Source organism: Heloderma suspectum, chromosome 3, assembly GCF_057233095.1.
Source record: "Heloderma suspectum isolate Gila_16-S chromosome 3, 16-S_ref, whole genome shotgun sequence".
In the NCBI taxonomy this organism is placed as follows: domain Eukaryota; kingdom Metazoa; phylum Chordata; class Lepidosauria; order Squamata; family Helodermatidae; genus Heloderma; species Heloderma suspectum.
Genome location: NC_139460.1, coordinates 245679809 through 245968166, shown reverse-complemented (window position 1 = coordinate 245968166; position 288358 = coordinate 245679809). Strand labels below are relative to the sequence as shown.

Sequence of the window (288358 nt, the reverse complement as noted above, 5' to 3'; positions counted from 1 at the left end):
GTACTATCAGAGCTGTTCTCTCTGTTGCAGTGCATGCACCTACGTCCATTGTTATCCCAACATTACATCTCCCTTCCCCGTAGGATTCAGTTTAAAGCTCTCCTGATGAAGTTCTTCATGCTGTGGCCAAACACATTCTTCCCAGCCTTTGTGAGGTGCAACCCGTCCCTTGCCACCAGTCCGTCTTCCAGGAAGTATAGCCCGTGGTCCCAGAATCCAAATCTCGTCGGCACCACCTTTGTAGCCAGTCATTCACCCAGAGTATTTTTCGTTCCCTTTCTATCCCTCTTCTAACTACTGGAAGGATGGATGAGAAAACTATCTGGGCCCCAAAGTTCTTGAGTTTCCTTCCCAAAGCTTCAAAGTCTGACGTGATTTCTTTGTAGCTCTGCTTGGCGGTATCATTTGTTCCCACATGGATGAGAAGAAAGGGATACCTGTCAGTGGGCTTTATGAGTGCAGGCAACCTTTCAGTCACGTCTCTAATCCGTCCTCCCAGGAGACAACATACCTGGTGAGTCCACAGGTCTTCGCGACATACTTGGCTCTCAATCCCATGCAGCAAGGATTCTCCCACTACTACCACTCTTCTCTTCTTGTTGTTGTAGGTCTTGGTTTCATCACCTCTGTTTGACTGACCTCCAGCCTCTTGCTCACTCTCATGTAGGTTCCCCTGTGATTCTTCCTCTACAGGCTGTCCTCCAGTCTCAACTGCAAGTACCTGGAATTGGTTCCACAGCTCCACTGCTTCCACTGGTGCAGAGTGGCATCCAGTTCTTCTTCTCCTAACTGTCACCCTTTTCCAAGGAGTATCCTCTACTCCATTTTTCTTCACCTCAGCATTTCCCACTGCCTCATCTTGCTGTTGCTCTTCAAGCTTCTGGTCTTCCCTTTGCTGCTGCAGTTCCACTGTTCTGTCCAAGAACTCTTCATGTTCTCTTATTCCCTGGAGAGTCGGCAGTCGCCGCTCCAGTCCTCTTACTTTTTCTTCCAGCAGCGTGATCAATTTGCACTTGTTGCAGGTGTAGGCCATGTTGTTCTCAGGCAAGAAAACAAACTTTGCACACACCTTGCAGGTAACCACCACTGGAGAGTCTTGTCCTTCCATGCCTCTTTTCCCTTTTTGTATCTAGCTTTGTGATGGTTCTAGACTAGCCTGTGCCTGCTCCTCTACTCAGTAGAGGTTAAAAGCAGAGTCCCACTGGTGTGGAAGTGTGTGTTACAAGACAAATAAATGAAAAAAGTTAGTTATAAATAAATAAATAAATACACACACACACACACACACAAATAAATAAATAAATGTTAGGGGCCTCCCCCTTGACCTCCCCTGCCGAACTCCCCTGGCCAACTCCTGTTTGCTCCTCCTGTTCGCTCGCTCTGGTCTCTCACTCTCTGGGAGCTTGCTTGCTTCTTTAGTAGGGATGTACGAAAGTTACTTACCGTTTTGTGGAATCTTTCGTGAAGGGGGGGGAGGCGCTCCGTCCCTCCCCCAGGAATCCTCGATGGCCGGCTCCGCTGGCTAGCAGGGACGCAAATGGCGGCTGCTGTAGCTGCCGCCGTTTGTGTCCCTGTATTCAGCTGTAATAGGCTACGTAAGACGTACGTAGCCTATCATGTCTGGGTTTAAAACACACACACATGCGTACGCAAATGGTGGCGGCTATGGCTGCCGCCATTTGTGTTCCTTATTTTTGGCCATCTTAGTCTATGTAAATATTTACATAGACTAAGACGGCGAAAATAAGGGGGAACGCAAATAGCGTAGCGGGTGCTATTTGCATTCCCCTTTATTTTCACCGTCTTACTCTACGTAAATATTTACGTAGACTAAGGGGGCCAAAAATAAAGAACACAAATGGTGGTGGCCGTAGCCGCCACCATTTGCATATGGGTTTTTTTTTTTAACCCAGACGTGATAGGCTACGTAAGTCTTTACGTAGCCTATCACATCTATGTTAAACAAAAAAAGAAACAGAAGCGACCAGACTGCAAATGGCGGCGGCGGCGGCCGGTTGGAAGACCAGCTGCCGCCGCCGCTGCCACCACTGGAGCCGTCACCGTCCGGAACATCTGCCCCAAGTAAGTCTCATCCCGGAGGGGATCCGCAGGGGGTGGGGGGTTGCAGGCTGTTCCGCCATGGATTTCGGGGGGCCAAATGCACTGGCATTCGGCGTCACTGAGATCCGTGGCGGAACTCTCTGACATCCCTATTCTGTAGTCCCTGGACCAGCTGGAGCAGCTTGCTCTGCTCTGCTCAGCTCTGCTCAGCTGGGAGGCAGGAAACACACTGAAGCTTCCCGCCCACTCAGCTGCTGGGAGTATTCAGGCCACACAGCAGCCTCTGTCTCCTTTGTCTCTTCTACTACTGCAACTCCTCTGGCCAACTCCTGTTTGCTCCCCCTGTTTGCTCGCTCTAGTCGCTCGCTCTCTGGGAGCTTTCTTGCTTCTGTAGTCCCTGGACCAGCTGGAGCAGCTTGCTCTGCTCTGCTCTGCTCTGCTGGGAGGCGGGAAACAGACTGAAGCTTTCCACCCACTCAGCTGCTGGGAGTACTCAGACCACACCCCTCCAATTCAGTTGGAGCTCTCAGAAGCACCTGGTGAGCTCACAGCCACTCAGAAGGATAAAGGGCAGCCCCCTGGGCTCCCTGCAGCCCACTTACCTCTTAGCCTCTGTCTCCTTTGTCTCCTTTGTCTCTTCTACTACTGCAACTCCTCTGGCCAACTCCTATTTGCTCCCCCTGTTTGCTTGCTCTAGTCGCTCGCTCTCTGGGAGCTTGCTTGCTTCTGTAGTCCCTGGACCAGCTGGAGCAGCTTGCTCTGCTCTGCTCTGCTCAGCTGGGAGGCGGGAAACAGACTAATGCCTTCCTTGCATTTTCTGAGCTGTCTCCTCAAATTTTGCTTTCCTATAAAGTCTTTGAAGATATATTGTAGATATTTATACAAACCTTTTTGCCCAAGATACAAATATGGTTACACTATAACCATACTGTACAGCTGTGAAAGGCACAAAACCTGACAGGTTTCCTACACCTTTAGAAGCTGTGTGGCAGCAGACAGCAATTTAACATGTGAAACTTTTCCCATCTCTCTATCTCCATGCCAAGGAAATCTGTACCTACTGAATTCCTGCCCATTGCACAGATGTTTATAAAAGAGGAATCCTGCAAATAAATGCATAAATGGCAACATCAGATACAAATACACAGAACCAGTTAGTTATTACAACAAAGATAGGAATAAAATAATAAATAAAAATAATAAGTAAGAATTAAAAGATGAATTCTAATTCTACTCTCATGGATATAGAAACAGGTAATAAGTACATACATGTAGGTATATCTATATTTGTTGTTGTTGTTCAGTCGTGTCCGACTCTTCGTGACCCCATGGACCATAGCACGCCAGGCCTTCCTGTCCTGCGCTCTCTCCCGGAGCGTGCTCAATTCATTGCATCCGTGATGCTATCTAGCCATCTCATCCTCTGCCGTCCCCTTCTCCTTTGGCCTTCAGTCTTTCCCAGCATCAGGGTCTTTTCCAGGGAGTTTTCTCTTCGCATTAGGTGGCCAAAATATTGGAGCTTCAGCTTCATTATCTGTCCTTCCAATGAGCACTCAGGGTTGATTTCCTTTAGGATGGACTGATTTGACCTCCTTGCAGTCCAGGGGACTCGTAAGAGTCTTCTCCAGCACCACAGTTCGAAAGCATCAATTCTTCGGCGCTCAGCCTTCCTTATAGTCCAGCTCTCACAGCCATACATTACTACTGGGAAAACCATAGCTTTGATTAGATGGACCTTTGTCGGCAAGGTGATGTCTCTGCTTCTTACGATGCTGTCTAGGTTGGCCATAGCTTTCCTCCCAAGCAGCAAGCGTCTTTTAATTTCATGGCTACAGTCACCGTCTGCGGTGATCTTGGAGCCCAAGAAAGTAAAATCTGTCACTGCTTCCATTTCTTCCCCTTCTATATGCCAGGAAGTGATAGGGCCAGATGCCATGATCTTAGTTTTTTTAATGTTGAGTTTCAAACCAGCTTTTGCACTCTCCTCTTTCACCCTCAACAAGAGGCTCTTGAGATCCTCTTCGCTTTCTGCCATTAGGGTGGTATCGTCTGCATATCAGAGGTTGTTGATAATTCTCCCGGCAATCTTAATTCCGATCTCTGATTCATCCAACCCGGCATTTCTCATGATGTACTCTGCATATAAGTTAAATAAGCAGGGTGACAATATGCAGCCTTGTCGTACTCCTTTCCCAATTTTGAACCAATCGGTTGTTCCATCTCTGGTTCTTACTGTTGCTTCTTGACCCTCCTACAGGTTTCTCAGGAGACAGGTAAGGTGGTCTGGTACTCCCATCACTTTAAGAATTTGCCACAGTTTGTTGTGATCCACACTATCAAAGGCTTTAGCGTAGTCAATGAAGCAGAAATAGACGTTTTTCTGGAATTCTCTTGCTTTCTCCATGATGCAGCGAATGTTGGCGATTTGATCTCTAGTTCCTCTGCCTCTTCGAAACCCAGCGTGTACTTCCGGTAGTTCTCGGTTCGCATACTGCTGAAGCCTAGCTTGTAGGATTTTGAGCATCACCTTGCTGGCATGTGAAATGAGCGCAATTGTGCGGTAGTTTGAACACTCTTTGGCGTTGCTCTTCTTTGGAATTGGAATGTAAACTGACCTTTTCCAGTCTTGTGGCCACTGTTGAGTGTTCCAGATTTGTTGGCATATTGAATGCAGCACTTTAACAGCATCATCTTTTAGGATTTTAAATAGCTCGGCTGGAATACTGTCATCTCCGCTAGCTTTGTTGTTACTAATGCTTCCTAAGGCCCACTTGACTTCACTCTCTAGGATGTCCAGCTCAAGTTCAGTGACCGCACTATCATGGCTATCTGGGACATTCAAATCTTTCCTGTATAGTTCTTCTGTGTATTCTTGCCACCTCTTCTTAATCTCATCTGCTTCTGTTAGGTTCCTGCCTTCTTTGTCCTTTATCATGCCCGTCTTTGCACAAAACGTTCCCTTGAGATCTCCAATTTTCTTGAAGAGATCTCTAGTCTTTCCCATTCTGTTGTTTTCCTCGATTTCTTTGCATTGTTCATTTAAGAAGGCCTTCTTGTCTCTCCTTGCTATTCTCTGGAACTCTGCATTCAGTTGGGTATATCTTCCCCTTTCTCCCTTGCTTTTCACTTCCCTTCTTTCGTGAGCTACTTGTAAAGCCTCATCAGACAGCCACTTTGCTTTCTTGCATTTCTTTTTCTTTGGGACGGATTTCGTTGCTGCCTCCTGAACAATGTTACGGACCTCCGTCCATAGTTCCTCAGGCACTCTGTCTATCAGGTCTAATCCCTGAAATCTATTCCTCACCTCCACTGTATATTCATCAGGGATATGATTTAGGTCATACCTGAACGGTTTAGTGGTTTTCCCGACGTTCTTCAATTTAAGCCGAAATTTTGCAAGAAGCAGCTCCTGATCTGAGCCACAGTCAGCTCCAGGTCTTGTTTTGACTGACTGTATGGAGCTTCTCCATCTTTGGCTGCAAAGGACATAATCAATCTGATTTCGATATTGACCATCTGGTGACGTCCATGTGTAGAGTCGCCTCTTGTGCTTTTGGAAAAGAGTGTTTGCTATGATCAGCATGTTCTCTTGGCAAAACTCTATTAGCTTTTGTCCTGCTTCATTTTGTACACCAAGGCCATGCCTGCCTGTTATCCCGGTGATTTCTTGACTTCCTACTTTAGCATTCCAATCCCCTATGATGAAAAGGACATCTTTTTTTGGTGTTAGTTCTAGAAGGTGTTGTAGGTCTTCATAGAACCGATCAACCTCAGCTTCTTCGGCCTCAGTGGTTGGGGCATAGACTTGAATTACTGTGATGTTGAATGGTTTGCCTTGGATTCGTACTGAGATCATTCTATCATTTTTAAGATTGTACCCCAGTACTGCTTTTCCCACCCTTTTGTTGACTATGAGTGCTACTCCATTTCTTCTAAGGGATTCTTGCCCACAATAGTAGATATGATGGTCACCTGAATTAAATTCGCCCATGCCTGTCCATTTTAGTTCGCTGATTCCCAAGATGTCGATGTTCAATCTTGCCATCTCATGTTTGACTACCTCCAGCTTACCTTGATTCATTGATCTGACATTCCAGGTTCCTAAACAATATTGTTCTTTACAGCATCGGATTTTCTTTTCACCGCCAGACATATCCACAGCTGAGTGTCCTTTCGGGTTTGGCCCAGCCGCTTCACTCTTTCTGGCGCTACTTGGAAATACCCTCTGCTCTTCCCCAGTAGCATATTGGACACCTTCCGACCTGAGGGGCTCATCTTCCGGCGTCATATCTTTTAGCCTTGTGATACGTTCCATGGGGTTTTCTTGGCAAGAATACTGGAGTGGGTTGCCATTTCCTTCTCCAGTGGACCACATTTTGTCAGAACCCTCTGCCATGACCTGTCCGTCTTGGGTGGCCCTGCACGGCATAGCTTATGGCTTCACTGAGTTACGCAAGCCCCTTCGCCACAACAAGGCAGTGATCCATGAAGGGGATATCTATATAGAGACATATAAATATTTATGCAGATATTTGGGGCATATCTGCAATGCAATCATCAACAGATTTGAATATCATGATTTACACACACACCCTTCTCCAGTTTGGGAGTGGTTGTTTGTAATAACACAGGTCATTTTCCTTTACATAACGCTAGCTCAGCCTTCTTCAACCTGGTGCCTTCCAGATGTGTTGAACTATAACTCCCAGCACCCCCAGCTACTCATGCTGGCTTACAGGGTGTGTGTGTGTGTGTGTGTGTGCTGGAAGTTGTAGTCCTACAGATCGGGAGGGCACCAGGTCGGAGAAGGCTGTGCTGGCCTTGTACAGCACTGCAGTTCCCAGGAATGCATGGATGGAGAGCTGTAATAGTTTCCCCAGTTTTAGTCTGTAATGCAGATGTGCTGTTAGAGCATTTTTACAAGGGATGCTGTCTGGGGATGATGGGGGTTGTAGTCCAATGCACAGGGCTGGCCCAAAACATTTTGCTGCCTGAGGCAGAGCAGCAAATGGTGCCCCGCACCCACCCAAGTCAAGATGCACGTATGCAATGTTAGCGGAATTATTTTGGTGCATGTGGCAGAAAATACCATAATGATCTCTCACCCTCCATGGGGATAGAAATGCAATAACAACAAGGTAAATAACTAATAATTTGCTGCCCTTCTTTGACACCCCAAATTAGCTGCCTTCCCCAGCCAGCCCTGCCAATACATCTAGTAGGGATGTCAGAGAATTCCGCCACGGATCTCAGTGAGGCCGAATGCCAGTGCACAATGGCTCAAATTGCACACGAGAAGCTCCAAGGTGCTTTTAACTAGTGTCACAGGTGAAAACCATCTCAGAAGGGATTTGCTGCTTGGACCAGGAGCTGGCTGTTCATGGTATCTCTGGCAAAATGCTCCTCAACAGCATGATGTCTTGGTGATGCATTCAAAGAGTTCTGTCATTTAGGGGGCAATCCTATGCAAGTTTAGACAGGAACAAGTCCTACAACTCCCAGCATTCCCCAGCCAGCATTCCCAGTTCTGTCTAAACATGCAAGGGATTGCACCCTGCAGTAACTGGTGGTGGTGGTGGTGGTGAAGTAATTTTTCATAATCACAGTCACCGGACATCGCAGGTTCCTAATTCTTTTGGACTATCTTTTCACAGAAGGCACCAAACCTCATTTGATTGCAAGGGTCATTCTTGAACTCCCTGAGATCATACAGGAAACTGGAGCTTACATACTCCCTACAATAAAAAGTGGGATCTGCAACAAACGGTTGCAGTGTGGAGTGTTCTCTGTTCAAGATCCCAGTCACTCCACTCCATTCCCTGTCCCCAGCACAATTTCCCATCCCCTACCCAAGTCAGGCAGTATTTCATGGCCTCTCAGTCCTCATTGGGTTGTTTTGGGCATGCCCTTCCCTTTTAGGGGGGAGTTGTAAATCTATTTAGTACTTCTACTAAACTTGGAATTCCTTGAAAGCCAGGATGATGCAGTGGTTAGAATGTTGGACTAAGACTTGGGAGATCTAGGTTCAGGTCCCTACTCAGCCATGAAGCTCACTGGATGATTTTGGGCCAGTCACTGACTCTCAGACTAACTTTCCTCGCAGGCTTGTTGCGAGGATAAAATGGAGAGGAGGGGGACCATGTAAGCTGCCAAGCATCCCTTGCAAGATTAAAAGAAGGGTGGGATAATGATAAGAATATGAATTTTTAAAGCCTGCTGATACCTCTCTCTTGTGTGAGAGCAGTGCTGTTTTGGCTGCATAGACAATGAACCTTATAATAGCCTGTACGTCAGCAATACAGGGGGTGATAGTGATGATATTGTGATCTCCCTCTTAGGGATTTTATTATACTTAGTGGTATATAAATATCACAAACAAACAAATAAATCTCAGTTGTCCTGTCAGTCTGGACCTTTGTCAGAATAACACTTGGTCTGTACCATTTTTTTTTTTAATGGAGCATCAATAGTTAAGGTGGTCGTTAGGTCTATCTATTTTCCAAGACAAAATACATCACTTTCTTGATGATGTTTCATATTTAACAGGAAGTTATGGGGACTCCTTTTGGTTTCCCTTCAGTATTTTAAACTCATTCATCTAACTCCTCACTTTAAAAGCCTGATCATCTCTACCCTGCCAAAACTGACCCCCCCTCACCCCATGATGCGAGCTCTGCGTCCCCAGCTTGCAGGATACGAGAGTATCCAACTGCCCACCTTAGAAATGGTGTATACAACTAAATGAAATCACGCCCAGAATAGTTGTTTGCACTTCCTTCAAATCCCTCTTGACTCCAGGGTGGGTGGTGGGTGGGGTGGCAGCTCTATGGATCAAGCAGTTTTCCACAACCTTGAAAAAGACCAGCTGCCCTCTTGTGGCAAAACTGTCACCATATTTCTGTAGTTCTTTCACAGGGCACACAAAGTACTTTTGGATTTATTGATTTTTATTAATCACCACAACATTTTACTATAGATTCACTAAGAGATAAGGACTTAATCAAAACTACCCATGGAATCTTATGGCTAAGGTTTGCACCAGGTCAACAACAAAAAATCCTGTGCATCTTAAAGACTAACACGTTTATTGTGGAATCCATTTTCAAGATTTAGCGCCCATTTTATTTTAATTATTTATTATTACAGTTATATCCTGCCTTTTTTTCCCTCTTACAAGAAACCCAAGGGTGCTTACATGGCCCTCCTCCTCTTCATTTTATCTGCACAACAGCCCTGTGAGGTAGGATAAGCTGAGAGTCAGTGACTGGCCCAGTGTCACTCAGTAAGCTTCATGGCTGAGTGGGGACTAAAACTTGGGTCTCCCAAGTCCCAGTTCAACACTCTAACCACTACACCACACTTCATCACATTTAATCAGTTGTAGGATTTTGTTTGTGGAATTCACCTCTTCCCAACCTTACCAACACAATGCCTTTCTTCTGGAGGAAGCCACAATGGGCAACCTGGTAGTGTCCTGTGTGGGCAGTGTCATTATAAGGTTTAGTCACTAGATAGCACTGGACTTCTGTATCTGGTGAATTCAGGAGTTTCCAAGTCTGGCATCCTCAGAAGAAAAATCTGGGCCTTTAAGTTGCCCATCAACAACACCTGGACAGCAGACTAAGCAAGCCACGCAGCTCATCTGGTCACAGTCTTCCACACCATGGTGAGATGTGCTGTATTTCTATTTAAATTATAATAATTATTTCAAAATTTCCATGTATACATATAAATTAGTGTATGCACATTTTATACAAATATGTGTTTACTTTTGTCCTCTGCTTTGGTGATGCATGCCCTGTTTTTCGGCAAGTCACAAGTAGCTACCCTACCTACTGGGCCAACTCCCAGGAGGATTAATGTGCAGAGGATTGTAACCTGGGCCTGTTACTGGTGGTGATTATCAATGCTTCATTAACCGAAGGAGTTAAGCCTCACTTCTGGAGCAAGCTAACATGGCTTGGGACCCAGGTACCTGAAGGACTGCCATCTCCCACACAAGCCTGCCTGAATGCCAAGGGTCTGCTCATTGGCCCTTCTCTTGATCCTCCTGCCTTCAGAAGTCAAGTATGGTTCCCGGGAGTAGGGCCTTCTTGGCTGAGGTGCCCTGGTTGTTGTAGAATGCTCACCTGGCACCGCGTCTGATGTGCGTTTGGCACCAGATGAAAACCTTTTAACTTTCCAAGGCCTTTTCCTCTTTCACTCTGTTGCTCTGCTGAAATTCCTTGCTATGCTGCCAGTTTTAAAGAATTTTATTGTTATTGTTATTTCATAGAATCATAGAATCATAGAATAGTAGGGTTGGAAGGGACCTACAAGGCCATCGAGTCCAACCCCCTGCTCAATGCAGGAATCCAAGTCAGAGCATCCCTGACAGATGGCTGTCCAGCCTTGTCTTGAATGTCTCCAGTGTGGGAGAGCCCACCACCTCCCTAGGTCATTGGTTCCATTGTCATATTGCTCTAACAGTCAGGAAGTTTTTCCTAATGTTCAGCCGGAATCTGGCTTCCTGTAACTTGAGCCCATTATTCTGTGTCCTGCACTCTGGGATGATCAAGAAGAGATCCTGGCCTTCTTCTCTGTGACAACCTTTCAAGTACTTGAAGAGCGCTATCCTATCTCCCCTCAGTCTTCTCTTCTCAAGGCTAAACATGCCCAGTTCTTTCAGTCTCTCTTCATAGGGCTTTGTTTCCAGTCCCCTGATCATCTTTGTTGCCCTCCTCTGAATCCTCTCCAGTTTGTCTGCATCCTTCTTAAAGTGTGGTGCCCAGAACTGGACACAGTACTCCAGATGAGGCCTAACCAGTGCTGAGTAGAGGGGAACTAGTACTTCCTGGGATTTGGAAGCTATGCTTCTATTAATGCAGCTCAAAAGAGCATTTGCCTTTTTTGCAGCCACATCACATTGTTGGCTCATATTCAGCTTGTGATCGACAACTATTCCAAGATCCTTCTCACTTGTAGTGTTGTTGAGCCACGTATCCCCCTTCTTGTAAATGTGCATTTGGTTTCTTTTTCCTAGGTGCAGAACTTGGCATTTATCCCTATTAAATGTCATTCTGTTGTTTTCTGCCCAGTGCTCCAGTCTATCCAGATCACTTTGAATTTTGTTTCTGTCTTCCAAGGTATTAGCTATCCCGCCCAATTTTGTGTCATCTGCAAATTTGATCAGCATTCCCTGCACCTCCCCCTCCATGCCATTAATAAAAATGTTGAAGAGCACTGGGCCCAGGACTGAGACCTGCGGTACCCCACTCGTTACCTCTCCCCAGTTTGAGAAGGTCCCATTGATAAGCACTCTTTGACTCCGATTCTGTAGCCAACTGTGGATCCACCGGATCGTTGTTTCATCTAGCCCACCTTGAGCTAGTTTGCTCATCAGAATATCATGGGGCACTTTGTTCTAAGCTTTGCTGAAGTCGAGGTATATGATGTCTACAGCATTCCCACAGTCTACAAGGGAGGTTACTTGATCAAAAAATGAGATCAGGTTTGTCTGGCAGGACTTGTTTTTGACAAATCCATGTTGTCTTAGGATCAAGTTAGGATCAAGTTGGCTTAGGATCACAGTTAGGATCAAGTCAAGGATAGCCAATCCTCTAGTTCCTTCCTCTACTTTCTGTAGGAGGAAGTTATCTGCCACACAAGTCAGGAATTTCCTGGAGGGGCCATGTTTTGCAGAATTTGTCTCCCAACAAATATCGGGGAAATTGAAGTCCCCCATTACTACTACATCATGCTTCCTCAAAACATTGGCTATTTGCTTTTCAAAAGTTTCATCCTCGTCTTCTCCTTGGTTGGGTGGCCGGTAGTAGACTCCGACCACCAGGTTCCTTTTATTCTTTGCTCCATTTATTTTGATCCAGATGCTGTCGATGGGGCTACTAAGCTCATCCTCCTGTATTTCTGTGCAGAGATATGTATTTTTCACATACAATGCAACCCCACCTCCATTTCTATTCCTCCTGTTCTTTTTGAACGAGTTATATCCACTTCAGTTGCTGTATTCCAGTCATGGGAGTCATCCCACCAAGTCTCAGTTATACCTATCAAGTCATAATTTCCCTCCTGTATTAAGAGTTGAAGTTCATTCTGTTTGTTTCCCATACTCTGGGCATTAGTATATAGACATCGAAGACCATGTGCTTCATAGTCTGGCTTTCTTCCTACATGTGTCTGAAGACTATTATTGGGTGCTATCAGAGCTGTTCTCTCCATTGCAGTGCATGCACCTACGTCCATTGTTACCCTCAACATTACATCTCACTTCCCCGTAGGATTCAGTTTAAAGCCCTCCTGATGAAGTTCTTCATGCTGTGGCCAAGCATTTGAACTGCTGTAAGCCATCTCTGGATGTGTTTGGGATCCCTGAAGAATGGGATAGTTGTACTAAATAAATATGTTAAAAATGGCATCCCAGTGGGCAGTACTAGTCACAACAACACAAGGAACAGAAGAAGAACCCTGCTGGATCAGACCAGAGGGTCTCTCTAGTCTAGCATCCTGTTCCTCACAGTGGCCAAACAAAACAAAATGAGGACAACAGCTGCAATTAAAACAACCAGCAAATGTTAAAGAGCACACAACTGTGATATGGAAGAAGAACTTTGGGAATTCAATGGCAGCACCTGGTGAAGTTCAGCAAAACAGAATATTACCTGATGCCCACAGCTTTGCTTTCTTTGTCAGAGACCTGGTTTGTATGTAACAACAACTCAGACTTCAGGTTGAGTATGGTTTGTCATTGAATTCTGGGTTTTTGTTGAATCATGGGTTTTCGTTACATGTGAACACTGCACTATTGTTAACCACAAACAACCCAGAGTTCACAACCCAATGAACAAACCTAGGTTGTTTGTGGTTAACAACCCATAGTTAAACCACAGTGCAGGGTTCGCATATAACAGCAAACCACAATTCAACAACAACTCGCAATTCAATGACAACCCATACTCACTGGGTTGTTGTTACATGCAAACCTGGCTAACGTGTGCTTTGCTTTCTTTGTCAAAGTGAAATTTCTTTAAAAGCGTGCACTGACTTGTTCAGGAATTTAGACCTTAGTGCCTTTCATTCCAACACACATGTGTGCATTTTAGTTGTTGGATCTTTTGGTGGGGTTTATTGTTTGTTAGCTTTTGGCATTGTATATTTGGATCTTACTCCATGTATGATACATATGTATATACTTTGAAATGAAATGTACACAGGTCTTTTGCATAGATCCCACAGGGGCCAGCCAGATGCCCCAGTGGGAGTCCCACAAGCAGAACATGAGGGACCTCCCCTGCCATTGTTCTTTAGTAACTGTCATTCCAAGGTATGTGTCAGGGTGGACACTGAGACCATAGAATCCCAGAGTAGTTCTGATTCTGAGGAAGAGGAGTCGCTCCTGGGAGAGGAGCGCGCTCCTCTTTCCCAGGGCCAACAGCTGACGGAGATTCCTCCCACCAGCATTCCTAGCTTAGATAGCAGTCCTGGGAGTGACAGAGCGCGGGAAGCAGACTTGATGGACGCACGACGCCGACGCAGAGAGCGGCGCCAAATGGAGGGCGCGGAAAGGAGGCGTAGTGCCCGGTTGGTGCGCAAACAACGGCTGCGCCCAAAGGATCCAAGGGAAAAGGGGAGGGACTCTCCCTAGCCCTTAAGTTCAGGGGTCTGCCAGTGATTCCCTTTCAAAGGGCGACCAACTGTTCCAACTTAGGGCATAGGTACTCTGCTGCTCATATCTAGTTGCTAACAGTAGAGTTGTTAAGTTGTAAAAGAGGAATAAAGCTTTGAAAAGAATCCCTTTGTGTCTGGACTTGGCTACTGGATTAGACTGAGAGAGGCCTTCAAAGAGCCCTTGACAGTATGCTGCCTCTGATCCTGCAGGAAGCACATCTAGCCATTATCCATATCCTTCATGAATTTGTCTAATACAGGGGTGGGGAACCTCAGGCCTGGGAGCCAAATCTGGCAAATTCTGGGGTCCCAATCCAGCCGCTCTACTCCCTTTCCTGCAACTATCATTCATTTGGTGGCTTCTCGGCTTTTCTGCAATTTTTTCCGCATTCTAAAAGGTTGAAATGCCTCTCTTAAGGCTTATTTACGGGTAGTAAGAGCTTTAAACTAAAATACGCTGGTATGATTGGTTTTTGCCTCACCCCTTTTGTCTTTGGCTCCATCCCCCTTCCTTTCAGTCCCACCCAGCACTAGAATGCCCCCACTCGAGCTTCTCTGAAATTGAATTTGGCCCTTGGGCTAATAGAGGTTCCCATCCCTGGTCTAATATCATCTCATAATGTGATTTTGACCTGTGCATCTTGCTGTCTGTGCCCAACCAGACTCAAGGTATACGGGAGGGGAACATGAAGGCAGAAATCTCTCGGCTTCCTCCTCCAAACACCTTAGATGACAGCAGACATCCCCCGGATTCCTCTTCCACGCTCGCTTTATCCTCTGCTTTAAACATGTGTAAGAGCTGCCAGCCTTGGAGGAGAGGGGAAGGCAATGAGAATTAGGGTGACAACATACACATCTCCTCCAAAGAGGAAATACACCCCCCCAAAAGAGAACAAAAGAGGACATCAGTTTGCATAACATTTGCATATGCTAATATGTATAGTTGCAAATTTAGATATAACAACTATCATTTAAATAGAAATGCAATATATCTCACTGTAGTGGAGGAGACTGTGACCCAAGTGGCCTGTGTGCTTGTTCAGTCTGCTGTCCAGATGCTGTTGATAGGCAACTTCAAGGCCTCTGCTCTCACTTCTTATGATACTGTATCTTTAAACTGGACAGCCCTTCAAATAAAGGAAACCTACAAATAGAGGACTGTCCTCTGGAAAGTAGGCCACCCGGCCACCCTAGGAGCCACTTTCACTCTCACTGGCTAATAAACATCATTTGTGTGAGTCTATGATGAACGAGCTCTATAGTCTAGTACCAGAATTCCTGGTCAAAGGAGGTTTCTACTCGTTCAGTATGTATCAAGGTAAATGTGTGAATCCTACCTGAATCTGCCTGTGCACATGTATGCATTTTTAAAAAAACTAGACTAAACATCAACAGCTTAAGAAATAAAAGACATTAGCCTTGGGAAACTGTATATATATAGATTTACCAACAACCACCGTCTCGGGCATCAACAAGCTATAATTAGAATTTAATAATATGAGTGGAGGAGTGATCTGCATGCTGCTTGAAAAATTGGAGCCTTTCTTCACCATTTCTGAACATTCTGCTTCCTAGATTGGACTCCAACTTGCTCAACACAATGTCTGTCCAGCTGAGACAAACGTGATACAAATAAGAACAATGAGATCAGCAATGACCTAGCTTTAAATACCATAAACAAAGGGACTAATTGGAGCACCTCTAGCCCCAACGGAATCTGCACAACTGGTTAGCTTGGGGAGACAGGAGAGAGAGAAAAAACTCTGTTTCCCACACTTCAGAAAGACTCTCCTTCATTGTAAATACACTGCCCAGGATCATAAACTACAGATTCAGTGTAATCATTTGTTTATAATATATCCATTTGAGTGAAGGATGACATTGATATTCTGCAAGCAACATGAGGTGGTGGTCGCAGAGCAGGGGTGCAGAACATCAGCCCCAAGTGGGCCAGATATGGCCCCCAGAGGGCCACACCCCTTTCCCCAACTGCCAATCATTTGGTGGTTTCCTGGCTTTTGTGCAGCTTTCTCTCCATTCTAAAAGGTTGACTTGCCTCTCCTAAGGCTTAGTTACTGGCAGTAGGAGCTTTAAGCTACAATAGGCTAGTATTTTGGTCACAGCCCTTTTTGCCTTTGGCCCCTCCCACCACTGTAATGCGGTCCCCGAGAGCTTCCCTGAAATGGAATTAGCCCTTGGGTGGAAAGGTTCAACACCCCTGTGTTAGAGGGCTGGGATAAGAAAGGAGACCTTCTCCGTTGAGGCTCTTAATTTGTAAGCTCTGCATAAAGAACCAACCCATGCCTGCACCTTAATTTACTTCGGTTCATTCATTAATTATTCCAGCAAAAATGTAATTTCATAATTAGCAATAATTTGATATTATTACATTAAAATGTAATCATCTAATGTGACATGCAGTTTAGTTTTCTCTCCCTTTCTTACCAGACAGGTGATCCAAAGAGCGTACAATTTTTTTCAGTGTAGCATAGAGAACTGCTAGAATATTCATTACATTCATTAAGCACAGATAGTGTATTAGAGTATATGTGCTACGTGGATTAAAAAAAGTCTAGCGAACAGTACGTGGCTCGGACCTTGTGCCTCGTGCAGACAGTCACTAAATGGATATAGCTATATGTGTGTATGTGGGGGTGGGTTGGGCTTGTGCCAGTTGGCCCCAATCCTTTGCTGCATTCAATCTCTATGTGTTAGAGGCTTCTGCCCTGAAAGGTGGCCAAGAAATATTTTAAACAAATAAATAATAAATCTGCACATATTTCTGTGCCTGTATACCAAACAGAGGGTCCTTCTGTTCCTCTTCTCAAGAGTATGGATTGTGCATGAAGAGCACACATGTTGGAGTACGCTCCTGCGTCCCTATGCAGGGGAGGCCCCTGATGCATAGAGCAGGGGTGTTGAACGTCAGGCCTATGAGCCCCATCTGGCCTGCCTGGGGGCCCAATCCACCCCTCTGGAGTTCCTCTGATGGCCCCAGCCTCTTTCCCTGGTCCCACCTGGTTTCCTCTGACTGCCAATTGTTTGATGGTTTCCTGGCTTCTAGGCATTTTTCCCCCATTCTAAAAATGTGAAAAGCCTCTCCTAAGGCTTAGTTACAGCAGTAAGTGCTTTAAGCCTCACTGGGTTCCTTGCAAGAGGAAAAAAGGGATATAAATGTTGATAATAATAATAATAATAATATCATCATCATCATCAATAATAATAATAATAATAATAATAATAATAATAATAATAATGGGGAGTGCTCTGTCATTCCAGTGGGAGTGAGGACTATAAGACAGAGCGATGGAGTCTGGAAAGACTGCATGGCAGACAGGGTGGTGGTGGTGGTTAGAGTGCTCTGCCATTGCCCAGTAGCCCAGCCTAAGTAATGTGAGATGTCTTATCAGTCATTCCTCTCCCATTCAGCTGTTGTTAAATGTTAGGTCAGCAGTTGCAAAAAACTGTATAAGTCTATAATATACGGTTTAATCATTGATGAGTCTGCTGACCTGGCTTATTGTACCGGGTGAGGCTGGCAGGCCTGCATTGGCCCCATGGTTCTGGCTAGGTACATGGCATTATACCAAAGTTGTATACAGGGAAAGGGTGTTGCTAGGGTCTGCAAGAATGCCATCCTTTGTACTGGATATCCTGTTGGAACCTAGATGATAGCAGTGTGTGATCCTTGTGGCCGGTCCCAGGGGAAAACTAGGGATCCCACCCAGCCCAGTACTTTTCAGACGTCCTGGCTGGGCTCATGGAGTTGATTTTTGGCTAGTGTTGAGGTTCCCCAGGATGTTGGTGCTGGGAAGCTTCAATATCCATGGAAATAGCACCTTGCCTTGTAGCCTAGGCACTGATGACCTCCATGACAGGAGGTTAATGCCCCTGCACCATGGAGGCCATTCACTCAAGCCCTCGTCTTCTTTGCAAGCCACGAGGTTTGGGGACAGTGTGTGGGAGCAGTGTTGATTCTGCCTTTGTAACAGACAAATCATTACTTGGCCAGGGTGAAAATTACAGGCACACAGAACCTCCACTGGGGCAAGAGGCCGCTGAAAGGGGTCTACCTCCAGAGACAAATGGATTCCTGAACGCTCAGGAGATTTGCTGTTGACCTGGCTAGCTGCCATGTTCTCTGGCCCGGTTGATTTTATTTATTTATTTATTTATTTATTTATTCATTGCATTTATACCCCGCCTTTCTCCCTCTCGCAAGGAACTCAAGGCGGCTTACATTATCCTCCTCCTCACCGTTGTATCCTCACAACAACAACCCTGTGAGGTAGGTTGGGCTGAGAGTCTGTGACTGGCCCAAAGTCACCCAGTGAGCTTCCATGGCCAAGTGGGGACTAGAACCCGGATCTCCTGGCTCCCAGTCCGTCACTCTCACCACTACACCACACTGGCTCTTTAGGGTACATTTAGTACATTTAGGGTACTATCATTATCTCAGACCATAGACATGTTTTTCCCCAAGGACCTGCTCACCAGGCAAGGGGTCTTAAATTTTTGTTGATTCTGTAAAGAGCTGCAAGCAATGAAATTGCAATGGGACATGGCCGGGGGTGAACTGGCAGAAAACTCAGGCTAAATCCAACTGGGCACAGCCTACAGCTTACCGGAAGGCCGATCTTGTGGTTGTGAAGACAGTTCTCTCCCACTGCTATGGTCCATTCAATGTTATCAACCCAGTGATGTTATTTCATATGGTGAATAAGCATGGCCTGATCGAAGGTGACAAATACTGTTGATTCCAGCAAATGTTGACTGTGATCACTGCTGGAATGTGAGTTACTCTTTAATATGTGATCTCACGTTGTTTATAGTGCAATGAATGAGGCCAGTCTGTCCTGTAAATCCAGAAGGCAAGATGTTAAGTTGTAGCCTAAGCATATTATTAAAGAAAAGGTTGAAAGGCATACTGTGCATTTTTAAAATGAAAGCTATTATTTCTGTATTTATAAATATGTCAGCCCACTTTTCTGTTAAGTGTTCTCAGGGAACAACAATATAGAATAAGCCCAGTCACTGAAGTAATCAATGAAGTAATAAAAATAACAACAATACCACAATCACATTATTTCAAACTGCAGTGAAAAGCAGTAAGTGCAACTGTAGCAGTGCAAGCCTAGGTATGTCTACTCAGAGGTAAGCATAATTGAATTCAACCGATCTTAATCCCAGTGAAGTGTGCCTGGGATTGCAGCATAATTGACATATTCAGCAGTCCACTTACTTAAACAAGTTCCTGGATCTGGTTGATTTCTCATGGGTTCCACAATATTGGGGCTATAAGAGAAAACACCACCACAGAGTAAGCTCTTGCAGTATGTTGCTATGGCCTAGATCAGGCCATAAATGACTTCAAGGGGTACCAGAACTTTTCTTTGGCCTAGAAGCAAGCTGTTACCAATGAAGCTCATAGAGAACTGAGGTTATAAGCACCAGTAATCAGCTTGGCTACTGAGGTCTGTATTAGTTGAAGTTTCTGAATCATTTTCAAGGCCAGCCCCATCTAGAGCATCTTGCGGTAGTCTAAATGGGAAGTTAACGGGGCATGCACCATAGTGATCAAATCTCTCTTTCAGGAAAAAAATGTATTCATAACGAACTGTAGCGTTTCAATAAGTGTAAGTGTTCAGCTTGATACCTTTTCACCTGATCTCATTTAAAGAAAAGTAAAGAACAATGCAATGCAATCTATTATAACACCCCAAATTTGCAACCATATCTACCAGAATCAACGCTAGTTGCATTGATCAGGATGAAGTAAGAGAAGTTCGGCAATCTGTCTCATGAACCACTTCAGCTTCACAAGGGACTGTGGTACGAATGGAGCTTGCTCACCTCCTGAAAGCAGCCAATGACTTTCCTATGGACATTTACTTGCCTGACATTTCAAACCCCCTTAATCTGTGGAAACAAAACCTCTTGAATGAGTGAGTCAGCTTTAACATGTGTTCCTCGAGTGCCCTCTTGTGGCCATATTTATTTAGGTTCTGTTTTTTTTTTAATTCATTCATTCATTCATAGGATCATAGAGTTGGAAGGGGCCTACAAAATCGTACAGTCCAACCCCCTGCTCAATGCAGGAAGCCTGATTCCCAAATGGTCTCTCATCCAAGTACGAACCAGGGCTGGCCCTGCTTAGCTTTGGAGATCAGACAAGATTGGGCGATTCACTGCAGATGAAACATTCACTGGGCGCTGTCAACACGGAGATACTTTCCAATGCGATTCAGTTTAAAACGGTGTGCTCATCCATTTGCAGTTGCTCCTCCCATGGTATACACAGCCAATTAAAGCGACTTATACATGAGGGAAAAAACGCTTTTGCATGGCAGACTGAAATTGCATTAGTTCGGGCATATGTGGGTGGAGTCTTCCGGCATGAACAAGTCATTAAACTTAAGCACAGGTCTGCCGCAGTGAATAAGCAGAGATTAAAAACAAGGGCAAAGCAATCACCAATTCCCCACACCTCTCTCTCCTCCCGGGCTGAGTAAGTGCAATTGAAGTCAATGTGATTTACTTCCGAGTAGACAATCTTATCTGGCGTTTTCCGCTCGTTCTGCTGAGCAGAGCCACGTGAGATGTGCGTGTGTTCTTCATAGCTTCCGCAGTGCAAAGCAGCGAATGAGCAGAGATTTAAAAAACATTGCCACTACTGACCTCCGCCACCCAGCCTAGGGCTCGCTGAGAGATCAGCCCCGCGCTGGGAAGCAGCGGCCAGCCCCAGCATCATCCCGCCAAGGCTCTCGGGGCGGCATGTCTGTGTGTGTGTGTGGGGGGGGGGGGGTGCGAGGCATTAGGAGACTGCAGGAAAAGTCAAAGGGATCTTCCCTCTCTCCCCTTCTCAACTGCCGCCCCACCGATCGCGAAATAGCCGCAATCAGCGCAGAGAGCTGTGCTGTTTACAGGGGCGTTTTCAGCTAGTTTTTCCTTGAGGCAGCGAAATACCCAGGCCAACGGAGAGAACTGGGAAGGCAGGGGGAGGAAGGAAGGAGGGGCAGCAGCATTGCAGAAATAACTTCAATCCATCTGGAGACATCACTTTTAAAAATATATTAATTAAACCTTCACAGATTATGCAATGGTGCATGGCCTTTTTTTTCTTTTCTTTTTTAATAATCCTAAAAGCAACATGCTGACTTTCTCAAGAGTAAGCCTCATTGAAAAGAATGTGATTTATTTCTGAGCAGTTATCCAGGCCAGGTAGTTGTTCCTTGGCACCAAGAAAAAAGGCAAAGGAGAGCTCTTGTCTCATTGATTAAGCTTAGTTGAAGGGGCGATCATGTGGAGGTACGCATTAACAAACACACCCCAGAAACGTCCCGATGGTCAGTGGAGGGTGAAGCCAACAGGAAGGATTAACTACTTCTATTCCTGTCTGGTCCACCCTTAGCTGATGTCCTCGCAATGGTGAAGCCACGCCTACTCCCCCCAGAGCAGAGCTGCAAGCATATGACACACTTGAGTCCTCAAACGCAGGCAAGCCGCAGTAAGCAGAAAATCCATCACAACAGGACTTTGCAAAAATGTGTTTTTTAGGGTAAGAAAAAGCATGGTTGATGCAGAGTGGAGGGAACATCATGTGCCATGAATGCCTGTGAGGCACAGTAGACCTGGAATAAATCCCCCATGTAGATGGCACCCTGCATTTTTATCCCACTTTTCAGACAATGATTGTCTCCCAAAGTGGCTCACATCACTAAACAAGCGAGACAGGTCCTGCCATAGGAGGGAGCAACCCTATGGCTGCTAGTCAGCAGCTATACGGCCATAGAATATGTCGGTTTCCGGGAACTGACCTTGGAACCGGCACTCCGAGGTCAGTTCCCAGAGAACCGACCTTCCTGTGCTGCCTTGCAGGCAGCTCAGAACAGCCCCACGCTCAGAAGAGGAGCACAGAGCGGCAAAAACGGGGTATTCCCGGGGTGGGGCGTTCCGGGGGGTGGAAGGCAGAAATGCTGGTATGACACACCTTACATGTTGTCTGGAAGCCCCCCCCCCCCCGCTTCCCATGGCTAGACAGCCGAAATCAGCTGTCTAGCTGCAAATGCAGGGCAGCTGGAGCGCGTAGGGGATGATCCCCTTCGTGCTTCTCTTGCCCTGCATTGGATAGGTGGTCGCCTCCAAGTTTGGAGGCGGCCGCCTATCCCCATAGGATTGTGCCCTAACAAACTCAAATGACAAGACACACAAGGGAAGGGGAGTGGAGGGAGAAGGAAGAGGGGGGGAGATCAGCTTTTCAAGGCCAGAACAAGGTGTTAAGCGGGCACTGAAATGCACGTGGGGCCAGGCTGATCTTCCCTTCCTGGTGGTCTTGCCTGAGCAGCGACTGGTGGCTCTTTGGGGCCGATGGAGGGGGCCAGAGTGTTCTTTCCCTCGCCTTCTGCAGTCCCAGGGCAACTGTCAGATGGAGCTGAGTGTTCTTTCTGGCGGGGAGGGGGAAGCCAGCTCCCTGCAACTGTGCCTTCTCTGACCAACGGATGGGTCTCCCCATTAGCTTGATGCTATTTCTGGGAAACGGGGGGGGGGGGTGCAGCCTCCTCCTAGTGGCCTCGGTCACCTGGCTGATGGCAGGCAGAAGCCAGAGCGTGCTTCCTTTCTTCATACACTGAAGGAATTTTTACACTGGTCTGGACAGTAACTTCATACATTAAAGGATTTCCCCACCACCACCACCCCTCTAACCATGAAGGAATATCTGCAAAGGTTAACTGTAGAAAGTCTGGGCCACCCCATCTTCCAGGTGGGAATCTAGCTACTGTTCTTCATTATATGAGGAGTGGAATTTTAAAACAATCCTGTACAGGAAGCAAAAGTGACACATTTTTTTCATGACAAAACATGAGGTAATTAAACTCCATTGGGAACCTCATGATGGCTGCTGCCCTGTTCTGAAGAGTACTTGGCATAATGGACAATCCAGCCCTGCTCCAAATCCACACATTATTGTTTGACCATCACTGGATCTATGCATAACAAATTAGAGGGAATAATCAATTAAGACAAAGTGGGGAAAACAACAATGACCTTGAAACATATTTTGACTGGTAACCATTAATCCATATTTTCCCTGGTTTCTCTTATACCACCTAATGCTGGAGTGACTTCAGTGTAAACAAGATACAGTCCACCACAGATTGACCACTGCTAGAAGAACTAAGGCCATTACTTAACTTTAATGGCCCATTGGTTGCTTCTATTTGTGGTTTGTTTCAGAAGAGCTCTCAGTCCCAAATGATTAAACAAAACAATGATAGAGCAGGCAGGTAGATGAAATAGCCCTCTAATGGAATGGCCTGCTGAGCTAATCATTTTTGTCCATATAAACATTTGATGATATGGATTATAGAAGGATGTGTCTTTGTGTGTAATGCAGCAAAGAAATGTTTTGGAGCAACCACAGACAAGGCTGATTTTCCTCCTGGGGTAGAACTGTTGCATAATTTGAACAATTCCAGATCAATTGTAATTACATACGAAGCTGATAGACATGAAACTCCATGGCTTCTTGATCCTTGCCCCGAGCCAAGATCTGCACTGAACTGGGGATCTGTTGTAGAATTACATGTTTCTTATGGATGCAAATGATTGCTGTGGGTGCAGCTATGAACTCCAGGGCCATACCACGAAGCAATGCAAAGCAGTTGCTCTGAGCAGCTCATTCCAGGGGAGACACTACTACCTGGCAGGGTTTAGGTAGGTTTGCTGCTGCCTTTAACCTCTGCAGACAGGGGGGAAGCTCTGAAGATGGTTTGCCCCAGAGGGTGATGAATCCTATAGATGCCTAATGGCTCTGACAGAGGATCCAGTTGCAATGACTCACAGTCCTGTTGAAGGTTTGGCTGGGGAAGGGCCGAAGCTCAATGGTAGAGCACATGCTTTGCATGCAGAAGGTCCCAGGTTCTATTCTGGCATCTCCCAGTGGGGCTGGAAAAAACTCTTGTCTGAAACCTTGGAGAGCTGCTGCCAGTCAGTGTCAACAATACTGAGCTAGGTGGTCCAACCGTCTGACTCAGTATAATGCAGCTTTCTATGTCCCTGTGTTCCTAAGGAAGGACTTACCATAGTCATTGAGATACTGTTTTACAGGGGAAACCTTTCTTGCAACAGGAACAGAGCATCAACTTTCATCCCAACTCCCTTTACCTGGCACCAGGGGATCACTGAATTCCCTCTAGCACCTTTGTTTAATTTAATGCTTCTACAAATATTGCTCTTTGGTAAATTATTAATTGCACTTCTTGAGGAATGCCATTTAAACTAGTAAGATTGTGTCTCACTATGGTGGGTTTTGCAGGAGCAATTTAAAGAGCTAAAAGGGAATGGTGGTTGTGTCCACCACTACACTTAAGAGGGAGTTGCCCTTAAGAGCATAAGAAAAGCCCAGCTGAATAGTCCTTTGATAGTCCAAAGGACTATCCAGTCCAGCATTTGGTTGACAGTTGACAACCAGATGCTTGTGGGAATCCCACAAGGTGGACATGAGCAAAATAGCTTCCTCCTGTTCATGTGCCCCAGTGACTGGTATTCAGAAGCATGCTGCCTCTGATACTGTAAGTAGCCATCATAGCCTTATACTCCATCAATGTATCTAATCCTCTTCAAAAGCCATCCAAGTTGGTGGCCATCCCTATATCTGATGGTAGCAAATTCCATATGGGCTCAATTTCATCCTGAAAATCCACTCAGTCCTATCTCTGCCTGGATACATGGGGCAGGCATCCCCATTCTAAGCTGCTTAAATAATGAGTTTCTGCATGCTGATATAAATCATAGAAGTATCATCCCCAACTCTAGCTTTAATGATTCAGCAACAATGTGAAACGTCAAAGATCTTAAGGACTGATCGATCTATCTATCTATCTATCTATCTATCTATCTATCTATAGAGAGATGCCTGCTTTTAACATGGAGGCTTCAACTAATTGCTCTGAAGAGCAGTCTATATGCTCTTCAGGGCAACCCACCTGTCTGCTGATGCCATATGAAATAGTGACATCTTCACTGGCTGCAGGACATACAGTGACTTGTCCACCTCCCAGGATGGAGAGGAAAGAGCTAGGTGTCTTCAGCTTACTGGTAGTACTGAAGTCTAAATTCCTGGATGACCTCTCTTATCAGCTTCATGTAGATTTTAAACAGAATGAAACCCTATGGAACCCCAAAAGCCAAAGGCCATGAATAAGAGTACCACCTTCTGAAACCCACCATCCAGGAATGACTAGATCTACTATAAAACCAGGCCTACAAGACCTATTCCTGCCAGACATTCCAGAAGGATACCATTGCTGATGGCACTGAAAGCCACTGAAAGGTCCAGCAGAACGAATAGCACAGGGACATGTTTTTCCAAAGCCATCTCAGTCCCCAAACCAGGCTAGAAACAGATTTTTTCAGGATCCAGGTTACTGGTATCATTCAGGAATCCCTGGTGTTGTAAGGCCACCCAGAGTAGCTGATTTGGGCTGTCATGAAAGGGCAGCAAGTTGTTATTTATTATTACTGGGAGGGCGGAGTGTTATTGCCAGAGAGGAGCAGCAGCACTTGCAGAACTTTCTGCCTCTGGTGCCAAAATAACTTGACTAGCCTTGGGAGCAATTTTATTTGCGACGTGTACTGCCCTCCCTTCCTTAAGAATGTGTGGTGCAGTTGCTCAATATGATTTCAAGCCAAGCTGTGATTATGGCAGTGAAAGGTGAGCTGGGCTGGGCTGGGCAGAATGAGGCTGAATAACTGTTGGACCATGATCCATCCCATCGATGAAAGAGCATGGTTAGAATGTGCATAATATTCCACAAATGCGCATATGCAGAGAGCTCATGACAGTTCCAATAAGGAATTTAAGGTGATGTACCTCAAACGCATGCACATTTGCAGAAATTTTATATCATCTCATTTAGGTTTACCATCTTTTCCTTTTCCTGACAGAGGTTTTGTATCTTTAAGAGCTCCATGCTGGACAGAAATTCAACATGTACAGTTCCTGGTAGCTCCAACTCCATGGCAGGAGAAGCCACACTTGCGGAATTTCTGCTGATTGTACATTTATGAAAGGCACAGAGCCTTTTCCAGAAATAATGGCGGCAACTCTTGTCTTATTGATAGGGTTGCCATTTTTCAAGCCTCCCCTCACCCCCCTGGCTGTGTGCCTGGTTGGATATTCATGGAGATTTCAGCCCAGGAAGGAAAAGTTTATTTATTTACAACATTTGTATACCACTCCACATCTAAAGGGATCCCAGAGTGGTGAACAACAAGAGATAGAAAATTAACCCCACCCTCTCCTCATCCTGCAATCTCCATGAAGATCAACCCGCCGATTTAGATAGAATTTAAGTGGAATACTATTCATTTTAATGGGTTTACTCTAAATAGGACTAACACTGGAAACAGCCTCAGGAATTGTAATTTAAAGCTGTCACTGTGACAGATTTAAAAAAGAGCACACTTCACTGTTAAGTCCTATGTATAGCTGAGCTAAAAGCAACAGCTGTAATACAACTGACTAGAACTCATCAACAATGCCCAAACCAAAAAGGGCATAAATTTCCATGGTCATAAACCAGCCCAGAGTTGTGTGAGCTCAAGGCCCATTGATTTTAATGTACCTTTGTGTGCATGTGTTCGACTTGCGGTCATTCGGAATGCCTTGAAGAGCTACTACGTTGCTCTAGCAATGACTAATGGAAGATACAATAACCTATCTATTAATATTTCAAGAGAGGAGCAGGCAAGGAAGATCAAAATATGGGATGAAAATCAATGTCCATATAAATGAAATGCTGCTATGTGGTTATTGGCTATGACTGTGCCTTGTCCAACCATGCAATCACAGGTATCCCCCTCATCTACAGTGGTGAATAATCTACACTGATTAACAATCTTCATAATAGTAACATTACTTTGTTAAAACATGAGCCTGTGGTCAGGGCTGGCCCTACCATTAGGCAGAGTGAGATGATTGCCTCAGGCAGCAAGTGTGTGTGTATGCATCGGGGGGGGGGGACACCGAGGAGCTTCTGCAGCTGTTTCTGCTGGACAACCCAGGTGTCCTCCTCTGTTGGAGGACAGAACTGTGTCTGCCACTCAACACTGTCCTGGCCTCCATAAACTAGCCTGCTGCCTCAGGTGTGGTGGAGGACACTATCCAACTACCAGGGTTGAAGTAAGATTTAACTGCCAGTCCAGCCAGCTTCTGTACATGGGGAGGGGAGGGGAGGGGAGGGGAGGGGATGCCATCTTGCCTTTGCCTCAGGCAGCAAAAGGCCTTGGGCCAGCCCTGCCTGTGATCATGACTCATAAAATGAAACATAGACAATCTGGCAATATTGCACCAGCATCTGCTCGGCCACTGTGATCACAGTGCTGGTAATGGTAGATACATTTTGAAGTGTAGGAACCCATCTTGACAGTGCATATAACTCTCTCTCACTCTGTCTCTGTCTCTCTCTCAAGACCTGCAATCCTATGCAGGGAATTAGTAACCTGGGAGTAAGTTCCACTGAACCCAGCACATAGTACTTACTTCTGACCACATAGGTGAACTTCAACTTGGAAAATACCCGGAGGCTTAACAAGCCGTTAAACACCATCCCCATTCCAGCTCTGAAAAAGAAAGTCCTGAACCTGCCCTCCTCCTGCCCCACTGCGTTCCCCCTCCACTGCACCAATGAATCACAGGAAGCACAAAACATGGTTACATCCCATATATATGTCTTCAGCAGGGAAAACGGATGCTTACAGGTGTCCCTAATAACACATTAAATTTAGATGGTACATTAGCATCAAAGATTACAATGAGAAGCTCAGTTTTCTCCCATACAGTAAAATAGTACTGACATAATGCTCTGGTGTGGGCTATATTATTTCATATTGCCTAGCTGCCAGCTTCCTTCATGTGTTCCCCTCTTGATCCTCCAAGCTCTTTCAGCTTCCCTGCTGTCCTGCTCTAGATCGAGACTTGGCTGTTTGTAAACAAGTAATGCAATAGAATAGTCAAGTTGGCAAGCCAATGGCCATGCACACAGATTTCAGTCCAAGGAAGTTTAGGCTAAGGCAGGAGTGGTCAAAGTCCAGGCAGAGGTCAAAACACAGGCAGGCAGGCAGGCAGGCAGGCAACGAGGATCAGGCAGCAGTAGGAGTAGTCAAGGTAACAAGCAAGAGGTCAAACAAAGTAAATCAGTCAGGTATGTTTCACAGTCCAGAAGCAGGGTTGTTAAGCAGTCCAGAAGGTCAGTATACAGAGCATCAATCACAGGGCACAATTCAGGAGGCAAGGTGCACGGCAGAGGCTGGATGGACCAAGTTGTTCCAACACTGGCTAGGTCTCTAGCACAGGTTTTTAAGCCCAAAGACAGCTGGACTCCACCCAGAGCTCTTTCCAGAGGAATCCCTTTCTCCTGGGGAGATCTTTCCTGGAGGCAAGCACTCCTTCGCACAGGAGCCCTACTGGCCTGTCGTTGAGGCGACGACCCTCCTGGGGATCAGGGGGTGGCTCAGCCTCTGCCTCACAGGCAGAGTCCCTTTCTCCTGACAGGGATGGCCCTGCAGCCACTTCCCCCAAGGGTTCGGGCTCCTGTGGGTCTGGTGGCAGTCCCTGGTCTGGGGGACCCTGGGCTTCTGGGGCCTCTAGCCCGGGAAGACTCCTCCAGTCAGGGCATGATACCTATCTTCCTTCAGTGCTCTTTGAGGAAGGGGCACTCCTCAGTAGTTCTTGCCTAATTTGGGTGGTCAAATGCCCTACTTTATAGAGGACAGTCCTCTATTTGAAGGTGTCCTCTATTGGAAGGGCAGTCCAATCCACATCCAGTTTATAGATACGAAACCATATTAAGAAGGTGAAGCAGGGCTCTAGAAGTTGCCCATCAACCTGGACAGCAGAATGAACAGGCACACAGGTTGCGGACTTCCCCACTATGGTGAGATATGTTGTATTTCTATTTAAATGATAGCAATTCTTACACCTATATGTTAGCATAGGAAAATGTTATGCAAATCACTGTCCTCTTTTCTTGGTGATTCATTTCCTATTGTTTGGAGGTAGGTAAGTAGCCACCCTATGCCAGATGGAGTGCCCAGTGCAGCATGCAGGAATCATTGTCCTTTTCTTTTCACAACTTCCTGTAAACTGCAATCCTGTACATGTCTACTCAGAAGTAAGTCCCATTAAGTTCAGTGGAACTTACTACCAGCTAAGTAGGTATAAGATTGCAGCCTAAATGAATCACTTGGTGATGGAGGGAAGAGAAAATGTATCGTATATGTATAAACTATGGGCTTGGAAATCTGAGCATTCAATGCTTGAAAGTACCACAGTTGTATATAATGGAGTGCCTAGGCAGCAGCTCATTGATAAAATAATGCAGGGAGAGTTATTATTGATTATCTAAAAGCCTTTCAGAATCCAAAGGAAGAGCTTTCTAATTTGAACTTCTGTGATCCAAGAAAATTAGAAGAACTGCATACATTCTAATCTGCACTTATCTGTGGAATTAATTTAATTAGGCCTGTCCACAGTGTTTCTCTCCCCCTGCCCTCGATTTCAAAGAATATTCTCAGTGCAGCACATCTTTGTGCTAGCGAACAAAAGAGACTTTTGAAAATGTGCAGAGCCGTAAAATGCATTACATTTATTTGTTTGTTTGTTTGTTTGTTTATTTATTTATTTATTTATAGTATTTCTATACCACCTTTCTGAAACCCACCAAAGAAGGGTACAAAAATTCAAAAAAATGAATCAGGTAAAAACATAAAACAATAAAAGCAACATCAAGAACCAGGAAAACAATTTTAAAAGCTAAATTAAAAATATGCATCTTGACTCCATTCCTGAATGTAAAGAGAATGGGGACCCATCGCACATCCAAACGGAGTGCATTCCAGGATTTGGGAGTGACACAGGAGTAGGGATGGCAGAGAATTCTAAAGAATCCGGCCCTCCGGAGTCCATGGCGGAATGGAAGACTTACCTCCGCCTCCCCATGGAATCCTCTTCAGCCGGATCCTCCGGCTCCGGATTGCCAGCGATATGACCGCCATGCCGTATCACTTGCTGAAGGGACTGACTACGGACACAAATGGCGTCCTGGACGCCATTTGCATTCCGTGCTTTTCATTAATGTGATAGGCTACGCAAATATTTGCGTAGCCTATCGCATTAATGAAAAGCACGGACGCAAATGGCGCCCGGGATGCCATTTGCGGCCATAAAGGCCTTAGTTTAAGGTAAATGAAGCCATTTACGTCTGCATTTACCTTAAACTAAAGCCTTTATGCCCGCAAATGGCATCCCGGACACTATTTGCAGCCACAGTCAGTAGTCCTCTTCAGCTAGCGATATGGCATGGCAGCTGTATTGCTGGCACTTTGGAGCTCACCAGTGACTCCGCGGAATTGCTGCGGAGTTGAGCCAGCCGAAGAGGATTCCAGGGGAGGAACGGATCACGGACCCCCCCTGCGGACACCCCCCCCCCCGGACTGGCAGGTAGGGGATTCGTGCATCCCTACACAGGAGAAAGCCCTTTCCTGTGTGCCTGATAAATGACCTTCTCCTGCTGATCTTAATAACCAAGCAGGTTCATAATGAGACGGGTGGTAATATAGACATGAACATAGGAAAAGAGCAAGGACACCCAATCCCTTGATCAGTGTGGTCTGGCAGCAACACCAACCTTCCCCGTTGCAAGCCAAGCTCAAGAAGGGGTCAGGAAGTCTGTGCCTAGCCGGAGTGCTACCCACTTATTACCCTACCAGGCTGCTTGCAGGAGCTTGAACAATGCCCCAGCCATTTCACAAAAAGGCTCTTATCATTTCAGTCATGGAACAACACATAGCAAATGTTGTGACAAGCTATCCCATCTGGAAACAGTGAGAGGAGGCAGGATGCTGTCAATCTCTGTGCCTCATCTAGGATGGAAGCACATTTGAATGGGGTGAGACGGAGGGCCTTCTAAGTGGCTTCCCCCAGATTACAGAATGCCTTACGAACATAAAAAGAGCCATGCTGGATCAGACCAAGGTCCATCCAGTCCAGCATTCTGTTCACACAGTTGCCAACCAGCTGCCCACGGGAAACCTACAAGCAGGACATGAGTGATAGTACCCTCCTGCCCATGTTCCCTAGCAACTGCTGGACACAGGCATACTGCCTCTGGTACTGGAGGTAGCATATAGCCATCAGGACTAGTAGCCACTGATAGTCTTCTCCTCCAGAAATTTCTCTAATCCCCTTTTAAAGCCATACAAATTGGTGGCTATCCCTACATCTTGTGGTAATGAATTCCATATTTTAACTATGCACTCTGTGAAGAAGTACTTCCCTTATCTGTCCTGAATCCCCCACCAATCAGCTTCATAGGGTGACCCCAGGTTCTAGTATTATGAGAGAGGGAGAACAATGTTCCCCTATCCAGTTTCTCCGCACCATTCATAATTTTGGACACCCCTACCATGTTTCCCCTTACTTGCTTTTTTCTATGCTAAACAGACCAAGACATTGTAAACTTTCCCCACAGAAGAGTTGTTCTAATTTGATAATTCTATTTGCCCTTTTCTGCAACTTTTCCAGTGATACAATATCCTTTTTGAGGTGCAATGACCAGAGCTCCAAGTGTATTCCAAGTATTCCAAGTGTGGCTGTACAACAGATTTGTATAAAGGCAGCATGATATTGGCAGTTTGATTTTCAATTCCTTTCCTAATTATGCGTAACATGGAATTTGCCTTTCTCATAGCAGCTGCACACTGGGTCGACATTTTTCATTGAGATGTCCACCACAACCCCAAGATCTCTTTCTTGGTCAGTCACCACTAATTCAGATCCCACCAACATATATATGGAGTTTGGATTTTTTTGTCTTAACGTGCATCCCTTTACACTTGTTTATATCAGGCCTGTTTGCATGTCATAACAGCACACCATGGGTTAATTTACCCACGGGGAGGGGGGTTCCATTGCATTGTGCCAGGCACTCATGAGAAACCAGACAGCAGGGATTGTTTGAAGGTTAGACAACCCTTAAATAACCCTAAAACAAGCCGCGGTACCCAGTGTGATGTGACAGCCCTTGTAGGTAAAGTAACCAATGTAGATTGTCGTGTTGTATGAACTAGGTCATTGAAATGCATTTGCCATTTTGATGCCCATTCTCCCACCTTGAAAAGATCCTTTTGGAGCCCTTTTTACCCTAAATAATTTGGTGTCATCAGCAAACTTGGCCACCTCACTGCTCACTCCTAATTCATTTATGAACAGTTGAAAAGCACTGGTCCCAATACAAATCCCTGTGGGACCCCACTGTTTACATCCTTCCATGGGGAGAATTTACCATTTATTCCTACTCTTTGCTTTCTGTTCTTTAATTGGCTATCAATCCATAAAAGGATGTTACCTCTTATTTCATGACTGCTAACTTTGCTCAGGAGTGATCGGTGAGGGACTTTCTCAAAAACCTTTTGGAAGTCCAAGTAAACAATGTCTACTGGATCACCCCTGTCCACATGTTTATTGACGCTCTCAAAGAACTCTAAAAGGTTAGTGAGACACTTACTTTTGCAGAAACCATGTTGATTCTTTTTCACCAAAGCTTGTCCTCCTGTATGCTTACTAATTTTATCTTTAATTATGCTTTCCACCAATTTACCTGGAACAGACGTGAAGTTAATTGGCCTGTAATTCCACCCTGGATCCCTTTTTAACACTGGCATTACATTGGCCATTCTCCAGTCTTCTGGTACAAAGGCCAGTCTTAGGGACATGTTACCTATTTTGTTAGAAGATCAGCAATTTCACATGTCTGGGCCAGTGATTTATTACCTTTCAGAATCTGTTGCTGTTATATTCATGAAAGAAGACTAAATCCTGAGGAGCCACACACAAGACTGCCCCAGTACCAAGGCCTATACAGAGCAAGTAGAAGAGCGGTGGGGCCAGGCCTCCAGAAAAGAAAGTGAACCTAACACTTGCAGGCTTCTTTGTACACACATACAAATATCACACCATGCTCCAGCAAGTTGCTGTTTAAATCACAGGGTAAAATAGAGTGTTGCACAAGCGGATACTGGCCTGCCCAATGAGGCTTTCTCTTTCTCTTCTCCCCCTGAACCCCCCCCCCTCCAATGTCCAGTGATCTGTCTGAGTGGGTAAAATATTAGCTGGAAGAGCAAATCTGCTTTACTCTTTCCCCAGGGCCTATCCCAATTTCCCTAATCTGGAGCCCTCCAGATGGTGTGGACTTCATCTCCCACCAGTCCCAGCCAACATGGCCAATAGTCAGGAATCCTGCAAGTTGTAGTACAGAACATCTGGAGGGCACCAGGTTGGGGAAGGCTGCTCTAGAGCTTTAAAAAGAACTGAAGTTACAGGTATGATAGCTGTAGCTTAGTTTCCAGGTTCCATCTTGGCCCAGCCTCTAGGTTTAGCATGCTAAGCTTAGGTGGGACCATTTTTACCCTAGGGGCAGTATCCAGCACCACTGCTCTGCTTACGCAATTGTTGTAATGTAGCGTAAGCAAACTCTAGTGCAAAGGCAATAGTGTATGCTGGCACAAGGGGTTCTCCAGGGAAACCCAGTGTGCCAGCCTACGCTATTGGCATTGCGCTAGAGGTCACTTACATTAGCTCTATGTCAATGGCAAAAGTGGAGTAGCAGCATTTGGATACTGCGGTAGCTGTGTGCTAGGTTGAGGTGATACTATTTTTTCAGACTGGACGCCATTTGGGCTGGACCTAACACATTCTAAGCCATATATAGGCAGGATGCTTACTTCATACACAAAGCAAATGTCCCAAAAGTCATGGGGCGGGGGAATAGCAAGATAGAGCGCCTCCAGGGATATAGCCATTAATCAATACATTGGCAGAGGCCTAGTAGCTCTTTTGGAAAAGTTGGATGTTACATCTTCAGTCTTTTGGGAATATCCCTTTATTTCGAGGTCCATTATCTTCATATATACATCCATTATCTATACTTTGCAGTTTGCCTTCTCTTCCTGGAAAATATTATTTCTCTTGTTGCCAAAAGGCAGAGCAAAGAAAGCTCCAGCACCACAGGAAAACAGCCCCCTCCTTCAAAGATCAGGTGACTGCCAGAGATGCGTACAGTAGCTGGTCATCTGCATGCATTGCAGCTTTGGGGGAATCGATAGCCATTCTGCATGATGTATTAGCATCTGACAGACACACATTTTAAAGTCATGATTGGTTGCAAGCTCTATCCAGGCTCCTTTTGGGTGTTTTAAGAATAACTCCACTTATAAAATTGTGAGCGCTTTCACCGTGGAACAGAAACAGGCACTTCCTCTTGTTTTTTAAGCAGAAGGGGCTTTATTGGAGCACCGTTTTTCACTTTGTCTGTGGAAGTTTTTTTCTGGCTTTGCTGATACAAAGTTCTGAGAAGATGAAGTCAACCGACTCTCCTGTCCCATCAGAGAAGAGGACCTGCAACCAGGTGTTTTGGGCTGTCTTTCCTCATGCCTGCTTCATCTGTTCCCTAGTGATCTACGCATTGCTAGGGGCCCTCATGTTTTCTCATGTGGAAGGTAACAGAGAGAGCCATGAAAGTGAGCAATACAAGGATTTCATGCTGAGTCTTTGGAATCTCTCAAAGGATTTGTCAGGTATGTGTATAACCTCAGCAGAGAGATAATGATGATCAGGCTGATGGCACAGAGCGGACACCAATTCTCCTCTTATTTTGAATGCCTGGAAATAATAACAATAACAATAACATTTTAAAAATTCCTTGTGACTCGGCAACATATCGCATTTGCTTTTCTTAAACTGAAAATTCCTGTTGTCCTTGGAGGAATCTCTGCCCCCCCCCCAACCCCACACCCCAGATCCCCAGTATACCATCTCTGTTTTACGAGTAGGTCTTTCTCACAATTAGGATTTTTTTCTCTCAGGAACGGCTTGTGGGACTTTGCCATAAATTGAAATTTGGATATCAGAAGGGGCTGTGGTTCATGGAAAACAGTGCATCAGTTTGAGGCTTCCTTTTGCACGGATCTCAGATAGCCATCTCAAAGTGTCTGCCTGAAGGCTTCAGTCCTATAGGCATTTATCCAACAATCCTTACTCCCACAGGAGTTCTATTTAGGGGAATGGGATTACTCTAGGATGCAGCATTTTCAGATTTAGAATAAGAGGCATGACTTCTGGGGTGGGGGAGGAATAGCAGATATATAACAATGTTGGGGGCATTTTGTTAAAATTGCTTTTCTCGGTCTTTATATTTTCATTTCACTTTTAATTAACAGTATTTTCGTGTGTGTGTGTGTGTGTATTTGAAATATTCTGCTTTATTTCTACCAAACCTCACCATTTTCTCCATGTCTTTACCTCGTGCTTTGGAAGGAAACACGCAAAGCTTAATTTTTAAAGCCAGTTTTAAAGCCAGAGACCAATCCTGTAACAGTGTAATGGTTAAAGTGTTGGACTAGGATCAGGAGAACTGGGTTCTAGTCACCACTCTGCCATGAAGTTTACTGACTCTCAGCCTAACCTACAGGTTTGTCGTGAGGATAAAATGAAGAGGGGGAAGACCATGTAAGCCACCTTGGGTTCCTTGTAAGAGGAAAAAGGGTGAGATATAAATGTAATGATAAATAAAAACAAATTAAAAACATGTGAGGGTACATGAGGAAAGTGCATTGTGTGTCTTTCTGTCAACACTGACAACAGAGAATCCACATACAAGACTTGGGAGGCAGAAGAACTGCCAGATCACAAGGCGTTTCTTCCAGTCAGACTTGAGCACCTACATCATTCCATGCACACCCCTAGAAATTAGGGACTTTGTTAGGGGTGTGTGTGTGTTTAATTAGCTGTGTGAGTGTGTTTGTTTAATCAATGAAATAAAATCCAGTTTTTCAATCACTAGAAAATGGTATAGTTCCACTGAAGTTAACAGCAAATCAATGCTGAATTACCCAAATGGTCTTAATTATCTTTAATTATTTGCCTGAATACTGGTCCATAATATTTGAGTTATCACTCTATCTCATTTCTTCTGAACAGAAAATGCAACTTCCAATGAGATCTTCAAGAACAGAACGCATGACTTGATCAACAAGATCAACTTCCTGTGGTTTACTGATCCCAAAAAGAAATGGTCCTTCTTGGGCTCTCTCTTTTTCTGCTGCACGGTGTTCACAACAGTGGGTAAGTACCGCTCTTGACAAAGTACTTTGCACTGGATCTACTTATATCAGAGGCGCAGCACCTCAGGCCAGGGGGGCCAATCCAGCTCCCAGAAGGACCTGCCGCACCCCCTTTCCCCTGACCACTGATCATTTGGTGGGTTCTCAGCTTTTGTGCAGTCTCCCCCCTTCTAAAAGCTTGAAGTGCCCCTCCTATGGCTTAGTTACTGACAGTAAGAGCCTTAAGCTAAAATACACTGGCATTTTTGGAACTTTGGCCCCACCCCTTTGTCTTTGGCCATTTCTCCTTTGGCCCAACCCACCCCTGGAATGCAGCCCCAAAGTGCTTCTCTGAAATGGAATCTGACCCTCGGGCTAAAAGAGCCCCAGACTTTAGCTCCTTCACACAGAGCTTTTATCCTGCTATTGAGATTGCTCATTCATGGAAGTTTGTGGGTCCTTTAGATGACATTGTGAACCTCCAGGGCACATCCAGAGGTATTTCCTGGTTATTCCTTCTCAAATAGATCCGGAACTAATGAACTATCTTTATAACTCATAATATTGTGCTTGTATTATTATTATTGTGGTTGTATTGTTATATTGTGGTTTTAATGTTCTATATATTTTAAATTGTTTTATTGTGTGTTGTTTGGTTTTAATTTTTGTGAACCGCCTAGAGAGCTTCGGCTATTGGGCGGTATAGAAATAAATAAATAAATAAATAAATAAATAAATAAATAAATAAATAAAATATTACACAATTAAAACAGCCACTAGATGGTGCTGTTTCATTGAGTTCTATGGAACCTTGAAAATTAAAAGCTTCCCCTCTCAGCTATCACCTGGTCCCCATCTGGAAGTCTGCTGTAAATGTGGAAAGGCTCCAGAATGGGAGGACTGCAGGGTTTTTCTTTAGTGTAAAGGCAGCCTTAGAGACATGACACCATCAGCACATGAAGAAAACAACCCCCCTGATGAATCCATGGCCCCTTCAAGACTAGTATATGTCACCATAACCCTCAGTCGATCTAAATTGCACCATGCATCTAAGGCTGCAATTCTATTCACGCTTACCCAAGAGTAACTCATTTAATTTCATTTATTTCATTTATTATATTTCTATACCACCCAATAGCCGAAGGTCTCTGGGTAGTTTAGAAAGATTAAAACCTTCAAAATACATTATAAAGTTATTTACATACAAACTTATCAACAGACAGCACCCACAGAGACACATATGTATCTAAAACAACCAACAATAAGAAAATAATAAGAAAAGACAATAAGAAAATAAAATAACTCCCACTGAGCTCAGTAGGATTGGCTTCTGAGTAAATAGACTCAGAAACTGCAAACTATATCAAGGGCCTCCTAGAAAATGCCATCAATGGATATGGAAACTTTGCAAACTACTGTCCCCTACAAAGATGAACTAAAGCCATCAGGAGTATTTCTGATGATGCATGGCCCAGTATCCACACATTTTTCTCACATTGGTCTTCATCCATAGCAATTACCTCAAATGTGAAAGGGTTTAGGATGCAATCCTATGAAATTTAGACAAAAAAAAGTCCTACAACTCCCAGCATTCCCTGCCAGCATAGCTGGGAATTGTTGGACTTTTTTTTTTGTCTTAACATGCATAGGATTGAGCCTGTAGTCCCTCTTCCCCCTCCCCCCGAACAGACCAATATGGATACTGTCCCAGAATCTGGAACAAAGAAACTCTCCTCTCCCCCTGGAATAGGGTTATTTCAGGTTCAGGTTCTTCATGACACTGTTTTGGTAGAGATGGTAAACTTATACATAAGTATATTATATGCGAACGGTGGGGACTTGGGGCAGTATCCAACGGTGTCACTCTGCAAACCTGAATACTGTTAGTGGAGCTCTGCTGAATGTTTCTGTTGCTCAAGCGGTTGCTCATTATGCTTGTGCAACCTCTTGGGCAAGGGGTTGCACAACAGATTGCACAATGGGTTGTAGAAGCATAATATACAACTGCTTGTGCAACCGTGCACGCACAACCATAACTTTAGTTGGATTCTTCTCTGGCACATAGTTCAGAACCTAGTTTCTGCTAGTGCTACGTCATTTGCGCTAACAGAATTCCACAGTTGGATACTGCCCCTGAACTCAAATTGCGTGGGATCAAGGTAGTGGCAACACAAGCCTATGCACCTTTATTTGGAAGTAAACCCCATGGTGTTCAATGGAGTTTACACCCCTCATGTATATTTAGGACAGCAGTCTTAGTATATTTCGTAGTCAATGTGTGCACTTGTTTAATTTATTATTGTATATTGACTCAAAAATCTCTCTCTTTTTTTTTGAGACCATGTGGGAGCTTTGATTTCTCTTTTGAAAAAAGGGCCACCTGTTTAGTCAGATGTAGGCAGAAAGGTGCCCCCTGACCCTAACCCTACCTGCTTGAGCTTCAGCAAGGAGAATAAGCACTTGTCAGGGAAGTCTGGTTTACCATAAGCAATCTTTCCAATTGGACTCTGGGCCGGTGGGATCATCTTAACACTGTAGTAGAGCTTTCCAGGCCGGAAAAGCAAAGGTCCCCTGCTGATGGAGCCGTGTTGGTGGAAGACCACTGTGCTCATGATGTATCCAGAATTTGTGCACATAAAGGGAAGCAGGATCACAGCAACAGGCCCTGCCTGTTTGAATGTGTGGTGTCCAAATTTACACACATACAACTGTATGTGCACACAGCACTCTGAGATTGGGAGCCCTGCTTTTCCAGGGTTACTGCCTGCATGGAGAGAGACAGCCCTACATAGTAGCGCTGTAGACACCTGTGCAGACACACAACTGAAGATTCTCAGCCTTCCTCAACCTGGTGCCCTCCAGATGTGTTGGACTGCAACTTCCATCATTCCCAGCCAGCATGGCCAATGACTTGAGGAGGGGGAGGGGGCTGTGTATGCGCACCTGTGTTTTTTGTTTTGTTTTGTTTTAAATCTCTTTAGGCCTTATATTAAAATATATAAACAGGAAAACCAGGCATGTATCCAGTAAATCAGGAATGGGGAACGTGTGGCTCACTGTACGTTGTTGAATTACAATGCCCATTATCCCCAACATTGGCTGTGCTGGCCAGGGCTGATGGGAGTTGTAGTCCACTGACTTTTGAAAGGCGACATGTCCCCCACACCTGCAACAAATCATAAAGTCACACGTGTACATGTTTATATGAAACAATATAAAAACAGGTAATGTTTACAGATACTTTTAAAAACATCAGTATCAATGTCATTTGTTTACAGACGTTTACACATGACTGACAACATTTTGCACACACACCCCATGTTGTCTGCCACCTCTTAATCTCAGACTTTCACTGAATCTTGATCATTTTGCAATTTGCCATACCTGGGCAATCTACTCCTTGATTGTGGGCACTTTAAGATTACGCCAATGTTTTGCAATTATCATTTTTGCAGCAGTCCACAAATAGGACATTAAAGGATAGTGGAGGTTTAATATATTATCATTTAGAAATCCAAGCAATAAGGCTTTTGGAGATAACATTAAACTGTAGCTTGCCATTAATTTCTATTATAAGCCTTTTCCGAAACATTTGTACAACAAGACAGGGCTGACACATTTGTAAATAATCTGCAGTTTGCAGATCACATTTCTGATCATGATAATTGTCAGTGTTATATGTCAAGTTATTAGAAGCCAAATGCCAGCAGTATAAAATTTTTAAAATGAATTTATTCAAGGTTAATACAAACAGACTTTGCTGCACCTGTTAAGATATCTTATTCATTATTTCCTTAATGAAATTAACATTTTCTCCCAGTGGGGTTTAACATAATTTTGTGGGCTTATCTTTGATTATAACACAGGGATAGCATTGTTTACGATAATCTTGGCTTTAGCTGTAGAATCCCAGCCGCCGCCGCCGCCGCCTGCCATGTTGCTATTCTAATTGCAAAGCTGCTGCATGGGGAGTCAGAAGGTCTGTGGCTCAGTGGTAGAGTGCTTGCTTTGTGTGCAGAAGGTCCCGGGTTTGATCCTGGCATCTCCAGATAGGGCTGGAAAAAGTCCTGTCTGAAACCCTCGAGAGCCACTGCCAGCCAGTGTCGACAATACTGGGCTGGTTGGGTCAATGGTCTGACTTGATACAAAGCAGCTTCCTATGTTCCTAAATGTTTCTGCATGTACTGCTTACCTCATAACACGATCCTATGCATGTAAATCTCACTAAGTGCAAGGGGACTTACACCCTAGTGTTGCAGAACCCAGAGTCAGAGAGACCACGGAGTGAAGGAAAAAGAGATTCTTTATTTAACGCGCGGGCTTAAGGCTGGAATAATTTCCAAAGAGCCAGAAGCCCCGATTTACATTAGCACATTGTTTTTATAGACATTGTGACACATATGAAACGGCTCCTCCTCTCTTCTCCCGCGTGGGGTTGCAGTCCTCAACATTTCTTCTCTTAGCACCATTGTTTATAATACAAGAACTGGGTTATAGGGTAGCCATGATAAGGAGAGAACAGAAGAGAACAGCAGAGAACAAGATATACAATTGTATGACCTTTGACAAGATAAGGAATTCCTGTGTCTCATCAGCTTACAACAATATATTCAAGGGAGAAAGAGCTCAGCAAGAACATGAAGCATGAGACTGCATGAGGCTACTTAGTCTGACCCCCGATATGGCTGCGACATTCCCCCCTTAAATGCATAATTTCATTACAATTATAGCATTTCTGATAACTATACAAAGCTTTTTGTGACATACATATTACTTAGCCTCTTGTTGGGCTATTAGAGCGTAGAGGGCAGCAGTTTTATTAGCTGAGACATAAAACAGATTGGTTAAACAGCGCATAAGACAAGGAACGCAGAGACATAACAGAACTTTTATGAACAACACTGGTAGAATTAGGATGAACAATGCTTTTAAGCTAGCTAAGATCTGGAAGCCAAGGGGTTAATTAATTTAGCTAATTGTTTTGTCTTATTGTTTTGTTAGCTACTATATTGTGCAGCTTGTTGATCTGTTAATCTACAGCATTGCCATTATCAGTTAAGTTAAAACAACAGAGCTTTTGGTGTGTCTCACAACTTAAATGATGAAGAAGGAAGAGGTAATCTATACCAGCTCTATTTTCTAGAACTGCACCTCTTAGATTACGCAACTTTTTATTTAACAATGACAATGCTCGTGAGGTGGCATTTATGCTTTTGGCTAAGCTGCAAGCTAACTGGTTGATTTCCAGACTATTAGCCAAGGCTAAACTTGGAACCCCAACTAGTGATATTGTTAAGGCCAATTTTTCTGAGTCAAAATATAACTGCACATGACTATTACAATTTTTAGTTAGTTGGAGTGCTCGAGGCTGCCGTCGACGGATTTTTTCGGGCTACAGGGGAAAAATTGGAACCAGTTCAATTGGCGGCTGAGGCAACATGGGTGGTTATTAGACAAGTTGGCAGGAATGAATGACCAAGTGTGGGAACTACATGTCTAAAACCATCCATGAGGCAAAAGTATGTGGGCATCATTAAAAGATATGTTTTGAATTTTATTACAGTGGAAGGGGGCCAGGGATAGCTTTATATTTTCTGGAAAATTTTGACAATTAAGCTTTCGTGCACACGTAGCATTTGTTTCAGCAATGATGGGGGTGCGTAGAGTGAACTCTGTAGGGGGTACGATCTTTGCAACCACGCCCCAATTAGCATTTTGGGAATAAGTTAAACTTACACCATAAACTCTTAACATGGTATCTTTTTGAATTTTCCCAGGATGTCTACAGACAGGTATTAGGCAAGAGCTAATAAGCCTGTTTGCAGGTATACCTCTTGGCAAACAAAAATGTTTTACTCTCGTGATGTTAGCCAGGTGAAGCCAGTAATTATCAGCAAATCACTGGGACAAACTTTTCTTTTCAGGGGCAGACCCCCCTTTTTGCACCTCATTAAGGAGACACAATGCAACACTACTAACACTACAACACTACAACATGCATGTTTGATCTTCTTTGGGATCTGACCGTACGCTGGGCAGCTATTCACCTGGCAAGCTGCAGTAGGGTCTAGTCCCCTTTTTCAATTCTCCAGTTGCAGGTCTGACCGTACGCAGGGGTCTCCCGGTGTGTCCACAGTAAGGTCTAGCCTGAGTCTTCTTACTGCTTTTTCAGAATGATTTTTAAAGGATTTTCAGGATTTCTGTTTACAGTCTACTCTCCCCCTCTCACTCTCTTGACTCGTGTCTAATGTATCCAGGGTTTAATTCTAGCTGCTTTCATAGCTGCGGGGGTGGAAAGTATGACAGTTTTCAGTCCTCTCTATCTGGGAGTCAAAGGGTTATTTTTCCCTCTTTAACTCATACTTTAACTCTTGGTTGGAAATGATGGGAATGGCTTATTTTCTAAGACATTTTCTAACTCATACTTTAACTCTTGGTTCTGTGATGGGAATGGCTTATTTTCTAAGACAAAGCGACGCTGGACTTGAAGAACTTTGCTCAGTGTTTGGACTTCTTGTTTAAGGCTAACGTTTGCTTGCTCTTGATGCCACTCTAGTGTCAATCATGAAGTCAATGTCACGGCCCCTCTCAAGCTGTCTCCCTCTTCACCTATTCTGGCCCCTTTGGTTTTCTCCTTTGTGTTTGATGTATTTTATTTGGGCATTCATGCCACTAATGTCTATCTTGTCCACACTGGGCACACTGGTTCTTTTTTAAGAATCTTCTGCCTCTGCCGGGTCTTCTTCTTTTCTTCTTTCATCCACGTCTTCTTGGGCCTCTGGGTCGAGGGGGGTGTACTGGCGATAGGCATCTGAAAGACGCTCCAAGTACGCTCTGGGGCCTCGGTGGCACCTTGCAGCACTTTAGACACTTTGGTCATATTAACTGACTTCTTCATACCTGCTTTTATGGCTTCTAACAGCAGGGTTTGATACTGGGTGAGGCGCTCCAGCCCCACTTGTGTTTTGGGATTTCAGCGGGGGGGGGGGTTACTTACAAGGAGACTTTATTGGGTAACTTACAGCACACAGGCGTACTTAATGGTTGGATCAGACAGCTTCTCTGAACCACGAGCTATTGGGCTAAATGGGTTATTTATACCATACATGTTACCCATGAGGCAGCACAACACTAGCAAGCATTTTCAGCATAGGCTAGAAGTGTTTGGTTCTCAGGCACAGCTTCCTGTAAACAACTTTGCTTCCCAAAGTGCTTGATAACACTTTTATTCATTAGTATGGGAAGAGAAATTTCTCTCTCTTTTGCTTTCTTTTTCTTTGCTGATCTGCCTGTATTGCAGATCATGTTTCAAACTTTTTATACAAAACTTTCTGCTCCATGCACCAGCCTTGTCTCTTTATTTGTCTTTTTCAAGTTAAACTCACTTACTTAAACCTTTCTGCCTTACACTAGTCCCACTGACACACATTTGGGATAGGCTCTTCTTCTCCTTCTAGTTACATTTTCTTCATTTTAAAGAACTATTACATTATTGTGGCTACTTTACCCCAGGTAATAAGCTCCAGGCACAATCAGCTGCTTTTAATTTACCCTGGGGGCAACTATGGCCACGCTTCTTTTCTACAAATGTTGTTTCTTTGCCTCTTGCCTTTTCTTTCTTTCTTCTTTTTTTTTCTTTCTTCTCTATCTGTCTTCTACTTTCTCTATTCCTTCTTTTCTACTTGCTTTTGTCTTTCTTTCCTTGTCATCCATTGGGAACCACACTTAGTATTATTTGGAGTTGCAACTAACACTAATCTGCAAATATCACATATATTTAATGATATCTAAGAAATCATAAAATATACACAACAAACTTTTTCTGCAATTTAACACAATGAATGGAAAACACTTTTTGCATGGTAAGGCATGATGGAGCAGATCCAGCAATTATACTGGTCTTCTGGCTGAAAGCTCAGGGCTCATCAAAATCAAGGGACGGGCATACCCACACACGCAAAGAATTCTAGGTCACCATTTTTGCATCGGCAACTCCATGCTGCATGAGTTCTGGCAGAAGGAAATCTAAAAGTTATAGATCAAACTCAGCCTGCTGTAAACTGAGCTGACTACAAACACAGACACACGGTCCACAGCGATGAGAGTTCAAGTTTATCAAAAGCTTCACAGCACTGTCCATGGCAAGTCTTTGACAATTTAAAATTTTTGTCCATGTGCAGAGTGTCTCTAAAAAGCCCAGACATTGATGGAGGCAAACAGAGAAGGCTCTGGGCAATGAAGATGCGATGTTTCCAGCAAAGGCTCTCTACTTTTGCATCAGTTTAAAAAGGGAAAGTGTGGCCCTACACCCCTTCTGACAGACAAGGGCCTTTAACTTTTTAGCAAGGCCTCTGTCTAAACAGAGCGGCACAGCTCAGCTCTCTAGCCGTGACGCTTTAACTTGGGCAACTCCTTTGTAAATTTTATTTTACTTCTGTCAGGTTCTCTCACAGACATTTTAAAAACTTACTCTTTTTTTTTCTCTTCTAACCTGGTACACGAAAGCACTGAAACACTGAGTGCCGAAACTCAGGACGCTGGGGGGTGATGGGCATCGCCTTATGCTTGCATTTTTCAGGCAGCCATTAATCTTCGGGGAGGCGGTGGGGTGATTTGCAGGACTTCAAAGGCAAGCTTCCCAGTTTGTTTGTATTTGTAAATCTCAAGCTTAAAACAGGACACGATGAGGTACAGGGCAGCCAAATTCTTGCTTTGGCACGGGCAACAAATAACTTGTGTCAGCTTTCTTCGCTGGGGTCTCAAACAGGAAAACAGTCTTAATTTAAAGTTGTAACATCACTGACAGCGTCAGCCAGCCAGCTACACAGATCTCATTGTTTTTTAAGACAGTTGCTCCAATATCTTCTTTTCTTCTCAATCAGGTTGGGTCTCCCAGCTTACACAGTTTATTGCAGCTTGCAGGAGCATGGTAGTAGTGCGACTTTGGCTTGGCTAGGAACATGCTGTCTGGTTTCTCGGTCTCTTCAGCACACACTTAGGCAGTGTAACACTGGACACTCAAATCAGTGAGATTTCTTCATTGCAGGGAATCCCACGGCAAAAGCTTAATGGTTACGCTCTTCAGAAATCATATAGCCGATGGTCAGTAGCTACAGGCTCTATGCAATTTTAACACAGTTCAAAGCTAAACACGGTTACCTTGACAGAGATCTTCAACGTGGTCTTTCCACTTCATTCTGCTTTGGGCCAGTCTTATGGCACACTTTTCACTTGAAGAGGGGTCTAGCCTGTGCTCTGGGGGCTGATTCTTCACCTTTATTTTCTATTTGCCTTCATCTTCTGGGTCTTCATTTTCAGTTTTTATTTCTTAGGGATTTCATCTCAATTAGGCGAGGTGATGATGTTGCACAACTCAGAACGTTGTGGGCAATTTTCCTGCCCCCCCCCCGCTCGGTGCGCTAGGCTAACAGCTACTTCTTCGGCCTTACACTCTCACACTCCCATGCTTTGTTAAAAGCCAGACTGTCCTGTAACATTTTTTTTAATTAACATCCTCAGATCTTTTTTTTTTTTTTTCAGCTCGACCTTGAGCTTTTTGCTGTTTTCTCTCTCTATTCTGAATCTTTTTTAAAAAACTTTTTTTTTCTTTGTTTGACATACATCTCAAGGGGGTGCAAGGTTTGCTTCCCCCACCACCCATAGCCTCCCTCCTAAATTGAAGACAGACACAATTAGGGAATGGGAATTGGTCAGTGAGTAAGGGGTCTCACTGGCCGACACAAGAGGATTTTTCACACCACGCACTTTGCTACTGGCCTGGGCACCCGGACGGTCAACGGTATGCTTCAGAAACCGCAGTAGCCACTCACACAATCATCATTCTCTCCACTGCATCCATATGTCCCTGCCACCCACTTTTCCCACTTTTTACCAGAGCGGAAAACGGCTTCCCCAGCTTCCTCAGCTTCCTACTGAGTACTGGCGTGCTAGGTACTGGCGCCCACTCGGGGGTGTGATCAGGCCCCCCTTCTACTCGCAAGGAGTAGGTTCTTTTGTATACGTATACCACCAACACTGACCTTCTTCATAAGGCGGGGCCCTCTTTTTTTCTGCCCAGTGGCCTTTCTCCCTAAAGGCGGGGCCCTCTTTTTCCCATATACTTGCCTTTCTCCTGAAGGCTTCCAATGTGGGTTTCAACTCAATTGCAGCTGCGATACAGGCAGGGCTCAAGTTCCTTCCTCTGCTTCCCAAGGTTCTCTTGCTGCTCGCTGCCGTTTGGGCGATCCCGGCGCAGGCTTTCTCCCATTCACTCGACAAAAAGGTCGGTGGCGCCAAGAAAGGGAGGCATGCGCCGAGCTCGTACTCCCGGTGCGGCGATCAAGAGCAGGCAACTGCCACCTGTCTGGCTCAGAGCCTGCCACATCCGAGTCACGGCACCATTTATGTTGCAGAACCCAGAGTCAGAGAGACCACGGAGTGAAGGAAAAGGAGATTCTTTATTTAACGCGCGGGCTTAAGGCTGGAATCATTTCCAAAGAGCCAGAAGCCCCGATTTACATTAGCACATTGTTTTTATAGACATTGTGACACATATGAAACGGCTCCTCCTCTCTTCTCCCGCGTGGGGTTGCAGTCCTCAACATTTCTTCTCTTAGCACCATTGTTTATAATACAAGAACTGGGTTATAGGGTAGCCATGATAAGGAGAGAACAGAAGAGAACAGCAGAGAACAAGATATACAATTGTATGACCTTTGACAAGATAAGGAATTCCTGTGTCTCATCAGCTTACAACAATATATTCAAGGGAGAAAGAGCTCAGCAAGAACATGAAGCATGAGACTGCATGAGGCTACTTAGTCTGACCCCCGATATGGCTGCGACACTAGTAATTGGGTACAGGATTGGATCCTCCTTGTCAGAAGTGTGCTACCTGCTTTAGCAGATCTGCACTTGGATTGCTGTTGCTGGATTGCAATGAATGGCATCAGAAATGACATATATTAGGAACGTAGTAGGAAGTTGCCTTATACCAGGCCAAATGATGTGCCCATCTAGCCTAGCATTATAGACTCTGCCTAGTGACGGTTCTCCAGGGTCTCACTCAGACCGTAGTCTTCTGTGTCACCTGCTACCTGTCCCTTTTTAAACTGGAAATGCCAAGGAAGTGGGTCCTTCGGCATCCAACACATGTGCTCTGCCACTGAGCTTTGATCCTTTCCCCATTTGGTCCTAGCCCATCCCTTAACTTTCCCATTTTTATGTATGTGATCGTCTGCATACATTGGTATGTGACATCTTGCATATGTGTATGAGATCTTTTCTGAAAGAAAAGAAACAGATCTTTAACAAAAAGATTTAGAATTTGAGACTTGTTAGAATGTCAGTACCATCTAATTGCCACAGCAAAATTAATAACTTTGCCTATGAGCTAGAAATGAACTAGCTGTTAGGACTGATCCAAGATTTGCTGCGCCATCATGCAAATGCTTGGGATGGAATGTACCAACAAGCATGTATGCACAACTTCCCAAAACGTGACATTCGCCAAACAGGGTGAAGCACTGATACAAGTTTAAGATGCAACTTTAAGACTCATGTCATTGACATCTATTAGAAACAGTAATCAGTTTCTGGACAGATGTTTACACTGAGTATACCTCAGAAATACTTCATCCTTTACATCAGGGGTGCAGAATCTCTTTCAGCCCAAGGCCCAGATTCAATTTTGGAGAAGCTCTCAGGGGCAGCATTTCAGTGGTGAGTGGAGCTGGAGACAAAGGGGGTGCTTAAAGCTTAAGCATATTTTAGATTAAGATTCTTACTGCCAGGATCTAAGCCTCAAGCGAGGCATTTCAACCTTTTAGAATGAGGAAAAAACTGCACAAAAGCTGGGGGACCACAAAACAATTGGTGGGTCGGGGAAAGGGGCTGTGGTCCCCTGGAGGGAGGGATTTGGCGGATCCCTCAGGAACTGGATCTGCACCCCTGCTTTACACCAGAGCACTGATACATGTTCACTGGTACGATGTAGAGCAGATCTCCTTTATAGTACTGATAATATTCACAATGATACCACGCAAGCATGATGTGCAATAAAGACACTTAAATAATATGTTGTACATAATTCATTCACAGGACAAGCAAACAAATGCATGACGCACAAGGAACCCAAAAGGTATTATTAAAAGGTTTCACAAGAATATAGGTAAGGATGAATGTATTAGAAACCCAATATGCAAAATACATGGGGGGAAAAACGGGATATAATGACTGTGTAAAATCCACTCCGTCTGTGTTTCACACATTGTCTGGCTCCTTTTATTCCATCATCCACTTACAGATGGATGCAAATTTGGGGGGCGGGGTCATATGGAAAAATACGCAAATAATTACATAAGAGGTTTTGTAACAATTTACACAATTTACCTTCGTATGTAACATTTAGTGTATTATCTCCCATTCCATTCAACTTTTCCCTGCATATATTTACAAGTCTCAGAAGAAACGTGTGTATTTTCCTACAAATAAATATGTGTTAATTTGGGGAAAGTAAAAAAACAAAACAAAACTGAAAGTCCATGGACTCCATGCGGCCTGAGGGGGTCACTCTGCAGTGGATACTGCAGGTCAGATTCTTAGAAACCCAAGCTCATTTTAGTGCAAATGCTTGAATTTCTCCAGCATCCCTAAAAAAAGGAATAGATAATTAAATATAGGATTTTTAAATTTACAAGTATACCAGTTTATAACTTGTTTCAAAACTTCTTCAGAAAAGCATTCCACAAAAACCTCTTCAGACAAACATTTCTTTACAGTTTTCTTCCTTCAGAAAAACACTTCTTTACAGTTTTCTCATTGCAGTTCTTACAGTTCTTGTTCCAATTAGCCTCAGTTGGTCCAAGTGAACTCGGGGTTGACGTAGAGAAAATGAGGCAACTCCCTGGAGAGAACCTTCCATAGGGAGGTGAATTTCTCAACTGATAGGAATCCTCCTAAACTTTAACCTTCAACTTGAAAAGAGATTGAGAAAAGAGATTGATTCTGTTGAGACCAGAACCATTTCTTGCAGCATCCTTCTTCAACAAGAATGTTTGAATTGCTGCTGGGTTCCTTGTGCTTGATGCATTTGTTTGCTTGTCATTCATCTTGTGGAACCTTCTCCTGTTGGGTTTTTCTTTTCATAATTCATTCATAAGCACATGCACAGACGATAGTTCACATGTCTTTTAAAAATGGACTACATTTTTTCTTCATGGTATTAGTTTAATAGATCCGTTGGGCTTGAAGGATCCCTAAAGTTATCTGGGCCTGCCCCTCCACTGAGACAGGACCACCCACATCAAAAATGTCATAAGGTCTGTGGAACATCACAAGTAGAGAAAATACAGGATGAAGGTCCATCATGGTAACAAAGAAAGGCATAATAACATACTCAGATGACTCAAGTGAGAAAGATCTATGGAGAATGATGGAAACCTGTGTCTATCTAAGTTGAACTAAGAAGTTCTTCTGGAGCCTATATATGGCAACTGGATGAAATTTAAGCATGAAAGCAAAATATCTCAATTGCTATCCTTGCATCTCCCTGGAGTAGGGCTGGGGAACGATTTTTCTGTCAAGGCCAGCATTCCCTTGGGGGCAATCTGTTGAGGGCTACAAACCATCAGAGGTTGAGCCAGAGTCAAAAGTGGTCAGAACCATTCATTCCCTCTCTCTCTCTCTCTCTCTGTGTCCGTGTCCCATTTCCTTTTCTCTCTCTTTCTCTCTTCCCCTTCTCTCCGCCATCTTTCTCCCCTCCCCACCTAATGGGCTACCAGGGAAGGGACAAATTGTTCTTCCCAGAGATCCAAATGGATCACTTGAACTGATTGCTTTGAAATTAGGCTGAGGGTTGCAGTTGCTCACTCCTGCCTTAGAGACAACTAACCCTTTAGAATAATTTCTCTTCAACTATAATAACTCTTTATTTCTTAGAGATGCATACTCAGCTCAGATGTAGCAAAGATTTTCAACATACATTACCTTCAGTGATGTTAAATCTGTGAATATATACAAGAATATTTAATTTGAATTAGCCAACAGGTCTAGGCTTTCACCAGAAACTTCATACCATCATAAAGCTGGAAGGAACTGAAATATAAGCCCTGCTCCAAAGGCAGGATCATCCATCAACCAGTTCTCTTTCCCCTCCTGCTTCAAACTACCCTCAAATTCCAGACTGCAGTGGTCCATAAACTAGAAGGCACTTATGAGACAAAGAGCTCTGGACTACTCAAGCAATCAAGGCAAGAGGGTGAAATCATGTGCTATACATGAAGGCAATGTCAACCTATTTGTTCTGGGTTTTTTGGAGATGCCAAAATATTTGAAAGAGGAATGGGGAGACATATTCTTTCTCATTGTTGCCAATAACCCCAGGCAGAATTTCTTAGTATTTGGGTGGACTGTATTGTTGAAGCCTTTTACAAAAATGCAGAGTCTGGGTTAAGCCCTTTAGATGACTATGGTTAAGAGATAAAAAGGAAACAAAAATCACTTACTGCAATTAACTTTAACCTCTAGCCTGTCTCTGAAGTCTGCATTATTGGGCATTGCTTCCAGGTGTGGAAAAGAGGATGGGGAGGGAATTAGGAGCTTAAGAGGCCACACATCAAGTTGGTCACAAAGTTGGGAATGGAATCTAAAGACTGTAGCAAGAATGCTACTGTAGCAAGAATGCATGCATCATTTAAAGGGCTACCTGTGCAAGTCTTTGGTTTACTAAACATATCTCTTGATCAACTGACTGACATACCTAGTGAGAAATCTCACCACAAACTCCTACCCTCACATTATACTTTGCATACAGTGACCTGGTTTGCACATAAAGAGAAGCCATCATGGGTGAATTTCCCCATGAGGTTTTTTGCTGTGGTAGTGCCTGCCATTTTGAATATTCGAGCTGTGGCAGAGGCATGCCATAGTTTGTTACATGTGAACCCGGCAAGGGTGGGTTGTTGGGGTGGTTAACAAGCCACCCACAACCCTAAAACATGGGTTCTGAGGGGCTTGTCAACCCACCCTTGCTAGGTTCATGTGAAACCACAAGCTATGGTGCACCCCTGCCATGGCTCAAATATTCAAAATGGTGGCTGCCACTGCAACAAGAATTCCACGGGGAAATTCACACATGGTGGCTTCTCATTATGTGCAAACTGGGCCAGTATAGAGCAGGGGTAGGTAACCAAGTACCCTCCAGATGTTCGGATGACACCTCCCATAATCCCTGACTATTGGCCATGCTGCCTGGGGCTTACGGGAGCTGTGATCTAAAACATCCGGAAGACACCAGGTTGCCCATCCCTGATGTAGTCACTGCATTCCGTCAAGCCAATTCCCTCCCAATTTTTGGAGAAAAGAGCCAGTGAGCATCTTATGATGTGAAAATCGTGTGACTTGTAGAATTGCTGTTGCTGTGTAATTTGTTGTAGTTTTTGCATATTTTACCAACTATGATTGGATCCAGATTTGTGCTGCATTAACTGCACTGTTGAAAGTTGAATTCCTCACCACCTCCTTCCCATGACAGCCCTCCAGCCTCCTGAAAATGCTGCACAGCGAATCAGGAGGCCCCGCTGGATGTGGTGAGCTGTGGTGTGTATGGGGGAGCTGGGATCTCCAATAATTGGGTAGAGGGACCTTACACAAGAAGACCCCTTCCACTCATGAAAAATCCCTTCCTCTTGCAGAAGGCAGATCCTAGATCCAACTCTATGCCCACATCTCGCTAGAGCTAAATCACCCACCGACACTTAAAGATCAGTCAGGGATTAACAGTTGTCAGTTGGGCAAAATACATCCAGGTTACATATTGCAAGAATGTTGTGTTTTCACAACATAGCATAAGGAGGGGCTAAGAATGAACTAAACAGAGAAAAAAAAGCTTCCCCAAATGAAAAAAAAATCTTTTAAAATGTGTAGTATTGAATGGTAGGAAAGCTGAATTCTATATAAAAGTAGTCTATCTTATCTATTTATTTATTTAAAATTATAAACTGCACGGTGATTCCTAAAAAGAATTTCTGGACATTGTACATAAAAATGAAACATTCAATACAATATTGGATGATATAGAAATGTAATAAATAAATAAATAAATAAATAAATAAATAAATAAATAATTCAATGTAAAAACAAACATTAATACAATAAAAAAAGAAGCATCAACATTATTTCAGCTTTTAAAAAACACCAATTTACATTTAAAATGTAATTTAGGGCACAATCTTATGGCCTGTAGTCAGTGGCTAGACAGCCATAGGATTGGTCAGTTCCCAGAGAACTGACCTCTACCCCCTTCCGTGCCGCCGCGTAGGCAGTGCAGATTGGCCCTGCACTCCATGCTTGGAAGAGCAGTGCAGAGCGGGGGAAATGGGGTGTTCCCGGGGGCAGGGCGGGGCAGGGAGGTTGGAATTGCTGGCAGGACACCAAAATTGGCTGTCTAGCTGGGAAAGCAGGGCAGCAGGAGCATGGAGGACATCTGCTCCTCACCACTCCTCCCGCCCTGAACTGGATAGGTGGTCACCCCCAGGCTCAGGGGCAACAGTCGATCCAGATAGGATTGCTCCCTCCAAATACCTGTGCAAATAACGAGGCTTTAACCTAGCACTCACAGAGACCAAAGCCAATACTGGCCATATCTCCTACAGGAGGGACATTTCAAATCTGTAACAGAAATACATGAAAGCAGTAAAGCTGTCTGTTTTTTAGTCTTTACATTTTGAAAAAATGCAATAGTAGAGGCTTCAGAATTACGTGCACAAGCTTTGCTTTAATGGGAATGCCATGGAATGAAAAACAACAGATCAAATGGAACTTCAATTGTTTTTCACTGGTGTTTTTTTTCTTGTTTGTTTCATTTTTTTTTGGTTTCAGGTTACGGTCATACCTACCCTGTGACAAAACTTGGGAAATACTTGTGTATGCTGTACGCTATATTCGGCATACCTCTCATGTTTCTGGTTCTCACAGATATGGGGGACGTCCTTGCAGCTATATTATCCACATGTTACAATAAAGCCAGACAACTACAGTCAAAAGTATTAACCAGACTTTCTCTTGGATCCTGTTGTAAGAAAAACAGAGAATTAAAACCAAGATCAACATCATCATCATTTAGGCAAAGCAAAATAGTCCTCCGTGAACCTTTGAATATTAAAGAAGTGTTAAGAAGTCATTCTTCCTTTCAAAGAAAGGCTGGGCAATGTCAGAATGTTGAAATCTTTGAGAGACTAATTGCCAGGGAAAATGAGTTCCTTACACCACCAATACCTACCAGATTTGAACGATGGAGTTCATGTCCTGAACTAGATACAGGGACAATGATGAATCACATGATTGACAATATTGACAATATAGGGAAAGAAGTAGAAAAGCTGGATGTGCCTTTTCTGTTGATGACTCTTATTGTCTTTGCATATATTTCTTGTGCTGCTGCTATTCTTCCACACTGGGAAGAGCATTTAGATTTTGAGGATGCTTTCTATTTTTGCTTCATCACCATAACAACAATTGGCTTTGGCGACGTTGACCTGATGCATCCCAACTTTTTCTTGTTTTTATCATTTTATATTGTGGTTGGCATGGAAATTGTCACCATTGCTTTCAAGCTGGGGCAAGATAGGCTCCTTGGTCTGTACAAGAAGCTGATTTGCTGCATTGGTCAGAAAAATGTCCCCCAGAAAACGGTATGAAGAATATCCATCTAACCAAAAGGTGAGATAGCAACCTCAATGCCAAAGTCACATCTGTGGACAGTTGCACTAGGTTGAAATGAATGCTCTTGTTTTTCCAGAGAAAAATCGTAATGGAATGGGGTGGATTTCTTCATTGTTAGTGGGAATCTGTTGTAAACTAGTGGAATGACTATATAGAGCAGCCAAATACAGATGGTTTGCAATCCCCCCACACACATACACAAACACAGTGTAAGGCATAAAACTGACAGAATAACAGTGCAATCTGATGCATGTCTGCTCAGAGGTAAACTCCCATAGCAACCTCAAGGGGATAGGATTACAGTCAAAGAGATGAAGGGCACAATCCTATGGCTGCTAGACAACATCTGAACAGCCATAGGATTTTTTGGTTTCTGGGAACCGAGCTTGAAACCTGACTCCCCACCCCCTCCCCTGCTGCCTCATAGGAGCACAGTTCGTCCCTGGCTCTGCACTCGGAAGAGCAGTGCAGAGCAGCTGAAAAGGGGGCATTCCTGGAGGCAGGGAGAGGAGAGGACCAGGAAGTGACATTACGATGCTTCCTATGTGCTGTCTGGTCTCCCCTCTCCCTCCGATGTGCCCTGGCTAGACAGCTGAAATTGGCCATCTAGTTGCAAATGTAAGGTGGCCAGAGCGTGGAGGAGAGGATCCCCTCGGCGCTCCGCCCACCCTGCATTGGATAGTCAGCTGCCTCAAAGTTCAGAGGTGGCCCTCTATCCCTATAGGATTGTGCCCTCAGTCCTATTGAACTCAATAGGGCTTACTGAAGATTAGACTTGCATAAGATTGTGCTGTAAAATTATTTTTTGGAACACTAGTCACTGATATGGCTTCTCTATTTTAACACTAATATCTATGTGTGTGTGGACATGCTCACTACGAGGCTTTCTCCCAATTGGCAACGATAGACGTTAGCCAGAAGAACTGAGCCATAGCAGCTAGCTAGCTATCTATGTATCTATGTATCTATGTATCTATCAATCATCTATCTATCTATCTATCTGTCTATCTATCTATCTATCTATCTATCTATCATCTATCTATCTATCTATCTATCAATCATCTATCTATCATCTATCTATACTATTTATATACCACTCATCACCAGAATTGCTCTATTACATGATAAAACAAACCAGTAGTATTATTAAACAGGCAACTGGCAAGATTTTAAAATATATAGAATTCTATAATAGCCTGGAGAATAAAAAGGGTGTTTTTTCCCCTGGTGCCTAAAACATAGCAGTGTTATTAGCAGGCCAGCTTCCCTGAGAACAGCATTCCAGAGACAGGCACCACAGCCAAAAAGGCCCTGTCCCTGGTTATCATCTGCTCCACCTCTAACAAAGAGGCAACAGGAAAAAAGAGAGCCTTAGCTGATCATTTGAGAGTACAGGCAGGCTTGTATGGGAGAAGGCACTCTGTCAGGTACCTTGATCCCAAGCCATTTAGGGCTTTGCAACTCTATACTAGAATTTTGAACTGGACTTGGAAGGAGCCAGCCAGCCAGCCAGCCAGCTGAGCTCTTTTAACACTGGTGAGCAGGGATGGACAAAACCTCTCTTTCGTTTTCTCCACATTCTAGGAGAAGCTACACGTTATGCTAATTGTGTGGGGTGTGTCACTGAGGGTTAGCTTTTTCTTTACTCTAGTGTAAGTGCATGACCCAATTCAGATCCAGACCACCATGCACTAGGAGGGGAGGATTAAAGCTCCCCCCCACAGCGTTTGCTTCCTGAAATCCCACCCCCTCAATGCGAGGAAGGGGTTTAACAAAAGAAAAAAAGCTCCATTAACTCCAACAGATACTTTTTTCCTTTGATTAACCCCTCCACTGCATGTGTGTGTGTGTGTATGGGGGGGATTTCAGGAAGAAAAGGGTGGGGGAGGACTAATCTTCTCCTCCTGATGCATGGTGGTCCTGATCCAAATCAGGGTCATATGTGCTTATACTAGAATAAATAAAAAGCTAGCCCTCAGCTACATTCTATGTTATTAGTGCAATGTGCAGTTTGGCTCTATTTTTTTTTTTTAAATCTCAAGTTCCTTCCATCCCATTTATAAAGAAATTTATAAGTTTGGTATGTTTTTATCAAAAAATGAACCAAACAAAATTCTCACCCAACTTCCCCAGCCAAATTTAATAGGTACAGCTATTCCTAGCATGGGGAAGACCGTGTTGTACCTGCCTGCCATGTAGCTGTGAAAGATTAAAAGCCTGTCAGAAAAAGAAAGATTAAAAGCCTGGCAGTCTTATTCAGCATCACAAACAGGGCTGAATGCACAGAGATTCAAAGCCAGACTTTTAAGAGCTAAGAACTCAAAGCCCTCTGCTGGATGGGGGAATCTCTCAGTCTTGCTTTCTCCCACATTCATTTTTTTTTAAAAAAATCTCAAGTTCTTTCTGTCCCATTTATGAAGACATTTGCAAATTTTGGTAAGTTCTTATAAAAAACAAACCAGATGAAATTCTTACCCATTCCTGCTGAGAGCTAGGATCCAAATAGTCTATACCAGTCAAAGTTCTGGCATCTGTTTTCTGTACCAGGCACCAGCTGAAGCTTCCAACCCATCTTCAGAGGTGGCCCCATATATAACACATTATAGTAATTCACTTGGGAAGTTACCAGGACATGGGTGACTGTGGCAAGCAAGACTATCCCTGTGCAAGAGAGGCCTCAGCTGGCAAACCAGCTAGAGCTGGTCCAAGACTGTGCCACCAAGGCTAATTGAAGCTCTAGTGATAAAGCTCGTTCTAGGAGAACTCCCACAAGCTGCGAACCAGCAAGCCTACGAGAATAGGTTGATTGCCATCTTCTGAACTCTGGAATCATCCACCAACAGCCCTTCTGTTTTGTCAGGACTGAACTTCAGTTGATTGGTCCTCACCCATCCCATCACCGATCTGACATGTCTGTTCAGCACCTGCACAGCTTCACCCGATGCAGAAGACAAAGAGAAATGGAGCATATTATTGACCAGACTTTAAAGAGAGATTTTTCAAACTCAGAGATACAGACTGACAAGCTGTAGGATGCCACCCCCACCCCCCCGTTCAGAAACAGTTGAGAGATGTTTCTACGAAACTATGATGGGGCTTGTTTCCCTGATCAAAATATGGATCTTCAGGAGAAACACCGTGAAGGAAACTGGTAAGCAGGAGACAATGGTGAAAGACCATGGAGAATAATCCAGAGATTCCAGCAGTTTGCTGTACAAGCAAAAACAATGTTATTTCTGGAGTGTTTCCCATAATGTATTATCTTGGAAAGTATATATGTGTGTGTGTGTGTGGGGAGGATAAGTCAGATTTTGTTTTTTCATATGTCCAGTCTGTATGGGTCTGCTAGGAAAATGCCCCCCCCCCATAAATGGGAAGATGACCAGCCCTTCCCCAACCTGTTGCCCTCCAGATTTGTTGAACTGCTAGTCCCATCATTCCCAGCCTGGTTGGGGGATGCTGGTTACAGTCCAACACATCTGGAGGGCACCAAGCTGGGGAAGGCTGGTGTACAGAGAACCTGAATAGAGCATAGCAATTTCTCCCACATTCTGGTCTTTTTCTGTTTTCTAGCATAGTGGCTTGCTTCCATTGTGCGTATAATAGATTGTCTTACTAATAGCTTTTCTGCTACATGGAGGTGAAGGGCCAACTGACCCTCACTATTCTTGGAGCTGGAGAAGGGAAATAGGGCTGAGAGCTATTTCTTTTTCCAGTCACCCCAAATTAGAAATATTGCAAATTTACTTATTTAAGATAGGACGTCCAGTTCTCCTATTGTCAGCAGTGTCATTTGAAGGGGATACACAATCTCAGTAGAAGCTTTATTTCACAGTGATGTCTTCAATTTCTAAAGTGCATAAGAAAGGTCCGCTTTCATCTTTGCAAACAAGCCAACACTTTTTCTCCCTAGCTATGCAGCTTCTGCTTATAAAAGATTTTAGCTTTGCATCAGCAATCACCGTGAGTATATGCAACTAATCTAAACTCATGTTCTGAGCTGTGATTACTAGAATATTTTTTTTAGAGAGAAAGAGTTGGCCATACACTGGCCTGGCTCACACATAATGCTAACCCATGGTATGGGTTGTTGAATTTTGGGTTGTCATGCTGTATGAATGTGGCCATGCTAACAAGCCACGGCTTCACAAATCCAGAAAGAGAATCCATGGTTTGTTGTTCGGTTGTGAACTCTGGGTTGTTTAAATCATGAGTTGTCATTATGTGCAAACCTACAACCATGTGTGTGGGTTGTTCATGGGTTCTTTTGCCAGACTACAGATGCAGCAGTCACTGAGGGAGCAGGTGAAGGTGGAGTGAAACAAACAATGGATTGTTTGATCATCTGCTGGACAAAGCCCAGGTAGGGCAACAACCCATGGGTTAATAAACTATGGATTAGCATTATGTGAGAAACACGGCAATTATCAGTGTTTGCATGAAACCAGAATCCAAAGTGTTTAAAAATTTTATTCCATAGTTGCCAATAATAACTGGGCTGAATGGGCTGGCCTCTTGTCATTTATTTTCATATCTATCTCTCTATCTCTATCTTATGAGGGAAGTTATGAAGATTGAATCAAGGAGATTTCCTGTGTATCCTGAACACAAAGACAGATATAATGATGTATTTCTATCTCTTGGAAGTGTACTTGACCTAAGCGTTGATCTGTCCTTTTGTTTTTATTGTAAAAAATTAAAATAAACCCATTTTTAAAAGCATGATAATGTTAATGTATGCATATATTACAAATGAAGTTTACACTTGAGTCCTTGTGGGATGGACTATCTTTCCATTTATACATGTCTTGCAAGAATATACACATCCTATATAAAAGGTTTTTAATATTATTGTTATCGTCAGAGAGTACCCTTGTGCAAAACCAGTTACAACACAGGATCTTGCATCATTGAAGTATTCCTAGTAGAGTCACTCCCCTCAGTCAACTCTAGCCTCATCATTACTGGTAGGCAGTTTTTAGATATGTGTATTTTAATTGCACTGAATTCCTCCATGCTAGACATACTGGCATGAACTTATTCCCCCTGCCCCCAGTATAAGATATGAGAAAGTAAAAATCAACAGTCTGAATTACTGGTATCTTTTCAAACTGTTAACAGCTTTTGTTCTATATAAGCAGTTAGCTGTATTTTTGTATCTATAGGTTTTTGTTATCTATAGTTTGACTGAACTGCATTACATATGCCAATGACAGACAAATGATATTTTATTCTCTTCTGGGACATGTGTTAACTATACACCTAGAATTGGGGTAGGCAACCTTATGCCCTCCAGATTTTTGGGCTACAGTGCCCACCAGCCCCACTCAGCATGGCCAACGGTCAAGGATTATGGGAATTGTAGTCCAAAGCATCTGGTGGGAACCAGGATGCCTGCCCAGAGCATCTGCTGTTTTCTTTCAATTATTTTTTTTTGTCTTGTAAACTATAAGGGAAAAATACAATTCTAGGTGAAGATAGGTGGAGGAATATGTTTTGTTCACAAAATAAAGATGAAGAAGATGGAGTAGCTATAACTTTTTGCATTATTGTACATGGACTTCCAGTAACCCCAATAATCATTATTAATGGCTAGGGATTGATTAAAAATGGACAATATGCTAGACTGTATCCTAAAGAATACTAATAAAGACCATGCTTGCATTACATCATTCTGGCCATTTAATCTTTAGTCTCGTGCAGTGGTTTTTATTCTTGATCCAGAAATAGCCATGCTTTTTAATATGCATTATGCATTTCTTTCAGATTTGCTAATACCAACAGTGCTCTACCAACAATACTTCTTAGCTTGGGGGGCGGGGGGATCTTCGCAACAATGGAATGAGAAGCGCGTTGGAGTATCCGGATTTTCATGGAACTCAACTGGCTTTGGTCCAACAGGGTCACATGAAGCAAGAAAAGCCAAGTGTACCGTACCTTTAAAATCCAATTTTCATGGGTCACACAGTGCTTGAAAGGACCATACTTCTGGGTTGGCGGGGTGGGGGGTGGGGAGTAGAACTGAGTGTCATCAAATGGTCAGGGGCTACTCAACCACTGAGAGAGACTTGTTTCCTGGCAGCAAATAGCAAGGAGAACGTTGGGAAGCCATTTTTGTTCAGCCCTACCTGGCTTGCAGGTCTCACTTATCATTACACAGGAAAGGATCCAACAGTGTCCTGGCATTAACACTACTGATGTTGTGCTGGTATAAATCAACACTTGCACAATGTCAGTAGCGCTTGCTAGCACAATGGGTTTCTTGGGAAATCCATCGTGCTAGCAATCACTATTTTCTAGGGCTGTGCCAAATATTTTGATTCTTTCATTTTTGACAATTCATGGGGGATAGGGCCAAAATGAAAACTCTGGGAATATAGGCCAGGGAGGTGAGAATTTCAAATAATCTTCTTGGGGCAGGGGGCAGGAGTTCCATTTACCTTTTTAATGTAGGAGGTGGCTGGGGGGGTCGTCTTCATTCTCTATATATATTACTTTAAAAATGCCCTGTGCACTTCTAGCAGCATGGGACTCTTTACAGAGAGGTTTCTCCAGTGTGGATGTTCTTCCTGAATGCCTATGAGAGCGCATGACATCACGAGGTCTCATGGGAGTTCAGGAAGGGCTATCATGCTGGAGAAGCCTCTCTGTAAAGAGTCCCATGAAGCTGCAACAGCACATGGCATGATTTTAAAGTTAAAAAATAAAAAGAAGACCCACCTCGGCCACCTCCTACACTTAAAAAGGTAAGTGGAAAATCTGCCCCTTCCCCGAATTAGAAAATTATTCAAAATTCTCCCCCTCCCTGTGAAAGAGAGAGAAAAAAACCCCTCTCTTGCAGGGAGAGAAAATTCACAAAAAAGGGGGTAGGGTGAGGCACAGCATGACAATTTACATTGTGTAAGTGTTGGTTTATGCTAGTAAAATGTCAAGAGCGCTAGCACCAGGACACTGTTGGATCCTTCCCAAATGTGCTCTGAACGGGCATCACACTTGACAGAGTTTACAGAAATAATAGCCAATGAGCTGCAGCAACAGGGTTGACAGCTATGGCACAACCCGCATGATAGCTTCAGGCAGCATCTGGGACCTAGGCTGTAGCCTTACAAGGAAGATCTTATGAAAAAATAGGATGTTAGAGATGTGAGGGCAAACTGATTGCTGAGTACAGGAGGACTGAATATGGGCCAATAAATCAATCCAGACAAAATGGAGGCTCTGTTGGCGACTGATGGCTTCATTTGTCTGATTGAGGATATGGGGTTCTAAAGCACAGGTGGGCAACCCATGGTCTGTGAGCCACATGCAGCCGTTGGGCCAACCACAGAGGAAGTCCAACTCACTCAACAGCAAGGAAATTTCACTGTTCCTGTGCTGTTGTTAGCAGGGGGGGCACAGCAATCTTCATCAGGATCACTGATGAATTTCCTCTAATTTCCCCCACCCCAGCAATGTACAGTCAGGGCCAGAAATATTGGAACAAGGATAACTGTTTTGACAATTGGCCTCTGTACACCACCACATTGAAGTTGAAAGGAAACACTTCCAGATGGGAGTGAAGTCAGGCCTTTCAGCTGTAATTCAAGGGGTTTGACAAAAGTGGGGCACTAACCATTCAGGAAGTACATACGCACACCCCCATCGTTGGTGGCTCATAAGTAATGGAAGAAATGGCTGACAAGCAGCTGCATGGCCAGGTGTGGCCTGTTTTCTGGGTACCCCATGACCACTCAAGCAGATAAAAGGCCTGGAGGTGGTTCTGAGTGTTACATTTGCATTTGGTAGCTGTACACTGGAACTCCCAACATGAGGTCCAAAGAGGTGTCCATGTGAGTGAAGGAGGCCATCATAAGGCTGAGGAAACAAAATAAACCCATCAGAGAGATAGCAAAAACATTGGGAGTGGCCAACACAACAGTTTGGAACATCCTGAAAAAGAAGGAATTAACTGGAAAGCCCAGGAACAGCAAAAGGCCTGGAAGACAATGGAAGACAACTAAAGTGGATGACCACAGAATTCTGCTCATGGTGAAGAGGAACCCTTTCACAACATCTAGTCAGGTCAAGAACGCTCTTGTGGAAATAGCCATGTCATTGTCAACATCTACAGTCAAGAGACGGCTTTATGAATGTAAATACAGAGGCTTCACAACAAGGTGCAAACCACGCTCAAGAACAGACAGGCCAGATTAGCCTTTGCCAGCAAACACCTTAAAAAACCTTCCCAGTTCTGTAATAAGATTTCTTGGACTGACGAAACCAAGATTAACTTGTACCAGAATGATGGGAAAAGTATGGAGAAGGAAAGTAACAGCTCATGATCCAAAGCATACCACATCATCTGTCAAACATGGTAGAGGCAGTGTTATGGCATGGGCATGTATGGCTGCTAATGGAGCCATGTCACTGGTGTTTATTGATGACCTGACTGCTGATAAAAGCAGCAGGATGAATTCTGAAGTGTATAGGGCTATACTTTCTGCTCAGATTCAGCCGAATGATGCCAAACTGATAAGACGCCGCTTCATACTGCAGATGGATAATGACCCAAAACATACAGCAAAAGCTACCCAAGAGTTTCTCAAGGCAAAGAAGTGGGATGTTTTTCAATGGCCAAGTCAGTCACCTGATCTCCACCCAACAGAGCATGCGTTTCACTTACTGAAGGCAGAAGGACCCACAAACAAGCAGCAGCTGAAGGCAGCTGCAGGAAAGGCCTGGCAAGGCATCTCGGGGGAGGAAACTCAGCATTTGGTCATGTCCATGGGTTCCAGACTTCAGGCAGTCATTGACTGCAAAGGATTTTCATCCAGGTATTAAAGGCGATCCTTAAGTTTGAAGTGATGTTGGTTTGTTCCATTACTTATGAGCCACCAACGATGGGTGTGTGTGTGTGTGTGTGTGTATGCCACTGGCTGTCCTTCCTGAATGGTTGTTGTTGTTGTTAAGTCGTTCAGTCGTGTCCGACTCTTCGTGACCCCATGGACCATAGCACGCCAGGCCTTCCTGTCCTGCGCTCTCTCCCGGAGCGTGCTCAAGTTCATATTCATTGCATCCGTGATGCTATCTAGCCATCTCATCCTCTGCCATCCCCTTCTCCTTTTGCCTTCAGTCTTTCCCAGCATCAGGGTCTTTTCCAGGGAGTTTTCTCTTCGCATTAGGTGGCCAAAATATTGGAGCTTCAGCTTCAGTATCTGTCCTTCCAATGAGCACTCAGGGTTGATTTCCTTTAGGATGGACTGATTTGACCTCCTTGCAGTCCAGGGCACTCGTAAGAGTCTTCTCCAGCACCACAGTTCGAAAGCATCAATTCTTCGGCGCTCAGCCTTCCTTATAGTCCAGCTCTCACAGCCATACATTACTACTGGGAAAACCATAGCTTTGATTAGATGGACCTTTGTCGGCAAGGTGATGTCTCTGCTTCTTACTATGCTGTCTAGGTTGGCCATAGCTTTCCTCCCAAGGAGCAAGCGTCTTTTAATTTCATGGCTACAGTCACCGTCTGCAGTGATCTTGGAGCCCAGGAAAGTAAAATCTGTCACTGCTTCCATTTCTTCCCCTTCTATATGCCAGGAAGTGATGGGGCCAGATGCCATGATCTTCGTTTTTTTAATGTTGAGTTTCAAACCAGCTTTTGCACTCTCCTCTTTCACCCTCAACAAGAGGCTCTTGAGATCCTCTTCGCTTTCTGCCATTAGGGTGGTATCGTCTGCATATCGGAGGTTGTTGATAATTCTCCCAGCAATCTTAATTCCGACCTCTGATTCATCCAACCCGGCATTTCTCATGATGTACTCTGCATATAAGTTAAATAAGCAGGGTGACAATATGCAGCCTTGTCGTACTCCTTTCCCAATTTTGAACCAATCGGTTGTTCCATCTCTGGTTCTTACTGTTGCTTCTTGACCCTCCTACAGGTTTCTCAGGAGACAGGTAAGGTGGTCTGGTACTTCCATCACTTTAAGAATTTGCCACAGTTTGTTGTGATCCACACAATCAAAGGCTTTCGCGTAGTCAATGAAGCAGAAATAGACTTTTTTTGGAATTCTCTTGCTTTCTCCATGATGCAGCGAATGTTGGCGATTTGATCTCTAGTTCCTCTGCCTCTTCGAAACCCAGCTTGTACTTCCGGTAGTTCTCGGTTCGCATACTGCTGAAGCCTAGCTTGTAGGATTTTGAGCATCACCTTGCTGGCATGTGAAATGAGCGCAATGGTGCGGTAGTTTGAACACTCTTTGGCATTGCCCTTCTTTGGAATTGGAATGTAAACTGACCTTTTCCAGTCTTGTGGCCACTGTTGAGTGTTCCAGATTTGTTGGCATATTGAATGCAGCACTTTAACAGCATCATCTTTTAGGATTTTAAATAGCTCGGCTGGAATACTGTCATCTCCGCTAGCTTTATTGTTACTAATGCTTCCTAAGGCCCACTTGACTTCACTCTCTAGGATGTCCGGCTCAAGTTCAGTGACCGCACTATCATGGCTATCAGGGACATTCAGATCTTTCCTGTATAGTTCTTCTGTGTATTCTTGCCACCTCTTCTTAATCTCATCTGCTTCTGTGAGGTCCCTGCCTTCTTTGTCCTTTATCATGCCCATCTTTGCACAAAACGTTCCCTTGAGATCTCCGATTTTCTTGAAGAGATCTCTAGTCTTTCCCATTCTGTTGTTTTCCTCGATTTCTTTGCATTGTTCACTTAAGAAGGCCTTCTTGTCTCTCCTTGCTATTCTCTGGAACTCTGCATTCAGTTGGGTATATCTTCCCCTTTCTCCCTTGCTTTTCGCTTCCCTTCTTTCATGAGCTACTTGTAAAGCCTCATCAGACAGCCACTTTGCTTTCTTGCATTTCTTTTTCTTTGGGATGGATTTCGTTGCTGCCTCCTGAACAATGTTACGGACCTCCGTCCATAGTTCCTCAGGCACTCTGTCTATCAGGTCTAATCCCTGAAAACTATTCCTCACCTCCACTGTATATTCATCAGGGATATGATTTAGGTCATACCTGAACGGTTTAGTGGTTTTCCTGACGTTCTTCAATTTCAGCCGAAATTTTGCAAGAAGCAGCTCATGATCTGAGCCACAGTCAGCTCCAGGTCTTGTTTTTACTGACTGTATGGAGCTTCTCCATCTTTGGCTGCAAAGGACATAATCAATCTGATTTCGATATTGTCCATCTGGTGATGTCCATGTGTAGAGTCGCCTCTTGTGCTGTTGGAAAAGAGTGTTTGCTATGATCAGCATGTTCTCTTGGCAAAACTCTATTAGCTTTTGTCCTGCTTCATTTTGTACACCAAGGCCATGCCTGCCTGTTATCCCGGTGATTTCTTGACTTCCTACTTTAGCATTCCAATCCCCTATGATGAAGAGGACGTCTTTTTTTGGGGTTAGTTCTAGAAGGTGTTGTAGGTCTTCATAGAACTGATCAACCTCAGCTTCTTCGGCATCAGTGGTTGGGGCATAGACTTGAATTACTGTGATGTTGAATGGTTTGCCTTGGATTCGTACTGAGATCATTCTATCATTTTTAAGATTGTACCCCAGTACTGCTTTTCCCACCCTTTTGTTGACTATGAGTGCTACTCCATTTCTTCTAAGGGATTCTTGCCCACGATAGTAGATATGATGGTCACCTGAATTAAATTCGCCCATGCCTGTCCATTTTAGTTCGCTGATTCCCAAGATGTCGATGTTCAATCTTGCCATCTCCTGTTTGACCACCTCCAGCTTACCTTGATTCATTGATCTGACATTCCAGGTTCCTAAACAATATTGTTCTTTACAGCATCGGATTTTCTTTTCACCACCAGACACATCCACAGCTGAGTGTCCTTTCGGCTTTGGCCCAGCCGCTTCACTCTTTCTGGCGCTACTTGGAAATACCCTCTGCTCTTCCCCAGTAGCATATTGGACACCTTCCGACCCGAGGGGCTCATCTTCCGGCGTCATCTCTTTTAGCCTTGTGATACGTTCCATGGGGTTTTCTTGGCAAGAATACTGGAGTGTGTTGCCATTTCCTTCTCCAGTGGACCACATTTTGTCAGAATTCTCTGCCATGACCTGTCCGTCTTGGGTGGCCCTGCACGGCATAGCTTATGGCTTCACTGAGTTACGCAAGCCCCTTCGCCACAACAAGGCAGTGATCCATGAAGGGGTCCTGAATGGTTAGTGCCCCACTTTTGTCAAACCCCTTGAATTACAGCTGAAAGTCCTGACTTCGCTCCTATCTGGGAGTGTTTCCTTTCAACTTCAATGTGGTGGTGTACCGAGGCCAACTGCCAAAACAGTTATCCTTGTTCCAATATTTCTGGCCCTGACTGTAGATGCAGCCAAGACGGCTTTACCCATGCTGTTCCCTTCAGTGATTACATCCCCAGGTAGATCGTGCTCCTCCCAGGCTGCCAAACAGCTGTTTGTCAGCCTTGGAGGAGCATGATCTCTCCCTGTTGGGGTGGGCAGTGGTCTGTCCTTCTCCAGCCCAGCAAGGAGAGCCTTTGAAAGTCAGGATCATGCTGTTTGTCACCAGTGCAATCCCAGCTGTCAAAGGGCTTTTCTCTTAGGTGCTTCATGTGTGTGGGGAGAGAGAAAGGGAGTTAAGGTTGAGAGTGAAGAGGCCTATCCCTAAAGGAACAGTGAGCTTCTAGTTCTTCTGCCATTTGAGAATATTCAGGAACTGTATCTTTTCAGTACAACTGGGATCCCTTTTGAATTTATTCTTTAATGTAATGTTATACCACTTTTTGCCCTCCACATTAAAAATGCTTCTAGGGTTCCTGCCTGAAGCAGAGCCCTGCTAGGGCCAACACGTCAAAAAGTCCCGCTGCACCATTTAGACACCAGTGGCAGCTTTCATCTGTGGTGAAAGTTCACTCATGGTGTCACCTGAAGCAGGTCATGTCACCTTGCTGAATGGCAAGACCAGCCCTGCTAGTTCTCAGTGGTATAATGGAAGAGGAATGCTGGGGCGCATAGCTTCAGGATTTTTTTCCGGAGTAGGAATGGTGACATCATCTGCCAGAGTGCCAGGCTAATTGACAGACTTTCCTTGCTCTGGGAAGTGGATGAAGTGATAACGAGGCTTTCAAGTTTGACTATTGTTTGTGACATATTAAGGAAGAAAAAGTCAGAGAAGAATAATCAAGCAGAGGATGGATACTTCTTCCCTTTTCTTTGACAAGGTTCCTATTTCACTATAGGTTTTTAAATGGTAACACTTCTTTGCACCATTGTTTTGCATTTCTAATCAAAAACTAAAGGTTGTGTTTTAGCTACCTGAAGATCTTTTGTTAAAGCTCCAGGTGTTTTACAAGTTGAATCTATGCAGTCAGAAGTAAGCACCACTGAGTTCAATGGATTTTCCTCCCAGGTAACTATGCATAGGATTGCACTCATGTTGGGTATTATGCTATATACTGATGCACTTCGGTATGTGTGAGCACACACTGTCATAATGTGCTCCTGCAGTTTAAAATTCACCACTACAGGACTGCTAGATCTTATATCAGCTCTAATGATTTGTGAAAGAATTACAAGTGATGCAACAATTTTACCTTGGATGGAATGAATTATACTTGAAAAGTAAGTGCTGCCTTTGCTGTTAGACAAGGACTAGTGCTACATCAACGTTAAGTGGTAGAGCAGCTTTCCCCCCCTTCTCCTGCCCCATGCAAACACAAGTCAAGTCATTCCCTGAGGGCCCCATGAGCTGCAATACTTATACAAAAGAGGGCAGTTGAAATTGTTCAGGATAAATTCCAGTCATGTTTGTTACAATGAATACATAGGCACAGATGGTGAGACAAATGAGTCAGCTTCTTTTTTTCTTTCTTTCTTCTTTTAGAAGATTACCAGACAGTACCTGAAAGAACACCACCTATTATGGAGGAATTCTTTTAAAAGGAACAGATCTCAGGTCTAAATATATATTTAAAAGGCACATGTCATTCACATAACAGCATGTGTAAATCCCGTATATCGGGTGCTGATAAGTATGCACATTATTACTCCCTTGCATGCAAAATAAGCAAGATGTGACTGAAAGAGAATGGCACATCCTCTACACATGCCACAATTCTGAGCATAGATCCTTTATGATGGATATCCAAAAAGACTTCGGCAGTATACAACAGTGTATATTCTGTGACCAAGCCTGAGATTGAAAAGGAGAACAGCGCACTGTAAAAGTGGTTATGTGCTAGGGAAGGGGGTGGGGGGAGATCATCTGAATCTTTCCATAATCCCATAGAAACAAGAAATCTCTAGCACAGACCACCTTCTAAAAACTGCTGCACTTGATGCTTTGCTTCAACAGAATTGCTTGGCTTTTATTACTGTGTTGACTGCTGGCTGGTTCCACACTGAGTGTTCTGAAGGAGTCACCCATTGACCCACAGAAGTAAGTGAGTGTTGACACTGCTGACTCCTGCCATATGTGATGTGAAGTCTTAAGGACCAATCAAGGATCTGGAGGACTGTGTTTCCAGATGGCGCACAGCACTCTTCTGTAAGCTTGCCTTGCTATTCATTTCGAACAATGGGACAAGTGCCGAGGGACTAAAATGTAAGCAAGGCCAACAGTGTTCCTTCAGGTGGTGGCCTTCACACTTTACATGCGTTTTCTTTTACTTGTTCCTGCAATTTGAGTAGGAGGCATACATACTTCAATTATACTGCAAATCAGAACTGGGAGTTTCTGTGATTTGCTCCATCCACAGTATTTCAAGTTCAACTGGTAAAAGGCATCAATCCAAAATGAACAACAAAGAGTGTTGTGGCAACTTGAAGGCTAACAAATTTATTTTAGCATAAGCTCTTATGGACACAAATGGTTCTTTTGGCTTATGCCGTAATACATTTGTTAGCCTTTCAGCTGCCAAAACACTCTCTGTTGGTTTTGCTGTAATAGACTAACACAGCTACCCCTCTGGAAATCAATCCAAAATTATGATTGCTCTTAGTTATTTGGCAAGATTGCAACATTTGGCAAATTTCTTCAACAAACTGTGAGCTGTCTTAAGAAAGCACATCCCCTGCCCTCCCCCTGAAATTAAACTATTTTCCTATGTGGTTGCTATGCATGTAATTTGTTTAAATGCTTCAAGTTTTATAAATATTATCAAGATTTAACATAGATGCTGTGGTATAAACGCAATGAGCCAAATTGTTAACGATTTTAAACTGATGCTCTCCAGACATCAGTTGAGGTGTTCAGTTTTCCTAAGAAACTGGTCTTTTCATCATGTTCCATCTCTTCCCATTAGAAGGAATCAGCACTATCAGAAAATAAGGAGTTTTATCCAAGTCTGCTCAAATAGAGGCATGCTCCCATACTTCTTCCTTGGGGATGAAATCACAAATGGTTGTGTCAGAAATCACAGGTTGGTCCTGTGTAAGATGCTACCTGAGAACAGACAATCCTTCTAATTTTTATCATTCAAAAAGCAGACAAATCTAGAAGATCACAAGGACATATTGGCTTGGATCCTAAGCTAAGTAGAATTAAAGATATTCGTGGAGGGAAAGTTTCCCATCTCCATCCAGCAACTACCTATGCCTCCTCTGAAAAAGCCTGTAAGTCAAGTACACTCAGTAAAAGGAATAAAGACTCCATTTGGGGGTGAGGTGTCACATACTGCACACACATATGTACACAGATGGATAGACTCAACTGCACCTGCGCCTGCACCCAATAAGAAAGAAAGATGTGGGAGGAGGAAATTGCTGGCAGAGGGGAGGGAGAGAAGACAAGGTGGAGGGCAAAGGAAAAAAAGGCAGCTACTGCTGTATCCCATCTTGCTCCGTCCACATGTATGGATGGAAAGGAAGTTGCCGTATATGGCACACACATACAAAAAATCACCCAAATGCTTTCTGCTGTGTGGAAGGCCCATTTTAATTCCAGATTTTTAAAAGAACAAAAATCATTGACTGCCCCTGCAAGAAGTCTTCCATCTGGAAGCATGCTTACTTCTACTTTTCTCATGGAATACTCCAGCATGAGGTATAAAACCGCCATTCCTTGACCAGAAGACGACTTTGGCATGTTGCACTTGTTTTGGAACTGAATCAGTTACTGATTTCAAATATTTCTTCAAGAATCTACCTTGTATACTCATTTTCAAATTGTCATGTTAGAATCGATTATATTATGAATCACACAAATTTGAAATACAAAATAAAATTCAAAGGGTTGAACCCAAAAATATTTTTAATTTCAAATTTGCATCATCTGTGATATAATACAAGAGATTCTAACATGAAAATTTGAAAATGAATGTACAATGTAGATTCTTGAAGAAATATTTAAAATTGTAACTGATTCACTTCCAAAACTTGTCTTATTTGGTACAAAAATCCTCAAGCATGTCCACTCATGAGACTTTTACTGGCAAGTCTCGAGATACTTGTATACAGATTAATAAATTAAGGGAGCAATCTTATGCCTGCTACACAGTGGCTATGACCTATAAAGCCCTATACAGCTCAGGTCCAGGTTATCTGAAAGACCGTATCTTCCCTTATGAACCTGCCCATGTCCTGAGATCTTCTGGGGAGGCCCTTCTCTCAGTCCCACCACTGTCACTGGCATGTTTGGTGGGAACTCGGGAAAAGGCCTTCTCGGTGGTTGCCACACGGCTGTGGAACACCCTTCCCAGAGAGGCTGGATAGCTCCCTCCTTTATGTGTTTCCGTAGGCAGACTAAAACATTCTTGTTCTAGCAGGCCTTTGGGACTAAGTTGGAACCTGGGGTAAGCTGCTAAAATACTGTTTTAAAATGCTGTTTTAATGTTTTAATATAATTTTAATTGTATTGTTGTTTAATTTATATTTTAACTTTTGTATATTTTCATATGTTTTAATTGTATATGTTTTAATTTTTGTAAGCCGCCTTGTGTCCCAGTACTGGGGAAAAGGGGTATAAATATAATAATAATAATAACAACAACAACAACAATAAGAATAATAATAGGATATGCTGTTTTCTGGGAACTGACCTCAGAGCCCACGCTGTGAGGTCAGTTCCTGGAAAACTGACTTCCTCCCACATCCTCCGTGCTCGAAAGAGGAGTGTGGAGTGGCTGAAAAGGGGCGGGGCTGGGGGCGTTGCGGGGCCGGGAGAGCAGATCTGCCTGCATGACACATCCTATGTGTTGTACAGCAGCCTCCTCTCCCGCTCAGCACCACTGCAGCTAGATAGCCAAAAATGGCTGTCTAGCAGAAAAAGCAGTGCAGGAGAGGCACAGAAGGAATGATACCCTCCGAGCTTCTCCTGCCTTGCTTTGGATAGGCGGTGGCATCTGAGTTTGGAGGCAGCCGCCTATCTAGATAGGATTGCACCCTAAATTAGAAATCAAATTGCAAAATGTTGATGCTTTCATTTTAGAAAACATTTCATTTGGTCTCTACAGATTAGCAGATAAACAGTGCAATCCTATATATGTCTACTTAAAATAAGTTCCTTTTAGTTCAGTGGGGCTTACTCCCAGGAAACTAAGTATATGATTGCTGCCAAAATGTGTTTAACCTATTTGTCTGAGCCACTCATATTAGAAGAATTTTGATAATAACCACCAGCTTTTTATGCACAAGCTAGTTGACAAGGTTTTATTATGATGCCCAAATTGTATTTTTTTCTCCTTTTTAAATTGTGTATTCATTGCACTTTAAGATTCAGAAATGTGTACCCCATAGAAAAGGAGCACATGATTGACTATCTTTCATGTGTTGCTGGCTGTTCCTGAATAAGCAGCAGGATTGCATGAATGCTTCGAGTTAACAAAGCTTCTTTTCAAAACTCAGTACAAGGAAAACCTAAACTAGTGCCAATCCACTTACATAGCAGGTTTTTTTTTTTCTCAGCAGTGAAACAAAATTTGTTCTTAATGAGATAATAGCACCATGTGTCTGTCTGTCTGTCTGTCTGTCTATCTGTGTTTGTTTTCCTTTTCAGTCTCCCAAAGTAGTGAGCTAAAACTGAATTATTCTTCCACCAATTTGAGTGATATAACCTGAAGAAAATATAAGTCTAGAACCAGCAGCACCAGACAGGTCACCTCAAAGACAAATAACATGCAATGTGCATTTGTTTAAACAAGGAAGACAATAGGGCTGTGCACGGACCCCTTGCTTTGCTTCGGATGCAGCTTCGGACTTCCTAAGCTGCCCCGCTTCGCTTCAGACCACTTCGGACCCTATCCACTTCACTTCAGATTCGGATCTGAAGTGAGATTCGGATATCCAAATCATCCTGATATGACTTTTTCCATTGACTTGCATTGGAAAATAGAAACAGCCATAACTTTTCCAGTTGTCAAGATAAATACATGACATTTTGGGCTCTGTCAGGCTCCATAGAGGGGATTCCACATGTCAAATTTCAGACAGTTTAGCCCAGTAGATTTTGTGCTAGGCGGAATTAAAATTTGATTTTTTTCAACAAAAACTCTCAAAGCAAAGAGCTATACCTTTTCACTGTTTCCACAGAAGTATATGAAATTTGGGAACCTCTCAGCCCTCATGGAAGGGATTCCACCTGCCAAATTTCAAACAGTTTGGCCCAGGAGTTTTTGTGCTAGGCACAGATAAAATGTGCTGTTCTCAGAAAATCAAACCAAAGGGCATAAAGGGATAATCAAAGGAGTTAGGTGTTCTGACACAGTGTGATTTTATTTTTCCTATTTTTCTTCAAGTTGTCTTTCTAATGTCTCCTCATATCCACTTATATTCCCTTAAATATTTAAGTTTATATCTTATATTATCGCTTGTATTAATTTCTCTATTTCTTAAAACCACCTTTACTTGATTGTTGTCAATAAAGATTGTTTCTCTCTATAACTTCTGTCCATGCACCTAGTAGATAACCTTGTAGACTTCAAGTGCCACAGTGTACTCTTGTTTTCTTTGCAATGTAACAAATGTGGTGTGAAAAGAAATAGAATGCAAAGTTTGACCCTGAATACAAGCCTGAATTGTAAACATCCTGAAATGTATTTTGTAACTGAAAACATTTAAGTGTCCATTGAGAACATCATGAAATGTGAAAAGGTTAACTTTTAACCAGTCCATGTCATGTGAATAGCCCAGATCAGAAAGGGGAGGTGTGAATGGAGAATGGATGGTTTTATTGCAGGAGGGCCAGATGGGGCTGCTCTGGTATGTGCTGAAGATTGCCAAAGTATCAGTTACAGAAGACGGAAATGGGCCAATAAAAGAGGGCTATCAGTAGATGTTTTGATAACAAGGATGGCACTTGATGACCACAGAAGCAACCTTGAGAAATGTTGGGGAGTTGGAAGGAGATGTCAGTCTGTCTTCAACAAATATCAGTCCTGGAACTGGGAACATGATGTATTATCAACAAAGAACATACTGAACCCCTCTTTGACCTCATGAGCCCCAACGAGGGAAAAGGGTATAAAACCCCTGAATCTGCCATTGTTCAGGAGGAGGCGTGGTTGCATCTGGATCATTTGAATGTGCACATACCAAAGTACCCTCGATCCACGGGACACGTATTAAGTGCTCTGGCCAAGTACTTGATAGCGTTGTGACAAGTATATGTTGGGTAAAATTCAGGGAAAGGATTTTACTGTCCAGGGCTTAGATAAGGCGCAGTTATCTTTGTTCTGTCATACTTAGCCGTTTGGGTTTGGGATATAAGACAGCAGGCTTAGGCTTGGGCCTGGCAGACACTGTATCACCGTTGCCTCAGTGGGTCAGTTGCAGTGTATACCAATCTGGAGCTGAGCAACAAACAGGGACTAACTGTATATTTAGTCATTTCACGCACCACATTTGGGTAACTAAGTTCCTACCTAAGAGGAGCGCAACCTCTTAAGCCTCAGAGAAGGGCACAACTTCTTGAGGATTGTTAGTCTGGGGCTCTTATCTAAGAGGCACGCAACCTCTTGAGATTCAGAGAGCCTGAAACTCTTTGAGATTTCTTTGTATTTATTTATTTATTTATTGCATTTATATCCCACCTTTTTTCCTCTTGCAAGGAACCCAAGGCGGCTTACATTATCCTCCTCCTCTCCGTTTCATCCTCACAACAACAACCCTGTGAGGTAGGTTGGGCTGAGAGTGTGTGACTGGCCCAAAGTCACCCAGTGAGCTTCCATGGCCGAGTGGGGACTAGAATCCAGATCTCCCAGCTCCCAGTCCAACACTCTTGCCACTACACCACACTGGCTTTAATTAAGTTTGTACCTGAGAGGTGTGTAACCTCTTCAGCCTCAGAGAGCGTGCAACTCTCTGGGAAGATTCTATTTTTGCTTATTACCTTTATTTCAATAAATCTCCTTTTCTTTCATCTACATTGGTTGTGTACGTGTTCTTCTCCAACTCATAAGATCCCAAACCTCTCAGCCTGATCAACTGAGTGGTCCTGGGTAAACTGAAATCTATATTTCACAGTTTAAGTGGTGATTAGGAGAAGATCACTATCCTTAATCTCTGCTGTAGGTTTCTTTGAAGTACAAACCCCTCTTCCTTAGTCCTACTTTCCTATTCAGCTTCACATTGACTTGAACAAAGAACAATGACGGTGACAATGACGGTGGGTCTCTTGTCTGATCGAGGCAGGAAACAAACACAACAACCCTGCCAGGTGGGAACATTGGCTTGAACTGACAGCAACGATAGTGGTCTTGTCTGACCGAGGCAGGAATTAGTAAACACAGCAACCCTGCAAGGTGGGCACATTGGCTTGAACAGAGAGCAATGACAGTGGTCTTGTCTGACCAAGGCAGGAATTAGTAAACACAGCAACCCTGCAAAGTGGGCACATTGGCTTGAACACAGAGCAATGACAGTGGTCTTGTCTGACCGAGGCAGGAATTAGTAAATACAGCAACCCTGAAAGGTGGGCACATTGGCTTGAACAGAGAGCAATGGCAGTTGTCTGCTGGACTGACAGAGGCACTCTGCTGCCCTACACCAGGATGCATTATCCGGACTGGGGGCGACCCAGCTTGGCTACCGGTGCTGCTGGTCCCACCAGTACCTTGCCCACCTCTGCCCCTTGCAAGGCCCTGAAGATGCCTCATATTGAGCTTGCTTTGCCACACAGTGTAGTATAAAATTTAAATAATATATGTTGTGTAGTGCTTTGCCCACTGGTTTTTTAAATGTGGACTGTGTAGTGCTTTGCCACACACTGTTTGCTTGTCCACAACACAAGCATGCACATACACACACAGGCAAAAGAAAAGCAAACACTGAACTACCTACAAGCAAAGGGAGGGGAGGACTATTTATAATCCTAACAGAAGAGAAAAGGGTTTTGTGTGTGTGTGTGTGTGTGTGTGTGCGCGCGCGCGCGTGCGTGTGTTTAGGGAAACGAGATCAAAAATGGGAAGGGAAAGAACACAGGAATTGGGAAGGACAAGGTGGTGGTGGTGGAGGGGAGCCAAGAACAAGGAAAGGAAAGTTCTCTCTCTCTCTCTCCCCCTCTCTCTCCCTCCCTCTCTCTGTATACACACACACACACACACACAGGAAAACTAATGGTTGAGAACTGAGAATGGGAGGTGGGAGGAGCTAAAGAACAAGGCAAGGCAAGGCAAGCTAGAGCACTTTTTACAATTTTATGGTTTTTAAATAAACATTTAAAAAGAGAATGAAAGGTAAAACCTATTAGAGAATGGGGGGAGAGAAAGAACCAGACAAGGAAAGGAGGAAACTCAAACTAAGCACTTTTAAAATGTTTGGTTTTTTAAAAAAATAAATCTACAAAATAAAGAGAATAGTTGAATTGGGAAGGAAGAAGAAAGATGAAGCTGCAGTACATACACACACACACATACACACACACTCCACAGATCTAGCTAACTAACCAACCAACACCTCTCTCCAGTAAACACCTCTCTCTCTCTCTCTCTCTCTCTCTCTTTCTCTTTCTCTCTCTCTCTCTCTCAATGAAACAAAAGCAGGCTGATCTCTTCAAATATATAATATTTTCCCCCTCTCCACCACCGTCACTGATTGGAGACTGCTGGGTTAAGTTCAGCCCTAATTTGGCAACTAGAGTTGCCATTTGCCAAGACTCACTATTCCCTCCTCCCTTCCCCTCCTCTCCCCCCCCCCATTCTCCTCCTCTCCCCTTCCCTGATCTTCCGCAAGTCAATACATTGAGAGACAGGCTGTCTTGGAATGGCTTCAGTAGCTCTGAAGCTCCAAGGTGGACTGAGATGCCTCGGCAACAAGCCACTTAGCTTTGGATTGCCTCGGTGCTGTTCTGATCCACTTCGGATCATGCCAAGGCACCTCTGAAGCAGCCCGTTTCGCTTCAGTATTCGGGGTTCGGACCGAAGTGGTGCACAGGCCTAGAAGGCAATGCATCTAAATTTTTCCTTCTTTGCTTGTCATTAGGCCTGTATGACTGCTATAAAATGCAGCTTCACATTTTGCATATAAAACATGGCAATCCAACCGAGGTAGTTTTAGAGGGAGCAAAGGTAGGCAAACGCCTCCCCCCCCCAGTTACTTGTCCCCTTCTGCCTCTCCGCACTGCAGAGCCCCATTTCCCTAACAGCTAGTGCATGCAAAACCAAGCTGGTCTGTAATAACTTTTCTAGCACTGCTATTAGAGTACCTGTCACATCTGTATTACATGAAATGAAAAGGTATTTGTGGCTGGTTTGCAAATACATTGCACCTTGGCTTATTAAGATATGCCCGTGTCACAGCTTTGGCCAATTTCTAGGACAAAAGAGTCTGGTGACATCAGCATTGCTGACTGTCCACATTCAAACCACACAATTAAAAAGTGTTACAAGTAAAGCATGTGCAGCATGCAATTGTCCAGATGGAAAGCATTCCAGCTGTATTGCCTTCATTCTTCAAATTACATCTTGGAACATGGCCATGTGACCAGCATTTGTTCAAAGACCAGTGTCTTATCAGAGCATTCATTTTTGTGTACTTCCACTAATAAAAACACATTATGATCATTGTGCAAACACACTAGAGCCTTCCAACAAGCACAAGGGATAAGAATGAAAAGATTTCATAATATAGCACTTCTATTATGAACCAGCTATCTTGATCCCTGCAGGAGGGCGCAAGTGGGCTATTTGAAAGGAACAACAAAGCAGAATGAGAATTACGCCCCCTTCCCAGAAAGGGGTGGGGGAGAAATAAACGAATGTGCACATGGTGAGCCTATGTCTGCATAAATTGTAATTTCTGGTATATGAACATAAGCTGGTTTGTAAACAAGTGCATAGCCTTTTCAAAGGTTTTTCAGGCCTGTACTTACTCTGTTCTCAGTTTTTAAAACCCTTAATTTTTTTTTATAATGGCAAACAATTTATTTACAGGCCTTGTCTCTTCTTGCTTATTTCAACAGAGGTTGCAAAGCCTACTGCAAACATTCTACCAGAATATCCAGAACCAATGGTCCAGGTTCACACATCATGCTCTCTCTCTGAAATTAGGCTGAGAGCTGCATGTGGCCACAAGCAATTGGTTCCCCACCCCAGGGGCCCATCTACATTTATGGGTTTTTCGCTTCCAATGAGGTTTCCCTGCCCGCCTTTCACACTACGCAGTACCCGCCTTGAATTGGAACCGGAATTTCCCGCTTCCATGCTCCTGCTTTCAATACCCTGATATCCCGGTATTTCCTCTTAATGTGCTCTGATTTTCCACCTTCGCTACCATATCTGGTCGTAGTCTCCTCCCCTGCCTGTTCATATATGGCTGTGTTTGTATTTCCCTCCTGTCCAATCACAGCTCTCGATGGCCCCATGTCATCTTCCGGCTACTGATCGCATAGCTTCCTCAGCACTCAATGTTTCCTCAGCAACAAGCAAAGGGCTGGATGTGCACGCACTTGTCTGATCTCAGAAGCTAAGCAGGGCTGGCCCCGGTCAGTAGTTGGATGGGCGGCCGCCTGGAAATCAGGCTTCCTGCATCGAGCAGAAGAATCATGGCTTCTCTGCAATTTTTTTTCTTCTAATTCAGGCATGATCTTCGAAGATTTGAAAATTCAAAGATTTGAAGCTTCAAATCTCTGAATTTTTGAATCTTCGAAGATCATACCTGAATTAGAAAAAAAAATCACGGAGAAGCCACAATTCTTCTGCATGATGCAGGAAGCCTGATTCCCAGGCGGTCGCCCATACACGATGTAAACACGATTCTTCAAAGACAATACCTTAATTAAAAAAAAAATCCGAAGTGCGGGATAGGAGGGGGTAAAGCTTAGTCTCATTGGAAGGGATAGAACAACCCCCTGCTTAATGCAGGAAGCCTGATTCCCAGGCGGTTGCCCATATTTAACATATTCTGCTCTGAGACTGTACTATAATAAACTTTGTCAACAAAGTAAAAGTTTTATCAGCATTTTATTTGGATGCCGGTATATTAGGTAGCTGGAAGCTGACACTAACACTCCAGTCCTAAACACATTTCATTGGACTAGGAGGGAGTAAAAAATAATAATAATACACAAGTAATAATGAATGTTTTTGTGCAACTCTCCCCCCAATTCTCTCCCTTCCTCTCTGTTTTAATTTTGACTGAATTCCAAGGCAGGGCCTGAAATAACTAATTTTTGCAGGACCACCCAGCCGGGCTGACTATATACGTTGCTTACCACTATGTCCTCTTATATAATCTTTAATTAACCCAGGAAAAAATACAAACCCGGCTAATCATCAGGAATGAAGTCTGATTTATTACCTCTTTTCCCCTGGATGTTTTGAATCTTTATTGGGTCACTGCAAGCTTAAGTGGTTTATTAATGGACTGAAAGTTTCTTGCTTCTCTATATGTACCATCTTAGTTTGTTCATTTATTTGAGCAGTGAACACAAAACAGCCATGCACATCTGTTAAATAGGATGTGGTTGTATGGACTGATTTTTGTGTCTTTATATGCAGTGTGGTTTTATAACACTTGAACTTTCCCCCAAATGGATATACTTTTACTGTTATTTGCCCCCTTCATGTGGCTTTGAGATTTTTTTAAAAGAAAAACAAGATGAGAGAAGAAATACTGTCTGAGGGTTTACTGACACATTGCAGTTCAAGGACTGCTTCCCTTGGGTTTTATAAATGTACGGATGCTGACTGCACAGTTAGCTGCAACACAAGTAACTGTTGCTACACCTGGAAGGAAAAGAGAAAGGGCAAACACAAAATTACAACCTTTTGTAATTTTGTGTCTGTATTCTATTGTAACAACCTTACAATAGACATTTTTTTGTAGCAATAGTGATGTCTGCCAGATTCTACTGGTTACAATTACTGGGTATGCATGATCACCCCACCCTCCCATGGCTCATTTATGCTATGGTGGGTTGAGGTGTGTGTCAGCTGCCCTTTTGAATATTCAAGCCACAGTGAGTGGGTGCCGTGGCTTATTGTGTCATGTGAATCCAGCAAAGGTGGCTCATGTGAGAGTTAAATAACCTTTGCATAACTCTAAAACAGCCCATGGGTTAAATAACCCTCACATAACCCTTGCCAAGTTCGCATGACATAAGCCATGGTGATCACCCGCCATGGCTTGAATATTCAAAATGGCCACCAGCCATGGTGGGCTACAGCAATCGTGCAAACTGGCCCTCTGTCTTAGGTCTCTGAATTTCATTTATTTCACTTGCCTTTCTTTCTGGCTGTTTAAGTGTTTGACATGTGCAACCTATGGATGATTTTAGACTGTATGAGTAGCCCTGGTCCTTAAGTAGCATGGCCACTTACAGATCACCAAAAAAAGAGGGCAGTGGAGGGCAGTGATTTTCATAACATTTGCATGTTTGTATAGGTGTAGATGCAAATGTAGAAAAACTTAATATCTATTAAATATAAATGCAATACATCTTACCACAGCGGGGAAGATCTGTGTGCCTGCTCATTTTGCTGTCCAGGGTGATGGGTAACTTCAAGACCCCTGCTTGACCTTCTTGATATGGTCCTTTATCAATAAACTGGACTTGGACTGGGTAACACTTAAAACAGAAGATGCCTTCAAATAGAGGACTGTCCACTGGCGGACACATCACCACCCTAAAAAGCACTCTGTGCTGCTCTTGGTCCTTATATACTGCTACTACACGTAGTGGCAAAAACAATAGACTTTTCAAGTTCAAGGAAGAATTATCTTTGCTTTGTATCACCAATTTAGACCAAACTAGAGACACCATTCACACAATTAACCAGGGCCCTGGCATGGAGAGTAAGGCGGGGGGGGGGGGAGGGGAAGAGATTTAACCCTTTGCCTCCCCACCGTGCTCTCAATCCAGATTGGGGGCCCTGGGCCTACTGTTTACTTTTAAAAAGCCATCCACACAATTGCTAATTGTGTGAATGGTGTCTTGTCTAGATTGGCTCTAACCTTAGGGTTTGTTATTGTTATTTTTATTGTTAAACCAAAGTGTGTTGAATTGTTTAGCTTCAATCTTTGGGGTTGATTATATCACAAAGCACCACAATCACTATCTTTTTCAGTTTAAATTTATTTTAAAATGACTGCAGAGTCGATATTTCTTGGGAGATTGGCGGTAGTAGGGCTGCGTTCCTGCAGAAGAGTAGCCTCATGGGGTTGTGGTAATATTTGCCATTCTTGAGAGAATTTGTTAAATAGCTTTCTCACCAAAACCAAAACTGCTATAATTCCTCTAAAAGTTAGAACTTTAATCAGGCTGCTTTCAGGCTGGACCAAACCATTTATCAATCTTCACATCAAATTGCATTCCCAATGTAATCTCATTTGGTTTTCTTGATGGAACGTGTGAGCTAAAGAGCCGGCATGTGGAAATGTAAAATGTTGAGTATTAGATTATAAGCCTTCAGGCGATGTCCTTTTAAAATTTCAGGGCAGTGTCAGTACATAGTTGTAATAGGCACTTAAATTATTATACAGTGCATTGGGGGACATCACAGCAAAAATGTGAATGCACAGTGATATCAGAAGTATTCATATTCAATGTGAATATTCAGCATAGTTTCAGTTGGGGGCAAAATGTTTCAATATTCATTATGTAGGAAAACAGCAGACATTTGAAACAATGAAATTGTTCAGGGATCTCCCCCTCCTCCCCACACAGATGCACACACATGTCTGTTCAAGTCCTTCCTTCCCTCCATTGCCACCAATGGGGCAGCAATACAAGCAAAATAAATGGGTAGAAAGAAGGGGGAGGGGTTTGAATAGGGGTACATTTGTGGGAGATAGGCAGGAATTAGGATGGCCACTTGTTGAATCACCCCCCCCAAAAAAAAAGAGGACAAGAGGACACCTATTTGCATAAAATCTGTATATGCTAATTTATGTGTGTAGATGCTCATTTAGAAATAATTATTATAATTTGAATAGAAATACCATACATCTTGCCATAGTGTGGAAGACTATTTACCTGTGTGGCTTGCTCAGTCTGAGAGACAACAGAATGAACAAGATCCTCTCAAATGCTCCTTTCCTTGATCCTGTATAATTCTGGGAGAAAGGTTGTAATAAGAGCAGTCACGGCTAGTGATGGTGAAATGTTCCCTGGCTCAATATGGAATCCACTTGGCATCTATGAGATTTCTCAGGAAATGGATAGAATGATCTCCCAGCTTGTAATGTTGGTTCATGCATGCTGACAGTGCCGTATGCATGCACCTAATTACATTGCCTGCTGGGAATTGTAGTTCCCAGCACCAGACTTGGCAGAGAGCTGCTTGGAAACTCAACTCACTACTTCCCGCTCCAAAACAATCCAAATATGCCTGGAAACAAAGAAAGGGTTTTAATTTCCTTGGAATAAACATGACCACTTATTCTGAGTTGCAGTGGCTTTCTTGCACAAACTGTAACACATCCTGGCCAGATGTCTGGTGGTCCCTGTATTTATACATAATTATCTACATTTAAAGGAGCAGAATATGAAAAACAATTAGTCATGGGCCTCTTGCTCATACTATTTTTTCTTGTGACTCTTGCAGTTAAAATGTCTCACTTATACAAAACAGTGCAATGGTTAAAAGACCAAGAAAACCTAAGATAGGTATCACTGATCTGTATTCCACAGAATAATATTGGTTCTGCTGGCTATTATGTACATAGCGTGTTCTGTGATGGAACAAAGAATGGGGTGTTTGTTTGTTTTCCAAAGGATCAGGACAGCAACCATATAAAACAATCAAGAGCATTGTCACAAATAGAGAAGGGAGTTACCAAACAAAGAAGATAGTCAGTGCTAGAACAAATGCTTTGCATGCATGCAAAAAGTCCCAGATTTGATCCATGGTATCTTGAGGTAGGGCTGAGAAGAACCCATCTGGAACTGTGGAACAATACTGTCGGTGTTCAGTACACAAATATGAAGCAGCCTGCCCCAGCCTGGTGCCCTCCAAATGTGTTGGACCACAACTCCCAGCATGCCCGAGCCATCATGTGTGTTTGTGAATAGGGTGTGTGTGTGTGTGTATTTCTGTGTGAGAGGGAATATGTGGATGTGGTTGTGTATGCCAGTGGTAGCTCCACCTACTTTGAGCATTGGCCCCACCCACTGTTGCTATGCAGCCCCCAACGTCCTTGCCTGGAGCCAATTCAGCCCTTTGGCTGAAAAAGGTTCCCTACCCTGGGTCTAAAGCACTTCACTCTATAACTAGTCCCCCTCGTATTCCAGGTCCTGGTCATTCCTCTTGCTTCTACTTGCTCTTACCTGGATGTGAGGACCTCCAAGTTGCAAGTAAGCTCTTTCTGGGCCTCTACCAGCTTTGCTTCACTTTCCCAGGCAAGTATTCTGAACCTAGAGCCCTTTGAAGTATTTCAGAGGAATTAGAAAAAGGATCCATAGACTAAGCATGCCAGAGCTTACTAGCCTACCTCAGTGCCCTGTTCAAAGTTTACAAATATTTCATCGACTCATGGTAAGTGTTATTAAGGTTAGGAAAGAAGAGGTGGTAAGTTATGAAGATGGATAACAAAACAAAATATAAATGCATCTTTTAGTTTATATTTGACTCCAAGTTTAAGGATCCAGCAGTTACCTTCTGCTGTTACCAAGTTATGACGAGCTAGAGCCTTTATCCATTTATTTATTACATTTCTATACTGCCCAATAGCTGAAGCTCTCTTTCTTTCCCAGGAATGTGCCCTTGAAAGTGTCTGCAACCCTACAGTAGCTCATGGGTTATGGGTGGCTTGTTTCCCATGGTAACAAGTCACTCTGGCCAGGTTCTCATGACAAGCTATGCAGCTGAGGGTAATTATGCTAATCCCCACTGCACACACACACATATGCACAAGGTGGGGACAATAAGCTACTATGGCTTATTTCCCCTCTGTGATTGTATCCCTTTTTATCCTTCACTTTTGGGATGCTTTCCTTCAGGGGCTTGGCCATGTAGTGTTTCTTTGTCCATTTATTACTTTCATCCCCTCCCCACAAATCCCATCACTAAACCCTCCATAACAGGTTAAGCAGTGCTCCATTTTGGACTTCAACTCCCATCATAGAATCATGGAATAGTAGGGTTGGAAGGGGCCTATAATCCTTCAATGCAGGAATCTAAGTCAAAGCATCCCTGACAGATGGCTGTCCAGCTTCATCTTGAATGCCTCCAGTGTGGGGGAGCCCACCACCTCCCTAGGTACCACTACCTCCATCAGCTGCAGCCAGCATGGCAAATGGTGAGGAATGCCCATCAGATGTAGTCCACAACATCTGGAGGGTGCCAGGTTGGGGAAGGGTGATCTAAACCCTTGTCCTGCCTATGTGCTACTTTTTTGCCCTCTATATCCATGAGAAGCCATCAACTCTTCCTCTCCTGCCAGCCTATTTGCCCTGTGACTGGAGAGCAAAAGAGAAGCACACTCTGGCTTCTGCCATTAGCCAGGGGACCAAGGGCTACTGGGAGGCTGCACCCCCTGCTTCCCAGGAATAGCATCAAGCCATGGGGTTGACCAGCCTGGCCCATCCATCAGACTGCGGAGCAGCAAGCAGTTGCATGGACCTGGCCAGTGGTGCAGCTATATTTTTAGACACAGGACTTAAAGGTGCTATCCAAGGTGCTGAACCCTATCCCCAAACTAGGTTCAACACCTTTGGTAGCTCCTTTAGAGTTCTGGCTGGTTCTGACTAAAACCCAGAGAGGATTCACAGCCCTCCCGAAATTGGAACCACCAGCTCCACTGCTAGCATACTCTCCCAGGGACCATAGGATTGCTCTCTAAGGGTGCAATCCTATGCATGTTTAGACAGGAAAAGTCCTACACCTCCCACCATTCCACAGGCAGCATGGAATCCTGAGAGTTGTAGGACTTTTTTCTGTCTTAACATGCACAGGATTGTCTTAACCATCTATTGGGGGTGAGGGGTGAAGGTTTTAGATGACAATATGTATAAATTATTATTATTATTATTATTATTATTATTATTATTAACATTTCTATACCGCCCCATAGCCAAAGCTGTCTGGGCAGTTTACAGAAGTTAAATACAATATAAAAAGTTTAAAAGCTACTTATGTAAAAGCACACAATGTACACAAACAACATATAACTAAAAACAACTTTGAACAGTCACTCATAACTAAAGACACAACCAGGACCGATTAAAACTCAGCAAGTGCTGCCAAATGCCTGGGAAAAGAGATAGGTCTTAACCTGGTGCTGAAAAATTAACAAAGTTGGTGCTAGGTGGACCTCATCAGGGAGTTCGTTCCACAAATGGAGGGCCACCACTGAGAAGGACCTCTCCCTTGTTGCTGCCTTCTGAGGTTCCTTTGGAGTTGTGAAGCTCAACTTAGTTGTGAAGCTCACAGCTAACATTTCTCTTCTCCCCTCCCTGCCATTCCATGCTTTGCAACTGGTTCTACATTCCTGACATGTTAGAGTGTAAAACAAACAAACCAAAACAAAAACCTATTGGCCAACCCTGGTTAAAAAAAAGAAATACTCTGAGCATGTGTAATTTTGTATTTTAAACTCACTTAAACCATAGCACTAGCATGACTGAAGGAGTTTGTCTCTGCTGCCATGATGCTAAATAAGACTGTTTGGGTTTAGAAAAGACTATATTTAAAAAGTAAAAATAATAAAATTAGCATCTGTAACCAGCTACATATCCAGTCAGCCACCCTCTGATTATAGCATGTTTTTAAAAACAAGGATGTTATTTTTAGTGTTAGCCCTGCCTGGCTCTGGGATGCTCATACCAGGCCAGGTGCTGACACAGGGCCTGATTGCCACTGCAAACAGCATTTCTTGGTGGTTATTTGTGTGTGGGGGGGGGCTGTGAGAACCCTGGACTTTGGCCCTAGCTGCACCACTGTCTGGTCTGCACCTTTCCTCCTTAGCTGCCAATGCAGGCAAACTACATATTTTACAGTCCCTGGTAGTGTGACACCCAGCTCTGTCTGTTTTTTCCAGCTGAAAAGAAGGGCTGATCCAGTATTTGCGAGCAGTAACAGATTGGATGAGTGTCAATAAATTGGAACTCAGTCCTGACACAATGTGAGGTGCTGTGGATGGGTGGTTCATCTGCCCAGACTGGTGGTATTCTACCAGTTCTGGAGGGGATTGCACTCTGCTGAAAAGATCAGATGTGCAGCCTGGGAATATTATTCAGATTAATCTTTATCACTTGCAGCTCAAGTAGCCTTGGTGACACAAATGGCCTTATATTGTTTGAGGCGAATCGCAGCACCTCACATTGAAAGTTAGTCTGGCCAAAGTTATCCAGCTTCCAGGATGGATAACTGCAATATGCTTTACATTTGGGCTGCGACTGAAGACAGTTCAGAAACTATAGCTAACCCAGTACACTGCCACTAAACTGCTAACAGGGACTAGAAATTGTAACTCCAACAGCTCCACTGGCTTTCAGTAAGTTTCCAAGTCAGTTCAAAGTGCTGCTCTTAATCCCCCAAACCCTACACATTGCTTATGGCCCATGTTATAAACCTCTTTCAGAAGATGGCAGGGTCACCCCTAATGTTAGGCAGGGTGAGGTGATCACCTCAGGTGATATATGCTGGGGGCAGCAGTGCCAGCCTCCTAGCTGTTTCTCCTGGGCTCCCCAGCTGTCCCCCTTTGTTGGAGGACAGAACTGTGTATGCCACACAGCCTTGTCCTGGGCTCCATAAACTAGCCTGCTGCCTCAGGTGTGGTGGAGGCCACTATCCAGTTGCCAGGGTTGAGGTAAGATTTAACTGCCAGTCCAGCCAGCTTCTGTACATGGAAGGGAAAGGGGATGCCATCTTGTCCTTCGCCTCAGGCAGCAAAAGGCCTTGGGCTAACCCTGTTGAAAGGTGACAAAGAAATGCATAAAATAAAATAAAATAAAATAAAGAAATAAAAAATAAAGCTGGTTGGACTGATCTCTCCCACATCAGTTCACCAACCGAACAGGGAGAGAAAGCAGGAGTTGGCCAGGGGAGTTGCAGTGGAAGAGGAGACAAAGGAGACAAAGGGAAAGAGGAAAGAGGGCTGGAGTAAGCCCAGGGGGATGTCCTTTCCCTTCTGAGTGGCTGTGAGATCAGCAGATGCTCCTGAGAACTTCAATTGAATTGAGGGGGTGTGGCCTGAGTACTCCCAGCAGCTGTGTGGGCAGGATGTTTCAGTCTGTTTCCGCCTCCAAGCTGAGCAGAGCAGAGCAGAGAAAGCTGCTCCAGCTAGTCTAGGCACTACAAAAGCAAGAAAGCTCCCAGAAAACAAGCAATCAGAGTGAGCAAACAGGAAGAGCAAACAGGAGTTAGACAGGGGAGTTAGGCAGGGGAGGTCAAAGGGGAGGCCCCTAACATTTTTTTTTATTAAAACATTTTTTAAAAAATTATTTTTCTTGTAACACACACTTCCATACCAGTGGGACTCTGTTTTTAACCTCCAGTGAGTAGAGGACCAGGCACAGGCTACTCTAGAACAATCAGAAAGCTAGACACAAAAAATGAAAAGAGGCTATGACAAGACAAGACTCTCCAGTGGTGGTGACCTGCAAGGTGTGTGCCATGTTTGTTTTCTTGCCTGAGAACAACATGACCTACACATGCAACAAGTGCAAGTTGATCACACTGCTGGAAGAAAAAGTAAGAGGACTGGAGCGGCGACTGTCAACCCTCCAGGGAATAAGAGAACACGAAGAGTTCTTGGACAGAACGGTGGAACTGCAGCAGCAAAGCAAAGTACAGAAGCTAGAAGAGCAACAGCAAGCTGAGGCAGAAGAGGAAAATACTGAGGTGAGGAAAAATGAAGTAGAAGATACTCCTTGGAAAAGGGTGACAGGAGCAGAAGAACTAGATGCCACTCTGCACCAGTGGAATCAGTGGAGCTATGGAACTGTTTCCAGGTACTTGAGGATGAGTTTGGAGGGCAGCCTGCAGAGGAAGAATTACAGGGGAACCTGCATGAGAGTGAGCAAGAGGCTGAAGGTCAGTCAAGCAGAGGCAATGAAACCAAGGCCTACAACAACAAGAAGAGTGGTAGTAGTGGGAGACTCCTTGCTGCGTGGGATTGAAACCCAAGTATGTTGCAAAGACCTGTGGAGTCGTCATTTATGCTGTCTCCTGGGAGGAAGGATTAGAAATGTGACTGAAGGGTTGCCTGCACTCATAAAGCCCACTGACAGGTATCCCTTTCTTCTCATCCATGTGGGAACAAACGATACCGCCAAGCAGAGCTACAAAGAAATCACAGCAGACTTTGAAGCTTTGGGAAGCAAACTCAAGAACTTTGGGGCCCAGATAGTTTCCCCATCCATCCTTCCAGTAGTTAGAAGAGGGATAGAAAGGGAACAAAAAATACTCCGGGTGAATGACTGGCTACGAAGGTGGTGCCGACGAGAGAGATTTGGATTCTGGGACCACGGGCTATACTTCCTGGAAGATGGACTGTTGGCAAGGGATGGGTTGCACCTCAGAAAGCCTGAGAAGAATGTGTTTGGCCACAGCATGAAGAACTTTATCAGGAGGGCTTTAAACGGAATCCTACAGGGAAGGGAGACATAAAGTTGGGGGTAACGATGAAGGCTTATGCAGCACAATGGAGAGAACAGCTCTAATAGCACACAATAATAGTCTTCACAAACATGTAAGAAGAAAGCCAGGCTATGAAGCACATGGTCTTTGATGTCTATATACTAATGCCCAGAGTATGGGAAGCAAACAGAACAAACCTGAACTCTTAATACAGGACGGAAATTATGACTTGATAGGTGTAACTGAACCTTGGTGGGATGACTCTCATGACTGGAATACAGCAATTGAAGGATATAACTTGTTCAAAAAGAACAGGAGGAACAGAAAGGAAGGTGGGGTTGCACTATACATTTAAAATACATATCTCTGCACAGAAATACAGGAGGAGGAGCTTGGTAGCCCCATCGAGAGCATCTGGGTTAAAATAAATGGAGCAAAGAATAAAAGGAACATGGTGATCGAGTCTACTACCAGCCACCCAATCAAGGAGAAGAAGAGGATGAAACTTTTGAAAAGCAAATAGCCAATATTTCAGGGAAGCATGATGTAGTAGTAATGGGGGACTTCAATTTCCCCGATATTTGTTGGGAGACAAATTCTGCAAAACATGGCCCCTCCAGGGAATTCCTGACGTGTGGCGGATAACTTCCTCCTACAGAAAGTAGAGGAAGGAACTAGAGGATCGGCTATCCTTGACTTGATCCTAACCAACAGAGATGACTTAGTGGATAAAGTAGCAGTTAAAGGACCTCTGGGGGAAAGCAACCATGTTATACTTGAGTTATTGGTTCTAAAGGAAGCAAAAGCCGAGTGTATCCAAACACGTACCCTGGATTTTAGGAAAGCTGATTTTAATAAACTCGGAACAATGATCAGTAAGGTCCCATGGCAAGCTAATGAGAAAAGGAGTCCAAGATGGGTGGGTGTTTTTAAAAAAGGAAATTCTCAAGGCACAATTACAAACAATTCCAACAAGAAAAAAAGGTGGAAGACAACAGAAGAAGCCAATGTGGATTCACAAAAAGCTTAGAGATGACCTGAAAACAAAAAAAGCACACATATAGGAAGTGGAACGAAGGACAAGCAACAAAGGAAGAGTACGGGCAAGTAGCACAGAATGGCAGGGATGGCGTCAGGAAGGCTAAAGCTGAGAACGAGCTGAGGTTAGCGAGGGATGCTAAAAACAACAAAAAGGCTTTCTTCAGATACATGCATAGTAAAAGACAGAGGAAAGAAATGGTGGTTCAGCTATTAAATAAGGATTAGGGATTAGTAGTCTACATAAATCTTTACGTAGACTACGGGACCAAATAAGGAACGCAAATGGCGGCGCCCATAGGCCGCCGCCATTTGCGTACGCACTTTTTTTTTTTTTCAAAGTCACCTGTGATAGGCTACGTAACGATTTACATAGCCTATCATGGCTGACTTTGGAAATCTAGCCATGATAGGCTACGTAAATCGTTACGTAGCCTATCATGGTTGTTTTTTTTTTTTTTTTTACACTTTGTAATGGCGGCGGCGGCAGCCGGTCAGAAGACCGGCTGCCGCCCCCGCCCCCGACGAAAGGCCAACGAACCGCCGCCGGGACCCGCCGCCGGGAGGGACATTCGCCAAAGGTAAGTCCCATCCCGGGGGGGGGGAGGGTGGCAGAGAATTTCACCGCCGATTTCGGGGGGCCGAATGCGTTGGCGCTCGGCCCCCTGAAGATTCGGGGAGAAATTCTCCACCATCCCTAATATGGATGGAAAAATGATAACAGATGACAAAGAAAAGGCAGAAGTGCTCAATTCCTACTTTGGCTCAGTCTTCTCCCAAAAGAGGGTCTATGACCCCCCTGGCAAAGGTGAAGTACAGGCTGAAGGGGTAGGATTGCAGCTTGAGATTGATAGTTATATGGTCAAGGAACACCTACTGACTTTGAATGAGTTCAAATCTCCAGGGCCAGATGAACTATATCCTAGAGTAATAAAGGAACTGGCAGAAGAGCTCTCAGAACCACTGTCTATTATCTTTTAGAAATCATGGAGGACAGGTGAAGTGCCAGATGACTGGAGGAGGGCTAATGTTGTCCCCATCTTCAAAAAAGGGTAAAAAGGAGGAACCTGGGAACTACAGACCAGTCAGTCTGACATCAATCCCTGGGAAAATTCTGGAGCAGATGATAAAGCATTCAGTCTGTAAGCAGCTTGAAAACAATGCAGTGATTACTTGAAGCCAACATGGACTTGTCAAGAATGAATCCTGCCAGACGAATCTGATCTCACTTTTTGATCAGGTAACTTCCCTTGTGGACTGTGGGAATGCTATGGACATAATATACCTCAACTTCAGCAAAGCTTTCGACAAAGTGCCTCATGATATCCTGATGAGCAAACTAGCTAAAGTGGGCTAGATGAAACAACGATCCGGTGGATCCACAGTTGGCTACAGAATTGGATTCAAAGAGTGCTTATGAATGGGATCTTCTCAAACTGGGGAGAGGTAACGTGCAGGGTACCGCAGGGCTCAGTCCTGGGCCCAGTGCTCTTCAACATTTTTATTAATGACTTGGAGGAGGAGGTGCAGGCAATGCTGATAAAATTTGCAGATGACACAAAATTGGGCGGGATAGCTAATACCTTGGAAGACAGAAACAAAATTCAAAGTGACCTTGATAGACTGACACGCTGGGCAGAAAACAACAGAATGACATTTAATAGGGATAAATGCCAAGTTCTGCACCTAGGAAAAAGAAACCATATGCACAGTTACAAGATACTTGGCTCAACAACACTACAAGTGAGAAGGATCTTGGAATTGTTGTAGATCACAAGCTGAATATGAGCCAACAATGTGATGTGGATGCAAAAAAGGGCAATGCTATTTTGGGCTACATTAATAGAAACATAGCTTCCAAATCCTAGGAAGTACTAGTTGCCCTCTACTCAGCACTGGTTAGGCCTCATGTGGAGTATGTGTCCAGTTCTGGGCACCGCACTTTAAGAAGGATGCAGACAAGCTGGAGTGGGTTCAGAGGAGGGCAACAAAGATGATCAGGGGACTGGAAACAACGCCCTATGAAGAGAGGCTGAAAGAACTGGGCATGTTTAGCCTTGAGAAGACTGCAGAGTGATATGATAGCGCTCTTCAAGTACTTGAAAGGTTGTCACAGAGAGGAAGGATCATCCCAGAATGCAGGACACGGAATAATGGGCTCAAGTTACAGGAAGCCAGGTTCCGGCTGAACATCAGAACAAACTTCCTGACTGTTAGAGCAAGACAACAATGGAACCAATTACCTAGGGAGGTAGTGGGCTCTCCCACACTGGAGGCATTCAAGATGAGGCTGGACAGCCATCTGTCAGGGAGCTCTGACCTGGATTCTTGCATTGAGCAAGGGGTTGGACTCGATGGTCTTATAGGCCCCTTCCAACCCTACTATTCTATGACTCTATGAACCACTGAGATTGTCTTTTAAGTCCTTCCACTGGGATCCTCTCCACTGTCTGAAATGTGGCAGCTTGTGACAGGAGACAGCCTTTTTAGTGGCGGCTCCTCGCCTTTGGACTGCCCTCCCCAGGAACAAAAAAACGTTCATTTTCTCTGGCTTTTAAGAACCACTAATGCATGCATATTAAATGAGTTTTTATTTGAGTGCCTGTTTGAATGCACAACTGCTGTTTTAGTTTGTTGTGTTAGTTTTTATGCTTCGTTTTATTATTTTCTATCTTTTTTTGTAATGTTATCGTTGGTTGTTGTTTTATCAATTTGTTAGTTTCCCTGGAAATGTAAATTTATGTTAAAGTGATGGGATATAAATTATGCAAATGAATGAATAATCAGGGCTATCATCGGAATTAAAACTTCATCATGCACAGCCTTCATCGGAACTGAGATCTCTTCATAAAGTAAGATATGTGATATCAAGGGTGCCCATGCCTTTAAAAAGTCAGAAATTCAGACAGACCGAAATTCAGCAGATACGGCCATTCCTCATATGGAGACAACACATGATGGCATGGAGACAACACACACATTTTATGTGCTGGTCTTCTTCCAGTTATGCAGCTTTAAGGCACAGAAGCCCTGCTACAATAGAACATCCATCCAAGCAATATCTGTTCTCTTGCTGTACCTCCTTCTTTGGGACCATGGTGAAACAAAAAGAGAACCTCCAACATCAACCAATGTTATTTCCTTTTGGATATTTGACACTCAGAGATCAGCTGGTTGCTTTCCAGTTCCTGAAAATACTACTATCTCTGTTGTCAGTGTTTTATTGTGCTCTCCATAATTGCCTTGCCTTCTGGAGAGGAGCTTCTGTTCTAACTTTTATGCCGCTTGGCTCATCAGTGAATGAGTTGCACAGCATCTGCCAAAATTCCCCAAAGTAACCACAAGATGGCACACCTAGACTTCGTTTGAAACAGTGGCTGCCACTGCCACCAGATGGCAGCAATGGAACATATTTGCAAACACAAATCTGAATCTCCTACTTCACACAGAAAAACTCCGTGGAATCCTCTGACAGAAATGGTCATTTTTTTATCCTTTGGCTTCAGCATTTGTATTTCATTGCTATATTTACATGCATAGAATATCATGCCCAGAAAGTCATGACAGCTGCTAGAATGATGTATTAATATGCATGTTTTCATTGTAGCTTTTCTGGCTTAGCTCAGTTTCTAACTGGTCTATCTACCTTACTTCATGACCAACATGATTTATAGTTCAATGCTATACATTTCTACTCAGACTTAAAAACAACTGACTTCAATAGGACTTACTCCCTGGTAAGTGTGCATAGGACTGTAGTTGCCAATATAGTCGCCTTTAGCTATTGTATTGACCTGAAACCTTTTGTGCATTTCCATGCATGACACTAATAACATGATCCAGAGCATGAAAACTCAGAAGTACCTTAGTCTTCAGTGGAGCTTATACTCCCCAACAACAGTGCAATCCTATGCCTCTCTAATTGGATGTAATCCTCATTGAGCTCAATAGGACTTACTCCCAGGTAAGCATGTATGATTACAGCCTAAGGCTGCAATCATATAGCCACTCACCTAGCAGTGAGTCCCATTTAACTCAGTGGGACTTATTTATGACTAAACATGTATAAGATTGCACTGTAATGTTCTTAGAATTGCAGCCTAAGAGTGTAACCACGTTACTACTGAGTATCCATGGGGCTTATTCCCAAGAACGCGTGCACAGAATTGCATTTCCAGGTGCTCTAATGCAAATGTAAAACCTAGAATTACACTTGATCAGTAGTGTAGTGGCAAATTCAGAAGTGCAGGGTCCCTTCGCGACAGTCACAGCCACACCCCCTTCTAAGATTATACAACCTTCTCAGATATACAGCCTTCAGCTGGGATCCAAAAACAGTGCAGCTGCGAGTAAGGCAGTGGTATTTCAACTGGATGTCTGAGAAAAAAATGCAGGGGTTTAAAATCTTTTTCACTCACTCACTCACTCACAAACATTTTAGGTTTTCAAAATGTGATACTGTATGGCAGCTTCACCCTCTCAACTCAGCCCTCATGGACAGATCCCTTCTCATCTAAACAGCCCCCTTGCACACTCCCTTAGCACCCCAACATTACCCATTCGCCTTCCCCGAACTCCTTCATTATATCTCCTCCTCCAACAGAATCATCGACACACCCAGCTAGATTGAACTACACACACACACAGTGGTGTAGCAGTAAATTTGGAAATGCAGGAGCTCATTGTGACAGTCTCCAAGGGCAGTCCAAAAATTTCAGGCAGCTGTGTTGATCCATATCAACAAACCAGTTCTAGGAGTTTTCATCTCCACCGGGAGCATGTCTTTGGTAAAGTGAATAGGTCTTAATTGCTCATTCCAGACCAAATCATCCCAAATACTTTGCATTCCAACATGGAACAATATACTGTTCCCTGTAAAATTCATTTCCCCCACAGCTAGTGAGGATCGCAGCTAAGCTCAGAGGGAACAGGGGATTCTGAGGGGGGTGGCAGATGACATCAGAGTCCCTGATAATGAAAAAGCGCTGGGGCTGCATCCCTGCAAGCTCTGCCTCCACTACACCCCTGCACTTAATTTTTAAAAGAGTTCTCGCCACTTCCTTTCCTGTACTTCACACTCGCATCATGGCACTGAACAGAGAGAAAGAGGCTTAATGGTGCTTTTAGTTTCATGTGAACATGGTCTTCAAGATGGAGGCGGTCATCCCTGACATGTTTCATTGCCCTGCTGTGCTGTAGTAAGCTGGGATTCTTTTCCGATCTTTCACCAGACATCTCATCAACACTGAACAAGCAGTGAGTGATTCACTCAATTGTTAATCTGCTTAAGCTTTTTCATTCAGTGGTGAATCTCCTGCTTTATTGGTTGCTAGTTTCTTGGAGTTTAAGCCCCATGCCTTTTTTTTTTATTAGTTCATGTTTGGTCTCAGCTGGTAAGGCATGATTCACTGTTCTGATAGTACTGCTGATGTTAACAGCACCAGGCATTTTGAGACTTAAACATGTAAAATGTCAGCTATTGCACAAAGGTCTAATTGCTGAATGACAATGGCCTTTCCTCCCCTTTAAGTACTACTGTGACCATTGAACTCTTCCTGCCCTAAATGCTCAAGAAAACACAGGAAGGGCAAAACACCAGCAATTTTGCACATTTGAGAAGCATACTCATTATTCTCTTGAAATCCTGAAAAATGAAGCATTTCTACAAATGTAAAAAATTATGGGAACATATTAGGATTAGGAGAACATGAAAGAAAGATTATTTTATAGGTTTGATAAAACAGCTTATATCACTTGTATCTAATCCAGAATGACAGGGGTGGGAGGAAATGAGAAGAGCATCATGCATTCTCTGTCTTTGAGAATCACACAGAGTGTTCCTTGCCATGTAATCAATCATACTGGCCTGACTCACACATCATATGGGTTGTTGAATTCTGGTCATGATGTGTGAATGTGGCCACACTAACAAACCATAGTTTGTTAATCATAAACAACCCAGAAAGAGAGCCCATGAGTTGTTATTGGATTGTGAATTCTGGGTTGTTTTAACTATGGGTTGTTGTTACATGTGAAGCCAGAACCATAGGTTGCCCATGAGTTGTTTCACCAGGCTACAGAGGTGGTGGGACAAGAGTGGTAAAACAAAACCTGGCTGCTCTACAGTACTACAGTGCCACAAAAGCATTTGGGATACAGGGAGGGAGTGGGTGAAAGAGGAGGGAATCAAACAACCCAGTTATTAGAAAAACAACCTGTGCTTTGCATAATCTTCTGGCAGACAAACCATTGGTATGGCAACAACCCATACTCTGGGTTGTCAATATGTGAGAACCAGGTAGCTGGGTTGTGAACGCTATTTATCCCATCGGTTGTCAGTAGTGTGAATCCAGAACTGTGGGCTGTTTTGTCAGGTTACAGAGGCAGTCAGTAAGAGTGGTAACCCGCCCCCCCCAGCCACTCAACATGCCAATACTACAGTGCTGCAAAGGCATTTGGGATACAGAGAGGGAGTGAGCAAAGGAGGAGGGAAATAAAAACCTAGAGACTGAAATAACAAACCATGGTTTGTTCAATTGTCTGCCAGACATACCCTGGGTAGGGCAACAAACCATGGGTTAAATAAACCATGGGTTAACATTATGTGTGAACTATGTATCAGCCAACATATACCTCTCACTCCATTTGACTAGGCTTGGTTTCCTTCCTATTTCTGCATTTTCTTTACTGAAAGAGCACACCACTCCCAACAATCGGAGGAAGTTGTTGACTGGATTTGGATGACATGCTGCAGCACCTGCAGGTGGCAGATTGAACATCCAACCCCCATTTGGGAGGTTGTGGTATCAGGCAAACAAGCATGGGTTATGCGAGCGTTAGGGTTAAACAATTTTTGTGTATCCCTAAAACAGATCATGGGTTATGCTAGGGTTGTTTAACACTCCTTAGGGAAGGGGACCTGGAAGAGATCCTCAGACAGTGATCTTAGGCTCTGGGTAGGTAAATATGAGAGGAGACGCTCCTTTGGGTAACCTAGCCATTTAGGGTTTTAAAAGTTAAAAACCAATGCTTTGAACTGGGCCTGGAAATGGACTGGCAGCCAGTGCAGATGGCAACGTACTGGGATAATATGATTGTATCGACCAGTCCCTGTTAACAATCTAGCCACCCTCTTTTGGACTAGCTGAAGTTGCCAGATCATTTTCAAAGGCAGCCCCATGTATAATGCATTGCAATAATACAAATGGGAGTTACCAGAGCATATTGCAAGCCTATTTCTGTCCAGATAGGATTGTAATTGGTATATTAGCCTAAGCTGATAAAAGCTGCTCTGAGGCACCGAGGCCATCTATGCCTATAGTGACAGTGATGGATTCAAGAGAACCCCCAGAACTATGAACCTGATCCTCTAGAGGGAGCACAATCCCCTCTAAAACAGGGCAAACACCCCTTAACCAGAACAGGCATAAGATGCCTCATCTCGCCTCAACTGGCCCATTAACCTCCACAATGCCATACTTTCTCCTAACCCATGACCACACTAATAGGGACATCCCTATTCTTCCCCAGGGTAACTAACAAGTCCCCCAGGCACATATCAGTCCACCAATAAAACAATATTAAAAGTGAAGCAGCTAGAGAGGAACAGAGGGCCAGATGAAAGTGAAAAGCCCTCACCGGCGCCTCTGCTGTCCCAGCCACCGCACTTGTTGCTTTACAGTAGCCTAACCCTTGCTCCTCCCCAGTGTGTGTGTGTGTGTGTGGGGGGGGAGGTGGTGCCTTTGGCAGCTGCTCAAAAAAGCAGCCACCCTTCAGGCAGCAACTCCTTTTCAGGTTTCCAAGGGCAAGGTGAAACACTCTGTCCTGGATATATCACAGCCCCTCCCCTCCCTAGATTTTCATCAGACAAATGGGACATTTGTCATGGGAGATCTTGCTAGTGGGAGTGTTCATCAAAGCTATCATTTCCTGGCAGTAACAGTCAGAACCGATAAGCAGAACGAAGCAGTTGTCTCAGGTAGCAGATGCTGGCAGGTGGCAGCAAGGTGGTAGGGTCTCTCTGCCCCCTAAGCTAGTCTGCTGCCTTCAGATGTGGTCTTCCCAGTTATGTGACTGGTGTTTAAGATATGAATAAATGAACATATGGATTTATTTTATACTGATGGAAGCCATTGGTCTACTTAGCCCAGTGTGATTGGCTCACACAGGTCATGCCTCTCCAAGGCATACCTTGTGACTTGGGTGGGCAAGGATATAGTTGTCATTAATTGAGTTCAACCTGCCTCAGCCACTCAGGTACTACTTCTTGTGGTTAGTGAGACATGATCTGTAATACTTTTCAAGGCTGTAAAATTCTGCAAACTTGGATCAATAGTTTTAACACAACTTGGATAGCATCACAGCTTTGTCATATTTGAGCTCTGATTATTCATGTCAGCAGGCTGTGGCCCTCTGATTCTGGTTTAATTTGGTTCTCCTGTAAAAAATGTTTTCCTTTGCAACAGCTCTAGGATGTCCAATTTAGTTGCTATGGATTTTGAAATGATCCACTGTTTAGATTCAGACTTTAAAGTTGAATTAGTCAGGAGAACAAAGAGACAGCATGACTACTGAGTATGCAATGCTTGTAAATCACTTCTTTTATCTGTAATTTGCCCTTTATTACTTTGCCTTTGTCCTTTACAAGGAGGGATTTTATACTAATATTGTGAATTTAGAATATCAGCAGTGAAGCAACCTTTTGAGGTTTCCCTTTTTCTTTTCCTTTTGTAGTCATAGCAAGCCTTCAGTGCAGTTCAAGGAAGCTGAAACTAGCATATTTAAAAGGATCATTATTTGCTATCATGCAGAACATCAAGGTATTTGTAAGACATATGTAGATAATGATTCAGGTACACATACCACATACTTACATCTATAGGTAGTCCACTATTAAAGAAAAATGCTTTAAAATAAATAAATAAATAAAAGAGTTCTTTTGCTTAGCAGCCCATCCCTGTCTGTAACTCTAGATGTACAGGAGCATGTGGGAATACTCCTTGGTGAGTGAGGGGTGCTCTGTACCCATGCTCAGTATCTCTATTATCCTTCTCATACAAAGATAAAATAATAATTCTAGCTAACATGTTATACAGGAATAAGGGTACCTAATCTTGATAATGAGTTCAGCAACAGTTTCTGGATCTCTTGCTGACAGTCCTAATGTTCTAGTTCTGGAAATAACATGGCCACAATACCTGTCTGGTAGGCATGCTATGTACTCCTGGGTGAGGACTAACCTATCGCACATTCTGTTTCTGTATATCCTTCCAGAATAACTGTAGCACGTGTTACCACCTAACAGTGGCTCAGAGATAACCACAGTGAGATCCTATGCTATGTCGTGCTGTGTCAGATGGAACCAGGGGAGGCTGGTGGGTTCAATTTAGGTGGGGCAGAAATTCCATTCTGGGTTTTAGTTACAACCAGTCAGACATTTAAAGGAGATGTCCAAGGTGCTGAACCATATACACAAAATGGGTCCAGCACCATGAATAGCTCCTTTAGACTTCTAGCTGGTTGTAACTAAACCCAGGATGGAATCTCAGCCCCACCGAACGTGGAGCCACCAGCCTCTCCTGAATGGAATGTACTCCCTAGTGAAGTGTGTTGAGGCTCAATGGAATGTACATCTCTGTAAATATGTATAGGATTACATTGTCTTTCTTCACAAACTGGAGAGACCAGTTAAATGCGTGATGATACTTCCTGAGTCAGGGGAGAACATGGATGATCCCTTTAACAGAACCTCCAGAAAGAGCAAGTACTCCCTATAGCCAGCTGACTCTTGGGATTAATGGCTTTTTAGCAGATAATGTGGTATATAAATGTTATAAATGAATGAATGAATGAATGAGCCAGTGTGGTGTGGTGGTTAGAGTTTTGGACTGGGACATGGGAGATCTGGGTTCTAGTCCCCACTCAAGTCATGAGGCTCACTGGGTGACTTTAGCCCAGTCACTGACTCTCAGCCTAACCTACCTCAGAGGGTTGTTGTGAGGACAAAATGGAGAGGAGGGGGACCATGTAAGCAACCTTGGGTTCCTTGCAAGAGGAAAAAAGGTGAGATATAAATGTGATAATGATGATGATGATGATGATGATAATGATAATGATAATAAAAAATGTGAGTCTGGTCCAGTGTTCTTCACTGCAAGGCTTGAGGGCCACTGGTGGCTCTCAGTCACCTTACGTGCAGCTTTCCGCCTCTCACTCATTCATTTTCTTTCTCTATCTCTGCAGTAGCTGCTCACTCATAGCAGGGGCTTTCTAGCTTCACCTTGTTGTTTGATTTAGTGGTGGGCCAGATGCTGTTACTTGGGCTAGGGTGGAGGCTTCAGGACTGGGGAGTGGGAGACCTGTCACGCCTCAGCTGTTAGGTGGCTAGGGGAAGAGGAGAAAGCAGGAGCAGTCAGCCAATTAGCTGTGAGGTGGGGGGAGCTCAAGGGGCAAAGAGCAACGTTGATTGGCTAAATGCAGTGGTGTACGACGAAGGCGCTGGAGGGAAAAATGAATGCGTGGGTGAGAGAGAGATCAATGTGACCCTGCGCTGGGAGATTTTGCAGGACTGAGTGGAGCAGAGCACTCTCTCAGTGACAACAAAAAGATCCATCCCAATCCAAGGACTGTGTGAGTCTGTCAGAATTTGCCTGCCTGGTGAGTGACTGATGAGACCTTGCTTGGGTGATGTGGAGCGAGGTGAGGAGGAGAGGCCAGAAAAGGTCTCCAGCTGAGTCCTGTTGTTGCCACTTGATAGGGGAAGAGGAGAAGCTTCCCATGGCCCAGGAAACTCCCCCCCCCCCGTGGCTTTGATGGCGATATCTGGAGCCAACGTGGCTCCTCCTTGAAAAATAGTGGTGACTGGTCTAGCCAGAAACCTACTCCTGCATGCTGGATGTTCTATTGTCCTCAGAAAAAGCTAGTGCCCATACACCACACAGTGAGGTTGTTTGCTGAGCAAGGGATTAAACCTGGGTTTTCTATATCCAGTCCTAATCTAGGTACTGCACCCACAGACACACAACAGTTCACAGCATCAAACCCAGATTTGCTGCTCCCTGTATACTCAGCAAGGAATCATGACCAATCTGGGTTCTCTTACAAGAGTACATGATGCATGTGATCAGTGTGGCTCTCATTTAACAGAATGAAATAGTTATGGCTGATTTGAGAATGATGTGGCTCTATTCCTCTCTCATGCATCTCTTTAAAAATGCATTCATGTTAGGGTAAGGGACACCAAGTAAATCTGTAAATTATTGTTCATTTAAAAAAAAAATCCTATTCCACATGTCACTTTTCTAGGCTGCCTTTCAGTGCAAAGCCCTCCCAAGGTGGCTTACATAAAATTAGTAATAAAACTACAATATCCCATTTTAATGCAATCATTTAAAAGAGCAGTTTAAAATATCACAATCCAGCCTGGCACCCATATAAAACTAATTAAAACACTGGAAAAACAATTAAAAACCAACAATAATATAGCCATTTACCATTACATAATCAGAACTTCAGTCCAGCCTTTCAGCTGGAAGCAGCTCAAAGCAAATGGGGTTTCAAGGCACATTTGACAGCCAGTATATCCCTTGGGAGGGAGTTATGCAAATATGGGGCTACCACCGAGATGCTCCTGTCTCTAGTGCTTGTCACTGTGATTGATCTCAAAGGTGGGCCCATGAATGTGGCCTTTGAAAATGAACTCAAGACCTGGGCAGGTTCATATGGGTTCAGCCTGCCCACCCCATCACACAGGTTTGAAGTCGAAATTTGAAATTTTTTACATTCCTAAGTGGCAATCCCCAATCTGAGCTGTCATTGCTTGGTGGATGTGGGTCCACCTGTTGGTTACATGGACAGGTTGCACTGGGACATTATTTAGGGAGTTTTGAATGTGGCACATTATATCCCTTAACGTATTTTCGAAATTACAGCTTCATGATGGAAATGATGAAGTTGCCAAGGTGAAAGATAAGGATATCACAATGAATGAACTCTACCAGTGGTCAGCAATGAGCCTGCTCAGCCCTCTGCCATCCACGTGGGACTCAGAAGCACCGGAGCTAACTAACAATGGCGGCAAGGGCACGTGGCAGAAGCCCTCCGGCTTCCCAGGAGCAGCGGTGTGAGAGAAGGGGCCCCGCTTCTTAATGCTGCCTGGTAAGCGGGGGCTGGGGTGGGACAAGAGCAGAGCACTGACACCACTGGTCTCCCCCCCCCCGCCCCCCGCGGATTAGGGTGGGAGGCAGGGCCTTTTCCCTCTTTTTAACCAAGTGGTAGATGCGCCGAGCCGGCGGCTGCATTTGACTGGGCAGCACGTTTAACTCCTTTAAAAGAAGAAAACGGAGCCCCTTCCCAGCCCAACGCGCCTGCCTGATACCGGGGCGGGGCAGGAAAGCAGAGTCTGCTTGGGGAGGCCCCCGCACTTTCGGTGGGAAACAAACAAACGTTGCTGGGCAGCGACCCGCGCCACGCACGCTTTCCGCGTGATTGCGGGCTGCTCCTTCCCGGCTGGTGCGCTTGGCTGGGAAGAACGGCGCGGTGGAAGGGGGGGCAGGCTGGGCGAGGGGGAGGAAGGCTGGGCGGAGCGGACTCGCCTGGACGCGCCACGAGGCCGGAGAATGGGCGGGGGCGGCTGAGGAGACGGGCCCCTCCTCTCGCGACTGCTGCCGGCTCGCCCCCTGCCCCAGTCTTGGCTGCGAGGGAGGGGAGGCGAAGCTGCTGCCCGTGTCGCCCACCCCGTTTCCCTCATGGTGTATTTAGTCAGGAGTCCTGTCTGAATATACCGTGAGAGACACGGGGTGTGCGTGTGCGTGTCTGTGTTGGTGAAGTGACAGGGAACTGCCCCAACTCAAGAGGTTAATTTGACCAAAATTGGCCCTCCTCATTCCTGTCATGAAAATAAGGAGCACATCACTCACAGTCCACATTGGAGGTCTGGTCCACCCTGAGAGCTCTTCTTTGTGGTAGAAGTGTGTGTGTGTGTGTGTGTGTGTGAGAGAGAGAGAGAGAGAGAGAGAGAGTGAGGGGGTAGGAGGGAACTAGGTGAAATTAATCTCTTGAGAGGTGAGGCAGCTGTCTGTCACCCCCCTTTCTTCTGTGGCATATTTTAGGGGTTCGCAACATTTTTGGACTCATGGGCACATTTGGGAATTTGAGATACTGCTCTGGGCACCACCACAAAACGCCTACAGTGAATCACTGCTTTGGCAGCTACCTTTCGTGTCTATTGATCTTAGACTGCGTCTTATTCAGCAAAAATCTTTCCTTCCTTGTCTGTTTGACACTGCAATGTCTCCTTAATAAGGGCTTGGCTAATTCAGCTAATTACTGGCAGTGCGATACAGCTAGTGCTTCTTTTAAAGATATGTTTTGGCAATGTCCAGTAGGTGCTTCTTTTTGCGGGGAGGTTATTACACAGAAAAAAATGTGTACTGGAACAGTCTTTAATATTAACTAATGTGTACACTCTCTTAAATTATTTACCTGCTTCATGGAAACTAACAAATGGTCAATGCATAATGGATTCTCTGCACCCTTTTGACAGCTAAAAGACTAATATTACAACGTTGGAAGGATAAACACTCACCTCCTATAATGCAATGGATTGGGGACCTTAGAACATTTTCAATATTTGAAAGAGTAGCATATAGACGGCACCTTCAAATGGATACTTATTTGGCTATTTGGTCCATTTTTGTTGTAGCCCACATATAATTGCTAGAATGCTTTATGGATTTCATACAAATCTATTTATGTATATTTTAAAAACGGACAAAAAATAAAATAAATTTCGGATTCCTGTGGGCACCATGTTGGAGATCCATTCGCAGGCGCCATTGGAGGTGCCCATGGATGCCATGGCACCTGCGAGTGCTGAATTGGGGACCCCTGGCATATTTAGTCAAGAGATGTAAGCTTCCACAACTGCACACCCACAAAATTATATTGAGATAATAGATTCATAACCATCCACTACATAACATTAATAGTTCCATATTAAGTAAGGAAACTCAGTTTTTTAAAGCTACTATTACCCTACCATAAATATTACTGAAAGGATAACTGCTTCCCAGTTAAGCTTTAGCTTATGGTGGAACATCCAAGACTACTTGCTGCTCACAACTCAGAAAAATTCATCCAGAAGTTTTAGTGGCTACAGCAACTTTTCTAGTGTTTGTTGATTATACATTCATAACTTGAGAGGCAGTGAGAAGAAAGTTGGTATCGGTTCAAAGTGTACTTCTCCCATGAAGTCATTGTAGTCTGCCATTCTAACTGCACACATTATTCCTGTGCTAATAAACATCCAGCATATCCCAAAACATTGATTTCAGGCTTTAACAAGGAACAGCATGCCCCCTACTGGCTGAGAGTCCTGGACTTGGTTCACATGACATGACAACCCATTATGGCCCAATTTACCTGCGGGGGCCATCACGTTGTGCCAGGTGCCCACAGGCACCATTTTTGCATGGCATCCATGAGCGCACAGTTTGCCGTGGCTTGTTGTGTCATGAGAACCCTGATGCTGGGGTTGTTTGAGGGCTAGGTGCAAAAATGGCGCCCATGGGTGCCCAGCACGATGCAACAGCCCCCATGGGTAAATTAAGCTATGGTGAGCTGTCATGTCATGTGAACCAGGTCATAGAGTGGCATATGTAGCCATTGTTGGTTATGAGGGGCAAAACAAATGAAAAAAAAATGTGTGTGTCAACTAGCAATGGGAAAATGCCAACTTGCTTGAAGAATCATGGCCATTGGGTTTCAATCAAGTGAACGTAAGGTTGCAACTCTATACACACTTACCAGGTGGTAAATCCCATTGAACTAAATGGAGATTACTTATCAGCACACATCTATAGGCTTGCATTGTTAATCCTACTTAAGTTCTATAGAGATCCATGAGACTTCAGTAGAGCTGATTCCATAGCAGTGCAATCCTATACAGGTTTACCTGAAAATCCTACTGTGTTCAGTAGGTAAATGCTAATAGGATCCTACAGATTTCTTTGTTATGTGCATCGGTTTTAACTCATACAATGTATGAGGCTCAAGCTTGCCTAGAAATCAGTCCTCTGACCCAGAAGCCCAGTCCCCTAATCCCAGAAGAGTTGGAAGGAAGTATTGCATTTTCTCAGTGATGAAAGGAATATGTTCTGTACATGTTCAGGGGTACTTTCTTCTTTAGTGTCACACTGTAAGTTCACGGGTTGAAAATTGGTTCCAGAGTTGAGTCCTGATCCAAATTAAGTTCCAGTTCTTTACTTCTCTCTGTTTCTCTCTTGGTTCATACTGCATGGCAAGTAACCAAAAGCTAACATGACCTTTGCCCTCAGAGATAAGAATCGAAATGTAGCAGCTACAGATAATTCAGCACCAGCAATGTGGCCAAGTTGCTAAATTGTGGGTCTGTGATGCTAAAGATCCTGGCTTATCAACACTAAACATACCATCCGCTTCCCTCAACTTATTGTCATTTGTTTTTCAGTCTCTGCCTCAGGAAGTGGCTGTCAAGGCAGATCTAAAACTTGTTTAAGGCTGCAATCCTATATATACATACTTCAGAGTAAGCCCCATCAAACTCAGTGGGGCTTACTTAGAATCATTATAGAATCATAGAATCGTAGGGTTGAAAGGGGTCTATAAGACCATTGAGTCCAACCCCCTGCTCAATGCAGGAATCCAAGTCAGAGCATCCCTGACAGATGGCTGTCCAGCCTCATCTTGAATGCCTCCAGTGTGGGAGAGCCCACTACCTCCCTAGGTCATTGGTTCCATTGTCGTCTTGCTCTAACAGTCAGGACGTTTGTCCTGATGTTCACCTGGAATCTGGCTTTCTGTAACTTGAGCCCATTATTCTGTGTCCTGCATTCTGGGATGATCAAGAAGAGATCCTGGCCTTCCTCTCTATGACAACCTTTCAAGTACTTGAAGAGCGCTATCATATCTCTTCTCAGTCTTCACTTCTCAAGGCTAAACATGCCCAGTTCTTTCAGCCTGTCTTCATAGGGCGTTGTTTCCAGTCCCCTGATCATCTTTGTTGCCCTCCTCTGAACCCTCTCCAGCTTGTCTGCATCCTTCTTAAAGTGTGGTGCCCAGAACTGGACACAGTACTCCAGATGAGGCCTAACCAGTGCTGAGTAGAGGGGAACTAGTACTTCCCGGGATTTGGAAGCTCTGCTTCTATTAATGCAGCCCAAAGGAGCAAGGAGGCTCCCACTACTACTACTACTACTACTCTTCTTGTTGTAGGTCTTGGTTTCATCACCTCTGCTTGACTGACCTTCAGCCTCTTGCTCGCTCTCATGCAGGTTCCCCTGTAATTCTTCCTTTGTAGGCTGTCCTCCAGTCTCATCCTCAAGTACCTGAAAACGGTTCCATAGTTCCAATGCTTCCACTGGTGTAGAATGGCTTCTGGTTCTTCTGCTCCTAACTGTCACCCTTTTCCAAGGAGTATCCTCTACTTCATATTTCCTCACCTCAGCATTTCCCTCTTCTGCCTCTGCTCGCTGTTGCTCTTCAAGCTTCTGGTCTTCACTTTGCTGCTGCAGTTCCACCGTTATGTCCAAGAACTCTTTGTATTCTCTGATTCCCTGTAGGGTCGACAGTCACCGCTCCAGTCCTCTTACTTTTTCTTCCAGCAGTGTGATCAACTTGCACTTGTTGCATGTGTAGGCCATGTTGTTCTCAGGCAAGAAAACAAACATTGCACACACCTTGCAGGTCACCATCACTGGAGAGTCTTGTCCTTTCATAGTCTCTTTTCCCTTTTTGTGTCTAGCTTTCTGATTGTTCTAGAGTAGCCTGTGCCTGGTCCTCTACTCACTGGAGGTTAAAAACAGAGTCCCACTGGTATGAAAGTATGTGTTACAGGAAAAATAAAGTTAAAAAAATGTTTTTTAAAAAAATGTTAGGGGCCTCCCCCTTGACCTCCTCTGGTCAAGGCTCTCCCTGTTCGCTCACTCTGTTCACTTGCTCTCTGGGAGCTTGCTTGCTTCTATAGTCCCTAGACCAGCTGGAGCAGCTTCCTCTGCTCTGCTCTGCTGAGCTGGGAGGTGGGAAACAGACTGAAACTTCCTGCCCACACAGCTGCTGGGAGTACTCAGGCCACACACCCTCAATTTAATTGGAGCTCTCAGGAGCACCTGATGAGCTCACAGCCACTCAGAAGGAAAAGGACATACCCCTGGGCTTACTCCAGCCCTCTTTCCTCTTTCCCTTTGTCTCCTTTGTCTCCTTTTCCACTGCAACTCCCCTGGCCAACTCCTGTTTGCTCTCCCTGTTCGCTCGCTCTGATCGCCCACTCTCTGGGAGCTTTCTTTCTTCAGTAGTCTGTAGACCACCTGCAGCAGCTTCCTCTGCTACTTCTGAGTAAACATGCATAGGATTGCACTGTAAGTGGTGTTTGGAACAAATGGCACTTGGGATAGTTTGCAACAGACACCTCCTAGAAATCTAATCCAAGATTTTTATTATCACTAGGCTGTAAACCAATGAGAGAGCTTTTAGTTGATAAATCACTGGCTTTTTTTAATCAATGCATTATGTCCCCCCCTCCATTTTTTATTGTGAGTTGTAACAAAACAAACTGAAACCATAACAAAACCAAAAAAAGAACAAAACTAAAAAAATACAACAGCAGATTCTAAAATCCTCAGTTTCAAATATTACAATATTCAAGAAAGAAAAGAAATAGAAAAAAATAGGTTACACATACACTTCAGTAAAAGCAGACCAAATATTCACATATAAGGGAGCAATCCTATGGCTGCTAGACAGTGACTAGACAGCCATAGGATATCTGGTTTTCCGGAAACTGACCTCGGAGCCTGCGCTTCGAGGTCAGCTCCCGGAGAATCAACCTCCCCCCACTTCCACGCTGCCTTGGACGCAGCACGGAACAGCCTCATCCTCCACGCTTGAAAGAGGAGTGCAGAATGGCCGAAAAGGGGCGTTCCAGGAGGCGTTCCAGGGCAGGGAGGGCAGAAATGCCTGTACGACACATCCAATGTGTTGTACAGCAGCCTTCTCCCCCGCTCAGCCCTCCCACAGCTAGACATCTACAATCGTCTGTCTAGCTCAAAATTCAGGGCAGGAGAAGCATGGAGGGAACGATCCCCTCCATGCTTCTCCTGCCCTGCATTGGATAGGCGGTTGCCACCGAGTTCGGAGGCGGCCACCTATCTGAATAGGAATACGCCCTTAGACCATCTGCAACTTACGGCTATATACCACTCTTTCAAATGTTGCTGGTGTTGTTAGGTCTTTAGTCCATTGCGTTACAGGCAGTGGGCTTTTATCCTTCCAATATTGTAATATCAGTCTTTTAGCAACCAAAAGGGCGCAAAAAATCCATTTACGCTGACCATGTGTTACATTCCAAGAAGCAGGTAAGTAATTTAAAAGAACATTTATATCAGTAAATATTAAAGAGCTTTTCAATACAATATTTATCCATATAATAACTTCCTCCCAAAAGGAGGCAACCATTGGGCATTTCCAAAACATATGAATAAGGGAAGCACTGACTGCATTACACCTCCAACAATTAGCCGAATTTGACAAGCCTTTATTAAAAAGACGTTGTGGCGTCCAATAGACCTTAAACAAAAGTTTTTGCTGAATAAAGTGTAACCGACGATCCATTGAAATATCTGATACAGGCGCCAAGATGGCAGTCCATTGATTAAACAAAATAGGACATTCAAATTCCCTGTTCCATTCCTGCTGGAAACCACTTGTATCATATTTATTCATTGATAATAAATGTTTATAAACATGAATTGTAGGTCAATACATCTGATCAGCTTCAGTAAGTATTTCCAGTAGTGAAGGAGACTCTGAGGCAGTAAAAGCAGCAGGACCGAATCTAGATACCAACAACTATTTCAATTGCAAATACTGCCATTCCGCTGTAGCAGGCAAATCAAATTGATCTCGCAAAGTTGAAAATAACAAAAAGTCATCATCAACCCCACTAATTGATCCAGGGTAAAGATCATTTAATCTGTTCAGGTCCACAATAAAAACATTTTCTTACCAATTCTTAAATCTGGATTTCTCCATAAAGTCAGTTTAGCATGGGAAAATGGATCCAACTGTAATTGACATGACATTATATGCCAAACTTCTCTAACTGCTAAAATTGTGGGAGGAGCTCTGTCTACCTTGATATGATGAGAACCTAATGCCATCCATTTAAAGAGAGGCTCCAGACAAGAAGATTTCAACACTGACCAAGGTGGAAAATCTAATATGAGTGGAAAAGACCAAAATTTAATAGACGTCAGCAAATAGGCCCGATGGTACATAGTTAGATCCAGAAAACCGAACCCACCTTCATTAATTGGAAGTTGCATCCTTATTAAAGATATTCTTAGTGGAGAGGAACCCCAGAAGAATTTATGAAACAAAGCATTACATTTTTGGAAATATTTGCCAGGTATACCAATATACAAATATTGGTATCTTTTTGAGATATTGAAGGAAGTGTAAAATTATTTTCAGTTTAATAAACAAAAAACAGTCACTCGTTATTAGGCAAAAAAGACATTGTTGAATAACATTTTAATTTTCATTGCATTTATAGTAATAACAGAAACAAAACAGAATACCAGAAACAAAACAGTAATACCAAAACAGTAATACCAAAACTAACACCTCTGTCAATTAAATTTGCCCTGGTTGAAATTGCCGCTCCTTAGTAATTGACAGTGCAATCTTACGCATATCTACTCAGAAATATGCCACACTAAGTTCAATTGAAGTTACTCCTAGTCAAGTGTGTGTAAGTGAGAGTGTGTATAAATGAGAGCAGGTGTGGTGTAGTGGCTAGAGTATTGGACTGGGAGTCGGGAGATCTGGGTTCTAGTTCCCACTTGGCCATGGAAGCTCACTGGGTGACTTTTGGCCAGTCACAGACTCTCAGCCCAACCTACCTCACAGGGTTGTTGTGAGGATAAATGGAGAGGAGGAGGATTATGTATGCCGCCTTGGGTTCCTTAGGAGGAAAAATGCAGGATATAAATGTAATAAAAAAATAATATAAGGACTGCGGCCCTAATCAATTTAAGGAGCAACCCTATGCATGTTCAGACAGAAAAAAGTCCTACAATTCTCAGCATTCTCAGCCAGCCTAGCTGTTGGAAGGATGCTGGGAGCTGTAGGACATTTTTCTGTCTAAACATGCATAGGATCACGCCCTTAGCTAACCAAGGAGCAATCTGTACTCATTTACCTGGCAGTAAGTCCTATTGAACTCAATGGGCGATATGTCTGAGTAGACATGTAGAGGATCACATCGGGAGGCTGCGATCTTATGCATACCTAGTAGGAGTAAGTACCATTGTACTCAGTGGGACTTCTGAATTTTGGATCATATTACACTCTGCTGATGAAGCCTACTAATGATTCCAGCCTTAATTATGACATTCTGCTTTGCGATCTATTTCCAGCAACAAAAATTCACTGCCTCTTGAAAAAGGGACATTGTATGAAATTTCACTGACTGTTCATTCTCTTTGCAGTGTAAATAACTGGAATAGTGCAGCTCTGTCCTAAACAGTCAGTGCAAGGTTACTGTCCATCTGCTGCTACCCTTAGAAAGAGTTCCCTACTCACCCACCCACTCCAAGGAAACATGTTTAGGATTTTCTAATAGCAATTTAAACCTAATCTGAAAATGTCTGGAAGGGGAAAATTACTTGTACGTGCGGGGGACAATGTTCCATTAGCAGTAATTTATTGTCCATAAGAGCATCACAGGAACATTGATTAACACAACAAAACACAGACGTTTCCAGTTTGTTGTAATATCACATTGCATTTGTCCATTCATGAATCAATGCCATATTGTTCCTTTTATTCCTAGGCCAATCTTTTTCATTTCAAGTTACAGCCTGTTCAAAATTCATAGGACCACTTGAAAGGAGGTGGGGGAGAATTCCACCCTATTAATACCATGACAAAATAGATTGCCATAACAAAGACAATACATAAAAGCAGGCACCTGAAATTCCCCTTGGTTTTAATGCTACATACAGCATAAATGCACATATTTTCTCAAGAGATTATAGTTACATTTGATTAAGCTATGGAATAATTTGCAATTCTGTGTAAAGTGCTTCGAGAGCTTTTTGTTGAAAAACACTATATAAATATTCTGAATAAATAAGTCTCCAAGGATGGGCTGGGGAGCTGAATGAGTGCTTGGTGCTGACAGAAGCTTTTTTCCCTTTCCCTTCCTCATGGGGTGAATTTAGAAAAATCAGCTGGGAAGGAGAGGGAAGGTTTAAACCTCCCCTACCTGTGTGTGGTGGTTCTGATCTGGACTGGGGGGCCCACACACTTACATGTAAGTTTTTTAAAAAGAGAGAAATAGAAAGCTGCATGCTATGTATTTAATATATTTTTAGCATACACCTCTGTAGATCTTGCTGTAAGATGATTTGAATGCAAAAATCACCCCAATAGTATGTGGAAGAAATGGGCCAAGTGAATGCAATCTATGGGAATGCAATCTATGGACTGGCTTCTTCAATATGAGTCTGCCCAAGTATTTAAGTTCATCAACAGAGTCCATTTTATGTGTTCCAAAATCATGGCTGCACCCTAATTTTGGAATGACCTGCCCAGAAAGATCTGTCTCACCCCTTTCCTGATGGGCTTAAGTTCCACCACAGTATGTATTCTTTTCTGTTAACCTTGGTATTTTATTTTTCACTGCTCCTTAGGCTGCAGTCCTACACTACTTACCTGGGAGTAAGTCCCACTGAACTCATAGGACTTACTTCTGAGTAGAAGACATGCATGGGGTTGTGCAGTAAACCTATGTGGATATTGTATGCGCTGCTTCCTCAGTCCATGCATCTGATTAAGTATCCTCTTCTCTAGGAAAGCAGATCATGCCACAGCAAATCAGTTCATCTCAAAGTTGGCACTGCACTTGCTGTCTCTTTTGATGCTCAAGGAGAGTTTGCTTTGTACCTTTCTTTCTACTTCTGTGCTCATGCTGAGAACTGTTTATGGGCTCAAGGCAAGATGTGACATTTTCTTTTCAAAGTTCAGGCCCCAGAGGAATACAGATGACTGTTTCCTTTTCTTATCTTGCCCAGTACATAGTTAAGCTACCTGCCTGACAAATGAACCTAAAGGGTTGCACACTGATGTAGCCAATATTTAACTCTGATGTTGCTTATTTTTGTGTGTTTTTTAAAAAGGTGCACAGTTGAACACAGGTCATCATGCACACTGCAGCATAATCACATTTGAAACACAAATCTCTACTTGCATCAATTTGAACTTCCGCCATGGCTAGAAGGTGGTATTTACTGCTTGGTGTTTTTAGTCGGTTAAATGCCAAAAGGTTTCAAGAACAGCGTAAACAGTCAATATAAACACAATTTGCATGTAATGACTAGATTCCTCTAACCTCAAGGGATGGAGAAGATTATTTGTCAGATGCCTTTTATTTCGAGACAAATTTCTACAAACAAAAAAAATTAGGTTTGTAACGCTGCAGTCAACATCTCTTCTTATTGATTATGAAGCTAAAGCAAAGTTGCCCTCAAGGTTGTGTCAGGCTTTGAAAAGATAGATAAAACAACAGTGTGGTTTAGCCTGGTGGTTAGTCAGCTTTTATTTTCCTTGACAGAATCTCTTGTCTCATTACAGTAACAAGATATGGCGCCATTTGTGCACAGTATGAGATAAGTTTCTTTATTGGCAACTGTCACTGAAAGTATCAGCCATTGATGTTTTCCTGTCCAGTGGATTGCCTGAAGACGTTAAGCATGATGTATGTTAATCCCATAGAGGCCCTGCTTTTAGTGCTTGGTATCATTCTACAGAAAAAACATTTCTAAGTTTCCAAATAATGCAATGGAATTATTATGACTAGCACTAGAATTGGGTAAAGCAGAATCTAAGAAGAGAACAAACTAGAACAAGGATCCAGACGGAGCTTGGAGAACAATGACAGTGTTTTGTTTTTTTTAAAAACACTGCACAAGTCAGCAGTACATGATGAGACAGTATCTGCAGGATTAAATATAAAATAGCAACTTAAATTCTCCACGTGTCAGCCCTTATGTATTCAAAACGGCATATACAAGAGAAAGGTATCAGCAGCAACCCCAAGAATTTCAAAAATACAAAAAAATCCCCCTAAGAGGGGGGACCCCAAAATTGCCCAGTGCTAACTTAGTATGCTCAGTGGGCATGGAATGCTGACTGCCTGGCTTTGGGGGAACTGCCCCCCCCCACAAAAAAAACCTGGTTGAGAAGGGGAATAGAATGGATTCTCTTGAACAGAAGCACTGCACGTTCTGTTGCAAGCCTCACTTGTTAAATACAATATATGTATAGAGATCCACTTTGGAATTTGGGGTGGGATTGCTGTCTCCTCATCATGACTCAGCAGTTTTGCTTAGAGCTACTTCACCTATTATGTGGCATTACATGGAAGGTAGAGGTCATAGATGGTAGACTGTACCATTTCAAACGGAAAGTGGGAGTCATATTTTTAATTGCTCCAGCAATGTAGAAGCTGCCTGCAGTAAATGTGTGCATAAATTATTTTACTCCATCCTGCAAAGAGAAACTAGTTTTCTAGTTTTTTGGAGGGGGCATTAAAAATTCAATCCCCCACAAACCTAATGGGCTGGATCCAGACTAAGTTAGTCATGCTTTTAGTCTCATTGAAATCATTGGGACATGTTAGGCATGATTAAATCCCACTGATTTCAATGGGAGTAAAGAATGATGGGAAGGACAATTCTAGGGGTGGTGGCAGATCATCCACCATGTCCAACATCCTGCTGGCTAGTACCAGCCAGGGCAAGGTGTGTGTGGGGAGGGGAGGGGGGTTGGACATACCGTTGTTGTTTTTAGAATCACAGTAGTTTTGTGTTTCCCCTTCTCCCCCAGTTTGAGTGTAAGTATCTATGCCACAAACAGATTTCTGAAAAAACAATTTAATGCCTATTTCAAATTTACCTATGTCCATTCCTATAATTCCCTGATTTCTCAAAAATTCAGTGCAGGGTTGACCCTGCATTTTGTGCATTTGAGAAATCAGGATCATGACTTTTTAAATCTTAAAATTACATGAACACGTCACTTTATAATTTAACTCACTGCATCACAATTTCTTGTTTTCTTAAACTTCTTGTTCTTCTGACTCTAAATGGAAGGAAAGTCACTTGGGAGAAACACATTCAATATTTCAGCTGTATCTTCTTCGGGCAAAAATGTTATACTGGCGGGGAGGACAAGAGGTCAAGGCTCATCAAAAAGGGCTCAATATATTGCAAGAATACAGAATGCTTGTTGCTCTAATACTGAAATACCTAACCCAGGGAAAGAACCCTTGGCCTGTGAGCAAGATTCAGCCCGGGAGCCCTCCCCACCTGCCCCACAGAGGCCCCCCAGCAATGCCTGCCCCCTCCCTGAAATCACTCCCCCAAGTCCAAGTCCCTTCCAGAAGACATTCTGCATGCCCCTTCCTGTTTGGAAAGGCAAGGGGCAGATGGACCCAGCTTTCAGAGGATTCTTCAGGAGTCATCGTTTCAAGGGGGCTGCTCTGGCTGTGTGTGTGTGTTTGTGTGATTTGCATGCATGTGAATGGGTGGTATCCAAGAGCTGTTTAGCACACTTTTGTCTTTTCTATGAGTAGACATGTATCATTTCCCTTCCTGTTTTGTGAACTGCCCAGAGAGCTTTGGCTATTGGGCAGTATAGAAATAAATAAATACAATTCCTGTTTAAAGATAGACATGAGAGTGAATAACAGAAGCATTAATATGACTCAAAATCATAACCTCGAGATCTTGCGTGTAGCCATCTGAAGAGGCCATTTCAATTTTGCTTTCTTTGTTAAGCTTCAGTTGTTAAATGAATCATATGAAATAACTGCAAAATTACATTTCTCTCCATTAAATGGTCCAACTGCATTGCCTGGACAACATGCAGGTATGAATGGAAGTTGTGTTGCTTCAAACAAGGCTTCACACATCATCCAGATCAGATTGCAATGAGACTGAGAGAGGCTTAGATTGTGAGAACAGTTAATACAACAAATATCCACAGCTCCAGTTTTCTGTGGATGGTTGCTCAAGCAGACAGTTGCATGCTAACATGTGTTAGCAGGTCGCACGTTAGATCACACAGGCTCAGTGCAATGTTTAGTGAAATATGCTTATTAATCCATGGGTGACAAGGCAGCAGTATAAGTTGGTCGAGGACACCCTTGTCTCTGCAATTGTCAATTCTCCCTCATGGAGAGTTGATGATCTCCATCAATACCTCTCTATGAAGCTTGTAGACACTGAAATCTAAAGTTTCCAGAGGGATAGCCATACTAGTCTATTGCAGCCAGAACAACAAAGAATCTTGTGGCACCTTAAAGATGAACACATTTTTTTATTCTGGCATAAGCTTTCATGGACCATAAACCACCCACAACATCAGGGGTTCATTCATTTGCATAGTGCGTCTTGCACTCATGGAAGAGGTAGTCAGGATCTAAGTCAATGTATAGTGTTGGCTGTAGCACGGGGGTAGGCAACGTGGTGCCCATAGGCACCAATGTGCCCAGACATCTTTCTTGGCACCTGCCAAGGTGCCCTAACCTTTCCACACACACACATATATTCTTACGCAGCAGCTGGGGCAGCAAAGTGAGGGCCTCCAGTTTTGGCCATATTTGTTTCCTGTGAATACCTCTGAGCTATCTGATGGGGCTGAGAGACATTCTTAAGAAATGAAGATGAGAGAGAATGAGAGCGAGCGAGAGAGAAAGAGAGCATGTATGGGTGGAGATCCCGGGTGAGAGAGAAAAAGAGATGGGGAAAATGCTTTGGCTGGCAGAGGAAGGGGTATGGGAAGAGAAAAAGAATTTGCCTTCTGTGAAACAGGTTTCTGTTGGTGCTGACAACTGTGGGTTAAAAGTTGTTTAGTGTGTTGTGGCTCAGACTACACTTCTACTGTGTACTCAGTAATTTGGGCAGGTTATTCATCCTTTGTGAATAGCATTGCCTCCCATGAAAGCCATTTTGTAGTAGTGCCCATGACAGTTTCTCAAATTGCAAAAAGCCCAAAAGCCTTGAGCCCAAAAAGGTGGCCTGCCCATGATCTAGCAAAACACACATTCACCTTCTGAAGTAACAGATTAAACCCCAAGTCTTTCTTTTTTGCCAGTTTATTGGAACTGAATTTCTAGATATTGTTGCTTAATTTCCTCCAAAACATACAATTTGTTCTGCTCTAAAGGTATAATTCAGGTTTAAAGAAATGGTCATGTTCAATGTTTTGTTCTTTTACCTTCTTGGAGACTTGTTTATTGTTCATGAACTCTGGAAGGATATTGTTGAATTTAGCACCATTTCTGATTTCATCATACAAATATGATTCATTTTTCTTGCACCATTTACATCAGGGTGGGCCACAAGATGCTTTGGCCCACAACTCTCATCAGCCCTAGCCAGCATAGGCAGTGGTGAAGGATCATGGCAACTGTAGGCCAAAAAATTCTAGAGGGCCACAAATTGCCCACCCCTTATATTTACTGGAAATAACAATGGATTTTGTAGATCCTGGGCATGGGGCTTTTTTTTAGGATTTACAGCAATTTGGCAAACCCAAATGAGATGGAAAATGGTCATCAAATTTGTTGGATTGGATTAAACTCAGTTTGCATAGTTCTTCTCTGAAGTGTGGTCCTTCTCTTTCCCCGCAGCTAGGCCATTCATTTGCTGAGGTTATCAACTAACTGTGCATGTTAGTTCCAAATGCCAAAGTATGATCTGGATCCCTCAAGTCATTAGATTACTCATAAATAGTGAAATAATAAATAATAAATTATGGAATGTGAAAATATGTTCAACATCTGATTCTACGTATATGCTTACTGACTTTTCAAACGCACTGTCCCGCCATTTCTTAATTTGCTTATTCATTATATTTTTATCCCACTTTTCAGAGAGGTATTGTCTCTTGGAAGTGGCTCATGTCAATCAAAATATGAGGCCCTTCCCTTTGGGCTTACAAACTAAAATAAATAAGACACACAAGGGAAGGGGAGCGGAGGGAAAAGGTAGAAAAGGGAGATCAGTTTGATAAGGCCAGAACAAAGTGATGAGCTAACACGTAGGAGCTTGTGGGCAGGGTGACCAGCCTTGATGCTGGACTTCTTGCTTGGATGAAGATGGTGCAAGTACCCATCCTTTGTCCATTTCTTTTGGACAAAGGACTTTGCCAGAGTATGTGCTGCCTTTCAGTTTTGGAGCCCAGAGTAACTGCTTATCTTTACTGCCATCACAGGGCAGGATGGAACAAAATCACTCGAAGTAAATGGAAGAGTTGAGGGGATGGGGGCTCTTGTGTATTAATAAATTCATTTATTTGATTTGTACCTTGCCTTTCTACTGAAAAATGGCACTCAAGGTGACAACTGAATGACAGTTTTAGCTTCTCTTCATTTTTAAAATTCATTTATGTTATTAACTCTGGAGTATGACTTAACATTGTATTTCACCACCTCTTCTGAAAGCAGTGATCTTCTGAGGAAGAAACAAACTGCTCTATAATATTTTATTTATTTATTTACAAAATTTATATACCACTCAACATCAAAAGATTTTGGAGCAGTGAACAATAAAGGTAAAATAATAAAACACCATGTTAAAACAATTAAAACATTTTAAAAGGAACAATTTCTGAATTTAATAAACAGCAGCTGGTCACTCAGGGAAGACCTCTCGAAATAATGTCTTCAGGATAACATCAGAACTAGTGTCATAATGAAAACACCCATTCAGAATATGGCACACAATTCCAGGTTGCAATCAGATTTATTGTTGCCGTGCACTTCTCTTCCAACTAATATTTTGTTGACTGATCTTAATGCACATGGATACTTGTGAAAGAGCACTTTGCTTAAATATACCTGTGTGCTGTGTTGGGCCATGTACAAGGGAAACCTGGCAGTATTGACCTTTAGATGCTACCACAATGTAAGTATTAATAATATATCTGTGCAAAAATAAGTACTCTCAGAAGCAATTACAGCCATTTGTGCCAAAGGTGCTGACAAGATCCCTTTTAATATATATTGGCTTTTTGTATCTGGCAGTGAGAATGTCAGCTCCTTGGAGGCAGCTTGAGAGACTTGGCAAGCCAATGATTTAAACTTGAGCAATACTAAATAGCCATTGTCAACATGGACAGCAGCGAGGAAAAGACAGTAGAAGGATCAGAGGAAAGAATAACCCACCGAAGAGGAGGCCTTTCATGTCAAACTCTTTACAATACAGTATATCCCATCATAAATGAATTTGTTCCTCTCTGTTCTGTGCACAGACATGTGGACTTCTCTTTGGAAATAGACTTCATTACGAATGAAATTCTTTGTTGATGCTTTGTGACAATGCAATTATTCTTTTTTTCCTGATGCAATATTTCTATTGATGTTTCATTAAAATTCATTATTTACCATTAATGTAATCTCCCATCACTGAAGCCTTACCTAAATAACCACTTTTTGCTGCTGAATGAGGCTGCATTATTTTACATTAATTGTGTAAATTAATTCCACATCTGTTTGCAGCTACAAGATATGAGTCTTCAGTTTTCTATTAGGAGGGAGCAATCCTATGTCCCCTAGACAGCATCTGAGGGACATTTGGATTCCTTGATCTGAGGCTGGAAAGAGTGGCCTGACCACGGAGTGAACCGTGCTGGCCACTTCTTGTTGTTGTTGTTCAGTCGTGTCCGACTCTTCGTGACCCCATGGACCATAGCACGCCAGGCCTTCCTGTCCTGCGCTCTCTCCCGGAGCGTGCTCAAGTTCATATTCATTGCATCCGTGATGCTATCTAGCCATCTCATCCTCTGCCGTCCCCTTCTCCTTTTGCCTTCAGTCTTTCCCAGCATCAGGGTCTTTTCCAGGGAGTTTTCTCTTCGCATTAGGTGGCCAAAATATTGGAGCTTCACCTTCATTATCTGTCCTTCCAATGAGCACTCAGGGTTGATTTCCTTTAGGATGGACTGATTTGACCTCCTTGCAGTCCAGGGGACTCGTAGGAGTCTTCTCCAGCACCACAGTTCGAAAGCATCAATTCTTCGGCGCTCAGCCTTCCTTATAGTCCAGCTCTCACATCCATACATTACTACTGGGAAAACCATAGCTTTGATTAGACGGACCTTTGTCGGCAAGGTGATGTCTCTGCTTCTTACTATGCTGTCTAGGTGTGCCATAGCTTTCCTCCCAAGGAGCAAGCGTCTTTTAATTTCATGGCTACAGTCACCGTCTGCGGTGATCTTGGAGCCCAAGAAAGTAAAATCTGTCACTGCTTCCATTTCTTCCCCTTCTATATGCCAGGAAGTGATGGGGCCAGATGCCATGATCTTCGTTTTTTTAATGTTGAGTTTCAAACCAGCTTTTGCACTCTCCTCTTTCACCCTCAACAAGAGGCTCTTGAGATCCTCTTCGCTTTCTGCCATTAGGGTGGTATCGTCTGCATATCGGAGGTTGTTGATAATTCTCCCAGCAATCTTAATTCCGACCTCTGATTCATCCAACCCGGCATTTCTCATGATGTACTCTGCATATAAGTTAAATAAGCAGGGTGACAATATGCAGCCTTGTCGTACTCCTTTCCCAATTTTGAACCAATCGGTTGTTCCATGTCTGGTTCTGACTGTTGCTTCTTGACCCTTGTACAGGTTTCTCAGGAGACAGGTAAGGTGGTCTGGTACTCCCATCACTTTAAGAATTTGCCACAGTTTGTTGTGATCCACACAATCAAAGGCTTTAGCATAGTCAATGAAGCAGAAATAGACGTTTTTCTGGAATTCTCTTGCTTTCTCCATGATCCAGCGAATGTTGGCGATTTGATCTCTAGTTCCTCTGCCTCTTCTAAACCCAGCTTGTACTTCCGGTAGTTCTCTGTTCGCATACTGCTGAAGCCTAGCTTGTAGGATTTTGAGCATCACCTTGCTGGCATGTGAAATGAGCGCAATGGTGCGGTAGTTTGAACACTCTTTGGCGTTGCCCTTCTTTGGAATTGGAATGTAAACTGACCTTTTCCAGTCTTGTGGCCATTGTTGAGTGTTCCAGATTTGTTGACATATTGAATGCAGCACTTTAACAGCATCATCTTTTAGGATTTTAAATAGCTCGGCTGGAATACTGTCATCTCCGCTAGCTTTATTGTTACTAATGCTTCCTAAAGCCCACTTGACTTCACTCTCGAGGATGTCCGGCTCAAGTTCAGTGACCGCACTATCATGGCTATCAGGGACATTCAGATCTTTCCTGTATAGTTCTTCTGTGTATTCTTGCCACCTCTTCTTAATCTCATCTGCTTCTGTTAGGTCCCTGCCTTCTTTGTCCTTTATCATGCCCATCTTTGCACAAAACGTTCCCTTGAGATCTCCGATTTTCTTGAAGAGATCTCTAGTCTTTCCCATTCTGTTGTTTTCCTCGATTTCTTTGCATTGTTCATTTAAGAAGGCCTTCTTGTCTCTCCTTGCTATTCTCTGGAACTCTGCATTCAGTTGGGTATATCTTCCCCTTTCTCCCTTGCTTGCTTGTAGATGGGTTAAAGGGGGCATGTTGGTGGGCGGGGAGAGGAGTAGACTGGGGGCACAGGGATCTGAGTTAACCCCAGCCACCCCCAGATTCCTTCCCTCACTCTCCCTGAAGCTTCTGCTAGATGGGTGAAAATGCCCATCTAGCTAAAATGTAGAGCACCTCTCGCTAAGCATTGGATACATGTAAGCCTCCAATTTCAGATGCTTACGAGTATCCAGAGCGGATCAGATAGGACTGCGCCCTATGTTTGAAATATATGTGTATTCCCCCCCACACACAAACACACTCCCCAGACAGTTGTGTACATAAGAATTTATGTACACAAATGCCTTCAGGAGGCATTTATATATATGACATTGTGATTAATCTTATTTTCTACTCCATGAAACGGTATTAATGCATGATTGGACAGACTTTTTACTTATTTCCAAAATGCCTTTGTACATAATCCACAGTTGATAAAGGTAACACTTTATTGGGAACAACCCAAATGTCACAAAATAGTGAGAAAGATTTTGAGTTCTCTAGAACTCTTCATCAGGCTGCATACTGAGTAAAGAAAGGGGTAGGGGAAGAGAAAAAAGCTGGCTTGATGTTGTAGCCATGCTGTAGTCTGCAATTAGACACAATCTTAAGATGGTGTGTAGGAGAATATTAAGAACATAAGAGCTGTGCTGGATCAGACCTGTTCCATCTAGTCCAGCATTCTGTTCACACGGCAGCCAACTAGCTGCCCACTGGAAACCCACAAGCTGGACATGAGTGCAAGAGTACTCCCCACCCATGTTCCCCAGCAGCTGGTGTACATAGACATACTGCCTCTGATACTGCAGGTAGCATATAGGCATCGGGACTAGTAGCCATTGACAGCTTTGTCCTCCATGAGTTTATGTAACCCCTTCTAATAGGGATGTACGAAAGTCACTTACCGTTTCGCAGATCTGCTTCATGGTGGTGGGGGAGGCGCTCTGTCCCTCCGCCTGGAGTCCTGCCCGGCTGGCTCCGCTCCGCGGGGATTCCGCAGAGCCGCCAGCTGGCTCCGCCCGCAGCCAGACATCTGGCTGCTGGGCAGCAGGGACGCAAATGGCGGTGGCCGTAGCCGCTGCTGTTTGCGTCCCTGTACTTAACCGTGATAGGCTACGTAAATATTTACATAGCCTATCACAGCAAAGTAAAAAAAAAGCGTATGCAAATGGCGGCGGCTACGGTGGCCGCCATTTGCATTCGCTATTTTTTGCCGTTCTAGCCTACGTAAATATTTACGTAGGCTAGAACGGCGAAAAATAGCAAATGCAAATGGTGGCCTCCGTAGCTGCCGCCATTTGCATACGCTGCACCCGGCCAGGAGATCAGGCGCCACCGCCACCGCTCCGCCGCTGCCCCTGTTGCTGCTGCCGCCGCCCCGCCGTTAAAACAATTTAACAAAAGATAAAAAATAAAAATCCAACGATAACACAACACAACTTAAAAACAGTATATAAGATCAGTAAAAGGAAAAAGAGTTCTAAAAAGGGAAGGCCTGCCGGAATAATAGAGTCTTTAATGCCTGCTTAAAAACCTTCAATGAGGTCAGCAGGCGCATTTCAACCAGCAGGTTGTTCCACAACTGAGGGGCAGCAAAGGAAAAGTTCCTCTTGCATGTGGCTGCCAATCGCACATTAGGCAGCTGCAGCAGAAAGCCCTCAGAGGACCTTAGGTGGCGGACTGGGATGTTTTTCTTGGTTAGTCATAACTACCGCAGAGCCCATCCGCATATAGATGGAAGTTTTTTGCCCCAACACACATCATTTTACATTTGCTGAACCACAAAAAACACTGAACCACATTTGCCATTTTGATGCCTATTCTCCCAGTTTGGAGAGATCATTTTGGATCTCTTCGCAGTCCTGTTTTGTTTTAACCACCCTAAATAATTTGGTGTCATCAGCAAACTTGGCCACCTCACTGCTCACTTCTAATTCCAGATCATTTATGAACAAGTTGAAAAGCATTGATCCCAATACAGATCCTTGTGGGCCTCAACTATTTACATCCCTCCATTTGGAGAATCTTCTGATTCTGCAAATGTTGTGGCTCTAACATTTTTCTCTCCCTTTGCCCCTTTCTTTTTTTTAACATCCAGACTGATGAAGAGTTCTGGAGAAGTAGAAAGCTTGTCGTCTATGATTAGGGGTCAGATCCGGACTTAGCATACTTAGAGAACACCCACTGATATCAATGGGATGTAAATTAGCCATTGATCCCATTGATTTCAGTTGGTCTGTTCTAATTATAACTAAGTCTGGAGCCAATTATTATGATAGGTATAATTATATTCAAGAAGAGTGAACTATATTACTGGTATAATGTTGGTGTGGTCTATTCCTTTCAGTAGTGTGCACATTTATATGGTAATGAGAATACAGGATGGAGGTTCCCTGCCTTTCCATATTTCAGTAAGGTTCCCTCATCTGCATTCAACACAGAGATGCAGTAATAGTAATCCTGTTTTCTCCAACATCACCTCTTTTTGAGGAATATGCTACCGTCAATTATGCTGTTGTCCTCTCTTGCCAACAGGATGTACCAACGTCATAGGTGGCACTCCAGATCAGCACAACAGACACAATGATGTTGGGATCTGAAGAGCTATATGATAGCTTACAAAACTGGGCTTGAGTGCCAATCTCTGTTCCAGATGCAAATTCACTGGTAAATTTGTAGCCTCTATTTCTTAATAAGAGCTAGAGACTGACTAAAAAGTCGTTAATACTGAACCAGATATTGTTAACCAATGAGATTTGATAGATTTATTGAGTTTGTATTCAAAATGGGACCTTTAAATCTGAGTACTTCAGAATTTAGGTTTGCAGAGCAGTTTTGTCATTTGCATATTTATTTTCAGTTTATCTGTGGTTTCCTAATTTATACAATAAATTTCTTGTGAAATGTTAATTGTATGGATTTGGGATTAAATTAAATTTAGTGCATTTTGCAAACGCAGAGGGAGCTTGAATGAACATTTTTCATATATCCAGTATATATACTGTGTGTATGTGTATGTGTATCTCTCTCTCTCTCTCTCTCTCAAGAGAGAGAGAGAGAGAGGGAGAGAGAGAGTTAGGTAGCATACTGAACTACCTATCAAATCACACCCCAAGTAAATGTCATCTCTTTCTTCTTCATAAAGAAAGGCACGTAAGAGGAATTTGAATATCAAATTTCAGAAATGATAGGTCTTGTTGATTTTTGCCTGAAATTCATCTCTTGTTGTCACCATTTGAATACCAACATGCAAGTTCACCAACAGAAGAAATTCCCATTCAAAACTGCAAATTCACTAATACCGTGCAAGCCTATACACATGTATTCAGAAGTAAGTGCCATTGAGCTTCCAGTGGGTATAGGACTGCAACCTAAGAAACTAAAGCTCAGTTTATCAAATTAGAAATTAAGATTTGCAAATTGAAATCTGAGGGAGAATTCCCAAGTTTAAATGCAAATGTCCACATGCAAATACAAATGTAAATTCAATAATTTCTGTGATAATTTCTCTTTCTTTCACCTAATGGTTTGAATAAATGAATTCCCATCCATTCTTCATGAACTAGTGCTAGTTTTCTTGTGGTGGATTAATCTGTCCAATCAGCCCAACTGTGCAATCCTATACGTTTCTACTCAGAAGTAAGTCCTATTATGTTCAATGGGGCTTACACCAAAGGAAGTGGGAATAAGATTACAGCCTACATTAGTTCTCCTGGTTAAACAGAAAGCGGCTTTGTGCTCATTTCATTATTTTTTTAAGCCTTGGCATTTGATAGATTTGGAAAGACAATTTGAAATGGCAGAGCAACACTCCTGAACAAGAATGACTACCCAGCTTCGATCTGATAGTTGTTCATAATAAGCAACAGATGACTGCTTTCAGATACTATGAAATAAGTCCAAAATAGCAGTAACGGTTACAAAGGCTGATACCTAAAAATATAAAATTTCACTTAAAGGTGAAAATATTAAAGCAGGTTAGATAAACAATCAAGCATCTTATGGAAGTGAATTAAATAATAATTTTGAATTAACTGGTGTTAGGTAGTGGAAATTGCTGAAACAGATTAGTCAAAAAGTTAACTTTCTTTTAGCAGTGAGAAATTAGACCTAACGATATTTCCCCCCTGCAGAGTGATTCAAATTCTCAATTTTCTACTACCCCTCTGCCACTCGCACACCCGATCCTAAATATATTTTGTTGGAAGTACAATCATCTAAGGGGACATAATCTCATCGAAACAGATGGTTTTATTTGCAACAAAATATATATTTAGGATTGAGTTCCCAGTACCCTGCAAGGTATATTTTCATTTGGGTTGTATAGGGCTAAAAGCTGATCCATTACGAAGGCACAGACATTTCAAATATTAACAGGTAGAAACATACGGGATTTGGGTTGTTTTTTTTTTTTAAGCTTGTGTTATTTTAAAATCCTTGCAGTTTAACGATGCCACTAAAGAACCCATCTAGCTGTGCCTAATGTTTGCACAACTCTCTCTGCGGGTGATAATGAAAGGTGCTGCTATTAACAACCAGCGTGGAGGGGGAGGTGAAGAGTGTCAGCGCATCCTGCTCATTGCGTCCCAATGATGGAGATGCCAACAAAAGTCCAGCTGGCTAAATGAGCTCTTTACACATTGGCTTCCTAGTATTTATCCCTCTCGCAGCAGCTGCAACAGCAGCGGCGGGGCCATCTGCGCCACAAGCGATAGTTTTCATTTCTTCCTCGATTTCTCTGAGCCAGACGCTTGCAAAAGTGCCCCGGGCTCTGCACAGGGTCTTCATCTGCGCACCCTTCCTAGTTCCATGAATCCGAGAGGGACGTACTTGTAACGCACTTGAGCTGAGTTTTGTGGCAGGAGGAGGAAGCGAGGTGACCGAAAAGCGGGTGCAGACTTGGGGGGAGAGCGCGCGCATCAGGCAACGCTTTGTTTGGGTGGCTGCTTGGAGCGAGCCGTGTCCTGAGGCCGTCGCGGGGAGAGATAAGGATCCGGCGTGACGTCAAGGAGGAGTCTGGTAAGTGTCGCTGCCCAGAGGCGCCGGGAGCTCTTTGGAGTTCGGTTGAGCAGCAGCAGGCAGTGGCGGGCTGGGCAGGCGGTAAAGCTGCGGGGACGGCGGCTGGGAAGCCTTGCCCTCCCACGAGGGTAAGTGGAGCCTCTGGCGCATGGTGAGGGGGAAGAACAGAGCGAGGGAGCGGAGCGGAGCGGAGCAGAGCAGTGCCAGTCGGGGCACTCAGGCGGGAAAGAGAGCGGGCAAGGATATGGGCGGGAAAAGTGAGTGCGAGGGTGTGGCGCGCGCCCAGAGTGAGAGGCGCGCCAGGGGTGGTTGTGGCGGAATGTGGCAATGGGGCATGTGGAGGGGCCGTATGGAGAGGCAGTGGGTATGGGGACACACACACCCCGAGGAGTGTGGATGTGAGCAGTGGCGCAGGTAGGGCTGGACCTTGGGGCCAAAGAGCAGGGCGCCACAGCCCAGTAGGGGCCCAAATAGGGGCCCAGTAGGGACCCAGAGAGGAGGCCGTGGCTTTCCAGGGTCTCAGGCAGGATTCTTTGCTAGCCCTACCTGGAGATGCCAGGGATCGAACCAGGGACCTTCGGCATGCGAAGTGGGTGCTCTACCACTGAGCCAGTCCCCACCCCCGGCTTCTTGTGTAGATTATTATCTAGAGAGGCAGGTGCAGAAGCAACTCCATTTTATTTCTGTAGCCGCTGCAGTCCTATTAAGTGAGTTTGAAATGCAAAACTGCACGTGTTCAGAGTGCTTTTTAAAGTTATGGTGGGCAAACTGTTTTGTTGCCTAATATATTAGGAATGTAGAAGGCGGTTTAAAATATGGTGGGTTGAGGGGGAGCGAAGAGAAACGTTAGTTGTGTGCTTCACATGTGAAGTAATACACTTGACCATCTAACGTTAGACCATTAAGTCCAGGGTTTTAGATGTGGGATTATAGAGTGTGAGTAATTATGAGTGTGAGTAATTATACAGTGGGACAGCAGTAACTATGAGGCAGCAAGGGCATGAGCTATGGTGAGTTTAGGAGGGGAGAGATGGGGCCACTAGAAAGCCATATTAGGGCGGAGGCAGTAATGGGCCGGTTAGTGAACTCTAGAGATTGGAGAGAGGGGAAAAATAAATCCCAGTCACCCTTGTTGCTATGGCTCCTTTAAAAAAAATGATGCCAGCATCTACAACTTAGGAACATAGGAAGCTATCTTATACTGAGTCAGTCCATCTATCTCAGCACTGTTTTCACTGACTGGCAGCAGCTGACAAGGGTTTCAGGCACGCCGTTTTCTATCCCTAACTGGGGATGCCAAGAATTTGAACCTGAGACCTTCTGCATGTAAAGCAAGTGGTCTACCAGTGAGCCACAGCTCCTACTTCTAGGGGCCTTGTACGGTGTGGGATTAATGTATATGGGCTTGTGCAACTGGGGACAGAATTAGCAGTATGTAACAAAATAGTGTTAGGAGTGATTGAGCTGAGGCAAAATCCTGGAGGTTGTTTTCAGCATCAGGGCTGAGAGTTAGAATAAAAGAGTGTTTCCGAGTATGCACAGAATGTACTTCCTTCACGGCAGTCAGCATGGAGTGTAAATGTTGGTTAGGGACAGTGTATGGTTAGGGACAGTTTTACCTCTGGGGGTTTGTAGACACAGGGGACACTTTGTGCAAACAGCATACTTACCCTGTATACTGGGTGTGGTGGACATTGTTCCTACATGTTGAATAAGGCACGGTTGTTAAGTTAGTACAGTTTCCCCTATTTGCAAGTCAGACTTTTGGGAGGGGAGCTTGGAGGGATTCATGAAGGTTATGCTGGATCTTGTTCCCTTCCCCATTGCTTATCTCTGTTGGGTGCCTTGTCCTTGTAGTCCAGGTTGCGGCAGTAGGCTTGGGATCCCTGGTTGGTGTTTGTGCCAGGAGCCTTGGAAACGGCTACTTGTAAGAGGTTCAGAGACATCTAGTAATCTGCTTTCTCTGTATTTGTTGTTACCCTTGTCTGTTTGTTTTTATGTAGATTTGCCAAAACAAATTAAGCAGTAACAAATTAGAACTAGAGATTTTTTGGAGATGGGAATTATTTCCACCATAATCAAGAGGAAATTATTATGTCCTGGTAGCATGTGAACTTATATGTGTAGCATTTGGAGTTCTGTAAGGTTACAGATTCATTGCATACATGCTGACCATTCATGGAGAATATTATAAATGATGCAATAAGTGCTTGATGTTTTTTTCCCTAAGGGTCTATGTACAGAAGGATTTATTAACCTAGTTAGTCAATACCCATATTTGAATGCATCTGTACATCCTGTATTTTAATATGCCTGGATGCCTGGTAAACTCCCTTCATTTCTAGCTCTTGGACTTTGCACAGTTTAGCTTGGATCCAGGATCTACTTTCTGTGTACAGAAGGACTCTGCTCACTGAAGTTGCCCCCCCCACACACACCGCAGTTTACCTCATTCAGTAGGAGAAATGGTTTCTTCTATGTAATAAATTGGAATGGTAACACTGAAGCTTATTATGGGAGCTTAGCTGGAATAATAATTTATGATTTGATTATTGGAAAAACTAGTTTAATAACAGATTATAAGTAGATCTCAAATGCAGAAGAAGCTATTTAACTCTCCTGGGAACGGAAGTGAAACAAACATCTCTTACTTTAGTAGTAGCAGATTGGGAGTCATGTTCTCTCTTAAGAAGACTTCCATGGAAACAAAAGATTATAATTTTTAATTCTGGATTAGTGTTAACATATCATTTCTTATGTTTGCAGTATAAGCCATTACTCAAGGGAAACTAAACCATGGCTTGGAGTGAATTCAGTGTCCTCAGTTGGCTCAGAGAAAGTCGGCAATCCCGGAAACTAATCTTGTTGATTGTCTTCATTGCTCTGCTCTTGGACAACATGCTGCTTACTGTAGTTGGTATGTAGATTTCCCCCAATCCTATATCATACTTATTTATTTGACATCCATTCAGGTTAAAAATGTGTGGTATTTCTCTGAAAGTGCAACTTACTTCCTTATAAAGAAAGACAGTCATTTGAGATATATTCCCAAAACTATTTGAAATGTCCTGTTATTACAGGTATTATAATAGTTTTATTTTTATGTATATATGCATTAACTATTGGATGATGTTTTGAATAAAAAATTATAAGACTAGAACATTGGTCTCTTACTTCTAAAAGCTGTTTCCCCCTTTTGTGGTTTTGCAAATGAAAATGATAGAGAAGATAAAACTTGAGATGTACATTTCCTTTTGATAGTTTTGTTTTTTCCTCTTTGTTTCTGTGAGATTTAGGTTTGCAAAGCCACAGTATTTAGTAATCATAGATGATGAAATTAGCAACAAATTTAGATAATTTGAAGAACTACTTGTTCTTAACCAACATTGGTCAGAGAAACAAATACTACACCCACATATTTTACGCAGCAATGTATAATTGGTGCCAGATACTCTTAGTACTTACTCCATAGTGAAAGCCTCTTAACTTAGTATGCCCCTGTATTTGCATGAGTTGCTTGTCTACTCACAGCAGCAAGCGATACCATGAAATAACACAAGAATTTTGCTTTGACTCAGCTGTGGTGAGGTAATTGCTGATGGTCATTTGCTCATGATATAACCCACACCAAAGTTTTACCTTCTGTAATGAGGCTGCAAAAGAGGGGACATTTTCACAATACAGTAAAGCTATGAACATGAGAAAGCATTACAATAAAATGAACATACAGCAACAACCTTAGATTGATACCCCAGATTTGATTATGGCAATTTAATATAGCTTCTGTATGTGCATATAGGTATCTAAACCAGAGTGAATAAAGCTAGATTATTTTGAAAACTGTTTTTTAAAGTGTGATATAAATAATTTAAATAAATAAATGAAAATAAAGTTTTAAAAATATCAATTTCTAAAATTTAAATCAGATTAGGGTTTTGTGGTTGCTGTTGTTTTTAAAAATCCCATGTTATATTCACCTCTTAAAAAATAACATAGTTTACAATGAAATCTCAGTTTGTTGCAAACATGCTAGAAGTCTACATACAATCTCTTAAAACTGAATCCAAGATTCTCTATCAAATACATTAGCTAGGTTCAGATATAACATGAAACCATGTTTTGTGTAACCATAGTTATGAACCCACACCATAGTTTGAGCTTCCAGATGTATAAGAGGCAAGTTTACAGCTTCTTTTCGCTTTTATTTCCTATCTGCTCAGAGAACTAGGCTTCAGACTGTGTCCATGATGCAGCAGCCTCATGAGGTAGGGTAATGGACCTAGCTATCGTTTGTCAGTGGTCTGTGATTCAGACAAAACAACAAATCAGTGACCACATTCATACATCATGCTAAACCATGCCTTCATTTCATTCATTTATTACATTTCTTAGCAGCCAATAGCCAAAGCTCTCTGAGCAGTTTACAAAGATTAAACACTTTAAAATACAATATTGCACATAATAGAAAACCATTTAGATATAAACTTATAAACAGACAATACACACACATACATATCTAAACAATTTTAACAGTCAACACTAAGAAATCCTAGCACCCAAAGAAATCCTAGGTTCTATTTAAATGTAAACCTGTATGTATTACTCATTAGAGCCACCAATCCATATGCACGCTTGTTCAGAAAATATGTGCAATAGATAATTGGAAACTTGTTTTAAAGCATGCTTTTAAATTGGCCCTCTTTTTTTGTGATTTAAATCCACTGTAATCTAAACTATTTATCTGCCTCCATAGCATCCTTGAGTAGCACAGAGCTTTTCTGGATGGTGAATGGGTATTAAAATCAGGTCCTACTGTGGTTGTAATGGAACCAGCAGAGCCCTGCTGTGATAAATTTACAAAGCACTTTAAGGATAGAGTTACTCATATTCACCTTGAACTTGATGCCATTCTTCATACAGCTCCTGATACAATTTCAGTTGATGTGGCTTGAGGATGTGGATGACCACCTTGCCCATCTTGGCTATTGACAGCTGGCTGGAGGGATTGACTGGAAAGGTCCAAGAGGCAATTAATGCCTCTTTAAGAGAGGGGTGGTCTCAGCTGCCTTGAATGAGGTGGTTGTACAGACACTCCTTAATAAATCCTCCTTGGATCCAGGAGATCTTGATAACTATCACACAGTTGCTAATATTTATTTATATTTATTACATTTCTATACTGCCCAATAGCCAAGGCTCCCCATTTGGGACATGGTCTTGGGGAAAGTGGTGGTAGTTCGACTCCAGGAACTTTTGGATGACATAGATTATCTTGATCCATTTCAGTTTGGGTTTAGGCCCAGTTTTGGAATGGAATGGCCTTGGTCTTCCTAATGGATGGCATCGGTCAGAGGAAAGATGGAGAGAGTATGACCCTGTTGATTCTCCTAGATCTCTCAGCAGCTTTTGATACCATCATCCATGGTATCTTGCTGGACCGATAGGAGGTAGGGCCATGGTGTTAGAATGTTTTTGCTGCAGGGACAGTTTCAGAAGATTGCATTGGATGGGTTCTGCTAGGCTCTGTGGCATTTATGCTGTGGGGTTCTGCGAGGTTCCATCTTATATCCCATACTTTTACATATTTATATGAAGCTGCTGGGTGAGGTCATCAAGGGGTCTGAAGTGAGATGCCATCAATTTAGTGATGATATCTAGCACTATTTCTCCTTGTCATTAGAGTCAGGAGAGGTCATGCAAGTGCTGAACTAGTGTTTGGACCAGAGGTGCATCTAGCACCAACCTTGAAATCATTTTGGCACCAAGTCAAAAGTGTTCTCTTTGCCCAGGAATTTTAAGCTCGTCAGTCTCTGTATTATTATTATTATTTTTACTGGCTTTTATTGTTTTATGATTGTATTTTATTGTTTTTATTACATATTTCTTGTTCACCACTCTGATGTCTTTTGATGAAGGTTAGTTTATAAATACCCAAATAAAAATAAATAAATTGGATTTCTTTAGCTTTTCAAAATGTTATTCTTGAAGCCTTCATTACAAGTTATTCTTTGCAGTATAAAGTCTAGTTTAGGTTGCAGTCCTATGATCCCGGGGAGGTTGTCCTAGGGGCCATGGGATTTTCCAGATCTCCCCTTCAAGGGCAAAGAGAGAGGTCCGGTCTCGGTGGGGGAGATCCAACCTTGGATACCTCCTCCCAGCTCCCACGGGCGCATCTGTAGCTCTTTTCTCCCCGATGTCAGAGCTCTGATGTTGGGAGTGAAAAAGACAGAGGATCGGGGGGTATGGGCACATTTTGGGAGGCTTTCTACAGAATCCAAAGTGCTCCCAGACCCTGGACTTGCCTCCAGTGTGGAGGGAAATTTACATCAGCCCCAAGCTGACATAAATCATTTCCCCCCATTACTTGAAATGAGAGGGAAATAGTTAAAAAAAAGAAAGAAAAGAAAACCTGATGAGGAAGTGAAAAAATCTGCATGCTTCTCTTCTGCCCTGCCAGGCTCATGCCAGCAGGGCTTTGGATGTTTCAGAGCTGTCTACAGTGGCTGATAGGATTTCTCTGTCACAAAATTAAATTGAAGTCCATAAATTATGGAGTTGATGCTCTTCTGTGTTCTCTTCTGTGAGCATGCAGCAGTGAGTGACAACATAGATTTCATTGTGCTGGCAAGTCACACTTAAAATTGATGTCAGTGAAGAGATTTATTAAAACAGATTACTGAGTCTCATATTTAGGGAAACATAATTTTTTTCTAAACAAAAAGCTAGCTTTGTGATTACTATCGAGGGACGGCCACTTCAAAATAGTGAAATAATCAGGAATGGGATTGGTTTTGAAAATCAACTTTCCAAATGGTTTTAAGCTTTGAAAGTTGGCATCATTTTTCATTTTCCTCTCTCTATTACTCAGCTTTCCTAGCTATCTCGGTGCTTTGCATCTTTTTCTGTGAAAAATTGCTTTAATAGCAGCAGTATGAGTGAGGCTCTGAGGCATTAGTATTCTTACATGTTTGATATGATATTCACATAAAAGTTACCTTTTTGTTCTTAAAAAGAAAAATAGCCCTTTGTAGACGTATTGCCATATCACTAGTTATTCAGTAATGTACATGCTGAAGGCACTTTCACTTATCTCAGCACGAACGTTTCCTGAATAAATACAATTGTTGTCCCAGTAAATAGATTCAGACATTTACAAGACATGATACAAGTAAATGACTGTTTATTTTGTTACTAATATTCCCTGATAAGCATACTGCGTCACCTGCTTTTATTATTTTAGAAGTTATCGTTTCCTTTCTTGATTATTAATATAATTAGGATGCAATTAGGATTTTAAATCACATGCAGCATTTTCCTTTTACCTTTTCTGCTTCGTTGACTCCTGCTTCATTGACGCCTAAAGTAATAAGAAATGATTTGAACGTTAGTGTCTGAGCTCAAGTGGGTTAACATACAATGAAACAAATTTCTCCTCAGGATCACTGAATTGTATTATAAGCAACATACTTTAAAATGTTTGTCTGCTGAATACATTTATTACTGTTAGTAAAATAATTACAGCCAGTATACTAAATTCTATCGGTTGGATCCAAGACTAACTTAGTTGCTCTTAGGTCCCATTGACATCCATGTCAAATGTTAGCTGTGACTTCAGTCCATTGATTTCAAAGGGTACTAAGTGAAATTATATTAGTCTGGATCCAATTCTAAATGTATAACCTTTATTTTTCTCTATCAAACATTGAGTAAAACATTTTTTAGAAGGAACACAGAGAATTTTGGAAAAAGACTTGTAGAACTTGAATATACTGTTGATAAATACTGATTTGCAACCTGTTGAGTATTAACACAGTTCTTACGTTTTACTGCAGACAACAGGAATTAAGACAGAAAAACCATCTTCAGTATAAAACATTCTTATTCATATTTTATTCTCCACTTTTTCTGTATCAGTGCTTCATTTGCCTGAGTAAATGAAAGATAATGCAGATAAAGTGGCAATTCCTTGGACTACATTATAAAAGGCTGGTGGTGTCCTTTGACAGTGGAGGCAGCTGGACTCTGGAGTGCCCTCCTCAAAGAGATTTGTCCGGCACCAATGCGGTATTATTTTAGATACAAGGCTAAAATGTTTTTATTTGCCTGGGCATTTTAATTTGTTTACAGCTTAATGTTTGTTTGGTATCTAGCTGTTTGATGAGTTGTTTTTTTCCTCTCAGTGTTATGGCTTGATGTTTATTGTGTTTTATATTACATTGTTGATGCTTCTTTTATCTTTGTACACCATTGTGGACCCACTTTTGTTTATGAATGGTAGTCTACACATTTTTAAGAGAAATAAATAAAGGGAGGAGTAGGCATGTTGTTATTTTAATTCTTGGCTTTAAATGATGAAGTATTTTTCTTTTCATTCAAATCGAAGTCCTGTTGGAGCCTCTCTTGTATGCAGAAATTGGCTTAGGCATGGCTACTTCTCTCAATTTTCCAGCTGTTTGTACATTCCCAAGCTCCATCCATACAGAATGCAAGATAATCCCACTGTACCACTATATATCTCATCTGACTACTCTGTCTTATCCCATGGAGGGAGTGTGTGTATGGGTCTTTCCATTGTCCATCATATCTTACCTGTGCTTAAGGTTTAGAAAATTAAACGCTGAGGGTCAAGTCTGTCTGGAAAAAATACCCTCTGATCTGGATATACTTTCTCGAATACCTAATGTATGTAAGGTTTCTATTCTGGTAGTGAGAGAAATTGTTAAGGAACACTTTAATCTATTTTTCATATGTTTCAGAGGTAGGCAACCTGGTGCCCTCCAGATGATTTGGACTGCATCTCCCCGAAAGCCCCAGCCAGTATGGCTAATGGTCAGAGACTGTGGGAGTTGTAGCCCAAAACATCTGTAGGGTACCAGGCTGCATCAAAAACAGATGCTGAGCTGAACTCTGATGAGCTCTGGTACAGGTTGTCCAGTCCATGTCGAACAGTAAAGTAATCCCCATAGTTTTGGAACTGGACAAGATGGATTTTTTTTTCTTTCTCTCTAGTACCTATGTTCTTCCACAGATGGGGACAAGATAGGAGGATAGCAAAGATGATCGTACTCCAGTTTGCTTTAGGACATCCTGCATATAAATTGCAAGCAGCCCACCGTAGGACACAACTGTGAATTAGCTATACTTCCATGTTTTTTTTGACAAAGAATTCTGTATAACCTGAAAACTAGCATAATCTTTATTCATATATTTTGGTCCAGTAAAGATATAACCTTGTGTTTATTTTTGCTATTTTGATGATGGCATTTGCATATCCTCCCCCCACGCCCTGTCATACGTGTTGTGCTTGCTTTTTCAGTGCCAATTATTCCCAGTTATTTGTACAGCATCAGACACCCAAAAAATGCAACAGAAATACAAACCATGAGACCAGAGACCCCTTCATTAAGCCGAAATAGTTTTCAAAGTATTTTCTCGTATTATGACAACTCCACAATGGTTACTGGAAATCATTCTGAAGGGACAAGGCCAGGAGATTTTTATCATACTCAGACAGAGCAAATGGTGGTAAATATGACTAAGAGATCATCATCATCTGACTGCCCCAAGGAAGACAAAGACCTGCTAAATGAAAATGTACAAGTTGGTCTGCTGTTTGCTTCCAAAGCGACTGTGCAGCTCCTCACTAACCCTTTTATAGGACCAATGACAAATAGGTATGCTTCCTTTTCTTATGTACTAAAGTGGCATTTAAAACTGATCTCTGCATTTCAAGCAGAGATTTGTCTCTTTTATTCCTATTGCATGTATGTTATTGCACTTGTATGTTAGTGCTTTTACTAATATATGCATTTGAATAGTGATTCTACAATATTTTTTAAGTAACAGGGACTTCTGTGAAGAAGCTCTTACTTTAAATAATTTTCAGTTTCATTCCTTCTCCTCACCTTGAATAGCACCTATTTGTGGAAATGCTCATAGGAAAAGTGAACCTGTTTTGAGCCAGTACAAATATTAGAGTATGTGAACTAGAAATGAAATGCGCAACAGTAGCTATACTAGCAGAACGCTTGCCGGTTGATTTAGTCTTCAGAACTCTTCAATACCAATTCATATGAATACTAAAAGAGTCATAAGATTGGAGAGCTTCTGAATGTAGCCTTGAAGGCTTTTCACATTCACCTTCCTGCATCCCATGCAAAGAGACCACCATCTTGCTGTAAAAAGCTGTGGGTTGGTTAATTCAAAGTGATTTGAAATGTATGAGTGAGAGGCATGCATAACTTTCTGGCCAAGGCTCCCAGTTTATTTGTTTTAAAGATTTATATGCCACCTTTCAGGGAAAAAACTCAAGATCATTCGTTTCAGCAGACATTGTCTTCAGGCTAGGAGATGGAATCTGCATCAAGATAGGGATGTCCATCGCTGGGAAATCTGGTTCCTTTTTGGCTTAACAGAGTTCCACAGCATGTATGACTCACTTTGCATCTGCAAGCCAAGCTGCAAGCTGTTCCCTGAACTCCAGGAACTTTTTTTCACGTTGCGGGGGGGTGGTGGTTCTGCAATTTGCACAGATTCGGCTGTGATTTGCACAAATTGTTCACAAATTCGTGTGAATTGCAGAACCTCCCCCCAAATGTGCAAATTTTCTGGAAAATCCGCAAACTGGCCTGACTCACTACAGATCGATTCAAGTACTCTAGCAGGGGGAGCCTAGGAAAACCTGTCAAACTCCACCCCCCAAACGGATTTCTCCAACATCCCTGATCACAGATCATGAGGTGGCCAAACCAGGAGCAAAAATAGCTGCAAAGCTATTTTCTTTGCTAAAAATAGCAAAAATAGATTGTGTAGGTCATCTTAGGCAGAAGGTGTTGTGTTTTATACTTTCTACTTCATTTTGTTGAACAGCAGATTTAACTGACAAGGTAAATTGCAACTGTCTTCATCTAGAAAGAGAACAAGTCAAGCAGGCTGATCCTATCCTGCTGTGCTGGTAGGTCACTACATCAGCATCATGACACAGTAACATAATCACAGCCCTATACTTCCTCAGCATTAGTCGAAAGCACACACAAAGAAGCAGTAGTAACAAAAACAAACATAGCAGTAGTGACAGCTACTCCCACAGAGTGCTGGGAAGTGTTCCACTTACCAGTCATGATGATGCTTGCTGGTGACAGCCCCTTTAGCCATGTATGAAAAGCACCAATCAATACACAGCAATCACTGGAATGCTGTTGTAGTGATCCTGGCTTGCCCATGATCATAACCTGAGAATATTAGCACTCTGTAAAACATTAATATGTCTACCCATCCATCACTGTGTTACATTATGAACAGTGTGATCCTCATTTAGTGTAAGTTGATGTAAAGTAGTTTCACTGAGTTTAATAATACTATTGACATCGGCAGCCCTACAATGGAATAAATTCTGGATCTATGGCTTGTTTTAAATGTCAATATATTAAACTGATGAAAATGTTGTTTTATTTGCATTAAAATGATACTATAATGAAGCGAGATTATGTTTGCAAAGCATTTAGCATTCAAATGTCCTATTTAAAAGCTAAGTATTGTTTTTGTATTCAGCATTAACAAAATGTATAGATTTAAAAGCAAGCACAGGATTAGTTCTTGTTTAGGCTAACAGCCTGATCCTCAGAACATGGGAAGGTTGGCTCACCATATTTATTTATTACATTTATATCCCGCCTTTTTTCCTCCTTAAGGAACCCAAGGCGGCATACATAATCCTCCTCCTCCATTTTATCCTCACAACAACAACCCTGTGAGGTAGGTTGGGCTGAGAGTCTGTGACTGGCCCAAAGTCACCCAGTGAGCTTCCATGGCCAAGTGGGGACTAGAACCCGGATCTCCCGGCTCCCTAGTCAAACACTCTAGCCACTACACCACATTGGCTCTCACCATATGTTTATGTTGTGGAACTGCCTGATGCAGATAGAATATGTGAGAGTTCTTCTTGTCTAATCTATGCAGGTGTTTAGAAGCAGATCCATGTTTAATCTGAATATGTGTGCTGGGAGCTAGATGGGCAGAAAAAGGGAGTATTTGATTGAAGTTGCCTTAAATTGCCTAAACTCCAATATGCATGTTTTAATATTTGTAAGGTTTTATTTATTACCTAGTGCACTGTAACGGGCTGTTTTTATATGTACGTGTTTACATGTTACCTTCCTCAAGCCATCTGAACTGTTTGGGTAAAACATCTATATTTTAAAAAGTTTGTGAAAAACAGAAGTGGTAAAACAATTTGCATACTACATGAATGATCTAGCCAAATGTCAGCATCTGTAAGTCTCACTGATTTTGATGAAAGCATGTTTGTGTCAGTCTCCCACCCTTGAAATCTTAAAAGTGCTTAACTTTGGCTAGATTATACATACTAGTAAAAATAATAGCACAGTGCATCTGGTTGCAACTATAGTGAAATAAACAATTTTTCCATATCATAATAGACAGTAGCATTAGATCCTGACTTGTAGCAAGTACTTTCTTTTTCCTCACTTCATTTGACTGCAGCACAACATCCATCAATCGTTCATACCACGTTGTGATCTTGTAAACGAGCAGTCTCATCCCTAGACAGTTCATAGTCTTGGATCCATCTTGTCATGCAATCTTAGCAATTTATATGTATGCTGCCAGTTGCTGTCTGCTTTATCTCAGACGGATGATAAGTACTTTTCCTGAAGTAAGGAAACTGCTTCTGCAATACTTTTTCTGTAGCTAGAGATAGATGGTGGATTCTGAGCTGGTCAACATTTTCTAGTGGTTAGTGAGAAAGTAAATATTTGTACCAGGCAACTATGATGACAAATGTATTGGTCCAAAGCCTACAATAGAACAGAAAAATTTGTGACTTTGAGGTGGAAGTATCCATTACCCTAACATGGGGTTGCTGCTGAGAATGCCTCTAAGCATCCATTTCTTCCTCTTTTGGCCCATAATGGGTGATGTGTAGGACCCAGTAAATGCTCTAAGAACAGCTGGGTTTGGAGAAGAAACAACTGGGAGACACATATAAATTGCACTGGACTTTCTAAAGGAAGAGCATTTTGGGCTTTCTAAAGGAAGTTATAATTATTTTAAAACATTTAAAGATCTAGGAAAGGGGAAATAGCTAACCAAAATATTGTGTTGGTTTTGTTTTCCAGAATAGGCTATCAGATTCCAATGTTTGCTGGCTTCTGCATCATGTTTGTTTCAACAGTTAGTAAGTGCTGTTTTTCTTCTGTGTATATCCCCAAGTGCTGCAGAGGATGGGAGGGCCAGAAAAGAAGCAAGCTTTTATATTGCAAGATCTGCCAATCTCAGAGCAATTAAATATCCTTTTGCTCTGAGTGTGCTTGAAATTATGACCAGAGAAATTGAAGCACTAGTTAGAAACAGCTGAGAAAAATCCCCTTATATAACTGTCCCATTAACAATGTAGTACTTTTGTTTTTTATTGTTTTTATTTTTTCTGTTTATTTGTGTGTATTGATGTATTACACAAAAATAAATAAACAGAAAAAATAAACAAAAAACAAAAAGTACTACATTTTTTGTGTATTAATGTATTGCTCCAGCAGAGGAGATCGTTACCTTGTCGTGGTGCTGGAGCTTGAGCACCTCAATGATGCCATGAGCTAAACCATGAAGGGACACCCAAGACGGGAAGGTCATGGCAGAGAGGTCAGACTAAATACGATCCCTGGGGAAGGTAACGGCAACCCACCCCAGTATTCTTGCCGTGAAAACTAAATGCATCAGTACAACCAGAGATATGTCGGTATACCATCGGAAGATGGGACTCCCAGGTCGGAAGATGGTCAAAATGCTACTGGGGAGGAACAGAGGATAAGTTCAACCAGCCCCAGATGTGATGACGCAGGTAGCTCAAAGCTGAAAGGACGGCTAGCGGCCGACGGTGCTGGTGGTGAACAACGAATCCGAGGTTCTAAAGATCAACACACCATAGGAACCTGGAATGTAAGATCTGTGAGCCAGGGCAAATTGGATGTGGTTATTGGGGAGATGTCAAGATTAAATAGAGACGTTTTGGGTGTCATTGAACTGAAATGGACTGGAATGGGCCACTTCACATCAGATGACCACCAGATCTACTACTGTGGACAAGAGGACCACAGAAGAAATGGAGTAGCCTTCATAATTAATAATAAAGTGGTTAAAGCAGTGCTTGGATACAATCCAAAAAACGATAGAATGATCTCAATTCGAATCGGGGTAAGCCATTTAACATCACAGTGATCCAAATATACGCCCCAACCACAGATGCTGAAGAAGCAGATCAGCTCTTTGAGGATCTGCAGCACCTACTGGATAATAAGCCAAAAAGAGATGTTATTTTCATTACAGGAGACTGGAATGCTAAGGTGGGTAGTCAAACAACACCTGGAATTACAGGCAAGCATGGTCTGGGAGGACAAAATGAAGCGGGACATAGGCTGATAGAATTTTGTCAAGACAACTCACTGTGCATAACAAACATTCTCTTCCAGCAACCTAAACGATGACTTTATACATGGACTTCACCAGATGGTTGATGCTGCAATCAGATTGACTACATCCTTTGTAGCCAAAGGTGGCAGACATCTATACAGGCGATAAAAACAAGACCTGGAGCTGACTGTAGTTCAGATCACGAACTTCTTATTGCACAATTGAGAATCAGACTAAAGAGAATAGGGAAGACCCACAGATCAGTTAGATATGAGCTCACTAATATTCCTAATGAATATGGAGTGGAGGTGAAGAATAGATTTAAGGGACTAGATGTAGTAGATAGGGTCCCGGAAGAACTATGGACAGAAGTTTGCGACATTGTTCAGGAGGCGGCAACAAAAAACATCCCAGAGAAAAAGAAAACCAAGAAGGCAAGATGGCTGTCTGCTTAGACACTGGAAGTAGCCCAAGAAAGAAGGAAAGCAGAAGGCAGCAGTGAAAGGGGGAGATATGCCCAATTAAATGCAAAATTCCAGAGGTTAGCCAGAAGAGATAAGGAATTATTTTTAAACAAGCAATGCGCGGAAGCGGAAGAAGATAATAGAACAGGAAGGACAAGAGACCTCTTCCAGAAAATTAGAAACATCGGAGGTAAATTCCAGGCAAAAATGGGTATGATCCAAAACAAAGATGGCAAGGACCTAACAGAAGCAGAAGAGATCAAGAAAAGATGGCAAGGATATATGGAAGATCTGTATAGGAAGGATAATAATATCGGGGATAGATTTGACGGTGTGGTCAGTGAGTTAGAGCCAGACATCCTGAAGAGTGAGGTTGAATGGGCCTTAAGAAGCATTGCGAATAATAAGGCAGCAGGAGACGATGGTCTCCCAGCTGAACTGTTTAAAATCTTGCAAGAGGATGCTGTCAAGGTGATGCATGCCATATGCCAGCAGATTTCGAAAACACAAGAACGGCCATCAGATTGGAGAAAGTCAACTTATATCCCCATACCAAAAAAGGGAAACACTAAAGAATGTTCAAACTATCGAACAGGGGCACTTATTTCACATGCCAGTAAAGTAATGCTCCAGATCTTGCAAGGTAGACTCCAGCAATTCATGGAACGAGAATTGCCAGATGTACAAGCTGGGTTTAGAAAAGGCAGAGGAACTAGAGACCAAATTGCCAATACCTGCTGGATAATGGAGAAAGCCAGGGAGTTTCAGAAAAAATCTATTTCTGTTTTATTGACTATTCTAAAGCCTTTGACTATGTGGATCATAACAAATTGTGGCAAGTTCTTGGTGGTATGGGGTATGGGGATACCAAATCATCTTGTCTGCCTCCTGAAGAATCTGTATAATGACCAAGTAGCAACGGTAAGAACAGACCACGGAACAACGGACTGGTTTAAGATTGGGAAAGGAGTACAGCAGGGTTGTATACTCTCACCCTACCTTTTCAACCTGTACGCAGAACACATCATGCGACGTGCTGGGCTTGATGAAGCCAAGGCTGGAGTTAAAATCGCTGGAAGAAACATGAACAATCTCATATATGCAGATGATACCACTTTGATGGCTGAAAGCGAGGAGGAGCTGAGGAACCTCAAGATGAAGGTGAAAGAAGAAAGTGCAAAAGCTGGGTTGCAGTTAAACCTCGAAAAAACCAAGATTATGGCAACCAGCTTGATTGATAACGGGCAAATAGAGGGAGAAAACGTGGAGGCAGTGACAGACTTTGTCTTTCTAGGTGCAAAGATTACTGCAGACGCTGACTGCAGCCAGGAAATCAGATTAACAAATTAATGTATTACCATGTAAACCACTTAGAGATGCTATATCAAGTGGTAGTCAAATATAATAAATAAGTAAGTAAGTAGATATAGATGTCATCCCTCCTTACTTGATTATTTTGGGCATGATCTCCTTGTCCAGTCCAAACTGTTTGACCAGCAGGCCCCTGGGTAAAATGGGTGGGAAAAGTGTGTTCCAATTTTCACCTTACCTTCCTCCATTTGCCAATCTGCAAGCAACCACAGACAAATGGGGAGAGGAATATCACTAGATGCCCCTCTGTCGTTCATCAGAGTGGTCCTTTGAATTATGTCATTCTACTCGTTACATGGTGATGCATATTCCTAGGGATATCCATTGTAAAGAAATAGGGCCCTTTTTAGGCTTGCCAGATTTCTGCAGTGCCCCCGACTCAGCTTTGCATTTACAAGCTGAGCCGCAGGTTTCTTCTGGAAATCTGGGAACTTGTTCACTTTTTTAAAAAAATTGCATAAATTGGAGTTTGCATAATTTGCGCAAATTACTATTTATGTAAAGTAAAAAAACTCTCGAAAATCCACGAACTGGCCCTACTTGATGCAGATTGAGTCGGGCCAGCTTGTGCGAAAATGAGCTGAAGTCTGGGGTGCCAGGCTCGACCCCTGAATGGATTCCTCCGATATTTCCCCATAAAAGTTTGAAACTCGCCTGGCTTTTCCTAAACTATTTTTGGCAAAGAATATCTGCTGGAGAGTTTGAACTCTATCTTGATTGGGACATGATAAATGTGTCATGGAATGTCTGTACAGATGCAGCTTTAATAAAGATGTCCCCAGTGCTTACTTTTCTGTGTTTTGTGTTACCAGGAGGCCTAGACATGGGGAAAACAGTTCAATACTGATAAATCTACACGTGACAAGAGAAAATAATATAGATAGTATTGGAAGTGCCAGGGCAGTTACAGAAAACACTTAGTTAAATTAAATGCATTTTAATAATAATGAAAAATACCTTTGATTTATAAATCCAGTTAGATTTAATCCATATTTTTCTTTAAAAATACTTCTGCCTTTTCCACAGTGTTTGCCTTTTCAGAAAGCTATACGTTACTGTTTATAGCAAGATCGCTCCAAGGAGTAGGCTCTTCTTGTTCTTCTGTAGCTGGTAAGTACTAACATGTTTATGATACTATAGATTACCGGCAGCTAGTTCTGTCATTTTGAGCAATAATCATATTCTTGACTGTATTTTGTCTACGGTTTTTATGTTTAAGGATCTATTTACTTTAAAATCAAATTTACTTTTAATCAACATCTTTTATTTTATACGATCAGATAGATATCCTCCATGGTTTTAGAACATATACATAAATAACAATGTAATGTAATAAATAAAGAAGTGAAGTGTTTTTCTTGAGAAATATCACAGCATTTTTCTTGCCTTTAAAGTTTTAACATCAATGTTATAGGTCAGATGGGATTAATATATGTTGTACAATGTGGGATGTATTTTACTGCATGTGTTCTAGACTCCTGGGATTCCTTTAATTTTCATTTGGGAATTCCGGGTTATATCCAGTTGTGTCTCTCTGTTGATTGAGGGCTCTTTGATCCAGTAGAGACTTCTATGAGTAGAAATGGCGTTCTTTCCCCCTGCAAATTCCACCTTTCTTCTGCAGCACCTCACATGCTCCCTCTCATCCTGTTCCAAAGGTTCCCCCAATCCTCTGGAATAGATTAGGCGGGGTGGGGGAGCTGCAGAGGGAAGGGAGAATTGGCAAAAATTGCTTTCCCTCCTTTCCACTCAAGGAAGTCTTCATTTGATCAAAGAAATTTTTGTGAGTTGTGGGTGGAACACACAATTGGTTGCAACTCTCACATTTTAAAGAGGCTTGCAAAGCCCAGCTTATTCTGTGTATATTAATGTGCTTCATGTGGTCTGGCTATTAATATCACTGAGTAATTTTCGGTCACATTTCTATACTGAAAATGAACAGTATTAGCAACGTAGTCTTTTTTGTTTTCTTTTTATGCAGGGATGGGGATGCTGGCCAGTGTGTATACTGATGATGAAGAAAGAGGCAATGCAATGGGGATTGCCTTAGGAGGCATGGCTATGGGGGTATTAGGTCAGTATAATAAAATTCACTGGAACAAATGCACAGGTTTAGAAAATTTCATGAGTACCTCTTTCAAATAACAATGCCACAATGCCCCTAGAGTGCAATAAATGCATGTTTTTTTAAAAAAATTCTTATTTAGTAATCTATATTTCTATATTGATATATTTTGGAGATAGCATGCATGTGTAACTGTTCTTTCAGATTTATGTTATTTAGGCTGCAATTCTGTGCACACTTACCTGAGAGTAAGCACCACTGAAATATTGTGGGACTTCCTCCTGAGTAAACATGTATGGTATTTCATTGTTAATTGAGTTACCTGACTCAGGGTTGTTCCTCTCTGCTGTGGGTTAAAGAATTCAGTTTTTAATATATAGACATACCATTGTCCTCACTCTTGTTTCATAGCTCGTTTTAGTGGCATAGATAAAATTTATGTTAGTTACTTTAGCTTTAAAGGCTTTTGCAAATGCTAAAGGCAATACTTACCCACACATCTCTGAATTTCTAATGATACTGCTTTCTCTCTATAAAATCCAAGAAATGCATGAGCTCCCTAAGGGTACGTTCAACCCATACTCTCATTTGAGGCAGGCAAATGAGTCTTGTAGACAACGATCATGTGTTTCAACATTTCTTTATCAGTTTTTTTCATTATCCAGGAAAGCGATACCCTTACTATCCCTGTAGCTTTCCCCGTAGTGGAATAAGATGTTTATATATAAATATGTGGCAGAATGTTTGCAGCAATAAAGAATTGCCATTAAAGATTATTGGTGGTTTTGCCACTGATTTTACTATGATCCAAAGCCTCACTGAGAAAATTGACTTCATAAATGGTAAATTTTCTCTCATAGTGGGTCCACCTTTTGGAAGTGTGATGTATGAGTTTGTTGGGAAGGCAGCACCTTTCCTGGTGTTAGCAGCATTAGCTCTTTTTGATGGAGGTAAGTAGAATTAATGTTTGTTTTGCTTTTATTGATGACGTTATAACCAACATAACTGAAAAACATCCCTACGTTATGGTTCCCTTTCTTGCAGCCATACAGTTGCTAATTCTACAGCCATCAAGGATACAACCAGAGGTAAATATTTCAGCAGAAGTTTTTTTTTTTTTTTTTTTTAAGAAGATGCTTATGTTACACTTTTCCTTACCTTCCTTCTTTATCTGTTGACAGAGTCAGAAAGGAGCATCATTACTCACACTATTGAGGGATCCATACATCCTTACTGCTGCAGGTATTTGCAATTATTACACAGCTTCATTTTTTTATTGTGGCCATTTTTGTTCTGTATTTGGTAGTCTGTAGGAAAAGATAGTAAGAAGTGGCGAACATAATCTAAATCGTACCGCCCAATTTATGAGCCCTTGTCTGAATAGGGTTGCAAGCTACAATACAGTAATGGTTTACCTCAGACATTTTTCAGGAGTTCCTCAATGGGAAGACCAGTAATGGTGGACAGTTCCAGTAGGCAATATCTTTATTAGGACCACCTAAATTCCCCCGAACTGCAAGCTTTCAAATTCTCTAGAACTCTTCATCACTTCCCCCATCCCCTGCTTTTTGTACCACTTAGCCTGAGAAGAAATTTGGAGAACTTGAAAGCTTGCACCATTTTGAAAGTGTAACTATATTGTTAATTTGAACAGCCTTTTACATACATTGAAAGTCAAAAAGCCTGCTAGCATTTGCCAAATCCCCCATGAGAAGTTGTTGAGTGAATTCTGCTGTGTGTTGCTTTATGGGTTCAGATGGCTTGTTGGCTTATACAAACCTGGTTTGCACTAGAACAGGGGTGGGGAACATGTGGTCCTCAGATGTTGTTGGACTGCAACTCCCATCATCCCTCACCATTGGCTATGCTGGCTAGGGCTGGTGGGAGTTGCAGTCCAACATCTGGAGGGCCACATGTTCCCTACCCTTGTGTTGTAAATACTGGATGGAACAATTATGACAGTGGGAAACCTCACATGACCAGAAGCTTAGAAAAAAGGGCCCCATTCAGATAAGGTTCAGGCGCAATCCTGTGGCCGCTAGACAGTGTCTAGACAGCCATAGGATTTTTTGGTTCCCAGAAACCCAACTCTCCTCCTCTGTCACGGTTCGACCCTGGATCCACGCACATAATAGCAGCACGGAGTGTGTGAAAAGGGAGTGTTCGTTATGACGCTTCCTATGTGCCGTCCAGCTTCCCCCCCGCCCTGCTCCGATGCACCCTGGCTAGACAGCCGAAATTCGCCGTCTAGCCGCAAATGCAGGGTGGCTGAAGTGCGGCTGGAGGAGAGGATTCCCTCCGTACTCCACCCACCCTGCATTGGATAGTCAGCTGCCTCCAAGTTTGCAGGCGGCCGACTATCCCCAGAGGACTGCGCCCTCTGTCACATTTAAGTGTCATTAAAATGTATGGGTCACGTTGGTTGCAACGGACATGAAATTCCATTAATTTCAAGTGTGACCTAAAGTGTGACTAACTTTCTTTGGATTATACTGAAAATTATATTGACTTTTTGTATATTTATTGTGTGGAATTATGTTCGTCATTTGTGTCTTAGTCATTTCCTCCTCCTGACTGGGTAGCTTTATCTTTACAGAAAGAAAGCTATGTTACAGAACTGAGTGTCTCAAGTAGATGGATACATTCAGAGATAAACAGTATTAAGAAATGTAAGATATTTTGAAGGGGAGCAAAGAAGATTCTTTAGGCACATATTTAAAGCTGTGGTTTAACACCTGACTGGAGTAGAAAGATAAAACCTAGCTATATTGGCTGCTTATCAAATTGTTCTCTATGGTCATTCTGTGCATGATCCAAGTCGGAAGGGGTACTGATGGATCTTTGCCAGGCTTATTTAAGTGGAATGTCTGGCTTAAGGAAGAAGAACAGAACATAGTAGATGGTGTTTGTTTTTCTTTTTCCATAAATAAAAAGAAATATTTAACACATTAAAGTTCATGGCATTTAATTTACTACTCTCCGTTTTGTATTGCACCCATAGAGTTTTTGATTTGTAGCCATATAAAAGAAAATAATTTTTAAAAAACCTTGCAAATGCATTCAGGACCTCAAGATTCTTACAAAAAAATATATATAAAAATCTGTCTTGAGGCTGAGAAAGGCTGAAGGAGAATGGTGGTGGTGCTAGCGAGATTGTAAGGAGCGGCAGGGCTTTTCGCCACTCTTGCCAGCCTAGCCGTTCCGACAACCAATGGAAAAATCGCCCTGCCAGGTTTGGACATCATGTTAAGCCACCCTGAGAACAAACCACCCTAGACAACCCTACTACAAGCCATGGGTTCTCAGGGTGGCTTGTTTGCACAAAATTACCCATGACAGGAAAGCCTCTCTGAGTTTGAACGTCACACTAAGCCTACCTCTTAATAAGAAGTCATCTTACAAACCTGTCTTACTTCTTTCTGTGATGACTTTTGTTGTGGTAGCATATTGTAACCACATATAACGTAATCACATAATAGAGTTGAGTCAGGTACTTGGTGGAGTGAAATTGGGATGCTCTCTGCTAATGCATTTACATATTTATACACTTCCTCCCGCCCCATCAGTATATTAATATCTAAATTAGAATTTTCAGATTGTATCCCATATCTTTGCTTAGTTTAGAACAGCATTATTCTATATTGTGTGTGTTATTTTGTAAAGTGTAGTCTTTTTGCTTGCAAAAGTTTGCTTTTTTCAGGTTCAGATATCTAGCTACTTTGGACAGGTCAATATTTACTTAATTGTGTTTATAGACATATGAGTTCTTCAGGTACAGACTATGGTGGAAAGATTACGTTAGACATACCATTTTATCTTTCTTTGTAACTATAGTGCTGAACTCTTGCATCTTGCCCTCAGGATCATAGCACCAGTGAGACTACAACATTGTTTTAGGGATTCTGCATACACAGGCTAATGCATCTTGGCATATTTGAACAAAGAATGACAGCAGCGGTCATTTTGTGCTGAACTGTGTGATAAGAGAGCCTTTTCCCAGGAGAAATATTTTATCTGTGGCTTAGGACATAATAGACTTAGATTTTAAAGATGAAAAGATTCTTGAGCTTTAAATGGCTGAACCATAAGTCTGCTGTGTTTTTGATTGCAGTCAAAAGGGTGTAAGCATATTTTAAAAGGATATTTAGCACTGAGTGTGCTAAAGACAAGTTAGAGCAGCAATTTATAGGAAGAGCTTCTTCACATAAGACAAACGTCTTATACTTCAAGGTAGGAAAAAATTGCATGTACATATTGTGCACATAATGCATGATGAGTATACAGCTGCCTGTCTGGCCACGTATACACTTATTTATTTAATTAATTAATTAATTAATTTCTATACCACCCAGTAGCCAGAGCTCTGTGGGTGGTTCACAAAAATTAAAACCACAAGGTGCAGCATAAAACAATACAAAATATGAAACCTTAAAACCACAATATAACAGTACAACCAGAATAAAACCTAGCAGTGATGCAGAGATTTAAAAAACAGATTTAAAATAACAGAGCTAAAAGATTAGGAAGCTAAAATATTGGGAAAATAAAAAGGTCTTCACCTGGCACCAAAAGGAATACAATGTAGGCACCAGGCGAACCTCTCTGGGGAGCTCATTCCACAGCTGGGGTGCCACAGCAGGAAATGCCCTCTTCCTGGTAGCCACCTGCCTCACTTCCTTTGGCAGGAGCTCATGGAGAAGGACCCCCTGAAGATGACCTTAGGGTCAGGCAAGCGCCTATGGGAGGATCCTTCAGATAACTTGGCCCCAAGCCGTTTAGGGCTTTGAATGTTAATACCCTAATGTTAATACATGTTATAATCCCAATTGGTGGTATATTCTTATGGTATGTAGACATGGCAAAAGAAATCACATGCGTGTTCGTTGCTTGCGACTTAGTACATCAAGAATACACCAAACAGGCCAGAGTTAAAGTAAAGTGTGTGTTTATCAGTACTATTTAGCCCATGTCCCTAATGTGAGTTATCACAGATTCCTTTGACTACATGAGGTTTATCCTATTTTATTTTATGTCCAATATCCTAGACATTGGGCCACTGTCATATTAAATGTATGATGAACTATGATCTGACCTCCTGGTAAAGAAGTTATGTGATCATTTCACCACTGGCTAATTCCAGTGAAGATTGAGACAGCCCACATGAAGCATCATACGAATCAGGCCTGTGGGGCCAAAGTAGACTGTACCACACATAAAACTTTGTTTCCTTTCCATAATATGCCATATGGTGAATGCCATCCACAAGCATCAGCAGATGTTCCTTAGCATATGCCTGAATTTACTCTTAAGTTGTCATTAGCTGTATCTCAGTTCTGTTTTATTTCAAGTTTTATTTAGGTCAACAAAACTAATTCACAGAGGGACAAAATCTTCAATTTCCTTCTTGTGCTCATCCTAAAGTGCCAGAGGAGTGGGGTAACAAAATGTACCTATGTCCCCCCAAAGTAAAGTTTAATTCTGAAAGAGCAAGATTCACAACATAGACGCAGCTAATCATTCTGTTAGAAATGGAGTATGCAAGCCAGGTATCATACAGTCAGTGGCAAATGTCTTACTGATATTAAAAATTGTGCATTGCCCCTGCTGGGATATAACATACTTCTTGAATGTTACCACACAGTGAAATCTTTTCTTTGCACCTTGAAAATTGTATAGCCTTTTATTGTTTATGTATTTGGACAACTGGAACATATATGAAATTACAGGATTAAGTGACTTTCCTCCTACCCTAGACATAATCAGTGTTGTATATTTGACAAACAAGTCTTCAAAACACATTTTATTTCTGTCAATGTTGCCCTTTCCAGACGTTGATTAGAATTTAAGTGAAATAATTCCAGCAATCTGTTTTCCATCTCTCTTCAAGGATCAATATGTTTTTCAAATATGGCAATTGCTATGCTGGAACCGGCGCTACCCATCTGGATGATGGAGACAATGTGTTCAAGAAAATGGCAACTTGGTAAAGTGCAGTAAAGTATTTTCTCTGATTATTGTATTTTGATCCTGAGAATGTTTGTGATGGTCATCTCAGAACTTTTAGTGATAGATGGTAATATTCTGTTTTTGAAATCTGCCTCTAGCTAACTGAGTGAATACCTGCAGGCTGTTGTTATCTTTATACAGTATATGCTACACACAATCAAGGATAGTGTGTGTATAGATAGCTTCATGTTATGTCTGCAGAGTGACTAGGCTCAACAGGGATCCACTGAGAATGAGTCAGAAGCAGAGTCCCATCAGAAACAAACAGGAATTGCCCAAATCAGCCTTGCTAAAATCAGCCTTGCTAAATCATTCCTAGGAGGTTCTTGCCCACCCTCTGTTTTACTCACCTGGAAAGTTTATTTTTCCCCTCTTCCTCAAAGAATGTAAGCACAAAATTAATGTAAGGAATTTTTATATAATGGGTTGTATCCAATGTTGTCTGTTTACCAGTGGACTGGAAACTGCTTGTGGAATGGATCCCCTTTTCCCCCAAAGCTCCCCATGTGCTGCCAAATATGCTCTGAAGGGTTGGGAGCTGCATTTGCTATCAGTCTGTTTGGAAGCACAATTCAAAGTGCTGGTTATGACCTAAAAATCCCTATATGGCTTGGGACCAGGTGACTGCCTTCTCCCATACAAGTCTGCCTGGGTTTTAAGATCTTTTGGGGAAGGCTTTCTCTCAGTCCCACTGCCATCAGAGGCATATTTGGTGACAACGCAAGACAGGACCTTCAGGTGGCTGTTCCTGCTTGGAACTCCCTTCTGAGGGAGGCTAGGTTGGACGCCTCTCTGTTGTCCTTCTGTTGGTAGGCAAATATATTTTTATTCATGCAGGCCTTTGGCATGTAAGCTGGTTTGTTTCTGAAGGGGGTTTTAATTGGTTGGGTCCTGTTTATCTCTTTTATTCATTGTTATTCATTGTGTGTGAAATTAGTTTTGATACTATGTTTTAATTAAGGCTTTGTTTTTAATCTGTATTTTATTCTTCGTGGTCTCTGTGCATCATACATATGGGCTCTGCACCTGTGCTGAACTTCTAAAGCGGAGGAACATTTCTGGTGGGAACCTTCTCCCACTGTCAACTGCACATGTCCCAGCGGGTTCCCACCCATTTCCTTAGTTCTCTTTCAACCGCCGAGCAGTAGCCTCTTCAGGAGCCTCCATCTGTAAAGAACTTTTGTCAGTGTTTTTCATGCTGGTGCTAAGATCCTCTCTTACTTTTTTTGTCTTTTTTTGTTTTTTCATTGATACTTTTCTTGTTTTGGTTGTTATCTTAAAAAAAAAGTTTATCTGTTGTCTGTTTGTTTGTCTAATTGTCGTCTGCCGTGGCTGTGGTCTTCATATGGCCACAAAGGCTCTGTTTCATAAATGCGTCAAATGTGGGAGTAAGTTGCTCCCACTTACCCTCACTTTTTTTGCCTTTTTGCTTGGGTGAGGGTCATTTACTTGACACTTGCTCTTTGTGCCAGTCTTTCACCAACACGAGCGGAAGAATACGTCTGACAGATTCAAAGCACAGTTGTGGAGGAGAGCTTTATTGGCCACAGTTCCAAAAAACTTGGCTGACTCTCATGTAGGGATGGCGGAGAATTCCGCCATGGATCTCAGTGAGGCCAAATGCCAGAGCATTTGTCCCCCCGAAATCTGTGGCGGAATGAAGCCCCCGCCCCCCAACCCACGAAAGGTGCGCGGAACGGAGCCCCCAACCCCCGAAAGGTGCGCGAAACGGAGCACTTACCTGCTGCTGTCCACGCTGACTTGTGAATGGCGGCTGCCTTGCAATCGCTTCCTGATCATAGCCGTGATAGGCTACGTAAATACTTAAGTAGTCTATCACGTCTAATGCAGGGACGCCTTTTGCGTCCCAGCAGAGGCCGTGATAGGCTACGTAAGTATTTACGTAGCCTATCACGGCAAGCAAAAAAAAAAAATGCGTATGCAAATGGCGGCGACTACGGCAGTGGCCTATTTTTTACCGTTTTATCCTACGTAAATATCTACGTAGGCTATTACGGTGAAAAAAAGGGAACGCATATAGCATAGTGGGCGCTATTTGCGTTCCCCTTTTTTCCGCCATAATAGCCTATGTAAATATTTATGTAGGATAAAACGGCGAAAAATAGGGAACACAAATGGCGGCCACCGTAGCCACCACCATTTGCGTACACTGTTGTTGTTGTTTTTGGCTTGCCGTGATAGGCTACATAAATACTTACGTAGCTTATCACAGCAGCCTGGCTGGATGCAAACGGCGGCCACTAGAGCGGCCGCCATTTGCATCCGCAGCAGCCCATCCGCGGCTGGAATTCCGGCTGCGGACGGTCCTGGCTGGCTGCTCCGCAGAGCCGCGGTGGAGCAGAGCTGGCCGGGCAGGATTCCGGGGGAGAGGACCAGATCGCCTCCCCCCCATTGAGGATTCTGGGGGGAGGGACGGAGCGCCTCCCCCCCCCCCCGCGAATCACATCTGCAAAAAGGTAAGTGACTGTCGTACATCCCTACTTTCATGTAAAGGAAAAGATGGGCTATCTCTTTATCAAACTAGTTGTCTCTCTCGTCCTTCAAGTTCTGGTGTGAGACTTGATCCTCTGACTCCGGGGCACTCTTTAGCACTCTCGGTAGTGAGGAAGATTTCAAAAAAAGGCTAAGGTTCCAAAGTTGGGATTTGATAACCTAAAGAAACAAAAGAAAAAGAGGGTTGGTGATAAGCCTTCAAAACCGAAGATTCCAACCACTCCACCTTTGCTGAACTCACCTATTTTGAGTATTGCTGTTGCTACTGAGCGTTCCTGCAACGAAGCCAATTTCCTGAATTGAGCAGGGGGTTGGACTCGATGGCCTTGTAGGCCCCTTCCAACCCTACTATTCTATGATTTTATGATTCTGCTGTGTCAGAAGGTGAAATACTAGAGCTGTCCCCTCCATGGCCAATTTCTCAGGACCGAGAAACCACTCTGTTTCCGTTAGAGGATCGCCAGTTGTTGTCCTCAGTGAGAGGTTTCTTGACAGCGATTACTGTCTCATTCTAGGGATCGAGGACATCGCTTTCCTCCTGAGGCGTTCAGATCTCCTTATGGTGATCGGCGTCGTGACTGTCAGTATAGGGAGAGGTCCACGTCTCCTCATGGGGATTGGGACAGAGCAGTTTTACTCACTATCACTGCACTATGTTTTCGAGGATTGGTGTTGTTTTCGGGATCGAGAGTACTATTATGATTGAGGGAGATATTTTGGAGCCTCTTCACCTCGGTACTGTCCTCAGCCATCGGTGACTCAGTCTTGTCCTTCTGTGGGAGATTACTTCGTTCCAGCTCCACCTGTGCCACCTTGCTTGTTGTCCTTACTTCGGAGCCAGGCTACATGGGTCTAGCTGAGTCAGATGCCACCTGCACCTATGATGCAACTAATCCTCTACCTGTTCCAGCTCCTCAACCGTCTTTGCCTCATAATTCTTCAGGTGATTGTCAACCTGACTCTTCTTCGTATTCTTCCATTCCGTGTTTGATTCCTTCTCCAGATGATGTCGCAGGAGTGCAGGAGGGAGTTTCTCTCTCAGAGGACATGTTTAATTTTGCTGAGCAAATTAGCAGAACGGCCTGTTCACTTGGCATTGATGTGCAGCAACCAGAGCAGCATGTACAGGACCCGGTTTTTGATGCAGCCCATACTGAATCGTTGAAACTGGTAGCGGTGCCCTTCCTCCCAGGTCTTCTTCAAATGGTACAACAATTGTGGAAAACTCCCATCTTCAATGGTGCTGACATCTAAGTGTCTCGATTCCCTGTACTGCATGCAAGAGAAAGACACTGCATTTTTATATTCACATCCATGGCCAATTTCTGTTATTGTTGAATTGGCACAAAGGAGGTCACAGAACGTCCATGCTTCACCTGTTGATAAGGAGGGTAGAAGATTAGATCTGTTGGGGAGACAGTTGTATTCTTCTGCTGTCCTTGGTCTCTGTGTGGTGAACTATCAGGCCATGATGACCAGATACCAACTGTTTCTGTGGGAGCAAATGGACTGTCTTTGCACTTATCTCCCAGAGGACCAATGGGATCTCGCCAGAGTTTTTCACGCAGAAGCTGTCAAATTGTTCAGGCAGCAGATAAACAGTCCCTAGCATGACGCTGACTGTAGTGCCAAATCAATGGTGGGCATGATTGCACTTCAGAGGCCTGCTTGGTTGCGGTCTGCAGGTTTAACTCCTGCAGCCTAATCACGAATTGAGGATTTGCCCTTTTGATGGTGAAGGGCTCTTTAATGCCAAAACTGATGAGCATATGGACTCTTGTTGAAAAGGCAAAGACAATGGCCTGAAAAATGATCTTGGATCCTCAACATCCACAGCAACAATACAAGTCATGCAGGTGTTTCTGTCATCAACCATATATGACCAAGCAGCACTTTGATTTTTATCCTTCTACCAGCCTCCTCAGCAGCAGAAGCAGTCAGCTTCTTCTTCAAAGTATCATCAGGGTCATGGAAGGACTGACTGTTCTTCTAAGCAGCGGCTTTGACTTTCGGGTGCTTGCCATTCCCTGTCTTCCCAGTAAACCCTTCTTCAGGTCCATCCTGGCTTGATACCTGTCCATCTGGCAAAGAGTAACTAAGGACAGCTGGGTGTTAAGTATAAACAGTCGGGGTTACATGGTAGAATTTCATACTCTTCCTCAACTGGGGGTTGTTCATGTGTCTCCCCCCCCTCCCCAAATCTCCGGCTCTCCTTTTAGAAATGACCACCCTGCTCCAGAAGGGAACAATTCAGAGAGTTCTTCCCTTCCAGCCGGAGGACAGTTTCTTCTCCTGGTGTTTCACCATACCGAAATGGGATAGAGGCCTCTGTCCCATCGTGTATTTGTAGGGATGAACAAAAGTCACTAACTGTTTCGCAGCTTGGCTTCGCGGTGGGGGGGAGGTGCTTCGCTTTCCCCCTCGAAGTTCAGGCGAAGGGGGGGAGGCTTCCTGCCTCGCCTGGGTGAAATTCAGGCCGGGGAGAAGTGCCCCGTCTCCCCGGCCGCAAAACAAAAAGTAAAAAAAAAAAAAAAGACCCCGTGATAGGCTACGTGACGATTTACGTAGCCTATCACGGCTAGATTTCCAAAGTCAGCCGTGATAGGCTACGTAAATCGTCACGTAGCCTATCACGGGTGACTTTGAAAAAAAAAAAGCGCGTACACAGATGGCGGCGCCCATGGGCCGCCGCCATTTGCGTACGCGCTTTTTTTTTTTCAAAGTCACCCGTGATAGGCTACGTGACGATTTACGTAGCCTATCACGGCTGTCTTTGGAAATCTAGCCGTGATAGGCTACGTAAATCGTTACATAGCCTATCACGGGTGTGTTTTTTCTTTTCTTACTTTAGTTTTTTTTTTTTTTCAATGGCGACGGCGGCAGCTGGTCGGGAGACCAGCCGCCGCCCCTGCCCGCGACGAACCGCCACTGGGACCCGCCGCCGGGAGGGACATTCGCCAAAGGTAAGTCCCGTCCCGGGGGGGTGGCGGAGAATTTCACCGCCGATTTTGGGGGGCTGAATGCATTGGCACTCGGCCCCCCGAAGATTCGGGGAGAAATTCTCCGCCATCCCTATGTATTTGAGGAACCTGAACAAGTTTATTACCCCCAAGAAATTCAGAACGATCACGTCGGCTTCTATTCTCCCTCTCGGTCGGAAGAATGCTTGGTTTGCTGCCGTTGACCTGAAGGATGCATATTTCCATATAGCAATCACAGAGGCTCACCAGAGGTACCTACATTTCATCATCGGTACTGATATGTTTCAGTTTCAGGTCTTGACTTTCAGTCTAGCAACCGCCCCAAGAGTTTTTACAAAATGCATGGTGGTTGTGTGTACGTATCTTCAGCTTCAAAGTCTACCCTTACCTGGACGATTGGCTCCTTGTCTCGGACTCCGAAGACTCCCTATGTCATGCCATCGAGATTGTTCTGAACCTTCTGGGAGCATTGGGCCTGTATGTCAGCAGGGAGAAGTCAAGTCTGAAGCCAATACAATGGCTCCAATTCATAGCAGTGCTGCTGGATTCCACTGTTGTATGTGCTTATCTCCCTTGAAATTGACAAGATAACTTGATTGCACTTGCAGAGACCATGACTGTGGGTTACCACTCACACCATTCAAACATTACTGGGGCATATGGCGGCAACAGTCACTGTTGTTCAGTGTGCAAGGCTTCGGATGTGACCACTATAGAACCGGTTGCTCTGAAACTTTGATTCCACTACCAATGCTCGGTGTTGTTGTCTAAGGATGTTGGTAGCACACCTCTGCTGTGTCGTTCAGTCGTGTCCGACTCTTTGTGACCCCATGGACCATAGCACGCCAGGCCTTCCTGTCCTGCACTCTCTCCTGGAACGTGCACAAGTCCATATTCATTGCATCAGTGATGCTATCTAGCCATCTCATCCTCTGTCGTCCCCTTCTCCTTTTGCCTTCAGTCTTTCTCAGCATCAGGGTCTTTTCCAGAGAGTTTTCTCTTCACATTAGGTGGCCAAAATATTTGAGCTTCAACTTCAGTATCTGTCCTTCCAAGGAGCACTCAGGGTTGATTTCCTTTAGGACCTGTGGTGGATACAGCCAAACAAACTATGTTGGGGCATTCCTTTGTCCAAGCATCCCCTACGCAGACACTGATGACAGATGCTTCTCTGTCTGGTTGGGGAGCTCACTGCAGTCCTCTTCAGATTCAGGGAACCTGGTCTGCAGTGGAAAACAAACAACACATCAATCTCCTGGGATTTCTCACCGTTTGGAAGGTGATACATGCATTCGAGACTTACCTTCAGGGAAGGCATGTGCAGATCCTGACCAACAATACTGCAGTGTTGTGGCACATCAAAAAGCAAGGAGGCATGGATTCATCCAAGCTTGTGAGTCTCATGGTGGACGTGTTCCAGTGGGCAGTCCATCGGGACATTCTGTTCAGTGCTCTTCACATTGCCGGGGAAGACAGTGTTTTGGCGGACAATCTGAGCTGGTCATACAAATCGTCCCACAAGTAGCAGATGTCTACCTCCATCCTGCATCGTCTCTTCTTGAAATGGGGTTGGCCCACAACAGACTTGTTTGCGACCCCATCAAATGCGATCTGCAAGAGATTTTGCACAAGGCTGGGATCAGCCGATTGTCGTTGGGTGATGCCTTTCAACTTCAGTGGCACGGGGAGCTGTTTTACCTATTCCCCCCACTTCTCCTTCTTTCAAAGGTGCTTCACAAACTAGCATGCAATGGGATGGACTGCATTGTGGTGGCTCCTTGGTGGCCGAGGCAACCATGGTTTGCAACCCTGCTGCATCTGTCCAAAAGACCGTTCGTACGCCTTTTGCAGTCCTTGAATCTGATCTCTTGGGATCGAGGCAGGATCTGGTATCCAGGTCTCAACACCCTGAAACTGACAACCTGAGGGATTCAGCAATGAGTTCCAGAACTGGGCTCCTGTTGGAAGTCCAGGCAGTTTTAGACGTGGCTCGGAAGCCAGCTACATGTTGGTCCAGTATGGCTAAGTGGACATTGTTTGTGAACTTTGCAACCCTTCATGATTTCGATCCACTTAAGGGGTTGGTTGAAATTTTTTTTTTGTTTTTACATCACTTGTTTCAAGAAGGTTTAAGGCTTTCGTCCATAAAGTTTACTTAGCAGCTCTTCCTTTTTATAGACAGCAAGTTCAAGGTTTTTCCCTGTTCACTCACCCTACTACTCGTCAGTTCCTGCAGGGCTTAAAGAATTTGGCAGCCCCGGTGAGAAATTTAGTACCTCAGTGGAGCCTTTCTGTTGTTTTGCATGCCATTATTTCAAAGCCCTTTGAACCTCTGGCCACAATGGATCTTCGATTGCTTTAGTAGGAAGTGGCCTTTTTGGTTGCCATCACATCCTCCAGACATGAGATTTGTGCCTTGCGGGTTGATAATTCCTACAAGATCTTTCATAAGGACAAGGTTGACCTGAGACTGGACATTGACTTCTTACTGATTTCTATGTCAACGAATCCATATCACGCCGACTTTTTTCCTGGACCCATCTTCTGACCTGGAAAGGAAGTTGCACGCTCTGGCTGTAATGAGATCATTGGCTTTTTATAAGTCACGGACAGCATCATTCCGTAAGATGCAACAACTTTTTGTTTGCTATGGTAGTCCCCAAAAGGGTCTCCCTGTTTCTTCTCAAAGGCTGGCCTCCTGGATTGTGCAAACTATTGGTTTAGCCTATGACTTGTCAGGCTTGGAACAACCATCTCACATCTGGGCACACTCCAAGTGAGGGGTAGCCACGTCTACAGCCTTTGGCAAAGGTGTGCCATTGTCTGACTTAGGTAAAGCAGCAACATGGTCGAAACCCTTGATGTTTATAAAGCATTACAAACTGGATGTCAAGGCACGTTCTGACTGTGCTTTTGGGCAAGCTGTGCTGTTATCAGTCTTGTCTTGAGACATCTACCCACCACTGGTAAGTGAGCTTGTTAATCGCCCATATGTGTGTTGCACAGAGACCATGAAGAAGAAATACAAGTTGCTTACATGTAACTGTAGTTCTTAAGAGTGGTCATCTGTGCATTCACACAACCCACCCACCGTCCCCACTTCAGTGTCAATGTTGAATTCAGTGTTGGTACCGAGGTGTGATTTTTCTCTCAGATCCGAGGCCACACTAGGCGGTATCAAGGAACTTGAGGGAACGGGCGGGAACCCGCTGGGACATGCACAGTGGATGGTGGGGGAAGGTTCTCTCCAAAAATGTTCCTCAGCTTTATAAGTTTCCCAAACTTCTATCTTCTACCGCAGAGCCCATATGTGTGAATGCACAGGTGACCACTCGAAGAACTACAGTTGCAGGTAAGCAACCTGCATTTGTTAGCCGCGTTGAGCTCCATTTTCAGTGGGAAGTTCTCCATTTTGGGTGGAAAGTCAGTATATTTGATCAAAATTAAGATTACTTATTTTTTACATTTGTATTCCACTTTTCCTACAAGGATCTCAGGGCAACGCACTAGGTGTTTTCCCACTTCACCTTTACAACAACCCTGTGAGGTAGTGACTGGCTCAAGGTCATCCAGTGAGTTTCAGAGCTGACTGGAAATTTGAAAATGGGTCTCCCTGGTACATGCCTAGTACCCTATCTGGTACATCACACTGGCTTTCAAGAAAATTAGGGGGAAAATAACATAAAGATTATGGGGCCACATGAGCAGAGTAATCCTACTGTTCATTTATAGCAGGGATGGACAACATTTGGCCTGTGGGCTGCATGTGCCCCCCTCTCCTTACTTGTGCTCCCCCTGCCACTAAATTTGTTGCTGTAATGGCAGCAGCAGCGGCAAAAGAATCAGTGGCTTGCCACCAAATTTCCGTGGCAAACTGCAACAGTAACCTAAAAAGGCCAAATTTAGGTTTAAAACCTTGTTTTAAACCTAAATCTGGCCTTTTTCTGTTTAAACTGTGGTGGCAAATTTGTTGATTCTTTTGCTGCTGCCACTTCAAAAATTCAGCAGCGTGTGGAAGTCATGGGGTGCAGCCCCTGGGGGATTCTGGGGGTTTGAAATTGGCCCCTGGAGCCTCAAAGTTGCCCACTTCTGATTTACAGTGTGTGTGTGGGTGGGGGGCAGGGAGAGATCTGCTGAAAGAGCAACCACCACATCCATTGCCCTACTGTTTTGCTGTGGCCAGGATTGCAGGTGGAGGTGCAGCTTTTTCTATGTCCATTCCGTTGTAGTGGATGGGAGACTAAAAATGCTCTTTCTGTGAGCATGTCAGGGAAATGCTGGGGTTTGGGACATGGCATCTTCACTCTTGCTGCTGAAATGCCCCTTTCCCCCCTGCTCTGCCGGTCAGTTATTACCAGCAGAACTCTACACAAGTGGAGCTTTTCATCAGCATGCTGGGCTTCTTCAATGGTGTACATGTCATTCTGCAGCGTTCTTCCATTTTTACTGGTGGGGAAGCACTTATGCTGCTTCCTGTGGTCCTTTTGCTGACATCCAGCTGAGGTTAGGATTGTTCCTTAAGTGTGAATCGCTATGAATGATGTAACAAAACTGGATTGTTAAAAGTGGTGCTCTCTGTTTATATCAGCTTCCAAAATTAGACATAAGTACTGTTTTATCATTAAATTAGTACTCTTCTTAATTCTCCTTTTAATAAAAGTTCTTATTAGTGTATTACATTTGGAACATTTCTTTCTTTCTTTCTTTCTTTCTTTCTTTCTTTCTTTCTTTCCTTGTATACACACAACTCCTTTTTTTTACTCCCCCCCGATAATAAGTATTATTTGAAAAGTATAATAATGCTTAAAATTTGAAGCATAATCTTGCTAGATCTGACAAAAGGCTTGAAACAAACCGGATATTAGATTTTTTGGTTCAGGCTGTAGACTTTTATTAGATGTGTTCTAATCAAAACTGCGGTGTCTGAATTGATTACTTTTTCCAGTGCTTCACTGAAACCATTGTTGATAAGATATCCCATTCATATTTTTCAGGCGTTGCTTTCATTCCAGCCAGTGTCTCTTATCTGATTGGAACTAATATTTTTGGGGTCCTTGCACACAAAATGGGACGGTATGCTGAATTTACACATATCTAATTCCTTGACAGACGTACGCAGTGTTTTCTAATTTTTCTTAAAATAGTTACTTGATGAACTAGTTACTTGATGTTTGATGAAAAACATACTATGACTTTGGTGCTAATAGAAATTAAGCTATTTTATTTTAAAGCCATGTTATTACTTTAGTGTTATTAACTACAGTTCTGCTTGAGGAAAGCACATGTTTAGTGTCTACATGTTTTGATATCTAAAAGATAATGTTTCTCCTTTGATAGGTGGCTTTGTGCTCTAATTGGGATGATAATAGTGGGAATAAGCATTTTGTGTGTGAGTAAAAGTTGATACTTCTCTACTTTGAAAATCAAGTTCTGTTCTTCATATACTTTATCAGTGGATTTGTCCTCCTCTGTGTATAACAGTAAAGTGGAACACAATGACCTGGTTCTCATGTAACACTAACCCAAGGTTTGTCTGGCAGATGATCGAACAAACCACAGTTTATTTTCTCAGTCCCTGGGTTGTTTGTTTCCCTCCTCCTTTGTTGCTCCTTCCCTGTACCCCAAATGCCTTTGTAGTGCTCTAGTACTGACATGTAGAGCGGCTGAGGTTTTCTTACACTCTTGCCCATTGCCTCTGTAGCCTGGCAAGGCAACCCATCATTTTGGATTCACACGTGACAACAACCCATAGTTTACAACCCAACAACAAATCATGGGTTTTCTTTCTGGGTTGTTCATGGTTAACAGACCTTGATTTGTTAGTGTGGTTGGGTTTGCACATCATGACAGTCCAGAATTCAACAACCCAGGGGTTAAATAAAGTATGGGTTAGCATTATGTGTGAACCAGGTCAGTATTTGGGATTCAGTCAGGACACAAACTTTATTCAGACTGGAAGGGAAACTTCTGAATTTGAATGCAACTCTCTGAAAGGGTACTACACCCATTTCAGTATCTTGCTTTTATGCAGGACAGTATGGATAAGAGAATGCAACAAGCTTCTAATATATTATTTATATATGTAAAGTGATCTGCGCCCTCTTTATTATCATATTATCTTTGTATATATTCTACTCATCCACAGCAACACCTAATGAGCAGCACCATCGCTATGACCTTTTAGTTTCCCTTATACTGAACTTTACCATTTAGCAGTAGGGCTTCTAGACATTCAATTTTAAAAGCTGTTTGTTTTTTCATTAGTGATACTTAGACTAGCAGGAAGTAAGTTCCATTGAATAAAGTGGAGTTTCTTGTGCAAAGGATCAGGGTTACAGAAGCACATTTGAACTTTTCTGGTTTTTGTGGCATGTATGAATGTTGTTAATTTGGGAGAGAATTTGTAAGAAAAAAAGAATCAAGTGTATAGTCTTATCTAATGCAGGTTTTACACTAGAGTTACAAAGGAAATTAAGAAAGGAGTTATTATTCCAGAGCATTCCAGCTTTGGAATATAATTAGACATAATGATTAATTAGACATAATGATATCTCTAATTTCAAAAAAAGATGTACAAAACTGACATAAAACAAATATCATTGAGAGGAAATATTCCCCCCCCCCCCCCTCCCGGCATATATGTTTAAACTTATGGGTTTCATTGCAAGAAAGCACAACAACGAGGTCAGCCATAAGTTATTGTGAGAGTTGTAGTGTTAGAGCCTACTGACGACAGCGCAGCGTAATAGTATAGTTACAGATCTCATATCAAATTTCTTAAGTGTGGACTGTGAAGGTCAATATTGTATATGTCACTCTTTACTAAAAGTGGTATAATGAATTTAAGCTAAAATTATAATTTTGTACAACTCAACCCATTTTGTCAGACACAGAAAGTTAATAGGTTAGATGAGATCAACGCTAGCCAGAAGTCTAATGCTACAATCAGGTTAACATTCTAATTTTTCATTTCGTTTCTTTTTCCCCCCAGGTACCACTTGCCAAAAACATATATGGACTCATAGCACCAAATTTTGGGGTTGGCTTTGCCATTGGTAAGAAAAACACATCATGTGTAGCTAGAAATTTGATTTAGAGGAAAAAAGTGTAGCTGCAAAGTTATGTTGTACTGATATAGCTATACAGAATCTGAAGTTTAATATATATTTGTAAATATAGCGGTATAGATTTAGATGTCTATCACAACCAAAGGCTATAGTAAAATCAGTAAAGTAACTAACAGTGGGTAGGAGTTTGTTGATTTGAATGACAGTGAACTTGGCCAGACTAGACTCCACTGAAGTCAGTGGCAAATTGTGGGGCATGATCTGTCCACCTGTATGTGCAGTTGCACTCAGACTACCTGTGTACATGACCCTGGGAGGAATGAGCCTTCGGGATGTACATTGGGGAAAAGGGCTCCAATGTACCTGAAGGGTTGTCACCCGGGCACACTGCTTTATATTCTAAATTTTAGCGATTACATTTCAGCATGTCACCCTTGCCAGTAAGGCCAGTAAGCAGGCTTTCATGTGTGGATCCCCTTCCAAATTGGACTGTGAACACAAAAGAGTGCTATGTACATCTGTTAAAATCCAGGGGAAACTCCCCAGACTGTGCATGTGGAGATCCTTTCTGAACTGGGCCTGCTTGTGTGTGTTTCCTAACAGATGGTTGCCTGTTTGGGGGATAGTGGCTCTGAATTTAAGACCACACTCCTCTTTCACTGCTAACAGGTGATCATCACTGTCAAAGAAGAGTATACCAACCATCTAGGAAGAACCTTGCATTCAACAGTAGGCATGAACCATTGCTATATGTGGAAAACAGTGACTGGTGACACAACACTTAAAAAAAAACCTTTGGAAATAATGCAAAATAGCTTTTACATACATTCTCTACTGTTGCTTCCTTTCAAGAACCAATATTTTATATTGCTTGGAATGTACAAAAGAAATAAATCCACCAAGCTTTGTACTGAGACAAGATACCTAAGCAGTCCCATCCTATTTCAAGCTAGGGTGTTTAGTGTGCGCTGACAACAGTAAAGTTAAACAGATGTTTTTATTACATAGAATGGGAGTTGACAGATGGTGTAATAATTAGATATTTAGCTGGCATTCTGTAAAAACAAAAAGGCTTTTATTAGATGTAGAAATTACATCCTGACATTTTGACACAGTGAATACCATACAGGATTAATTTGATAAATCGCCTCATGCAGTTTTCTTTTTAATCACAAAGAAAACATAGCTCACAAATAATTGACTCTAGCCCACAATTACCAGTTTCAAACATAGCACAAGCATTCATGCTCTTAGGCATAAATACATGGCAGTGATGCATATTACCTGAGGATTCTGGGAATACAGATGAAATAGGTTTAATTTCTCTGATAGATCCTTCACAGAAGTGTCTCTTTGTAATCTCCTTTAGTATACAAAATTTTTACAGTGGAAGGTGACATGTGAGAGTTATACCAGAAGTGTCTTTGTCTATACTTGTGTCAGCGTCAGGAACCCACGAGGCAGGATAGACTCTTCCTTGGAGAGCTGGATACATCTATTGCCATAATGACCAGTGGCAGAAGCTTGAAGAAATGGACAGCGGGCTTACTATCCTCTCATGCCCAACAGCTTTAGGGTTCTTCCTGCCAGCTTGTCTTGCCACAGTAATGCTTGCCTGGTTGCTTGCCCTGGTCTTTTCACATCAGGACAGGAATAGTAGTGCTGTGCTACTTTTTCCCACAGGCAAAACTGTGTTGCAGCACAATGTTGGCTGTGTAGCTCAGTAATTTATTTAGCTATCTGTTCATTTCTGGATTTATATCCCACCATAACTTTTACAGCTACCTATGGGTGGCTTTCAACATAAAAACAATAATTAATAGAACATTAAAACTATTAGCCATGGTATTATGATTAAAAATACTGTGAGCTAAATTACTCTGTATGAAGATGTGTTTAAGAAATCCTGAAATATCGTGTAGATATTTAATGAATTTGTTATGTGAATTCAGCATAGTAGCAGGGTATAAAAATAATCTACCAACTTAGGGGTATAAGTATTGATGAACAATTTAAGATTGCTATTGGACTAACAAACTGGATCTAGATGGAGTGGTGGAGTCATGGTGTCTCTCATTTGGGTATATTGCTTTCTAATGAGATTTCAAGTCTGATAACTGGTGATCTTGCCCTACTGGTTAAAATAAACAACAGAGCAGAAATATTTGAGGAGATGGGTTTATGGCTCATGACTCCTGAGCAAACTTAGCAGTCATGGAATAAGATGAGAGGTCCTCTTATGAATCAGTAACTGGTTAAAAAACAGAAAGCAGATAGGAGGAATAAATGGTCAATCCTCCCAAAAGAGGGATATAAATAGGGGGGTCCCACAGGGATCTGTATTGGGACCAGTGCTTTTCAACTTGTTCATAAATGATCTGCAATTAGGAGTGAGCAGTGAAGTGGCCAAGTTTGCCAATGACACCAAATTGTTTAGAGTGGTTAAAACAAAAAGGGATTGTGAAAACCTCCAAAAAGATCTCTCCAAACTGGGACAGTGGGCATCTAAATGGCAAATGCGGTTCAGTGTAAGTAAGTGTAAAGTGATGTACGTTGGGGCAAAAAAATCACAACTTCAAGTATAACCTGATGGGATCTGAGCTAGTGTTGGCTGACCAAGAAGGAGATCTTGGGGTTGTGGTGGACAGCATGATGAAAATGTCAACCTAGTGTGCAGCTGTTGTAAAAAAGGCAAACTCCATGTTAGGCATAATTAAGAAAGGAATTGAAAATAAAACTGCCAATATCATACTGCCCTTACACAAGTCCATTGTGCAACCACACTTAGAATACTGTGTACTGTTCTGGTCACCATGCCTAAAAAAAGATATTGTAGAGCTGGAAAAAGTGCAGAAAAGGGCAACTAAAATGATCAGGGGGTGGAGCATCTCCTCTATGAGGGAAGGTTACAACAGCTGGGATTGTTTAGCTTGGAAAAAGGGATGGTAAGGGGAGACATGATAGAGTGGTACCTTTCACCACTCTCTACTTTCTGTTCGTTAACCACTTACTGATCCATAAGAAGACCTGTCCTCTTATTCCATGGGTGCTGTGTTTGCTCAGGAGTCTTTGGTGAGTGACTTTGTCAAAAGCTTTTTGGAAGTCCAAGTAAATAATGTCTACTGGATCACCCCATCTACATGTTTATTGACTCTGTCAAAGAACTCCAAAAGGTTAGGGATACAGGACTTACCTTTGTGGAAGCTATGTTGACTCTTTTTCAGCAGGGCTTGTCCTTCTATGTGTTTACTAATTTTATCTTTAATAATGCCTTCAACCAATTTACCTGGAACAGATGTTAAGCTCACCAGCCTGTAATTTCCTGGGTCCTCCCTGGATCCCTTTTTGAAAATTGGTATTATACTGGCCATCTTCCAATCCTCTGGTACAGAGGCTGATTTTAGGGGCTTGTTCCATATTTTGCCTAGAAGACCAGCAAATTCATATTTGAGTTCTGTGAGAGCTGTAGGATGGATACCATCTGGGCCCGGTGACGTATTTGCTTTCAATTTATAATAAGGTTGAGAACCTCATTTTTTGTCACCACTATTTGCCTCAGTTCCTCAGACTTCCTTCTTGAAACATCAGTTCAGGCACAGATGTCCATCCTGTATCTTCTGCAGTGAAGACAGATGAAAAGAATTCATTCAGCTTCTCTGCAATCTCCTTGTCTTCCTTCAGTACTCCTTTAACTCCATTGCTCAACTGCTTCCCTAGCTGGTTTCCTGCTTTTGATTATTTAAAGAATTCTTTATTGTTGGCCTTGATATTGTTAGTGATATGCTTTTCAAAATGCTTTTTTGCATCTTGTATTGTCTGCTTGCATCACTTTTGTGCAAGCTGGTGCTGCCTTTTGTTTTCCTTACTTGGGGAAGACTTCCAATTTCTGAAGGAAGCTCTCTTTTCTCTAATAGCCCCTTTAACGCTGCTCATTAACCATGCTGGCGACCCCTTGGACTTGGTGCTATGTTTCCTAACCTGTGATATACATTTTAGCTGGGCTTTGATTATTTGGTTTTGAGTAATCTCCAAGCATTTTGAAGGGATTTAATCCTCTTAACTCTCCCTTTTAACTTCCTTTTCACCAGTTCCCTCTTTTAGAAAAGTTTCCTCTTTTGAAGTCAAATGTGACTGTGTTGGACTTCCTGGACAATTTTCCACTTAAATATATGTTAAATCTGATAGCACTGTGGTCACTGTTTCCAGCTGGTTCAGTAACATTTACATCTTGTACTAGGTCCTGGGCGACACCGCTTGGTATTAAATCCAAGGTCACCTCTCCTCTGGTCGGTTCCATGACCAACTGTTCTAGGGCACAATCGTTTAGGGCATCGAGAAATTTAACCTCTCTGTTGTTACTAGGGATGTACGAAAGTCACTTACCTTTTCGGGAATCGATTCGCGGTGGGGTGGAGGTGCTCCGTCCTTCCCCCCGGAATCCTTGACGGGGGGAGGCGATCTGGTCCTCCCCCCTGGAATCCTGCCCAGCCGGCTCCACTCCGTGGTGGCTCTGCAGAGCAGCCGGCCAGGCCCATCCACAGCTGGAGTTCTGGCTGCAGACAGGCTGCTGCGGACACAGATGGCAGCTGCCATAGCGGCCGCCATTTGCATCCAGCCAGGCTGCTGTGATAGGCTATGTAAGTATTTACGCTATTTGCGTTCCCCTTTTTTTCACCATAATAGCCTACGTAAATATTTATGTAGACTGAAACGGTGAAAAATAGGGAACGCAAATGGCGGCCTCTGTAGCCGCCGCCATTTGCGTATGCCATTTTTTTGTTTTTTGTTTTGCTTGGCTTGCCGTGATAGGCTACGTAAGTATTTATGTAGCCTATTACGGCAAAGACCAGGATGCAAATGGCGGTTGTGGCAGCCCGTTGAAAGACCAGCCGCCGGACCCACTGCCGTTCGGAACATCTGCCCCAGGCAAGCCTCGTCTTGGGGGGAATCCGCGGGGGTGGGTGGGCGGGGGGTGGCAGGCCGTCATCTCCGTCATCCCTAGTTGTGACTGGAACATGCATTTATCCAGTCAATGTGGGGGCAACTGATGTCACCCATTATTACAACACTTCCTCATTTAGAAATGATTTTGTTTTCCATCTCAAGGTTACTCTGAGCATTCTGGTTTGGGGGATGATAGCACGTTCCTAGCACTAAATTAGTTTTGGAGCCTGGTATTGTCATCCACAGTGCTTCTGTGGAAGAGCCTACCCTTTTTAGGTGTTCTAGTCCGCTCAACACTATGCCTTCTTTGATGTACAGGGCAACACCTCCCCCAGTACGCCTTTCCTGTAGAGTTTATATCCCGAGATGACCATATCCCACTGGTTCTCTCCATTCCACCAGGTTTCTGTAATGCCCACTATATCCAAGTTCTCCTTTAAAACCAAGCGCTACAACTCTCTCATTTTGGCTCGGAGGCTTCTAGCGTTTGCATAGAAACACCTATACACGGTGTCCCTCCCCAGATGCCTCTGGTATGTACATCTTTTGCTATGGGACTTCGGCCTCTTTGATTGGCTATTATGTTCTACCATGTACTCCTGGCGTTTTTCCTCCCCTTCTACATTTGGGCAATCAGAAACATTTTAATCTTCATCCCTTTGGGATGATTTAATCTGAACCCAGCTCCTGTCGGCTTTCCCCCAGGATTTAGTTTAAAAGCTGCTCTGCCACCCCTTTTATGTTTAGCGCCAGCAGTCTGGTTCCATTTTGGTTCAAGTGGAGTCCATCCCTCTTCTACAGGACCAGCTTGTCCCAAAACATTCCCCAGTGCCTAACATATCTGAACCTCTCCTCCCAGCACCACCATCTCATCCACACATTGAGACTCCTCAGCTTCACCTGTCTAGCTAGCCCTGTGCATCAAACAGGTAGCATTTCAGAGAAAGCCACCTTGGTGGATCTGGATTTCAACCTAAATTTGGCTTCCAGGACCTTGCAACTACATTTTCCCACATCATTGGTACCAACATGGACCATGACCACTGACTCCACCCCAACACTGTCTACTAGGCTATCTAGATGGCACTTGGTATTTGCAACCTTCGTACCAGGCAGGCAATTCATCATGCGGTTTACACACCCATCACAAACCCAGCTGTCGATGTGTTTAATAATTGAATCTCCCGCTACCACAAGCCCCCCTCCCCCCGGAGGCACATCCTTGGTGTGAGAGGATATTTGTTCGTCTTCTGAGGAATGGGTCCTTTCTATGGCATCATTTCCCTCTTCCTCAGAATGACACTCTCCCTCCCTGAGATTCGCATTCTCCATGACAGCGGAGGAGCTGCCACCCTAGGAGTGGGACACAGCTAAGAGGTCCCTGAAGGTCTCATCCACCAACCTCTCTGCCTCTCTTAGCTTCTCCAGGTCAGCAACCTCAGTCTCTTAGTTGTTTACTATGAGAAGGTAGGGAAATTATTTACAGTTTCTTACTATGAGTAGGGAAAGAAGAGTTTACAGCCCTGGCTTCCTCGCCCTGTAGCTAAACTTGCATGGTTGCTAAACTTTGCCTCTGGGGATGAGTCGCTTCATCACTGGGGGTGCTCAGAGAGCTGGCTCCCTTGCAGTTGTGCCTCCTTATATAGCTAGGCTCAACTGCTGCTGCAGTGAATCTGTTTGGACAGCCTCGTTTGAAATGCAAGGGAGGCTGTGTGTGAACACCTGATCAGTACTGGCTTTCAGTGGCTGGGAAGGCCTGGATCCTTTTTCTGTGTGTTTTTTAAAACTTAAATGATATGCTGAACTCTTCAACTTGCTTTATTTAATGAACTGCTCTTTTAAGGCCTAAAGCCTGAGCCTAAACTGAGTCCAAATCCTGCACTTTTTCCTGCTTTAAGCAGGCTCTTAAGCTTAGTTTAAAATATGCAGCTGAGGTTCTTTTCAGCTACTCAGGGGTCTTTGTTAATGCAAGGCCTGTAAACTAATGCAAGGCTCTCCCCCCCCCCCCCGTTTGTAAGGGGTTATCCCTCTGGGATTTAACTGTGCCCTTGTTTTGGCTTCTCCTGCTATCAATCAATTTTAAATGATTACCTGAGGTACTTTAATAGATAATTAAGGAATTTCACTTCCCTTTCCTTCGCACAGTTGCTTAACTCACTTGTTTGCTGATGCTTTGTCCCTGGGGATGAGATGCTTTGTCACTAGGGCTCCTCCTGCTCAGAGATACATTTTTTTCTCTCTCTCATAATACTAGAACCCATGGTCATCCCATGAAGCTGATTGGTGGGAGAGTCAGGATAGATAAAAGGTACTTTTTCACACAGTGCATTGTTAAACTGTTGAATTAGCTTCCATAAGACATAGTGATGGCCACCAATTTGGATGGCTTTAAAAAGGGGGTTAGACAAATTCCTGGAGGAGAAGGCTATCAATGGCCACTAGTCCTGATGGCTATATGCTGCCTCCAGTATCAGGGCAGTATGCCTATGTACACCAGTTGCTGGGGAACATGGGTGGGAGGGTGATGTTGCACTCATGCCCTGCTTGTGGGTTTCCCATGGGCAGCTGGGTGGCCACTGTGTGAACAGAACAACAATTGGTGTCTTCTGTATCTCCATAGGCTTCTATCATATTCAGTATTGGACTTCAAACTGCAAGAGAAGAAGGAAATTTTGATCTTTTGGAAGAATATAGTGTGTCAGGATTTATTAATTTCACTGAAGATGGCAGAATAGTTGCATTCCATGATATAAGGCAAACATTTGTTAAAGAGATGCCTGTTTTCTCAGAGTACTTGCAAATTATATCATATATATATATATATATGTGTGTGTGTGTGTGTGGGGGGGGGTGTATAGTGGAATGTTGATGTATTCTGAACATTAATTACACTTAAAATATTGTTAAATTGATATACGTATTGTTTCATCAAATTGGAAGGGACTTCCTGCTAAAATAGGATTTTCAGGATCTCTTCAATATTCTTTAGACCCAAGCGCCAAAAAAAATAGGCTGGACCTAGCACTGTGCAGAGTGGAACAACACAAATTGGATAATCTCACGGGGTGGGGGAGAGAAAGGGGATTTTTGCCCTACAGCATCCTGTACCCCTCCCCCAGATCTACTCTGGAGGGTTGAGGGCCCCTCCAGTTCAGTCTGTGTGGTGGTGCTGGGGACTGCAGGGTAAAAAAATTACCACCTAGATTTATTGGAAGAATGTTGCATAGGGGAATATTATTGGGTACGAGGTTTCATTGAGGCCATTTGTTATATGATTAGGTTATTTATATTATTGTTTATTTATTAGATTTATTAGCTGCCCATCTGGCCAGCTACCCAGCCACTCGGTGTACAATACTAATAACACGAAATACAACAAATATACATAATCAACTGAACAAAACATCATAACAAAACAACACTGTTCTAAAAAACCCTAATCCACCCCAAATGCCTGCCTGAATAGCCAGGTTTTTAAAGCCCGGCGGAAGCTCATCAAAGGTTACTTGCTGCATAATGCTATACATGCCTACTTGCAAGTAAGTCCCATTGAGTTTCGAGGTACTTAGTCTCAGGTAAGTGTGTATAGGACTGAAGCCTTAAATAGTTCTGTAAGAAGTGACCATAGATGTCTAGTGGGCAGTTTGCTAGATGCATACATTATTAGAAACAATAATAGTTACCAACATCAGAATATTGGATATGTAAACTATGGCCTACCATGCTTATGTTCAAACTGACTTATTTTAAATGCCGATGGGAAGGAAAAATGAAACCAAATGACGTGTGAGGAACAATAGCAACCTTTCATTTTGGTTTAGAATAGTATTAAACAGAGAAAAAAACTTCGATAAAGGGTTTAAACTAATGTAGCAATGGATGTAATACTGAGGATTTGGTTTCGCTTTTCTTTTCCTTTATATCATATCTATTTTGTATGATTTTATTTTAAAGCTTCAAAATAGCATAAAACAACTGAGCTGCAGCCAGTGCAGCAATTTCAGCCCTTCTCACCAGAACAAAAATGTGCTTACTTTTTTTGGGAAAAATTATGACGGAAGTGGCTCTATAAGCCTCCGTGCAATGGAAGTTCCATAACATGTGTGTTAGTATTGAGTAAGCACTTCTCCTTGTCTCCATCTGACTTCATCCAAAGATGAGATTTGGAGCAGGACCTTTTCTGAAGATCTTAAAAGATCTCTGAAGATCATTTTCCAGATCTGGAGAAGGGGTGCAGGGTAAAGAGCATGGGCTGTTCCAGATTTTAATTGTGTTGGGTGCTGAGAGGAGGATGCTTTTGCAGCTCTTGGAAGATCTCCTGTTTAGAGCAACAGCACCTTCTTGAAATCAAAATCTCTGACAATGTAAGTGAATCTGAACAGAATATATTTACCATAAAATGAGTAATTAGTTTTCTGTATGCATGCCTTTAGATTGTATTACAAAATGTGGAAAAAGAAAAATTGAACGTATTTCTTAAACCGTTCTTTTTCTGCTTTATAATCAGGGATGGTTGATTCTTCAATGATGCCTATTATGGGTTACCTTGTTGATTTGCGTCATGTTTCAGTCTATGGGAGTGTTTATGCGATTGCAGATGTTGCATTTTGCATGGGATTTGCTTTAGGTAAGGGCTTACTTGAATTCAATGGGGCCTACTTCCACGTAAGTTGATATAGGATTGCAGCCTTGGTGCTTTTAGATCTTTGCCTTAGTTATCCTCTGCTGTTAGTTTCACTCTGGTTTTATCCAGTACTGTTTTATCTATTACTGTTTTGTTTTTATCTTGTATTTTATAGGGATGGGAGAACAAGCAGTGTTCGAGCTTGTCAAGATTCTCCCATTTATAATCTCAGTGCTCATCTTGCCTCTTTCTTGCTCCCAAATGCGAGCATCTTTTTTTCTTCCAAAAAGGAAAAGTGCACATTTCCGAACACAAAAAATGTGTACTTTTCTAAGCATGCATTCCAGATGCACACTTCCTCCCCATTGGCTAAAACATGAAAATGTGGTTGTGGGGGGGGGGGGAGGGGTTGCATCTTTGTAAGTGCGTACTTGCGCAAGTGTGCACTTTCAAACGCAAATGTAAGCTCAGGAAAGTGTGCAAATTTCCTGATAATTACTTTCTTACTCGTGCTTGTGTTTGCGAATGGGATACGTTTGCATGATTTCCAAATAGGAACTAAATTCTAGTACATCCCTAGTATTCTATGATTTTAATTTATTTGTATGCCACCCACAAAACTACAGTTACTGAGAAGTTTAAAAATGTAACAAATAGCATTACCCAAAAGACATTACAAAGGCCTTGGAGCAGATGTTAGCAGTGGCAACTGCCTGGCAAGCTACAGAATTAATGTGCAAGCTGCATTAAAGATGCATGTAGATATGGTTAAGGTTGGAGAAGAAAGCAAGGAATATCTGAGTTCCTCTCCTCCTTGGCATCATTAGCTGTATTAGACAGAGTCTGCAGTCGTGCTGTTGAGGCTGAGGTAAAGCTTCAGAAAAAAAAGCTGCCTTTCTTTCCGTTCAGTTCCTGAAGCTATGGGAACCCTTGTCAAGCCTGTTTGCTTGGTGATGAAACAAGGACATTGTACTAGAAACCAGTTTTGTAAATGTATATTGAAACAGTAGTGTCTCTATTGACTTCAGAAGCCATGATTTATCAGTAATTTATGTTTACAGATATGTTTTTATGTATATATTAATTCTGCTCACACAGTGTTTTAGGTAGGTCTCTTTCTTGTGTGTGCCCTCAGCCTTTTGAAAAACAATTTGTATTTCCAAAGGTCCATCTGTTGGTGGTGCCATTGCAAAGGCAATTGGGTTCCCATGGCTCATGACCATTATAGGAATTATTGACATCCTTTTTGCTCCTCTGTGCTTGTTTCTGCGCAGTCCACCTGCCAAGGAAGAAAAAATGGTAAGCACAAATATTTTCTTCTTCCTTCTCTGGATTTCATGCAGGACTAATATGTCTTCTACTTCTGTGGCAAAAGGGGCTGGGTGGGGGGTTTAAATCCCCCCCCTAGCCGTGCGCAGTTGTCCCAATCCAGATTGGGAGGCCTGTGTGCTTACACGAAGATAAAGTGTATAGGATCAGGTGCATGCTACCATGCAGTTTAGGTCACTATCAAATAAATTTGAGATAGAATAATTTCACTCACTAAGTGTCACGGTCCTAGGTGTCATGCCGCCAACAGAGTTGTCCTCAGAGGAGGAGCCAGAACCATCAAAGCCAGGTGGCCCCTCAGGAGACCCTGGCAGTAACCAGGACAGTCCAGGACCCTCAGGGTGCCTTTGAATCTGCCTCCTAGAGAGGTGGAGAGTTCAGCATTTGAGGCAGAGAAAGATGCTGAACCGCCACCTAGCTGCCGAGAATGCTGGTGCCTTAAGGTCCGTGACAGAATGGTTGCCAGGCGAAGGAGTGCTTGCGTACTGAACAGGACTACTCATGAGTTGGGCCCTCCTCATGAGGAGGACATCTAACAAGCCTGTAACAGGATGCAGCTGAGCACTGGGTGGAGTTCTAGTAGCTTTAGCTATATCAGCTTTCACTGGTAACTTGAGAACTGCTGAAAACAATGCCTCTGCAAGTTTTAGTATTTGCTACCTTGTCGCCTGTGCCTTGCCTTGTGATGGATGCTCTGTGTTACTGATCCTGGACTGTTTCTTGACCCTGTTTCTGAACTCAGTAATGTACCTGGCTGATTTACTGTGTTCAACCTCTTGCCTGTTACTTTGACCATTCTTGCCTTAGCCTAAACCTCTTTGGACTGAAATCTGTGTGCTTGACCATTTGCTTGCCAAATTGACTATTCTATTGTATTGCTCCCTGAATTTGCTTGCAAAGAGCCAAGACTCAGTCTAGAGCAGGACAAAAAGTTGGGTTGGTGGGACACTTGTCTCTTCAGCATGATCCAAGGTTCTGCACTCATGTGGCTGCCTGTTCTGGACTTTTCATCCCTCAACAACAGCCCCCCTCTCTTCCCTTGATGATTAGCTGGGGGCTGTTGAACCCAGCGCCCATTTTTGCCATTATTCCTTGCAGTCCCTTGCTTGTCTGGGGTGGCTGAGTGTGCCCATATTTAGTAGTCATGAAGGCTGGAACTACCCAATGCCCTGCCTGGTGTCTGAAAAAAACTGAGAAGCAAGGAACAAGCGTGTGCAGTAGCTCTGCTCCTTTAGCATGAGTAAATCAGGAGTGTGAAGCAGGTGTGCCTGCTGTTGGCAGTGATTAAAAAACCCACAGGGTTAAAAAAATGTTTAACCGTTGTTGTATCTAATGTTGGTATTGGCAGCTGAGAATTTGTAGGGGGGAATCGGAAGTGGGGCTCTGCTCCATTTAGGGATGCAAGAACTCACCCTAGTTCAGGTTCTCCAGGCACTCGCCAAAGCAGCGCCCCTGCTCACATCCCCCCGAACCTATGCTTGAGCCCCCCACGAGTTTGGTGAATTCCCCAGTGCTCACGACAAACCCATTCGGTGAGCCCCACCATTTTCGCACCTTTGATTTCTGCATAAAACAGGAAGTTAAAAAATGTGCATATTCAAATATTTGCAGTTTGGAGCTGGGAAAGCTAAATAAGCACAATATTAGAGAAATTATACCTCTAATATTGCGCATACTTCGCTTTCCCAGCTCCAAACTGCACATATTTGAATATGCGCATTTTTTAAACTTCCTGTTTTATGCAGAAATCAAAGGCGCAAAAATGGTGGTGCTCACCGAACGGGTTCACAGTGAGTACTGGGGAGCACGAGCAGGGGGGAAGGACAGCGTCTCGGTGGGCGCAGTTCGGGGGTCGTGGGCGGGGGTTGCTCGACAAATTCCCAAACCCCAAACTGCGCCCACAACATCCCTAGCTTCATTTGTCCTAATAGATTAACTGCATCTGTTAATAAGAGAAGATTATGTAAGATTTAGACCTGCAGAAAATCCTAACTTCATCTGTGAGGGGAAAAAAGGAATGGAATGCTTGACTTTACAGAAGGAAGACTAAAAGTTAGAGAGTAGCAGGCCAGATTGGACTAAACGTTTCCAACTGCTGCCTCAAAATAGGCTGTCAGTACTGTTGTGGACGAGACCAACTGAGCCTTATCCTGCCTAATCTAATATGTAATTTTCTAATAATCTAAGAAGTTGTACATGTGTTTAATCTAGTGTGACTAAGGAATCAATTCCTGGATTTTATCTGGAAAATCAGTGGTGTGACCTAGGTCTGTATGTGTTGGATTCTAGACACAGACCATCCTATTTGAATGTTACACACCTTTATGGATGTCTCGTACTGCCAAAGGTGGGAAAAAGTATTCTCACTCCCCACCATATGTGAGGGTTGAGGAGCATATAATCCAATCTCGCCCATTTTCCATTGGAGTTTGGAAAAAAAATTAGATGCCTGTGTCTAGAAAGATTGCTGGGTCAGAGTACAAGAGTGTAGATGCAAATCACACGGTGAACCTGAAATGGGCTGCTAAGTAGCATCCGTGTAATACAAGTAGAAGAATGAAAAATATTTTCTTGGACCCACATTTTCAGGCAAATGTATATATCTAATTAAAGGACTATATTCTTAAAATGAGATGTGTATTTTTCATTGTAGATAACCAAAGCATCTCATCCCAGCTTTCAGTTCAAGGTTGTGTAAAACAAGAATACTGAAGGCGAATAATGAATTATACATTTTACCCAAGCCTCTTCCATTGCATTCTGATAAATTTAGTATTCTAGTGATTAGGTAACAGAAGTCTTTTGTACTGTTTTGTTTCATTAGCTACAAACCTGCATTCAGCATTTGTATGAAGGACCAGAAAACAATTTGGCTGGTGCAAGACCCCAAAAATTATTAAGTTAGCTTAACTTTTGAAACCCGAAGTGACGATTTTACCATATTTGGTGTATATGTTGGATTACACTACAAGTTAGAAATGTAATTTTGGTCATCCTGATTTTCTCTGATGTGGGGGATTCTGCCACTGACTAAAGTGACAGATTGGTGCTGGGATTCAAATAGAGGTACAGGGAGCTTATGTAGAAGAGGGTTTGAGGCTACTTCCTTTCCCAAGCAGTCCCCCATACTGCCTAACAAACTGTGCCCAAAACCTAAGGGGACTTCCAGAGTGGCAGAATAGTGATAAAACCCCCAGGGAAGCCCTACTGCATGCATTGAAGTTATTGCCACAAGTAAGGAGTTCTTTGATCCTAGCCCACATCTGAAAGTAAGAGCCTTCTGTTGCAGACAGCAATAAAATATTAGTATATATATAGTAATGCATAGCTCTGTTCTTTTATAGGCAATACTGATGGACCATAACTGTCACTTTAAAACCAAAATGTATACACAGAACAACATCCAGTCACATCCACTTGGTGATGATGAAGAATCAGAAAGTGATGAGTAATGTCTAAAAGCCATATCAAGTATTTTGATGTATAGAACAGTGTTTCCTGTGAAACATCTCATCAAAAAGTTTTAATTGTATTGTACTTTTAATAGTGAAATAGTTCCAAAAAAACCAAAGGTATATTTATTTATTGCCCATGATTATGAAGCACTGCCTTATAAAAGGAAGAAAATGTTTTATAGGAATTTGTTATAGTGTTGAATCTTTGTGTATTTAATATTATGGACTATATTTTTGATTAAATGGGTAGAGTACACGTGTAAGTCTAAATGCAGTTATGCCTTTAAAATGATTATTTACAAACACTTCCCTTACTATTCCAGATTTTTCATTTGTCTCATCTGCAGCAATGTCTGCCTGATAAAGTACCTGACTGTATCTTAAGAAATTAGTATAAAACATTGCACTTGTCAAATAACTTTGCTTGAAACCATAATCTTTAATGCAAGCTCACCCTAGTTATCAAAGATGCATCTTTCAGTAAACAAAATTTCCCCATTGTTAATAAAGGAAAAACTTCATTGTAAAACAAAATGTGGCATTTGTGAAGGGAGAGTTTGATAGAAGTCCTTATCGGCTCATCTTTAGCTGGCACTAGTATGGGTTTTATAAACAGACAGCAGGCATAACACCAAAATATTGCTGTATGCGTTATGTAATGCATCTAACTCTTATTTGTGCAACTCTGACTAAAGTTTTTACTCTCAAATGTTGATGCACAGTACATCATCTGATGATTCAGGTTTCAAGCAGGTGTTACTATGGCTGCAAGCCATACATTAAATCCACATTGTGTATGGAAAATCAGATGCTTCACTTCACACAACCCCTCCTTAAACCCTTTTTGGATGTATGAGACAAATCCTCTAAATGCAAGCTAAGACCATTCAGACAAGTATGTGCCAGTTTATACTAGAAGCAGAGTGGCCAATGTTTGAACCTCCTTACATGTGATCTTCTTTGTGAAGCTATCCAAGACCCAGATTATAAAAGAAGTTAGTACAGGAGTAAAAACAAGCTCTGACATGGAGCAATCCTATCAAGATCGATGGTCTCCTCTGACCCCAGAACAGTGCAGGGCGGGAGGAGTGGTGAAGAGCGGATCTCCTCCCTCCCCCCACCCCGCTTTCGCAGCTAGACAGCCAATTTCAGCTGTCTAGCCATGGGACTTTGGAGTGTGGCAAGCGGCGACCGGAGGACACATAGGATATGTTGCACCGGATTTCCGACTTCCATGCCCTGCCCCTGGTAACGCCCAATTTTCGCTTCTCTGTGCTGCTCTTACAAGCATGGAGCCGATCTGCACTGCCTACGAGGCAGCACAGGAGGGTGGGGGTTGGTTCTCCGGGAACCGACCTATCCTATGGCCGCCTAGCTGCTGTCTAGTGGCCATAGGATTGCGCCCTTAAAGGCTTTATTTTGGAATTTTACTTTTGGAGCAGCTTAAAGCTTATTTTTGTAATTGAGTTGCAAGACACAACTGTCTTTTTAACATCTCCCAATAGACTTTTGTGTTTCTGCACAAAATACAATTAATGGAAGGTTTATGCATTAGTTCTGTAGTCAAATGCAGCCTTCTTCATTCCTGGCAAGCACTTGGACATGAGTACATTTCAGTGAAATAGCCCCCATTCCAGAACCTATTCCTGCTCTAGGGCAGGGATAGGCAGAAGGTGGATCTCCAGATATTTTGGATTTCAACCCCAGAAGCCCCTGCCAGCAACGGTTAGGAATGTTGGAAGTTGCTGTGGAGAGAGTAAAGTACAGGGCTTTGGAGAGGATTGGGTAGATAGACTGCTCTATGGGAGGCATGTGCTTTGTAAATAAATAGCTAACACTGCAACCTATTGAGCCCTATGGCAGTGTTCTCCCATGGTGTGGAGCCAAACATATAGGAAGATAACGCCCTTAATTGTGAAAATAAAAAGCGCAACAAATTCTAGAAGCTAGACCACATATAAATATCAAATATTTATGAAGTGTTGTATATATGTCACCTTGTTTAGAAAACATGATCTCTGTGCCTTCTTTCATGTATCAGCAAGTGGTTTGTGTCTTAAAGCAGACACCCTGTTTACAGTTTTGTAAATTGTGGGTTGGATCCAGAACTAGGCATGTTTACCTGGGCCAGTGGAAGCATACTTCCTCACCTGTTCCTTCACACAACAGTACCTCAAGCCCCCTGCAAATGATATATAGAGGGGTCGGGTTTCTGCTGAACAGGGTAAGCTGTGGTGCAGTGGGGAGGGGAAGATCACTGAAAATTGGACAGTCACCTGTGAGCGGAGCCTTTCCATTTATGGAAGGCAGATCCTGGATCCAGCCCAGTATATATATTTTGGTCAAGGTATGAAATGCTGTAGATGAACTGTTCTTGTTTGGTTGATAATTACGCAGAAAAATAAGAACTTCGAATGTTATCACATCTTGACAAAAAATAAAAAATAACGATTTGATTTTTTGTTACATTTCATACATAAAATAGGAAGACTCATAGTTTTCCACTGGATTCATCGTTTCGTTGCACTGTTGCTGTGACAGTTCATGACCATGCTAAATTTCAGGGGAAAACTTTTGCAATTCACACTCATTTACACATGCATTTTTTTGAGAGGCAGGGAAAACAGGACCTTTTCTGTTCTGGCCCATGCCCTCACATCCTTAAGGGTCATTTGAACAGCTCCATTCTTGTAGTGCAAAAGCACTTGTGTCCTAAAACAACACAGTAGTAGTGAGGGGGTACAGTGACTGATAGTAAGAGAGGTACTCCTCTGACCCATGTATTTTGCAGAGGATGTTTCTCTGGCAGGAGTAGCACTCTTTTGATATAAAGCTACTGTATGTAATAGCAGTACAAGATTTAGCTGCACACACATTACTGAGATTACTGGACTTAACTTCCAAATAAGTGGTTAAAGTACCTGTTAGTTAACAAATTGGCACCTGATTATGATCAGATGAACAAAATACTGCCTATAATGCTATGCTAATTAAGCAGTCAGTACACTCAAGTCCATTCTACTTTTTGGCACACGAGGCCATAAGAACACAATCTGTCTTGTGCTTATCTGTGCAACCATCGTTTATTTCAATGACACATGCATTGGATGAAATGCCACTTGCCCTGGTACAGGACTTCAACTGATAATGGGTTAGATCCAGATTCATGCTGGATCAACTGCACTGATGGAAATGGACTTTCCTGCTCCCTGAAAATGCTGCACAGTCAGGTGACCCTGCCAAATGGGGTGAGCTGTGGGGTGGATCCCCAAAAAGTCATGCTTCTGGGAGTGGAGTCCTTCCTCTAGCAGAAGGTCACTTCCTCTTGCGGAGTCGAACCCTTTGTATTTTGGTTTCTGTGCAGAATAATTTTTTTTAACATGGTTGGCTTGTAAAGTTCAGGACATTGTTTTGTTCAATTAAACAGTTATTTCCACAAAGTATATTTTATATTTACAGGTGTTTGAGTATTGATATTATGGTTTTACTTGTATACAGACTTTTGTTTTTCCAAAACAGGTACTGGCTTGGTTTGGTAAGTGTTTTATATAATATCAAAATGCTTTTGAAGGGAACCAAATATGAATCCTAGGGCCAGTGTAAGCACGATTTCAAACATTTCCTACACTTGTCCTAAGGGAGATAGTACTAATGAAATCAATTGTAAATCTAGCCTTCATTATTGTGGTATAAGGACTTCAAAGCAAGGCAAATATTGTAGTGGTGACATTTGTTTCAAAAGTTAATCTGAAAATGACACAGTAAATAACTTTGTTATATATTTCAGAAAACATAACTAGAAATAGTGTTCTTTCAACTGGTGTTAGTACAACCGGGGGTGGGGGTATGGGGTGATTAACTTTATACTCTAAAACTAAAATTAAGCAGTTGAAGTTATAAGTGTAAACATTTAATTTTTCAGTAAAATGAATTTCAAAAATGTTTTGATACACCTACATGCATTAGGTGGTATGTCATGGATGTTTTGCAACAAGAGAGCATCATCACTGGAATCTCCCCTTTAAATGTATTGAGCTTTCTTTCATTAAAACAAGAGCCACACATATGAAGAATCCTGTATTTTTGCATGTGATTATGGCTGCCTGTGTCTTTTCCCACCTGATACTTATGTGTTGAAGTAACTGGTCTCAAGTAGAGCATTGGTCTAAAAGACACTGAGCAAGTTTTGACAACATGATAGCTCACAATGGGTTAATTAATTCTCAGTGCACCATCGCGTGTGCTGTCTGCCATTATGCTATGTAGCCCCAGCTGGGGGTTGCCACAACTTGTTGTGTCATCCGAACCCGGTGACAGGGTTATTTGAGGATTAAACAACCCTTGCTGAACCCATGGTCTGTTCTAGGGTTATGCAAGCATTGTTTAACTCTCAAATGACCCCTGCCGGACGGGTTTACATGACATGACAAGCCATGGCAACCCCTGGCCGGGGCTTGCTTATTCATAATGGTGGCTGGCATGTACCACAGCTCCTTGCAGGTAAATTAACGCATGATGGGTTGTTGTGTTGTGTGAACTGGCCCAATCTGACATTATCACAAGAATGCAGATCTGCTTGTATGGAACTATGATGCAAGTCAGAACTCTTAATACCAAAGTATTTGGTGCTAGGCTCCTGTACAACCTTAAGAGCTTACATCACTCAGGACTTATAAAAACTCTGCTAATTAAACACCAACCTGAAACAGAATTGAGAAATCACAAGAACTAACACATTTATGTCTAGATAAACTAGTTTAATTACCCCCAGTCAGTGTTTAGAACTGTGATTTTCAAATAAGTTCCTCTGAGACTTAAAGAGTTTCTCAATCCAGGGATCAATAATGGTGGACAAGAGTCCTTGAAAGATATCTTACCAGTATTCGTCTTCCCCAGGAATGCGCAGCCACAGGAAGTGTTTTGGGGCTCAGGTTCAGTCCACACAAAATGGCAGTGAGACCCAAAAAACACAGGAGAAATTAGCATGTTATCTAGAAGACATTCTTGAATCCTCTGTAAGATGCACAGCTTCTGTGGTGGATGTGTAAGAAACTCCTTAGTAGGTCCCTCTATGGAAAGGAACATAAAAAGCTACCTTATACAATTGGTTCATCTATCTCATTACTGTCTACACTAGCCTTCCCCAACTTGCTGCCCCCAGATATTCTGGACTAGAACTCCTATTACCACTGGCAATAGGCTATGTTGGCTGGAACTGATGGGAGTTGTAGTCCACAACTGGAGGGCACCAGGTTGGGGAACACATCTCTACACTGGCTGGTAGTGGCTCTCAGGGGTTTCAGACAGAAGTGGTTCTCAGCTCTACCTGGAGATGTTAGGGAATGAACCTGGGACTATTTTCAGGCAAAGTATGTTCTCTACCACTGAAAGCATTCACAGAACATAGAAATTTTAGAAGCTACTGCTTTAGAACATGTCTTAGATATACCTTTGTCTGCATGGGATGAAAAGATCACACCTTCAGCTATGTACTGGAAATATCCTATACATATTAACAACTTGCAACAGAGAAACTGAAAATTTATTAAAAAGTTTTATTAAAGCTTGTTCTCATGATAAAACCAACAATCATTTCAGGCAGATTTCCATAAATATGTGCAAGTGTCAAGTAGTTACATACCACCACATCAAGATAGTCTTGCTTTCAGTGGTATTTTTTATTTTTAGCTATGTACGTTAAAGCACAAAAGCAAAGAATATAATAGGAATGTGTTAATATAGCTTGCTTCTCAAGATCAGTGTTTATTATAATTACGTTTTGTATGTTTTCCTTGTCACTACCATACAATTATTTTGCCACCATTCTCACGCAACATTTAGAATATTGCACAATGCTTAATTTATATTATACAATCATCATAGTATAGATACCCAACTTTTCATGCCCATTTAATTAACTGATAAACTTATCAGATGTTCTTTTGGAAAACCTAACGTCTACATTATTTCTGGAGCTGCTTCCTCATCAGAAAGTGTTTAAAGGCAGAACCTGGACACAAGCTAACTGAAATTTGTCCCAGATCAGCTTTGCTGGTAAGCAACCCAGAAAATAAATGTAGAGAGACCAAATACATTAAAAACCATGCTAAACTATTTTTGTTCAGTTTGGTAAATACTTGTATAAATTATAATTTATAAGTTACAGAATTTTGTAACATATACAAGTGTAGAATGGTACACTTTCTAGTATGGATTGTGTTCTCAATGTAGCAACTATTCAATTTGTTTTTTAAAACAGTGACCTGGTTCACATGTAATGATGACCCAGAATATGGGTTGAGTATAGGTTGATGAATCATGGGTTATCATTACATGTGAACTCTGCACTATGGTTTAACTATGAATTGTTAAGCAAGAGAACCCATAGTTTGTTGTTGGATTGTGAACTCTGGGTTGTTCGTGGTAACAACCCAAAGTTAAACCATAGTGCAGGATTTGCACATAATGACAATCCATGATTAAACAACAACCCACAATTCAATGACAACCTATATTCAACCTGTATTCTAGGACAGTGAGAACAAATTATTTGTAAGGTCAAAAGGTGTGGGAGATTGTTCACTCCCATAGTAGCAGCAAAGCAGATTTAATACGGCACAATATTAGCGATTGCTTGCCAATCACAATAAGAGTAATGAAGGCTGCAATCCTGTACACACTTACATGGGAATAGGCCCTATGGAACTCAATGGGACATACTTCTGAATAGACACAACTGCACTGTTAGGTATGGTAGTTTTACTATTTTTACAAAGGTATTCTTATAGTACAGTGCTAAAATAATGATGAATATGCATGTGGAAAATGAAGCCTTAAGACATAGATTTCATACCCCCAAATAATGTCTTCCACATCAAATCAGCTAAGCCTTTTCAAAAGGAGCTGGCAAATTCACCTGAATTTCGGTTGGGCTAAGGATCCAGTGAAAAAACTACATGCTATATTAAAATGTTGAGTATCCGACTGTCATTTTTCTGTGCATGATGGCATCACAACCAGTGGAAAGTGAATCATTTTAGCAGTCTTATTAAATGTTATCCTTTTAAACAGTAAATCTTTGAAGTCATAGATTCTGTGGCAAAGTCAATGCTTAAGTAAACAGAAAAGGCTACATACAGCTCAACTTCAGTTTCTCTAACAAGTGTTTAAGCATTATTACATTATAGAGTGATATGTTCTATAAAGCTTTCATCTATATTTAAATAAACATAAAAAAAACTTTTGCTGGCACATGCCCAATAAATTGCTGTGCAACATCGGTACAACTGATGTTTAGGCAAAATTTAATGCCCATGTTTTTTAAGGAGAAAAAAAAAAGATGAGCACCTATCAAGGGCCATTTCAAGAGTTTTGAACTAGATGTGCTTTAGAAGTCCATCCCTGCTGATGGTTCTACTAACCCCAATGGAGAAAATGTATTGAAGCATAGATCTAACTTTTCAAAATAAATGAAAATAAAGCCACAGTATTCCCTGTGATCCATGATTGGCAACAAAACAAAAATCACACACAAAAACCGTCCGAACATCTTCCCCCGCAGACAAATATATCAAAGAGCCAAATAATGTGAGACAGTCAACATCTTCAGAATCTAGTCCCTCGATGGCTGCTATGGTATTCAAAGCTTTAAAATGGAATAATGAAAAGAAACAACCCCCCCCCCATCATATTAACATCAAACTTTAAAAAATGTTAGAATTAAAAATAATCTTCCAGTATAAAACCCCAAAATGTTGTTTGGACCAGCTTCTTGAACAAAAAATGGTGGTACTATACTGAGAAATAAAACTCTAACCATACGGTTACACAAGTTTCAAAAGAAAAACTGGAGAAGCAGCTTGTATACATTGTACCAGTGTTTAATTACATTTTGATGTATCTGATGCGGTTTTGATTAAGTGCAAAATATTCTCTCAGTCCATCATTCTCAAGGCTAAATGCAGTATCAGTCTACCGATTCATCATGTGTTTCAAGTCTTTCTTCTTCTTTTAGTAGGCTTTCAAGTACTGGTGCCATCACCAAAGTGTTCTCGTCTTCATTATCTATTTCTTCTGTTAAGTTGTTGTCATCTTCATATTTATCCTCTTTTCTGGATTCCAAGTCTAAAGCAGTATTTTCCAAAGCTTCTATATCTTCAATTCCTGCTTTATAATGAATCATAAGGAGTGTTAGGGCTTGCAGTCGTTCACCTGATTTCACCAATGCAGCAGACAATAGCATTTTTTTCTTTGTATCAGTTGTTTCATGCTTCTCTCTAACTATAGAATTATTGTTCTCCAGTTCCTGGTCTATTTCATTTTGCAGCTTTTCCAGCATAACCTCTAATTTCTGGATTCTTTCCTCTGTAGGCAAACTTCTATAAAGGTCTCGGCCAATTTCTTTAACAGCAATGAAGACACTATCATCAAGACCTCCTTCCTTTCTTGCTAACTTTATCCCTGTATGCTTTGATGGGCTACTTGGACCACCAGTTTCTGTGTCACTGCCCTCATTATCGGAAGGATGTGGTGTGTGCTTTGGTGAAGGTTCTACTAGGTCAGATCCTTGCTCACTAACACGAACTTTAGGGACTTGACGAAGATTTAAAAATCGAGTGCTTGTATTGATGATGTGTCTTGTTAACCCTGTTGTTTTGTTTGCAGCTTTCAATTCTGAATCAACACGAGATGCTGTTGTGGACTGAGAATCTTGGTTTTCTAATTTAAAAGAGCGCAGGGCTCGCTCAAGACGTCTTGTAGCTCCTAAACAAAATGGGGCATCAGTTAAACATTTTTCTTGGCATTTTTTGTGGCAAACGTATGCACAAACCACGCACTGTGATGCTGCTTTTGTCCAAACTTTCTTTTTGCAGTAGTCACACCAGGTTGGATTCTGAAACTGAGTGTCTTGAAAATTATGCTTGTTTTCAGTGTAAATAATTTGTCCAAAATAAGGATCCTCTTTTGGAAGAACAGGAGCTGATGCTTCTTCTGAAATATTTTCTTTTTCTTTTTCCAGCAGAAAACTTGAGTCTTCTGGTTCACCCTCTCTTAAATATTTAAAATGTATAGTAATATCACCATAACAAAACTTTTCATTGAAACCCTTGTGTGAGGTCAAAGTACGCAATGCAGTTCTACTTACTGTAGCTTTAGGTGCAGGAGGATTTAATCTAAATTGTCTAATGAATTCCATGGAGGATGTAACTATACAATCTAAAGCTATTTCTTCAAGTTTTATGCTTTCATATCCTAAGCAGAGTAGGCCACCTAGTTTGAAAGGGTCTCTACACCAAATGGCAACATTTAAATACTTATGTTCTTTATCTACTTCAAATATGTAGGAAGAGGCCTTTGTCCTTGCCCATTTACCTAATCGATTGCGGTAAGGAATTTCTGGTGATTCCCATGAATGATGGTTTTCTATAGTTGACCTAGAACTCTGTGAGGATTGTGAAGATTCTGAAGGTTCCTTTGGAATTTCTAATTTGTTTGTAACTGGTTTGTTTATAGTTGTTTTAGAAACCTGTGAAGACTCTGAAGGTTCCTTTACTATTTCTACTTTGCTTGTAACTGGTTTGTTTATAAGTAGAAATGCTTTAGAATTCTGTGAAGTATCTGAAGTTTCCTTGGCCAATTCTGGTTTGTTTACAACTAGTTTGGATCCTGAAGGTTCTTCCCCTACATCACTATTTTTTGTTAGCTTTTCTGAGCTTTTATCTCCATTACTTGCAGGAAGTGGCAGCCTGTCTAGTTTCTCAGAAGATAAATCACCAGTTTCAAATTTATTTTGAACTTCATTAGGAAGTGGGGTGACTTTAAGCTGTGGCCTGGGTGGTACAGGAGGTTTAGTTGCACTTGTCTGCGACTGTTTGATTGTTTGCTGAGTTGGATCTAGATTCTCGGAATTTTTGAGAACTACTTGTTTAGCTGCCTCTTTGAAAAGTGCCTTTGCAGATGACTGATGACTTACTAAATTTAACCTACGACTTTGTACTGGTGATAGAGTTCCAGGCAGCTTAGCAGTAAGTGACACTGATGTATGCTTGGGGCTTGTTGTTGAAGGATCATCTCTGAATTCATTTGATTTTAGTTCATTTGCCAAGTCTTCAAATTCTAAATCCAGTTCTTTGCTATCAGTGTCTGTTGCTGAACTAAATATGTCGTCATCTGGAAACAATGAGTCTTCCAACTGTACAAGGCTAGAGCCAACAGGTCTCTCATAATATAATATGACTCTTTCACCAGCCTGTCTGATGAGCTTTAGCACCTGTATTGTTGATGTAATTCTAACTCCTGTTAAAAAACAAAAGAAACCAAGAGTCAGCAATAATGAAAGAAAATTATAAGAATGGATGAAAGTAATGACAAACATCTAAACTCAGAGTGCTACACATGGGTACCTGGCAACAGGTCTCTATATCCCACATTCAGGGCTCCATATGCAGTTTACAACACTGAACTGAAAACTGAATGCACAGCACTGAACAAGACTGCTGGTGAGATTTGACAGCACTAATTACCTGTTGGAAGATATGGGAAACTGAATCCAGGCACCGAGGTAGGGGTGAGGAGCTCGAATTCAGTTCCCCATCCATCCAAACAGGTGATTGGTCCTGTCAAAGGTGGCAGTGCAAACCACTTGGTCAGTAGCTAATCAGGAGAACATTTCTGAATCAAGGCTATTACGATCATTAAAATCTATCTCTCTTGCAGAAAGACATGATAATTATTAACAAAAAATAGAACTGGAGATTTTTTCATTGTCACTCTATAGATAGAATCTTACAAAAAGTAAAAGCAAGTCAAATTTCACTAATATACATGAACAACATGTGCAGAAAAACTTTATGGGTTGGAAAAGTCACATATGTGACTACTCTAGCAAGGAGAAAGAGGCAGTAGTTAGGGAAATAAAATTGCACTGAAGCAACTCCTGCCAAGGAAAACAAGGGCATTGAACAGGATCAGATAAAAAGGGAAACATTTCTACAATATTTATCAGGAAGTATTTCTAGTCCACTAAAATCTCTATTTTCAACCCCATCATCGAAATAAGAATATTTAGTTTAGCCCAGGGATAGGCAACGTGCCGGCAAGTGCCAATATGTCTCCAGTAGGGATGTCAGAAAAATCTGTCCAGGGGATGGAACTCACCAAGCTTTCATCAGCTTAGCCCCCTAGATGTAGGCTCATTTCCCCGAAAAATGGCCCAACTTGATCTGCATCGAGTTGGGCCAGTTCACGGATTTCCAGGTTTTTTAAAATTTGTGTGAATAAAAATTTGCACGAATTAGCGCTGCAATTTGTGGAAAAGTCGATTTATGCAAATTTTTAACAGGAAAAGGTTCCCAGACTTTGGGAAAAACCCATGGCTTGGCTCATAAATGCAGACCAAGTCCAAGGTGCCGTGGAAATCCGGGAAGCTCCAAAAGGGCTGGATTTCCTGGCGACGGACATCCCTAGTCCCCGGATACCTTCCTTGGAGCCCACCGAGGCACCCTACTCCTCTCAATGTTTATTTTAAAAATATTTTTATATTTTCTTATCAGCAAATGGGATTGCTTCAAAGCAAAGTCGGAGCCTCTAGCTGCTGCCACCTGAATTTCCCATGAATGCCTCTGGGCAGGTTACTTGGCCTTTGTGACCAGCCATGCCCACCCAGGGCAGCCACTTTATCGTTGTGCCCAGGACAGTTCCTCAAATTTCCAAATGTGCCAATGGACTCAAAAGGTTGCCTACCCCTGGTTTAGCCTAATGAAATTTACTACTAGGTCTTTTATTGCAGCATATTTGTAGCCTATGTAGTTATGATACACAGATTACTGTAAGATACCTTCTTTTTGTGGTGCTTTATGTAGTGGCAGGCACAAAGAGTGACGCTGGCCCTGTTTGGATATAAAGGTGGCATCTGGAAGCAATTCAACCATGGTTAATTAACCATGGGTTAACTTGGGGTTGTTTTAACCCATGAACAATATTCGGACATCATGGAAACAACCTAAGAATGCATTTGTAGGTTGTTCCAGGAAACTGGGAGCGGTTCACATGGGGTGCACATTCCTGCAACTAATGTTTAAATAACCTGCAAATTGTTGTTGGATGTCGCACACAAACACAAAACCACTGTTTTGAACCCAAATCATGGGCAGCAGTTTGCTTTTCAGCATGGCAGTCTCCCAGTTAAAAGAATAATTTAAAGTAACCTTAAAAATAAAATTAATCAGCAGAGGCAGGGAGCCTGGTGGGTGCAAAGAGAGGTGTCCATGCGTATCATGCTGGCAACCCAGTTTTACAGCCTCTGGATAAGCAAATTCTCCCCAAAATGGGGGGGGGGGCTGAATAATGATCCCTCTGGAACCAATGTCTGTACTTAACATGAAAACTGAGTTATGGAACTCTCTGCTACAAGGAAATAGCTGTGGCAAAGAATTTAGCCATTTTCAAAGGGGGATTAGATATCACTATAAAATGCTATCAGCAATTGCCACTGAATATGCTAAACTCTGCCTCCATCTGTCACCATTTTGTGACTGGTGAGCCTCAGTCATTTTCAATTTTCTCAAGTGGGCCCTATGGGGTAGAAAGTTTGAGAACCTTGCTCTAGATTACACAGTGAGGTAGCGAAATTAGGAAGTGACACCAAGTTATTCAGAATGATGAAAATCCAATCGGACAGTGCAGAGTAGGGCTGGGTGAGAATTTCATTTGTTTCCATTTTTGGTAAGAACTTGCCTAAATTCACAAATTTCATAGACAGGATGGAACAAACTTGTGGATTAAAAAAAGTTAATGTGCAGAAAAGTGAAGCTGACAGATTCATCCATCCAGGCAGAGGAATTTTAAAAGCTCTTAAAAGTCTGGGTTTGAATCCCTGTGTATTTAGCCATGTTCGTCATCTGCGACCCTGCTTCAAGTGCCCCTGCATACTGAGATTCAGCAGATGGCTACTCATAAGTAGGCTTTTTCTATGGAAGCCTCCGAAGTGTAGAATGCCTGGCTTAGAGAGGTCTGCGTGGTGGTGCTGTGTTGACTTTTTCACACCAGGGTGAAGCCCTTTATATTCTCTCAGGCCTCCACATTTTTTGTAGCTTGCTACCTCATGATGAGTTTTAAAACTGCATTTTAAAATTTCCCTTCTCCATGCTGCCTTGATATTTATCCTCTGCTTTTAAAATGTTGTTATTGCAGCTTTTAATTTTTTTTTGTTTTTAAGTGAGGTTATTAGTTTAATTGTGCATGTTTATATTATGTATGTCACCTATACTTTAGGGTGACTCATAAATGAAATAAATGAATAAAATAAATTTTTGGTGCTAAATTAGGGTTGCCTCCTCTTTTATCATAACAGGCTCTCATCTTTAAAAGCTTAATGGCAGGCAGATACAACATGTGTTCTGCTACAAATGGCTGGTGCAGATGGGTGAGAATTTCATCTAGTTTGTTTTTGATAAGAACTTACCAAAATTCACAGATTCCTTCATAAACAGGATGGAAAGAACCTGAGATACTTAAAAAAATGAATGTGGAAGAAAACAAAACTGACAGTTTTATCCATCCCGAGTTAGAGCTCCAAAAAGCTCATACCAAACCGAGGGAAGGGGCAACAAAACGGCAAATGCAATTCAAAGCTGTACTGGCTGTCTAATAATCTAATCTCAAAAGGGATGTGATAGAGCTGAAAAATGTGAACAAATGGGCAGCCAAAATGATCAAGGGACTAGAGTACCTTCCCTGCCACAGAAAGCTAAGTACTTAGTGTCAAGCATTTGGAGCTTTTTCGGTTTTTGTTTTTAAAGAATGGAAAGGGGAGATACGATAAACATTTACAAAAATTACACATGATGTGGAGAAAATAGATTCCCCCCTTGCCCCCATATTATTAGAACTCTGCATCACACAATGAAACTGACAGGCAGAATAGACTAAAGAAGATACTACTTCACACAACACCTATGGAATTTGATGTGAATAGATGTGGTTGGTGACAGCTACTGACCTAACTGACTTTAAGTATTAGCTGATAGCTAAATGGAACCTCAGCATTCAGAGGTGGTATGCCAGCACGTGAGGGTTGTTGCCTTAATGGCTAATTATAGGCCTCCTGGAAACATTTGTCTGGTTGGCTACTCTTGGAAACAAGATGCTGAACTACACGGAGCTTTGTACGACCAGCAGGGCTCTTCCTGTATTAAGGACATTTTACTGTACAGAGTACAAAAGCAAACATGTAGAGAGGTCAATGGTGAAATAATAGAAGACAATTTCTTCACGCTTAAAGTGCCAGTAGAAATACAGGAATCTGTCCAAAGACAAATTGATATTTCATTGTGCTTGTGACAGTAAAGGTTCTGATACCAATTCTCTGAGCTGCTGTAGTGTCATGGAATACTCTGCAGTTCCACTTTTGTAATGGAAGGGAGGATTGACAGTTTGGCTAGAATTAAAACCTCACAGACCCAGTTTGCACATAATGGTGGTAATTTGTGGGTTAATTAACCCATGATTTGTTGAGGTTGTGTGCCACTTCCATTCAAAATGTGCCACTTCCAATTGGCCCAATCAGAAGTTGCTCAGTGATGTCCAAACCCAGACACTATTGGTTAAACATGGGTTAAAAAACCCAAAGTTAACCTGAGAACAAACCATGGGTTAACTCTGGGTTGTTTAACCCACAGTTAACCCATAGTGTCGGGGTTTGGACATCATGGAGCAACCCCTGATCAGGCCAATCAGAGGCTGCATATGCAAAATGGTGGTGGCATGCACTGTGGGAAATTGTGGGTTAATTAACCCATAATTTACTGCTGTTATGTGTGAACAGGGACATACACAGACAGGCGGAGAACTAGGAAAAGGTTTCATAATTTTATTTATGTATGTATTTATTAATTTATTATTACATATACATAAATATTTGTGTATTTATTAATTTAATTTATTAATTGCCCATCTGGCTGGTCACCCAACCACTCTGGGCGATGTACAAAGTATATAATAAAACAGTTTAAAACAATAAAATTCTACAGTAAAAACATTTTCTAAAATACCCTAACCCATCCCAAACGCCTGCCTGAACAACCACGTCTTTAATGCCCGGCGGAAGCTCATTAAAGAGGGGGCATGGCGGAGTTCCTTAGGGAGGGAGTTCCACAGAGTGGGGGCCACCACAGAGAAGGCCCTCTCCCTTGTCTCCACCAGTCTAGCTGCCTGGCTGATGGGACAGAGAGAAGGCCATCCGAGGCTGATCTTGTTAAGTGGCCTGTCTGGTGTTGCTGGAGGTGCTCCTTAAGATAGGCTGGGCAGGAACCATATAGGGTTTTAAAGGTCAAAACCAACACCTTGAATTTGGCCCAGAAAACAACTGGCAACCAGTGCAACTCCTTCAGCACTGGAGTGATGTGATTTCCGCGGCGGCTGCCTTTAATCAGGCGAGCCGCCGCGTTCTGTACCAGCTGCAGCTTCCGAACCATCTTCAAGAGTAACCCCACGTAGAGCACATTACAGTAGTCTAAACGAGAGGAGACCAGGGCATGTACTACTGATGGGAGCAGATGGTCGGGAAGGTAGGGGCGCAGCCGCCATATCAGATGGAGTTGATACAGTACTGTCCACCTCACAGCTGACACCGGAGCCTCCATGGACAGCTGGGAGTCCAAAATGACCCCCAGGCTGAGGACCTGGTCTTTCAAGGGTAGCCGTACCCCATTCAACACCAGGTCAACATCACCCAGCCTCCTCTTGTCTCCCACCAAAAGTACCTCGGTCTTGTCAGGGTTCAGCTTCAGCTTATTCCTCCCCATCCAGCCACCCACCGTCTCCAGACATTTGGACAGGGATTCTACGGCCAACCTTGGTGAAGATTTGAATGAGAGGTAGAGCTGCGTGTCATCTGCATATTGGTGACACCGCACCCCAAACCTCCTGATGATAGCCCCCAGCGGCTTCACATAGATGTTAAATAGCATCGGGGAGAGGATGGAACCCTGTGGCATCCCACAAGTGAGCGGCCACGGGTCCGAAACCTCCTCTCCCAGTGCTACTCTCTGGCACCTGCCAGACAGGAAGGACTGGAACCACTGCAATACAGTGTCTCCAATGCCCAACCCCTCCAGGCAGTCCAGGAGGATACTGTGGTCAACGGTATCAAAAGCCGCTGAGAGGTCAAGGAGAACAAGGAAGGAGCATTTGCCCCTATCCAGAGCCCTCCTCATATCATCCACCAAGGTGACCAAGGCCATTTCTGTCCAATGCCCAGGCCTGAAGCCCGACTGAAATGGGTCTAGATAATCGGCTTCTTCCAAGTGTGCCGTCAACTGCATCACCACCACCCGCTCAATCACCTTGCCCAAAAATGGCAGATTCGAGACTGGGCGAAAGGTTGTTCAGAACTTGGGGATCCAAGGAGGGCTTCTTTAAGAGTGGTCTGATCGCTGCCTCTTTGAGGGCTGATGGCATCACTCCCTCCTCAAGGGAGGTGTTAATGTAAGAACGCTAAGGGACGGAGAGCTCAGAAGGAGGGAAACTGAAGGATTGGTGCAGATTATGTACTGAAAAAACAGAAGCTTGAAGTTAGGATAGGTGAAGAATGATGAAAAAGCAAAGACAGCAGGGAAAGGAAGCAAAAAGGGACTAGTTAGAGAAGATGTTCTGAAGAAACTTGCTTAAATTCAGGAGGAATTGCATTCTATGGAAAGAGAAAAAGACATGAGTATGAGGAAGCATGGTCAAGAGCCAAGGTAACTAAATGAAGCAGAACTAAGTAAGTAGTAGCTGGCAATGCAGAAACCTGAGGAAATAATGGGTGATGGAGACACAGATTTGAACCTAGGAGAAGTCAAGGAGAGAGTAGGACTGGGGCTATGTAAGACTGGCAAGAAGTGAATGGCAAATCACATATTGATTTGAACTAACCGCTCCAATTCTTTGGCTGCAGGCATCTAGCCAAATACAGTCCACCAGTGCTATGTTGTGGCCTACCAGTTGATCAATGGTCCACCACTGGTTTTGGAGTGCCAGGTAGGTTTACTGAACTGTAGGTGAGCCATTAGACATGGGTGGTGGGTTGAATTCCGTTTGTAGATCTCATTAGGCTTTATGCAGGCCTGATGTAGAGTTTTATACAAGTAGTTTTGCTACTTACCTCCAATAGCTATAAGCCTGTCCCCCCTCTGAAGATCAGCAGCTGCAGCAGCTGAATTTGGTATGACAGTCTCAACAACAACATGCCCTGTTTCTCCTTCCTTAGCTTGTATTTGACGGAGAGTGAGTCCAACACCTGGTGAATTTCCTTTTATTAGTTCTACCTGAGAAGAAAGGTAAATGTGAACAATGATCTTTATGGTATTAACAAAATTAGATTATATTCAATCATCAAAAAATCTGGTGGTTTAAAAGACCAGACAATAAGGCTATCTCACGTCACAAACTGTGCTTGCTTACAACTTAACCCTCCATGCACCCACACTTTTCCTTAGTCTTGCAGTCCCAAATCCAGATTGGAAGGATGGAGTCCCTGGGACCAGCAAAGATGCTCCATGTTGTCCTGGTCCTGTAATGCCTTATGAAGCATCTGAGCCTTACTGTATTGCTAGAGGAATCCTACTGTGAGGTGACCCATGCATATTTGTTGATTACTCCAGTAGCTTGCAGGATGGGTTGAACAGTGAGAGGGAGCCCTCTTCTTGCATCCCTCACCATCCTTATATTATTTTTATGTGTCACTACAAGGTAAACCTGTATTACGTTGTAATTCAAGTTTTTTATTCTAGTGTTTCTATTACACCAACAGGAATGAGACAGATCATTCAACAACACACCGAGATTTCCAGCAGCAGGCATGCTGCAAGATTTTTGGGATTGCTTTCTAACACGAGATGTTTGGTTGTGACAGAATAGGTTTGGAGTCTGAAAGGAAAATATTCATTCTCTACCATATTGATATTCCACTAGCACGCATACTGCAGGACTTACTCATGGTTGCTTTGGATCTTGAGATGCTTGCTGATGATAAAACAATGTGGTGGTATGGTGTTGTAAATTAAAACATGTTATTAGTGGAAGGCTTAAACACCCTCTTCCAGCACACTACTTGTTTATTTCAGAAAGCATCTTCCCAATATCACTTCACCCCAGAAAAGATGTATGCATTCAGGTATGCGAGTTCAACTGTCTAACCTGGTATTCTTTGTAAGTCTCTGTGAGTACCTTTTAGTAGGGAGAAGGCACCACTCTACAAACATACTTCAATTCAATAAATGTAGCAACTGATGTCTGCTCAAAATCATTATGTTCCCCACCACACACTGCCAAGTTCCAATTTTTCTTGGCACCTCCTAATAATCTTTGAAACAATTTCCCCTACCCTAACCTGCTTTGACTTTTCTTAGCATTACTGGCAACATCATCAGACATACTGTTGCTAGGAAGTACAGCTACATGTACCACACACCATTATTAGTAGTACCACTCTCAGCCCAGCTACATTAAAGGAGACACCCATCTCTCACTATAAACTCACCCAATAAAGACATTGGGCGACTCACAGAAAGAATAAAGGAGTGAGTCACCTCACAGTAGGATTCCTCGAGCAATACAGTAAGGCTCAGATGCTTCATAAGGCAATACAGGACCAGGACAACATGAAGCATCTTTGCTGGTCCCAGACACTCCATCCTCCCAATCTGGATTTGGGACTGAAAGACCCAGGAAAAGTGTGGGTACATAAAGGGTAAGTTGTAAGCAAGTTGAATTTGTGACATTGCACAACATCATGGCTGGTCACGGGGCACGTCACATAAGGCATCAGCCCTAGCTTCCACTTTCCTGGCTTTGTGGAGCTTGGACCAACGTGATAGCCTTATCGTCTTTTAAACCAGCAAGTTTTTTGATGATTGAATTTCCTTGGTTTTTGAAAAGCAATTATCTCCCCAAGGTATGTGTGTGCGTGTGTATGTGTGCGCACACCCCCCCCCCAACTCTGTCTTTGCAATCAGAGGTACAGTGCTTCTTAACATTGAGGTCCTGTCTCTAATACGAATATAAAAGCCATGCTGGATAAGACCAAGGGTCTAGAATTCTGTTCATACAGTGGCCAACCAGCTGCCCACAAGGAACTCATAAGCAGGACATGAGTGCAACAGCACCCTCCTGCCCATGTTCCCCAGCAACTGGTGTAAAGAGGCATGCTGACTCTGATACTGGACATAGCTATGGCCATCATGACTAATAGCCCTTGATACCCTTATCCTCCATGAATTTGTCCAATGCCCCTTCAAAGCCATCCAAAGTAGTGGCCATTACTACATCTTGTGGCAGCAAATTGCATAGTTTAACTATGTGCTGTGTGAAGAAGTACTTCCTTTTACCTGCCCCGAATCTCCCACCAATCAGTTTAATGGAATCACCTTGGGTTCTAGTATTCTGAGAAAGGGAGAAAAATGTCTCCCGATCCACTTTCTCTAACCATGCATAATTTTAAACATCACCATCAAACAGTGGAGGCCGGTGGCCAGTCGGAATGGTGGGATGGAGAGCAAGTCAGCACAGGCAGAGCCAAGGGGTCATGAGAAGCAGAGCCAAGGGGGATCAGTGGATGAGGAGTCTTTGAATCCCCAACCCATACCACAGAGGGAGAAAACTGAGGCACAAAACATGCAAAGCGGGGGGGGGGGAGGGGTAATCACATAACCACACAAAAGTGCTCCTTTGCATCCACACTCTTCTGTTCTAGCAATAAGTCCCATTTCACAGAGAGTCAGGTGACTTTAAGATGATGAATGGGAGCAGAGAGTCCACACAGCCATAATAACAACAATAATTAAAATAGGATGTGATACTCTCAGAGCCACATAGAAAAGCGGCTTTTGGAACATAGGAACAAGTTCTGAAAGCCTCCCAACATCCAAGCTTTTGTTCTGAAAGCATCCAAAAATCCATTACAAAGCATCCACCAGAGCAGGCCTACTCAGAAGCAGCACAGTACAAATTTATTGTTTTATTTATTTCATTTTTGTACTGCCCAACCGCCAAGCTTTTCAGACTATGCATATCTTACTTGTAAGAAGTAAGGACTGGACTGTTCAGGAGAAAGTTTAGGCATCCCTTTGTATGTAATGATGATAATGATTATATCCCCTGGAAGCCAGCAGGAACCCTTTGCAACCCCCCCCCCCACACACACACACAAGAACACCACAAACCATAACATCAATCAATGATAATGATCATAATTAAAATAACACATGATATTCTCAGAATCACACAGAAAAGCAGTCTTTGAAATACAGGAACATATTCACACCCCTGCCTCACCAATCCATGCTGTACAATCGTTTGCCAACCCTGATTAAAAAATAATAGAACTCTGAGCATGTGTAGTTTTATACTTTAAACGCACTTAAATTATATCACAGCTATGACTGCAGAAATAAAATGGAGCTTGCTTCTGCTATTCTGATTTCCTCCTCCCTCCCAATCCCCTTTCCTTTTGTATTATGTATTTTAAAATGTAAGCCTGTGGACAGGGGCTGTCTTATTTCCTATCTTTGTAAGTCACCCTGGGAGACTTTGGAACTAAAAGGCAGAATAAAATGAAATAAATAAATAAATAGGCTTGCATACAATTTCAATCTATATCTCTCACTCAAAAGTGGTTTTGAAAAAGTGACTGGCAGTGTGGAAGTTCTGTGATAAAAATTAATGAAGATTTCTGAGTGCATGATACGGCATACTTCTGATTATGTTGTACAAAGAATCCTGTGTAACTGGGAAGTTTGCACTTTTCTTTTTGTTTGAATCCACAGAAATTGCCCTGAGAAGATGTGAAATCACTGTCCTTATACAGTATTTGCCTGACTTGAACCAGAGAATCATGGATTGGGTGGGCGAGGGGATTTTAAGAGTGTGTTGAAACATCAGTACCTTACAGCTTTTTCCCATCCCCTCAGCTAAGTCGATTCTTTTCTTAATTATGCATTTGAATACATGGAATGTGCCTTTTTTCATAGCAGCTGCACATTGGGTTGGACACTGTCAGCAAACTGTCAGCCTTAAGCCCAAAATCTCTGTCTTGGTCAGTCATGAGCATACAAGTGAAGTTGGGACTTTCCCCCCAATGTGCATCCCTTTACACTTGCTTACACAGAACAGCATTTGCGATTTTGATGTCCATTTTCCCACTATGGAGTGATCCTTTTGGAGTTCTTCGCAATCCCTCTTCATTTTAACCGCCCTAAATAATTTGGTGTCATTAGTGAACCTGGCCACCTTGCTGCTTAGTCCTAGTTCCAGATCATTTATTATTACTATTATTATTACATTTCTTATTACATGACACCTGGCACATGGTGGCTTGTTTGATCATGCAAACTGGCCCTATGTGAATAATAGCATATTTCAACTTTGCAGAAAGCTATGTGGTTCACCAGTTTAACCAAGCCAATTCACAGCAAATGAAAACAGGATAAAGAAAGACCAGTTCCACAAACTCCATATGCTATATTCAAAGTCCTTAGACAAATGGCCTATTTACTCCAGTACTCTTGGCCTTGACTGGCAGTGGAACTCAGGTAACGGTCAGGGTCTCAGGGAGAAAATTATTTTTCATTCAGAAAAGCTTTAACAAAAAGAATGTAATTTAAAAATGATGAGGTCATTTACTTCTATTTGCTGCAAGCTTGTGCTATTTCCCATTCCTTTTTAAAAAGCCACATATATGAATGTGTGTTCATCCTTTACCTTAATAAAACTAAAGCTGCAAACAGCTCTGGGGCAGAGGACAAATGTGGCATGACTATTGTGGGCACCCGTGGAATCAGCCTGTCTCTCAGAGAAAGAAAGGAATTTTCTAGATAGATCTTTGTAGCTTGAAGTGTAGTGAAAACCCACAGAAAGAGGTTGACCAGAGACTGCAGTGGGTCAGAAAAAGATGTACATTTATGGTGGGCAATGATGATGTTAGATAGTGTCCCCACCACTTAGTGTGGGACTAAGCCTGTCTGCACAAGATTATTTTCCATCTGCATTTTGGACACTGAAATATTCTGTTTTAACTATTGGGCCGTGGTGGCTTGGGGCCGTGGTGGCTTAGTGGTTAAGACGCTGAACTGCAGACTGGAAGGTCGGCAGGTCAGCAGTTCGAGACCCGAGTGCCGCGTGACGGAGTGAGCTCCCGTCTTCAGTCCCAGCTTCTGCCAACCTAGCAGTTCGAAAGCAAGAAATTGCAAGTAGATAAATAGGTACCGCCTCGGCGGGAAAGGTGACAGCGTTCCGTGCACCTCGGTGTTCATTCATGCCAGCCACATGACCATGGAAGCGTCTTCGGACAGCGCTGGCTCTTCGGCTTAGAAACGGGGATGAGCACCGCACCCTAGAGTCGGACACGACTGGTTGGGGACACCTTTTTATACTATTATTTACTACTGCAGCCTTCCCCAACATGGTGCCCTCTGGATGTTTTGGACTACAACTCCCATCAGCTCCAGCAAGCATGGTTAATGATCAAGGATGATTAGCATTCTAGTCCAAAACATAAGGAGAGCATCAGTGGTTGGTGTCAGGGTGGAAACTGAGCCCAGAGAGCCTCAGAGCAGTTCTGATTCTGAGGAGGAACAGCTATCCGTGGGAGAGGGGCCAGCTTATCCCTCACAGGCTCAGCACCTGGCAGGGATTCCTCCTGCCAGCATTCCAGAGATAGATAGCAACCCAGGTAGTGAGGGAATGTGGGAGGGGGGCTTCTTAGACGCTCGACACAGACACAAAGAGCGACGACGAGCGATGGAGGGCGCGGAAAGGAGGCGTAGCGCCCATTTGGCGCGCAAGCAACGGCCACCTCCCATGGACCCAAGGGAAAGAGGGAAGATCTCTCCCTAGCCCATAAGTTCTGGGTCTTCAAGTGACTCTCTTTCAAACGGGGATCAACTGACTACTTGAAGCTTAAGCTACCCTGCTGTTCCTTGCTTTAGTCGCTGGTAATTAGCATAATGAAATGAAAGAGTCATTAAGTTGTAAAAGGATTAAAGCTTTGAAAAGAAATCCTTTCGTCTGTGTTTTGAGTTGGCTATTGGAATCTACTGGGGGAAGCCGCCAGAGCGCTCCTGACAGCTGGGTAAGGCTGTGCTGCTGCTACTCCTACATCTCTTACTCCTGCTTTCTCTAATGGGCCCACATGCCAAAAGATGTGTAGATAGGAGAATGTTGGGATGGAAAACAGATTAATACCTTATTTAGGATCTGAACTAAAAACCCAACGAAACTTGGTCAATATGTAAAATAATCACCAGTAGCCATATATAGTTCTATAGAATACCAAGCACTTTAGAAGTAATGAGCAAAGGGCTGGATGCAGCCGATCTCATCTGATCTCATAAGCTAAGTGGGGTCAGCCCTGGTTAGTACTTGGATGGGAGATTGCCTGGGAATAAGATTCCTGCACTGAGCAGGGGGTTGGACTCGATGGTCTTGTAGGCCCCTTCCAACCCTATGATTCTATACCATAGAAAAATAACAAAAAAACCTTTGGGTTGTTTGTACACACAGATTCTAGAGTTGAAAACTAGTGCAGCAGAGTGGTCAAAGGCATGACTGATGGCCTGGAGGTCCCTGTCAAATTTAACTTTAGCCATCAACTCACTCAGGTAGCCAAGATAGTGACCTGGTTCACATCACAGATCATCAAAGGTTAATATACCCTCAAGGAGCTGCAGTGCATGCTGGCTGCCATCATGAATATGTAACTATTGACTGAAGGTTGTCAAGGGTTTTTGGTTGTGTGAATCCAGCTGGTGAGGGTTATCTGAGGGTTAAACAACCTTCATATAAGCCACGGTCTGTTGTAGGGCTATGTGAGGGTTGTTAAACCCTCAAATAACCCCCACTGGCCAAGTCTGCACAACACGACAACCCCCAGTTGGGGACTGCATATTCATAATGGCGGCCAGCACACACTGCAGCTCCTCAAGGATAAATTAACCCTCGATAGGCTGTTGTGTCATGAAAACTGACCCACTGGCTTGCTTAACAGTTTGCCTGCCCATTGAAGGACAAAGGACAAGACATTTTTATTCAGGTATACAATCCATTTATTTTCTCTAATTCAATATCTTATTAATTTGATATAGACATGAGAGAGTCTTCCTTTCATGCAAAATTCCTGAAGTATAATTCATCAAGAGATTCAACTCTATTTCCTGTGGTTTGAATAAGGACAAAGTTTTGTTTTTTAAAAAAATCAGAGTGCATATGTTAATTGGCTTACCAATGATGCCTGTGTTATCACCCAATGTTTTATGAATGGCAACCGCTAAGGTAAATATCACTGTCTATACTTTTTGCATTTCAATTCCCTCTGACAATACAGTTTATGTCTCCCTTCCCTGCCGCCACCCACACATGTATGTACATCTGCCAACTTGAGGTTAATGCTTCATGCATCTGATGAAGTGGACAGTGTCCATAAAAGCTTATGCCACAATAAATTTGGTAGTCTTAAAAGTATCACAAAAGCCTTTGTTGTTTTTGCTGCAATAGACTAACATGGCTACCCCTCTAACATGGCCTTTAACATGGCTACCCCTCTGGAGGTCAGAGTCAGCTCCCTAAATTTCCTAATTCATAATGCTTGTAACAAAAAAATGTCTGATTTGGAAAGTGATACAATGGTAGAACCCAACTATGCAATTGTTTTTATTAGCTGTTGTCTAAGGATTACACTACTTCCAGAAAACAAATCACAAAATCTACTAGAGAAAAGTATTTTCCATTGAGAAAAAGTTCCCACCAATGCTATTAAACTTTTCATGCCTTATTATTGACATGAACAGTGAAACCCCTGGGCTTAATCTTTCCTTATATAAAACCCAGGATTTCAATAACTGATCGGATTGACTTTCAGTCTGGTTAAACCCAATCCTTTCTCTTTTTTTCATCCATGGTAGTGTGTCTAAGGGAATTGCTACTGACTCTTGTTCCAACACTAAACACACTCTATATGTTAACTTTAAACATTAGAAGACCAAGCAGCACTTTTTCTCTTATTACCTTACTGATGGAACCTTTGGTGTGTGTTTTGTTTTTGCCAGAACTGGGCTGCTAATACCTTAGCAATCATTACCATATAAAAATTAATTCAACCTCTCATTTCAAGCCCTCTGAATTAATCTAACACTACAACCATAGGATTTAATGGGATCATCACTCTTACAATTCCCTCAGTTTTAGCTAGAATCAAAAACCAGATATTCTGAATATGAAGATGCAACCACCAAATGTGGATTACATCAGCCTCTCATGCCCACATCTCCACATTTGGAAAGCTTTGTTTTAATATTCATGGGGTAGTGTGCCATTGGGCAAATATCTTAAAACAATCCTCAGTAAGACTAACACATGTTGATAATGCCACCCCTTTTCTCCAGACAGAAGTTCATATTTTATGTGATTTCCCTGCCTAAAGCCAAGTTTTATTTCAAACAACAAAGGTTCTTGCTTACACTCACAGTGCCAAGATCTGTCTGACACATATTTGACAACATACTATTGTTCTTATCCACAATTATTTGCTCAAACTTTGTCTCCTGTCTTAAACCTTACTTTTAGCTTGAGCCCAATGTCTTATTTGAAAGAAATGAAACAAGGGAAACCTCGTGTTGTTCCTTTTTCTTACCAGATCATTGTAAAATATTAATCCTCCTCCTCCACAATCTGTTTCAAACTTCCGAAAGGATACTTTCCCAAATTAGGTTCTGCCATCACCCTTCAAGGCATATATATAAATAAAATCCCATGCTGAGACCTCCAAACTTAACATCCTTTTGAACTCATCCCAAATTCTTATTGCAGATTTCTCTACAAAGTTCTCAGCATGACCCTGCAACACTGAACTCATCACAGCTCCTTTGCGTCCTACACTTGGAAGGGTAGGAAATGCTAGTTTAGACTATCCTGTACAGCATCACTCCAACCTCTCTTTGGCCAACCATTCCACCGCAGCAGATTATAATGCTCTTGCTGCTTCCCCCAGAAAAACCTTTTAACATATAGGATAATATTGAAAAGGCCACACACACCTGGATAAGAAAGAAATAGTAAATATGCACCAAGATAAGGTACAGGAGGCAAAAATGGGGGCTTCAATCATCTATCAACATGAAGAAAAGGTTGAAAGCAAATGAGCACAACTGACTTTTTGCTGTCCAGTGAGCTGGACCCTGCTAGATTACTGGGATCCACACATCATAATTTACTTTTGACATGGAATATTAGGCTGTAAACATAGGTATTTCACTGTGAGATTTAGATACAACAGTGTGCACAATCATGAGAGTTGTTGGCTGTAATATATTAACTATTCATGTCCAGTAAGATATTTATGATTTTTTTTTCTCCAGAAACACCTGGGAATCAGGCGTTCTGAAAACACACCCATTCTAGAAGTGGGGTGGTTCAGCTATTACATTTGTTCACTTGGTCAAGACACTCGCTTTTATAAATGTGACTTCTCAAATAATTTTTGCCTCCATAAATTTGATTAGCATTAGGTAAATAGGAACATTTTAAATAAATAGTACCTATTAACCAGTCAATGAAATTATTTTAAGTATATGGAACCAAATGTAATAAAGAGTAATTTAAATTTGGCAGATATGCTATCACTACTGTGCCAAACTGATAGGTTAAGAGTAAATGTGACTGTCTGGATAAAGCTATAGTTACTTTCTGTCAGTTAAATATTCATTAATACTATTTTTAAAAGAGTTTTGAATTGATTGAGGCTAAAATATGTACAGTTACAAGTGCCTACATGGTTTTATAAAGCCCTTTGAAGCTGGTTTTACCAAAGGGGTTGAGCTGGTTCTGCAGAAGTCCAGTGTAGCTTCAAAATTTGTGTGTATGCAGGGTTTGGAAGCTGTATTCGCTATGGCTTACTTTTCACATATCTTCTGGATTTCTGCATTAAAAATTACTAATTTAGAAAGTAATGTCCATGATGTCTCCTCTGCCTGGATAGAAGGAAATACCAATGCATGTAGTGGGCTCTGACTGGTAGCCACAAGGGGAACAGAACACACATCTGGATGCCCCCTTTCTACTCCTCATCACTTTGGACAAAGAGGTTTCATAAATAGGAGAGGGCTATAGAAAACTCACTGGAAAAGACCCTGATGCTGAGAAAGATTGAAGGCAAAAGGAGAAGGGGATGGCAGAGGATGAGGTGGCTAGATAGCATAACTGATGCAATGAATATGAACTTGAGCACACTCTGGGAGAGAGCGAAGGACAGGAAGGCCTGGCGTGCTATGGTCCATGGGGTCACAAAGAGTCAGGCACGACTTAACAACTGAACAACAACAATTCAGTGGTAGAGGACATGCTTTGCGTGCAGATGGTCTCAGTCTCAATCTCTGGAATCTCAGTTAATCAGATAGCAGGGCTGGAAAAGTACTTTGCCCAAGATCTTAGAAAACCACTGTCACTTGGAGTAGACACTAATCAGTTTCAGGCAGCTTCATATGTATAACATCTTGTATTTTACCAACACATTTGAAAACATTTTAGTTAAGAGTTGTATTATTAGAATATTGGATTTATACATAACATTGCTTTTTATTTTCCCCTCTCACTATTTGGAGCATACTTGCAATAGCCTGTGCTTATTTTAGGATTGCAAAGCAGTAATTTTTCAAAACACTCAGAAATAAACAGTATCTGAGATATGTAAGAAGTAAACTCTCTAGCAATTAGCATGAATTGCCCAGGTATTCCAACTAAGTGGCAATTACAGGAACAGAACAGAGAAGATACAAACAACTGCAACAGCAGGCAATCAGCATTTAAGAGGGCAACATTTACACTATGTTAAAAAAAAGGAGGCCATCAGTTGTATGTGCAGTCCTGCCCCTGCTCTTCCAAATAGAGCAATTCAGCAGAATGAGGATGTAGCTTCTGTTACTAAATGAAGCTGTGATGTTTTCTCAGTCCTGAAATAATGGGAAATGTTGATTTTACCTTTCAATACTGATTATGTGTTGATTGAAAACATTCCTCTAAGATGACAGTAGAGCATGAATCAGTTATTAAAAAACTGTTAAAGCCAAGATGAACAATCTCATGTAAGGCAGTAACTGGAGTTTGATCTTGGGGGAAAACTACAAGATTCTCTTCGTATTACAGCAATATAGGATAAGTAGAGTTTATCAAAACTTGGTTATTTTATAATATTTCTCAATAAATCTGTTACATTCACTAGAGACTTTCCTCAACTTTTTGGAGGAGTGAAGTACATTTGCATGTTCAACTGAAATAAATGATAATTACCAGATTCAGTGAGGCAGTTCTATATTTATGTCAACATTTCTCCTCTGCCTCTTTGACCGTGGCAGTTTACAACCAATGTAAAGTAGTAAGGATGTGAGGGGGAAAAAACATCACTATCATTGTGTATTCTGTTCTACTTGTTTTTTGTTAGATTACACCACCCCCTTTTGGTATAAATTAAATACATAATTCTTTGGATTTTAAAAATTGCTTACAACTTCAATGTCTATCCTCATTGCATGAACTTTTCCAACATATTTAAATGATTTTTGGTAACATGTATATTTATTTAAATTTTAAAACATAAGTTCTACTTATAAAACAGTTACATCTTTTAATGGAACACTCTTTTTAGGATTTTGTGCTTTTTTTTCTTTCACAGAGTTTGTTCTGTTAATAATCTATTCTGCTAATTATCTAAATTGCTAGCAGTTCCTTTTCTTCAATATAGGTTCTACCTCATAGGACTTCTGCTTATGCATTTGGATTTATTTTATTTTTTTCCTTGCTTGAGAAATTATCTACATTTAGGCTGCAATCTTATACCCATTTACCTGGGAGTAAGTCCCTTTGAATTCAAAGAGACCTACTTCTGAATAGCCATGCATGGGACTGCACTGTCAGTTAATGACTTAATAACTGCTACTCTCCTAAACTTCGACACAAATGAGTTGGACCCAAAGAGCAGAAGGAAAATAGCAGTTTAAGCTGTTCTGCAAATGCTTGAGCAAAGGCTTGCATAAGATTTTGTCCAAGTATTATAACAGGGAGGTTCTATAGCAGTTCAATTTACACTAGCAAAAGAAATCTTTGGATTTAATTTCACTTTCTTCTGCAATTTTCCAGCACAGGATGTGAGACATCCTTTCTATGAGCAGAAGACACCTTTAACATGTTGAAGAGCACCTTTGGATTTTTTGCCCATTGTCTTGAAAATTGATCTATGGTTCAGTCTGTAAAAAAACCTATCTCTTGCAATGTTGTGAATGATTAGCTGCCGGTTTTCAAAATTATCACACCTACTTCCACTTCTAATTGTTTTCCTAATCTTTGTCTAAATTTCAATGCCATGACTTTGTCTTCTCCAAACAACAGCTCTGCAATGCACCACATATTGCTTTTTAAATGGCTGACCACCCTTCCTTTCCATCCTTGAATGTAAAACTGTCATGCCCTGAAGAGGGAAGAGCTTCTGCTTGAAAAACAAGTATCCCACTAGAGAAGTATAATCCCTTGCATGCATAGAAAAAGCAGATTGCCAAGATAAAAGCAGTAGCCCAAATAAACCTGCTGAAGTGCAGTAGGTCTATATGCATTCTTGCCCTTGAAAATCTTTCGGAGCCACCTCCTCCCCCAAGAACCAATGGCAGTACTGATCCCTTATTGAAGTTGGAAAGGAAGAAGGAACCTTCATAGTCTGGTGACTCTTCTCTCAGCCCCACTTGAAAATAAAAAAAATCACATCTGCACACACAAACCCAGGTAATTACCACTGTAAGGTCTGACAGTGCTGATCATTTTTTCAGTGCTCTGAACACAATCATGGGAGCTGGCTACAGGGTTTGTTTGGGGTTTTTGTTTCCCTGAGAGGTCTTGCATACTCCCAGAAAAGAAGATCTGCAAGTGAAAGTGATCATCTGCATTGGATCACTCTTACTAGTTGATGGCAAATATGAGCAATAAGGGATGGTACAGTACTTGCTTTTGGACAGCTGTGAGTAGTGCCTATTTAGATAGGGGGGAGTGCAAACCATGGTCATTACTAGGTCTGTGCCCATTGGGCTTGTGCTCCAAATCTATTTTGCACTGCCCTGAGTGTCAGCCAAACACTGCTGCTCAGGCAGCAGGGGCCAAGACCCTACCTGCTCCCTTTGGGCAGCTGTTGCACTGTCTGTCCAGGCACTACATAGACAGCACCTGACTGGGCTGGAGTTGCCAGCAAACTGAGGCCAGTCCATGTGGGCCTTATATAGGTCTCCCCTAGTCTTATCCAATGTCTCACAAGACTTTGTGTCAGTCTATAGGCAGCCACGGCTAAGTTAGATGTTCCAGCTGCTGGCCTGTCAAGCCAGATGCTGGCCATAGAGTGCCTAGTGAGGTAGCGGCCAACAGTGATGAATATTTAGAATATCTTGCAATGCCCCTGAGGCAAACTAAACAAATCCATCAACAGACAACTCTAAACAAATTAAAAGTACTATTAATAATTAAATCCAACAGTGAAAAGGGCTAATCTGGTAATTTAAAACAGTAACTCTCTTCTGTCTGGGATAGTTTGTACTATCAGTTATACAGATGTGAAACAAATGGTTTATAGCTAACATACTGGAGAAGGAGTGGCATATATTTATTAAGCATTAGTACTGTTCAATATTTATGTCACAGATGTTCTACTTATTCAATTATCAGTGCTCTAGGCTGAAAGACCAGTTCTGTATTACTGTATTATAATTAGCCAAAACAGAAAAAGAAGCTGAGCATTCTCTATCAACATTTTTTTGTTCCAGGGTTCATGTGATTTTATCCTAATGCCAGGATGCCTATGCTTAGACTGGCATTTAAAAAGGAACATACAGTGTCAAACAAAGTTCCAGTAAACTCAGTTCCCTTTTCTTCATGAGCTAAAGATGTTGCTAAGATACACTTTCCTTCAAAACAGAAAATCTTGAGCAGCAACTCCTTGATTGCTACTCAGTGTACTAAGGAAAATCTTATAAAAACTCTACAGACAATGCACCTAGCTAAACGAAGTTTGACACCTGAATAAAGCCAAATAATTGGATGCAATATGGGAAGAACAGGAACAGATTTCAAAGGAAACGTTTTTATTTTCTTGGGCAACCTATGAAGAACATTCACAAACTTTTTTGAGAAAAAGTGTTACTATGACCTGGGGGCCTGTCTGCATAGGAGGTTTTCTCCGGTGTTGCTGTGGCTTAAAGTTGTTAGGGACACATGATGTCATGGCCACTCTGCAGCAAAACCGTCATTTCTAGCCTTAAACCCAGAGCTTTTTCAGAGGTGTTTTGTGCTGCATTTTCCCTTTAAGCCAGCTTCCGCCTGCTTCCAGTGCAGTGTGTTCCATATTACTGAATTAAATGCAGCTTCTTACATGGTTTTTTTTTGGGGGGGGGGCTTCTGCTGTTGCATCACCGTAGGTGGGATGCCCCTTTTTGTTTCTGTTTTTCCCCGCCGCATCCCTGCTTTGTGGAATGGCAGCTGTTGGGGTTTGAGGAACTCATTGTTCTCAAGTGCACTTGAGCAAAGAGGAGAACTCCCACCAAAGGGTAAACACAAGCACAGCATCCCTACTCAGAAGTAAGTGAACAGCTGATTACCCCAGTGTAATTTTTAATGTAATTTGATCCACATCAAAAAAAATTGAGAGTGCCAGATTGGGGATGTAACTGGTTGTCTCCTCACATATCACCGAGCACAGAACGGGAGGCTGTGGAGGGAAGCGAGCCTGTTATTCTCAATGGGCGCTGCTTCTCTGCTGCCTTTGCCTCTGCTGGCACCTCCTCTCCTCCCTCTCCTGCATTCTTTAGTTTTTACTGTATCCCCCTATCAATACAGCGAATACTGGGGCTGCAGCCTCCTCTTACTAGATAGCTAGTACTTGAAATCACAATGCTCCGATTTTCTCAGTGGGAGAAAGATGCTACAGATTCGCAATGTGGGGAAAGCAGGCAACAGAGGCTGCAGACTGAGAATGGGTGAAGCAGCTAGATCGCTGTATTTACAACCTGAAAGTACGCAACTGGGGTTTTATGACTGGGCTGCAGACTGCAGACTGTCAATGTGTGAAGAGGCTAGAGCCCTGTATTTACTCCCTGGAAAAGGAGAGGGGAGTGGGAGCTCTAAGTCCCTGACTGTTGGCTGGAATGGGGCAAAATTACACTGGTGGGGTGCTCTCATGGGGAGCCTTCAGATACTCTCAGGGATAATAATGTGGTAGCCGGGGGCGGGGGGGAATCCCGGACAGGGGTGGGAAACAACCCTCTCTCATTGGCTGAGCAGCACCTGCTGGGTTGATGACATTCAGTCCTACTCCCCCCACCCAAACCAGAAATTTGTTGCTTTCAAGCGCTGTGTGGTGCATGAAAAGCGGGTTTTTAAGGTACAGTAGACTAGTCTTTTCTTGCTTTGTGTATCCCTGATGGATCAAAGCTGATTCCATGAAAATCCGGATAATACTCCAACATGCTTCTCATTCTGTTGTCATGAAGATCCCCCCACCCCACTAGTTTGCATGTAATGACAACTATGGGTTCTCTTCCTGGTTAACAATCCACAGTTAAACCACAGTGAAGGGTTTGTATGTAATGACAATCCATTCAGTGACAACCCATACTCTGGGTTGTTGTTACGTATGAACCAGGCCTGTCTTGTCTGTATGCTCTTAATTCTGAGGTAAAAGGCTTTGATTTCTATGGTGGATCAATGGCCTAGTACACAGGTTATAGAGCTTGGGTTTTAACTTTGACCTGTTTGTGTGCTAAATTTCCATACTTAAATGGATCCATTTGGAAACTTTGTTGCAAATGTGGCTTTGTCTGCCTCTATACACTTCCAAGACTCTAATATTCACATAAACCCTAGTGAAGATTGTTGTCTTTAATGTATGCATTCTCTTCCCATAGGAAATAGGAGAAAGGTTGGGAGGTGCAGGCTGATCTCCATGGTGCTGATTTATCAAAGTAATAAATGCTTAGAAAGCTTATAAGCTGTTTGGCATTTAGGGGACAAGGGTCAAATGACCCTTAGCCATGGAAAAAGTTTATTCAATATTTTCAGCCCATTTCTAGGTCAGGACTATCTGCCTTTGCTTGTCACCACCTTGAAGATATAATTTTTGCTTCTCTTTTCCATACCTTTCAGAAATACAGGGCTTACTAACTCGTTGCAGTTAAGATCAGCCTAACCTACCCAGAGTTGTTGTGAGGAGAAAATGGGGAGGAGAACCATGTAAGCAGCTTTGGGTTCCTTGTAAGAGGGAAAAAGGAGGAATATAAATGTAATAATATATATATTATATATCTGCTGTGTTACACTTGAAGACAAAATTGTTGTGTTTTGTACAATATTCTTGATACAAAACACATCTCACATCATTAAAGTAAAAAAAAATGTATTAGTACATATTTATTAGCACTCACTAATATATCACTAATGTTAGCATGAAGTGCACAGAACATTAAGTCATACTCATGGAGAAATTTAACCATAATTCTTTTGACCTTAAATTTCTGTTTAAAAAACCTAATTTAAGGTGGGAGATATTATTGCACCGCATGTAGCAATCTGACATTTATATATGCAACTGAAAACACACTTTTTCATTTTTAAGTAATTTATCTTTCATGTGAGCTTTCCCAAGTGTAAGAAATATCCAGGAAAAGCTGCAAAGACCAAGGTAGTTATGGAGATTCTGAAAAGAGTGCCACATTTTTGCCCTTTTTGTTTCTGCTTGCAAACAGAAACGGATCTATGTTCCCTTATCATTTCAAAATCACTCAGTTCTGTCAATTTCCATAATGCATCAATAAAGAACTTTTATTTCCTACTGAGGAAATTTGTTAGCCTTCAAATGTCAGCAGAAAATCATGAAGAGTAAACCTCTGTTTTCATCACCAAACTCTTGCAGCTCATATCCTTTGACCTATATACTTTAATATCCTCTAAACAGCAGTGTGGTAAAATAATTAAAAGTGAAAAGAGTCTATGATATGATGGCATTTAAATTATTTGATAGCTTAGAAAGGAGAAAGCAAAGACAGAATTGGGTTTCTATGCTATTAAAATCAACCAATACCGTTTAGAAAAGAAATATATAAAATAGGTTTAATGTATGGATTTGTTTTGATAGCAGACTCTTCAAGGATGGTATGTCACTATAGCAGAGAACTAGAAGTGAGGGCACAGCATTGTGAAGAAAAACAAAAAAGATATAGTACTTAACATGAGGATTTTGAACAAACGTTTTCTGCTACTCAACAGCTTGCCATTTTTCAGGAACAGAAGAAACCCCACATTGCTTGCACATGTTAGACACACTGAATCAGTGTGCTAGATACTTCAAAATGCTTTGTTAAGAAACAACACACAATGGGAAGTGTCAACACATATTGTTTTTTTCTAATGCTTTTGGTAGTTTTTATATATAGTCACACACACATTTTTGTAAACCTCCCCCTTTCTCTTCACAATTCATATTTTGGCTTAAGGCTTTATTCAGCCTTGAACCTTCTTTCCTGAAAGATAATACATTCTTCTAACTAGGTGAGGAAATTGATGTTAAGTTTGTGATAAGTTATAAAGGGTGGTGGTGCTAAAGTTATTCAATATATGTTCTTTAATTTTTTTATTTATTTCTTTGTTGTTCAGTCGTTCAGTCGTGTCCGACTCTTCGTGACCCCATGGACCATAGCACGCCAGGCCTTCCTGTCCTGCGCTCTCTCCCGGAGCGTGCTCAAGTTCATATTCATTGCATCCGTGATGCTATCTAGCCATCTCATCCTCTGCCGTCCCCTTCTCCTTTTGCCTTCAGTCTTTCCCAGCATCAGGGTCTTTTCCAGGGAGTTTTCTCTTCGCATTAGGTGGCCAAAATATTGGAGCTTCACCTTCATTATCTGTCCTTCCAATGAGCACTCAGGGTTGATTTCCTTTAGGATGGACTGATTTGACCTCCTTGCAGTCCAGGGCACTCGTAAGAGTCTTCTCCAGCACCACAGTTCGAAAGCATCAATTCTTTGGCGCTCAGCCTTCCTTATAGTCCAGCTCTCACAGCCATACATTACTACTGGGAAAACCATAGCTTTGATTAGACGGACCTTTGTCGGCAAGGTGATGTCTTTGCTTCTTACGATGCTGTCTAGGTTGGCCATAGCTTTCCTCCCAAGGAGCAAGCGTCTTTTAATTTCATGGCTACAGTCACCGTCTGCGGTGATCTTGGAGCCCAAGAAAGTAAAATCTGTCACTGCTGCCATTTCTTCCCCTTCTATATGCCAGGAAGTGATGGGGCCAGATGCCATGATCTTAGTTTTTTTAATGTTGAGTTTCAAACCAGCTTTTGCACTCTCCACTTTCACCCTCAACAAGAGGCTCTTTAGATCCTCTTCGCTTTCTGCCATTAGGGTGGTATCGTCTGCATATCGGAGGTTGTTGATAATTCTCCCAGCAATCTTAATTCCGACCTCTGATTCATCCAACCCGGCATTTCTCATGATGTACTCTGCATATAAGTTAAATAAGCAGGGTGACAATATGCAGCCTTGTCGTACTCCTTTCCCAATTTTGAACCAATCGGTTGTTCCATGTCTGGTTCTGACTGTTGCTTCTTGACCCTCGTACAGGTTTCTCAGGAGACAGGTAAGGTGGTCTGGTACTCCCATCACTTTAAGAATTTGCCACAGTTTGTTGTGATCCACACAATCAAAGGCTTTAGCGTAGTCAATGAAGCAGAAATAGACGTTTTTCTGGAATTCTCTTGCTTTCTCCATGATGCAGCGAATGTTGGCGATTTGATCTCTAGTTCCTCTGCCTCTTCTAAACCCAGCTTGTACTTCCGGTAGTTCTTGGTTCGCATACTGCTGAAGCCTAGCTTGTAGGATTTTGAGCATCACCTTGCTGGCATGTGAAATGAGTGCAATTGTGCGGTAGTTTGAACACTCTTTGGCGTTGCCCTTCTTTGGAATTGGAATGTAAACTGACCTTTTCCAGTCTTGTGGCCACTGTTGAGTGTTCCAGATTTGTTGGCATATTGAATGCAGCACTTTAACAGCATCATCTTTTAGGATTTTAAATAGCTCGGCTGGAAGACTGTCATCTCCGCTAGCTTTGTTGTTACTAATGCTTCCTAAGGCCCACTTGACTTCACTCTCTAGGATGTCCGGCTCAAGTTCAGTGACCGCACTATCATGGCTATCAGGGATATTCAGATCTTTCCTGTATAGTTCTTCTGTGTATTCTTGCCACCTCTTCTTAATCTCATCTGCTTCTGTTAGGTCCCTGCCTTCTTTGTCCTTTATCATGCCCGTCTTTGCACAAAACGTTCCCTTGAGATCTCCAGTTTTCTTGAAGAGATCTCTAGTCTTTCCCATTCTGTTGTTTTCCTCGATTTCTTTGCATTGTTCATTTAAGAAGGCCTTCTTGTCTCTCCTTGCTATTCTCTGGAACTCTGCATTCAGTTGGGTATATCTTCCCCTTTCTCCCTTGCTTTTCGCTTCCCTTCTTTCCTCAGCTACTTGTAAAGCCTCATCAGACAGCCACTTTGCTTTCTTGCATTTCTTTTTCTTTGGGATGGATTTCGTTGCTGCCTCCTGAACAATGTTACGGACCTCCGTCCATAGTTCCTCAGGCACTCTGTCTATCAGGTCTAATCCCTGAAATCTATTCCTCACCTCCACTGTATATTCATCAGGGATATGATTTAGGTCATACCTGAACGGTTTAGTGGTTTTCCCGACGTTCTTCAATTTAAGCCGAAATTTTGCAAGAAGCAGCTCATGATCTGAGCCACAGTCAGCTCCAGGTCTTGTTTTTACTGACTGTATGGAGCTTCTCCATCTTTGGCTGCAAAGGACATAATCAATCTGATTTCGATATTGACCATCTGGTGATGTCCATGTGTAGAGTCGCCTCTTGTGCTGTTGGAAAAGAGTGTTTGCTATGATCAGCATGTTCTCTTGGCAAAACTCTATTAGCTTTTGTCCTGCTTCATTTTGTACACCAAGGCCATGCCTGCCTGTTATCCCGGTGATTTCTTGACTTCCTACTTTAGCATTCCAATCCCCTATGATGAAGAGGACATCTTTTTTTGGTGTTAGTTCTAGAAGGTGTTGTAAAATTACCCAGACCCAAGTTTTCTGAGGAGAGCTCTTTTACAAAAAAAAAGTGACAAAGGCCAAAAACTGATCTGAACAAGTTAGATGGTTCATATTTTAACAAGGATGAGAAATCAAATATGAAAAATATTAGTTAGTCATCTGTATTCAGACAATACAAAAACAGAGAATAAGGGAGCAATCCAATGTTCTCTCCAAGGCTGGATGAGGGGCCACTGGATGCTACAGACCACCCTCTCTACTAGTGGAGAGGGAATTCCACCTAGGCAGAGAGAGGTCTCCATGTGGCTACAACCCCCCACTCTCCCAAAATCCCCCTCTTGGCAATTAAGTTTAGAAAAAAGCCTTCTGTTGGTGCCAATGGAAGCTTTTTTTCCTAAGCTTGATTGCAAGGGGGGTGGATGTTTCAAAACACTCATGAAAAAAAACTTACCAGCTACTCTTTTTTTTTGCATTTTTTCACAGAGCCATTGCAAATTAATTGTAATTGAAGAACTACTGATTTAGGTTGATCTGGGGGTAGGGTGCAAATTAATTAAAGGATTTATTTGATGTGGTTTGGATGGGAAACTGGCAGGCTGTGCCTTCTGTGAAATTTAATAAGTTCTAGTAATTATTTCTAAATTTGCATATATAGATATAAATCAGCCTATGTATATTTTATGCAGATTGGCATCCTATGGGTCTGGATGCTGAATCTTTTAAGAGCCTAGCAACGTCCATGGTGGGAGGGATTTCTAGTAGTAGAAGCATGCTATTGTCCCCCAAACCAGAACACTCAGGGTGACCTTGAGATAGAAAACAAAATCAGGGAGGCCTCCAAACGAGGAAGTATTATAATGATGGTCAACTTCAATTACCTCCACACTGATTGGATAAATACATTTTCCAGTCATGACAAAGAGGTTAAATTTCTCAATGTCCTAAATGACTGTGCTCTAGAAGAGTTGGTCATGGAACCGACTAGAGGGGAGGCAACCCTGAATTTAATCCTAAGTAGTGTTGCATAGGACCTAATAGGAGATGTGAATGTTCTAGAACCAACTGGAAACAGTGACCATAGTCCTATCAGATTTAATATATATTTAAGTGGAAAATTCCTAAGGAAGTCCAACACAGTCACATTTGACTTCAAAAGAGGAAACTTCTCTAAAATGAAGGAGCTGGTAAAAAGGAAGTTAAAAGGGGGTGTCAAGAGGGTTAAATCCCTTCAAAATGCTCAGAGGTTTCTCAAAACCACAATAACAGAAACTCAACTAGAATGTATACCACAGGTTATGAAAGATAGCACCAAGTCCAAGAGGTCTTGGTTAATGAGCAGTGTCAAGGAAACTATTAGAGAAAAGAAAGCTTCCTTCAGTCATGCCCAAATGAGGAAAACCAAAGGAAGCACAAGCTTGGATAAAGGAGATGCAAGCAAACAATAAGAGATGCAAAAAAGCATCTCTTTAGGAGCGCAGAGATATGAAGGCCTGAAAAAAACCCAGAAAAATTCAGAAACAAAATTTCCCCATTTTTTCCTGAGGACCATTTTTGTCGCACCCCCCAACTGAACAACTTTATCTTAAATTATAAAAGAAAATATTTCATAATCTAAAGTATTTATATATTATTATCCAGCCTTTACTCCCCACAAAATGATTTCTAAAAACAATGTTTTTAGAACATTTTTTCCAATTTTTTAATTGTGAATTTTAACAAAACAAAACAAACCGAAAACATAACAGAACCAAAATAATAATAACAATAATATTAATATACAACAACATATTCTAAAATCTTCAGTTTCAAATATTACAATATTCAAAAAAGAAAAGGAAACGAAAAAATATGTTACACATAAATTTCAGTGAAAGCAGCCCAAATATCCACATATGATTCCATCTGTAAATTACGTCTATATACCACTCTTTCAAATGCTGCTAGTGTTGCTAAGTCTTCAGTCCATTGCGTTATAGGTGGTGAGCTTTTATCCTTCCAATATCGTAATATAAGTCTTTTAGCAACCACAAGGGCATGAAAAATCCATTTACGCTGACCATGCTTATTTACATTCCAAGAAGCAGCTAAGTAATTTAAAAGAGCATTTACATCAGTAAATATTAATGTTTTCCAATACAAAATTTATCTGTATAATAACTTCCTCCCAAAAGGAGGCAACCGTTGGGTATTTCCAAAACATATGAGTAAGAGAAGCATTGGCTGCATTACATCTCCAACAATTAGCCAAATTTGACAAGCCTTTATTAAAAAGACATTGTGGCATCCAATAGTCCCAAAATAAAAGTTTTTGCTGAATAAAGCATAACTAAAGATCCATTCAAATCTCTGATAGGCAGCAGTCCATTGATTAAACAAAATAGGACGTTCCAATTCCCTGTTCCATTCGTGCTGTAAACCAGTTGTATCATATTTATTCTTTGATAATAAATGTTCGTAGACAAGACTCGTAGGTTGATATATCTGATCAACTTCAATAAGTATTTCCAATAGCGAAGGAGACTCCGAAACAGTAAAAGCAGCAGGACCGAATCTAGATACCAACAAATGTTTCAATTGCAAGTACTGCCATTCCGCTGAAGCCGGCAGATCGAACTGATCTTGCAAAGTTGAAAATAACAAAACCCCCACTAATTGATCCGGGTAAAAGTTATTTTATCTGTCCAGGTCCGCCATAAAAACATTTTCTTACAATGCTTAAATCTGGATTTCCCCATAAAGTCAGTTTAGCATGAGAAAATGCATCAAACTGTAATTGACGTGACATTATTTTTAGAACATAAAAAAGAACATTTTTATAGCTAGAGATGTAAAATGTCTGGAAATAATGAAGCCATGGGAAAAAAATGATTTTTTAATCCTTTCTGTAAGATTCCCAGCAGTTATTTCTTTCATTCCTAATTCCTAAAATTATTGATCCAAAGTATATTTTTCTGATAGACGTTTATATACAGTTTCCCAACACGTGAGTATAATCACCATTGTGCATTCTTGACACTAAATGTGCATTCTTGACAGTTTGGGTTTTGCTCTATAGGGTCCTGTGTTTCTGTTGCTGTAGCAGTAATTTAATGTAGTTCTAATCTATCCATACAAAAATTACAAATTTACTGTGTTTGCTTTTAAAAGTTTTAGAATATGATAATTTTATGAGAAAACTAAGTTATACGTGAAATAACTTTAGGAACAGAAAGGCTGCTTTATGTTCCTAAAGCAGCCCTCCCCAGTCTGGTGCCCTCTGGCTGTTTTGGACTACAGTGCCCAGCATTCCTGACCATCGGCCATGCTGCCTGAGGTTGATGGGAGATGAAGTCCAAAATATTTGGAGGCCTCAAGGTTGGAGAAAGATACCTTAAAGCAACAAAGTGACTTTAGATGTGTAAAGATTGTTTAAAAAATAAGTATTGCTTATTTTTCCTTTCCCCCTCAAATATCCTCCCCCGGACCCCCCCCCCGCAAAAACCCCAATTTTTGCCCATGGCCTCAAAATTTCTGGGAACGTTGCATCTCTAGGGGACATTATCGCTAATGACATCAAGCCCAACAATAAAGAATTCTTTAAATACATCAGAAGCAGGACACCAGCTAGGGAGGCAGTTGGACCACTGGATGATAATGGAGTTAAAGAAATACTAAATAAAGGAGGATAAGGAGATTGCTGAGAAGCTGAATGAATTCTTTTCGTTTGGATTCACTGTAGAAGGTATAGGACAGATACATGTGTCTGAACAGATGTTTTCAGGAAGAGAGTCTGAGGAACTGAGGCTAGCAGTGGTGACAAAAGATGAAGTTCTCAACCTTATTGACAAATTGCAAATAAATCACTGGACCCAGATGGTATCCATCCTAGAGTTCTTTAAAAAACTCAGATATGAAACTGCTGATCTTCTAACAAAAATATGTAGCAAGTCCCTAAGACCAGCCTCTGTACAGAGGACTGGAGAATGGCCAATGTAACACCAATTTTTTAAAGGGAATCCAAAGGGGATCTGAAATTACAGGCCAGTTAGCTTAATGTCTGTTCTGGGTAAATTGGGTTGAAAGTATTATTAGTAAGCATACAGAAGGACAAGTCCTTCTGAAAAAGAATCTGCATGGCTTCCGCAAATATAAGTCCTGTCTCACTGGCCTTTTCTTTGAAACATCAGGCACCGATTTAGACCCAGAACACCTTCCTTGGATCTAGATCAAGAGATAGAGTTGGGTGTCATCAACATACTGGTGGCACTGAGTGCCAGAACTTCAGATAATCTCTGCCAGCAGTTTCATGTATATGTTAAATAGCATGGCAGATAAGATGGACCCCTGAGAGACACCACAGGCCAATGGCCATGGTGTCGAACAGGAATCCCCCCAGCACCGCCTTCTGTGATCACACTTCCAAGAAGGACTGGAGCTGCTGTATAACAGCGCCTCCCAGTCCCCCCTCAGAAAAGACAGAAGAATACCATGGTCGATCTTATTGAAAGCCTCAGTCTGCCCTCTTACCAGTCTTACCAGTCTGCCCTCAGGTCTGGTGGTGCTGCTGCTGAATGCCAGGTCGGCCCAAAATAAGACCTCCCTCATCCATGATTTGATTGTGGATGAGGGGGCTGACCTGGCAGGTGTTACTGAGACCTGGGTGGGGGAACTGGGAGGGGTCACTCTCTCCCAGCTGTGCCCTCCTGGGTACTTGGTGCAGCACCATCACCGACTTGAGGGTCGGGGAGGGGGGGTTGCCGTGGTCTATAGGAATTCAATCTCCCTCTCCAGGCTTCCTGCTCATTCGAGTGCAGATCTTGAGTGTCTGTACCTTGTGTTGGGTACCCGGGACAGATTAGGGATTCTGTTGGTGTACCGCCCACCCCGCTGCCCATCGGACTCCCTGCCTGAGCTGACGGAGGTGGTCTCGGACTTGGTGTTGAGGACCGCCGGGGGATCTCAACTTCCATGCCGAGGCCGCTGTATCCGGGGCTGCTCAGGACTTCATGGCCGCCATGACAACCATGGGGCTGTCCCAACATGTCATCGGCCCAACGCATATAAAAGGACACACGCTTGATCTGGTTTTCTCGACTGGGCAGGAGGATGGTGATCTGAAAGTGGAGGAATTAACATCTGTCCCTTTGTCATGGTCAGATCACTTCCTGCTGAGGTTTAGACTTCTGGCGGCCTTTCCCCTCTGCAAGGGTGGGGGACCTATTAAAATGGTCCGCCCCCGGAGATTAATGGATTCCGATGGATTCCAGAGGGCTCTGGGGGATTTTCCTGCTGGTATGGCTGGTGCTCCTGTCGAAGCCCAGGTCACTCTGTGGAATGCAGAGATGACTTGGGCGGTTGACACGATCACACCCAAGCGCCCTCTCCCTCTGAGCAGAGCCCGGCCAGCTCCTTGGTATACACCTGAGCTGAGGGCAATGAAGCAAGAGGGGAGACGGCTAGAACGCAGGTGGAGGAAAACTTGTGCTGAGTCTGACCGAACACAGGTAAGAGCCCACTATCGAGCCTACTCTGTGGCGGTGAGGGTGGCAAAGAGGCAGTTCTTTTCCACCAGCATTGCATCTTCTCAGTGTCGTCCGGCAGAGCTTTTCCGAGTGGTCTGCGGCCTGTTACATTCTGGGCCAGGGAGAGAGACGGTGGAACCCTCGGTAGCACGCTGTGACGAGTTTGCGCGGCACTTTGAGGATAAAGTCGCTCAGATTCGTCATGAATTGGACACCACCATTAATGCAGTTCCATTGGTAGAGGCGTTCAGAGCACCGTCTGGTCCAGTTTTATTGGATGAGTTTCAGTTACTGAGGCCTGAGGATGCGGACAAGGTGCTTGGCCAAGTCCGATCGACCACTTGTGTGCTTGACCCTTGCCCTTCATGGCTTATTAAATCAAACAAGGAGGGGTTGTCCGGCTGGGTCCCGGAGGTTGTAAATTCCTCCTTGAGAGAGGGAGTGGTGCCTGCTGCTTTAAAAGAGGCAGTAATTAGACCACTCCTGAAAAAGCCTAACCTGGACCCAGAGGATGTTAACAATTATAGGCCAGTGGCCAACATCCCCTTCCTGGGCAAGGTGCTTGAGCGGGTGGTTGTAGGACAGCTCCAGGCACTCTTGAATGAAATGGATTATCTAGATCCATTTCAATCGGGCTTCAGGCCTGGTTTTGGAACGGAAACTGCCTTGGTCGCCCTGTGGGATGACCTCTGCCGGGAGAGGGACAGGGGGAGTGCGACCCTGTTGATTCTCCTGGACCTCTCAGCGGCTTTCGATACCATCGACCATGGTATCCTTCTGGATAGGTTGTCTGCGTTAGGAGTTGGAGGCACTGTACTACAGTGGTTCCGCTCCTACTTGGATGGCCGATTCCAGAAGGTGGTGCTGGGGGATTATTGCTCTGTGCCATGGCAATTGTGCCATGGGGTTCCACAGGGCTCTATTTTATCCCCCATGCTGTTTAACATCTACATGAAACCGCTGGGGGAGGTTATCCGGAGGTGTGGGCTGAGGTGCCATCAATATGCGGATGACACCCAGCTCTACCTCTCTTTCTCATCAAAACCAGGTGAGGCAGTGGCTGTTCTGAACCAGTGCCTGGGCACGGTAATGGACTGGATGAGGGCTAATAAACTGAGACTCAATCCAGACAAGACGGAGGTACTGTTAGTGGGTGGTTCGTCTGCCCGGCTAGGTGATATTCAACCTGTTCTGGAGGGGGTTGCACTCCCCCTAAAGGATCAGGTTCGTAGTTTGGGGGTGCTCTTGGATCCAGAACTGTCACTTGAGGCACAGGTGAACTCAGTGGCACGGAGCACTTTTTATCAGCTTAGGCTGGTATACCAACTACGCCCTTATCTGGACAGAGATAGCCTAGCTACAGTTATCCATGCTCTGATAACTTCTCGTCTGGATTACGTTATATGTGGGGCTGCCTTTGAAAACGGTCCGGAAACTTCAGCTGATCCAAAATAGGGCAGCAAGATTGTTAATAGGGACTGGCCTGTGAGCTCATATTACGCCAGTACTTTTTCAGCTGCACTGGCTGCCAGTCCATTTCCAGGCCCGAATCAAAGTGCTGGTGTTAACATTCAAAGCCCTTAACGGCTTGGGGCCAGGTTACTTGAAGGATCGCCTCCTCCCATATGTGCCTGCCCGGACCTTAACATCATCATCAGCGGCCCTTCTCCGTGAGCCCCTGCCAAAGGAAGTGAGGCGGGTGGCTACTAGGAGGAGGGCTTTTTCTGTTGTGGCACCCCGGCTCTGGAATGAGCTCCCTAGTGAGGTTCGCCTGGCGCCTACATTGTACTCCTTTCGGCGCCAGGTGAAGACCTTTTTATTTTCCCAGGCATTTTAGCTTTCTAAATTTTTATCTTTGCTGTTTTAAATCTGTATTTTAAACTCCTGTACTGCTGCTAGGTTTTATTGTGGTTGTATTGTTATATTGTGGTTTTAATGTTCTATATATTTTAAATTGTTTTATTGTGTGTTGTTTGGTTTTAGTTTTTGTGAACCACCCAGAGAGCTTCGGCTATTGGGCGGTATAGAAATGAAATAAATAAATAAATAAATAAATAAATAAGCAAGCAAGCCGCTGAAAGGTTCTGCAGAACTAACAGAGACACATTCCCCCTGTCCAGTTCCCAGCACAGATCATCCACCATGGTGACCAAAGCAGTCTCTGTCCCATAAGCAGGCCTGAAGCCAGATTGAAATGGATCTAAATAATCTGTCTCATCCAGAAATCCCTGGAGCTGAGAAGCCATCACATGCTCCAGCACCTTGCCCAAGAATGGAATATTGGAGGCCTGCCGGAAATTCTCCAATATAGCAGGGTTCAGGGAGGGTTCTTTTAACAATCGTCTTACCACTGCCTCCTTTAGGCAAGACAGAATCACACCTTGCTGTAAACAGGCATTCACTGCTGCCCTTATCCACTTAGCCAGTCCACCCCCACCCCAGCTGCTTTTATAACCCAGGAAGAGCAAGGGCCAAGCACACAGGTAGCAGGCCTTACCTCACCCCTTGGAGATGATGATGATGATGATGATGATCCCCAAGGGAATGTAGCCCTTAGCAGAAAAGAGTTTTCCCACCCCTGCTCTAAGTATATGGAATGACAAAAATATTGAGCCGTATACTCAGTAAAAAGTGACAGCTGAACAATGCCATTTTATCCCAGTTGTAGTTGATCTATTTAACCCATATTTCTCATGATAAAATTGTCTAAATGGCAAGCAGACTCCCAATGATATCTCCCCCTCCCCATACACACACTCATACACAATACACTAGCCTACTGTTGGAACCTTGTAACTAGGCTACAATACTTCACTGCAGAACACCACACATGCTTTTAGAAACTCATTCAAACCAAGCAAGTTATCCAAAAACCACCTTGTTTACTTAGGTCAAGAAAACAAACACTGTTACCACTCTTACAAACAGGTCATATTGTTTCCACAAAGAATAAGCTTTCATGCAGAGGCCACCTCTATAGTTGAAATCACTTGTCATTGCAAATCAATACCAAATGGGAAACACGGCTGTCTGCAAATAATATTTAAAACTCTGCTTTGTGTCCAATATTTATACAAGCAACAGAGCAGATTACCATGTGAACACAGAATAGATTGTCAGCAGAGCACATCTGTGAAAAATAAATACTCCCCAATTGCTTTTTAAAAAGTTTTATACCTGATTTAAGAAAAGAAACAAAATTAAGTTTTTTGGGATCATAGGATGCCTTATATTTTGTTACAAAACCTGGTTTACAGTGCAATACATGCTAAGCTGCCCTAACAATGTAGTAAAAGGACTCAGATTTCTATTGATCTACTGAACAAGAGGGAAAAGATATGGCTAGCTCTTATTTCTTAATTCTAATTCACCACATCTCTTCATAGAAAAGGGAACCAGAACTGACTGTCCACTGGACTGTGCAAAGTCTTATGTTGCAGTAGTTACAAACTATGGTACAAACACAAGTTTAATTAGCTCCTAACCAACTGAGTAACAACATAAGCAGGTACCAGTTAACCAGCTTTTATCCCTATGACTCAATTCAGACATGGACACATACCTTCAAAGATCACTGGATGATTATTCCTACCCTGACAGTACCCATTCTCCAGTAAATACTTTAATGTTTGCCATTCTGTGCTTGACCAAAGAGAATGACCTAGGATCTAAGAAATCTGTGCACAAGTGGGAAGGACTGTAGCACAGTGAGAGAGCACATGCTTTGCATGTAAACGGTCAAAGGCTCAGTCTCTGGCATTACCAGGTAGGGCTGGGGAAGACCCATGTTTGAAACCCTGGAGAACCACTTCCAGGCAGTGGTGTCATGGTCTTGGGTGTCATGCCACCACCAGTCGTCCTCAGAAGAGGAGCCAGAACCATCAGAGCCAGTTGGCCCCTCAGGAGACCCTGGCAGTAGCCAGGACAGTCCAGAAACCTCAGGGTGCCTTTGAATCTGCCTCTTGGAGAAGTGGAGAGTTTAGCTTCTGAGGCAGAAGAAGATGCTGAACCGCCACCTAGCTGCTGAGAACGCTAGTGCCTTAAGGTCCATGATAGAATGGTTGCCAGGCAAAGGAGTGCTTGCTTACTGAACAGGACTACTCATGAGTCAGGCCCTCCTCATGAGCCTCTAACAGGACGCAGCTGAGCACTGGGTTGGGTTCTAGTAGCTTGAGCTATATGAGCTCTCACTGGCAACTTGAGAGGTGCTGAAAACAACACCTCTGCTAGTTCCACCATCTGCTACCTTGTCTCCTGTGCCTTGCTGTGGATGCTCTGTGCTACTGATCCTGGACTGTTTCTTGACCCTGCTTCTGAACTCAGTAACGTACCTGACTGATTTAATGTGTTTGACCTCTTGCCTGTTACCTTGACTACTCCTGCTGCTGCCTGATCCTTGTTGTCTGACTGACTGGCTATGTTGTGACTTCTGCCTGGATGTTGACTATTCTGTTGCATTGCTCCCTGTGTTTGCTTGCAACAAGCCAAGGCTCAGTCTAGACCAGGACAAGTGGCTGGGTTTGGATGATCAGTGGGGAAAGGAAGCCACTGTGGCTTCTTTCCACATATCGGACAGTTGTAAGTGCACACTTGTGAAGGACTGACAAAATAATTAAAAAATTATGAACACATTTGCATATTCCCAAAGCTCTAAAAAACAAACAAAAAAACCCAGTGGTGAACTAAAAGGAGTAGCGACTGAAGTGAGAAGGGGGCTGGGGTGAGGAGACAAGATGGGTTCTGCAGCAAAGGTGCCTGGGATGTGTGCTAGAATCGGCTGGAGGACTGAGGGCGAGAACAAGCCATGGCAAGCCCAGTCGTCTGTCAGGCATACTGTGGGTTGTTCAGCGAACAACCCACTGTGGTTTATTCGCAGGGTGGCTTAGCATGAAGTGTGTGAATCCACCCACTGTCTATTCTGAGTGGCAGCAGCTCTCCAGCATTTCAGGAATAGGTGCTTCACATCACCTGCTAACTGATACCAAGAGCCGGTGTGGTGTAGTGGCTAGAAAGTTGCACTGGGAGTCGGGAGATCCGGATTCTAGTCTCATCTCAGCCATGGAAGCTCACTGGGTGACTTTGGTCCAGTCACAGACTCTCAGCCCAACCTACCTCACAGGGTTGTTGTTATGAGGATAAAATGGAGAGGAAGAGGAAACACCAGCTTGTGTTCCTTAAGGAGGAAAAAAGGCAGGTTATAAATGTAATAATAACTAAATAAAATAAAACAAATTTCTAAATGGAGATGCCAGGGATTGAACCTAGGGCTTCTGCATGCAAAGCATGTGTTCTACCACTAAACTGCAGTCCCTCCCCTAAAGGTCTTCATTTTCTAAGGGCACAATCCTATGGGGACAGGCAGCTGCCTCCGAACTTCAAGGCGACTGCCTATCCAATGCAGGGCAGGAGAACCATGGAGGGGATCGTACCCTCTGTGCTTCTCCTGCCCTGCATTTGTGGCTAGACAGCTGATTTCGGCTGTCTAGCTGCGGGAAGGTGGAAAGGGGGAGGAGGCTGCCAGACGACACACAGGATGTTTCATACCGGCATTTCTGCCTTCCCTGCCCTGGAGTGCCCTGTTTTGGCCACTCTGCACTCCTCAGCGGTGCCTGCGAGGCAGCACAGAAGGGGGAAAGGTCAGTTCTCCAAGAACCGACCTTGGAGTGCGGGCTCCAAGGTCAGTTCCCGGGAAACCACATATCCTATGGCCCTCTAGCCACTGACTAGCAGCCATAGGATTGTTCCCTCCCTGACAATGGCTAGGTGGTAATGTCATTTAGGTCAAACAATCAGATATGAGTATGCAGAGGCAAGAAGAAGCCATGTTCACCTGATCTCCAATTGCCCATGGGAGTAATGTAAGGGGGTGGAGAGTCCTTAACAGGAAGGAACAATGTGAAAGTAGCAGTAGAGAACAGAAGTGTGGCATCAAATGTGATTTGTTTTTTAAATGATGAATATTTTCACAAGGATGGAGGGGGACAACACTTCTACCCCTCCTCTCACATGCAAGATAGATTACAGAATGTTATACAGTCATCAAGTCTCAGAACTATTCCGCATTGTGGTTACAAATACTAAGTTTTACAAGGCTTTGTATTTTCATAAAAAGTGATAGTTTAAAAAACGTTGGGTTTCCCCTCCCCCTTAATCTCAGTTCTCTTCTTTGACAGGATTAAAGACTGAAATGGCAGACTTCAGTAAACTCAGTAAATTGCTAAGATATTTGACTGAATCTTACATTTTATTATTTTACCATTATTTCAAATTTGGCGCTGCTTCTTAGGACAGCACTTCTCATTTCAGGTACATACATACACAGATACAGGTAAATTTAATGTTACTATCACATGTGAAGATTTCAATTAGAGTATTTGAGAAAATCACATTTATTAGAGAATATATCATATCACATCTACTGCACTTTCTTGTAATTAAAAAAAAAAGATAGCCCAATAAGCCTAGAGATCTTGATATATTGGTGTGTCATGAAGGTCAAACACATGCGTATGATGGAGAAGCCCATAGCCAATTATCAGCCAAACAGCAACACAATACCTAACAACTGCCTTCTAGCTATCCAAATAATTGGAAGGCTGCTTTCCTAAAAATATTCAGCAGTATGTACTGGAGCCTCTCCACTTGACTTGTTTAATATTCCACAGGATCACTTTCCCACAAGAGATCACAGAATTGTATGGCTGACAGCCACCAAAATTCTAGCCATCGGTTGCCTGAGCATCTCGAAGTCTGATGTCAGTAAAAATTGAAAGATTTAATTCTGTGCAAGACCGGCAATAACATTTAATCTGGTTTATAAAGCATTTCTAGTGCTGACAAATTACAATGTTTTTTGCAACTATGCTAGAAGGAATCTTCAGGCAGGATCTTTTAATGTTTAGTGGAAAGTGGAAATTTGCCCTGTACAGACATGCTTCTCAGTGTTTAAGCCATCAGGAGTGGCCCATGAAGTTGTGAACACCTTTCCCTTCTAACACTAAGGGCCAAATTACAAATGACCTTAACTGTGTAGTTCTACCCTTGCATGAAGTTTCCCAACACACGAATAGTCAGCAAGGGGTCCATTATGCTGATAGGGATCTTAGCATTGGGGGCAGGTAGGATTAGTTTATTCTTTTTTTCCAATGCTAATTGCAAGTGTGAGCCTTCTGATTTGAATTAGGACCCCAGTGGGGGGCAAATGATGAAAGCCCCGCTATTCCCCAACGCTAGGATCCCAATCTAGATAGGGCCCCTGTGCTGGCAATTTGTAAAAAAAAAAAATCCCAGCAAAATGAAGCCATTAAGGTTATGTGTAATTTGGCCCCAATTCCCTCCCATCTCAAATGCAACTAAGCAAAGCAAAGTGCCAGCAATGCTTACCAGGGTTAAAAAGCTAACCAAAGGTTCCATCTTAACCAAAACCTGAAACAAGCTTAGAACTCTTATTTCTATTTCTAACACAGTTGCAAAAATATTTGAAATTGTAGGTTTTATCCTGGTAATGAAGCAGAGGTTACCCAGTTCCCCTGGTAAAACAAAACCATATAACAGGAATATAAGAATGTAACCGGAAACTATGGTTTAATAAACCCCTTATTTTTCAAGTCCAGCACACAAACAAAGGGAGAAGGGAGTGTGCAGGCTTGATGTTCATTGTTGGATTAATAAACTATGGTTAATTACCCTGTGGTTGAACAGGCCGACTGTGTCAAAATGCAAAGAGAACAGGAGCATCTAAGGAATACCATGCCAGAGATACCAGCAGAACATAGAATAGTCAGTTTAACAAGATGTTCTGTATATGTGCGCGCTCTCTCTCTCACACACACACTTTCACACACACACACCTCTACAATCCCCAAATTTGGGGCATTTCAAATATGGAGACTATCTCCCCATATGGCAGGAATGTGAAAATGTCTTTCAGGCTGAATTCAATTTTGAACTAGCTCTTGGGGGCTGCATTCCACTGGAGGGTGGGGTCCACACACACACACACACACACACACCGAGCATATTTCAGGTTAAAGCTCTTCCTGCCAGTAACTAAGCCTTAGAAGCATTTCAGCCTTTTAAAATGAGGAAAAAACTACAAAAATGCCAGGAAATCACCAAATGACTGGTGGTTGGGGGAAAGTGGATGGGGCCAGGGGAAGAGGCATGGCCATTTGAGGAACCTAGGAGGCCTGGATTTGGCCCCCGGGCCTGAGGTTCCCCACCCTTGATGTATGGCTTACCTGTAAGAATTACATGAGTTTATTTTGCTACAAGCAAGCATGCACACAATCATTCACAGTTGTTTCAAAACACTGCAGTAGAAAGACTCTTGCACAGTATTTTTATGACAGAATATTTCTTTCCTATATAGATGTTCTCTCTTTGTAGGAGAAGTGTAGCACCCTTTTGAACACGTTTCCCATGTGGAAAAAAATTATTCCAACACAGAAAGCCAGCATGTTGGGAGGAAGATAGGCTAGAGTCCTCCATGAAAATTCCCTCTACATCCAGGGAATTTGTTTTGCATGGAGAAGCATTAGAGTTACACAAGTTCTCATATTTATTCTGAAATGTACATTTCAGACACAGGTGTATCATCCCATCTGCTGTTTGTAAGAACCACACATTATTTATTACTAGCAAACTATTCATCTAATTGATTGAAGGGGGGAAGAATAGAGTTCATATATTGCAGAAACCATGGGCAGAATGCTCAGAGATGTCTTGCACACCTCATGGAGTGCTTCTTGGTGGAGGTTGGGCCACCTAACATCAAAGGTAGGAGCAAGTACAGTGCTTTCCCGTAAACTCTGACCTGGTTTGCATGATTACCGCAGCCTACCATGGCTTATTTAAGCCAGGGTGGGTTATGGTGTGTGCTGGTGGTCATTTTGAATACTGCCATGGTTTGTTGTGTCATCCGAACCCAGTTGGCAGGGGATGTTTGAGAATTAAACAACCCTGAAGTAACACAGACTATGGTGGACTGCAGTAATCATGCAAACTGGCCCTGTGACACAATGGGCTACATTATTTGGCCTAGTTCACATATAACACTAAACCATTCAGCTTTATGAGATGAGCCATTGCAAGCCTTGATCAGGTATGCTCACCCCTCTCCTCCTGCAGTGTGGTCACAAGGTGACTGTAAGGGTCTGCTTCCATTTTCGTTGAACCACAATTTAGTGTTTCAACTGAACCCTAAACTATGATTAATTTTAACTATAGTGAGAACAGGCCACCTTCATAACTCATGGTTTAAAGTTTGGCTTGTTTCCACTAATAATCGTTAAGACTAAATATGGTTTATCCAGATTCAGATATGACAACTAATAGCTTTCAAAACTGTCTTTGCTGCTGCACCAGAGGAGGAAGGGGAGTGTGTGAAAGGCTCGCTGTGGCTCGTTCTTGCAACACAAGTCTTGATTCACATGATCAATGCAGCTCACCTATTCAAGCCCCTGCTGGCGAGATGTCATTCGAACCCAACAAGGGTGGCATGTTGAGGTGGTTAACCATCCCACAACTGGCCATGGGTTCTGGGTGGTTTGTTAACCACCCCAACAAACCACCCTCGCTGGGTTTAGATGACATGAGAAGCTGTGCCTGGCAAGGGTAATTATGTAAAAGTCAGCCAGCATGCAACAGGTATGCGCAGGGAGGTTAGCAAGCCACTGTGACTTATTAACCACTCTGTGATCATGTGAACCAGGCCTAAATGTAAAAGTACACTGTGTTACTCAGACTCTAAATTCATTTATTCATAATGCAAAGCCCAGTAAAACTCGTTCGAATTTCCAGGATTAAGTTTTAACAGATGGCTTTCTAATGTATCCAATATCATTTAGTAGAGGACATCTTAAAACCTATAGAAAGTCCTAATGCTCCTGTCTTTTCACATATTCAGCTGCTGTTAACATCAGCCTAGTCTTCACAGGTGGAAAACATGCAGTCCGAACGACTACATTCTGCAGCTGGGACTGGGAAAGGCTCCTGTCTGAAACACTGGAGTGCCACTGGCAGTCAGTATAGATAATACTAATGGATCAATGGTTTGACTTAATACAAGGGTGCACCCTATGTTCACCTAACAGAGGTTAATCTGGATTTTTAAATCTGGATGCTTGACACCTCATACTTGGTGACCTCCCATATATAGTATTCCATCTGAAGTATATAACCCATGTAGAGCTGCACAGTAGTACTGATTCCCCCTGGACCTTCCGCATGCTTCTATTTCACTATACCCTCCGGCTCCTCTTCCATCTCAATAAGGACACTGCAGAGGCACAACTATTTCCCCATTATATTTGTGCATTTGGTTTTCCTGTGCAATGCATATTCCTTCACAATCTTGTAAGCTATTTAGGAACCTTTGGTATATAGCATATAGACTATATGCAAAATTGCCCCCTTAAAACTTATATTGAACCAAGTACACAATATTATCAATTCACTTGAAACAGATATGTCTGCATTGTAACTGACATTTTAAGTAATGCACTGGACAGGTTTAATAACCTAAATCTTCATTCAAAATCAATTATGTACCAATACAACTAATATGTCATAAACTCACTACTGTTTGTTGCTGTGTGTCAAGCTGTCTAACTTATCTTCATTGCTAGCATTATAAAAAATGAAAATGCCAACCCAAGTCAGGTTGGTATTTTTCTAAAAGAAAACACTGGAGCACACAAGTGATAAGAAAAATAAAAACCTGTGTCTCCACAGACTTCTGAACATATTTAGTTCTTCCCATAACTTTGTAAAATAGTTACTCTTTGAAAATGACTGGGCCTTTCTGTCAGTTATCATCTAGAGTGCAATCCTATGCATGTTTAGACCAAAAAAAGTTCTACAACTCCCCAAACAGCCATGCTTGCAGGACTTTGTTCTGTCTAAACATGCATAGGACTGTACCCATAGTTTATATTATGCAGATTGCCATTATTCATAATACCCTGTTCTATTAAACTCAATGATTCCAATGGGACTGAATTCTACATGAGTAGTTTTAGGTTTGCAGTTTAGTGATGGGGAAACCGACTGCACAAATAATAACAAGCCATCTCATATTTCTTATCTTTATTTAGGCTAAAATACTGCAATAGTCACATAAGATATAAGTATGCACATCTTGCAGGGAGCTGCAGAATGTGTCTTTTTCCGTAGTTTGGGATTCTGAATGGACATTGCATTGTTCTACACCAGAGTTGAGAAAATATGTGGCCATCCAGGTGTTCTTGGATGCAACTCGCATCATCCCTCACCATTGGCTTGCTAGCTAGAGCTGATGGGAGTTGCATTCCAACAACATATGAAGGGCCACATGTTTGCCATTCCTTACCTACACTAAATCATAATAATAAATTGACTAGGCTAATACAGGTTACAGACAACTGAATTTAGAGAGAAACAGTGACCCAGTAAAGAAGTCTTCCCCGATGTGGTGCCCTCCAGTTGTTTCGGACTATAACTCACATCATCAAGTTGGCTAGGAATGATGGGAACTGTAGCCCAAAACATCTGGGGGGCACTGTACTGGGGAAGGCTGCAATAATGGGTCATAAGAATGACCCATTCTTATGAATGGAGACAACTGAATAGAGGGCTAAATTGAAGAGCCCCGTATTGACAGCTCTTCCATCAGAGCGAAACATAAAATTATCAGTAGGAACAATAAATAGGTACAAAGAGATGGTTTAGCAGCAGCTTACCGAAGCCATAAAGGCTCTGAATTACAATGCTGTGAACTTGAGAGATAGTTTCCATCAATGCCTCTTTCTCCACCAGTTCTTTTGAGGTACATGTGATCCAAGAATGGCTCAGGATGCACAGTTCTGTTTCAGCACAGTAAATAACATGGTGTGATGCTTCCTAGGCTGAAATTGTATAACTAGAACTTGAAGCGAGTGGTCAGTGGCTTCCATTATATGCAAATACTCAACTAGGATCTTCAATTGTGGAATGGGTAGGGATCTTATTCTATGTAGGATGTGCAAGTCTACCATGCACCCATTCCTTATGATTTCAAGGACTGACTAATCTTAAATTGTCTCCTTCCAGATTGCAGCAGATGCCTATAAAATAACATCAACATCAGAGGCAGGTTGGAGATGCTTTGGCTACCCTGGGAATGTGATTGAAGGACAAGGCATAAATCCCTATAATAAATAATTGGCATCACGGGTTAGACTGTTTCTTGGGTGCTTGGCAGTGGCCTTAGAGATAGCTTTGTCCTCTGATATTCAGAATTATTCCACCTGTAGTGACTGGAAGAAACATCTTGAGGCATGGATGTTCCTGAAGGATGTGTTCTAGCTTTCTTCATGATTTTTTCCATCTTCTATCCTGGGAATAGTGGCTAAAGCCCCACCCCCCACCTTTCCCCCTTAAATCTGGATTTTAAAAGAAGAGGCTCTAGCAACTTGCCAAAGAGTTTAGTTCCACTGGATGAAAGTGCCAGCTGGATCATTTTTAGATTTTGCACTGACCATCAAAGCCCTAAACCTGATATTCCTCCTGGCTATTACTTTGATTGCTATGCAGCTAGAGGCTAGGGTGACTGAACTTAAGCCAGCCTGGGAAAGAAGAAAAAAATGGACAGAAGCATGTAATGCTGTGGCACTTGAATCAAAACGATGTTTTAAACTGGACTCCAGCTGCCAGTCAGTAAGATTCCTAGAAGATTAATTACTATAAAAATGTACTGCTAATAAGAAAAAAACAGGTGGCAATAAGAGCATTAGAATGAGAAAGATTATCTGTAAGATCCTTTGGCAGGTTATATGATTTGCAAGATGACTTCGGGTTTTTTTTACTTGATAGGGTGAGCCCACTCCTCTTTGGAGTAGTAGATTAAAGGTTGCAGGAAAAGGAGTTTCCAGAGAAGTCTGGGTCATGTTACAAAACATTTCTGAAACACCTTTAAGACATGAGGGTTACAGTTCTTTATTTTGTTCCTTTTGAAGGCTTATTTGCAGGATTTTCAAAACTTGGAAGTCTATCAAAAAGGCTGAGGATAAATTTACAATTGCTACTTGGATCGCACCCTCTCTCTGGATGTGATAGCTACCCCATTTCCTTTCTGGTGTCCAGGGGTTCACTTTCAGACCCTTCATGTCTTCCCACTCCATCCTGGGTGAGATGGTTTCAAGGAGAGGCACATTAACAATACCGGGGACCTGGTTTTGAAGCAGGTCGTTTAGGTACCTGACCATTTGGCTGTTCCATCTTGGCAGGAGTGATCAGTATTAAAGCAGGGGTAAACTAGAAGGCTCTATGTTTCAAGGGATCTTTTATCTCAATTGAGGATGGAAAGACCCAGAACAGGCATGGAAGGAGTCACAGGTGCCTCATCTTTGATGTTTCTTGCTCTGATGAGACTACCGCTGGACCAATGTGCTGCATTTTATGTAGTTGCAACAAAACACTCCCTATCGGGATGCTACTGAGAGAAAGGGGCAGAGCTATCTTTTGAGGAACTGCCTCTGCTTTTAAAGCACTCATCCTTCTTTCTATCTTTTGTTCTAGTTCTCCTTGATCATTAAACTTCCAAGCCAGGCTAAGGACTCTGGATAAAACCATGCCTTGCTGTTAGGAGAACTGGGTCCTATGGAGTGATTAGAACCCACAGTGAGACTTACACAAGAGGGTCCCAACAGTTCAAGATGGCATCCTGAAGCACTGGGAGTTAACATGCACAGGCTTCTCTAAGTAGGTATCAGCAGAAGCTTGGGTAATGCTGGGGTCAAAAAAAGGGGAGAAATCCCATGGAATGGGCTGCTTTAGCAAGATTGGTGTTACCAACTACTGTCCAGTTCAATATTCCTTGCCCAGGAAGGATGGGTTAGAGCATTAGTGATCTTTCCTCCCAAACAACTGGATCCTCACAAAATAGTTGTCTAGCTCACCCCACTTAGCCTATCCCACCTAACTTCATTAAGGAGGACTTCAGGTGAAGTGAGAGATAGAACTGATGTTCTGCAGTACTCTTCCATCATTTCTTGGATGGAGAGGCTCAAACTGGCCTCAAAAGGCAGAAAAGGACAGGCCTTGCAAAGAAGGCCCTCTCTTGAGGTAAAGTTATCAATCTTAATCTTGCTGTCTGTTCACCCAGGGGGAGTGACTTCCCAACAGACCAGGTTCTGCTCCTGAAGAAGAATCTTCTATTAATAGTTTGATCCAGTTTAAGCATTTTTTCAACTGCAGTTCTATTATAGCAAACGATACTGGTACTACCATAGTACTTTACAGATAAGCGTCTTGTAGGTTAAGAAAAACTAAGCTAACGTATTTTAAAATGCTGTTTTATCTTCCCTACTGCTCCAGTTCACAAATTTCTATTCCTCTGGGCCATATGAAGAACAATACTGCCACCTGGTGTTGAAATGCATCATCCATAGTATAAAATAAGAAACAAACACAGATGCACAGGAAACATAGCGGACCAAGATTTGGAAAGTATGTACCTGGGTTGTGGGCAGACAGTGATATACATTTAGCAAAAACCTAGAAACAATGACCTACCCAACTGCCCATATATAATACATTTGAAAGAAACATTGTCAAATTTTCTATTATCCCAGCTTATCTGTCATTAGACCAGTCATGAGCTATTTTTTTTTATTTTCTCCCACCCTTCCTCACAGAAGCTCACAGTTCTCCCCTTTTCATCCTCACAACAACCCTGTGAGATAGGTATGACCTACGATCACTAAGGATGCAATACTATGCATGTTGAGAAAGAAGAAAATTATGACAGGTTGGAGAATGCTGGGAGTTGTAGGACTTTTTGTGTGTAGACATGCATAAAATTGTGCATTTCAAAGAGCAAAGTAAACTCTGCAAAGTAAACTTTGCAGCCACATAGTGATTTGAACTCAGTCCTCCCCAGTCTATGTCCAACATTCTAGCTCACTACACTCTAGATGAAACAATGACACACCTTGACAACCAGATCTAAATGCAGATCTTCTGTAGAATGTGTACCAGAAACTAGCAAAAAACATATTCTGAAACAGACGACATAGGAAAGTAAGTCAAGGGGCGCCATGCTTTGTTTAAATTAGTAGATTAATCAATGAATGCTTTACTTAATTCACTAGTGAAACAAATATTTAGACTGCTTTGGTTCTGATGTGTTATTGTATCACGGAACTTAAAAAATGTTACAGGATAACCAGTCCAAAGTGAGTAGTAACATTTATTTTTATTAAACTGTAAGCTAGATCTGAAAAACGCATCTATTTAGGCAATATGTATATTTCAGAACAATCTTACCATTTGCTGCAGAAATCTCAGACATCAAAGCCTCTAACAAATCAAAGCCCTGCCAGTGCAAGCCCAGAAGGTCATAACAGAGAAAGGAGTGGCTTTTCCCACTGCTTGTTTTGCTACCTGGCCCTTTTGGTGCTGCTTCTTCTTCTTTTAAAACAAATTCCAATAGGAGAAAATTGATCGACACCAGTTCCAGGGCTGGCATAGATCAACAACCAGTTTAGGGATGTGTTTGGGTACCAGAAGGGCTCTCAGCCTGCCCCTAGCTCACCCCAAGCCTCCCTTTCCCTCTTCCGACATCAGAAAATAAGCAGCTGCAGAGATTTCCATGGTGGCTAGAAGGGGGCATCTTAAACCCCTGGGACACCCCCCCAGGAACCACAGGATGGTAGCCTTAAAATTATTAATTGGTTGGTAGGCAGATAATCAACCATCTAATAATTCTACACAGTTGACAGCCTTAAAATAACATTTGTGAAAAATCAAAACCAATCATCTCAGGGGAAATATTCTACATTCTTATTAAACTGGAGCTGTTGCTTGCAGTTTGTTCCCACAACATTGTACAGGAAGAACAGAGAAGCAATCACTGAAACTCTTTCCTTCTACATCAGGTGTGGACAACTTTGGGGGCTCTAGGGACCAATGTCAACCGCCCAGAACCCCCTGGTGGCTGCACTAATGTCACATGCTGCTGAATTTGAGTGGCGGCTTAAACAACTGGTAGTTTGCCAAGTATTGGTAGCAAACCATGATGGTGGCCTAAAAAGGGCAAATTTGGGAACAATCCTATGTTCTCAACATTGGGGGGGGTAGTATAGTTCAGTTTCCTGGCTCCAAGCTTGGAGCCAGGAAACCACACTCCCCACCCCCGCCCCCTTGAAGCTGGCATGGAAAGAACCATGCTGACTACTCTGCATGCTCAGAAAACAGAGCATGGAGATGGGGGAAAGAGGGCATTTCCAGGGGCGGGAAGAGGTGGTGACCAGGGCGTCTGTGCCACAACCTATCCTATTGCCACTCCAGCCTCCTTCCCTCCCCCTCCGAGGTGCCCCTGCTAGGCAGGCGAAATTGCCCGCCTAGCAGAAATGCAGAGCAGCTGAAGTGCAGAGGCGAAGATCACCTCCGCTGTCCTCCCGCCCTGCACTGGATAGTCGGCAGTCTCAGAGTTCAGAGGCTGCGTGGTAACCACATAGGATTGTGGCTTTTAACTTTAAAACAAGTGTGTACCTTGTTTTAAAGTTAAATATGACCGTGTTAAGCCACCATCATGGTTTGCCACCAATATTTGGTAGAAACCTGCCAACTATTTCGCTGCTCCCACAGCAACAAATTTGGGGGGTTCCAGGGGTCACACTTAAGGCTGGAGGGAGGTATGTGACCCCTGCTCAACACTTATAAATCGCCCAAATATAAGAGTTTATCTTAAAACATCTGTCCACTGAGCTCCCTACCTTTACTATCTTTCATATAGTTCAGTTATGTTCTTTCACAATTTTCATCTAATTAAAATAGTGGATATTCTTAAAGCTGCAGAAGTTGCCTTTTAATCATATTTGATTAATTCCTTGGGTTCAACAAGTGGATACTTCCTATTTGATTGTACTTCCCAGCTAAATTATTTTTCATTCAACTGAAACGGGGTCAAACATGGTACAACACATAAGAATGATACAAAATGGCATATGTAATTTACCGTCTTAATAGTAGTTCTTTGTTTTTCTTCCCACACTTTGTCACTCAATTCAAATGTGCAATGAATAGTTACTTCCCTCTCATAGGATCCAAAAATAAGTAATCTGAAATGCAAAAGAATTAGTAACATTAAAACAAGCATATATTTGATAATTTTAACTTACCATTATTGATAATTTGTTTAGTACAGTAACTTTAATAGAATTTGCTCATATTAATTCAGCTGCATAGCTATGCATCCATATTTTCATATATAACATTAGAAGCTGAATAAAGCATTTGCACCCTCTAGTGGGAAAGGAAGATATATGAATGTGTTCAGATCTAGAGTTTCTCCCTTTCTCAGGCAGGTAATATAAGTAGACAGCAAGCACAATCTTGCACTATTACAACACAGTGACAAGATCAGCTGATAGTTGTTATTAATAGCATAGTTCTGAAGCAAAATAAAAGCATACTTCCTTGTTTTGACATGCACAGCAGACATCACATAAGAGGCATTCATTCCCTTCTGTGTAATAGCACATACCACCCATGTTTCTGTAAGTACTTAAATTAAAATAATATTTTTTAAAAAATCTGCTGCCCAATTAGTCAGGACTACCTTTTTTTAATCAAGTGATTTTAAATCAATTCATCTTACCTGGAGACTTGTTAGGGCTGCACAAGTTTGTGTAAAGATTCTTCATTTTATATAAAAATTATTGGAAGCACAGTTGTGCCTCCAATAGATAAGGAGATCAGTCAAAAAAGGATTCCGAAACGTTAAATGAAAATCAAGGGGTGGGTTATTCTAACCTTAATAACATCAAACAGGTTTCACCAATCTTCCTGAAAATCACATGCGCCAGACAAAAATGTCTATTTTACATAACCTGAAAATTTCAGGAAGATTGGTTAAAGACTGAGGGAGAGAGGGAAGTTAACAGAAAGAAATAAAATAAATACTTGGTCACATAGTTTTGGCACTGAAAACACGTGTTGGCAACCGTTTGTGTCCATCATTTACCAAAAAGCTGGAGGCTATATATGGAAACCATATATGTTTTCCTATTCCCTTTCTATTGTAGTTGGTGGAATGGAATTTCTCTTTTTTTAATTCAATTTACTTATTTTTAAAATAATTTTTATTGGTATAATGAATCCCTATAAGATTTCATAACATGGCACTCGGAATGCTGGGGGCAGGGGGAATAATTGTGTAGAGGAAAAGCAGCAGTTAACTGAGTTTCTGTGTGTGTGTGTGTGTGTGTGTGTGTGTACGTAGACAAACAATCCCTTCAGCATGACCAGACCCCACTGCTTCTGTTTACTGGTCTGCACTCCCAGCTGTTCCCCTTCTTCTTCTGCTCCTCTTTCCCCTTAATAGTTTGTGTTACTAAGGTCACTTTTTGGAGTCAAGTGCTGGGAAGAGAGGCCTGAGAAGGAAGCTATGGGGTGGAATGGGAGTGAAACTTTGCTTCATAAGCAGGCCTATCTTTCCTTGAGGGTACAAAGTTTTGCTGCCTGGAGTCTGAGAAGCAGGCAAACGTGCTGACAAAGCTGTGACCGAGCCATGGAACAATGGAGCAGTATGAGAAAAGGCTACATTTGTTACTCCCTGCAGCTAGCAGCTCCACGAGTCCAGAGTGCTCCCATGTACCCTGATAAAGCCTAGAGTAATATCAGCTGCCTAAAACAAGGAGAAACTGTCCCAGCAATTTTCTGCCCCCCCCCCCCATGTCATTCAGAACCAAATTTTCCAGTTGGCAACTACAGAAAAGAGCCAATCAAAAAGCAGAAAATTGAGGGCTGTCAGGTGATTAAAGAAAGCAACAGCGCCCTGTGAAAAAGACAAGAACCACATTTGTTCCAACCTGGCTTGCTTGATTTTTACATTCTGCTTAACTCTGAACTTTATTAGCACATTTTGATTTGTTTTGAGAGGTTTTTGGTTCCTGCTTCCCTTTTGGGAGAAGAAGAGTCCTCTTTTCTCTTTTTGAACATGTTTTCTCTTGGCTTTGAGACTATTTTGGGCGGTCTTTCCCCAAGCCAGTTCTCTGAGCCAGGCACCTGGCACCTGAGCAGCTTGGTGTAGTTTTTGCCCGCTATTTTATTTTGCTCACTGGTGATGCATGGGCTTCACAACTCTTTTCAATTAAATACTGTCTTCACTCTCTACCTGGATTAATTTTCCCTACCTGGACTTTGCTGAGTTCTATACTCTGGATTCTAGGAGAGGTCTCTTTCAACCTTCGTCTGGGTCCATGAAAGCCTGGTCTTCAGACCTCTGCTTGGGATCAGCTATACGTTCCTTTCAAATCCCCCCACCCTATAATAACCCCCACCCCTCACTCTCTTCCTTTTTTCTACAAGTTTGGACCATATTGCTATATAGCTGAAAGCTTCAAACACTGTATTTGACTAGTTTGGACTGGTGGAAGTTTAAGTACGACTAAGTACAACTGAAACTGCTGCTGGGCTTACTTGGGCCTACTAACCTTGTTTGGCGCCTACTATCATTGTTTTTAATAGGCCTTAGCAAGACTTAATCTGCAGTATCTTTTACATTGGGGCTGCGGTGGCTTTTACATAGTGTGCACATGTATTTTCTTTGTAATCATTGCATGTTTCACATTTTACTTCTGTATATAATGTTCTTTATTTAATTTTCTTTATAAACCATTCATATCTTAAGAGTTCTCATGTGGCATGATTTCATTTGTTTAACAACTTAAAAGGGTATTCACTGTTTTCCTGCTTAAGTTTTAAAATATATTTTCAAACATAGAGCTTTTAGATAGCTTTTTAGATAGCAGGGACCTGTATTGGGACCAATGCTTTTCAACTTTTTCATAGACAGTGTGGTGCAGCGGTTAGAGTGTTGGACTAGAACCTGGGAGATCTGGGTTCTAGTCCCCACTCAGCCATGAAGCTCACTTGGTGGCTTTGGGCCACTCACTGACTCTGAGCCTAACCTACCTCACACCACTGTTGTGAGGATGAAATGGAGGAGGAGAACGCCCATGGAAGCTGCCTTGGGTTACTTGCAAGAGGAAAAAGGGCAGGATATAAATGTAATAATAACAAATGTAATAATAGTAGCAATAATTATAATTATGATAAATATTCTGAAACTAGGACTAAGCAGCAAGGTGGCCAGGTTTGCTGATTACACTAAATTATTTAGGGCAGTTAAAACCAAGAAGGATTGCAAAGAGCTCCAAAAGGATCACTCCATAGTGGGAAAATAGACATCAAAATGGCAATTGCAGTGCTATGTAAGCAAGTGTAAAGTGATGCACATTGGGAGGGAGATCCCAACTTCACTTGTATGCTCCTGACTGACCAAGACAGAGATTTTGGGCTAATAGTTGGCAGTTTGATGACCATGTCAACCCACTGTGCAGCTTTATGAAAAAAGGCACATGCCATGTATTCCAAGGCATAATTAGGAAAGGAATCTAGTGGCTGAGGAGATGGGAAAATGCTGTAAGGTACTGATGCTTCAACACACTCTTAAAGTCCCCCCTTCACCCCACCACCAATCCATGACTTTCTGGTTCAAGCCAGGCAAATACTGTATAAGGACAGTGATTTCACATCTTCTCAGGGCAATTTCTGTGGATTCAAACAAAAAGAAAAGTGCAAACTTCCCAGTTACACAGGATTCTTTGCACAATAGAATCAGAAGTATGCTGTATCACAGAAACTTCCACAGTGCCAGTCACTTTTTCAAAACCACTTTTGAGTGAGATATAGATTGAAATTGTATGCAAGCCTATTGATTGATTGATTGATTGATTGATTGCCTTTTAGCTCAAAAGTCTCCCAAGGTGAAAGGGGATTGGGGGTGGGGGGAGGAAACACAGAGGCAAGATGCAGAAGCCATGTGGTGTAGCTGTGTCTCATTACACATTGCATGGTGCACATAAAAACACAATGCAAAAAGAGGATCAACAAATCAAACATGCTATAAAGGCTTTGGACAAGTCAAGTTTACAACCCAACAAGCCACATGCACATTGAATTCAAATAAACAGTAGTGAAGACAATTCCTGCCTGCAGGCTTACAATCTAACAAGACATAGGGAGAGATGGGGGGGGGGGATAGGATGCAATCTAGGCACGTTCAGGCAGAGATATGTTCTACAACTCCCAGCATTCCCCAGCCAGCTTTTCAGTAGGAATGGTGCTGCTTCTCACTCTCATCTCCCTCAGCACAGCCTGCTGGAATTGAATTTTTAGGCCACTTTTAAGGGTAGAACTTACAGGATAAAAAAAAACACAAAACCATACAAATGGACATTTTTTTTTAAAAATAAATATTTTATTTTTGAAATAGATTATCTTTTTCTACAGGAAAATGGTGCTGATTCTGAAGTAAATGTGTTCAGCATCAGAATAGCAGAAGCAAGCTCCATTTTATTTCTGCAGTCATAGCTGTGATATAATTTAAGTGCGTTTAAAGTATAAAACTACACATGCTCAGAGTACTATTATTTTTTAATCAGGGTTGGCAAACGATTGTACAGCATGGATTGGTGAGGCAGGGGTGTGAATATGTTCCTGTATTTCAAAGACTGCTTTTCTGTGTGATTCTGAGAATATCATGTGTTATTTTAATTATGATCATTATCATTGATTGATGTTATGGTTTGTGGTGTTCTTGTGTGTGTGGGGGGGGGGGTTGCAAAGGGTTCCTGCTGGCTTCCAAGGGATATAATCATTATCATCATTACATACAAAGGGATGCCTAAACTTTCTCCTGAACAGTCCAGTCCTTACTTCTTACATGGAATATGCATAGTCTGGACAGCTTTGGCTGTTGGGCAGTACAGAAATGAAATAAACAAAACAATAAATTTGTACTGTGCTGCTTCTGAGTAGGCCTGCTCTGGTGGATGCTTTGTGATGGATTTTTGGATGCTTTCAGAACAAAAGCTTGGATGTTGGGAGGCTTTCAGAACTTGTTCCTATGTTCCAAAAGCTGCTTTTCTATGTGGCTCTGAGAGTATCACATCCTATTTTAATTATTGTTGTTATTATGGCTGTGTGGACTCTCTGCTCCCATTCATCACCTTAAAGTCACCTGACTCTCTGTGAAATGGGAGTTATTGCTAGAACAGAAGAGTGTGGATGCAAAGCAGTACTTTTGTGTGGTTATGTGATTACCCGCCCCCACCTGCTTTGCATGTTTTGTGCCTCAGTTTTCTCCTGTGGTATGGGTTGGGGATTCAAATACTCCTCATCCACTGATCCCCCTTGGCTCTGCTTCTCATGACCCCTTGGCTCTGCCTGTGCTGACTTGCCCTCCATCCCACCATTCTGACTGGCCACCGGCCTCCACTGTTTGATGGTGATGTTTAAAATTATGCATGGTTAGAGAAAGTGGATCGGGAGACATTTTTCTCCCTTTCTCAGAATACTAGAACCCAAAGTGATTCCATTAAACTGATTGGTGGGAGATTCGGGGCAGGTAAAAGGAAGTACTTCTTCACACAGCACATAGTTAAACTACGCAATTTGCTGCCACAAGATGTAGTAATGGCCACTACTTTGGATGGCTTTAAAGGGGCATTGGACAAATTCATGGAGGATAAGAGTATCAAGGGCTATTAGTCATGATGGCCATAGCTTTCTCCAGTATCAGAGTCAGCATGCTTCTTTACACCAGCTGCTGGGGAACGTGGGCAGGAGGGTGCTGTTGCACTCATGTCCTGCTTAAGAGTTCCTTGTGGGCAGCTGGTTGGCCACTGTATGAACAGAATGCTAGACCCTTGGTCTTATCCAGCATGGCTTTTATATTCGTATTAGAGACAGGACCTCAATGTTAAGAAGCACTGTACCTCTGATTGCAAAGACAGAGTTGGGGGGGGGGGTGCGCGCACACATACACACGCACACACATACCTTGGGGAGATAATTGCTTTTCAAAAACCAAGGAAATTCAATCATCAAAAAACCTGCCAGTTTAAAAGACCAGACAATAAGGCTATCACACGTTGGTCCAAGCTCCACAAAGACAGGAAAGTGGAAGCTGGGGCTGATGCCTTATGTGATGTGCCCCGTGATCAGCCATGATGTTGTGCAATGTCACAAATTCAGCTTGCTTACAACTTACCCTTCATGTACCCACACTTTTCCTGGGTCTTTCAGTCCCAAATCCAGATTGGGAGGATGGAGTGTCTGGGACCAGCAAAGATGCTTCACGTTGTCCTGGTCCTGTATTGCCTTATGAAGCATCTGAGCCTTACTGTATTGTTCGAGGAATCCTACTGTGAGGTGACTCACACCTATATTCTTTCTGTGAGTCGACCAATGTCTTTACTGGGTGAGTTTATCGTGAGAGATGGGTGTCTCCTTTAATGCAGCTGGGCTGAGAGTGGTACTACTGCTAATAATAGTGTGTGGTACATGTAGCTGTACTTCCTAGCAACAGTATGTCTGATGATGTTGCCAGTAATGCTGAGAAATGTCAAAGCAGGTTAAGGTAGGGGAAATTGTTTCAAAGATCATTAGGAGGTGCCAAGAAAAATTGGAACTTGGCAGTGTGTGGTGGGGAACATAATGATTTTGAGCAGACATCAGTTGCTACATTTATTGAATTGAAGTATGTTTGTATAGCGGTGCCTTCTCCCTACTAAAAGGTACTCACAGAGACTTACACAGAATACCAAGTTAGACAGTTGAACTCACATACCTGAATGCATACATCTTTTCTGAGGTGAAGTGATACTGGGAAGATGCTTTCTGAAACAAATAAGTAGTGTGCTGGAAGAGGGTGTTTAAGCCTTCCACTAATCACTTGTTTTAATCTACAACACCATACCACCACATTGTTTTATCATCACCAAGCATCTCAAGATCCAAAGCAACCATGGGTAAGTCCTGCAATATGCGTGCTACTGGAAATCTCAATATGGTAGAGAATGAATATTTTCCTTTCAGACTCCAAACCTATTCTGTCGCAACCAAACATCTTGTGTTAGAAAGCAACCCCAAAAATCTTGCAGCATTCCTGCTGCTGGAAATCTTGGTGTGTTGTTGAATGATTTGTCTCATTCCTGTTGGTGTAATAGAAACACCAGAATAAAAAACTTGGATTACAACGTAATACAGGTTTACCTTGTAGTGACACATAAAAATAATACAAGGATGGTGAGGGATGCAAGAAGTGGGCTCCCTCTCACTGTTCAACCCATCCTGCTAGCCAGCGGTGTAATCAACAAACGCACATGGGTCACCTCACAGTAGGATTTCTCGAGCAATACAGTAAGGCTCAGATGCTTCATAAGGCAATACAGGACCAGGACAACATGGAGCATCTTTGCTGGTCCCAGGGACTCCATCCTTCCAATCTGGATTTGGGACTGAAAGACTGAGAAAAAGTGTGGGTGCATGGAGGGTAAGTTGTAAGCAAGCTCAATTCGTGACACTGCACAACATCATGACTGATCACAGGGCACGTCAGATAAGACATCAGCCTCAGCTTTCAATTTCCTGGCTTTGTGGAGTTTGGACCAACTTGAGATAGCCTTATCGTTTGGTCTTTTAAACCGGCAGGTTTTTTGATGACTGAATATGTAAAACCAGTCTCTGGATTCAGATCTTTCAATTACTATTTAACAGCTTGACGGAAATCTTTCATTATTGTGATTGCTACATAAAATAGGAGGACACGTTGTATAAAAGATGAAAGAAGTCTTGCTTGTCTTCAGGACCATGTACTTCGTGTTCTTTTGGGTAGTCAGTGGGAGTTTATAGTTCTAATTAAAACATGTCAGCACTTGGTGGCATTTTTCCTTTATAGAGTTTACCTGTAACTGTTCTTTAGGCAGTCTCCTTCACTTTCCACCTATGGACAGTGATGTGGGTTTTCTGGAAAATTTTGAATTGGAAAATTTTCTGGAAAAAAATTCCAGAAAATTTTCCAATGCAAATTACATTAATATGCATAGGGTCATTTGCACTGGAAAATTTTCAGTGTACATTGGAAAATTTTCTGATACCCCAGAGAGATCTAATTTAGCACTTTTTTTACTTGTATTTGTAAATAATTTTTTTTTAAAAGTACCCCTTGTTAATTCTTGGCACAATACACCAGAAATACTTGAGGTGAAAAAATTAAAACAGACTTTATGTGATTTAAATGTTATATTATGTAGAAAGTTTTAGTGGAATACTTGTAAGAGAATAAAGACAATAGCACTTCGCTTACATTATTTAAATTTAAGAAAACCCTCCCCAAATGTACTGAAAAATGTTGACACACAAGTTAATTTTAGCAACCCAAATAATTGTGCATGATATGCTGCCAACCACTCATCTATTTCAACAGAGTTCAACTCTCTTCCACTGAAAGTTGGGGCACCTTCAGTTGTGCTGTCACTACTTACCATTTCACTCTGAGACATATACCTATTTCCACACACTTTCTAGGAATAATCACCTGAAAACCATTAATTAACTTGGAAACTGCCAAGGTTGCCTAATATTGTATTTACAATTGGCGTACATTCATTTCCACTAAGAAACTTATGAAATTGAAATTTTTTCATGGAGAAATAAAACACTTGAGAATTTCCCACAGAAAATGTCCCATCACACATTACTGCTTATGAGGGTGTGCTGATTCAAAGTATATCCTTTTGACAGAGTGGAGGAGCCTTCAGCATTTCTCTCTTCCGCACATTTCATGCAAAATTTGAGGAGCAAAATTCAGTTCCTTCAGATTACTGACTGATAATGGCAATCTCCAATGGAGTGGATGATAAGTGGGTTGTAAGACTACATAGAGGGCTACCCAAAATAAAAGTTACAGGTAAATAGCCTCCCTTTCTTGTTCACACTTTCTGTACAGTTCTGCCAACTGGAGAATAGCGAGCTGGATGATGAGCAAAGAGATTCCTCCAAAGTTGCTGCATCTCTCCCTTCATTTCCACATCACATCCCAACTGAGGCCTGGGACAAAACATAACGTTCATTATGGGTTTCAGTATCCCTATGGAGAGGCTGTATAGTCTTAGCCATAACATCAAGAACCATTTTCTACATAATTTGGCAACATCGTGTTGTGGGGGCAGGGCATCTTAGGATATCTAATCCAATATCCATCAAAGCTCCTGTTTTACTCTTGTTTAAGGTCAGAAATGTGCGTATTCCACATGGGAACCAACCATCTTGTAGGCCCATAATTTTGACCTATTTACTAATGTAGATTCTGGTTTAGCTTTAAAAGATTTTCTGCAGATTTCTCTCACGTACTGACTCATATTTCTCTTATTAACTTTTCCTTCCAAAGAATGAAGCTTTTGCCAGCTTCAAAAAATATATTCAGTGTTTTAAAGAAAGAAACCTCCGTTGCTTCTTTTCATCTTATCTCTTGTTCATTTATTTTCCAGTTTTATTTGGAATGATCTCTCTGAATTATTAGTCTAGCAATAATTATGAAATCAAATAAAAAGGATTTTAATTTGAATAATCACATTTATATTCCATCCTTCCTCTGAGGACCACAAAGCAGAATGCAGGGAGTTATCTTATTTTAACAACTATTTTTTCTTAATCTCATCTGCTTCTGTTAGGTCCCTGCCTTCTTTGTCCTTTATCATGCCCATCTTTGCATAAAATGTTCCCTTGAGATCTCCGATTTTCTTGAAAAGATCTCTAGTCTTTCCCATTCTATTGCTTTCCTCGATTTCTCTGCATTGTTCATTTAAGAAGGCCTTCATGTCTCTCCTTGCTATTCGCTGGAACTCTGAATTCAGTTGGATATATCTTCCCCTTTCTCCTTTGCTTTTCGCTTCCCTTCTTTCCTCAGCTACTTGTAAAGCCTCATCAGACAGCCACTTTGCTTTCTTGCATTTCTTTTTCTTTGGGATGGATTGAGTTGCTGCCTCCTGAACAATGTTACAGACCTCCGTCTATAGTTCCTCAGGCACTCTATCAGGTCTAATCCCTGAAATCTATTCCTCACCTCCACTGTATATTCATTCATAAGGGATATGATTTAGGTCATACCTGAATGGTTTAGTGGTTTTCCCTACGTTCTTCAATTTAAGCCGAAATATTGCAACAAGAAGCTCATGATCTGAGCCACAGTCAGCTCCAGGTCTTGTTTTGACTGACTGTATAGAGCTTCTCCATCTTTGGTTGCAAAGGACATAATCAATCTGATTTCGATATTGACCATCTGGTGATGTCCATGTGTAAAGTCGCCTCTTGTGCTGTTGAAAAAGAGTGTTTGCTATGATCAGCATGTTCTCTTGTCAAAACTCTATTAGCCTTTGTCCTGCTTCATTTTGTACACCAAGGCCATGCTTGCCTGTTATCCCGGTGATTTCTTGACTTCCTACTTTAGCATTCCAATCCCCCATGATGAAAAGGACATCTTTTTTTGGTGTTAGTTGTAGAAGGTGTTGTAGGTCTTCATAGAACCGATCAACCTCAGCTTCTTTGGCCTCAGTGGATGGCGCATAGACTTGAATTACTGTGATGTTGAATGGTTTGCCTTGGATTCTTACTGAGATCATTCTATCGTTTTTGAGATTGTACCCCAGTACTGCTTTTCCCACCCTTCTGTTGACTATGAGTGCTACGCCATTTCGCCTAAGGGATTCTTGCCCACAGTAGTAGATATGATGGTCACCTGAATTAAATTTGCCCATGCTTGTCCATTTTAGTTCGCTGATTCCCAAGATGTCGATGTTCAATCTTGCCATCTCATGTTTGACCACCTCCAGCTTACCTTGATTCATGGATCTTACATTCCTAAACAATATTGTTCTTTACAGCATCGGATTTTCTTTTCACCACCAGACACATCCACAGCTGAGTGTCCTTTCAGCTTTGGCCCAGCCGCTTCACTCTTTTGGGCACTACTTGGAAATACCCTCTGCTCTTCCCCAGTAGTATATTGGACACCTTCCGACCTGAGGGGCTCATCTTCCGGCGTCATATCTTTTAGCCTTGTGATACGTTCCATGGGGTTTTCTTGGCAAGAATACTGGAGTGGGTTGCCATTTCCTTCTCCAGTGGACCACATTTTGTCAGAACTCTCTGCCATGACTGTCCGTCTTCGGTGGCCCTGCAAGGCATAGCTTATGGCTTCACTGAGTTACGCAAGCCCCTTCGCCACAACAAGGCAGTGATCCATGAAGGGGGAGGAAAGGTAACTGCATGACAAAAGCCTTGTCTGGAAGCACCCCAAGTGTCACTTAATTATGGGACCATGTATCTGACAAAGTGGTTGCTGGCCCACAATAACGTATGTCAGTGCATATACAGTCTTCAAGGTGCCACAGGACTTGTTTTTACTACAACACACTAACATGGTACTCTATCTGGAATTTGTTACTATACAACATTGGCTCTCAGTAACATAGTGGAGTAAAGAGAAACAAAATTGAACTACAAAACAGGAGCAAGTAGCCTCAACAAATTCATCCTGCCTAGGGAATCATGGGTTTTGGATGGCCAAGGAAGCCAGTGGCAATTTGTTCTCACCATTTCATGCCACTCTCAGCAAGGTCTTCTGCTGTCACACTGAGCCTGGGACTCAGCACAAATGTGGGGTGAAACCTTGCCCTCGTCTCCATCTCTCAGCTGGTGAAAAAACATGGGCTCATCACTGTTGTGATGGCTCTGTTGTGTCAGGAACACTCACATTAGCAAAAGTCTAATCACTTTGAGTATCACCAATATTAAGAGTGGTATCAAAGAGAACCCCTGCACTTCTCTCATGCCTAGACAAATGTGTGGGACTCTCCTTTGCTGCTTTCCGTGTGTCTCCAAAATCATTGCAACATGAGGGAGAGTCCCTGTCCTTTAAGTTCAGAAAGGCAGGAATAAACTTAGACATCCACTACAAGTCAAGCAGACAAATGGAAAGGAAAACAAATTTAAGAAAAACTCGTTTTACTTGTGTGCAGTGGATAGCAAAACGTTTAACGTACTTTTAAGAGCTATAGCTCCAATCCACAATCCAGTTCAACTCAAGTGCTTGAATTTAAGACACACAATGAAACCAGAGGTGCAGATAATACCAAGGACATACCTTGTACATTCTATTAAGGTAACTTTCAGTCGTCCTTCTGTTAGTGAGAAATCTTGTACACTTAGACTCCGATCTATATATTCTGCAGGTGGCACAACTTGAAATGGAAAAAACGGCTTGAACCTAATAAAAAAAATAAGCACAAGTCACTTTTTTTGGAATTATTATTTTAGTAGCTCAATGTGCAATTACAAGATAGTGAAAGCAAACAATTATAAAAATACAAGTAGAATAATATTAAGACTATTCATGGGTTCGAGGTTGGGAAGCAGCAAAGGGAAAGAAAATTATTCTATCCACCCTTTGCCCTCCTCTGGTGGCTCTCTCCAGCAGCCAGCTCCATGGGATGTAGTTGTTGCAGCATAAGGAACTAGAAGCTTCTACATCTACATAAAATCACTGGGGGATGTCATTCAGACGTTTGGGCTACAGTATCACCAATGGGCAGGTGAAGCAAAGCCATTTCAGTTTTGCTCCCAACTTAGAGGCACATATGCTTTCCCTGGCTGGAGAAAGCATGTATGCACCAAAACCTCCTGAAAGTGCTTCTCCACATGGCGCCTTCGCCAAGGAAGCACTTAGTGTGCTGCTCGTCCTCTCAACTGGGAGGGCAAGGGGCACGCTAAGTAAAGGGAATCCTCACTTTGCCTTTGATCACAGATAGAAGAGTGGGAATGCCTCTCCCCGCCTCCTCCCCAAGCCCCTGGTAGCCTCCAAGAGACAGGGCTTGAGGAGCAGCCCACAGAGGAAGCCCAAGCCTCTGCAGGCCTCTGCAGAGTAACCTCTGTGGGCGAGATTAGGCTACGAGTCAGAGGTTTCCATCCCTGATTTAAGTCAAAAGTGCCTTTTAATATATATTTTTAAAAAATAATCAATTTTTATCCACTGTAAGGCCAACAGTTCTCTCTGCCAGAACACCAGCAGCTCAGGAAATAAATCTTCCTGGATCCACTTTCAGGATGTCCCAGTTCGTGACCCCTAGATGCATATACTGTCCACAAGCTCAACATTAAAATATTTTCCATCGCAAGTTAGTTTCAGGAAGAATCATGAAAGAATAATTTAAAATGCCTTGCTTTTTAATGGCACTCTGTTTCATTGACTGAATTTATATCAACCAGGTCACAATGCAATACAAGCACTTGTTCAGGGTTTGTTTGTTTACAGATCTTGTATATTACATCAACCTCTTTATCTCTTTAGTGGGTCAATTGATTACTCTCTTCTTTATGTAAGCCAAATCTTTAGAAATGGAAGATTCTAGGCTTAATATATTACTTGTTTTACTTCTGGAAGTTGTAAAAAAAGAAGACACTTTTAAATAATTCATATACAGACCTCAACAATTATGCTATTTCATAACTATTATCTGAAAAGGTTAGCAAATGATTTTCCCATTTCGTGTATAACATGGTATATGCCAGCTTTCCCAAACCTGGTACCCTCCAGATGTTTTGGACTTCAACTCCCATCAGCTCCAGCCAGTGTGGCCAATGGTTAGGAATGCTAGGGTTTGTAATCCAAAACATGTGGAGGGCACCAGATTGAGGAAGACTGGTACAGGCTTACATAGCTTCATTAACATAACTAACACCCACAGAATTGGTTGCTTTGCTGAAATGCAGCAAAACCTGTATGTGGCAGACCAAAATCCATTACACTATTACCAGAGCAAGCTTCAATCATACAGGAAATTGCACATATTAAAATGTATATTTAACTATGTCTGTACAACTGAGATAATCCTTAAAAGCTATGAGGCCACAGTAAAAACTAACAGTTAACTATGGTATTGTAAACAGTTAAAACTAGAGTTACACATTGTTGTTGTTCAGTCGTGTCCGACTCTTCGTGACCCCATGGACTATAGCACGCCAGGCCTTCCTGTCCTGCCTGCACTCTCTCCCGGAGCGTGCTCAAGTTCATATTCATTGCATCGGTGATGCTATCCAGCCATATCATCCTCTGCCGTCCCCTTTTCCTTTTGCCTTCAGTCTTTCCCAGCATCAGGGTCTTTTCCAGAGAGTTTTCTCTTCGCATTAGGTGGCCAAAATATTTGAGCTTCAGCTTCAGTATCTGTCCTTCCAATGAGCACTCAGGGTTGATTTCCTTTAGGATGGACTGATCTGACCTCCTTGCAGTCCAGGGGACTCGTAAGAGTCTTCTCCAGTACCACAGTTCGAAAGCATCAATTCTTCGGCACTCAGCCTTCCTTATAGTCCAGCTCTCACAGCCATATATTACTACTGGGAAAACCATAGCTTTGATTAGACGGACCTTTGTCAGCAAGGTGATGTCTCTGCTTCTGACTATGCTGTCTAGGTTGGCCATAGCTTTCCTCCCAAGGAGCAAGCGTCTTTTAATTTCATGGCTACAGTCACCATCTGCGGTGATCTTGGAGCCCAAGAAAGTAAAATCTGTCACTGCTTCCATTTCTTCCCCTTCTATATGCCAGGAAGTGATAGGGCCAGATGCCATGATCTTAGTTTTTTTTAATGTTGAGTTTCAAACCAGCTTTTGCACTCTCCTCTTTCACCCTCAACAAGAGGCTCTTTAGATCCTCTTCGCTTTCTGCCATTAGGGTGGTATCGTCTGCATATCGGAGGTCGTTGATAATTCTCACAGCAATCTTAATTCCAACCTCTGATTCATCCAACCCGGCATTACTCATGATGTATTCTGCATATAAGTTAAATAAACAGGGTGACAATATGCAGCCTTGTCATACTCCTTTCCCAATTTTGAACCACTCGGTTGTTCCATGTCTGGTTCTTACTGTTGCTTCTTGACCCTCGTACAGGTTTCTCAGGAGACAGATAAGGTGGTCTGGTACTCCCATCACTTTAAGAATTTGCCACAGTTTGTTGTGATCCACACAATCAAAGGCTTTAGCATAGTCAATGAAGCAGAAATAGACGTTTTTCTGGAATTCTCTTGCTTTCTCCTTGATGCAGCGAATGTTGGCGATTTGATCTCTAGTTCCTCTGCCTCTTCGAAACCCAGCTTGTACTTCCGGTAGTTCTCGGTTCACATACTGCTCAAGCCTAGCTTGTAGGATTTTGAGCATCACCTTGCTGGCATGTGAAATGAGCGCAATTGTGCGGTAGTTTGAACACTCTTTGGCGTTGCCCTTCTTTGGAATTGGAATGTAAACTGACCTTTTCCAGTCTTGCGGCCACTGTTGAGTGTTCCAAATTTGTTGGCATATTGAATGCGGCACTTTAACAGCATCATCTTTTAGGATTTTAAATAGCTCAGCTGGAATACTGTCATCTCCACTAGCTTTGTTGTTAGTAATGCTTCCTAAGGCCCACTTGACTTCACTCTCTAGGATGTCCGGCTCAAGTTACACATAACTAATTCTAAATTTAGAATGAAATCCAACTGTATCCATTGACTGATGGAATAGTATCTGCCAGCAGAGCTGATCCCCCCTTTCTCCTCAATCTGGTCTGGAGGGTTGGGGGACCCTCCAAAGGAGATTTTCAGGGAGTATATGGGGGTGGGGGGCAGAGGATGCAGAAGGTTTATCATGTAAACAGCAGCTCACTCACATGACACTGGATTTAGACCTAAAGCTGAAACCCTAAAGCTACACACCCTTACTTGGGAGAAAATAAATATGCACAGGTTTCTGCTGCTGCATGCTTTTATCTACAATGCCTCTTCCAGACCTACTGCTAGAACTTAATTTCCATGCTCTCCTATTCTTTCCTGTAGGTTGAAGCAGCTAATACAGTAAGAATATAAAGCCCATTTGGACTACTCCTGCAGAGTGAGCAGAAAAACAAACAGCTCAGAGAGAAAAACAAAACATTAGAGATTTATGCAGCATGATAAAGCTGAGGTTGCCTGATACATATAAAAGGATCTGTCATTTTGAGCTCTCTTTGATAAAGTCAAAGGTCATCACAGCAAGTGAAGGAAGTTATTCTAGGGTTTGTTTTACTAGGACTAGAACACTAAAGAGAAGAAGAGCAAAGTCTGTCACATCTGGATCTTCAAACAGGGTATGCATTTGGATGTAAGAAACATTTGGATATGCTTACCATTACATATCCAAACCTCATGCTTGCATACTCCCTTCCTGGAGTGGCCACAAGGAGATTGGAAGCTTTTGTTTCCATTGTCAGTTAACCACAGTTAACTATTACAACCAAACCTTAAACTTTGGTAAGTCTAACTATGATTTATGAAACAAGCCATATTCATAAACTGAGGTTCCCTTGTTTCAGCAAATCATAGTTAAGACTAGCCACAATTTATCTGGGTTAGGGCATAATGCTAAACTGTGAGAAATGGAAGGGAAAGCTTCTGATGACCCAATGGGCACATCAGAGGAGAAGAAAGGAGGGGGAGCAACGCATGCTTAGGTTCATTCTTGTAACGATAAGACACGGTTTATCATTACATCCGAATGCAGCCAATAAGTGCTGATTTGTAAGATGCAATTACTACATAGCTTCGCCTCTTTGTTCCTTGATTGCTGTAATGGAGTTCACATTAATTTTGCCACATTTGTAAAGGTGAGTTCTATGAAATGTTAATGGATGCAGGTTTCTTAAATATTTTATACATAAAGCCTACTATTTATTAAGTACCCATGCTAGTAATGGAATAACTGAAGAAGTCAGCAGTGACTGTCTTTGAAACTATACTTTTCTAATGAAATCACTCCTAACACTTTCTAATCTCAACTGTCTCTATCAATGTCATATCAGCTAAAACATCATCTTATGCGTGTACTTTCACTGACTTCTATGTCAAGGGGAATATCAAATGACAGGATTGTGTAACAAATCCTTATGATGAGATTCAGAACAAATGCGTTCTCCTCACATGGGATAGTGTTTCTTCAAAACCAATCCGTCGTGTAAATAAATACAACAGTTCCTCATAGTACTTTTTAATCATGTCTATTACCAAGGCAATAGGTTCACAGCAGAGGCTTCTACAGTGCCCCAGTCACACAAGATGTGACTACTGCAATGCATTTTGCATGAGATTGGGATAACTGTTCAAAAGGCCATATCTGCTGCAAAGCTGATGGATGCAGGAAGCCAAGAAAAAATTATGCCAGTGCTTCAGAACTATAGTGGTCTGTTATAGCCAGGGATAATGGTGTTTGACTACACTCACATTGCAGATTATGTAACCTTATCAAAATGTTCCAGTATATATTACTTCTGTTTAATCACAGAGGGCAGAGTGGGATTTGAAACATTTTTTTTCCCAATATGGAACTTCCAATAAGAATTGTCATCCCCACAAAGCACCTTGTGAGTTCAATGTAAAATAATTTCCAAGCCTTACATAATTTAAACCTGGATTTTCTCAGAAAGAGTGTGAAGAAAAACATTTGCAGTTTTAGCCAGATCAACTTCCCACCCAGCAAAAAATAAAGAACCTGTTCTACAGCTAATTTTAGCTGAACTATAATGCTTAAGACCATCACACAGGACTGTTCCAAGAATTGTTCGCTCTTTCCACTAGCACAGCTCCTCAACCTGCTTCAGTTCCTTGAGTCCACTTCCGTGCTGTCTGGGCTCTCAATCCACCTCTCTTCCATGGTACTGTCACTTCTGCAAAAAGAGGCAGTACTCCACTGGTGTGGAATGGGCTGTGCTACTAACCATATCACATATGCCTAGGAAAGACCAGCAGCTTCACTTCTATACTCCTGAGCTCTAGTGGAGCACAGTACAAGGAATAAAACCCCTATCAAGCCTTAATGTATGGCCTATGAAGCCAGCATGTGGCAGGCACATGGGCCACTTGTATAATGCTGATCTAGTGCTTCAGTCAGACTCCTAGGAAATTAACACATGTGCACACTTAAAAACAAACAAAAGACAGTTTCCTAGTCACTGTTCTACAGACCAGAGGAGTATGGTGAAATTCCCAGAGTATCATTCCCCCACTCTTTGAATTGCAGTCCCAACTGCCCAATAGACCCATCTTTCCTCTCTAATAAATATTCTTTTATTTTGCTACCGGGCCACAGTATCTAATTAAGGCATACACATCATTGTCTCAACATCACTGTCTCAAACTATCATCACTTCTGCTGATGTAAAACAGCTGTGAGCACAATCCAATTAAAAAAAGAGTTAAATTGCCTCCAATATTAATATTTTTTGCTCTAATTTTATGTATTTAAAATACCCCACCTATCCACCAATAGTCTTCAAGGTGGCTTATATACAAACATTGACATCATACAATGATAAAACACAAACTAAAGCAAACTAAAATCAACAGCAGAACAGCATCATTCTTATTTACACATAAAAACATGAACAGTGAAGTAGTTATATCTTGCCCAAAGCCTGGGACAATAAAATAGTTTTCACTTGACCACCATGTTCTGAACCAGTCAAAGTTTCTGAATGATTTTTATAGGCAGCTCAGTATATCTAATCTGGAAATTACAACTTGCAAGTTATCTATGCCTTGGTATGTTTTTCCAAGAGACATAGTTTGTATACTAACTAAAAATTGGTAAAGGGCACAGATGCCACTTGGGCACCCTAAAACAAAGCTGAAACCCTAAAGCAAGCAGGGCTAAAAGCACCTTCCTTGCCCCCAGAGCTATTAATCAGCTCCTTGAAGCAAGTACTACTCCAACTAGAATTGGCCACAATGCCATCTCCACTGCATCACCACTCAACCATACCACCATCTCATGAGCTTGAGTTTATTAGAAGGCATCCAATTTATTGCTGACTCCAAGCACCTGCTAAGGGCATCTACTGCCACACCTGGATCAGACAAAAAGGAGAAACAGATCTGAGCATCAGCAGCATTCTTACAGTTCCCTCCTAATCCCACAGCTTCATCCAGAAGTTTCATGTATATGATGAATAGCATGGAGGATAAGATCCAACACTCCAGCACCCCACAGTATAAATGCTACAAGGTGATCAGATGTCTCGCAGCACCACCTTCTTGAATTGTTTTGCCATGTAGGAACAGAAGCACAATGACCAAACTCTCATCCTAGATAGGCAAACCAGCAGGATACAGTGATGTGGGTTTTCTTGGGGGGAAAACTAATTGGAAACATTTCCAATGCAAATTAGGTTAATTTGCATTGAGACATTTACGTCAGAAAAGTTTTCAGTTAGCATCAGAAAATTTGATGCAAGGGTGAAAATAAAGCAGGGGTGGGCAACTTATAGCCCTCCAGAGACTTTGGCCTACAACTTCCATAATCTATCACCATTGGCTATGCTGACTAGAGCTGATGGGAGCCATAGGCCACAAATTGCCCACTCCTGCCCAAGAGAGATCTAATTTAGAACATTTATTTTACCTGTATTTAGTAAACGATGAAGGTTTTAAAAAGTACCCAATGTTATTTTTTTTGTCCCAATATCCAACAAGTTTTTGACCTGAAATATTTGAGGGGGGAGATGAAGTGACACCTAATGTGATTTAACTATTATATTATGTAGTTTTTAATTGGAATACTTGTACAAATTTAAAGACAGTGGGCAGCATACCCTTTTTGATGTTACGCTAGAGGTCACTTATACTAGCACTACGTCAATGGCATAAGTGGAGAAGCAGCATGGGATGCTACTCAATAGCATGTACTTCTCTTTACGCTGCTTAAATTTAAGAAAAAAACAAAAGTACTGAAAACTGTTGACACACCAATTAATTTTAGCAATCCAAAGAATTGTGCATCATATGCTGCTAACCACTCTATTTCACTGTATTTCAACAGAGTTCACTATCTTCCACTAAGGTTGTTGGGGTACCTTCAAGTTTTGCAGTTGCTATTGTTTAGTTCCATTTCACACAGACATACATGTAATTTCACTGACACGTATGTATTCTCGCACATACTTGCTAGGGATAATCACCTGAAAAACATTAATTACAACTTTGAAACTACCAAGCTTGCCTAATACTGTATTTGCAACTGGCATACTAATCTTTACTAATGAACTTACAAAACAGAAAATTTTCCACGGAAAAGGTAAAAGCCCTGGAAAATTTTCTGCCCCCCATCACTGGAAAGCTGTCACACAGAGTCATACTCTGGTGCTCTCCCAGAGGCTACCATCTGTTGTGTATGTTCCATATCAAGCCTCTAGGGGGCTTCTGCTGCCTCTGTTTATGTCAGTGCAACAAGGCAAGCAAGCAACATCTCTGCCTAATACAGAAGGTACAGTGCTGTGCCCAGGTGTTATCAGTGGGACTCAAAGACATCCATCTACTAGGCAGCTTCAGTCCCAGTGCAATAGTTACTTTTCCTTATTCCAATATTCAGTTATTATTTTGTATCACATAGTTAACTTTAATAATCACCCATACATACTAAACCTCTGGAAAACAGAGTGGCTAACTTTAGCTTGTTCAAGCATTTCTTTTACCCTATGCTTTTGAACAATTTCCATTTAGTTTTATCTCACCAGACTAATTCGGGAGCAGATTAACCAGTCCCATGCCTTCATTTATGTTCTTACTGGGCTGAATATCTCACACAGAGCATTAAACTTTGGGGGGATCGTTCATTCCCGCAAGAGGATGAGGGGAGATATTCTGAGACTTTCAAGGGTGGGTGAATTTAAAAAAAATGTTGTCATACCTTAAATATGAGGTGGCTGGGGGTTCTCTCCCCCCACCCCACCTTTTAAAAACAAAAAAATCTGCTTCTCCTTCAAACAACAACTTTACTGCTCCAGCTGCATTTACTGGGATAGAATGCTCCTGGAATGACGCTACATCATGATGGCAACATTCTTTGGAAAAAAGATGGCTGCTCCCACTGGCCAAAGAATCTTCCCAAAAGAATGCCCTGGGAATGTTGCCAGAGCAGCTGACCCATTGCCTGAAGTGGCATCAAGGCTTTTTGTTTGTTTGTTTTTAAAAGAAAAAAAGAAGACGCCTCAGCCACCTCTTATTTAAGGTAAGGCAGAAAGGGGATTTGAATCCAGGTTTCTCCAGTCCTAGTTTGACACTAATCTCTACACCACACTGGGGCAACTACTATTCACTCTCAGCTACTATCACAGGAAAACAAATGCAGCCTGACCCTCTGCATGTTTATTCAGAAGCAAGTCCCACTGAGTTCAATAGAACTTGCAACACAATCCTTACATATTTGCTCAGAAGTCCCTTTAATGCCTCATAGAATACATTCCTCTAGGCACTGTAAAATCACAAACCAATAGACATACCAAAACACCATAAAATATGATATCGATGCAAAAACTAAAACCATCATGAGATACAAGAGTTACTGCAGGAACTAAAATAGTAAATCTTAAAACAATGAGGCTTATTCCTATGTAAATGGTTTTAGGATTGCAGTCTTGCTTCCCAATTAAATGTACTTAGAACTGCTGCCATAATTTAATTTGCAATGTGTGGCCAGTCAAATTTCCAGTCTTGGGTGCCAATACAATCATTTTATAAGCATGCATAACTTCTTAAATATAGCTGCTAGTTTTACTTTTACAAGTTTACCAAACTACTAAGATTAAACAAATTCCCCTGTTGCTACCCTTTTCAGCACACACCATATTTCGACACAGACTCAACAACTTAAGCTACTATGTCACCCCAGATTCTCAATGTACAATACCTTTGAAAACCTCTTAACTGGTTGAGTTTAGGGATAGCGGAGAATTTCTCCCCGAATCTTCGGGGGGCCGAGCGCCAATGCATTCGAGCGCCAATGCATTCATTACCTTTGGCGAATGTCCCTCCCGGCAGCGGGTCCTGGCAGCGGTTCATCAGCCTTTCATCGGGGGTGGGGGCGGCAGCCGGTCTTCCGACCGGCTGCCGCCGCCGCCACCATTACAAAGTGTAAAAAAAAAAAAAAAACCATGATAGGCTACGTAACGATTAACATAGCCTATCACGGCTAGATTTCCAAAGTCAGCTGTGATAGGCTACGTTAATCGTTACGGAGCCTATCACGGGTGACTTTGAAAAAAAAAAAAAGCTCGTCCGCAAATGGTGGTGCCCTCTGGGCACCGCCATTTGCGTTCCTTATTTGGTCCCGGTAGTCTACGTAAAGATTTACGTAGACTATGGTGTAGTCTACGTAAATCTTTACGTAGACTACCGGGACCAAATAAGGAACATAAATGGCGGTGCCCATAGGGCGCCGCCATTTGCGTACGCGCTTTTTTTTTTCTTTTCAAAGTCACCCGTGATAGGCTACGTAACGATTTATGTAGCCTATCACGGCTGACTTTGGAAATCTAGCCGTGATAGGCTACGTTAATCGTTACGTAGCCTATCACGGGTTGTGTTTTTTTTTTACACTTTGTTTCGCGGCCGGGGAGACGGGGTGCTTCTCCCCAACCTGAATTTCGGCTGGGCGAGGCGGGAAGCCTCCCCCCCGGCCTGAATTTCGGCCGGGCGAGGCGGGACGCCTCCCCCCCCTCGCCTGAACTTCGGGGGGAGAAGCGAAGCGCCTCCCCCCCACCGCGAAGACAAGCTGCGAAAAGGTAAGTGACTTTCGTACATCCCTAGTTGAGTTCTTAAGAAGGTACCATGGAAACCAGAAATTAAGTGATGCCAATATGATCTCAACTAAAGCTGCAAATTCTATTCACACTTTACTTGAAGTAAGCGCCAACTAGTTAACTCACACAATGACTCTTCTTCATTGCCCCTCATGCCTCCAGAAAAGCCTCTCTGGAGGGTCAGAAACCCCTTTTGAACACTGGGGCTGCAGTGGGAGGGGGGATTGCCAAACATCAGTCCAAGTCACTTCACACTAGCAGGGAAATGGGAAAGATTCCTTGTGCAAGTGGCCTTCCACTCATGTAGCCTTCGGATCCAATCCATGGTGCTGGGGATATATCTTATCACAGCATCTACAACTTCTCTGTAGCTGCAACAAGGGCTATAGAAAATATGACCCAGAGTTAAGCATCCTAATAAAATTTTGCCTCATTTTCAAGAAGTAGATTTGCTGCATTCTAACATATCTAAGGGCAAGTCTCCCTCAATATTATCTTGGAGAGAGGTAAAGTTGACTTAATTTTCAGTCTTAATCTAATATTTCAGAATCTGTCATCTACTTTACAAATAGATCAACTACCTTCAGACAAAGAATTTGCACTTTGTTCAAATCAATGTGAAAATCAGTGCTACACCCTATTGCTGCTTTGTCCTCACCAACTCCTTATGATTGCCAGGTCAAATGTGACAGTAGAAGCAACAGTTGGCAGAATCCCTCGTTCTATGCAATTCTTAAAGTCATAGCAGTCCTCTCAGGTCCAACATCTGGCAACCCTATGACCCCTTGGTTCCCTACCCCATGCCCTTCCAGCCTTTTCCTCAAACCTCTTGTATCTACCACCTGCCTGTCCCTCAGGTTCCTACCGCTCTGCTTTCCTTCAGCTATCTGGCCTCTGAGGTTTCTCCCCCTTAGGTTCCCTATTCTCTGGGGCCTCTTCCCAGTAAGCCTTCCAGTCCTTAGCTTGCACCATACACCTCTTTCAATAAGACATGTAGGAGGTTTTACACCCAGACATACAGCTAGTATGTTAACCCTTTTTTCATAACCAGGGCAATGAACCTTTTGTTACAGAGACATTGGTTCCCTGAGCAGTTGGAATGTTCCATTCCATCACACCAGTTCAGCCAACTAACGTCTGAGGCATCACCACCAAAAGCACATTACAATATAGATGCTGATTATGTTCAATACAGCTTCATATAGAACTGTCTCAAAAGCAAAGACCATAAACTGTGTTTGTGGCATATGCTTTCTGTGAAATATACTGGTAACTTTCAGAATGTGCTAAGAAAGAAGATTCCAGAAAGGGTCTTCTCCAATTAGCTATGTATATATGAAATATTTATTTATTTTATTTTAACATTTCTATACCGCCCAATAGCCGAAGCTCTCTGGGCGGTTCACAAAAATTAAAACCAAACAACACACAATAAAACAATTTAAAAAATATAGAACATTAAAACCACAATATAACAATACAACCACAATAAAACTTAGCAGCAGTGCAGGAGTTTAAAATACAGATTTAAAACAGCAAAGATAAAAATTTAGAAAGCTAAAATGCTAAAATGCCTGGGAAAATAAAAAGGTCTTCACCTGGCGCCGAAAGGAATACAATGTAGGCGCCAGGCGAACCTCACTAGGGAGCTAATTCCAGAGCTGGGGTGCCACAACAGAAAAAGCCCTCCTCCTAGTAGCCACCCGCCTCACTTCCTTTGGCAGGGGCTCACGGAGAAGGGCTGCTGTTGATGATCTTAAGGTCCGGGCAGGCACATATGGGAGGAGGCGATCCTTCAGGTAACCTGGCCCCAAGCCATTAAGGGCTTTGAATGTTAACACCAGCACTTTGAATCGGGCCCGGAAATGGACTGGCAGCCAGTGCAGCTGGAAAAGTACTGGCGTAATATGAGCTCGCAGGCCAGTCCCTGTTAACAATCTTGCTGCCCTATTTTGGACCAGCTGAAGTTTCTGGACCGTTTTCAAAGGCAGCCCCACGTATTACGCATTGCAGTAATCCAGACGAGAAGTTATCAGAGCATGGATAACTGTAGCTAGGCTATCTCTGTCCAGATAAGGGCGTAGTTGGTATACCAGCCTAAGCTGATAAAAAGTGCTCCGTGCCACTGAGTTCACCTGTGCCTCAAGTGACAGTTCTGGATCCAAGAGCACCCCCAAACTACGAACCTGATCCTTTAGGGGGAGTGCAACCCCCTCCAGAACAGGTTGAATATCACCTAGCCGGGCAGACGAACCACCCACTAACAGTACCTCCGTCTTGTCTGGATTGAGTCTCAGTTTATTAGCCCTCATCCAGTCCATTACCGTGCCCAGGCACTGATTCAGAACAGCCACTGCCTCACCTGGTTTTGATGAGAAAGAGAGGTAGAGGTGGGTGTCATCCGCATATTGATGGCACCTCAGCCCACACCTCCGGATAACCTCCCCCAGCGGTTTCATGTAGATGTTAAACAGCATGGGGGATAAAATAGAGCCCTGTGGAACCCCATGGCACAATTGCCATGGCACAGAGCAATAATCCCCCAGCCCCACCTTCTGGAATTGGCCATCCAAGTAGGAGTGGAACCACTGTAGTGCAGCGCCTCCAACTCCTAACCCAGACAACCTATCCAGAAGGATACCATGGTCGATGGTATCGAAAGCCGCTGAGAGGTCCAGGAGAATCAACAGGGTCGCACTCCCCCTGTCCCTCTCCCGGCAGAGGTCATCCCACAGGGCGACCAAGGCAGTTTCCGTTCCAAAACCAGGCCTGAAGCCCGATTGAAATGGATCTAGATAATCTGTTTCATTCAAGAGTGCCTGGAGCTGTCCTACAACCACCCGCTCAAGCACCTTGCCCAGGAAGGGGATGTTGGCCACTGGCCTATAATTGTTAACATCCTCTGGGTCCAGGTTAGGCTTTTTCAGGAGTGGTCTAATTACTGCCTCTTTTAAAGCAGCAGGCACCACTCCCTCTCTCAAGGAGGAATTTACAACCTCCGGGACCCAGCCGGACAACCCCTCCTTGTTTGATTTAATAAGCCATGAAGGGCAAGGGTCAAGCACACAAGTGGTCGATCGGACTTGGCCAAGCACCTTGTCCGCATCCTCAGACCTCAGTAACTGAAACTCATCCAATAAAACTGGACCAGACGGTGCTCTGAACGCCTCTACCAATGGAACTGCATTAATGGTGGTGTCCAATTCATGACGAATCTGAGAGACTTTATCCTCAAAGTGCCGCGCAAACTTGTCACAGTGTGCTACCGAGGGGTCCACCGTCTCTCTCCCTGGCCCAGAATGTAACAGGCCACGAACCACTCGGAAAAGCTCCGCTGGACGACACTGAGAAGATGCAATGCTGGTGGAAAAGAACTGCCTCTTTGCCACCCTCACCGCCACAGAGTAGGCTCGATAGTGGGCTCTTACCTGTGTTCAGTCAGACTCAGCACGAGTTTTCCTCCACCTGCGTTCTAGCCATCTCCCCTCTTGCTTCATTGCCCTCAGCTCAGGTGTATACCAAGGAGCTGGCCGGGCTCTGCTCAGAGGGAGAGGGCGCTTGGGTGCGATCGTGTCAACCGCCCGAGTCATCTCTGCATTCCACACAGCGACCTGGGCTTCGACAGGAGCACCAGCCATACCAGCAGGAAAATCCCCCAGAGCCCTCTGGAATCCATCGGAATCCATTAATCTCCGGGGGTGGACCATTTTAATAGGTCCCCCACCCTTGCAGACGGGAAAGGCCACGAGGAGTCTAAACCTCAGCAGGAAGTGATCTGACCATGACAAAGGGACAGATGTTAATTCCTCCACTTTCAGATCACCATCCTCCTGCCCAGTCAAGAAAACCAGATCAAGCGTGTGTCCTTTTATATGCGATGGGCCGATGACATCTTGGGACAGCCCTATGGTTGTCATGGCGGCCATGAAGTCCTGAGCCGCCCCGGATACAGCGGCCTCAGCATGGAAGTTGAGATCCCCCAGGACCATCATCCTGGGGGTCCTCAACACCAAGTCCGAGACCACCTCCGTCAGCTCAGGCAGGGAGTCTGATGGGCAGCGGGGTGGGCGGTACACCAACAGAATCCCTAATCTGTCCCGGGTACCCAACACAAGGTACAAACACTCAAGATCTGCACTCGAATGAGCAGGAAGCCTGGAGAGGGAGACTGAATTCCTATAGACCACGGCAACCCCCCCTCCCCGACCCTCAAGTCGGTGTTGGTGCTGCACCAAGTACCCAGGAGGGCACAGCTGGGAGAGAGTGACCCCTCCCAGTTCCCCCACCCAGGTCTCAGTAATACATGCCACATCAGCCCCCTCATCCACAATCAAATCATGGATGAGGGAGATTTTATTTTGGGCCGACCTGGCATTCAGCAGCAGCACCACCAGACCAGAGGGCAGACTGGTAAGGCCGCCAGGAACCATCAGGTTGGGGGAAGAACCAGAAGAGGGGACAGCTGTAAGGTGTCAAGCCCCTCTTCTCCTCAGATGGCCTGTTAATCCCCCAATGCCATACCTCCCCCTGCCTGTGACCACAGTTATGGTGGCACCTCCCCGACCCCCTGAGTTGCCCAATAGTCCTCCCAGGCATATATAAAAATGTTAGGATATGCACAACAGTTTAAAAGAATATAAAAGATAAAAGAGATAAAAGAGAACAGCAGCTAAGAAGGAGCAGATAAAGTCCACGTTTGCCCCTTTCCCCTTGTCTTTAAAGCTGCTGCTATTTGCTGCTGGTATTGTGGCTGCTGGTGTCTCTGGAGAGGCAGGTGGGTAGGTCTTCAGATCCTACGCGACTCCAAGTGCGACGCTAAGTGCGCACTTAGCATCGCACTTGGCGCAACACCGAGGCGCTGCCTCTGGCAGCCCCGCCTTAAGTACCTTTGGGTGGGGGCAGAAGCAGGCTCAGGCTCAGGATCCACCTGGTGCAGCTGCTGGCTGGTCCTCCTTCCCCAGGCTCCTTCCCTATGGGAAGGATGTATACATACATACATCCTTCCCATAGGAAATACATACATACATACATACGTGTGTGTGTGTGTGTATATATATATATAAAAACACACACAATATATATATAAATTGTTCAGTACAACACTGGTTAGCTTCTACTTTAAGTGACACATGACCTACTATAACATCTCTGTAGCAATCATTACACTAGCCCTTATAAATATGATGAGGCATTCAACAGAGGCAAGGTGAGTTAGAGAGATCTGAGGAAATAACACATACATAACTGCTCAAAATGAGGACTCACGTTACTCCTTCTTTCCTAAACATGCTGTAAGCAGATAACTGGCAGATAAAACTGATTTGCCATACTAGGTAAAGAATCACCCTGGCAACTGAACTATAAGCATGGGTTACTATCAACCTAAACTAACAATGCCATCTTGCAAAACTGGTATATTTCGGTTTGAAATACTATCCATGGAAGTTAAAATCTTATTACTCAAGTGCAACAAAAAGTAAAGTTTTTTTCCCCTTTTATGTAACAGACTTAATGTCCTTTATATATACAGAACTTAATATATACTGAACTCCCTCACTTATTTATCTGTGCTAAGCAGATTAGGTATCTAATGGATGAACTCACAAGACCTTGAATTAGAAAATACAGCAGCTGTCAGATTTCTCATATTACTGATATACGTAGAAATACGTTTTCATAGAACCAGATGTGAAAGGTGAGCTAAAAGCAGAAATCAATACCTAAATTGCAAGATGCCTTTTGGCAATTGCTGGCAGCAGGTGTGAAAGGCTTATAGAGGTAGGGCTTAGAAAGAGGTTACAAAAACTAGAGTGACCTCATGGGAGCTCTAGACCATACAGCCAAGGAAACAGAGATTGCAAAATTTCCCATACTGACCTGAAACAAAAAGCAAAATACAACACCAGGCATACCTAAATGTTTTAACAAACTACACTTTACTACATACTTGGAATAAAGCTCCAGTCATGTCAATGGACATCTGTATGTTTAAGGTCTGGGTGCCAGACAACCAACTGTATACCGATGTTACAAAGGAAATAAATTAGTTATGAAGAAAAATTACATACTAGGGTTTTATTTTAGTTACGGAAACCTCCTTCCAGCTTGCATTCTTGCTATTTAGCTAGCACATAATTACTGGGGTTGTAAAAATAGAGTTCCAAGTAAGTCTTTTCTTTTCTTTTCTTTTTTCTTTTCTTTTTTTACTTTATCCTGTTGAAAGTTTTCCCAGAATAGTTTTGTGGGTTTTTTTTACTCATATAAGATTTTTGTGTTTGTTTTTTTTAAAAAATCAGCAACATAAGTGGCATCTCACTCCAGATCTTTCCTTGACCTTACCAAGGGAATTAATATGTGCACTAACGAGACACAGAATTCCACAGGCAAAGTCTCAAAGGCATGTCACTAATCAACGGCATCTATAACAGGGGTGCAAAATGTGCAGCCCCCCCCCCCCCCCAAGCCTTGCCTGGTTACTACTCTTTTCAAAACACACCATTTTTTGACACAGATTCAGCAACTTAAGCTAATATCTCACCTCACATTCTCGATGTGCCTGATCTCGGAAACTAAGCAGGGTCAGCCCTGGTTAATACTTGGATGGGAGACCACCTGGGAAACAGGCTTCCTGCATTGAGCAGGGGGTTGGACTCGATGGTCTTGTGGGCCCCTTCCAACCCTATGATTCTATGATCTTTTCCTATGAACCCACCCAGAAATAAAACAGGAAAAATACTTCAGGAACTGTCTCCATGGTTCCTGCCATAGAAACATCATTCCTAGAACATCCCAGAGCATCTTAGGAAGTAGTGCTCAGACGCTCCTGACTGCTTCCAAGGATGCTCTAGGAATGGGTGTTCAATGCAGCAACCATAGAGACTGTTCCTAGCAGGTTCCCAGCTTTTATTCCTGGTTTTTGTTGCTGAAAAAGGTCCAGGTAAGACAGTGTGGGGTGTCAGGATCCTTCATCAAGAGAGTGGATTAGAGGAGGGAGAGAGGCTTGGAGCTTGGATTTCTAGATGGTTTGAGGACTGAGGTTTCTGGGAGGGGTGTTGGTTTTATATGATGAAAGCAGGGACCAGAGCTCTGAAATGCTCTTGGGCAGGAGTTGGATTTGAGTGAACGAGTAGTGTATGAGGTCTATGTGAACATGCATGTGCACACATGTGCAGTCCCCAGCAGACACCTGATATGGCCCTCAGGGCCCAAAAGGTTGTGCATCCCTGATCTATATGCACCCATCAACAAACAAGCAGACTCAATCAAATGCTGTCTCACGAACAATGGGCAGGTCTTCCTGTTGTGTCCCCCACAGCTCACGGACAATTACTTCAAAACCTGCTAAAAAATGTAAGAAGTCAATAGAGGAAGTTGTTCTAAGCACAGGCTGAATATAGCCTGCAGGGATTCCCCATCCATCCCACCAGCTTGTTTCTCAGGTCTTGGTCTCCAGCCAGACAAATAAATTACAGCAGGCCACCAAGGGTTCAACCATCTCCTTCAGACTAATATGTAATAGGCCTCAAACTATTTCAAAAAGCTCCGCCAGTCGGTATAGGGAGAATTCAATGGAGGCAGCAAAACAGCACTTCTTTGTTGCCATCACTGCCACTAAGTAGGCTTGATGTGGATCATGTACTAATTTTTCATTGCATTCATCAGGAGTCTTTCTCCACTTGCATTCTAGTAGTCTCCCAGTTTGTTTCATTGCCTTAAGCTACAGAGTATACCATGAAGCCATCCAGAATGTCCTAAGCAAGAGAAGATGCTCAGGAGTGATTGTGTCAACCACCCTGGCCATCTCCATATTTTCCACAGGTCAACCAAGTCTTCAACAGGAGTGCCAGTCTTGACAGCTGAAAAATCCACCATAACCAAATGGAAACCAGCTGGATCCATCAGCTTCCAGGGGTAGACCATCTTAATGGGTCCCCCACCTCTGCAGAGGGGAAAATCCACTGACATTAAAAAAAAATATTCAGGAGGTGATCTGAACATGACAAGGGAATGGTGGTAAGCTCACCCACCTTCAGATCACTCTCTTCCTGCCCCACTGAGAAAACCAACTCAGAAGTATGACTTGGGCTGATGACATGTTGGGACAGTCCCATGGTAGTCATGAAATCCTAAGCTACTCCAATCTGGTATCAGCATGGACACTGAAATCCTACAGAGCCAACAGCCTGGAAGATCTCAACACCAAATTCAGGGCCACTTCTGTCAGCTCAGGCAGCTCAGTAAGGCAGGCACTTCACCAGCAGAATTCCTAAGTTGTCCTGCTCATCTAAAACAAGATACAGACACTCTAGCCCAGCAGTCACCCAGGCAGGACACCTGGAGAGAAAGATAATTCTTGTAGACCACAGCGACACATCCTCCCCAATCTTCACACCTGCTTTGGTGCTGCACCAAGAACCCAGGTGGACACAACTGGGAGAGACCCCTTCCCATGCACCCACCCAGGTCTCAGTTCTACGTGCCAGGATAGAATCCTCATTCATGATCACCAAGCAAAAACAAGCACTTAAAAATGCTATTTAGTATCTGGATGCCAAACAATATAGTAGGATGCTATTTCAGAACCAGTTTGCCAACATATGTGTTCTTAACTAAAAGGTAACTCATGTATGACTTTTTAAAATAGGCCTGGAATACCTTTCCCTGTGAGGCAAGGCTGCAGTGTTTGGGGCTTTTTAGTTTAGGAAAAAAGAGAAGGAAGGCAAGACATGCTAGAGGTTGATAGATGGTGTGGAAAAAGCAGATATTATTTCTCCCTCATAATACTAGAATTGATATAATCCCATGAAACTGACTGGCAGAAGATTCAGAACAGACAAAAGGAAGTATTTATTCACACAATACATTTATGGAACTCACTGCCACAGGGTGTGATGATGGCCACTACTTTAGATATTTTGAAAAGGAGATTAGACACATGCATGGAGAATAGGTTTATCAAAGTTTATAAGCAACTTCCAATATCAGAGATAATTTGCCACTGAATACCAATTGATGAGGATCAACAACAGGAGAGGGCTTCATGTCCTACTTGTGGACTTCCCAGAGGCATCTGGTTGTCCACTGCAAGAAACAGAATGCTAGACTAGGCAGACTATATTCTGATCTAGCAGAACTCTACTAAGTTCTTAGCTTTTCCTTCTCCAGCTGGCACAATTATATCCATCCAGTGATTTCTTTGCAGAATTCCTTGTAACAGAGTACCAAACATAGGATACTGCAGGTACAGAATAAACTGGTTCATAACTAACATTGTTAAAATACATATTTAGGCAACACTACTTACACATTTACCACAAGAAAGAGCAGCATGGGAGACAAAGGCTTTCCCCCTTTGAATGGCATGTTATTGAACATGCAAATTCACAAAACAGGTTTTAGAGAGTAAAACCTTGCCTGTTACCTTTATACAACAGATATTTGCTCCAGATAACACAGTGCCCTGATTAAAGGAACTTTCTAATTTTGATAAGTTTATTTTTCCAGTTTTCCTGGTAATCACATTTAAGTGCTAATTGGTGTTTCCTTAGGAAAATCACTTAACATTTGATTCAGTCCTTAGTAAATGTATGTCAACAAAACCCACACAAAGTATGCTCAAAGGCAGTTTGGTTTAGAGCTGTTTTTAAAATGTCAATACTTACTAGCTGTTGGGGAACAGAATGCAAAACTACATACACAATCAACTGATTATTTACTGTTCTATATCCATACACCACTTACAATCAGCATGTGTGCAACTTGCCAACTTTGATTAGGTCAAAGTGGACTTAGGATGCAATCCTATACATGTTTAGAAAGGGGGGAAAAAGCTACAACTTCCAGCATGCCCTAGCCAGCCTGGAAGTTGTAGGATGTTATTCTGTCTAAACATGCATAGGATTGCGCCCTTAAGTAATCCTTAGGAAAGTTGCTATAGGCTATTCTAACCTTCCCATCAAAACAGATTTTTTAAAAGGAAGTCATGGTATATCTGATTTTCCTCAGCTTCTCACATTAGTTTTAAGCATAGAGCACACGCTCTGGCTACCATAGCCTCTTGCTGCTATCTGTTCATCCTGCAGATCACATTTCTCCTACGCATAAGGGGTTGGCAAATGTGAAAGTAACTTGTTAAGTTTTCATACTCTACATTCATTCTTTTCAGAACTTCCAACTCTTTTATTTTGTTTTGTTTTAAGAAGCTATTAAAATGTCAAAACACACATTCCATGTGATGTTTTGTGTGTAATGTCATCAACCCTACTACTTCCCTTAACAGTCTTCATTGAAGTACCTCTTTAAAGTGGAGTAACTGCTACCCTGCTTCTCTTTAATCTTAATAATTTGTAAATAGGCTACCTGTTCTTCCCTCTGACCTTGTCATACCTTTGTAGCAAGTGCTATTCTTTCATGCCTGGAAATGCCTATATCACTTCAGACTGCCAACAACAACAACAACCAAATATATGTCCTAGTCTAGCTTTCTTCCTGACATGCTAGTTTTCTAGTTATAGAAAATAAGGCTGCAATATTCTCTATATTAATTACAGAAATGTTCTGACTGGCTGAAAAAGGTGCCCCTGATCAATCAGGCAGCAGGTTTTATACATACACATAGACACACAGTAGGTACAGAATATGTAGATGGCAAGTATCACCTTAGCAAATGTTTCCCTCCCATTTATGGCGCAATCCTATGTCCGCTAGTCAGCAGCTAGACAGCCACAGGATAGGTTGGTTTCTGGGAACCTACCTCAGAGCCCGCGCTCCAAGGTCAGTTCCCTGAGAACCAACCTCCACCCCCTCCTATGCTGCCTCATAGGCACTGTGGATTGGCCCTGTGCTCGTAAGAGGAGCACAGAGCAGGGAAAACAGGGCGTTCCTGGGGATGGGGCAGGCAGACGTGCCATTCCAACGCTTCCTATGCATTGTCCGGCATCCACCACACCCTCCTGCTCTGACTTCCCACAGCTAGACAGCGAAAATCGGCTGTCTAGCCACGAATGGAGGGCAGCTCCTGCCCTGCATTGGATAGGCAGTTGCCTCTGAGTTCAGAGGCAGCCACCTATCCTGATAGGAATGCACCCTAGATTCAATTGGGTAACCACCCTACACATCATTCAAGTAACTTCAAACCAATCATGTTCAAACTTAACTGAATCTAGGCCGAAGATTCAGAATCCACAACGAAAAACTCAGCAATACTTTTAAACAAAGAAAAAAGGTTAACAGGACAAGTTCAAGCATGTAGGAAAAGAAACATAAAGATACATTTCAACTTTGCTATGTTAGTTTTGGGTTACAGATGGAAATACCAAACTGGGGCCCATATTTTGAGTTACAAGCAAATGGTAATATTCTAAATAATCCTTTCCCACCTAGGGCAAGACAAGCTCTTTTTAACTAAAAAGACACATGCATTAACATACACACTTAATCCCATACTGGAAAGAATTCTTGAATTTCCAGTTATAACCTCAAATGTACAAGATTTGAAACCAATAAAAGCTTCTGGCTTATCATTCAAATTAGACAGAGACCTGTCAGATGAAGCTTTGTGAGAATGAAGGAGTACATCAGTCCAGTAGGGATCTATTAATACTTTGGAAACCATCTGGAGGGCTATCTCGCCAAAATCAGACTTGACTAGATGTGGAATCTACAATGCACAAACAGGGAAAACAAGGATAGCTAGGACCTGAGAAAATTAATTACCTTTGGGTCTAGCAGGATTGATATTAGACACAGTGGCCATACTTTAGTCAAGAAAAACACCAACGTTTAATATACAGCAATAGCTATTCAAAATCAGCTCTCAATTGAGGAACTAAGAACTCTACTTTCCAAAGCCACTAGAAAAATACAAGGTGTTATAAAGAAGAAGAAAAACTTTGCTTCCTACTTTCTTTCATTTCCATTCTTGTCAACAGGTAATGCAACGATGAGGATGGAAGTGGTAATAATCCTTGCATTGTACTTTTAAAATCCTTTGCTCTGCTTTGGGTTCTTCTTCACAGTCAAAGCCTCAAACTTAAAAACAAAACTGCAGCCCTAGCCACTTACGTGCACTTATCCACTGAACATAGCAGGACTGATTTCCTGGTTAAAATGCCCAAGATTGCCCTTTAATTGTCCATTTTATGTCTGCCTTAAGTCACTACATAATGAATAAAGGTCACTTTTAGCCTGTGGCATCTTGAAAAGAATTCCAGGCTAGTTCTGTAGCAGATGTGTCTGCAAAGTTTAAAAGACATTGCTGTAGTGATTTACTGCAGTTTATGCTGGCTAAATTTTCTTCATAGCTATATCTAGAAAATCTGCTAATTTGCTCCGAAGCTCCTTCCTCAGCCATGAGACTCAAGATATTTTATACATAGTTGCATTTTTTTCTCCAAACATGTAACACATTTAAAATTTGTTGGCCAAGGGGAAGCCTATAAAGCATGTTTTCTCTATTATTGTATAAAGTGCTTTACAAATTGAACCTCTAAAATATTTGGGCAGCTTCTTCCTTGATAATATCATGAAGTGTAAGATACACAGTACTGCACTGAAAGTAAGCTAGACGGAGGTAAACAGGAACTCCTATCCAACAATTAGTATTTACTTCTAGGGCTGGAGCAGGTGAACTTCAGTGTTATGCAGTTACTTTTTTATTGTTTTTACCACTCCATGGTCCACCAGAATGTTTTCACTCAAGTTGCCCATCTTGGTAAGCATGATTATATACTCAGGATGTTTAATAATGAAGGTATAATTAATCCATGTTAAAAGGAGTGTGCACTGTTGCACAAAAACATGTTAAAGTGTCTTATTGGATCAGATCAAGGGCCACTTTATCCAGGATTCTTTGCAGCAATCACAGCACTAGGTGGTCTTACCAGACACTAGCCAGTTACACAGTCTACCTTCTGCCCACTCTGTTTCTAGGGAACAGGCAGATAGAGTGACTGCATGCACCAGTTTTTCCATTAGATATATTTTGTATGTGAACAAAACAAAAGCAAAATAATTTTGAGCTAGGAAAGCTCTTGATGCTACTTTAGTATGAGGGGAAAGTAGGTACTAAATTACATAATACCAACACAGACCCAGCAGGTGTATATTTTTCCAAGAGAGCACAGAGGGCCTGCTTAGAAGTATGCTCAGAAGTCAAAAGCAACTTTCACATACGTATTAACAACAAAGGCCAAGTTCCAGAGATGTATATGTGAATACAGAGCACTTCTGTGCACACATGGAGATGTGAGAGTCTGCTGCCAGAAGTAAAAATCTACAACTCATGACATGCTCTACCAAAGGGCCTCCAATCTCCAGGGGGACTTTTCAGGGGACACAGAGAGCTACTGCCAAGGGGAAGAAGCTGAAAAGTCTAAATATAGAATACTGCAAATTGGTACTGGAATCCCAGGTTATGGGTAGTATCCAACAGGGGCCCGTATGCGCACGCCGTGTCCCGCCCAGGTCTGCACGCAGTTGCGATATGGTGCTATATTGGGGCTCTATGCAGACCTGGGCAGAGCATGGCGGGGCTGGCTGCACACGCATGGTCCCTACTGCATACCACCCAGTATCACCAGGAATTCGGATAGAGTGAAATAATCCCTGCACTGTAGTGTTACTATTTTCTAAAAATATCAAACCACACCTGAGTGTGATTTATCAGAATTCATACAACTAGAGCTAGATGAAAAGATTGAGAGTACAATTAACAGATTTATTCTAAAGTTCTCTAGAAAAAGCCACTGATTATAATTTTAATGGCACTTCAGTGAAAATACTTCAGTGTGAATCCCATGTTCAAAAGAGATGTACTAAAACAAAAGGAAGATACTAGCAAGACAGTGGCATCATAACTTGCTCATTTTCACCCAGAGAGCCTGAAATCACACACTTTTTAAATCAAGACTACATACACAGGCATATTTAAAAGGGGGGCTAGCAACCAGATCCTTCCCTCCTGCTGCAACACAGCAGCTATGCTACATGCACCATAGAGAAGGGAAACAGTCTAAAGCAAGGATGTGGAATATCTGCCCAAAGCAGCCCTTCCCTTCCAGCCATCAAATACCTCCAGTGAGGCCCATCCCCCAAGTCCCATCCCCATGGATAATGGAAAGGGGGCAGGGGAACTGCTTCTTGGGGAAGCGGCTCAGTCAGCTTCACTCATCCTTTGCCCTTCCCATCAGGAAAGGAGAGGGGCAAGCAGAGCCAGATCAGTCGGGAGCTGCTATTCCTGGTGCTTTAAACTGGCAGCTCCAAAAGTGCAAATGAAGCTGGCTAGGTGTGTATGTGAATGGGGGTGGCTTCAACCACTGCTGGCATGTGGCCCCCAACATGCTTACCCTGAGTCCATTTGGCCCTTGGGCTGAAAAAGGTTCCCCACACCTGGCCTAACAGCACAGATGTAAGTGAATAAACTGAGGATTAATGCAGATAAGACGGAGGTCCAGTTGGTCAGTAGACAGGCCAAACTAGGATTTGGCGTACAACCTGTTCTCGACGGGGTTGCACTCTCTCCTGAAGGATCAGGTACACAGCTTAGGGTTATTCTTGGATCTAGCAGTGCTCCAGGATGGTCAGGTGGCAGTAATAGCCAGGAGTACCTTTGCCCAGCTTCAGCTACTGACCCAGCTGTGTCCCTTCCTGGGGAAATCAGATCTGACTACAGGGATCAATGCTTTAATTACCTCATGGTTAGATTACTGTAACATATTCTACATGGGGCTGCTTTTGAAGAGTGTTCCGAAACTACAGCTAGTGCAAGATGCAGCAGCCAGACTTTTGTTTGGTATGAATTTTAGAGATCGCATATCACTAGCCTTGAAACTTCACTGGCTTCCTATTTGTTTCCAAGCCCAATTCAAGGTGCTGGTTCTGACTTATGAAGCCCTAAACAGGCTGAGATGGTTCCACCCTTAAAGGTGGCCTAGAATAATTTTAGGTAGATAGATAGTTGCTAGAAATAGGGTCTTCAGTGCTCAGGACCACATACTATGGGTGCCTCTCCCAGCACCTTGTAAGGTACCCACTGATGCATTCAGAATATATATCTGATACTGAGGATCCAAATAAGAATACTTGCTTTCCTAATACTAACTCCAAGTACTTTGTTAGTATAAAATTCTGAAAACAGTACTTGGGTTTGAGATATGCATGCCTTTTTGGTAGTTGCACCTTCATTTACAAGGAAGGTAGGTCTCACTTCCTAAGTGATGACCTTCCAGAAGCTGGTAAAAACTTTTCTTTTTCAGAAGGCATTTAGTATGCAATTTTAACTTACTGGCCCTGTTCACATGTAATGCTAAGCCATGATAGCTAAGCGTTTTGGGCTAACTATGATGGCTTAGTGTGTCATGTGGAAAGTGTTCTTCCCAACCTTGGTGGCTACATAACCGCAGTGTAATCACGCTCACTAACCATGTCCTGCAGTCGGGTTAGGGACCCCTACTGCGGCTTTCTGTGTTGTCTGTCAGGTCCCTGTGCTTATCCCAGTGCCAGCATAGAGCTCCACAGCAAGAGCAGCTGAAAACGGTGCCACCACTCCTGCCAGCGTGTGAGAGCTCCATGGTCGACATCTGCCTAGCAACACATGACGCGACAGCTGAGCCCCAGCACTGTCCATCCCTACCTGCCATACTCAAGCGGAGAAGCACACCAGGTGAAAAGATGTTTTTGTTCTCACACTGCAATTATCAGCACAGCGACCTTGAGAGCACCAAGTTCCCAGGCACAAAGCAGCTGCAACCACCGCAGAAAGCGAAAAAACCCTGCCCGCCCAGCTGCCAACCAAGCAGCTGTATCTCTTGCCGAAACCACACCTTGTGCTCTCCCCCAAATGGCAGCCCCCCCAGCCACTATGGCTAAGCCCCAATATGCAGAACACCCCCACCCACCCCTGCACAGCCCCCAACCCCTTTGGGGGAACTGTCCCGAACACCTGTGAAAAGGCAGCGGCAAGAGTCCCACCAAGCACGCCAGGCAAGCACCAGTACGATGCGCCCCCCACCAACAATGGGCATCCCAGTCCCGCACACTCCCATGGAGGCACAGCCCACACACCCCATCCCCACCAGACTTTCCCACCAGCATCCAGCATCCCCAAATTCCAAGGAGCACCATACAGCCCAGGCACGGAGGGAAGGACAGATGCCCCAGATGCATCACTCCCGCAGCATCACCCAGGCACGCCAGGGTGAATGGCAAGCCCAGGATGCTCCCCCAACCCAAAGTTCAATCCCATGGCATAGGGCAGCAGTGGCAACTCCCCAGCCCCGTACTCGGACAACAACTCCACAGAGGCCTCCCAGTCCCACGCAGCACCCTGACCCCAACCAGGGGTCCCTCCCTGAAGGTGGGGGAAAGAGGCGGATAAAAAGCACAAGAGAACCAGGGCACAGATGTGGACTGAGCCCGAGGTGGGTGCTTTCATTGCACTCTGGGGGAGCCCTAAGGCCGAGGGCATCCTCAGCACTGTCAGGCACAAAAACCTCTTCCCATGGTTGCCCAAGCAGATGCAGCAGCACGGCTACTCCCGCACACCCAGCAGTGCAAGGAAAAGCTGCACACACTCAAAAAGACGTTCAAGGGGACCGTCACCCACAACAAGCAGTCCAGGGTGGAGCCGTACATCATTCCCTTCTATGATGAGCTTGTCCAACTACTGATCGATTGGCGGGTCATCATCCTGGGATACACCACAGGGAGTAGGGTGCTGACCAGCCAGGCCCCCCAGCTGTGCCCATGGACCATAAACAGCAGTATCTCAACCAGACCCCCCAGCTGTGCCCATGGACCATGAAGGGCAGAGTCCCAACCACCTAGGAGCCCTCCCCCAGCCTGGGCCCCTCAGTATGGCCCCAGCTGTCCACCACAGAAGCCGCCACCGGCAAGGGGAAGGGCAAGAAAGCAGCCCCGTCATCACTAGGGCTAGCCCCAGCCCCTCACTTCTGCCTCAAGAGGTGCTGTCTCATCAGGACAGCAATGGCAGATGGAACGGGGATTGGCGGCAGTGGCAGAGCATGCCCGCCTCCCACAGACCAAAGGGAAGGTGGCTGCTTCCGTGTAGGCTCCATGAAGGCCACCCACAGCCATTTTTGCCACATGGGACACTGGGATGTATGGTGGAGTGGCCAGGAGGACTGCAGTGATTAGCAGCACTGGGGGTGGTAGGTGAAACCACGCTGAGGACTGTGGTTCCATGATTGTGTGAAGGGAGCATGTGGCTTGATTAGAGGTAACTATCCCCTGCGCTGCTAACCACTGCAGTCCCCCTGGCTGCTCCACCACGCATGGCATAGTTACCCTAACCACCCCCTCCCCCTTCATATCTGAACAGGGCCACTGTTTTAATCTGTCCCTGGTTTTTTAATATTTTAAATATTTTGACTGCTGTTGTGTGATTCTCTGCTGCTGTTTTTGTTTTAATATTCTGTGTTTAGGTGTTTAACTATTAAATGTTTGTGTAATTATTTTTGTGCTAGCTGTCATGAACTCCTAGGAGAAAAGGCAGGATATACTGTAAAATAAATAAATAAAAATTGCTGTAAAAAGGCACACATGCATGATCTAACATTAAATTACAACTTAATGCTGATAGACCCTGTACTATTAATATTCAGGATGATAAAGGGGACAGAAGGGCAGGAGAGAGGGGGGAAATCACTCTTTTCAATACAACTTATGGGTGAAGTAGAATTTTCATCTGTGTTAGTGATTAACAGCACAAGTGTTTGTGATTAACAGCACAGTCCTATACATGTCTACATGAGTTATGTCCCATTTAGTTCAATCGGACTTAGTCCCAAGTAAGCGGTACAGGACTGCAGGCCAAGAATACAAAACCAGGTGTGAGGGACAGCTGACCTGGACTACATACTACCAGAATACAATTTTTTTTTAATATAGTATAAATGCACAATTAGGGTTGTTGTATTAAATGTCAGAAGTAAACAAAGCGGTCAGGAATAGAAGTGGCTGACACTAAATGGGCAGCAATTCTTTTCTTATTTACTTTGCAAAGCACCATTGTAAAGCCCCATACATAATAAAAGGGAATCACAACCACCCCTCCTAAAAATTCTAGCAAGTTCCTGAGGTTTACACATTTTTTGTACCCTTATAATTTGCAACTACTGTTCCATAAACCTATTCCATTTAAGCATCTCTGCCCCCACACACTCAGGATGATGATACCTCCCCTGAGTTATCCATAAATTGAGGAAGACCTATGGAACAGCAACATATAGGCAGAAGCATCCCTTCTTTCCTCAGAGCTCTGCCATTCAGAAAGTACAACGGGGTCAATTTTCTCACTAGGCTTCCACAGGATGCAGCATCAGCAATGAGGAGCTTTCGGCATCTCTTGTAAAAGAAGTAATACTTGTTCTCAGAGAGCTGGGGTGGGGGATGGGTCCCCTTTTCTGCAGGGTTTCTGCAGAACTAAAGAACCATAGAGTTGGAAGGGGACCTGTAGTCAAACCCCCAGCAAATCTAGAGCTAGCATACCCAACAAATGACTGTTCAGCCTCTGCTCAAATACAAATACAAATACACTTCAATTCTAGTGAAGGAAAGCCTGCCTCCCCAGCCCCAGTAATTGGTTTCACTGCCAAGCTGTTCTTATCATTAATAATTTTTTTCTAACATTCAAGCAAAATCTACTCATAACTTAAGCCCATTAGATCTAGTACTGGCTTCTGGGGCAGCAGAAAACAAGTATTTGCTCTCTCCTATGTGACAGCCCTTCAGGATTTATCCCTGACAAATCCATGCTGGCTTCTACTAATCACTGCATTGTTATCAAAATACTTAGAAACTGACCGCTTTGATCTGTTCTAGTAAATAAACTGACTGATCTGTAGTTTCCCTGATTCTCTCCCCACCCCCAACCCCTTTTTAGGCCATTTGCCTGTCTCCAGTCCAATGGCACCTCACCTGTTCTCCAAGATTTCTCAAAGATGACAGACAGAGATTCTGAGAGTACATCAACGAGTTCTTTTAGCAAGGTAGGATGCAATCCATCTGACCCTGAAGACTGGAACTCATTTAAGGTAGCTAGTTATTTACTGATCAACTCCTTATCAGCCTTGAACTGCAATTCTAACCCCCCACCAGTTGCACTACTTATGTGAGATTGCACACAGTTTCCTTTTTGGGAAATGCCAGAAGCAAAGTAGAAGCTGAGCAGTTCTACCTTCTCTTTTTCAACATTTCACCATCCTTACTGAGAAGCAGCCCTACAGTTTTCTTCCTCTTTCTTCAAACATACCTGAAAAAGCCCTTTTTGTTGCTCTTAATATCCCTTGCCAGGCTCAGATCATTTTGAACTTTAGCTTTCCCCAAGACTGTCCCTACAAGTCTTGGCTACCTACCCATCTGTATTTGTCCTTGGTGACCTGTCCTTCTTTCTATTTCTTATATATGTCCTTTCATCTCATCACTAAGCTTTCTATGCAGTCACATTGGTGTTTTTTCTCTCACTCGAATTATTTGCAATTGTGCCATTAGTAAGTCCTTCTCTTCTGGAACTCCCACACATCTTGGGCTTGATTCCCCATTTGTACCTAGCATTTTTCTGAGATTATTAAAATCAGCTTTCCAGAAAACCAAGGTACATACTTGGCTACCCTAACATTTTGCTTTCCATAATATCAAAAAGTTTAGATGGCTGCCAAAAGCAGCAGTGCTACTTCACCTTTCTTCAAGAGTTCGGCATGAGGAATAGAATGGGATAGTTGTACAACTAGAGGGGTGGCTAATAAGCCAAGTCAAAACTTCGTGGACCCATGTATGTGGATTCAAACCACTCACCTTTCTCTTTTATCAACATTTTCCGAAGACATTTTTGTCCATACTTCAAATGTCCTTACCATATGTCTTAGGAGTAGGTCAATAGAATGTTTTCCCTCCCCCTCTCCCACTGACATGTGAGTTAAGCGTATCTTCTGTTGACCTTACCTGATTTTATAGTGAGGTAAAGTATGCTTGCGCCTAATAACTTTCTTGAACTGACTGACAATGATGGAAGTAAGTTGTGGCAAAGGCCTTCCTTCAAATTGTGACTTGACTTCAAGGTCGATCACAGGTTCATCAACAAAGGTGAAAGACCAGTGCGTGAAAGGTAAACGGGTGAAGACCAGCCTCAGCCGACCCACCACTCTAGAGATCTTGGCAAAGAGATATGCCGACTTGCCAAAGACAAGGTCCACATCAATGGCCAAGTGGAAGCCACCATTGTACTCAACGTCAGCCTCAAAGTCCAACTCCTCAGGGCAGCCGTCCTCACTACAGGTCACCGGCCTCAGGATCTTGATATTTTTAAAAAGGGGCACGACGTTACCAAATGAGACATCCCGCAGGCTGAGCCCCTCCAGCACCTTCCCCGTCACCTTGGTTTGGAGCAGTTCCTCAAATTCCACCTTGATCTTTTTCGTGACCCAGTGCCTTAGAAGTGAAGTGTCCTTGAGCTCCCTGAAGAGAAAGAGGCAGATAGCGTTGAGCCAGTAGAGGGTCTCCTCAGTACATTCCACAAAGGAGGAGGACTCCTGGAGCGGGGGCAGCGCGTTCTTGGAGCTCTGCTCGGCTCTGGAAGCGGACTGGCTTGGAGCCGCCTCCTGCCCAGCCCCAACGAAGCCAGCAAAGTACTCCTTGAGGCAGGAGTCGGGGACTACCCTGGCGGCGAAGACGCTGGTGCTGGGACTCGGGGACGCCCCCTCGGGGGCTTCGGGCTTCCTCCGATAGAAGAGCAGGACCTGGAACAGCAGCGTGAGGCAGGAGCCGAGCAGAGCCGACAGCAGTATTCCATACACCGACAACATCGCCTCGCCTCAGCGCCCCTCGCCACCTCAGACAAACACCGCGACTCCGGCTAGCCCCGTGGCCCTCGCCACCTCACGCCGCACCCGACGGCGCCACAACCAACCCCGCCACCTCCATCTTGCGGGCAGCGACCTGAGGAAAACGACCACCGCACTCTGTCAGGACGGGAAGCTCTTGGTCGCCCCCTCAAGCCTGCCCAGACAACCAGCTGCTGCCGCGGCGCGCACAACTCCTTCCTCCTGTGGCCCGCTCCACCTCACACGGCGGCGGCGGCGGTGGTAACAGCGGCATCCGGGTCTTTCTTCTTTTCCCTTCCTTCTTTCCTCCTTTCCCTTCCGCCGCCCCCCTTCCCAACGAGGAGGGAACAACTGCTTCTCCTCTCCCTTTGCGCCCCCTCCCCCCTTACGTCTGGATTGGAGGAACTGGGGCGGTCCGGAGGGTGACGTCATGCGGCACGCCGTCCCGCGCGCTGACCTCATAATACTGCGGAGGGAGGGAGGAAAAAAAATAAGCAGAAAAAACTGTGGAATGTGCGCGTGCGTGTTTATCTCGCTCTCTCCATTGCGTTTCTAGTACGCATGGCTCAAGGCTGACTGAGAGGTGTTCTGGTGGGAGGCAACGAGGTGCCTGCCTGAGGGCTTTCGAAAGTGTTGTGAAGCCTTGCGGGAAGGTAACTGTTGAAGTCTGTTTCAAGGACACGTTGGGTTCCGCCTCTCCACGGTTTTTAGCCACGCATTTGGGCGGGAGGGGTGTTTTCTTTATGAACATGCAATGCAAAAGATGGATGGAAATAATAACACAAGTTCTGAAGCAGAATCTCTCTCCCCCGCCCTGGCTGCGCCTTCCTGGCAGCCCCTCTGTCCCAACAGAATAATTGCAGCAGGACTGTTATCCTTCACTGGCGTGCTCCTATCTGCATCGTTCACTGACCTCATTGAAAACTGCTCCCTTTTGGTTCGGATTAGGCAGTTGGCTAATTAGGAAATACTGGCGGAGAAAATAACTGGCACGGATTCTAGCCAAATATTGTGGCCCGCAACTCACACTTCACTGAACATGCCCGTTTCAAGAAGGGATGAACCCCAGAAGGCTGCAGCGATTTGGGACTATCTAATCAACACTAGCAATGGCTCTTCTAATAGAACAGACAATTCGAAGGGATCCCCCCTTTTCTTTTCGGTTTCCATTCAGAAACAAATGCAAAAATAAAACAAAGAAAGGGCGTAAGAGGTTAATGGGTGTGTCAATAGGGTCTCTGTGAGAATGGCAGAAGGCCAAATCAAAGTCTTGTGGGTATGAGGGAAAATGCCTTTATTTACTTTATTTAAAACAAGACCTTTAACCTTAAGGAAGATGTGGTACTTGTGTTTCATCATGCATTCAAAATCACATTTTATTATGTGTATACAGTCTACAGACCAATTACACAAGCTGAGCTAGTGGTAACTGAACAAGAAAGAGATCTTGGGGCTCTGATGGACAGCTCAAAGAAAATGTCAGCCCAGTGTGCAGCTGCTGTGAAATAGCCAAATTTCATATTAGGCATAATTCCATGTTAGGCATAACCATTTAGGGATTTTATTATATTTAGCGGTATATAAATATTACAAATAAATAAATAGGAAAGGAATTGAAAATAAAACTGCCAATATCATACTGTCCTTATCCAAATCTATGGTGTGACCACACTTAGAATTCCGTGTATAGTTCTGGTCACCATATCTAAAAAAGGATATGGTAGAGTTGGAAAAGGTGCAGAAACGGGCAACTAAAGGGCTGGAGGAAAAGTTACAACGTCTGTTTAGATTAGAAAAAAGACAAGTAAGGGGAAACATGATAGAGGTGTTCAAAATTATGCATAATGTAGACAAAGTGGATAGGGAGACATTTTTCTCCCTCATAATACTAGAACCTGGGGTCATCCCATGAAGCTGATTGGTGGGAGAGTCAGGACAGATAAAAGGAAGTACTTCTTCACACAGTTAAACTATGGAATTCGCTACTACAAGACATAGTGATGGCCACCAATTTGGATGGCTTTAAAAGGGGGTTAGACAAATTCATGGAGAAGGCTATCAATGGCTACTAGTCCCGATGGCTATACAATACTTCTAGTACCAGGGACAGTGTGCCCATGTACACCAGTTTCTGGGGAACATGGGCGGGAGGGTGCTGATGCACGCGTGTCCTGCTTGTGGGTTCCTGATCAACGGCTAGTTGGCCACTGTGTGAACAGAATGCTGGAATAGATGGATCCTTGATCTGATCCAGCATGGCTCTTCTTATGTTCTTATGACACCAATTTGGATTATTTTAAAAGGGGATTGGACAAATTCATGGAGGATAAGGCTATCAATGGCTATTAGTCATGATAGCTATATGCTACCTCCAGTATGAGAGGCAGTATGGCTATGTACACCAGTGAGCAGGAGGGTGCTATTGCACTCATGTCCTACTTGTGGGTTTCCTACAGGCAGCTGATTGACCACAATGTGAACAGAATGCTGGACGAGATGGACCTTTGGTCTCATGCAGCATGGCTCTTCTGTTCTTACTATGCAGAATTAAAAACTGAGTGTGCTTCCACACAAGCCTTTTATGGCACCAGCATGCTGCTTTATTCACAGAGGTTTACTGGGGGGGAGGGGGTATCCAGACGATGCCATATTCTACTCATGACCCTCCTGTGTTTTCTTACCATATCTTCCAACTTTTTCCTTAATGCAGAAAATCAGTTAAAGAGAAAAAGATGGAACAGCTGCATAATGCCTTCTGATTGCTAGTGCTAAGAGCCCTCCATCTGGAAGCACCTAAGGTTGTAATCCTATACACACTTACCTGAGAGTAAATGCCATTGAACTCAGTGAATAAAGAAGTGAATTACAAGGAAGAGGCTTGCTAAAGTAAACTATAGGAAGTTTAATGTACCAAAGAAGAGATGTTCACATGAGCAAGAGAAAACAAGTCCACATAGGTTTTGAAAATGCTTCAGCTTCCTGTAATTATGCTGTTGCAGGGAATTGAATCCAGCTAATGCTTAAATTAAATTCATTCTTAAATTAAATACTTTTTAGGCAAGGGTCCTCAATGCAGTGCCTGAGGGTGCCATGATGCCTGTGGGTACCTCCGATGCCAACGTGGTGCCCGCAGGCACCCCACAATACATTTTTTCCCATTTTTTAAATATACATACATGGATTTGTAGGAAATGTATACAGCTTTCTAGCAATTATACATGGGCTGCAACAAAAGTGGACCAAACATCTGAATAAGTATCCATTTGAAGGTGGCATCTATATGCCACCCTTTCAAATATTGAAAACAATGTAAAGTCCTCAGTCCATTGCATTATAGGAGGGTGTTTATCCTTCCAATGTTGTAAGATCAGTCTTTTAGCTCTCAGAAGAGTGCAGAGAATCCATTTATGCTGACCATTTGTTAATTTCCATGAAGCAGGTCAATAATTTAAAAGAGCATGTACATCAGTGAATATTAAAGACTATTCCAGTGCAATTGTTTTCTGTGTAATAACCTCCCCGCAAAAAGAAGCACATTCTGGACACTGCCAAAACATAAGTTTAAAAGAAGCATTAGCTGTATTGCACTACCAGCAATTAGCTGAATGAAAGCATCCCTTATTAAAGAGACATTGCGGTGTCAGGTAGACACAAAGCAAATGCTTTTGCTGAATAAGACACAGCCTAAGATCCATAGATGCGGAAGGCAGTGATCCACTGATTAGGCATTTTGTGGTGTTGCCCACAGCAGTATCTCAAATTCCCAAATGTGCCCACAGGTCCAAAAAGGTTGGGGACCCCTGGCTTAGGGTGCAATCCTATGGGTTGTGGCCCCGTTAGAAGGAAACCTCCAAACTTGGAGGCCTCCAAGTATTCATTTCCCTGCCCATTTTCACCTCTCTGTCCTCCTTTTGTTTCATTTTTCTCTAGATGGGCCTCTGAGCCCATCTAAAGGAGGCACACTGCCAAGGGCAGGGCTGGGGCTGGAGAAGCCATAGGATTTTCTGCATCTTAGCCTTTCCTCTCCCCACCCACTGGAACACATCCTTTCTGACCTCTGTGAGGTCCTCTGAGGCTGCTTTTGCAACCTCTGAAAGAAGGCACCATGGTTCTTTCCACAGCGGCGGGGAAGAGGAGGGGCAAGGGATTGGATTTTGGAGTCCCCCTCCTGAAGCTGTAGCAGTGCCTATGGCTCCAGGAGGGGGAATCTGAAAAAATCCTATGGTCCCTGGGACACTCTCCAGGGACCCTAGGATTGATCTCTATGTTACGATTCCTAATACGTAAGACAGTCTTCCCCAGCTAAATAATCTCTCAGTAGCTTTTCCTTCAGACTAGATTTCTCTAAACTCCACCCCAACCAATTCCTCACAAAGAGGAGTAGATGCTATACATCAGTCTTCCTCTGCCACCAGCTCTTGCTGCATCATCTGGTTTCTAGGATGGTTCAGATGTTTCTCAGTTTACTTTTAAATGTTCTTAATTTTAATGAATTGTCTTCCACCCACACCCGCCCAAACCCCACTGGGCAAAATTGTTTTTTCCCATGGCTTGAAAATGTATAGACATTTTAGCATCTCTAGGAGGACTGGTTCTGGTCTTTAGAATCTGTTTGTATCACTTCACAGAAAAAGACAGACCTATAAGCTACCACTGCACAGCTGTCTTCCCTCTCCATAAACATACACATCCCCTGTGATATATTTTCATGATGATAACCAATATATATATGCTAAATCATAACTGGAAATGTATTTTAGCCATCTGCCTTTGTTCTGAACTTTACAGGAGTTAATTCCATTTTTCTCTTCAACATTTCCTACTCTTTTCTGAAATAGGCACACCATACATCATAAATTAATGTCTAATTACCTCCCTAAGGACATTTTCCCAGATCTTTTTTTACAGTCCAAATAGTTTTTGTTTTTTCCTGTAATACATTTCAAGTGTAATTACACTGTGATCAATAAGTCTTAGATGTTCCACTACGTCGGATGTGTTTTCCATACTTGGCTCACTTCCTGGATTGCTGCTGAACAGTCTAGAACTGACGTTAGATGTCCAGCAAACTGCACACATACACAAATGTAATCTGCTTTTTCACCAGAGCAGCTCTCTCTAACGCATTCTTCTTCTTCGCAACAGGTAGAAAATCATGCAATAAAGGAGATACTCTCATCATTTATCACGAGAATGCCAGTAAAGATCCTGGGGAATATTGCAGTTTTGAATAATGATGTGTACTTTTTAACAAACAAACAAAAAAAGTGTGGGGACATCTCACTGTGTATGTGGAACTGATGCTGGAATTAATGGAGAAGTTACTAGAAATAGCAGTTCCATGTACATATCAAAGTACAAGTGGAGCTTTGGATTAGTCATAGCACTGAAGAAGAATGCATATGGCTTCTGCAAAGGCAAATCCTGCCTAATCAACATTCTTGACTTCTTTGAGAGCATCAACAAGCATGTGGATAGGAGTGGTCCAGCAGAAATTATTTATTTGGACTTTCAAAAGATTTGTGATAAAATCCCTGATCAAAGACTCCTGAGCAAATTTAGCAGTCATGTGATAATAGGAGAGGTCCTCTTAAAAAGCATTGATCCCAATACAGATTCTTGGGGGACACAACAGTTTACATCCTCCTGTTGCAAGAACTGACCATTTATTTCTACTCTCAGCTTTCTGCCCTTTAACCAATTATTAGTCTTTTGGATCATATCTCAAAAACTAAGACACCAGTTACTTACAGTACTAACAGCATGGGCCGATCTACATTGCGCCCACCATCGCAATGAATTCAGTGTCCCATCAGGTTAAACGCTTTCGCATTAAAACGTGATTATTCACACTCACCCATTTTCCCCGTTGCAGTGCTTCATCGAATGCGTGAGCTCGGTTCACACTTGAGTGCTGTGCTGTTTTCCTGCGTACGCTTGTCTGATCTTGAATGCTAAGCGGGGCCGGCCCTGGGCAGTAGTTGGATGGGCGACTGCCTGGGAATCAGGCTTCCTGCACTGAGCAGGGGGTTGCTCTACCCCTTCAAATGAAACTATGTTTTACCCCCTCCTATCCCCCGCTCTGGATGTGTGTGTTTTAATTAAGGCGTTGTCCTCGCCGAATTGGGGCTTCTCCATGATGTTTTTTTTTCTAATTCAGGCATGATCTTCCAAGATTCAAAGTTGTGAAGTTCATGCCTGAATTAGAAAAAAAAAAAATCGCGGAGAAGCCCCAATTCTGCGAGGATAACGCCTTAATTAAAAAAACAGATCCGGAGCAGGGGATAGGAGGGGGTAAAACTTAATCTCATTTGAAGGGATAGAACAACCACCTGCTCAGTGCAGGAAGCCTGATTCCCAGACGGTCACCCATCCAACTACTGATGGGGGCCGACCCTACTTCGCTTCTGAGATCAGACAAGCATGCGTACATCCAGCCCTTTGCTTGTTGCTGAAGAAACGGGCTGCTGAGGAAGCTATGCGATCAGTAGCCAGAAGAAGACATGGGGCCATCGAGATCTGTGATTGGACAGGAGGGAAATACAAAGACCGCTGTATATGGACAGGCAGGGGAGGGGACTACGACTGGATACGGTAGTGAAGGTGGAAAATCAGAGCACATTAAGGGGAAATACCGGGATATTAGGGTATTGAAAGCGGGAGCACAGAAGTGGGAAATTCCAGTTCCAATTCAAGGCAGCTACTGCGTAGTGTGAAAGGCGGTGAAACCTCATTGGAAGCGAAAAAAGGTGGTAAGTGTAGATCCAGCCCATGACTGCTTACAATACAGGGAGCTCCTACCTAAACAAAGTCAAGTCTGTGTACATTCTGTACATTAAACATTCCACCAAGTGGAAGGAATCCCTGTGTTTCACCTGCTGACCTGTGTGTGATAAATTTATAAAACAAGAGTGTGTACTTATGATCTCTTAGCAGTTAATTAAGGCATCATTAATCTGTGGTAAGGACATAAGAAGAGCCATGCTGGATCAGACCTAAGGTGTATCTAGCCCAACATTCTATTTCCACAGTGGCAAATCAGATATCTATGGGAAGTCCACAAGCAGGACATGAATGAAAGAGTACCCTCCATCTCATGCATAATTTTATACACTTTTTTCTGGTCCCCTCTTACCCTTTTTCTAAGCTAAAGAGCCCCAAGGGTTGTAACATTTCCTGATGGGGGACTTGCTCTGGCCTCTGATCATTTTGGTTTCCCTTTCTGCACCTTTTCCAGCTCCACAATATTGTTTTTGAGGTGCAGTGGCCAGAACAGTACATAGAATTCCATTCCAAGTGTGGTTGCACCATAGATTTGGATAAGGGCAGTATGATGCTGACAATTTTCCTTTCCTTTCCTGATGATTCCCAACAGGGAATATGCCCTTTTCACAACAGCTGATAGGTCTACGTTTTTATTAAGCTATCCTCCACAAACCCAGATCCGTTTCTTGATCAGTCACTGCCAGCTCAGACCCTTTCAGCATATATGGAAAGTTAAGATTTCTGGCTCCAATGTTCATTATTTTAAATTTGCTTACAGTGAACTTCATTTGCCATTGTAATGCCCATTCCTCCAGTTGGAGAGATCTTTTGAAGTTCTTCTCACTTCCTCTTTTGCTTTAACCACCCTAAATAATTTGGTGTCAACAGTGAACTTGCTCACTCCTAGCTCCAGAACATTTATGAACAGGTTAAAAAGCACAGGTCCCATTATAGAACCTTGTGGGACCCCACTGTTTACATCCCTGCTTTGCGAGAACTGTCCATTAATTCATACTCTGTATATTCTGTTCTTTATTTCTGTAACTCAACTTGCCTGTAATTTCCTGGATTCCCCCTGGATTTCTTTTTAAAAACTTTACATTCACTACTTTCCAGTCCTCTGGAACAGAGACTGATCTTAGGGACATGTTACATGTTATGGTTAGAAGATCAGGATTCATAGTTGAGTTCTTTAAGAACTCTCAGGTAGATACCATCTAGACCCGGTGATTTGTATTTTTTCAATTTTTCAATAAGGTTAAGTGATCCTGAGTGTGCACACTTGCTTAAGAACTGAGAAGTCCCTTACTGGATCAGACCAAGGTCCTCTAGTCCAGCATTCTTTACAAGAATCCCAACACTAGATAATCACCGTGGACTGCACTGCAGTCTACTTTCTGCCCACCACTGATCCAAAGGTAATCCACTAGGAAAGGCAGAGTTCAATAATATGTATTACTTAGGCAAATTAAGTAAATTTGCACATATTTGTCTATTTTGTATAGTTTATTCTGCTTTTGCTAGTCATAGAAAGTGGCAAAGAACTATGCAGGTCACAGAGGGTCCTATCCATGGCCATTGGCTGTTCAACAGCCAGTGATCTTTAGCTTCTGACATTGCACCAGTCATTGACTGCACTATTTCAAGCCCATTTTCACAGCCTTGAGGACTAGGAACTTTTCAAAATGAAATTTGTGATACTTGGGACATTAAATGTTGTGCCTGATACCAAATTCTTTGCTTGTGCAGTGCAGTTATGGAAATGCACTGCACAAGGATATTTAACCATTATAAAACGCACCAGCATGGAGGCTGGTTTGGAGTGTTGCCCTTGATGATTATATAATTATGTAGTTGATAATCCTAAGAACATGTTCTGGAATTACTGAGTCATTATACCTGCCTACAAAGCCCTCTCATGCTTATCCAAGAGCAAATAGCATGATGCCTCACATATTGGTCCACAATGTACCTTTGCAAGGATACTTTTCTGAAAGCATCCACTGATACTAATTTAAACCATCTGATGATCAGAAATTAATATATTTATATTAACTGATAAGTGTTACAAGGTCAGCTGAAGCATAGTTTATTTGCATTGCGTTGCCATGCTGTTTCATAAAACAGCTGCTCCAATTATCTAAAAAGCTGTATCGCTTTGTGCCATTAACACTTACTCATCGCCATGTTCCTGGTGATTTAATCATTGCTTATGTTGGCTGCCAAGTGCCCTGCACACCAGAGAACCATATTTAAATACTAGCAAAAAGTAAAGTGGATAATTTGTATATTGTCTGTCACACAGTTATTAGGTACTTGCAATACACAGAACACAGTGCTTGAAATATTTGTTCAATGCCAATCACTGATTTCAACAGAGGGCTACAGCAGAATTACATCCAAATCCCTTTGCTCTGTAACTCAGATGTTTTACAGAATGTGCAATAATGTTATAACCACACAAAAATGTATTTTCTGCTAATGTATTCATCCAAGACAATAGCTTCATAAATTAAGAATATTTAAGAGCACTGCTGGATCAGACCAAGGGTTTATCTAATCCAGTGGTGGGCAGAAGATAGATCAGAATCTACTGGTACATCAATAGATGTTTTGCAGTAGATCAGCAAGGGATTCTGGCTCTGAATTGTTTAACAATAGCAACAAAGGTGTTCCTCCCCACCCCTCTTCTCAATTAGGCTGTTGAAATCTCTGATCTGTAGTGACTCAGGTGTAGATTTGTATTTACATATGGAGATCATCCCAGCATATGGCTCATCCGCTGCAGTAGGTAACTGACCCTGCCTCCTGAGTCACCATTTTCCATTTGGCTCCACCTGTCTCACAGCCACTATTTCATACCTGGTTCAAGTTGGTGGATCTCAGGTTTCTACTACCCCCTCACCCACACACAAAATAGATCCCAGACATTTGGTCTGCCCACACCTGATCTGGTCGAACAGTAGCCAGCCAGAATCTTCTGGGAAGCCCACAAGCAGGGGATGAAGGCAGTCACCCACTCCTGTAGTTTGCCTCTCACCAGCTGGCATTCAAAGACATCCTCTGAGCCTGGAAGGTGCAGCTGCCATGCCTAATAGCTGTTGATACACTTATCCTCCATGAATTTATTTAATCCCCATCTAAGCCATTGATCTTTGCCACATTTTGCATTTCATTCA

At 42.8% G+C, this 288358-nt stretch overlaps 3 protein-coding genes across 9 annotated transcripts; 2 read left to right on the top strand and 1 right to left on the bottom strand.

Annotated features, from left to right (window-relative positions):
* The first annotated feature begins 34127 nt into the window (after positions 1–34127).
* On the top strand, positions 34128–53579 carry KCNK18 (potassium two pore domain channel subfamily K member 18). Its single transcript, XM_084845667.1, has 3 exons — positions 34128–34359; positions 35762–35905; positions 52762–53579. The coding sequence occupies exons 1-3, from the start codon at positions 34140–34142 to the stop codon at positions 53577–53579; spliced, it is 1182 nt and encodes a 393-aa protein (XP_084701793.1). The 5' UTR covers positions 34128–34139.
* Positions 53580–124173: 70594 nt separating this feature from the next.
* Positions 124174–179498, top strand: SLC18A2 (solute carrier family 18 member A2). Of its 7 annotated transcripts, none has more exons than XM_084846110.1 (16): positions 124174–124314; positions 126953–127103; positions 133503–133860; positions 137323–137381; positions 141472–141555; positions 142427–142519; positions 143371–143460; positions 143555–143598; positions 143692–143752; positions 148398–148493; positions 159006–159084; positions 159349–159400; positions 161003–161066; positions 170530–170649; positions 171812–171945; positions 175320–179498. In XM_084846110.1, exons 2-16 carry the CDS (start codon positions 126983–126985, stop codon positions 175425–175427), a joined length of 1563 nt encoding a protein of 520 aa, XP_084702236.1. In that variant the 5' UTR covers positions 124174–124314; positions 126953–126982; the 3' UTR covers positions 175428–179498. The 7 variants fall into 7 exon arrangements, with proteins under 7 accessions (XP_084702236.1, XP_084702241.1, XP_084702238.1 ...); XM_084846112.1 differs by lacking the exon at positions 124174–124314 and adding an exon at positions 124353–124443 and having other exon boundaries at positions 175320–178865; XM_084846111.1 differs by lacking the exon at positions 124174–124314 and adding an exon at positions 124455–124600 and having other exon boundaries at positions 175320–178871.
* A 1474-nt stretch (positions 179499–180972) lies between these two features.
* PDZD8 (PDZ domain containing 8) lies at positions 180973–278891 on the bottom strand. Its single transcript, XM_084846109.1, has 5 exons — positions 277537–278891; positions 247088–247210; positions 235052–235154; positions 192574–192736; positions 180973–185726 (listed from the first exon to the last, which is right to left on the bottom strand). Exons 1-5 carry the CDS (start codon positions 278394–278396, stop codon positions 183397–183399), a joined length of 3579 nt encoding a protein of 1192 aa, XP_084702235.1. The 5' UTR covers positions 278397–278891; the 3' UTR covers positions 180973–183396.
* Between the last annotated feature and the right edge of the window lie 9467 nt (positions 278892–288358).

Excerpts from the sequence above, each read along its gene's own strand:
- KCNK18 (XM_084845667.1), top strand. The coding sequence starts at position 34,140 with ATGAAGTCAACCGACTCTCCTGTCCCATCAGAGAAGAGGACCTGCAAC. Across the intron at positions 34,360-35,761 it reads TCTCTCAAAGGATTTGTCAG|AAAATGCAACTTCCAATGAG; the intron begins GTATGTGTATAA and ends TCTTCTGAACAG. Across the intron at positions 35,906-52,761 it reads CACGGTGTTCACAACAGTGG|GTTACGGTCATACCTACCCT; the intron begins GTAAGTACCGCT and ends TTTTGGTTTCAG.
- PDZD8 (XM_084846109.1), bottom strand. The coding sequence starts at position 278,396 with ATGTTGTCGGTGTATGGAATACTGCTGTCGGCTCTGCTCGGCTCCTGC. Across the intron at positions 235,155-247,087 it reads ACCTTAATAGAATGTACAAG|ATTACTTATTTTTGGATCCT; the intron begins GTATGTCCTTGG and ends TTTGCATTTCAG. Across the intron at positions 185,727-192,573 it reads CAGGCTTATAGCTATTGGAG|GAGTTAGAATTACATCAACA; the intron begins GTAAGTAGCAAA and ends GTTTTTTAACAG.
- SLC18A2 (XM_084846110.1), top strand. The coding sequence starts at position 126,983 with ATGGCTTGGAGTGAATTCAGTGTCCTCAGTTGGCTCAGAGAAAGTCGG. Across the intron at positions 141,556-142,426 it reads TTCTTGTTCTTCTGTAGCTG|GGATGGGGATGCTGGCCAGT; the intron begins GTAAGTACTAAC and ends CTTTTTATGCAG. Across the intron at positions 143,599-143,691 it reads CATCAAGGATACAACCAGAG|AGTCAGAAAGGAGCATCATT; the intron begins GTAAATATTTCA and ends ATCTGTTGACAG.